This window comes from Lontra canadensis, unplaced genomic scaffold (genome assembly GCF_010015895.1).
Source record: "Lontra canadensis isolate GAN:19392208 unplaced genomic scaffold, GSC_riverotter_1.0 scaffold32, whole genome shotgun sequence".
NCBI lineage: Eukaryota > Metazoa > Chordata > Mammalia > Carnivora > Mustelidae > Lontra > Lontra canadensis.
Window position 1 is genome coordinate 1,926,615 of NW_022631026.1, and position 284,440 is coordinate 2,211,054.

General features: G+C 49.5%; 5 protein-coding genes across 14 annotated transcripts; 4 read left to right on the forward strand and 1 right to left on the reverse strand.

Moving 5' to 3' along the window:
- Window positions 1-4,013: 4,013 nt before the first annotated feature.
- RNASEH1 (ribonuclease H1) lies at window positions 4,014-18,529 on the reverse strand. Of its 3 annotated transcripts, XM_032866768.1 has the most exons (9): window positions 18,361-18,525; window positions 17,516-17,631; window positions 14,084-14,242; window positions 13,414-13,513; window positions 12,401-12,455; window positions 11,979-12,063; window positions 11,276-11,400; window positions 8,704-8,821; window positions 4,014-4,027 (listed from the first exon to the last, which is right to left on the reverse strand). In XM_032866768.1, exons 1-8 carry the CDS (start codon window positions 18,489-18,491, stop codon window positions 8,735-8,737), a joined length of 858 nt encoding a protein of 285 aa, XP_032722659.1. In that variant the 5' UTR covers window positions 18,492-18,525; the 3' UTR covers window positions 4,014-4,027; window positions 8,704-8,734. The 3 variants fall into 3 exon arrangements, with proteins under 3 accessions (XP_032722659.1, XP_032722658.1, XP_032722660.1); XM_032866767.1 differs by lacking the exon at window positions 4,014-4,027 and having other exon boundaries at window positions 8,445-8,821; XM_032866769.1 differs by lacking the exon at window positions 4,014-4,027 and having other exon boundaries at window positions 8,733-8,821; window positions 11,222-11,400; window positions 18,361-18,529.
- Window positions 18,530-18,875: 346 nt separating this feature from the next.
- RPS7 (ribosomal protein S7) lies at window positions 18,876-31,084 on the forward strand. 2 transcript variants are annotated; one of them, XM_032866770.1, is made up of 7 exons: window positions 18,876-18,881; window positions 25,968-26,045; window positions 26,237-26,308; window positions 26,653-26,796; window positions 27,307-27,371; window positions 30,238-30,388; window positions 30,976-31,084. In XM_032866770.1, the coding sequence occupies exons 2-7, from the start codon at window positions 25,971-25,973 to the stop codon at window positions 31,051-31,053; spliced, it is 585 nt and encodes a 194-aa protein (XP_032722661.1). In that variant the 5' UTR covers window positions 18,876-18,881; window positions 25,968-25,970; the 3' UTR covers window positions 31,054-31,084. The 2 variants fall into 2 exon arrangements, with proteins under 2 accessions (XP_032722661.1, XP_032722662.1); XM_032866771.1 differs by lacking the exon at window positions 18,876-18,881 and adding an exon at window positions 25,701-25,721 and having other exon boundaries at window positions 25,962-26,045.
- Window positions 31,085-39,935: 8,851 nt separating this feature from the next.
- COLEC11 (collectin subfamily member 11) lies at window positions 39,936-71,808 on the forward strand. Of its 7 annotated transcripts, none has more exons than XM_032866772.1 (7): window positions 39,936-40,195; window positions 43,996-44,139; window positions 50,908-50,979; window positions 64,739-64,810; window positions 67,102-67,155; window positions 71,121-71,216; window positions 71,362-71,808. In XM_032866772.1, exons 2-7 carry the CDS (start codon window positions 44,022-44,024, stop codon window positions 71,769-71,771), a joined length of 822 nt encoding a protein of 273 aa, XP_032722663.1. In that variant the 5' UTR covers window positions 39,936-40,195; window positions 43,996-44,021; the 3' UTR covers window positions 71,772-71,808. The 7 variants fall into 7 exon arrangements, with proteins under 7 accessions (XP_032722663.1, XP_032722666.1, XP_032722667.1 ...); XM_032866775.1 differs by having other exon boundaries at window positions 71,380-71,808; XM_032866774.1 differs by lacking the exon at window positions 39,936-40,195 and adding an exon at window positions 41,091-41,129.
- Window positions 71,809-73,449: 1,641 nt separating this feature from the next.
- On the forward strand, window positions 73,450-112,360 carry ALLC (allantoicase). Its single transcript, XM_032867017.1, has 14 exons — window positions 73,450-73,551; window positions 76,480-76,558; window positions 76,871-76,957; window positions 91,539-91,633; window positions 93,731-93,781; window positions 95,476-95,563; window positions 96,655-96,780; window positions 97,944-98,023; window positions 99,089-99,221; window positions 101,797-101,952; window positions 102,330-102,403; window positions 103,723-103,831; window positions 111,220-111,344; window positions 112,011-112,360. Exons 1-14 carry the CDS (start codon window positions 73,450-73,452, stop codon window positions 112,215-112,217), a joined length of 1,512 nt encoding a protein of 503 aa, XP_032722908.1. The 3' UTR covers window positions 112,218-112,360.
- A 454-nt stretch (window positions 112,361-112,814) lies between these two features.
- DCDC2C (doublecortin domain containing 2C) lies at window positions 112,815-209,262 on the forward strand. The gene is given in 16 exon segments (XM_032867020.1): window positions 112,815-112,932; window positions 112,935-112,970; window positions 112,973-113,558; window positions 132,578-132,629; window positions 142,576-142,652; window positions 147,151-147,279; window positions 152,666-152,803; window positions 155,561-155,603; window positions 163,499-163,625; window positions 165,509-165,609; window positions 174,426-174,494; window positions 178,242-178,283; window positions 196,828-196,891; window positions 205,046-205,093; window positions 208,444-208,781; window positions 208,968-209,262. Coding segments are annotated over 16 exon segments (2,088 nt in total). The 3' UTR covers window positions 209,088-209,262.
- Window positions 209,263-284,440: the final 75,178 nt, after the last annotated feature.

The window sequence follows — 284,440 nt, forward strand, 5'->3', positions numbered from 1 at the left end:
CAGCCTGACCACAGTCACCTTGGTCAGCCTCAAGACAGGGGTTTCGTGTGCTGCTCAGGTATTTAAAGCAAAAAGTGGGGACACCAGCAGAGGCCCAGACACCAGAAAGGCTCTGGCTGCTCATCAGTCCCTATCTTTGAAAACAGAAAACAAGGACTCGCTGGAAAGTACTCATTTCACTGATCTCTGCCTCTTAGTTTTCTAAAAGTCTGAATAACTTTAAGAAGATCAATCAACGAACTAGGGCCTGTCACACAGAAGAAAGTCTCCACAATGTCAAGATTCCTAACTCTAAATAGACCTTTTTCTGGTTTAAAAAGAAAATCACGACCAAATATAGGAGTAATAATTTCATTTCTCTATCATTCTGTATCTTCATTTTCATTTTTGATCGTCTGGACTTGAGCAAAACGATGTGGATGCCGTGAACTCAATTCCATCTAGGAAAACCTGTCACCTAACAAAGCAAAGTTGTCTCACGGACACAGAGCGGAGTCTCGGAAGAATCACGCACACGGCCTCCGCGGCGGGGTCATGCTGTCCGCGTGGCGAGCGGCGAGGACAGTCAGCACCCAAGGGGCAGAGGACCAGACCCCAACTTCATTTCCTCCCCAAAAAAGAGGAGACTGGACTGCACCAGGCATCCTTCACTGCGGACCCAGCTCGGGCTGCCATTCACAATGCCACCGATGCGGGCGGCGGGGGCTCATATACTTATTTCTCACAAGTCCAGAGGCCAGAAGACCAAGATCAAGGTGTCAGCTGACTGGGTTTCTGGGCAAGGCTCCTTCCTGGCTTCACTATGTCCTCACGTGGCCTTTCCTGTTGTCGGTGGCAAGAGCAGGGAGGGAGTGAGCTCATTTGACCTTAATTACTTCTTGGAGGCCCCATCTCCACACACAGCTGTGCCGTGGGTAAGGCATCAACACGGGAACTCAGGGCCACAGTCATTCAGCCCATCACAGCTCGGACTCAGGCGCTGGCCTCTGGGTTTTCAAGTGTTAGGTTAAAGCAAGTTGTGTACCTACAAGAGGCACTGTGCCTGTTCTGTGTCCCCCAGCACCAAGGACGCGGGGGCCTGAGGAGCCCGTGGGACTCGAGGACGCGGATGCGAAGGCGGAGGCTGGACGTCAAAACCGCAGCGAGCCCTGCCCCGCTGCACCAGGCCTGCCCCCGCGGCAGTCCTGCGGTGAGCGCACCATGCCCTCCCGTCTCCCAGGAAAACACACCTCTAAAATCGCTCTTGTATTTGAGCATTTATTCCAACAGGACTCAAAATCAAGATGACAAGCAGGGGTTCACATGTGGAGAGGTGTCCTCCCTGCATCTGCTCCCGCCCACCCTGCACCCCCGCAGGGTGCCCTCTCGGCGCGCTGGCACCGATGCACCGAACGCGGCAAGCCCTCCGCGCACTGCTCCTCTGCGAGCCGCCCGAGGCCACGTCGGCAGCCCCGGTATCCTTTCCTGCTCAGACACGGCGAATCCGGTCTTCGCTTGGATGTCCGCAGGCGGACCTGCAGTGCAAATTGCACAGAGCAGCGAAGGCTGGGTCAAAGCTCCCTGCGCTCATTTCAGCAGGCCGCGAACTTCTCCATTCTGTGCTGCCCACGCCGGCACGTTACTGCGTGGCTTCCCAGCAGCCTCCCGGACTGCTGTTTTGCTAATAAATCCTCTATTACAAGGTATTGATAGGCTACAGGAGAGTATGTCTCAGCGCAGTGTCCGTCTGCAGGCTCTCAGGAGCGAAGCTGGTCTTTCCTTGCTCGAGGGCGCGACATCTGAGTGGTTTATGACCGGCCGTTCTATAATTAGGCATTTTCTCACTTTTTACTAGTTCTTTATGTACCAGAGAAATGAGCCTCCTGTCACAGAGGTTCCAAATTTTTTTTCAGAATTTGTCTATGCTTAGGTCTTTTTAAAGTTTTTTTAGTTCAAGGGGTGCCTGTGGCTCAGTCGGTAAAGCATCCAGCTCTTGATTTCGGCTCAGGTCATCTCAGGGTCGGGAGACTGAGCTCCACATTGGGCTCTGCACTCAGTGTGGGGCCTGCTTAAGGTTCTCTCCCTCCCTCCACCTCTGCCCCCTCCTCCTGTGCATACCTACTCCCTCTCTAATAAAAATAATAAATAATAATAATAATAAATAAATAAAGCTGTTCGTAACTTTTTGATTTTTATGTAGTCTTTAATTTTCTTTTATGGTTAATGGATTTTGAGTCCTGGGTAAAAAGGCTCTGTTTACAGCACTGGTGACACGGCCCTTTATGCTAAATTCTTGTGTACCCTTGGGATTAAGAAACAGAGCTCTAGAAAATGGCCAGAGCCGGCACCTGCCAGTCCTCTCCCACTTCACTGACCCTGTTTATATTCGTCCCAGACCTTCCTTCCACTGTGGCTCTCCAGGAAGCACCAGGGAGGAACCCGAATTTTGAGGCATATTTTGATGAAAGCTGAAGGTCCCGCCAGTGTTCAGACCACAGTGCTCCTGTGCCGCTCTCTCCCCCTCCCGTCCCCTTGGCAGACAAACCGCAGCTGTTTTCACAAACTGGCACAGGTTCTCTGAGTATCTGAAGGCCTTCCAGGCACCGGGGACAACACAGACCGGAGCCCCTGCCCGCCTGCTCCCCTGCTGGAGGCCGCGTCTGGGCGCCGGAGCCACGGCGGGAAGGAGAGCCAGACGCTCCACTCCGACGTCCTGCTCGCACCAGGTTCTGCAAGTCCCATCAGCACAGGACATGAAGGGGGCCCGTTACGGAGCAGCCTCACCTCCGTGTTCCAGAACTACTGCAAAGGGAGCACGAGGGAGACATGCGGCACGGAGGCCGAGGTCCTCCTTTGAAGGCCCCGGCTTGCCTGGCCGGGGACGCCATCGCTGCAAACGAGAAGAGCCTGTTTACGACCATGCAAGCTGCCCAACCGCCAGCACTGGGGTTTCGGTTTGGTTCTACTTAGCTCGGCGGTCACGTGCCTGTCCCGAAGGACAGCACAGACCGTCTGCATTTTCTCAAAGCCCAGCAGTGGAGTAACCTCAGTGCGCTGGCGTGGACGCTACAAATAACATGTCAACAGCCTCCTTCTGCCAAGCGTCCAGCTCACACTGTGAGAGCAGCAGCGGCCCAGAAGCTTCTTACTCCACGACGGAGCACTGTGTTGCACACTGCAGTCACTTACTCTCTCCAGCTGCGGACAAAGCTGACAGAGGACACACTTCTAAAGCTGTTATGCAGCTTCGTTATGCAGCTACTTTTTATTTATTTATTCTTCGGTGTGGGGGAGGGGAGGATCTCAAGCAGGCTCCACGCTCAGTGCGGACCCCAAAGTCAAGAGCTTGGCCGCAAAACCAACTGTAAGAGCACTTTCGGATCTTCCCAAATCCTCACCTGAAACAGAAGCACAGTCGTCTGGAACAAACCTAGGGAGCCAGCAGCACGGGACAGGGATGGGGGCTCACTGGAACCCTCCTGTCCTGCTGAGGGGGAAGTAAAACGGTAGACGATGTCGCTGGCATTTCTTAAAATCGAATCCACGCCTGCCACGTGACCCCGCCCGTCCCCCTCGAGAGAAGTAACAGCCCACGTTCAGGAAAAGACGAGTACAAACGTGATCACAGCAGCTTTATTTACAGGAGCCGCACCCAGAGGCCAAGCAAACGCCCGTGAACAGGAGAGCACACAGCCATGGTGCGCCCGAGCCGTGGACGCTCTGCAGCGACAGAAAGGAGTGAGCCACGGTCAGACACAGCTGCGCCGACGCCAGAATGATGACACGACTGAAAGAAGCTCCGGACACGGAAGGCGTTTATACTGCAGGACTCCATTTATATAAATGACTTAGAAAACACAAATTATCTAGAGAGACAGGAAGCAGATCGGTGGTCGCCCGAGGATGGGGTCCGGGACGTAAGGATTTCAAAGTGGCGCGATAAAACCCTGGGAGGTGACAGGCAGTTCTTGCAGGGGCTCCATTGGGGAATCCAAGGTCCGCTTTACACACGCGCTATGTGCTGTCCGTCAAGCGCGCCTCCGTAAGGCTGTTAGAAAGCAAAATGGTGTGGTGACTCCACAAAGCTGACACATGGAAATGAAGGACAGGGTCTGCCCACCACAGCCTGCGCACCTGTGGCACAGAGCACAGTGGGGCCACTGGGCCTCCACGGCGCCGACAGGTGTCCGCTGCAGTGTCACAGGCCAGCAGTCGTCCCTCCCCGGGTGGAGAAGAGCCACTGCTAGAAGGTCCGAGGGCTGCCGCCGCGGAGCCCGGGAGCCGCTGCAGCTGACCCCACAGGGACCCATGCTGTGGGGACAGAGCCAGCACCAGCAGGAAGGGACAGTGGACAGAGGAAAGAGAAGGACTCGATGCAGGTGCAGCAGGGCCAGAGCGGGGAGAGCGCCAGAAGCTGGCCGCCGTATTTTTAGCATGACTCCAAGTTCAACAGAAAAGAGAACTCTATGAAGTGAGAAAAACTATCTGAACTAAATGTTTAGGAAAAGGCATGATGGGAAAGTACCAATCCCACACAGAGCTACTCTAAGAAAAAAGGAGGAGAACAAACACCCCTACAGAGAGCGAGGGCACACCAGAAAGACGTACCCAGCAACCAGACCAAAATGAGCCGCTTCAAAACATCAAGAGAGAAGATCCGAGATGGGAGGACGACACATCAGCATGAGAAAACATCAGAAATAAGGTCACAGAATTCCGGAAACTAGACAGACAAGAAAATTAATTTCAGAAATGAGAATCAGAGCAAACAAACACAACAAATAATGGCTTTAGAAATAGGACATCATGTGGAGAACAAATTTTAGGAGACAAAAGAAATTTAAAAAGAGATGAAGGAGATTCAAGAAGAAGAAAACACAGAGGACGGACAAATCTGACTTCAACACAGAGAAACTGAGGTTCCCCCAAACAGAAGCCCAAAACACGGAAACCAGACCACTAAGCCGCAGTTCCAGGAAACCCTGAAATAGCGGATGTGAACACGCACAGACGGACAGCCCGCGTGCTCCCGCAAGCACTGACCCAGCGCGAACACCACAGGACACCGTCTAACACAACCGCGGAAAACAGACCTCGGAACATTGAAGCCAAAAGGACACACGATTTGTAAGAAAGACTCACTGGGCTTTTCACGCTGGGAAAAAATCGAAATAAAGATTTCAGATACTTGGGACGCCTGGGTGGCTCAGTGGGTTAAAGCCTCTGCCTTCAGCTCAGGTCATGATCTCAGGGTCCTGGGATCGAGCCCTGCAGCGGGCTCTCTGCTCAGCAGGGAGCCTGCTTCCCCCTCCCTCTCTCTCTGCCTGCCTCTCTGCCTACTTGGGATCTCTGTCTGTCAAATAAATAAATAAAATATTAAAAAATAAAAAAAGATTTCAGATACTCAAGGGAGGAAAATGTGAGCCAAGGATTTCATACCCTACAAAACTGATTTCAAACATAAAGCAAACAAATTAAGGTCAACGTGGGGAGGTCCGGGAGGACAGTTCCAAGATGACAGTTCCAAGATGACACTGACCAAACGCGGGCCGTGTAACCACGGACTACACGAAGTGAGACGAGATGAGGACAAGGGGGGAGCTTTCACTGTGCAACGACTGACCATGTACATGCAGTGCTGTTTTCACTGTCAGAGCAGAACACGAGTATCAGTGTCCCCGCACTGCTTGTTACAGTGCAGTAAAGCAAGTGCGTAATTAAGCAACTTCTGTCCCAGGATTCTCAGTGTGGAAGGACACACGGACACAACATGGAAGAGCTGAGTACTCTGAAATCCCGAGTTCCTATTGGAAATATCAATACGAGCTCAAGTATTTTATCTTTAAATGTGTGTACACATGTAGGTTTTCTAACTCTGTGCACTGAAAAGCCCTAGAGGCAATGACCAACCCTATAGCGACAAGCACCAAGCATGTGAAATACCATTTCTGCCATTAAAAGAAACTGGGATTCTAGGGAGTCTGGCTGACTCAGAATAGCATGCAACTCCTGATTTTGGGGTTCTGATTTCAAGCCCCCCACTGGGTACAGAGATTACTTAACTTACAAAACAAAACAAAAAGAAAGAAAGAAGCTAGAGTTAGAGAAAGAGGCAACGCCAGATCAGGAGCAGGAGAAGTACCGGATGGGTCTGGAGCATCTTGACACACCAGACTGCATGGAGCTGAGGACTGGGTGCACACACGCGTAGGGTCTGCACATGCATGCGGGTGTGCACGCACGGACTGCGAGTGAGCCTACAGTGTACACCTGTGTGGTCAGTGCACATGTGTGCATACATGAACATAAAACAAACAGCCAACCTGAAGATCGTCCCCCTACAGGCCAAAGAAGCTACAATTCCGGTTCAATAAAGAAAGTGCAATGACCTGAAACCTATCCAAAAGGCTCAGGTAAATGAGTTCATGACACATATGTGTTATAAGAACGTATGAATACAAGGAAGTTGAGAGGCAACGTGGGCGGTTTGGGGGGTAGGAAAGGAAAAAATGAAACAAGATGGGATCGGGAGGGAGAAAACCATAAGACACTCTTAATCTCACAAAACAAACAGGGTTGCGGGGAGGGGGGAGGGGCGGGTAAGAAGAGGGGGGGCTGGGTTATGGACATTGGGGAGGGTATGGTGAGTGCTGTGAAGGTGTAAACCTGGCAATTCACAGACCTGTACCCTGGGGCTAATAATGCATTGTATGTTAATAAAAAAATAATAAAAAAAAAAGTATGGGGGGGTGCCTGGGTGGCTCAGTGGGTTAAAGCCTCTGCCTTCGGCTCAGGTCATGATCCCAGAGTCCTGGGATCGAGCCCCATATCGAGTTCTCTGCTCAGCAGGGAGCCTGCTTCCCGCCCCCCCCGCCTGCCTCTCTGCTTACTTGTGATCTCTGTCTCTGTCAAATGAATAAATAAAATCTTAAAAAAAAAAAGTATGAATAAAAAACCTTAAGTGGCCACCTTCTAAGGATGACAGGGAACTAATTATCTTTGCACTTATCCTGCCTTTCCTAAATGAGCACCACTGGGTAACCAAATAGCAGATGAGAGGACGCATCTTCTAAAACCAACCCAGCCAATAAATGTCAGCAAAATCACAGCATATCACCATTTTAGAGGCTCTGAACCATTAACAGACGGATGCACTGGGCACCGGCAGCCGCCAACACCAGGAAAATGCGAAGAGCCTGTACCTGTGGATGAAGGCACGCGGCTATTTACCACTCACTAGAGGTGTGGAGCCTGATTCTCGTCAAGCCTCTGGGTCCAGCTGCCAATTTACGGGAAGTACAGAGGCCAGAGAAAATGCTGGACTGTGTCAGGACAATGTATGTGGCAAAACCTAGACCGTGGGAATCAACAGGACCAATGGCCCAGGTTCCTCAATAGGTAACCCTCACAAGTAGACCAATACACGCAATAGAGACTTCAGAAATACGGAGTCTAAAAAAAAGCAGACAAGGTTCAATTACCACGAAGAAACACAAATAAGTCATTTCTATAAAAGTCAGGATTCGCTTCGAAGGGAAGGAGGGGCTTGGGTTGGAGAAGCACACGGAGAGCCTTCTGGAATGTCTGGCCAAGTTCTCGTTCTTGGCCTGAGTGGTGGTCATCAGGGTGCTCACCTTATAGTAATGACAACTTGACGAGCTAAACATTTGTGTCATTTTCTGTACCTTTTTATGATAAAGTAGTAAGAAAAAAAATTGGGGCGCCTGCGTGGCTCTGTCAATTGTCTGCCTCTGGCTCGGGTCATGATCCCAGGGCTCTGGGATTGAGCCCAGGATCAGGCTCCCTGCTCATCAGGGAGTCTGCTTCTCCCCAAGCCTCCCCACACCCGCCCTGTGCTCTTTCTCACTTACTCTCTCTCTCAAGTAAAAATAAAATCTTTAAAAAAAAATAAATTTAATAAATTTAAAAATTTTTAAAAATGATCAGACCAAACTTTAACTTGCATAGTGCTTTTTTTTTTTTTTTTTTTTTTAAAGTAGGTGCCACACCCAGTGGAGTGTGGAGCCCAATGTGGGGCTTGAACTCACGACCCGGAGATCAGGAACTAAGCTGGGATCCAGAGCCAGATGCTTAACTGCCTGAGCCACTGAGGGGCCCCTGCTTGCATAGTGCTTTTAACAAAAACAGCCCAAGAAATTTTAGAAGATTTACTCCCGCATCTTGCTCTGTAAGAGGCTCCCAGACGGCAGTCAAGCTGCCGGGGTCATGTGCAGGCTCGCCTTGTACCCAGTGCCAGCCCGTTAAGACCCTGCCCACACTCGCTTGGCCGAGGCCTGTGCCCTTGGCAGGGGCTGCAGCCACCAAGGAGCACTGACTCGCTCTAATCCACAGGTACGTACAAGTCCACCGGCACATCCTGAGACTCAATCCTGCCAACGAGAAGGTTCATGAACACTTTCAGATGCTTCCAGACCTTGTGTTTTCAAATCACTGCTGCATTTGTGCCGTATTAAATCAGTCCTAAAATTTCTGTCCAGATGGCAATGAAACTGTGAATAGTGTCAAACCCAGTAAAGCATAATGCTGAAATTTCAAGTCATGCTCAAATCCTGAAGGATGTCAATTTGTTAGAATTTAACTCCTTTTTATCACAGGATATCCCAGAATGACGGATTTATTACTTTTCTGCAGGTTGTATCTCCCCATCTAGTGCAAGTTTTATTTTTCACACCAGTAAGGAAAGGCAAGCAAACAGCCACTCACTCCAGCTGTCCAAGAATGACGACGACCTCGCTCAGTCCTCAGATCGCTTTGCTCCTTCTCGTGCTAATCTGTCCGCCTCTTCATTGCCTACAAATCCCGAATGACCAGGAACATGCATCTGTTAAATAAATTTATTTTTCCTTTTACCTTTACTGGATTTTTTACACAAGCAACACACAAGTCCATCCTGACTCTTCCCAGTGGGGGGAGGGGGAGAACGCTCCTTCCCCAGGCGTCCCTCCATGGTTCTACAGGGGACAACCTGTAAGCCCAACACACGGACACATGCAGGCACTTACAAAATCCCATTTTGATTCTCCGCAAATTGGATCATACTGTTTTTGCTAATTTTTATAACCTGAATGATGGAACTTGGAAAGCTTTCCAAGTAAAACGTATGTATATATAGATGAGGACAGGTATATATCCAAAACACATACTTTAGTTTCTTCAAATGCTGTCAGAAAGAGGAGATACAATCATGTGATTTGGGTTTTTTTCTAAGTAGGCTCTACAACCAATGTGAGCCCAACGGGGGACTTGATCCCACAACGGTGAGATCAAGACCTGAGCTGAGATCGAGTCAGACACTTAACCCACTGAGCCACCCAGTGGCTCAGCACTTCTGCGCTTTAACCGCTGTTTCCGTCTACACTGGGGAAGGGCAGATTTAAACCTTACGTCACCAAGCTGTTCTCAGTGGTCCTGGAGTCGAAGAACAACACAGAGTTAAGACAATGGCTGCAGTTTAACTTGCTCTGTATTGTTGGAAACAAGTTTTTTGTTTTCTTTTAAGGTTTTATTTATTTGACAGAGACAGAGCAAGAAAGCATGAGCAGTGGGGAGGCCCAGAGGGAGAGGGAGAAGCCAACTTCCTGCTCAGCAGGGAGCACAACACAGGGCTTGATCCCAGGACCCTGAGATCATGACCTGAGTAGAAACCAAGAGTCAGACACTCAACTGACTGAGACACCCAGGCGCCCCTGATATCTTATGCTTTTATACAGGACAGATTCATACGGAGGATGTATGGGTAGATATTTGTAACTGTAGATCTGTTGGAAATTGTATTTCCTAAAAACAATTTAATTTTTTAATAGCCTTTTTTTTAAAAGATTTTATTTATTTATTTGAGAGCTAGACAGAGATAGCAAGAGAGAGCATGAGCGGGGAGGAGAGGGAGAAGCAGGCTCCCCACTGAGCAAGTAGCCTGATGTAGGGCTTGATCCCACTGGGATTATGACATGAGCCAAAGGTATTCACTTAATTGATGGAGCCACCCAGGCGCCCCTGAAAAAACAGTTTTAATAAAAATTATCTATTGGGGCGCCTGGGGGGCTCAGTCGGTTCAGCATCTGCCTTCAGCTCGGGTCATGATCCTGGGGTCCTGGGATCGAGCCCAGCATTGGGCTCCCTGCTCGGCGGGAAGCCTGCTTCTCCCTCTTCCACTCCCCCTGCTCATGTTCCCTCACTTGCTGTCTCTCTCTGTCATATAAATTTAAAAAATCTTTAAAAAAAAATTAAATAAAATAAAAACTATCTATTAATAAGAAAAATATTTCCATTTTGGAAAAAAAAGTCATGTTCCTAAAGTCTTATCACACTTTATTTTTAACAAAATACCTTATAAATTAGTTTTATTTTGACATGATGGCTGATTCTAAAGAAACAAACAGGTTGACTACCACCAAGCCACTTTAACAGTGATGAGGTTAATGAAGGGTAGTGGGAAGAAAGGCAGGTAGGGACAAGTGTCCTCCCGACCACCCAACCAAGAGGAAACAAGCGTTAAAAGGATTTTACACCGCTCTGGAAAGAGCCCTCCACTCTTTCCCACGCTGATGACAAAAACTTGATTGGGCGACAGGCACAGGGAGGGTCAATCAGGTTAAAACAGCCTGCAGACAAGACCAGAAACCCCCTAGACTTAGAAACTCTGGAGGCAGCCCTCTCAGGTCCCCTCCCTCTTTGCGAGCTTCGTACTGTCCATCACTCTGAACTTTGCCTGGCTGCCCAGCACTCTTCATCTGGTCTACCTCTTCATTCTTCCAAGCAGCATGACCACAACTGCAGGCACCGAAGGAAAAAAATCCTGCAACGCGAGCCCAGACGAGGCCCTCCCAAGCACCGCCGAGACAATGAGAGGACACTGAACGCCCCTCAGTCACGCTGCCCGAACGGTGTGTTCTACACACAATCACAGCAACAACAAGCAGCGTCACTTACAGGATGATCAAGACTCAAAAATGTTGCAATTTCTAATACCCGCTATGGTATTAATGTTATGTAAGCTTGAACTTAAGTCATTAAATCACCTACAGACAGTACTAGTCTCTCCAGTTAACTCAGAATATTTGGTCCTAGACACCTGGGTGGCTCAGTCAGTTAAATGTCCAACTCTTGATTTCGGCTCAGGTCATGATCTCAGGGTTGCGAGACCGAGCCCACATCGGGCTCCACACTGAGCGTAGGGCCTGCTTAAGGTTCTCTCTCTGCTGCCACCCCCACCTTCTGTCACCCAAGCGTCTGGTCCTCACAGCCATGTAAGAGGACCGGTTCGGACAACACGCACCCACTGGATGTCCATGCCCTGGGTGAGCTGCTCCAGCGCCACGAAGTCCTCCTTATTGATCACCTCTTTCCCCGTGCTCGTCTTCCACCCATTCTTCTTCCAGCCTTGAACCCAATTCGTGATCCCTACGAGAAATGCACTCACAGTCTGCTGAGCTTGCATGTCCCGGTCTCTTCCTCCCTAGACTTCCCCCTTCCACCTGCTCTACTCGTCTTCGCAGTGGCGTGGACTTGCCGCTGGCCCACACAGGCTGTACTCCGGCCAGGGGCACACACCCTGCACGCTCCTCTGCTTACCCCTCGGACTGGACTGGTGCTGACCCACAGCTCCCAGCTTAAGAGGACACCTCTCTGCTTCTCCAACCCCCTTCCCGTGCCCTAAACATGATTACCTCTCAAAGGAGCCATCAGCACGCCACCTTCAGTTACTTACGCGTGTTTACACTCGAGGGACTAGGAGAGCAGGGACACAGCTACCCGCTGCCCTATCTTAGGAGCCTGGCAAAGACATGTCTATGTGGCGAACTCCAGAGCAGCAGATCTGGGCTCCAGAATCCCCGGTTTTCTCTTTATACCGGACAAACCAACGGTTGTCTTCATTCACCATTTGGGTCCTGCCCTGATACACCTCCCATAGGAGAAGGAAATACCTATTTTCCTTCATGTTTACCAGGAAACACCAGAAGTAAAATGTAGAAGCTTACCATTTATAGTAAACATACTGTCCGTATATAGAACCAGCTTCTTGATGTCTTGAGCCTTTGCTTGCTCGATGGCTTTGCAGGCTGCCTTAAAGAAACAGGTCAGTCATCATGCTACAGAAGGTGTCCGATTTTCAACATTACCGAAGTTCAAAATCACTTCGCTATTTAAACATTCTTTCTTTTTCTGTGCTAAGTGTAATGATTATACGCTCTGCATGAAATAATGCCACACATACGGTTCTGTTTGTGCATCTATGTGAAATAACTTTTAAAACTTTTCTGGAAAATTCCTATCCATCAGAGTCACTAGTAACCCCAAACCAAGTTTCTTCTGGACTTTGAGTATCCTGTGCGCACACAGTGTACGCGGTTCACTGCTACGACGGTCTTACTCTCGGTGGGAAATGTGTCTGACAACTTACATGAATTTCTGCTCTTTGGTTGGTCTGCCGCCCGGGAAGCCTAATGCCTATATTCCTGGTTGCAAAACAATACAAAGGAAAATGAAATCAATTAAAAAAGCTAATTCCCAAAGTGATTCCTTAAGCCTCTCAATGGAGGACAGGCTTGATACATTTTTTTGACATATGAAAGCATCATACAAATATACAGCCTTTAAAAATCAAACCAAGAGTACTAGCATTTTATAGAAAAGCACCAAGGGATGGTCTTGTGAAGAATACTGGGCCAGAAATCAGAACCAAAGTTTTCTCTCTGGCCCTGCAATTCATTAGCGTGGGGTCCTGGGTGAGCACTAAGCCCGCAGACACTCAGTGCCACACAAGCTTGTTGCCTCTTAGAGGGTTTGCAGCTAAAATGAGATCCCAAAGGGAAAGAACTCTATAGACCACAGGTCGAGAGAAATATAAAGTCTTACTCAACAGTTTATATTCCATTATGCCCAACACTGCTGTGGGCACCTGGAAATGCTGGAGACAAAGCTCATAGCTGATGTGGCTACTTCACAGGCTCAAATTCGTCTTTTACATGGAATCTGAGGGCTGCCCGGGGTATGTGAAAGATCACGCTTTGCATCCCCCTGAGCTCGTGCCTTGTGAAAAACTAGAGGTCACCTCTAAGCTCACACGTCCTCAGAAGAGTCTTGGGAACATGACAGGTTCCAAGTCTGGCAACCCTGGACGTCCTTGCCAGAACCATCCCGCAGGAGACATGTGACTCTCCTAGGGGGCAGGGAAGTCATTTTGGTAGAAGATGTCATCAGCAAGACACAGAAACTCCCCTGGATTCAGGGTGAAGAAAGCAATGCTGAGGTAATTTACTTTCTGAAGAACAAAGCTATCAGTGTCGACATGAACCAAAGCTTGCTCCTTTGCAACCTCTGCCAAAGCTAACCAAATAATCAGATCTCGTGTCATTCCTTGACAAGTTTTAGAATGTGATTCACTTACACTTGAAGCCTTTTTTGTTTACTCACAAAGGATGGCCAGGCCCCCAGTAAACACCTATGCCTGCTCGTGCCCTCCTCCGCCCGTTGCTGGAGCAGCAGCCATCAGTGTAGACGACAACAAATTCTCCTAAAAGAGGGAATTTCATGAGTGGCACTGGAACCAAAGCACAAAAAACTGAGATTCAATTAACAAATTCACTTAGCTTGAATTCACATTTTAACTGAGAGAGTATGTACAACGTGATCTATATTCCCTATCTAGAAAAACATTATCAGTCCCTTATAAAAGGGCCCTCAATACCTTTTGATTAGCATGCCCTCCTACCTTGGATATGGCAATTTAAAGGTAAATTAAAGGTAAAGGCAGGCATTTTGTGAACTCAGAACCCGCTGCTGTTGCATTCCCCATTGCAGAGGTCAGAACAGTGTCGCCATCCCTCTCCCCACGGGGAGCAGGGCTCGCTCTCACTCTCCGGAGCCGTCTTTGCAAACAAGTAGTGTCTTGGCATGATAAGGACCTGTCCCCCAGAAGGTCTAGTCCTCTGACAAATGTTGGTCTAATTTTTTTTTTCTTAGTATATTTGCTTCTAATAAACTACGGTCCCCCGTGTTTGCTTTGTTCCATCAAGACAGAGGCTCAGGGGTACCTTGGTGTCATGATTATTATATGGAAAACTCAAAAATCCAAAATATATACCCATATAAGAAAATGTGTCTTTGTCAACTGAAGGCACGGATCCCGTGGTCTGTCTTGCCTGCTTTGCACAGGGCTCTGCGTTTTCATCTCCGTCCGAGAGCTCACGGAGTCGCTTGTTGGCTTTCGCTTGTGATTCTTGTTCATGCTTATTTTCTGTCTCTGAAAGATCAAGTCCACTTAAAAAGCAGGAAAAAATGAACATAACACAAAATGCTTAACAATCCAGAAATTCAGTATGTGACTTAGTATCACTAAATCAGACTTAAGTATGCTCTGCGACCCTACAAAGAGGAAATCGCTTAGGACAGTCCACACCGTGTCAGATTTTCAAGTCCTATGAGATTACTCTGAAGTTTCCCTAAGCTTGACAAGGGCGATAGGAACACAGGAGCAACATCTCTGTCAAAGCAGAAACCTGGTTTTGACAGAGACAGTAGATAGCAAAGGTTTGAATCCCACTGGGACGGTGGGCAGTTTGACAACCTGAGGGACTCTGTCCCCAGGAAGAAAACAAGGACTCGAACTCTGTAGATGCGATTACTCTAGGTACGTCAACTCCTTCCATGCCAAGTTGAGAACCTCCAGGAGAGCTGAGAGGGCATGGGTAACTGGACCTTAAGTGAGGAGACAGTGGGCCACACTGAGAAAAGGAAGCAGAAGCCCAACAGCAGAAGGGACTGGGCCCTTCAGGGCGGCGGCTACAGAGCTGTCCTTCAGGAGCTCAGCCGTGGGATGCAGGGTTAATCGCAGAGGCCTCTCTCATACTCCCTCAGGTTCTGTGGAGCAGCTCTTCCTACATTCTCGTTTTGTGGCGTGGGAACAGAGGCACGAAGAAGCAACCAAGCTTATCTGCAAAACCACCACCACGCCCCACACTACAGAATTCACTTTAAGCTCATCCCTAAAGCAGGGACGGAGAAATGGGGCTCCAGTGTTGACTGGACCCTCACCACACGGGTCCAAGCCAGAACGTCCTGCCTGCGGTAGCTTCTCCACCCGCCCCTGTCAGAGACCGCTACAGGTTATCCAGACAAAACCCGACCGGAGCCACTACGGAGGGCAATGTTTGCGCTTCCACTCTGCTGTATTTACCTTTAAAATATTCCTCGGGGGTGGGGGGGGGCGCCTGAGTGGCTCAGTCGGCTCAGGTCACAACCTGGAGTGCAGGGACCTAGCTCGGCATCCAGCTCCCTGCTCAGTGGAGAGTCCGCCTCTCCCTCTCCCTGCAGCAACCCCTGCTTTGCTCTCTCACTCTCGCTCTATCTCAAATAAATAAACTCTTGAAAGAAAAATATTCCTCTAGGGACTCTATGTAAGTAAACCCCAAAACACAAGTACAAATCAAAGGGTAATTTTGTAGAAGTTTAATACCGATACAAATACTGATTTTATTTGTAATAACATAGAAAGTTAAATTGGAATCCAAGTTTTTAAAGGACAGACAAGACTTTGAAGGAAAAGGAGCCCATTGTTGTCAGATAATTTTCCCTTCACAGAACTGGGTTACGTTAACCCCAAATCAGTTTACAAAAATCATGGTAACTGCCAAATAGCTCAAGAATCCCAGGATAAAAATATACGTCACAGTAAGAGAAAATTTGGGAAAGGGGCTACCACTTTTGCTTTGACACAGTTTGGAACAGTAAAGATGTTCGATCCCAATTTATATATACAAGTCACTAACTTGGAGATCTTTGAACTTTCAGAAAGATGATTCATAAAGAACTGTCCTGCCTTAGGACTGGGAGTATCTGATAAACAGAAACATACTTCCAGTGCAAGAACTGAAGTACGAATAAATGACTGGTTAAGACAAAGGAGCAGTGAGAAGGACGCATTAAGAACCCAGCTGAGACAAGAACCACACTTGCACATTTGTTTTCTGTCCCAAACTGGTTTCTCCACCGGGGCAGAAAATGTTAACGGTCACATCGCAACGTCCTGAGAAGCTGCTGGGCAGACAGAGGGTGCAGCAGATGCACTGAGTGAGGTTCTGCCCTGCTTCTGCCCCGCCTGGTCACGAAGGGTGGCTTCCTAAACGCGAGTCCTGGCTTTGACCAGCACTGTCACGGCCTCCGAAGGAGCCGCTGTTCAGAGCCGGAGCATGTCAGTGGGACTGTGGAGGGCCTGGCCGGAAAACACGGAATCAAGCTAGTCTCTCATCTTAATCCACTAGTAAAAGAATCCGTGAGTCAAGCTAATGAGACAACTTACCCCCGAACACAGGGGTCTGAAGACCCGCGCAGTCGACAATCGGTATAATCCGTGACTCCTCAAACCTTTAAGGGCCACTGATAGCCTGCCGTTCCCTGGAAGGACCACTGGGAACGGCCGACTCACACGTGTAGGTCTCACGTGCCGCGGCCTCACAACACAGTACCAGGGAACAAAGTTAAGGGGCGCCTGGGTGGCCCAGTGGATTAAGCGTCTGCCTGGAGTCGAGATCCGGCCGGGTTGGGCTCCCTGCTCGGCAGGGAGTCAGCCTCTCCTCCTTCCTCTGTGCTTCCCCCTGCTCATGACTGTATTCTCTCTCAATAAATAAAAATCTTTAAAAAAGAAAATGTTAAGAAAATCCTAAGGAAGGACACCTGGGTGGCTCAGTCGCTGGGCGTCTGCTTCCGGCTCATGTCATGAGCCGAGGTCCTGAGATCGAATCCCTCCGCAGACTCCTTGCTCGGCAGGGAGCCTGCTTCCCCTCTGCCTGCCCCGTCCCCCCTTGTGCTTTCTCTCTCCTTGACAATCAAACAAAATCTTAAAAAAAAAATCCCAAGGAAAATTTATAACAAATGCATATTTTATGACAAACGTAATACAATGAAGTCCACGAAAGTTTCCTCATGCAGCTCAAAGTCATGTTGCTCAAAGGGCAATTATAGTTTAAACACTTTGTGCCCCAAGCAGTCACCCCCGTTCTGTATATGCGATGCTCCTTACACTGAGGCTTGACCTTCAATCAACTGTGCCCCCGGGAGCACGAGCAAGTGCAGGCGACTCTGGCTGCTAAGCCCGCCGGGAAACAAACTACATCCGGAGCCCATTCAGTCGGCAAAGAACAAGCCTTTTTGAAAGACAGAATGAGGGGCGCCTGGTGGCTCAGGTCGCGTGGGACGGGAGGGCGCCCTGCTCAGCCGGGGCCTGCTTCTCCCCTGCCTGCCGTCCCCCTGCTTGTGCGCGCTCTCTCGTTCTCTGGCAAATACATAAATAAAATGTGAAGCAACATATTTGAAGATAAAAATAAACGGAAGAACTGCGTAGAGGAGGACCCCCTACCTCCCGGGCTGTCCCTCACGCTGCTCCAACAGACACCGCTAGGCCCATGTGCTCTCTGCCTGCCTCCTCCGTGAAACGGGGTGTCTCCCGTGCTGGGGAGACAGCCGCCCACGCCGGGCGACCAGGGCTGCGCGAGGCCCCGGGGACGAGGGCAGACGGTACCTTCCGCGCCGCCCGGGCTGGCGGGCTTCCCGACGAAGGCCCAGGCCTCCTCCTCCGTGGCAAACTTCTTAAAGCGCGCGGCCGGGAAGCGGTCCACCTGCGCTCTGCATTCGCTCCTGCAACAGAGCGCCGGGTTACCGCCCGCCTCCCTCACCCGCCCCCGACGGGCCGCCTGCGGGCCGGGAGCCGTGTGACTCGGCTGGGCTGTCGGCTCCGCGGGGCCTGCACCCTGCGGAGCCCTGTGCCGGCCGAGGGGCGCCCGCACGCCAGTGTGCTCCGCCTCCAAACACACTACAAGTGCCGGGCGGGGACAGGTCTGAAGAGGGGTCCCGTGAACCTTTCCGTACAGCTCAGGGGCGCCTCCGTGAAGCCTCCGCTCGTGCGGCCGCAACACGTGAACGCAAGCCCCGGGCCTCTCACCGAGCCCGGCAGCCCCCGGCCCAGCGGCGACCCCCGCAGGGCGCAAACCCAGCTCCAAGGGCCGTTCCAGGGATCCGAGTTTGGCCCGGGAGAGGTGACCTTTCTAAGGACACCGGCGGGGTCAGGCCAGGCACTGCCGCAGTCGGACTACGTGCCGCCACCGGGGAACGTCCCCTGACACACACCGGAAGGGTTAGGCGGGGCCCCGGGCGCGCTCAGGCTCCAGGTGGCCTTTCCGACGCCGCCCACACGACGAAACCGCGTCGGGGCCGGCGGCCGGGACCTGCGAGCCCACGTCAGCGGAGGCCGGCGGCGGCGGGGCTCCCGGGCGCTCCACCCCAGGCCGCAGGCCGCGAGCCCGGGGCCAGTCCGGAGAGCCGCCCGCGGCCGCCCCGGCTCGGCCTCGGAGAGCGCGGCCCACTCACCAGGTCTGGAAGACCCCGGCCTTGCGGCCCCTCCTCACGGCATAAAACATGCTGAGGCCGCTGCGGCCGCAGCTGCTGCAGCGCACGGCGGCCAAAGCAACGCTGCGCGCCACGCCCAGAAGCCTGGTCATCGCCCACAGCCGGCCATCGCCCCGCCGCTTAGCTTCGCCGCTGGCGCCTCCACCACACAGACCGAACTTCCGGCGACGGCGCGGAGAGTTGACGCGCGACCCGCCTGCGGGGCGGGGCCTGGGGGGAGGGACTAGGGCCCGGTGCGTTTCCGGCTCAGTTTCCTGGAAGTCAGGGAGACAGCCGGGTCTGGGCGGTCCCGGAAGGGATGGGATCTACGGAGGTGGGTGGGGACTAAGGTAGGGTGGGCGGGGGCGGTGAGGGGCAGGGTCTGGGGAATGTGGGCGGGGCAGTGCCGGGTGGGGGCGTGGTCGGGGCGGTGTAGGCGAGGAGGTGGCACTTGAGGGGCGGGGTCTGGGCAGCGTGGACGGGGTGGGGCCGAATGGGCAGCCGTGCCCCTCCTTGAGGGGCGTGGTCGGGGGGGGGGTCCGCGGGAGGGGCGGGGTCTGGGCGGAGTGGGAGGGCGGGGTCTGGGCGGGGTCTGGGCGGAGTGGGAGGGCGGGACAGCTGGACGCTCCTGCGCTCGCCGCTCGGCGTTCCAGCGGCGGTTTGCCGGCCTGTCCTGGTCCCTCTGAGCGCAGTCCGGGCTGTCCAACCGAAGGAATAGGTGCCTTCCTCCTAACTGCCGTAGGGGCCGGAGGACTGGCACTCGGCGATGGAAGAGAGAGCCGAGGCCGGAGGGAAGGGGAGCGCCCCACCCACACGGGTGCGTGACCGCGGGGACGTCAAAACCCAGTGCCCTGGGACCCAGGGAGACAATTTAGTTGCAAAAGCAGTTTGTTAGCTTCTCCCCGTTACTTGACTTTTTGCTCTGTAAGCAAAACAACTTCTTCGAAAAGCCCTGCCCACTGACAAGCCTCGGTGTTCCAACGACCCTAATTTCCTCCGGGTGCTCAGTCGGGCGAACCTCACCCCACACCTGCTGTCCTCGGCCCAAGCCCCGGGAGGCACGGCTGAGTGGGCCAGGCTGAGTGCGGGCATCCGCCGGGACGGGCAGGCGAGGGGGAGCCGGCAGCGCAGGGCAGACTCGGACAGGGAGACTGCGGGCAGCGGGCGGAAGACGGCCTTGAACGGCGGAGAGTTCGTTCAGGTGCATTAGGCAGAGAGCGGGAAGAAGGGGCAGCAAAGGGGAGACGGACCTTGCTGTGGTCAGGTGTGTGTCTGTGAACTCAAAGAACATCCATTTAAAAAATTTCCTCTTTCCTCATTTAAATTTAAATGGGCTACAGTCCATTCCTCGTTTCTATTTTTATTGCACTTCTGGATAGCCTCTTAAAAAGTCGTCCTGCGGCACCTGGCTGGCTCACTTGGAAGAGCGTGGGCTTCTTGTTCTCTGGGTTATGAGTTCGAGCCCTATGTTGGGTGTAGAGCTTACTAAAAAAATAAATAACCTTAAAAAATTTAAAAATTGTCCCTAAAAATCATTAATGGTTGATCATGATTATCTCTTCCCCTGTAGCTGTGAAGCCCGGTGATGCCCCTGCTCTCAGGGTGATAGCAGCCCCTCTTTTTACTGCAGTTCCTTCTGTCTTCACTCGAGGCCATGGAGCGCCAGTGGCCTTTGGGTGAGCTCAGGCTACACTTGGGACAATTTATTGCTAGACTTGCTTTTCTCAGAGGCATCACAAGCTCATCCTTTCTGGGTGACAAAAGGTTCAGTTAGGGACACAGATGGCTCTGGAAAACCTGGTTCCAGGTTAGGAGGCTGACTGGAAGAAGATCGGGGCAATGGGCGGAAAGCAAAAGTCTTCACTTTAAAACTCTGAGCTGGCATAGTCAGTCTACTCTGAAATGCTGACAGTAGTACAGGTTATCGACACAGCTGTGCCCATCGTGTTCCCTTGGGGAGGGGGAGGCTGAGCCCCTGTCAATGTGCTGCCCCTCCCACTGACTTGATCCTGGGGTCAGATGCACCTGGGACTTTCTTCTCCATGTAAGCGGGCTGGCTGTGGTCCTTTATCACAGGGCACTCATCATCCTGCTAGGTTATGTATGAATATGTTAAGAAAATTACCCATGTGGCTTTCTATAATTCCAAAACTGTTTCTTCCGGTGTTTCATTAACCAATTACTCATCTGAAAATCTTTCCTATCTTAAACTCTGGCTCCAAGTGTATGTGATTTACCCATCCTGGGCAAACGCTGGCCCATTCTCAAGACGGTACTGAGCACCGGCCCAGAAGTCAGTGAGACTTGACAGCATTCAAAATGAGTGAACTAGGTTTCACTGACACACACAATTATGGATAATTATTAGCAATATGATACTAAGTGAATAAAGCAAGTCCCCAAGTGGAGATAGGACATCCTTTGTATAAATGAAAACATGTACTCCGTGAGTTACACATGCATGCAGAAAGCCGTAAATCTAAAGGAAGAGAGGCGTGTCCTCCATGTCAGACATTACCGACATTTGCAAAACGTAAATCACTGCTACTCTTCTCACTTTGGGGGCAGGGGATATGGTTTTGTTTTTTTTTTTTTAAAGATTTTATTTATTTATTTGACAGAGAGAGACAGAGATCACAAGTAGCAGAGAGGCAGAGAGAAGCAGGCTCCCTGCTGAGAAGAGAGCCCGATGTGGGGCTCGATCCCAGGACCCTGGGATCATGACCAGAGCCGAAGGCAGACGCTTAACGGACTGAGCCACCCAGGCGCCCCAGATATGGTTGTTTTTAATAAAACATATTACTTATATTAACTTGAAGTGTGTTTACTGTTTTAATGAATAATTTAAAAATTTTCTCCATTTTATGTTCCATGTGGTAAATATCACTAGTCATAACCTACAAAAAAAATTCTCCAAGGTCTTCGATAACTTTTAGAAGTTCAAGAGTCCTGAGGCCAACATCCTAGGAACTGCTGACCTAGAAAATAATTATAGATCAACATAGGAATACATGAAAAATAATATATTCAAACTGTGTGCTTGTAATTCCTGTTTATACTTTGCCTGCAAATTGTATTTTTGAATAAAAATTTCTACCAGTCTATAACATGCTTCTGTAAAACACATTAGGATTTCCCAAAATGTGCAGTTTGGGATAGGTAAGTGTATGAAGCCATCCCTCGCTTTGGAAGAAGCACTTTTGTTCATTAGCTACCTGCAGTGTGCAGACGCCGTGGAGTCACTTTTTACCGTCGGAGCGGATGCTCCGGAAGCCAGCTCAATGTCCCAGGCACTATACCAAGTACTACTCTATGCGCACAGCCATATACAACGACCCTCACGACGCGGTACTAACGTCATCTTGTTCTCCGATGAGAAAGCCGAGGTTTCGAGTGATCAAGTACCTTGCCCACAGCCATGCAGACAGGCAGAGCTGCGGCCAGTACTCAGACCCCAGCCCAGCACCCATCCTGGTAAACTTAAGTCATGGCTCTCACAGTGTGGCCCTCAGACCAGCCACGAAACCATCACCTGGAGCTTGGCAGCAATGGGAATTCTGGGTCCTGCCCCACAGCAGCAGGGTCGGAACTCTGCCAGCTCTTCAGGGGGAGTAGGGGAAGTGAGGGGGGAGCCCAGCAGTGTGTGTTTTGGCAGCCCCCGCCCCGGGGTTGAGCACACCCCTCCCCTCATAGCCGGCCCCGCTGCTTCATTTCTGGTGCTCTGTTTGCTTCCCACCCCAGTCCTGGTGGACCTTAGGTTTATTTGACAGAGAAGGCAGGCTCAAGGAACTTTTGATGACTTGCCCAAAGTCAGCGGCTTAATTCTGGAACTGGAACTTGATCCGCAATCTTCTCGCCGTTAACTTAAAGCTGTGACCAGCATCAGTGAGGAATCCGGGGGCAGTCTGGTGAGAGCAGAAGCCAGCGAGCTCATTTTGCTGCCTTTCATCAAGGAAGAGAGGTGGAGCCCCAGAGCCGTGGGCCTGGCCACTCTGACAGCAGCCCACTAGACTCCATCCCCTATGAGCCACCCATGGGGCACAAGGATCACCTGCTGCATTCAGGATCTTACAGCTCACGCCCTGAGGTCCTGGGGTTAAGACAGTCACCCCCTAGAAGTCAGGCTCATCCAGAATCTGGATGAGGTGTGGTTTGCCACAAGTGTCAGTTCCTCATCTCAATACTCCCGAGAACTCAAAGCGACCCAGTCGGCTCCCGCAGGCATGCACTCCCCGACAAGGGCACCGGCTCAGGGGCTCTGGTCTTGCGGCAGGCACCACTGGGTGCAGCTCTAGGCGCCGAGTCCTCCTGCATTTGGACCATACGTCTGAAGCCAACAGGGGCAGCTCGGTGACTGTGAAGACAGAGAAGTCATACTGGAACTTGCCTTACTTCACTGTGTCATTCCCTGTGATCCCTTGTGTTCTAACTTAGTGAAATGGCTGCAACGGATTTTAGGGGCACCTGGCTGGCTCCGTGGGAGGAGCGTGTGACTCTTGATCTCAGGGTTGTGAGTTCCAGCCCCACGTTGGGTGTAGAGATGACAGAAATAAAAATGAAGAGCAGATTTTAGTTTGTACATTAAATATTTTACTGAATTTCAACGATGCTTTGAAGATTGAAATTTACTCTTTTTAGGGGTGTCTGGGTGGCTCAGTCGTCAAACATCTGCCTTCGGCTCAGGTCATGATTCCAGGGTCCTGGGATGGAGCCCTGCATCGGACTCCCTGCTCGGCGGGAAGCCCGCTTCTTCCTCTCCCACTCCCCGTTTGTGTTCCCTCTCTCGCTGTCTGTTGATAAAATCTTAAAAAAAAAAAAAGCAAAAACTAAACCAACAACTTTCTAAGGTTTAAAAAATTATTCTTTTAGATGTTAATGATTGATTTTAGGAGTGAGTTAGGAAGATAATGATGACCACGACATGGTGATAACTGCAAATACCGCTGACTGGGGAAGGATGCGAACCGTAAGCCCCTCGGCATCACACATGTGGGGGACGCCCCTGCCCCCCACTCGCCCCTAACACAGGCACCCAGGTTCCTACTGGTTGTGGGTCTTTCCCAGTCTCAGTCGGAACAGTTGCAGGAAATGCCCCCATGTGGCCCCAGGATCATGGTTACTGGGCAGAGGGCATTTCGACTGCAGTCTGTTCCAGAGACAAGGACCCTGGTATCTCCCTAAAGATGACCTGTTACCAAGAACAATACCAGCAAAGTGTGGTAGCGGAGGACCAGCAGGTCCGCAGGGCTGTCAGTCACCTTCCTCAACCTCCGGAGGCCCTTGGTAATGGGGGCGTGGTTACTGGTGTGCTAGACCCGCAGAAGGGTTGTGGGACTTGTGGAGTGCATGGGATGAGCACACTGGAGGACCGAGGGTCGAAATGGAGCGCGTGCATGAATCCTGCCCCAGACCCCTCCCGTTCTCCCCCAGCCCTGACCTGTGCAGCTCACACACATGGACGACAAATTCCAGCTCTACAGTTTACTACCTGTATACATTCGGTGAGGTGCCTCCAGTCTGTTCTCTCATTTGAAAACTGGAGATAATGACGCTGTGTGTGTGTGGCGGGGGGGCTGTGAACACTGCGTGCTGCTTCTATCTGGTCTGATACACTAGCGTGTTCCCAATGTCACGTTACTTCTTTCATCCTGTACATGTTTCATGAAGGCTCATGAGAATGGTGTTGCTTTTGATGAAATATGTTGAAGATGAACAGATTATCAGTTTATGATAAAAAATCAAGTAAACTTCTCTGTATCTTAAATATTAGTATTAGAATGATTACCTCTCATCCACCTGAAAGGACACCCATGTCTACAGATCAGATACTGCTACATGGGAAGAGTGACCTTGCTTCCTTCTACGCGTGGGTTTCCATTCTTCGCAGGCTTGCGACTTCACTTCCTTCCCGTGCTCCCTACCCGCCACCGGGTAATGATTATGAAAACCCTGGCAGTAAGTGGTGGGGAGAAATGAAATCTTTTGCTAAATTCAATCCATTAATTCTTGATTGGTCAGACAGGTCCATAAATTTGTTTTACTTGCAAGGACTCTGTGGTAACTCTCCTTCTGTCACTTTGTCAGTAACAGGGAGCAGCTGTGTGGGAGTGGCTTTGCAATCTGGGTGCGCTCCTGTCTGACCTCTAGGCTTTCTGCCTCAGGTGCTGACATTACACATCCCCCCACAGGGTCCCTTTAAATGGGGACTTTACGCAATGGAGGGCCAATATACATAAAGGGGAGCACATCTTTGGTGTTTAACTGCACCCCCACCCCTGCAATATTCTGTCCTGGACCAGAACCACCCAGGCAGAGTCTCTTGGTTCCTCTAGGACTAAACTGTAGATTCCCTAATTCATTTCCTTCATGCTGAAAGGGATCTTTCTTGGTTCCCTGTTACTACATCTACTGCAATTCCTCTCGACATCTGGCCCCGTTACTGTGATCCCTGCATCAGTCTCACGGGCATAATCTGGGAGCAAGTTACAAGTGTAAAATATGAGCCCCAGCCAGAACTTCTGAATCAGAATCTGTATCTTCCAATGATTACCAGGTGATTCCTTTGCATGTTAAAATTGGAGAAACATTGATTTAAAAAAAAATACTAATTTTGTGTTTTAGTGACAAATGAATACATAGTTGGGGAATTCAGGACATGACATGTTTGATTTCAAGTAAGCATTTTCTTTAAATAGCTGAAGATTTATGTAATTGTGATGTGAAACATGAGACTCAAATTGCAATTACATTGTTTTATAATTATACATATTGGTGTCTTTTATGAAACAATTCTAGTAGGATTCAGACAATCTGAAAATAACGTAAACCTATGGAAAAATTTCCACTTGAAATGCTGGATAGGATTTAAAGGTATAATATATAACATATTTCCCAGGTATTTAAAAATTTGATTTTATATACTTTGATCATACTTTATAACATCCCTGATTGGCTTTAAGAAGTTTCAACTGGATTAGCATTAAATACGTGCGTTTACCCAAAGTCTTCTGAGAAATCGAAGTTCCACATTTATGACTTTCGCGGGTCCCCGACCCCGCCCAGACGCCGGCCCCGCCCGGCCGCCCGACGCCTGTTGGGAACTTGCGCCGCTGCCGAGCCACGCCAGCCAACCACAGCCAACAGGAAACGCGGCGGGCGGAGGAGCGTTTCGAACGCACCGGTCCCCCGGAGCCTCCTCCGGGGACTGTCTAGGCTTCGACCGCTTTTCACTCGTCCTTCCGGTTTCTCTACTCGCGCTGTTCCCGCCTCTTCCCTTTCGCCGTCGGGATTTGAGGAGCTGTCGCGAGACTTAGGCCTCTTCCTAGGCCGGCGCTCTCACCGAGGTAGGGTGGCGGCCTTCTCGCTGTTGGACTTTTCGTCAACGCTGAGGAAAACACGTTTCGGAGTTCGGTCTCCATGGTCGGGTCCTGCTCACCCGGCGGGGATACGGCCGATTACCCGGGCTGTGTCCCCCGATGGCTTCTGCGGGGTGGCGCGGGGCCGGGCTGGGGGCCGGCGGGGGCCGGCGGGGGCCGGCGGCGGCGGGCGGCGGCCTCAGCGCGGACGCTGTGTGCTTGCAGGAGAAGAAGGCCATGTTCAGTTCGAGCGCGAAGATCGTGAAGCCCAACGGCGAGAAGCCGGACGAGTTCGAGTCCGGCATCTCCCAGGTGAGGGGGCAGGGCCGGCGTCCGGGCGGCGTGTCCCCCTCCCCGACCCCCAGCAGCGGGAGTCCGGCGCGCGCGACCCGCGGGGAGCTGGGCACGCCGGCCCCGCAGGAGCCCGCGAGGGCGGCGGGGCGGCGCGCGCATGTCCCCCGCCGGCCGAGCGGGCGCTGAGGCGGCTGCGCTGCTCCCCGCAGGCGCTGCTGGAGCTGGAGATGAACTCCGACCTCAAGGCGCAGCTCCGGGAGCTCAACATCACGGCCGCCAAGGTGAGGCGCCCGCCGGGGGGGGCTGCTCGTGCTGAGCGCCCGCGGCCCGGCCCGGAGCACGTGTGCGCGCCCGGCCGGCGGCGCGGGGGGCCGGCGGGGCTCGCTCGGGGCGCGGGGCTGAGAGAGGAGGGCGCGGGCGGGCGGGCGTCCGCCGCGCTGCGCCGTGTCTCCCGCCTGCTGCAGCGCGCGGCCCGGCGGTCTGCGGCGCTGGGGGCCGCCGCTGTCCGGCCGCCCGCGCCTGGGTCGGGACGGAGGCGTCGGGTGCGGGGTCAGCGGGCGGGCTGTCCGGGACGGCGGCGGCCGCGCGTCGGCGGGCGGTGACGTGGGCTGCGGTCCTCCCCCAGGAGATCGAGGTCGGCGGCGGCCGGAAGGCGATCATCATCTTCGTCCCCGTCCCTCAGCTGAAGTCGTTCCAGAAGATCCAGGTGCGGCTGGTCCGCGAGCTGGAGAAGAAGTTCAGCGGGAAGCACGTCGTCTTCATCGCGCAGGTGTCCCGGCGGGCGGCCTGCGTGCGGGCGGGCCCCGGGTGGGGCGACCGTGCCTCCGAGCGGGGTGCTGGGTCGCAGCGGGGTTTGCCGCCGGACCCTCCGGGGACCCGCCCTGACCCGCCCGTGCGCGTGGGGCGCCCGCGGATGCTGAGCCTGTGAGCGCGGGTCCGGCCTGCGCACGGCGGTCTGTGGGAGGAGGGGCCGGCCTGCCGAGGGCTTCGAGGGGTCCCCGCTCTGCCGGCGGGCGGCGTCTTCCCGCTGCAGCGGGCGGTGGGCCTGGCCGGGCGCAGGGGCGCAGGCGTCGGGCCGCGCAGGACGTGGAGAAGCCCGGAGGCGCCTCACCGGCGGTCTCGGAGCTTGTTTGCTCGGGGTGGCGACCTTCCCAGACCGGGGATGTCTCCTGTGACTGCTTTTTTGTGTTTTTTGTTTCTTTTTAAAGCTGTTGGACAGTTCTCAGCTTTTTTTCCACTTAAGGTTTTTCTCTTTTCCGTGGTAATTTTTACCTTACAGAGGAGAATTCTGCCTAAGCCAACTCGAAAAAGCCGGACAAAAAACAAGCAAAAGCGCCCCAGGAGGTGAGTCTTTTATCGGCATCCAAAAGTGCACCGCAGGGCGCCTGGGTGGGCAGTGGCCAAAGCGTCCGCCGCTTGATCTCAGCTCAGGTCTCCGTCTCCGGGTGCGAGTTCAGGCCCTGTGCTGGGCCCGCTTTAGGCTGCTGGGCTCCATGCTGAGCGTGGAGCCTGCTTTAAAAAAAAAGTGTGTTGTAAACCACTTATGAAGGACTCCGGGTTTGCGTGCGGTATTTCTGGAGTAAGCTCTGCAGTAGGTTTCCGAAATTAAGCTCACGGTTTAGGAAAACCTTCGCAGGGGGATTTTTACTGAGTAACGTGGTTTTCTCTGCAATTGCGTATGTTTGAAAATTCCAAAGGCGAGAGTTACGTGTACTTCCAAGGTAGGACAGACAAGGTAGCTGCGGTCTCCAGATGAGGCCCTTCGTTCTCTCTGCGGGCCAAGGCTGCGGGCACCGCGGGGCGGTTCATGCATTGCCGAGGCCCTGAGCGCTCCCGACGTCGTGCAGTTGCGCTGGGAGGTGCTTTGCTTGGCTTCTGCCCTGAGTTAAGGCCGGGAAGTGAGGTGGATTTTCCTGTTGCTGACGTTCCAGGTTGAAAGGACTCCCGTGACTGTAGACGCCGTGTCCTTTAAGCTCGACTGACGGACAGGTTATTTGGCATGAACTCAGGTGCTGAGTGTCCTTGGCTTCCTGAGCTGGGCCTTGCGGTGTTGCGTGGAAGCGTGGTTTCCCAGACGGGCCACTGATCCCTGCGGGGCCTGCCCTGTGGGCCAGCCTGGGAGGAAATGGACTAGCGTCTGTGCCGCCCCACGGGCAGCCTTCTCAGCGAGTCTGCACTAGGTATTGCTTCTCCCGAAAGGATGAGGGAAAGGGACGCAGGGCCCAGAGAAGTGCCGTTTCAGCGACTGCTGGTAGCGCGGGGATTTCTAACACCGCGTCTTGCTTGCGAACCACTGGGGGGTTGTGGTGGGGCTCCTGCGGGCTGATGTCACCTGAGAAGGCTGCTGGGGAGACTGGAAGGACAGGAGCCGGAGTTCTGGAACCTGAGTCGTCCGGTTCAGTACTTGAACCTGCTTTATGGGCAGTTGGAGTAGCATAACAATTGAGGGATTTTTGGGTATTCTGGATGGTTTGTGAGGAGACAATCAAGAACATCTAGTCTGTTAGAGGCCGAGTTCCTGCTTCGAGTGTGAAAACAAACCCTTGCTTTGCCTCCAGCGGAGTGGCCCATCCACAGCCTCATCCCAAGCTTGTGTTTTCCACATGTGCTCAGGGGACGGCTTGCCTGGGTTCCTGGTGGCCTGCTCTGCGCATCGGGGGCCTTCCGTTGAAGCTCTAGGCGGCAGGCACGGCGGATCCGCCGCTTGTCACTGCCTGCAGACCTCTTCTCCGTCTTCAGTCCTTCACGTCTCCTGCGGGGACAGGTCCTGACGTTGACTTGTTTTGGCTTCTAGTCTCAGCAGGGTTTGCGCCTCTTTCCGTCTGAGGCCTTCAGCTCTGCGGCTGGTGATGAGTAGTTGTGTGGCCTTGACTTCCCTCCTTAGGGCTGATGTTGGAATCTGAGAGGAGATGCTCAGGCTGGCTTTGGTGGCCGGTGGATTTAAAGGAGACAGTTGACAAATTTCCGTGTTCCGTGCCTTCTAGTGATTCACGGGTAGCAGTGATCAGTCGGGCCATCTGTGTCGTTTGCTTTCCGGAAGGTGATGGAGGCTTTGGGAAGTGGATTCCCCTTGAGCTTGTGGAGCTGTAAGACCTTCGCAGGTGTTTGGAGCCCCAGAGAGAGTGTAGGAGCTGCCGGATCTGAGAGGCGAAAGCGTGGAGTGCAGCGTCCATCTGCTGAGCGTGACACGTTGTGGATGAGTTCTTACCGCAGGGCCGGTCCGGAAGCACTGGGAAGAACCACCTCTTCACGCTCTCGTTCTTGGCGTCTTGGTGGACACGGCAGATACCCCTAAAGCTTGGAATTGGTTGAATCTTGCTGCTGCCGGGCAGCCAGATGGGTTTTGAACTTGAAGTGCCAGCAGGAGAGGAGGAGGTCACAGCGGCAGTTTATGTGACGGGGTGAAGATGGGGTTCCGGGTGGGGCCGCCATCACAGAGCGGGTGACGGAGCAGTGCGTCCCTGTCCTAGAGAACAAGGAGGAGCCTTGGAGGTGTTTTGGAGGCCGTGGAGAGCTCTCGAAGGTCTTTTCCTAGTAACGTGCTGTGATCATAGGTTTTTTTTTTTGTTTTTTTTTTTGTTTTTTTTTTTTTAAGATTTTTTATCTGTTCATTTGACAGAGCTCACAAGGAGGCAGAGAGGCAGGCAGAGAGAGAGGGAAGCAGGCTCCCTGCTGAGCAGAGAGCCCGATGCGGGGCTCAATCCCAGGACCCTGAGATCATGACCTGAGCCGAAGGCAGAGGCTTACCCCACTGAGCCCCCCAGGCGCCCCATGATCATAGGTTTTTAAATGAACTTGGCAGCTTTGGAGGGGGTGGTTTTGGAGATGAGTGCGTCATAAAGAAGCTTCTGCAGCAGTTAAGTTGAGAAATCATGAGTGGAGAGAAACCCAAAGAGCACCTGAAAGAGGAATCCCTCGTGAGCCTCCGTTCCCTGGACACGGTCACCTGGGATTTGGTGTGTGTGTCGTCTGTACGATTTCGGGGTTAACATACCCTGCGCTTTCAGAACAAATCAGTAGGGGGTTTGTTACCCTGTCTAGTGTGGCAGCGGCTCTCGTCTGATCCGTTGAATGTACGTGGCCTGTTTGAAAACTGGTGTTAATTTGGTTTCAGGAACTGCGGGTTTGCTGTTGACGTTTTGACTTGGGAGGGGCTCCCCAGAGGGCAGGTCTTCCTCAGCGTCTTACTTTTGTCGCCATGTTCTTTCAGCCGCACTCTGACAGCTGTGCATGACGCGATCCTGGAGGACTTGGTGTTCCCAAGCGAGATTGTGGGCAAGAGAATCCGTGTGAAACTGGACGGCAGCCGGCTCATCAAGGTCCATTTGGATAAAGCGCAGCAGAACAACGTGGAGCACAAGGTAGGGGCAGTGGCGTTGCCGGAGGCTGTGCGCGGGAGGGGGAGGCCGCACGACCCGACTCCACGTGCCGCCAGGTCCAGTAAGAGTGACCTCAGCCCGCCCTCTCCCATCCAGACCTCTGCCCGCTTCCCTGCAGGTTGTATGTCGGGTTTTATTGTGGGGGTTGTTGTGACAATCGGAATTCTCTGCCTTTTAAATTAAGAGGAAAATTAGAAGTGAAGTAATTCCTTGTAGTAAGATGTTACATCCTTTGGGGGTGGGATCTTGGTAGTGTTAGAATCTGAGAGGACTGTCCCCTCGCGTCCTTCTTGGGGAAGTGTTGCTAATGTGGACAGCCCCTGGGCCCCTCACGGACTCTTGTCTGCGTAGCCCAGAGGAGCGCCATGCTCCTGCTCCGGGATGTGACTAGAGACCTGTCCCGTAGCGCTGGGGGTGAGCCCGTCCCCAGGCTTGTATATTCCTTGTCTCGCCAGTCCCTGGTTGCTGAGGGGAGAAGCCGCACAGGGCACAGCCTCACAAAACCATTAGGCTTCAAGCGGAATGTGTATGTTTAAAAGTTTTGTGATGAATTTCTTCTTTCCTTGTAGGTTGAAACTTTTTCTGGCGTCTATAAGAAGCTCACAGGCAAGGATGTTAACTTTGAGTTCCCCGAGTTTCAGTTGTGAACAAAAATGATTAAATAAAACTTTGACAGTATTCGGTTTGAGGCGTGATTTTCAAAAGTTCAGAGATGTCGTCGTATAGCCGTCTACATAGCCAGCAGCTCCCTGCGAAGGCTGGAAGATTTTGAACAGAGGGGGTGCCTGTGGGATATACCAGGCAGTCGGATGCATGGGAGGGATACACTTGTATCCAGGGGTGTTGTAATGGGTACAGTCCTATGACATTGGCCCAGGTGGCTGAGTATTGGCACTTGGACAAGTTCCATCGAAGGATCACACAGGTGCCAGAGGCGTGAACGATGCGATCACGTAGCCTGCCCCTAGTCCCTGTGCCGCACTCGACGAGAATCGAGTGCTGGGTCTCCTGGGAAGCCGGCCTGCCTAGAAGTCCGGGTTTCAGAAGCACCTGAAATCAGGCCAGGAACGCTTCCTCGGAAACGGTGTGACAGAGCAAGATGGGATAACGTGGTGTTCTCGCTGAATTTTTTATTGTGGTAAAACACCTACAGAATTTGCCATTTTATTCTTTTTTAAGTGTCCGGTTCAGTGGCGGGGAGTGCTCACGTTGCTGTGACAGACCTGCAGGGTGCCGGGTGGTGTTGGGACCGAGGCTTCCTGATGGCAGCTTCTTCCCCTTTCAGATTGCCTGGGTTTGCCCATTCACCGCGGGTCTCGTGGCTGCACCAGACCGGTGAGGCGTAGGCGCGATGAGACGCTGGGGTCTCGTGTGGCTGCGCGGCTGCTGAACGCAAGCATAGCCGGTGCGGCGCTCGCGTTTGCGTCTTTCCTAAAGGCTGAGAAGACCGTCCACGTGCGCGAGTCTGATGGACATCTGATGCGCTGTGCCCCTCACCCAGCTCGAGCCCGCACTCCTTCCTCGGTCTCGGGGAATCTGCTCCCGTGCCCGCCCTTCGCTGGAGAGTCTAGAAGCAAGTTCTGACGGTTTATCACTTAGGAATCTTCTTTTGGTGGTGATAATTACTAAAATTTGGTATCAAATGAAGAACCACATTTTTTTTTAAGGATTTTATTTATTTGACAGATCACAAGTAGGCAGAGAGGAGGAAGCAGGCTCCCCACTGAGCAGAGAGCCCGATGTGGGGCTCGATCCCAGGACCCTGAGATCATGACCTGAGCCGAAGGCAGAGGCTTAACCCACTGCGCCACCCAGGCGCCCCGTTACTCATTTTTGATGTAGTGTTCAGTGATGCATTAGCTGTGTACAACACCCAGTGCCGTCGCAGCACGTGCCCTCAATACCCATCACCCGGTCACTCCATCCCCTGTGCCCCTCCCCTCCGTAACCCTGTTTGTCTCCCGGAGTCGGAGGCGCTCATGGTTTGTCTCTGATTTCTTCCCATCGTTTTCCCTCCCTCCCGCTGTGGTCCTCTGTGCTATTCCTTATGCCCCACACACGAGTGAGACCGTAGGGAAATTGTCTTTGACTGACTGCACGCGGCGTCATCCCCTCCAGTTCCATCCACGTCCGGGCGGGTGGCGGGCGTTCTCCTTTCTGACGGGTCCGTGATGCTCCGCTGTGCAGGTGGACCACGTCTTACCCGTGCGTCTGTGGAAGGGCAGCTCGGCTCCTTCCAGTTTGACTGGTGGACGTGGCTGCTACGAGCATTGGGGAGCATGTGCCCCTTTTCACTCCATGTATCTTTGGGGTAAATACCCAGTGCAATCATTGCGTTGTAGGGTAGCCCCACTTTTAACTCCTTAGGAACCTCCATACTGTCCCCAGAGTGGCTGCACCGGCTTGCATTCCCACCAGCAGCATACGAGGCTTCCTGTTTCTTCACATCATTGCCAACACTTGTTTCCGGTCTTTTTAATTTTTGCCATTCTGACTGGTGTGACGTGGTATCACTGTAGTTGCGATTTTCATTTCCCTGATGCGGAGTGATGTTGAACGTTTTTTCATCTGTGTGTTGGCCATCTGTGTGTTTTTGGAGAAGGGTCTTCATGCCTTCTGCCCATCGAAGAACCAATTTTTCAAGTTGCTAAGTCACAAGACATTAAACCAAGTTTTAAAAAAATTAATCATATAGCTTTCCCTAAAATTAATATTTATTTGTGTCCATTTAAAACTTCGGTTTTTATGACCATATGCGTGCTTTTTTAGGACTTGTGTGCTTTCTATAATACGTTAATGACCACACGATACTGGAGATGACCTCAAGACTTATGCTCTGTGGGGTATACAACAAAATAGTTGGGGACTAAGGTGCTAAACATTGTCACTACAATTTTTGCTGGTAAACTTGAAAGAGAAATACACAGTTGACTTGAACAACATGGGCCAGGGGTCCTGACTCCAATGTCGTTGAAAATCCCCTCCCTCCAGGACTCAACTGTTCCCTTACTGTTGACTGGAAGCCTCAGGAAAACGGTGAGCACATTTGGGCGGGTTCTGTCAGTGGAGCATGGGATTGGATCTCAGGGTTGTGAGTCCGAGCTTCATGTTGAGTGTAGAGACTACTTAAAAATAATCTCTAAAAAGAAAGAAAACACATTTACAGTGTCCCACTGTATTCATCAAAAACAAAATCCACATATGAGTAGACCCTCCAAGGGCCAACTGCGTAGGCTATTCTTGAAGGGCTCGATCTCAAACCTGCAAGGGTGGGTATGTATCATTACAGGAAGCGACTGTGTTTAGATCTTGCTTTTCCCTCCTAGTTGCGTATCAGGTCCCGTCTTTTCTCCCTGACTGACAAAGGTGCACAGAGTTGCAAAGCTCCTAAGTAGGGGAACATTTTTGGGCTTTTTTGAGGCGCTGAGATGCCTAATTTTAGATCTCCACTATTAATACTTGATATTTACGAACATGTGTGACCATATAGTAAAAGCACAGGTCGCGGCCGCAGGGACCCTCCCGTTCCCAGACATGGTTCTGGCTGCAGAGATCCCGGTTACTGTTTGAGACACTGCTGATGCCCTCAGCTCTGGTGAGGGTAAGAAGCTCAGTCTGAAGCCTCTTTGGCCGCTCATTTTTGCTCAGGATGCTACACAGACACAATCAAGTTCGGGCTCTGTGGGAATGTCTGAATGAGGCTTCAGTTTCATTTAGCACCGTCCCGGCCGTGGCTCAAGCCGTCTCAGCGCCGCACTGAAACGGGACGAGGCAGCAATCGGCTTCAGCCAGGAGCCGACCGCCGGGCACGCCCCGCGCAGTTGCTGTTCTGCTCCTGTTACTTGTAACTGTCCGTCCGGCAGTTCGCAAGCCCGGAGCAGCCCAGATGGCCAGGGCTGACCCCGGTCATGTTGGAGTCCACTGCCGTTTGGGTCTGCGTCCACCCGCGTATGGTCACCGCGGGGCTGCGGTGCCGCCTTCCCTGAGCTGCCTTGTTTCTCTCATTCTAGAAGGGAAGACGGGCCGGGACTGGCGAGGTCTCCTAGTTCTTCCAGCTCAAAGGGTCACAGCCCCGAGTCCTAGGGCCATCACTGCAGACTGCCTCTCAGCACCGGTCAGGGAGGTGTGTGTGCTTAACAGTGCCGCATGGAGTCTTCAAAGCTTAATGTTGTAAGAATATAGGAGCTTTCTGGGGTTCCTGGGGGGCTCAGTCAGTTGGACGTCCAGCTCTTGGTTTTGGTTCATAATCTCATATGGGGATTGAGCCCCACATTGGTCTCCACACTCAGTGGGGACCTGCTTGAGACTACCTCTTCCCCTGCCCCTTCCTCCACTTGAACTATCTCATGCTCTTTCTCTCTTTTTTTTTTTAGAAAGAAAGATTTTATTTATTTAACAGCACAAACAGGGGGAGCAGGAGAGGGAGAAGCAGGCTCCCCACGGAGCAGGGAGCCCCATGTGGGACTCAATTCCAGGCCCCTGGGACCATGACCCAAGCAGAAAGAAGATGCTTAAACAACTGAGCCACCCAGGTGCCCCATAAATAAATAAATCTTAAAAAGAAGAAGAAAAAGAATATATGAGGTTTCTTGTCCTTGAAAACCAAATCGGTCGTATTACTTCCAAAGGGAGAATCAAGAATCAGGGAAATCAATCTCATGACGATGAGTGTTAGGGCCCAAGAACCATCCCAGAGACACAGGGAAACCAGATGACAGAGCCAGGTCTGTCACTCTCCGACCTGTGAGTGGAACAGAGGAGGAAGTTCTACATTTTATTCTCTTTTATCAATTGGTTGCTTTTTCCATTTCATTCTGTGTGGCTTTCCTGAAGTCTTTTAACGTCCCTGGGCCTCCGTGCCCTCTTGGTAACATGAAGGGGTTGTGTAAGGATAAGCTCTTAGAATCCCTGCCCGCTTAAGGGACACGGTCTGGGAGGTGGTGTCCGAGCCGGGACTGGTCTGGGAGGTGGTATTCGAGCAGGGGGCCTACGTCAAGCACCTCTTGGGGGAGCACAGAGAGGGTGTTGCTGTGTGAGTTTCTGACTGGTGTATTGCAGACAAGACGTTACTTTGGACAAAGGCTTTGAGCGGAGAGAACCGGCGCGTAGTTAGTGGTCAGTATATGTTCATGACTTTGCTGTAATCAGGATCATCGACTTTACGGCTGGCCCGCCCGTCACCCTTGGATCCAGCCATGGTTGAATGACATGCCAGCGCCTGATGAAGACGACGGTACGGCTCGGGTCCCCTTAGGCTGTGAAGCCGGCTCCGTGCCAGGTCCTCTGGCAGACCCGGTAAGTTAGGGCCTCTGTCCTCGAAGGTCTGCCCTGCCCAGCGGGCGACGCAGACATGGACGGCAACCAGGAAACAAGGCAGCCTTGACTTCTGTCACTGAGCGGTGCGCCTAGAAGGCTTGCTTTCCTCTGGCTCACAGAGGCCATTCCTTTGACTTATGCTTCCCCAGAGCAAGGTGCGCAGGAGCGGGTTGGGAGGGGCCACAAACACACGGAAGGCCGCAGCCCAGGAGTCCCCATGTGGAGTGACCATCTGGGACAGCCGCCCCTGCTGTTCACCTTCACGCTGCTTCCCCGGCGCAGGAAGCAGCCTCACGGGGCCGCTCACCTCGGGCCGTTGACGGGCCTGACCATGTGGTCACGTGCTGGCTCCTCATGGCTCCCATGTGGCTGCCGTGGAGACGGGCACCGCGGCCAGCAGGTCTTTCCCTCCTTTGGTCCGGGGCTGATTTGTTGGCTTTCGGTTTCTGTGCTGGAGCAAGAGTGTGCGGTCTTGTGGGGCGACCGAGGAGAGGAGGCGGGGAGTGAGAAGGTCAGGACAGCACCACGTGATTCGTGGGTGTCCCGCGCGTGGGGCCCTGTGGCGGGCCACCTACTCTGTCAGCCCCAGGCCTCACAGCACCCTGTGAGGGAGGCAGCGGTTGGCAGAGTGGCCCCTGGACCAGCAGCCCCAGCATCGCCCATCGCATGCGAACTGGTTAGAATCGGCGGTGCCCGGACCCCTACCAACTGCTGGCTCAGAAAGTCTGGGGCAGTGGCACAGCGGCCGGTGCTTTCAGAGGTCTTCTGGGTGGTTCTGGCGCACGCTCACATTTGAGACCCGGTGATCTCGGGTGCTGTAATGACCTTGGACGGCACGATGTCGTCAGATGAATGGCATTCACATCTGTCTCGCTGGCGAGCTACCCGGTGATGCCAAGGCCGCATCTCCCAGCCGCGCGGTGGGCTCCAGCTCCGATGAGCGCGGCCGCGGTGCCCAGACCCCTGACCGTCCGGGGACCACATCCACGAGGGCCGGGTGCGGGCCTCATGCCGCTCTGCACATTCAGGGAGCTCTGGAGAAGCAGAGCCGTCAGGCAGGGGCAGGGGTGGCCCAGGTCAATGTCCCGAAGGACAAAGTATCCGGAGCGGTGGAGGCCTGGCTGGGTGACCTCCAGGAGAGTTCCCACCCAGAGACAAATGGGCCGGGTCTGGCTGTCCCGCGGATTTCTCCGTTATCTCTGGGAATGTAAACAGTCACCAGGAGCTGAGCCAGAGTCTTGTTCTGACCCGGGGCGCGGCCAGGCGGCCTGAGGGGCCGAGTTCGGGAGGAAAAGCCTGCGGCCAACAGCAGGACCTCGCGCTTTCAAGAAAAGACGGGGAAGGAGGGGGAGAGGGAGGGCAGGAAGCCAGAGCAGCCTGAAGGGAGAAGGACCTGCTGGTTTCTCGTGACTTTTTGGTGCGTATTTTCAAGGCAGGTGCACACAGGATTTCTAATGGCAAAACGGTTCTGACAGCCTACTTGAAACAGGTCGTTACTATAATATTGTCACTTACTCTGTAACCGAGACTAATTCCCAGTTTGGGCACTTAAAAAAAAAAAAAAAAAGCCCTGAGCAGTTTGGGACACAAAACAAAAGATAAGTGACCAGGTTGGTGGTGAGACCCCAGGAGAGTGTGGCAGGCTGGCCGGCTGCCGGCTCTCCGCAATCCGGAAAGCCCAGTTCTGGGGAGACAGGGTGGGTCCTGACCTGGCATGTGCCCCAGCGGTGGCACCTTGGGCAGGCGCCATCCTTCTCTGCCCTGGCTCTGGAGCTCTAGCCGGAGTACCAGCAGCTGGCTGGGCAGGCTGCTTGTGAGGACTGAGCTCGTGGCTGACTGGGCGGGCCTCGCTGGGACCCAGGCCCTGGCCCTTCCTCCCAGCTGGCGTCCCACATGGGCCGAGGGAGCACACCCCACGACACGGTGCACCGTCCGTTTCCACTGCGTCTCAGGCCTCGTGCTGGGAGGAGTAGCCAGCGGCGTCCTTGCGATCTGGCTGTGGGGCTGTGTGTGAGCGCTGTCGCCCGCTGGGTCCTGGTTACTCTTTGCGGGGAGGACCTTCCAGTCCATCGCAGTTCCCAGAAGCCGGTACTCCGTGCCCCTGACCCCACGGTGTGACAGTATCTCCGGTCACACGGTCCGGGGAGGGAGTGGGACCAGGGTGAAGCTGAGCTGGGGCTGTGTTCCTCTGCACTGAGGTGGGTTGAGTTGTTCTGACACCGGCTATGACACGGATGGACCTTGAGGACGTGATGCTCTGGGAAAGAAGCCTGTCACGTTGGACTCCGATCACATGAGATACTTAGAACGGTCGGAATCGTAGGACGTCCAGCAGGCGTGGCCAGGCGGCCAGGAGGCTGAGGTGGGCTGTAATGCACTGGGACGATGGGGACGCAGCGGTATGGGGACAGAGGTTCAGTTTCACAAGGTGCAACGAGCGTGGAGACGGACGGTAGGGCCACAGGGCATCACGAACGTAGTTAATACACGGAGCTCTACACTAGAACGTGGTTACGATGGTAAATGGTCTGTTCCGTACTTTATCACAATAATAAAAACCTCCAGGCAGTTGTCTGGTCCGTCCCACTGTGTCGTCAGTCTTGCAACTGGGCAGACCGATTCCTCCTGCTACATCCTTCATCTCAGAATTGTTTTAGCTTCCGCTCCCTTTGTCTTTTCATATAAATTGGAGAATAATCCTGTCTGTCTACAAAATGTCTCGCTGGGATTTGAACAGGAATCGTGTTAAGTTTGTAGGTCACTCTAGGGACAATCAGCGTCTCCCCCCGGAGCTGAGCCTCCCAGTCCGGGAGCGCGACTCGGTGTCTTAAGGCTGCTGTGATTTTCCTGGTTGGCACTTAGATCCGGACATGTTTTGTTAGATTTACCCTGAGGCACTGAATTTCTTTGAGTGATTGTAAGTGATTTTAAGTTTCGGAGTGTATGTGCCCGTTGCCAGCTTGTACAGGTACGCCTGGTTTCCGAACATTCATGTTGAGCTCTGAGCCTCGCAGAGCCCCTTCTGGATTCTAGGAGTTTGTGTGGACTTTTTTGTGTGTTTGTACTATTTCTGGTTTTGGTCTCCGGGTAACACCAACTTCATAAAATGAATTGGAAAATGCTCCTCTCTCTTCTTTTTCCTGGAAGACGTGTGAAAAATTGGTGTTAATTTTTCTGTGAAACTTTGGTAGAATTCTCCCGTGAAGTCATCTGGCCTGGAGCTTCTTTCTTGGGAGTTTTTGTTACAAAGTCAACTGCCTTAGTTGCTAGGGGCTGCTAAGCCCTCTATTTCATGTTGGGTCCATTGTGGAAGGTCATGTGTTTCCCAGGAAGTGGCCCATTGGGTCCAAGTTTTCAGATTTATTTATGCTATTTCGCATAAATTTTTGGCATAAATTTGGCATAAATTTGACATTTGGCATAAATTTGGCATAAATTATTTATTTATTTAAACATTTTATTTATTTATTTGACACAGAGAGAGATCCCAAGTAGGCAGAGAGAGAGGGAGAAGCAGGCTCCCCGCAGAGCAGAGATCCCAATGTGGGGCTCAATTCCAGGACCCTGGGATCATGACCTGAGCCGAAGGCAGAGGCTTAACCCACTGAGCCACTCAGGCGCCCCTATTTGGCGGTTTTAATAAAGAATCCAGGACGCTGGGATCATGACCTGAGTCAAAGGCAGCCCCTTCACTGAGTCACCCAGGGGCCCCTGAATTTGAAAATCTTTGCAAAATTTGTAATCTGTTGTGACTTCTTTCAGTCTAAATAAAAATGCATCTTTGAATGTAGCCTTTTGTGATCGTAATTGTATGTGTGTATCTTTTTCTTAAACAAGTCCCCTCCCCTCCTCCGTGAGAGGCAGGAGCCGGACCCGCCCACCACAGACCCTTGTTCTGCCTTCATGAAGCGTCAGGGAGCGCCTGTGAGTTTGGGTCTTGCGTGGCGTAGGTCTGGACAGGCAGTAGACAAGCAGGGAGTGCCTTGAAGTGAAACCCTACAGGGAGAGTGGAAGGAAGCGGGTCCGCCACATTTATTTCTGTCTGATGTGGCACCTGATGGTGACCACTCTCCTTGATTCCCTCGACGCCCAGCGTACTCAGTACTCACGCTTCCTTCTTCAAAAGGAGAAGAGAAAGAGAACAGAGCGGACGCCAGAGTCAGGGTGGGGGGCTCGGGGTGAAGAGCCGGGAGGGCATCTCTGGCCGGTCCGCGACCCCGCGGCGGCTTCCCGCGTTCCCACACCCTCCACCGCCCTCCCGCAGGACAGCGGATGTATTGCAAACAGGAAGCTCTTTGCAGATAAGGCTGAGACCCAGCCTGATTTGCTGGGAAGCCTGACGGCCTGGGCCATGCTCGCCTGGCCTGTGGGGCTCGGCGGCCTCTGTAAATAGCGGCTATGAGGCTCCCGGGCGCAGTGTCCTCGCGGGTCCCCGACGGTCAGGACGCCCCCTTCGTCTGGCGTGCGCTGCAGGTAGGGGCGCTCTGCCGGGTGACCGGCAGCCCTGGGGAGCAGGGCGGGGGTCTGCCAGTCCACGGGGACACGCTGAGCTAGGAAGGCAAGGTTCCCAAAGCGGCCAGAGGGAGGACTCGGTGGAAGGGGGGTGGGTCTGTTCTTTGGTCCCCCGCGACGGATGGGGTCTGTCCCATGGATCCGACTCTAGAATTCCAAGGTCTGAGTGATTCAGGAGCTCATGCTGGAGACTCCATGGGGCCGGCACACGAGGGCACTCAAAAGGAGGCTTCTCTGCTCTGCACTCGCTCTAAGAGGTGGGGCTGTGTGTTCTCGAATCCCCATCCCTGTGTGAGAGGTGGCTGTGGCAGCGCGTGAAGGTGGCCAGAGTGTGTTCCCGGGGAGCGGCCGCCGCCTGTGGCTGGGGCCACGTGGGCCGCAGTGGTCATCTGCGCTCACGGCCTGTGGCTCTGTTCTGAGCTCAGCAATGGGGCAAACGCAGGACCGGAGCCGGGCTCTCTGGTCTCCCAAACCGGGTAGGACGTGGTGTGACGGGGTCCCTTCCTCCCTGGCCAGCTGGCTTCCAGGCTGAAGTTAGGTCATACTTAGAAACTTAAAAGACAAAGTGGGAAAGCCACGGCACGTGCATAGCCAGACTTCTGATCTGGTGGGAAGCGCTCTCCTTGCCTGGCAGAGCGAGCCTGGGCGTCCGCCGCGATTCCAGCTCATCTACGGCTTTGAGAGATCTGGGGGCCATGAGAGGACAGACGGTTTGCAGAAAGCTGGGGGAAGGGCCTCTTCCTCCTTAGTGTGTGCCCTTTGGTTGGGCCCTGGGGAGACCCCGTGTCACCGTGGGGAGCAAACAGCTGGGTGGGGTGAGGGGTGGCCATTCTCAGAGCCCCTGATGCTTCCAGATGGTTCTCAGGCTGTACATGCTGCAGAGCTTAATGAAAAGGTAGGATTGTGAGTTTGGCAAATTATACCACATTATTTTTTCATTGTCCATTTCTTTCTTTCTTTCTTTCTTTCTTTCTTTCTTTCTTTCTTTCTTTTAAGATTTTACTTATTTGAGAGACACAGAGAGAGAGAATTTCATTCTTACAATGAACTTCCACTAAGAATTCCAAATTGAATTTCCCCTCAGAAACCGTGGTGCACCCAAGGGAGGGTGGAAACCTCCCGGCTCTGGCTGGATCAGGATGTGGTTCTTAGAGAAGGCCCAGCGGGCCGCGGCTTCTCCGTTTACAGACCGAATTCCTCTCCTGACTCCCAGGGCAGAGCTGGAAGTTGGAGGAGTTGGAGGCCCCCCCGCCCCCCCGCCCCTGCCTCACCAGGGCTGCCCTGAGGAGATGCAGATGCAGGAGCCAGTGGGCGGGCGGGGTGGTAGGGCTGCGGGGAAGGTTCCGGCTGCAGCCCGGGGGCCTTGTGTGGGCTCTGCGTGGCCCAGGTGGCGACTGCTGTGGCTGGAAGGCATGTGTGGGGGCCGGGGGTCGTGCTGAGCAACGTGGCTGTCCCCGGACGCAGCTGTTCTCAGCTGGAGACGATCCCACGTCAGCTTCGGACCCCCGAGACGTTAAAAAAGATCTAAATCCCCTCTGCCTCCACAAACACCGAGAAGCAAGTATTGTAGACTGAGCCCAAATGTAAGTTTATCATGACTTTTTTAATGTTATCATCACTGTTAAGAGCTACATTCTGGAAAGAACCCACATTTGCTTCTAGAGCAGCAGCTCAGCTCGACACGGTGAAGGACACAGTGTTGCAAACAGGCTCTTAGGAATTCCAGGTCCGTTAATGCAGGGCGGGAGCCACTGCAAGCCCGTCCCGCACCGGCCATGTCTGAGGCGCTGGCCCCGGTCCCGCGTGGACCTGAGGCATGAGGAGCCCTCGGGCAGCGAGGAAAAGCAGTCGCAGGGAGGGGAGACCTTAAATTCTAGGTGCCGCCACGTTCAGCTTCTGTCTGTCCCTCATTCGCTGCTTCACGCAGCCTTTCGGTCCTCAGCTCAGTGCCCGCTAAGCTCCTGCCCGTGGCCTGAGCCTTTCCTGGCTGCAGGAGGTGCTCACTCTCGGCCCACTTCCAGAGCAAGGCCCAAGGCCCAGCGGCAGGGGGAAAGCGAAGGGGGCAAAGCTCATCCCCGCGGGCTGTGGGCAAACCTTCACACCTTTTCCCTTCCCTTCCTTCCCTTTTCCCTGCCTCCTCAGGCGGCAGGCCGAGCGCCAGCTGGGAGGGGGGCTGGGAGGGGGGGCGGGGAGGGGGGCTGGAGGGGGCTGACTGTCCAGCCTCCAGCCTCCTTGGCACCATTGCATTGAAGAGCCAGGTCTGAGGTGGTTTTGGGAACTAAATGAGGTTTGTGTGCCCATGTGTGGTAGTAAATAGTGGCTCCTTGTCTCTCGCACAAGCGTGAAATAACACAGTAAAAGCTGCCACCGTAGTGTAAGGAGGTGGGCGGCCCCTGCTCCCGGGCTTGGTGCTCTTGACGGCCGACAGGAGCAGAAGGGAGAGGTCAGGTGCGCCAGGAGGCCCCAGGTCCAACCCCACCTCCCCACCTACTAGTGGGGTGCTCTGGGCAGCTGACTTCACTTCCCTCATCCCTGGTTCCCTGGCCTGTGAAATGGGAGCGACATGCTGGGGGCGGCCGGCCTTCTACCGTCCCCCATCGAGGGGACATTCATCCTCACCCCTGCCCTTCCCATTGTGTCCTGTGCCCCCGCCGAGGGGAGCAGAGCCCTCGCTGCAGGGTGTCACAGAGCACACACAGCTTCTGCCTGCATCTGTTGCACGGAGAACCTGGCTGGAGCAGTGGCTGGGGCACAGGACCTCTCGGTTCAGAGGCTCTGGCTTCCTGGGCCTGGAGGGGCTGTAGGCCGTGGGGCCCTCCCCGTGTGCAAACAGTAGCGCCTCGGCCGTCTTGGCAAGCACTTGCCCCGGCACACCTCTCCGTGTTTCACGTAGTTGCTCCTTGCACAGACTCCTCCCTCCCCTCCACGCGGAGGGCGCCAGCCAGCGACGGAGACATGATGAGCCCAGGGTACTGGTCCTGGGGCTGCCAGGTGCATGGCCATCCCCAGATCCTGCCGTGTGTTCATCAGAGTCTCGGGGGGTGGCTCTCTGGGTGCTGCCGCCAAGACTTCCTCACCGACCCTCGGGGGAAGAGTCGGCGTGCCTGATCCCCATGGGGGCACAGGGCCAGCTGTGTCCTCCTGTGTGTCCCGGCCTCCGTCCCCCTCCCACACCCGCTGGTGACGGGTGCTGTCACAGTGACAGATAATTGAGGAGCTATGGCTGCCGTGAGCCCCGCAGCAGGGCGCTGAGCGGAACAGGCTTGCTCAGACTCTGCACACACAGCCCGCGCCTGGAAAGCTCCAAGCTGGGCCATCGGGACAGTGGTCTGTTAGGAGCGCACTGGCGTGCGGTGATGCTAGGAAGCCACGCGAGACAGGCATCCACAGACCAAGAGTGCAGCCCCAAGGGGTATGGAGGGGTCCTGGGCCCAGCGACCATGGGGGACTGGCCGGTCCTGGGGAGCTGGCTGGGCTCTACCCTCTGTTCTGGACGGCATGTCAGAGTTGTCATAGGACCACACGTGTGCCTTTGTGTGCGTGAAGTCTCAGCCAGAGAGATGCAGAGGCGAGAATCTGGCAGCCACACTCAGGTTGGGGGTCCCAGCGTGGCCGGGACCGGGAGGCGAAGGTGGGCCGCGAGGGAGAGACCTGAAGGCTGGGAGAGGCCCCCGACAGCTACCAGCACCCCGGCCCCAGTCTGTATGCGGTCACGCCCCGGTGTCTGAATGCTCATCGCTGTGTCCCCTTCCTTGGTGCAGGAGCCTGTGTCCCCCAAGCGCTCGTGATGAAGCAGCATCTGGCTCTGATCGGCCTGGCCTTCCTGTGGCTGCTTCCAGGGGGACACCCTCAGCAGACAGCAGAGGACGCCTGCTCCCTGCATATTCTCGTCCCAGGCCTCAAAGGTAACCTCGACCGCGACCTCCAGAGTGTGGCTGAGGCTGGAGGGCTGGTGCTGCCGCCACCCGGGGTCTGAGCAAGATGCGCCTCAGTTTCCCCATCTGTCAAACTCAGGGTCGACTACATAAAGTCTACTCTTCCTTTGGCCAAGGGATTCTGAAATTCTGAAGCTAGCCACCTATCTGCACCCCATAAAGGACACTAACATTTGTTCCAGGTGCCACACACATGACCTTGAATGACTTTCAGAATGAGATGGTCTCATCTGGTCCATTTTGCAGATAAGGACATTGGAGGCTCGGGGACATTTGGCAGTTTGCCAGACTGGGTCCCACCGCTTTGAAGCCAGTGCCCCGACACTGGTTCCTGAGAGCTCCTAATTTCTTCTTTAAAAAACAAACAAACCAACCAACCCCAAAAGCTCTTCTCTTGCCGGCTTGCTTGTAATTTCCTTCCAGTTGGAGTTTGCTCTGCCGAGCAGATGTGGGGGCTGGGGGTACTGGCCCCGGGAATGAGCGTCTTTGTTTAGAAAAGCCCCTGGTTTCTCCACAGCACAGGCAAGAGATTCCCAGACCTTGTAATTCCCAAGCAGGGTGGAGGGTCCAGTGCAGGATGAATGTGTGGGCTCCAGCTCAAACACTACAAAAACCCTTGAAGCAGGGGCAGGGCTCGTGACGCAGGTGGGGTGGGCAGGCTTGGGCCTCTGGCTCTAGGAGCAAGAGACCAGGGTGCAGAGGGGCTGGCCCGGGACTCACTCCCCAAATTCCCTTCTGCCCTTTGCTTCCTGCTGAGTCTACATGGACCCGGCCCAGACCCTGGGCCTTCCGTGGGAATGCTGTCAGCTCTCCTTACAGAGACGGAGGAAGCAGACGCACACTTAGGGGCTTTGGACCCGTGATGAGAATGACCGCCCCCAAGACAGAGCCAGGCGTCTCTGGAGACCAGACCCTCGTGGGGGCAGCCGGGGCTTGTGAGGGCAGGCTCTAGCTGAGGGCGGCCGGGGCAGATGGCCTCAGTGAGCCGGACGAGGGGTGGGCTCCTTGGAGGGCAATGCTGAGGCAGACCCTGTGCCCAGGGGCTCGTCCTCCAGCGGGTGAACCAGACTCGTCCCCAGGTTGTGTGGAAGCCATGGGGGGTGGTTTGGGCTGTGGAGCCTGCGTTCCAGACGCCCTGATGAAGCAGCAACGTTGCCCCACAGTCCCGATGGCCACAGTCTATCCACACCAAAGCCACAGTTCCAGTAGAGAAACTTTTTTTCCCCACGATTTGTTTATCGGAGAGAGAGGCAGTGTGCGAGGAGGGGGTCGGGGCAGAGGGGGAGGGAGAGAGAGAATTGCAAGCAGACTCCACACTGAGCGCCCAGCTCGATCTCTGACCCTGAGATCATGACCCCAGCCAGAATCGAGAGTCGGACGCTTTACAGACTGAGCCACCCGCACGCCCTGAGAAGCTTCTTACCAGACTTCCCGAAGTCCGTGCGGTCTGGGTGTCCTGGGCTTGTCTCCAGCTTCCCTGAGCTGTAACTGCGTACGTGCCCAATGACGGGTGAATTCACGGAAACCTTGTGAAGTGACGTCACCTCCCGTCGTCCCCGTTCTGGGGGTGGTGGTAAGGGTGGAGGCAAGGACCGGGGGTTTCTTGTTCTGGCCCAGGAACAAGGGGACCTGACTAACGCACACCTTTGGGGACTTTGCTCCTCTGAGACACACCAGCAGCTGGGGCCTGCTCCCTCTCCCACTGCGGGGGGACGTCCACTGTAGAGGCAGGTGCTGGAGAGCCAGGAGCACCCATGGCCCTTCCTCAACCGGCCGCAAAGAAGGCCAAGTGCCTGCACCAAGTACCTGATGTCTTCCTTGTTGGGTCAAGAATGACCCAAGTGCCGTCGAGGCAACAGCTTTGTGCTGTAGACCTTCTTGAGACAGGCTGGGAGACGAGCTAGAAGCAAGTACTAGCCACGTGTGCTTTGCACGTGGGAGGGAGGAGGGAACAGGTTGTCAACGATGAAGAATGAACTGGACACTTGAAATGTTAGCCTCTCTGGGTAGAGACATAACTCGTCACGTAGAGCGTCACACGGTCATCGGTCCCAGATCACTGCCTGCTAAAGGAAAGGATGTGGGGAGAGGACATTGGGCTCCCTGGGCACACAGTATGGAGTGCATGCGAGTTTGCGGGGGAGAGGCTTAAGCAATACGGTCCTGAGGTTCTCATCAGCGGGGCCACAGCTCTGAATGACCCTGAGACCACGGACTGGGCGCAGCCCCTGTCTTCTAGGGTGCAGTGCACCCCGTCCTTGGGGTTGGGGGCTTACCCAACCAGGGGCTCAGGAGGCTCTCTGCCTCTGAGCTCTGGACAGCCCCCACTCCCAGGGACCACCCCTGCTCCCCAGCACTGGGCGAGACCATGATGCAGAATCTTGGGGAGAAAGGTGTTCGAGGGACTTTCTGATGATCTGAGACGAGACCCATGGGAGGTCACGCTCTTAGCAAGTTTTTCATGATATAGTAGTCCTCTCTCCTGCCTTAGGAGGAGGACTTGTGGGCACAAGGTAGCACTGGTTGCTGTCCAGGGACTTTCTGTCCTCGGAGCCTTGCTACACACACAGGTGTCACGCTCCATGCAGGCCTGCAGCAGCAGGGTGGGGCGGGGGCAGCCGCCGGGGACCCCGCGACCGTCATGAGGCCTGTGTCCTCACTGCTTTCTCTCCGGGAGGAGTGCGGAGCTGGGTGCGCAGTGCTGGTTCACTGGTGGTCTGGTGATCTCAGTCTTTCCCCGTGAAGGCTTGGATGCACTAGGGAGGGGTGGTCGAGACCTGCTGCCTACTTCTCTGGGCCTGGCTCCTCCTCTGTGGGGTGCACGTGATCCCGCCTCCCGCGGTGGGGCGAGCTCGCTGCATGCCCACGGGGCACACAGCAGGTAGCCTCTGGGGCTCCTCTTCCTCCACGAAAGAAAAGCTGGCGGCGTGCTTGGTGTGCACTTCCTCCAAGTGTAGCCAGAGCGCCTTTGTGGTCAAGGCCGCTTCGGGGTGCTCCGGGAGACACCGGGCTGGCTGCGTGTGCTCTTGGGCTTCCAGGGGTTCCCGCTCAGTGGGGGAGCTGGCACGGGGGAGCAGGTGCTGTCCCGCAGGCAGTGACACAGGCTCGCCTCGGCCCGGACCCCCTCAGGGGTACACTTCCAGCTCTCCCTGACACACGGGGAGGGCCCTGCTCTTTCTCTGGGCACTGACCCGTCCCCCAGCCCTCGCTGGCACCTGCGCACCTGTCACTTCCGTCCTGGCCCCTCACCTGTGCAGGTGGGGCCCCCCTCTTGGAGCTCCGTTTGCCCTTTGGGTGCCTGGCTATGGCAGGTCTCCAGAAGTCACTTCATCAGAGAGCCCTTTTCTATCTCTCAGTCTCAATTATGGCTTTTTTGGGTTGAAATTATTGTATTTTCTCTTCCTTTACCTTATGTCCTGTGCAGCTAAGGAGAATCCCCAGGTCAGCCTGACTCACGCTGGAGCCTGCCGTCTTCACAAACCCCTCCTCCTCTTGGGTGACTGACAGGGTCTTCTCTTGGCTCTGGTTCTGCAACGTCGCCGTGTCGCATCTACGTTACTTTCCCTCATCTCTCACGTGTGGTTCCCTGTGGCACTTGCGCTGTGGTCTTCCGTGCCTTTCCCTGGTGCTGGAGGCCACAGCTCTTAACCTGGCAAAACCCTCATGGCTTCAACTGTCTGTTCTCCCTTTTCTGGAATTCCTCTAAGGTGGACACGGGCGTCCGTGGGGCTTTCTTCACTCTCCACTTGATAACTTTAAATCCAAACACAACTTTCCAGTCCTTGATCTCTTCACGTTGCGCCGTGAAAACATTCTCCGTCCTGACCCATTTCATGGAGTGGCTCACGCTGTCGGCCACCCTGCGACTCGGCCTTCCTGTAGAGAGATTCATTTCAAAAATTAATTTCATGTATACTACAGCTTGATGAGCAATTCCCTTGTTAAATGAATATTTGGACCGTTTCCAGTTGTTTTACTGTTAAGAATAAGGTTGCAATATAAGACAAAATCAGAGAGGGAGATAGGCCATAAGAGACCCTTAACTATGAGAAACGAACTGAGGGTTGATGGAGGAGAGATGGATGAGGGACAGGCTAACCGGGTGCTGGGCGTTAAGGATGGCACGTGATGTGATGAGCACTGGGCATTACAAGCAACTGACGAGTCCCTGAAATCCATCTCTGAAACTAATAATACACTAGATGGTAATTTATTGAATTCAAATAAAATAAGATTATTAAAAAAAATAAATTTCATGGGCACCTGGGGGGCTCAGTGGGTTAAGCCTCTGCCTTTGGCTCAGGTCATGATCTCAGGGTCCTGGGATGGAGCCCCATGTTGGGCTCTCTGCTCAGTGGGGAGCCTGCTTCTCTCTCTCCCTGTGCCTGCTGCTCCCCCTGCTTGTGCGCGCTCTCTCTCTCTTTCACTCTCAAATAAATAAATAAATAATTAAAAAAATTAATTTCACGTGCAAGATTTCTAGTTGGTTCTTCTCAGTGCTTTTTACTTTTGATCGTAGGGGCCTATCCTCTCTTGCCTTTATGAAGATATTCAGGTCTTATTTCAGGGTCAGACACCGATGGCCCCAAAGGTCCCGTACCTCTGGTAGTTCTCTTCCAGATGTTGATGTCCCTTGAGTGTGTGCAGGCTCTTGGTGGCACACTTAGTCTGTTAGTCGGTATTTCTTGCGGGTCTATCAACGTGTCCCCAAGTATTTCTACTGTAATAGTTTCCTTTCTTAAGAACCATAAAGTATGCAGAGACTTAAGGGCCACGTGTGTGCCGGGCGTGTGTGAGCCCACCCTTCAGCCGGGGGCTGCGTGGAGCCTTCCCTGCAGGGGCACACAGGCGACCACGGGTTGTTGCTGGCACTCTGCTTTTCTCTCTGTCTACGGAAGTTTAAACGGGATGCCCCCTCCTTCAGGCCAGTCAGTTTTGGGCATCTCGTTGGGGCATCTGTAAGCTCAGTTAAGCTTCTAACCAGGCTTGGGGGCCCAAGGAGAGTTGCAGAGAACTGAAGTAGCCTGGACGGTGGCCGGTGTTGGGTGCACCTGGGGGGTTACGCGGACCCCCTGCTGGCACACGCACGCTTGTGGGGGAGCGGTACAGCGGTGAGGCAGACAAGCCATGTGATGTGGAGCAGGGTCTGGTCACTGGGGAGAAGAGGCAGCCGGTGAGCGGATCAGAAGCACAACCTGGAGGGTCAGGTGGGAAGGTGGGAAGGTGGGAAGGTGGGAAGGTGGCCATCACGACCTGGGCTCCAGAGGAAGACCTCCTGAGGATGGTTTTAGAAATGAGGTGTTATTTGTCTCCATGTTCAGCCTGTTGGTGGTTTTAAGAAGGGACATAACAGGGACGCCTGGGTGGCTCAGTGGGTTAAGCCTCTGCCTTCGGCTCAGGTCATGATCCCAGGGTCCAGGGATCGAGTCCCACATCAGGTTTCTTGCTCTGCAGGGAGCCTGGTTCTCTCTCTGCGTCTGCCTGCCTCTCTGCCTGCTTGTGTGCTCTTTCTGTCTCTCTTTCTGACAAATAAATAAAATCTTAAAAAAAAAAAAAAAAAGAAGGGACACAACATAATGGGGTCTGTGTTTTAGGAAGAAGGTTTGGGCGTGGATTAGAGTGGGGTGGGGAGGAGGCCTAGGGAGGGACCTTGATGTCTCCCATCCAACTCCAGCCTCTGCTCCTGCCACTGCCTCCGCTGCTCGTGGGGATCCCCACATGCCATGCACATCTGTCCTGCGTGGGCCGTGTGAGCACAGTCCCCAGAGCTGCAGGGAGCTGCAACTGGCCCAGCTGGGCCAGGGCAGGGAGTGGGCTGGTTATACCCCACAGAGCTTGGCAGAGGCTGCGCTCCGCTGATGAGGGAGACAGAAAGCAGAGACGACGCCGGGCCGGGGGCTTGCAGGCTGGGAGAATCTGTGTGTCCGCTAGAACCAGGAGCATCACGGGAGGGACTCACCTCTGGGGAGAGGCCATCGGTCGACGTGCGGTGTGCGAAGCGTGGGGCATCAGGAGATGAACAGCCCATCTCCCCGCTTCAGTTCTGAGTGAGACAAGTGACAGATCAAAGATGAGCAAGTGACCGCCCAGACACGCCAGGACCCGTGACAAGGGCCGGCGGCATGCAGCCTGGGCTGACAGCAGGACGCACCCGGCCAGGGAAGCCCAATCAGGTGGATGTGCCCACCAGGTCACAGGCTCCGCATCCCGGAGTGTGTGCCGCATCCCCTCATGCTGAAAGGATGCGGGGATGTGGACGTGAGCGCCTGTTTATTCTTCCCTGGTGCACCTGCCGGATACAGATACAGCCAGATACAGCAGGACACCTGGCACGGGAGAGCCTCGAGATCCCTGCTCTCCTCATGCTGCCCTGAGGGCAGAGGGTCAGGCACAGGGGTTCTCAGGGAGCGCTGAGCGCCAGAGGGCAAGCTAGCCCAGAGGGATAATTGGAGAAGGGGACACAACATCCCTGGAGGGGGAAAGGAGGGCCCAGAAGCAGAGTCCCAACACAGATTTGGGGCAGAGAAACCTGAGAGCCTCAGTGATGGAGGGTGGGAAGAGGGGGGAAAGCCCATGGGGGTGGGAGATGGTCAGGGTAAGAGATGAAATGTCCTGGGGCTGGGGCAGGGGAGAGGAAGGCCAAGGGGCGTGGCTGGCCGTGCACAGGGTGAGAAGCCAAGGCTTACGCTGGGATCTGTGCTCCGAAGGAGGTCCTAAACGCAGTGACTTCTTCCACAGGGGATGCTGGAGAGAAGGGAGACAAAGGTGCACCCGGACGGCCTGGAAGAGTCGGCCCCACAGGAGAGAAAGGTACCTGCCGCCCCTCGGACCTGCCAAAGTCTGGCCCTTCCCAGCCCCTTTGGGGTCTGCCCAAGAGGGTGCAGCTGGTGCTGCTGCAGCAGCCGCAGGGGAGAGGAGGGCGCGCGGATGCGAGGGGAGTTTGATGCCTGCGTAGTGAGCCAGGGTGCAGTGCTCCGCATGCCAAGAAACAGCGCGGCCTGGGAGCGGCGCACAGCAACATGGGGTCATTTGGGAGTGTTACATGCACAAGTGCAATTGTGAGGGTGTGGAAGAAACTCTGAAGGTGTGCCAAAAGTTATGGAGGCGTGTGAGCAGATCGGGAGGCGTGTGATCAGTGATAGAGGAGTGTGAGCAGATCAAGAGGTGCATAAACAGATAAGGAGGTGTGCAAGCCATGACTGAGGTGGGTAAAGAGAGAAGGAGGTATGTGAGCAGGTGAGGAGGTGTGCAAGCGGTGGTGCAGGTGTGCAAAGGACCAAGGGACAGACTTGGGTGGGGCGTGTGGGGTTCTACAGGGGAAGGCACCTGTGGTGAGCAGATTCTAACTGCTGAATCTGTTTCCTTCTAAGTACAATCGTGTAATTCTCCATCTCCCCTGGGGTTGTGCTGAGTCTTACAGGGAGTAGTTGTCCGTGCAAAGTAGCCGTGCAGTAAAAGAGGTAGAAGTGCTTTGTCAGCGTTCGCGCTCTGTGCTCTGGGACTCAGACTGCTGCCCGTCCTGCTGGTCCCCCAGCCAGTCCTGCAACACTGGAAAGCGAGGCGGTTTCCAGTTTCCGGAAAGTTATTATGACGATGCAGATAAAGGCCACTGAGTATATATATATTCAAGCCCATGCACTGTTTTTTCACTTTTCTGAGGTACGATTTATGGACATTCTCCTTTTGATGTACAAGTGATGACTTTGATGGTGTGTCCACCCGGGAAACCTTCATCACATTCGAGACCCAAACATTTCTGTCACCATCCTTCCATTAGCCTTAATGATTTCTATTTCCTTTTTAAATTTTTTTTTTAAGATTTTACTTATTTATTTGATACAGAGAGAGATCACAAGCAGGCAGAGAGGCAGACAGGGGCGGGGGGAAAGCAGGCTCCCTGCTAGCGGAGATCCTGATGCGGGGCTTGATCCCAGACCTTGGGATCATGACCTGAGCTGAAGGCAGAGGCTTAACCCACTGAGCCCCTCACGTGCCCCTGATTTTTATTTCTTGTTTTCTCCTTTACCCATTAAAAAAAAAAAAACAGTTAAAAAAATAAATGGACTATTCTCCTAGTTCAGAGTTCGAAGCACATAAAACGACTCCCAGCGAATGCTGTCCTTCCATGTTCCAGGCCCCCCGGCACCTTCCCCAGCAACAACACTGGTGGTTGACTTCTCTTTACAGACGTATTTTATGAATCAGCAAGCACACAGGCAAACATACACCTAATTCTTCCCTCCTCTTGTACAAACAGTCGCACCGTATACATATGGTCCTGAATTTCCCCCTTTGACTTAACAAAGCGCCCTGGATCATTCCACAGAGCACAGACACGCCCCCCTCATCCTCTCGTGCCATCTCTTGTGCGATGACCTGCTATCCCATGTGTGAACTTGCCACGCTTTAACTGGTCTCCTATTCTGGAGAGGGGTCTGCTGTAGAGAATGGTCTCATATGTGTCATTTGTAAATGTCTGCGAGTACAGCCTGAAGATAAACAGTGGAATTGCTAGATCAGAGTCTGAAGATAAAACAGTGTAATTGCTAGATCACAGTGCTGGTGCTCTCAAAATCTGGGTAGAGGTGCCCTCCGGGGAGATTGAAACAGTGTCACAGGCAACACAAGGAATGCGTCTCCTGCTGCCCTCACTGATTTAGGGGAGCTGCCCGTCTGACAGTCGTAAAATGTCGCCTTAGTGAGTATGTTCGCTTCTCTTATTATGAATGAAGTAGAGTCATTATCTGGGCATTTAAAAGTCATTCATATTTCTTTTCTGTCTTTTGGGTCTTCTCTTCCTTCTTCTTTGGTTGTCTTCTTCTATCTTTTAAAAAAAAAGTTTTGGGTTCTTATTTTTCTTGATGTATTAGATACTTTTGTACTTGTGTTTTCTGTGCATATCTCTGAGTATTTCCTTGGAACAAGTTGCCCTAAGTGGAATTTGGAACTTTAAAGAGGCCATCTGTACATACATTCTCATGCTGGTCCATGCATGTCACCCTCGAAACGAGCAATCTTCCCGAGGTTGGGGGAGCACTTCACCTGTGCAAATGCAGGAGTGAGTGAAGCAGGAGCGCCTCTCCTGGGGTCCCCGCGAGAAACAAGGTAGTGGCCATCCCCGCAGAGGCCAGCCCAGCTGACCAAGTGGACAGCTGACCAGTGGGCCGGCAGGGCGGAACTCCTTCTCAGAGTTCTTGGGTTGTGAGAAGTTAACAGTATCGCAGAACTTACGTGCTTGTGGTTTTTATTATTATACTTTTTATGGAAGTGGAAAGGACAGTAGATAGATTGTCTTATTTTATTACTGAACTAATTATGAAATTTACAGAGCGATAAAAGGGATGTTTCTCTACTTTTTTGTGTGGGCGATTTTATATTTCAGTCAGGAAGTAATTAGCTTCCCTACTCTAGACAGTCTCAAAGTCATTTCACGATCCTCTTTCATTGATGTTTTTTTCAAAGTAACGACATTTGAGCTCAGCATGCAAGTGGCAGTTAAGTCCTACCTTCATTAAGTAACTGGCTTGTTTCCAATTTTTCCAACATATGCTTGTGGTAGAAAGTTTATATATACCTGACGAGGTGAGAAAATCACCCATAATAAAACCACTGAGAGATTGGCACTTACTTTAGTATATTTCTTTTTTTATGCCTTTTTTTGCTTTGCTATAATTGTAGTGTCCACATAAATTTGCATCTTACTTCTTTTTTTAATTTTTAAAATTTTTTAAATTATTTGATGTAGTGTTCCATGGTTCATTGTTTGTGTACAATACCCAGTGCTCCATGCAGTACGTGTCCTCCTTAATACCCATCACTGGGCTCACCCATCTCCTCACCTCCCTCCCCTCTGAAACCCTCAATTTGCATTCTATTTCTTAAATCTAATGTGACAATTTTTCATGCTGTGATGTAATTTTAATGGATGCCCAGTATCCACGGGTAACTTAAAAATCCCACCCTGGGCGGAGTGCTCTAGTGTGGAGTTCTCTGTGGGGTCAGGGTGGAGAGAGGCGCCTGGACTGGCCCTTTATAGCCTCGTGGCAGCGGCTGGGTTAACCAGCCCCACTTCCTCTGAGCACGGCGCCAGTCCCCGAGTCCTCGAGCGTTAGGCTTATCAGGGGTCTGGCACCGCCACTGATGAAATGAGCAGCTCTGGTTTGGGGTCTTTGCTAAGTGCAGAATACAGAGAACACATGAACCCAAGTTCATGTACTTGGGTCCCTGAGAGGTGGAAGCAGTTATGCGGAAATGTCGGAAGTATCTTTTGGGGCGATCTTTAAGAACAGGGTCGGCCATGACATGACACATGGGAGAGAATCAGACAGGATACAAGAACAGACACGATTGATTAAAATACTTACACAAAGACAGAGAAAGGACGGGAAAGAAATAACCCAAAACATCAGTAGTAATTTCTGGGTTGTAGGATTATAGGCATTTAAATGTTCTCTTTTACTCCTTTCTGTATTTTTAGTACTCCCAGCAAAGACCGTGGGCCGATTTTCAATGTCAGCACATTTTTGTAACCGGAGGCACAGGTGTGTAGCCTCTGGTCGCCCCCCGTAGACGCCCCACATGCTGACGTGGTGCTCCGGGTCCAGCCGGCCGTGGAGGGCTGTGGGCGATCTAAGAAGGTGCTCCCGGCCCCCCTGCAGGAAACCTCCCAGGAAGGGTGACCTCAGCCTCCGTGGCCTCTGTATGGCATGGGCGTGGGGTGGGAGCTGTGCCGGGTCTCGGGGTCCTCCCGGTCTCTCTCCCCCGCTCCCCTGCTTTCCTCCAGCCCCGGAGGCTTCCCAGCTCAGCCTGGTCTAGCCGAGCACGGCCACGTTCAGCTGCTCCTATGTCCAGTGTCTGACTTCTGTAGCTTCCGGAAGGCTCTTCGCTCCAGCGGAGTCACGAGAGTTGCAGAAACCGAGGGCGGGGGTGGCAGGGGCGGCGACTTGCCTGGTTTCAGGGTGTGGGCAAATGGACTGTTGACTTTTTCATTTTTCAGAAATTATTTTCCCTGGAATCATTTTTTCCATGTAAATATTACTGGGCTCCTTGGGAGGTTTTTAGAATTTTATTTATTTATTTTTTAGCTTTTTAAAAAGAAGATCTTATTTATTTATTTGAGAGAGAGAGAGAGAGAACAAGCAGGGGGAGCAGCAGGCAGAGGGAGAGGGAGAGCAGGGAGCTCGATGCAGGGCTCAATCCCAGGACCCCGGGGTCATGACCTGGGCCGGAGGCGGACGCTCAACCGACTGAGCCACGCAGCTGCCCCTAGAATTTATTATTGTTCAAATGTCTCACGTTTTACTGATTATCGCTCCCACCTGCTGAGCTCTCTCCTGTGTCCACTTGCGCTGGGTCGGGTCACCCGACTGGAACGCCCCGTTCTAGTCTAGAGAGACTCTGCCACCGATTTCCAGATCCTGATGGGTCTTTCCCTGCGTACTTTCAGCCAGTGTCAGTTTTATTTTGCGACGGTGATTTCTACTGGTGATATCCTTTATGAAATTCTTAGAAGACTAATAGCTCCTGTTGGTGATCTTGCTAGTGTATGAACATGGTGTGAGAACTCCCTGCGGGTATTACGGGACCGCTGTTTCCGGAGCCGCTCCCCAGCCTCGGCCTCTCTGGGTTCCCACACTGGTCTGTCCTGCGGCAGCCCTTCCTCCACTGCCACCTCGCTGCTTTCTGCAGGCTCTGCGTCCCATCGAGGACCTTCTGGCCGCAGGACAATCTCATCGCTGATGGCTCCGGGGACACACGCCCGTCTCTGGGGAGAAGCCAGGACAGGCTGGCGGCCACAGCTTGGTGGGGGGGGGGGTCCCCGAACCCACGTCCCTGCCCCTGCTCAGGCAGCTGTGGCTGGGTGAGGCAGGGCACAGAAGGGCAGGAACCATGCTTCTCGCCCCAAGACAGGATTGCAGGGCTCCCGGACTCACTGGGAAGGGGAGGCCGTGTTCTGCAGACACCCACTTGTCCCGACACTGGCTCAGAAGCCTTGGCCAGTTGGGATCTGACTCACCAGCCAGGGCGTGGGTCCCCTTGTGGTCCTGGGCCGCAGGTAGTGGGTCCTCCCGCTCCCTTCTAGAGGTGCTCTGCTGGGACACAGCGTCATGGAGGCTGTCATGGGGCCCAGAGCCCCTCTCCAGCATCTTGTCCGACAGCTGCAAAAGTGACCATATGTAGACTTTGGTCCTCAAAATCTTCCATGTTTCCTCTGAGGCTCTCCATGGCCTTGAGTTGTGTGAGTTCTGGCTGTGCCCCAAAGCCTCCTGTCCTGGCACCTTCTCTGGGTGATTCCCCCTGGGTGAGGAGGGTCCCTTCCTTGGATGTCCATAAACCACTTTCTGTAAATGCTGTAGAGCAGGGCTTCCTGCCTTTCGGGACGTCCCAGACTGGACGGATCCGTGGTCGCCAACCCTGCCTTCCTCCTCGGTCCCTTCTTCACGCTTGGACGAACTCCCTTTCTTCACTTCCAGGGCCAGCGAAGAGGAGGCAGGAATCTCTGGTCCGGGGTCTGCTGCTCCCCCCAGTGCAGAGAGCTGCTCCCGCTCCGACTGCTGGAAGTGGGGGAGGGACCCTCAGGGTTCATGGAGCTCCCCGCCTACTGCCCACTGCTCCATGGGGACCACCCGCGGGAGCTCACCCAGCCCAGCCTGTGCTCTGGGTCTCACGGGCTCGCCGGGGTGGGGGGGGGCGTGCATCCTCCTGGCCCCTGACTGCTGTGGGCCTCCGGCGGGCACTTCCCTTGCCCTTTGCCTCCACGGCTAATTGCTCTCCCTCCCCTTCTCCCTGTTCTTTTTTCTTTTTGTCATGCTCTGTTTGAAAGACGACATAATACAATTCAGCTAAGGTAGAAAACATTGGAGAAGAAAAAAATATTATCCCCATGTATAAGATGCGGTTATTTCAGTGAAATTCATGCTGTGAGGTCCCGGGTGTTTGGTGGGGCAAGCCGCACAGGTGGCTCACGTCCTCACGTCAGGGCCAGAGGAAGACACCCGTGGTTCTCCAACTTACTCTTCTCCTGGGGAAGCAGCGTGAGTGTGGTGATATGAGGGGTCAGGGATATCACGACCCTCCTGCCTGGCCACCTCCTCTTAGGGCTTCCCAGGGCTCGAGGACAGGAGGACTCAGAATCCATCAACTGCCTAGACTCGCCAACCGCCCTGGCGTTGAGGCCTGAGGGACATGTCCCCTGGGGTCCTCGGGAGTGGCCCTTTGTGGCAAGTCCTGCCAGGTGTGCGCTGGGCACGGCGTGCCACAGGCCTGTCATGCCTGTTTCTTTATGCACCAGACTCCAAGCAAGATGGTGGGCCCCTGGGGCAGGCACACTCACTCTTCTTGGGGCTCCAGGGACCCCCAGGAGATGTAGCACTTGGAAGGCCCTCGACCCATTGGAAAAGCTCTTGAATTCAGTATCTTCGAGTATCTTTGCAATCTGTAGTGACCCCGTGCCCTGTGCTGAGGGTCCGGGGGGTGCGTCTGTGGGCCCTGCTCCAGGTGGTAGAGGGCAGGTCTGTGGCCAAGGCTGTGGCCACGCGGAGCCGGGCTCTCTGCCATCTGCTGACCGCAGGGCTCGGCTCCCCCGATGCCTGTCAGACTGCGGGACGCAGCAGCCCTCCGGGCTCTCGTTAACGTGCGGCTGAGATGTGGGTGTCCATCAGCAGATGCCACCCGGAGGAGCTGTTCGCGCGAGGCCCGGGGCCTGCCGGTGGTTGGGAGGTGACTGGTCCCGAGCGTCCGCACGCCCTCGCGGCCCACTCCACTGCCTGTGCCACGTGGGTCAGGCCGCAGGGGGCCTGCTTCTGGCTGATGCGCGTGCTGGGGGGTCTCGGCTCAGCCCACAGAGCAGCCCCCGGCTGGGGAACTCGAACAAGAGGAAGTGCGTGCAAGCTGAAACCACAGAGCCAGGCCCAGGGTCTGCAGACGCCTCCGGCTGTCCTCTGTCCTCTACTGCAGTAAGAACCTCCCACCTTTCTGGCCTGCATTGCTCTGCGGCCGCGGCTCAGAACTGCGTGGCTGACACCGCTTCCGACGTCACCTTCGTTTTCAGGGTTCCTCGTCCCCAGACGCTGCTCAGACGAGATCGGGGAGGCTCCTGGGCCACTTGCCTTAGGCTCTGGGGACCCTCCTGGCACGCAGAGGTGGAGGGTGACCCCATGTCAGTGACAGGCCCTTCGTAACAAGTCGCTAGGGAAGCTGAATTCTGAGTGCCCCTTTGCTCCAATCCCACTTCAAAGGACTGTGTGAGATCGTCATTAAAATTAATAAGAGTTACCTGCCTGCTGTGAGCAGCTCCCGTTCTCTCGTGCCTTGTGTGTGTCTGGAGGACAGACGTGGTCTCGCACACGTCTCATTAGTGGGGTGCAGGAGGCATTACCTCAGCTCCCGGCTCCCGGGGGCCTTGGCAAGAAGCTCTTCAGACAGAAGGGGACGGGACTGCAGCGTCTGGTGCATTTCTAATCATCTCCTGCAACTGAGGGAGGGAAACGTGTGTGCTTTTTGCAAGAAGCTTCTTGTCGTTTGGAGGAGCAAGAAGACCTTTCCGGAAGCGGGAGAAGACGGTAGAGATCTTGCTCTGACCTGCGCTCCTCGGACAGACTCTGGGTTTGCAACCACAACATTTTTCTGCCCCAGGTTACTTCCCAAGAAGTGGCTGCAGGTGAAAACAAGTCAGCTACGCAAACCACCTGGGATTGCCGTGGAGAACGTGTCAACAGTCTCAGGGGATTTGAATGGTTCTCACCCTCTCTTTTCAACACACATGAGAGATAAAACGTTCCTCCTGGGAGGGATGGCCCCTCCCACGATAGGTGTAGGGGGTGATGTATGGTACGGGGGCGAGTGTACAGGGGGCTGGGGGAGCCTCTGGGTGCCCTGGAGGTCTGGGCTCAAACCCAGCTGATGGTTACCAGCCTCACAGCCTTGGGTGGTGTGCTTGTACACACGCATGTGTGTGTAGCCTGTGTGTACGTGTTTGAACAGGTGCAGACATGTTTGCACGCACATGTGTGCGCACACGGGGCCACATGTTTCTAGGTGCCTGTGCGTTAGCATGTATGGGCGTGAGCACGTGCGTGTGTGCACATGCGTGTGTGTGTACACTGCCCAGCACCAGCCAGTGGTGGCTCTTCCCGGACTGCTCCTTTGGAGCACGTGTGCAGCAGGGTGGGCTCTCTGACCACCCGGACCGGAGGTGGGGCCTCCTGTACGGCCGCAGCACCGTGGGGCAACGACCAGGTCTTCTCGCATCTCAGGGGCTGCGGGGCCCAGTGGAGGAGGCCGAGGTTAGAGTGGGAGGGACAGGCTGGTGTAGGTAAGCCAGGGCAGCCGGCAGCTGACCCGCTCCCCGCTGGCCGCGTGTCCTCAGCCTTTGAGTCACAGCCGGGGGGGGTGTATGTGCTCACAAGCCTGCGGCGTGCACTCAGCCCGTCTGCTGGAAACTGGCTCAGTGCAGGACGTCCCTGGCGCCGGGAAGACGGCCACTGTCCCCAGCCTGGTGTGGGGTTGGGAGCCCCGGACGCGGAGCAGGGGCCTCCGTCTGTGTGAAACTCATGTTCCCAGGTACTCAGCGACACAGGTGCTGACCACCGCCGTGATGCATCTCGATGGATGAGGACGCTGAGGCTCAGAGTGGGTGGTGACGTGTCCAAGGTTGCACAGCTCTGCCCTGGGATCAGGGTCTTGTCTGCCTGACTGTGGAGTCTGTGCTCGGGGTCACAGAACGGCGGTCTTCCCTCAAGTGCTGTGTGACTCGAGGTGGGTCACTTGGCCTCTCTGAACTCATTTCTCTTGGGGGTGCAGAGAAATTGTCCTGGTCTTCTAGGGCTGCCATAACAAATCCCACAGATGGGGCTGCTTAAACACGGATGTTTGTTCTCCAGGGGTTCTGGAGGCTGCTGAGGCCAGGGTGCCGAGTGGTCGGCTCCTGGCCGGGGCTCAGTGAGGCCTCCTCCCTGGCAGGTGCACCCTGTTCCGTGAGGCCTCCGGTTTTCCTCGGAACACCCCAGGCAGCGTCCCTCTCTTCTCCAGGGGCAGGAGCTGGGTCTGGTACCCGCAGGGGACAGTGGCACCTGGCGTGAATGTTTGGCTGTGTGATTCAGAGATGGGTGGACAGCCAACGGCTCTCCCGTCCTCTCAGGTTATAACTTGTCTACGACCTCAGGTGTGTGCTGGACCCCAGGGCGCCCTCCGCTGCCGATGCGGCCCAGTGGTGTGTCGTTCTGTGGGGGCGGGAAGGCACGTCGGCTGCTGTGCTACTGACAGCGGGTGTCTGCATCCAGGGCTCTCCTCCGACGGTGTGCGCGGGGCGCTGGAGCTGTCTGGGCAGGAGAACAGGATGCAGGGGTCGTTTCGAGTTTCTCAGCCAGGGCCTCAGGGAGAAGGGCTCCCGTCCTGCCTTTCTTGCTGGGGTCTTCCTGGAGGGTAGGGACCCTTCGTTTACGTGCCGGGTCCACCCTCACAGCCAGCCTGTGCACTGATGTGATGCCCACACTCCTCCGTACCGTGGGGTTTTGGGCGGGAAGGCACATCCCTTTATTCTCCAGGCTCTGGCGACCCTGCCCCTATCTCGTGGAAGTTCTGCAGGGGGTTTTCCCGTGTGTTGGAAGCAATCTTTCCTGCTGGTCAGTGCAGGTGCAAGTCCCTGGGTCTCTGGGCCTCTGTCTTCCCATCTGAAGATAGGGTTCGCTGGGACAGTCTGCACCGAGACTTCCTGCTCGGGCACTGTCTTCATCGGAGCACCGTAGGGAGCTTGTGTTGTACTTAACTCCGTCTGAACCTCCCCGCGAGGACGGGTATGGAAGGTCACAGCTGACCGCTGCTGACCGCTGAGTGACAACAGCAGAACGACCTCACGTTTGGGGGAGACACGAAAGTTAGGAAATCTTAAACACGAGGTCCTCCTGATATTTATCCTGCAGCTCCAACCGACTTTTCCTGTGCTCGTGGTCCGTTCTGGACCCCAGGAAGGGGGTGCACTCCAGAGTTAGGGGACAGAGAGCTCAGCCGTTTGAAGCAGGCTGGGGGAGGGAGGCTGCCCCCGTGGCGGGCACACAGGGTGTGTACGCGTCCCAGGGATCCCTGATTTTCTGCAGAATGCTCTTCGCCAGCGGCTGAGCAGAAACGCTGTGGTCAGCTCCGGGATTCTGACCTCATCAGTGGGCACGAGCGTCGGGACAAGGACGGGGACGTGGCCGGCCGGGCTGCGGGGGCAGACACCACATGCCGGACCACTGCAACAGCAGACCTGTGTTTGTCACTGTGTTGGCGGCTGCACCTCCGAGATCCGGGCGCCAGCCTGGTCAGGCTCTGCTGAGGAGGTTGTCCCGGGCAGCAGACGGCCGTCTTCTCCCATGCTGGAGAGAGACAGCGAGCTCTGGCGTCCCTCCTGACTGCAAGGGCAACAGCCCCATGCTGGGCAGCCTGTCCCCCTCCCCATGACCTCATCGAACCCCGCTCACCTGCCAAGGCCCACCAGCAGCCCCCATCACAGGGGGTCAGGCTTCAGCCCTGGGTGGGGAGAACACGCTTCAGTCCCCTGCGGGAGGTGACGGTGGGCAGGCCATGCAGGGGCGCTCAGCCTGGGCAGGGGTCACTCCTCGGAGGAGCAGACAGCACAGACTGAGCCCAGAGGAAGAGGCAGTGGGGCGGGCAAGCTGGAGGGGTGCTTCTGGAGAGAACAGTGCTTGCGCGTCTGCAGGGCCGAGTCGTGGAGATGGAGTAGACCAGCGCGGTGTCTCTCTAGCACGTGGCATGAGAGCCGCTGGGCGCATGGGGCAGAGCCACATTCTAATCCCTGGGTCAGTCTTGGGACAGGCTGTGAAGAAGGGGCCCCAGAGGCGTTCCAGACCGTGGTTTCCAGATGGCGGGGGGCGTGGTGGCGGCCTGAGCACCTGCTCCTGCTTCAGCGTGAAGTAAGGCCCCTTCCTTGCTGCCTTAGGGAGGCGGCAGCCTCTCCCCGTGACACTGAACTTGGGGCATGTTTCCCACAAGCCAGCGCTCAGCGGTGACGTCACCCCTGTCTGGAGCAGGGTTGCCGGGGGCAAGTGTGTGACGGGCTGAGTTCTGGCCTCGGGGTGATTGAACGTGGTTTGCTCTCGTTCCCTTCCCTGCTGGCTGCTCTGGGGGCTCAGTAGTAGGGTCACTGGGGGTGAGCCTGCTCCGGGGACCCTGGTGGGGGGAAGGGCCGGTCAGGAGACTGGAGCAGGTTAGCAGTGACCCAGGGTCCTCTGGCCGCAGGGGCGGGAGGGGCAGGACTGGCTCCGGTGGGCAAGGATGGAGACTGAGGAGCGCAGAGCCAGTTCTCGGCTCTGTCCCCCACGGACCCCGGCCCCACACAGGGATGGGGGCGTTGAAGGGCTGCCTCCCGTTAGGGAGAACCACCTTCACACCCTGCTGCTCCTTGCTTGTGGCCCCGCCGCTAACTCTGCCCCACGGGGAGCACCCCCACTCCCGGCCCCAGGGTCCCCGTGAGCTCCTAGCCAGAGGTCCGTGCCTGGCCTCATCCCAAGGCTTCTCTGCAGTGTTCAGCCGCTGACCACGCTCCAGCCAGGGCTTCACGCTTGTCCCTGTCTCACTGCACAGCTCCGACCCTGTGGGCACCCCTCCTCCACCGCTCCGCAGGGTCGTCCGGGCCTGCCCCTCCTGTAGGGCGACCTCACCGCTACCACTCACTGCTGGTCTGGGGCCTTCGCAGAGAAGGCCGCTGCGGACCCAGCCAGACATTCCTGCCGTGGGGTTCCCCACGGGAACAGCCTGCTTCCCACTTCTCTCTCCCATCCCTGCCTGCCCAGGGGCCTCCCCACTGTCACCTGCTCCTGACCTCTTCCCAGATGTGGCACTTCTCCCACTGCCCTCCCTGCCCCCCGACCCTGCTCCTGGGCACCTGTCTTCGGCTCTCACCTGTTCCCTGACCGGGTGTCCTCGCCCCCTCCCAGCCCTTCTGCATGTCACCAGATGAGCGTCAACCATGGATCCACTTGTCACTCTCTTCTAGCTCCCCACCTGGAGGTTTGTGTCCCTCGGGGCACCTTCCCCACCCCCTCACTTGCCAGGGCTGCCTCACAGCCCCTCTCCTGCCACAGCACACCTGTTACAGGTGTCTGACCGCTCCCCGTCTCCCGCCGGTCTAGGTCCTGCTGCACCACACGGAGCTCACAGTCCACAGGGTCTGTGGCCTGAGTAGTCTCTGTCACGGCTGGGCCAGCCTGGCCTCGGCCTCCCTGGGGTCCCCCGCCAACCGTGGTGCAGGAAGGGGGCACTGGCCCTCAGATCTGCCGTCGCAGCTCTGTCTCAGTCCTGCTGTACACTGGCCGTGTGGCCCAGACCAGCCTCCCAGGCCGTCGGGGCCTTGTCTATGCAGGGATCGCTTCTGTGACCCCGCAGGAGCGTGGGCGTGAGGGTGCTTCGTGAATAAGTGTGTGTGAATGCCAGCCACTCTGTGTCACGGGGATGCGTTTCCATGTCAGCAGGGCTCGTCCCGAGGCCTGTGTTCTGTCCTCTGACCTCTGTCTGTCTGCAAAGCTACGAGTTCCTGGCTGGGAAATCCTCAGGTTTAAGGTGTGAGTCGGCGTCAGAGCAGCACGAAGCCTTATCTGTAAGCAACACGAAGTCCTTCCCGTCCCCTCCCCCTGTGGAGGAGCTTGTGCTCAGTTTCCCTTAGTTTTAGTATTAAATGAAGTCTGTCTGCGTGGTTCTTTTACTAAGTGTTCTGTGTGTGTTTGCTGTTTGCCGGCTGGGTTTGCGGTCTGGGGTCAGCAGCAGACCAGCAGGGACGGGGCCGAGAGTTTGAGAGAACCTGGGGGCGGACACGCCCTCCGCCTGCATGACCCCTGCTGTGAACGGGTGAGGACCGCCGTCCGGGGTCTCAGCGCACTGGTCAGTGAGGATGGTCCTGTGGGGTCACGGCGTGAGGATGGTCACCGGGCCGGCCTGCAGGGATAGGCAGCGTGGGAGAGGCAGAGTGAGGGAGCTGTGGGGGGGGTGACCCTCCAAGCTGCATGAAGAGAACGATGGGGCTGTGTGGCCAGGCCCTGCTGGAGGACTAGACCCTCGGAAGCGTGTGACGGAGCATCCCCGGACCCTCCTTCCCGCCCCTCCCAGCTTCCTGCGTGAGTGAGGCTCCCCCTCTCCTGGGAAAGGGGCCTCGGTGGTCACTGCACACCCCCGCTGGCCGGCCTCCCAGCTCCCGAGAGCAGCCCACATGCCCTTGATGGAGCGTGGCTGCTTGACGTGGGCTGGGGCTGGGACGGAGCACATCTCTCTACCGATGTTGAGTGCAGCGCAGGAGGGGCCTGGGCTGAGGTCGGGATGGGGACCCACCGGTGGTCTCCTCGGTTCTGCAGTGCACGTGGCTTTTCGGGGAGGTGTGTCCTCCTCTGGGAAATCTGTCAACAAGTGACCTGTGAAGAGCCTTCTGGGGTCAGTCACATAAAGATGAGAGCTGTACCCGTTCCATCTCCTCTCGTGTGTGTGCACGTGCGTGTGTGCGTGTGCGTGTGGGTCATGTTAAACGGGAGGTAGGCTGAATTACCTGTGCACCAACCAATTTTGATTTTGTTGTTTTCTGCAGGAGACATGGGTGACAAAGGACAGAAGGGCAGTGTGGGTCGCCATGGAAAAATTGGTCCCATTGGTTCTAAAGGTATTTGCGACGCACCCCTCGTCCCCATATTCCCTCCCAGGCTCCCTGGGCAGGCGCTGGAGAACGCTTGCAGACTGCCAGTTGCTTCTTTCTGTCTGCTCTACACATGATACCTGCGGTCCCAGGGTCTGCCTCTGGGGCCGCTCAGAGTTGCCTGCTGGCTGGGTGCCCACCAGGGTGGGGTGAGCACGCCCCAGCCTGCGGATTCACGGGGCGTCCTGGTGGAGAACTGGGGGCGGCTACTCAGACAAGACCTTTCACTGCCACGTCCGTAACCAGTTTAAGGAAGCACTGAACCCCATCTGAGTAACAGGAGGGCTGTGCTCCAGAGGCACTGTCCACCTCCAGCTTCGGTGACTTTTTGAAACCGGGGTTGGGGGCATTCCATGAGAACGAGACCCAGGAGGCAACAGCCAGATGAGAGCAGCCATTTAGGGACAAGACACTTGCCCTCGTCTGTGGCTATCTGGCGACCTCGTTTGACCACACGACCCTGCAGCGGGGACAGGCCAGGAGACTGAGGCCCAGGCAGATAAGGAAGGCTCTGAGCCACCAGTCAGCAAACACTCTTGGAGCCCCTGGGGTGTCCTGCGCCTCTGCCGAGCCCCCGGGCCCCGAACTTTCAGAGAGTGATCCCGTGGAGGTCTCCCCACCTCCCCCTTGGTGATAAGGAGGGGTGCAAGGCCAGGGAAGGCTGGTGGTTGGGAACATGGCTGAGCCTGTGCAGCAGGGAGGGGGCTCAGGGTGGTCTGCCCAAGCCTGGTGCTGGAGTCCTTCTGTCTCATTAACCTGCCGGGGAGTTGAGCTGTGAGTGGGTTCAGGTGGTCGGTTCTGACGGTGCCCAGGCACCGCCCCCTGGCCGCAGCTCGTCCCTGGCCGGAGGGGGTCCTCGGCAGGAGGGTGGCGGAGACCAGCCAGCCCAGCGTCTGTCTGGGAAACCCTGGGGGGAGCACCTGCTGGCCCGGCCTGCCCGCTCGCTCCGGAGCACGTCAGTGTGCCTGGCAGGAAGAGGGGCTGCTGTGCTTCCCAAAGGCTTTGAGAGATGGTGGTAAAATCGTCGTAACGTGAAACTGGCCGTGTTAGCTGTTTTCAAGTGTGCAAGTCCGTGGCAGTAAACACCTTTGTGTGTTGAGCAGCTGCTCAACATTCTCACCCCCCGAGAGGAGCCGTGTCCTGGTGAGGCAGGGTCTCTGGTCCCTCCCTCGGCCGTGGTCCCCTCTCCTCTAATTCCAGTCCACGAGTCGGTGTGTTTGAGGCAATCACGGGTGTCTGACTTACTCACTCAGCGGCACGTGTCCAGAGATCATCTCCTTCCTTTTTAGGGCTCGATCATGGCATCTCTCTCTGTTGAGAGAGAACTGGGTTGTGTCCCCTTTGTGCTGGCCTCCGAGTAGGGACGCGTGTGCCTTCCATGTACTACGTGTGCTCCGGGCAATGCCAGTGTCTCACCTAGGGGCCGTGTGCCGACAAGCCCTTCATTAGCTTACTTTACCTGATCTGCTTTCCGGGCCTCGTGGGGCTGACCTTGCAGACCTCTCCAAGCCCTGAGGCTGACGAGGAAGTCCCAGGGATGCTGCAGACGGGGCTGGCAGGCTCCCCCGCTCCCCACGTGGACAGGATGCATGGAATCCACAGAAGGAGGGGGCGCTGCTCCGCCCCCCTCCCACGAGACTAGGACGTTCAGGTTGTCTCGGGGAGGAGAGAGCACGCTGAGGGAATATTCATGTGCCTTTAATAGACTTGTCTAATTTTAGAGCAGCCAGAAAGCGTTGTTGGCACGCTTGTGTCCAACCCCTTGGCTTTATACGCTGGGAGGCTGGGGGGTGGATTGTGTGGCGTGTCCTCTGTGGGATGCCGTGTCTCAGGCCAGGCGGGAGCCCACGTGCTGCTCTGGGGAGAGACTGTCCCCAGGTCCGGCCAGGTGCCAGCATCACTGTCTCCCGGCCGCCAGGTGGGTGAGAATTGGAGTCAGATTTAGTTGTTACTGACCCAGGGGTTCATGACATGGTATCTACAGACTGTTCTATGACACACCTGGGATTTTTCGGACGCGACTTAAAGGAGGGTCGTTGGGTCATTTCTCAGATCTTGAGATAGGCATATGTTCTATGTCACATCAACAGAGCCTGAGTTAATTACCTTAGAACACAACTCCCTGTGTTCACGGCAAAGACAGGGTCTGCGGGAAATGCTAGGGCATCACACATGGAAGAAATAACATTGTGAACTTTGGCAATTTTAACCTCAAGGGACGTGGCCCACCTTTGCTTGACCTTGCTCTCCTTTTTCAGGTGAAAAAGGAGATTCTGGTGACATGGGACCCCCTGGCCCTAATGGAGAACCAGGTATGGCACATGGGCTGCTGGGCTTTAAAACATGCATTAAAATTTGCACTTCCCCCTGTTTAATTGAGAGATAATTAACATATGTTGCTATAAAGGTTTAAGGGTTACAGGACAGGGGTTTGATTTACAGATACTGTGACACGATCGCCACCATCACTTCAGCTAATATCCGTCTTCTCATAGAGACACAATAAAAAGAAAAGAAAGAAAAGGGAAAAACAAATTATCCCTGGGATGAGAACTCCAAGGACTTGCTCTCTTACCAGCTCCCCCGTGTGTCCCACGAAGGGCCGTGGTCCTCACCACGCACATCGCATCCCTGGTGGGCGTCTGCACCTGCTGGCCCCCTTCCTCCTGCTCCCTCCCCCCACATGTGGAAGGGAGAGCCTGCAGGGTTGGTCCTTCTCTGCCTGACTCGATTCCCAGCAGTAATGCCTTCAGGGTCCATCCTTGTTGTCACAAATGACAGGATTCCCTGGGGCGCCTGGGGGCTCAGTCGGTTGAGCGACTGCCTTCAGCTCAGGTCATGATCCCAGGATCTGGAATCGAGTCCCACGCCTGGCTCCCTGCTCAGCTCAGCGGGGAGTCTGCTTCTCCCTCTCCCTCTGCCTCTCCCCCTGCTTGTGCTCTCTCTCATGTTCCCTCTCATTCTCTTGTGCTCTCTCTCTGTCTCTCTCTCAAATGAATAAATAAAATCTTAAAACAAATGACAGGGTTTCCTAATTGTTTGCAGCTGAGTATTACTCCATGTATACACATCACAGCTCATGAACCCTCCTCTGTGGATGGACACGTAGGGTGGCTGGCTGGTTTTGGTTCCTCTCGGAAACAGTCTTGAAGGGCTCCCATTTCTTACGGGGCTTATAACGTCGGAGAACCAAGCAGGAGGCATCACACGCTGTGATTTCAAGCTGTGCCATGAAACGACAGGAATCTGGCCGGTGTGACACTGGCATGAAAACAGTCCCACAGACCAATGGGGCAGAACCGAGAGCCCGGAAACAAACCCAGGCACATATGGGCGACTAACATTTAATAAGGGAGCCATGAACACCCAATGGAGAGAAGACAGTCTCTTGGGAAAACAGGACAGTACATAGAAAAGAATGAAACTAGTCCCCCATCTTACAGTGTTCACAAAAACTAACTAGAAATGGACCGGAGACTTAAATGTAGGACCTGAGACCCATGAAACTCCTGTAAGAAAACAGGAAGGAAGCTCCCTGATGCGGATCTTGGCCATGAGTTTTTGGGTATGACGCCCAGAGCAAAGGCAACAAAAGCAAAAGTAAGCAAGTGCGACCACATCGAACTCAAAAGCTTCTGCAAAGCAAAGGAAACCACCAACCAAGTGAAAAACTATCAGCAAACCATACATTTGATGATGAGCCGATCCAAAACCTGCAAGGAGCTCATCCAATGCCACAGCAAAAGAGCCAGTTAGAAACAGGCAAGGCAGCTGGACGGACATTTTTCTTAGGAAGATGCATGGAAGGTCGACAGGTACATGAAAGGACACGCAGGATCTCTAGTCATCACGAACCAACACCACAATGAGCTGTCACCTCACACCTGTCGGAACGGCTGTGACCAAAAGACAAGAGCTAGCAGGTGCTGGTGAGGAGGTGGAGAAAGGGGACCGTCGTGCACTGTCGGCGGAGTGCAGCCTGGTGCGGCCACTCTGGAAGACAGCACGGAGGTCCTCCAGACAGTAAAAATAGAGCTAACGTGTTCTCCAGCGATCCCACTTCTGAGAGTGTATCCAGAGGAGACAACACTATCTCAGCTGGATGTCTGCGCCCCCGTGTTCACAGCAGCGCTGGTTACAGTAACCAAGATGTGGGGAAAATTGCACTCGGCACGGAAGTGCGAATCATGCAATGAAACCCCTGTGGTCCGGAAAACGGAGTACCCGTGGCTGGCATCCTTATCTGTCATACCCTCTCCTAGACTATTTCAGTATTCAACTCCCTTCTACCTGAGTATTCTCACGTCCTTCTTGGGACCGCAGTGCTCACCGACCACACGGGTCGGCTCAGATGCCCCCGTCCCCAAGTGCGCGTTCCTCACTTCTAAGAGCTTCCCCCTTCCTCTGAGCACGCGCTCCTTGGGAGGCACATCTGTGCTTTCTCATTCTGGAGCTCCCTGCAACCTCCTCTGAAGCCCGAGAAGGTCACCCGGGACCCTGGCTGCTCAGGGGACATGTCCAGCTTCCTGGTGCCGATGACAGTGGCCTCTCTGCCTGCTGTCCTGCGGCCGCGGCCCTCTCTCCGTGGAGCTCGTCTGCTGCCTGTCCTCCGCGCGGGTCCCCCAGCCACATGCCCCCTTGGTGGCCCCTCCTGTCTGGACTTATCTGTCCGCTTGCTTGGTGCATGTCCACCATGTCCTGCTGTTCACGTGGGTCCAGCCACTCCTCACTCACGTGGCATTTCCCACGTGGTGGTTGTCCTCTGCGTGCTCCTGGCCATTTCCCTGCCCATGACTGACCTCTGTCCCATGCTACACACATTGTCCCATACTGTTCCATGCTGTCCCTGCCGTCCTTCATGGTCCCAGGCCATTTGCACAGCTGTCCTGTGTCCTGTCCCTGCACCAGCACCTCGTTCAGGCTCTTGTGACCTCTCTGTGAGCTTGCCGTCAGGCCCTGGGGGACCGGGTGGGGTGGGGGGATCCTGGAGCCTAAAGGGCTTCCCAGTGGTTGGGCCTGACCATCCCCTCCAGGCCACTGTGTGTGTGGGCACGTGCTGGCATCTGCTTGTTGAATCAGCCCGTCTTTCTGTGTCTCACACAAACCGTGTCTCCATTTGCTGTCATTCATCCTGATGGTGACATTCAGAGAGTAGCCCCGAGCAAGCTCGGAGCTTGGAAACTGGTGAAGAAAGAGATGTCTGAGTAAAAGCCCTTGTCTGGAGGGCTCTGTCAGCGCTGCGGGGAGGAGGAGGAGGAATGGCTGGTGGGCATGGATTTGGCCGCATGAGGTCACGGAAGGGATGGCAGCGCCTCTCATGGCCACCTCTGGATGTGGCCGGTCCCGCAGGGAGGAAGACGTGGAGGGGTGTGGGGCCGGCCTGGAGGCCACGGGACAATTTGAAGGACACAGAGGAACCAGCTTCCTGCTTGTCACTGCAGAGAATAATCCAGAAAGCAGGGCAGCCCCGGAGGGCGTGGGCCCGGCTCTGGTCTCAGACGGGCTGCCGCAGAAACATGCCCGGGCCCGGAGTGTCAATGAGCCACCAAGCATGGACCGGACCTGCGCGTGGAAGTGAGCGTGTTCCAGACTCTGGTGGTGGAGGAGGTTGAGGTTCTGGAAGACGGACCCCGTTTCCTACGGGGGTGCTCTGTCTGGAAGTGCGGCTGCGCTCAGCGCCGTGGGCTTTGCAGGGAAAGAGGAGGTCCTGCCTGCGGGCTGTGGTAGGGCCAGTGCAGGACAGACATGATCCAGTCCTGGGGAAGGCAAGGGGCTGGCAGTGGCTGGGTCCCCCAGGCTGGGGATGGGGAGCGGGGTGAAGACAAGTGGAGCTCCTCATGGCAGCAGCTCAGGGACCCCGGAAGGGCCAGGACCCCCGACCAGAGGTGGCACGGCTGTCTGTGCTGCGTGAGAGACCCTCAGGCCCTGGGGCCCCACTGTCCTCAGACGTGCTGGCTTCTCTGCATCTGCGTGTCCCTGCCCTGAGCCCCTTGTCCCCTGAGCTGCTGCCACGACTCTACCCCCCAGCCCCGTCTCCCCCATCCTCCCCTCTTCCCACCCACCCAGAGCCCTGTCTCAAAATGGGTCAGTCCTGGTGCCGCCCCGTTGATGTCCCTGGGCTGCTTCTCCTTGCCTTCGGGATGAAGCCCGGAATCTGCGTCCCGGCCTCGAAGGCCCATGGGGTCTGCAGGCCGAAGAAGCCTTCTGTCTGGGTGGGGGGCCGCTTTCCTGAGCCGGCCCCCAGTTGCATCTGACACGGGGGGCCGGGTCTCCGCAGGCATCCCGTGTGAGTGCAGCCAGCTGAGGAAGGCCATCGGCGAGATGGACAACCAGGTCACGCAGCTGACGACCGAGCTAAAATTCATAAAAAATGGTATGCTCTCCGCGTCTCCCTGTCCCCCCCCCCACCCCGAGACCAAGGGGCCGGCCGGCGGGTCCCGCCCGCGCCCACGGGCAGTGGGACTCGTGTGTGCTGCTCACCGAGCGTGTTTACAGAAACGCGAGTGCTCACTTTCCAGCACTGCCCTCCCCCGCAGCTGTCGCCGGCGTGCGCGAGACGGACACTAAGATCTACCTGCTGGTGAAGGAGGAGAAGAGGTACGTGGATGCGCAGCTGTCCTGCCAGGGCCGCGGGGGCACGCTGGGCATGCCCAAGGACGAGGCCGCCAACGGCCTGATGGCGGCCTACATCGCGCAGGCCGGCCTGGCCCGCGTCTTCATAGGCATCAACGACCTGGAGAGGGAGGGCACGTTTGTGTACTCAGACCGCTCGCCTATGCAGACGTTCAACAAGTGGCGCAGCGGCGAGCCTAACAACGCCTACGACGAGGAGGACTGTGTGGAGATGGTGGCCTCGGGCGGCTGGAACGACGTGGCCTGCCACGTCACCATGCACTTCCTGTGCGAGTTCGACAAGGAGCACGTGTGAGCGCGGTGGCCGGTGCCCCTCCGCCCCCGCCCCGGGCCGCCCCTGCCCCTCGTGCCCCCCCCGTGTGCTTGCCCTCTGCGCTGGCGGCCCCACCTCCGGTTGACCGCGTTTCTGGGCCGCGGACAGCGCGGTGCTCGGGAGGGAGACCGCGGGGCTGGCTGGGGGCCTGGTGGCCAAAGAAGTCACATGTTATCCCCCACGCCGTCGCCGCCGGCTCCGTGGGGAATTGTTACTCAGAATCGCTCTGCCTGTGTCCAAACTATAAAATAAAAGCTTGAAATATGACCGTAGTTCAGCACAAACAGTGGCAGCGGGGTCCTCCGTTCCCGTCTTCCCTTTCATTTCTACGTGGAGAAGAAGCCCTCCCTCTGGCCCTCGTGTCTGTAATCACGTTAAAATGTCTGCTCTTTTTCACTGTGGCCTAAATAGGGACCATTTTGCTTGGGGCAAGTGCAGGTTTCGGGAGAAGGAAACCAAAGTTGTGTGTAGCTGATGTGCGAGCGTGTGGTGTCCTCGTGGTGTCCTGTCCCTTGGGTGCTGTCCGTTGGCGACGGACGACTCGCCCTGGACCGAGTGTCTTGTGACAACAACATTAAGGATCTCACGGTGTCCATGGATCTAGACTCTCCTTGGGGTGCAGGCGGACCCCCTTCTGCCCACCGGTGGTGGTCGTGGGTCGGGTTGGGCTCCTTGTCACGGGGGCCTCTCCACGGGCAGCTCCCGCATGGCGGCGGCTGCCTCAGAGACACGAGGGAGACCTGATCTGGGAGGTGGTGCGCCATCCCACCACAAGGGCGTTCTGTCCATGAGGGGTGACCCCCCAGGTCCCGTGCGTGCTCAGGGAGGGGACATCACAGGGTGCGGACACTGGGAGGCAAGTCCGGAGGGGGTCGCCACAGCACCTGAGGTCCCTTTCCTTTTTGGGCATCATCCACACTTCTTCGTGTTTCAAAGAATACAGCACAAAGGCACCTGCAGAAGCAATCAGCTGGTGGGGGCAGGACGGAAGCTGCTGGGGGCTGGACGGGAGCTGGTGGGCAGTTCTTCAGGGGCTGTGCATGTTGCTCGTGTCTTGTGAGCGACGTCCTGGCTGCCCGAGGTTCTGGACCGTGGTTTTAAGGGTGTTTGTGTAGCCTTCTGCCATGGACGACAGTACTGTGTCTCCCTGGGTCACCCCTCTGGACAAAAGGGCACGTCCGCTTAGAGCCTCCGAGGACAGTGGGCAGGCACAGTTACCGTCCAGCAGGGGGAAGGCGATGCCTCCCCTTGCCGGGGTGGCAGCTTGCTTCCCATCTACTCCAGAGGGCTTGGGTTCCCTAGGTTTGAGGGTCCTATCCCAGAGCCCACCTGCTGCCCGCACACACAGGTGTTCCCTCGTCCTCTTCATGTGCCCTGCGGGGACTGGAGCTCAGGGCGGGCAGGATGGATACCAACACAGGCTGTAACTGCAGGTTCGGTGGGGGGGGGGCGTGAGGCAGCAGACGCCCCCACTGCTGCCATGGGGGAGGAAGATGTGGGGCAGCCCAGCACTCCCCTCCCACCCACCGGCCAGGGGTCCGGCTCTCACTGCACAGATGCCTCCTTCATGCCCAGGGGCAAGTCCAGTCCATGGGGACTCGCGGCTGTGGTTGGGCAGTGCCTGGCAAGGAGGGCCTGGAAGCTGAGAGTGCACACGGCCATGGCCTCTGCCCCGAGGCGGCTTTCCAGCACCCTGCACCGAGGCGGCTTTCCAGCAGCCCGCACGGAGCCCCTGCTCTTTCAGTCTGAGCGTGGGTCAGAGGTGAGCGCTGGCCTTCCCAAGGGCTCTCCTGGCTCATGTGCAGTCCTGGGGGAGCCCCGGGCCCCTCAGGGTCTCCTTTCCCCCCTTGGAGGCGAGGGGGGCGGAGGGCAATCCCTCTGAACTCTCATGTCCCCTCCAACTCTGGAGAAGCGGGAGGGAGCTCAGCGAGTCCAGCCTCCTGCATGTGGCTGTCCTGCCTTGATGCCCGGTCAAAGCAACCACGGGGCAAAAGGCAGATCATTGCTCCTAACTTAATCCCGGACTTCTCAACAAGGGGCCTGTTGTTCGGAGGACAGAGTCTGATCTGCAAGGCAGGGGGGAGGTTCCTGGCTGGGGTGAGAGCCAGGATTCATGAGGTGCAGCGCTGACAGCACCGAGCTGTGCAACTTCAAGGCCCCCCCCACCGGAAGCGTGGGCGGAGGTGGAGGAGGGAGCCCAGCCCAGGGCAGCCGGTGGGACTGCCGACCCACGGGTCCACGCTGCCATCCAGTGGCGGGAGGAGGACATGCGTCTGCAGCCGGGAACGCGGGGAGTCGGCAGAACACAGATGCTGGGGGTGGGGGGGCTCTTTAGGATGGGGTGTGTGTGTGCGCATGTGCGTGCTTGTGTGTACGTGTGCATGAGTGTGCATACGTGCACATGCATATGCGTGTGTGTGAGAGAGAGGAGGGAGCAGTTAGAGGCAGAGGGGGAGAGATGCTGAGGAACAAAGGGCAGGCAGGCAGGGAAAGGAAGGGCTCTGGCCCCGGACCCAGGGGAGCCATGTCCTTCAGAAAACCCTCAGCCACGTGGTTCCTCCTCCACGTTCCCAGGGCGGTGGCGGCCATCTAGATGGACAAAAAAAAGCCCACTCCGGGGAAGGATTGGTGGTTCTGTCAGAGGAGGAGGAGCTCTAGGAAGGGGATGGGATTAATCTCCGGTCTCAGCGTCCCCGCACAAAGCCTGGTCCATGCTGGGAAGATGACACAGGGCCGTTTCTGTGGGGTCAGGCTCGGGTCCCTGATTGGTGTCGTGAGACTTGTCCGTCATTCTTCCCGGGGCAGAATAGTGTCCCGTTCCTGCCTCATTCAGACTTGAGCAATGACTGTCTTCCTGTGCCGGCCGGCCGGCCGGCTCCCCCAGGGGCTGTTTGGACAGCGTGCTCACCCTAGTTCCTTGGGGGACTGGGTGGGCAGGTGAGGACCAAGGGACAGTCACCAGGCATTACCCACATTAATCCAGCAGATCTGAACCAAGGGTGGGAGGTGTTTCTTAGCTGTAAGCAAGAAAATCAAAGTCTGGCTAATTTAAGTAGAAAGGGGATGCGTTGAAAGGTTTTTGGGAGTTCACAGGAATTTTGGAAAGACTGGAGAGCCATTGGGGACCACGTAGAAGGGAACAGAGCCCATGAATCATGCTGCAGAGGGACCCAGCTGACGCTCTTGCCATACAAGCTGCATTGGTATCTCACTGGCTCGCCTCCAGAGTCTGGAGGGCAGGTCTGTGTGGGTACGTAGTGTCCTGGGGCCATTTTGTGCAGCTGCACAGGTTGTGCACTGCACAGATCCAGAGAAGCCATTTCCAAGAACTACCACACGTGGTGGCTGGTATGTGTCTGTGCCCGAGTTATAAGGAAGGCTGGGAAAGCACACAGTTTTCAGTGTCTCTGGTGGGAGGAATACTGCTTTCCAAGTATGAGCATAAACCAAATGTGCTGTATCGGTTAGTTTTTGCTGTGTAATGACCCAGCCAAAGCTTAGTGACTTCAAATAGTAACCATGTTTTTACCCATTCCTGGTGATTCTAGGGGTCAAGCATTTGGGCTGGGACTGCAGGGTGGGCCTTCTGGTCACAGCTGGGCTCCCATGTCTCCTGACAGCTGCCAGAGTGGTCACGCCTCGGTGAGCAGGCCACGATTCTCTCCTCAAGTGACCAGCCTGAGGGGGTGCACAAGGTGGCAGTTCCAGAAAGCAGGAGTGGGCCCACAAGGCTGCCTGAGGCCCAAGCCCCGAGCAGGAATGATGTGGCTCTGTCACCTTCTACAGCTACGTGCTAAGGTGCGTCTGGGTTCAAGGGGCCACGTGTGGTGTGAGAAGACGCAACGGGATCTGGACGGTTGTGGCCACATTTGCAATCTGCCACCCACAGGAAAAAGGGCAGATATGTCCTGACAGGACGGTGGGAGCAGGAAGGACCTTGCAGGTGGTCAGCTGGGGTTTGGTGCGTGTGAACAGGAGGGAGGAGCCCCTGAAGGGACGCGCGCTGCAGGCTGGATCAGTTCCTTTATCTCTGTCTGAAGGTGCAGCAGGCGCTGTGAGCTGCGGTGGGTCCTGCCGCTCAAAGTCAGGGCCTGGGAGGAGGTTGAGGCACAAGGTGGGTTGCGAAGGCAGAAGTTTCTAGCATCGCGCTGGGGTTCAGGGGCAGCGGGCTGCTTCTGGCTGTGGTGTCCTGGCTCGCCTGTCAGGCCATGCCAGTGGGGCCATGCCCAGCCCCGGTGACCCCGAGGGGCACCCCACCTGCTTCATCCACAGGCGCAGATGGCACGGAGGCAGCACCCCAATGCAGGAAGAGCCCACGCCTCCAGTCCTCGTTCTCGCTGCCATGGGCCAGCCTCACCCCAAACCTTTCTACCCATCATCCCCCATCAGGGTCCCTCGTGGGGATCAGTTACCCGCTGCTGACTCACTGACGACCCTACAAGCCAGCAGCGGTGCACTGTCTCATACGGGTTCTGTGGCTCAGCAACGTGGCAGCAGCTGAGCCGGCTGGCTGGTTCCGGCCCCGGCTCCTCTGGGGCTGCTGTCGGGGTGCGCCGCGGGTGGCTCTCAACTCCAGCCTCTGGGTGAAGGTTCTGCTCTCGCCACTCCCATGGCCCCGACGGGCTCCCATCCGGCTCCAGGCTCTGGGACCACCACTCTGCTGGCTCTCGTCTTCCTCCTCCCCCCACAGCGCCGTCTAGAAGCACGGGCACAGAGGCGGGAGGGCTGTTTCCACGTCGCTGCACGGGGCATCGAGCACGTGGAACTGAGTGAAGCAGGGGACGTAAACTCTAAATTCAACTTCTATTAAATTAACTTAAATTTTATTTTTATTTATTATTATTTGAGAGTGCGAGAGAGCGCACAAGCGGGGGATTGGCAGAGGAAGAGAGAGAAGCAGACTCTTGGCTGAGCAGGGAGCCTGATGCGGGGCTCGGAACCAGGACCCCAAGATCATGACCTTAACTGAAGGCAGATGCTTTACAGACTGAGCAACCCAGGCGCCCCTTAACATCACCTTTAGATATGATTTTAAGTAGCTAATGGCCGGACAGTGCGGCTCGCACCACCTTGTTCTCCAGGTCCTGGACCTGCCACCTGGCACGGCCTTGCCGCTGTAGAGGTCCAGACTCCCGGAGCCTCCCAGATCTGCAGTCAGAACCTACACGGTAGCGGCTGTCCCGCGCGGACGCGCACCACACTTGGGGAGCTGGGCTCCAGGTGCGGACAGGCGGCTCCACAGCCTTCGCGAGCCCCCGAGCATCCCTCTTGGCTGTTCTCTGTGCTAGACTCAGGTCACGGGTGAAGGGAACCCCAGGACAGGGTCACAGGGTCACTTCTGTTAGTTTAATAAAGCAGCACCCGCTATGTACAGAGGCACAGATGTGGCTTGTGTTCTTAAGAATTCCCCCTGGAAGGCTGGACGGACATGTCCCCACGGACCTGAGGACCTGGGCACCACCCGGAGGCCAGGGAGTTCCTGGAGGTGGCGAGCTTTCCAAATCAGGGATGCAGGGGTGCAGGAGGGGAGAAGGGCAGGCCAAGCCTGGTGCCGAAACAAAGGATGGTGACAGACACCCACATCGCACTGCCAGCCCCCCAGGCTTCCAAGGGCAGTGCTGGTGCCGCGTGGGTGATCCGAGCTCCAGCTCCCGTTCAGCCGCTCGTGACTCAAGTGACCTTGGATGAATCTCTGACCTCTTGAGCCTCAGTTTCTCCATCTGTGGATGTGACCGCTCTGCGGGGCGGGGTGACAATGCCACCCGTTGGGCACCACGCACGTTGGGGCCACTGTGCTGTTCCCGCCTCATCGAGAGCTCTTCCTCTAGACCGTGGGGCTCCAGGGCGGGGACCGGCGTCTGCTGCACACCACGAGGCGTGGCCCCTCTCATCAAGGTCCACGGAGTCCTTTAAATCATGTGAACCTCGCGGTGCAACTGCATCTTCCTGGGGACTGAAGGTCCTTCCCTGTCGAGTCCCCCGGAGGCTGTCCTCTCTAGAACCGTGGCTGTGTGTGCGGAATCCGTGCGTTTGCTGGAGGCTCGGAGACACAGCGCTGGGCATGCCGTCCCGGCTGGGCTGAGGGGGTGTTTCAGGACCAGGCCAGCGGGGATGGGCTCTTGGGGGGGATTAGGCATGGCCGTGCGCCCCCAGTGAAGTCCCTGCAGAGAGTCCCTTGACTTCTCCAGGGAGGGGCTGCTCTATGGCCGAGGCCCCTCCCCCAGCCCTTGTGACATCACAGAGGCTCGGCCAGTCTCCGGAAAGTTCTGTCTTGCTGGGTGAGGCCCCTCTAAACTTCCTCCTGGCCAGCAGCGAGCACCATGGGACCCTGGCTGGCTTGTGGGGAGCAGGAAACCCGGTGCTGAACACTGAACTTGGGGTCCTACGTGAGGTTGGGGTGCCGCTCATACATACCTTCCTGCTTTAAGGCTGTCTTTGACGGAGGAACGGGCTGTGGAGGGACTCAGAGCGTGATGAGCCTCTGATGGCATCAATCGGTAAGGCTGGGGGCAGCGGCGTCCACGGAGTGCGGGGCGGGCATGGGGCCGGTGCTGGGTTGGGGGTGTTCCAGACCCCACGGCCCATGATGCCGGGCTGGGCCCTGCTCTAAGCCCCGCGCTCCCCTCCCCACCCCTGCTCCTGCAGGCCCCCCGTGAGTCATGGGACTTTGCAGAGCTCGTCCTGGGGGTGAAACGGGCTGGCGTCCTGCCCACAGCAGAGCCGCAGAACCGCGCTGGGAGCCCGGCCTGGGCTTACGGCCCGCTAGCTGCACCAGCCGCTGCTTGAACTCCCTCTGGTTTTATGCCACATGTGAATCAACTTCTTTGATCTCCAAAAACCTCATCCTTTTGGCCAAAGCCTTCACTGAGGTCCCCTCAGGTGCAGTGGGTCGCTGAGGGTCGCAGGAAGTTCTGCTCCCGCGGTCCCAACACCTATGGGCAGAGCCCGGCTTGCTGGTCTACTCTCCTGCCGTCCTGCACACCCTCCACATGTCTTGTCTTAAGGCAAATTCCGAAGGGGACAAGAGAGCGTGAGCGGCGCGTGAGCGCGTGGAATTTCAGGATTATACTTTCTCCATCAGAAAGACAATGATCGCCCGCTCTCCGGAGGTGACCCTCCTCAGGCTCCTCATGGTGGACAAATCCGATGTGATTGTAGAAAACGCTCCTGTACACTCACAGCTTGCCCCTTTCAGAGGGGATCTTGTTCCCTCACAAGGAATTATTTTGGAAAATCTCATTTAAACACACAGACTTGGAAGGAGACGCCATGGGTGGTGCGGGCAGAAGGCGCCTTTGGGTGAGGGAAGGTCAGGTCTGGCGGGCGCCCCCTCCTGCACAGAGGCCTTGTCTGCCTCGTGGACAGGACGGCAGGACACGCTGGACGGCCGGGGAGATGAGCAGAGCCGGGTGAGCCCACACCACCCAAGGCGCCGAGCTGCGAGCTCCCACAGCCAGGCAGAAGACCTACTTCCCTGCAAGTCCCCAAGGGCCCCGTGGAGCCTGGGCCGTGGGGGACACATTTGGGCTTCGTGGCTCAGGAGAGAAACCCAGACACAGACCGCGAGCTCCCTCCACGCAGCCGGGGTGCGGTTGTGTGGTCAGGCCTGCACAGTGTTCTGGAACCACACGGGAGGGGTCCCCTCTTTTCCTTGGCACATTAAAAGAGATTCCAGGAAAGTTAACGCACGGTGTTACGTTACTTTCAGGCGTAGAACAAACTGGTCCAGCAGCCCCACAGATCGCCCACTGCTGCTCATGACCGTGTCTCCTTCATCCCCGTCACCTGCTCCCCCTCCCCCCGCCTCTGGGCACGTCCGTGTGTCTCTGTAGGTAACAGTCTGTGTCTGAGTTTGTCTCTCTCTCTTTTTTCCCTTTGCTCGTTTGTTTTCTTCCTAAATTCCACATGAGTGAAACCATATGATACTTGTCTTTCCCTGATGGACTTATTTCACTTAGCAGAGTACTCTCCGGGCCCATCCATGTCCTTAAATATGGCAAGACTTCATTCTTTCTGATGGCTGAGTGACAGTCCCCTGTGTGTCTACAGCACCTCTCCTTTCTCTGTGCATGAGTCGGAGGACACTGGGCTGCTCCTTATCTCGGCCGTCATAGAGAATGCGGCTGTAAACCTGTGAACTCGTCCCTCTGGACGGGTGCGTCTGTGGTCTCTCATGAATCCCCAGGAATGTGAGAGCTGGCTTGTAGGGTCATTCTATTTTCCTCCTCACATGTGTATCCTGGGGTGGAGAAACGTACCCTATCCCGGCCTTCTAGAGTGTCTGGAGAACACACATAAGGAATTACGCAGCTCCTGGGGAGATAGTGAAGACGGTGCTGTTTTCTTCATCGTTAACAAAGGGGTGGGTCTGTGGCTTCATCTCCAGGCCCCTTGGAAACACGTCCCCGCCCCTTTCATTACCGCGTGACACTGGGCAAGCGCCCTGCCTCTCTGGGCTTCTCTGCAATGGGTATGATCACAGGTAACTCCCCAGCTGGCGTGAGGAAGGCAGGAGAACAGGTGTGAGGAGGTAGGAAAACAGGCGAGGAGGCAGGGTTGGGACCTAAGCTGTCCATTGTCTTCCGGACGCCTGTCTCATGCTGTTACACTTATTTTAAGGAAAGTGTGGCAGGACCCAACTGCAACCAGACCCAGACCTTTAGTGGAGGCACCAGCTTGGCGGACAGTCCTCAAGGCGACCAGTGGGTGCTGTCAGTGTTCCACCGCTGGGAGGCCAGGATAGCCTGAGACTGGTCAGGCGGGTCAGGGGCTGGATGCTCCCAGACAGCCGGGTTGGCCTGGGGTCCCTGGTGGCTCTAGTAGTGTCCCAGGAGCCCCTCTGTGTGTCCCTTAAAATGGGCACAGCTGATGGTGCCACAGCCTCTGCCCTCAAAGATCCGATGGCTCCGTTTTCTCTCCCGCTTGCTCGCTGGTGTGGAGTGCCCTGTCCGTGGGCCCTGGGATCTGTGAACACAATCTCACCTGCAAGATCCCCCTTGCTGTGTGAAGTCCTTTGTCACGGGGTCAGGCATGAGGGAGCCAAAGAGACGGGTTTGCCTTGAGTTGGCACGTTCCTGCACTGACGAGAGGTCGCCAAAGAGTTCTAAGAGCACGGGATGTTGTGTCTAAATTAATAAAAAGGGATTTTAAGACAATGGTGCTCCCTACAGTGGGGACCGTTGCTAGAACCTTCTCCAGCAATGGAACTCGCTCTTCTGGGCCATTCTGTGCAGAAGCTCCCAGGCACACCTGGCTCCTGAGCCCATAACATGCGGCCGGAGTGACCAAGAAGCCGAGTTCTGTATTTCATCGGACTTAAACTCTCATACGACGTATGGCAAATGGTTCCCATCTTAGCACAACCGTACAATACCTGGCCAGTGTCACGCCTCTTGCACACTTAGGGCCTGGTAGGGACGGTCTCTGCTACTTCCAGGCCTGACCTCTGGTACGGTCGGGGGGAGGGTGTGAGCAGCGGTGGAGAACATTGGGCTGGGTTTTTTGTTTGTTTGTTTTGTTTTGTGTTTTAAGGAAGTGCTGAAGTGACTGTCTAAATCTGAGGGTCGGGATTTGGGGGTGGGAGTGCTGATCCCTTTGAGAAATGTGGAAAATGCTCGTCTCTCTGGCTCTTTCCCTGCACATCTGCAGCCTCTGGTCCATGGCGGCTGCGTGCACTTCTCGGTGGAGGTCACTCAAGGCACAGTGAAGACAAAGATGGAAGACAGCAGGGGTGACAAGAATGCCCCTCGCCGCTGCTCTGGCCAGGAGGGAGGCAGGATGACAAGACCCACGAAGCACCTGCCCCGTGTTGCCAGGACACCCGGCATTTTCTGTCCAGCTGGGTAGCTGGGAGAGGGGCCTTAAGCCGTTGACTTTGGCAAAATATTAGCGAGCTCCGTCCTGCTGTAAATGGAGCTCACCGCAACTGCCAGGGAGAAAATGGGGACTTTTCAAAAGAGTGACCAGGTAAATCAAATGTCATGTGATTATTTAAGAAAATTAAATATGCGAGAAGGCTTTGTCCAGCATCCGTGGCTGGCTGGGCTCCGTGTGATCTTGTCTGGGACACGGGACGGTTACCGGGCTCTGTCGGGGGAAAGCCCACGTGGCCCACAGGTGCGGCCAGGCCGCCGTCTGTGCCGGACTCTCACCAGCTCGGAGGTCCTGAGCCCAGGTGGGGCTGCTGGAGAGCCCGGCCGAGCCTGAGCCGGGACACAGTAAACCTGCCTCGTCTCGGCTTTGACGAGCTGCCCCGGCCGTGGCAGAGTGAGCTCCACGCAGGAGCCTTAGACGCCAGGCTGCGCGGGGTGCGCGTCTGCCTCGTGGCTCAGCGTCAGTGTGTGGTGGTGGAGAGGGAGCCCTGCGCTTCCCCCACACAGTCGAGTAGAGCTTTCTGTGGTGGGCTGTTCCGTGTGTGCTCCCGAGCCCTCAAAACGTGGCGAGTCCAAGGGAAAATGGCACTGTTCATTTTATTAGATTTATTTGATTATAATGAAATTGTATAATTACATTATTAGATGTATTAGAGGGCCACACACGGCCAGTAGCTTCTAGGTTGGATGGTGCAGGTGCTGACAAATGTTGTCCTCTAACTCCGTGGGTCCTGCAGCCTGCCCTGCCTGCGTGTCTCTCCTGCCCCTCCTTCTCGTCGAGTCCTGGCTCAAGAGTCCACTCCCAGTGGGAGCCCACGGGGCGCCTGAGGTCCCGGCGTGCTACAAGGGCGTCACTGCCGTCTTGATCACCAGCACTGCCTGCTGTCGTGTCCGTGTCCTACCCTCGGCTGTCAGCCCCTGAGGAGCAGGTGTCATCCCAGCCTCGGCCCAGGGCCTGAATGTCACAGGACTGTGCACACTCGCTCAGCTGTCTGTGTCATCCCTGTAGGCCAGCACTGTGCTAAGGGCTTTCAAATGTCGATCAGAGTTAGGCGTATGTGGGTTGGAACCATGGCTCCCTTCCCAGCTGTGTGGTCTGTACATTTCACTTGGCCTCTCAAAGGTGCGTTTCTTGATTTGTAAGATGCCAGCAATACCGGCATCTCAGCATTCTGCGGGTTAAAAGAGATAAACTCCATGCACTGTGTATGACTTTACTGAAAACTCATGATCGATGTCAGCAGATGTCTCCGGCACCTTTTCATCCTCAGGAAGATTTTAGTCCAGTTAGGGAAGCAGTATTTTAAAACACAGAATGAGTTAGAAAATATTATTCATTCACTCATGTATGTAGGAAATATTTATTAAGCATCTCGCATGTGCCGGGCCATGTTCCAAGCCCCAGGGCAATGTCCGTGGACCAAACGGAGCTCATGTCTCACTGGGGGAGATGGACGATAAAATGATAAGCAAATTACACAGTATGTCTGTCTGCTGTGGAAACAGAGGTAGATGGGTTCGGGGTGTGGGAGGTGCTGGGGAGCGGAAATGTCGCTGTGAACAGGGGGGTCAGACTTACCGAGAAGGTGATCGTGGAGCACGGGCTTGAAGGAAGGTGAGGGTGCCTGTGCAGAAACCCAGGCAGAACCTTCCAGCAGAGGGGGGAGCCACTGCCCAGCGATGGGGCGGGACATACCCAGGGCTGGGACGGGCGAGTCAGGGGGCGCGCCCTGTGGACCTTGAAGGACACTAGCTCTTACTCTGACTGGAAGGGGACCCACACACGCCAGCCGTTTGACAGAGACACTCTAGTTTGAGAAAGGTGGCTCTGGTGTCCTGCTGGGGGCAGACGGCTGCCACGAGGGAGGGGTGGATGCGGGGACCAGAGGGAGGGGAGGACATGGGGACCAGCTGAGAGGTGTGTGAATGATCCAGGAGAGAGATGAGGATGCCCCCCCGCGTGGGTAATGCTATAACGTGTATAATTTCACTGTGGAAGATTTCTGTGTGTACAGAAGTAGAGGAGGCTACTCGGGCCCGTCGTGTGTACCGTCACCCGTGACAGCAGCCCTCGAGCCACGGCCAGCCTTGTTTCATCTGCGCCCTTACGCACTTCCCTCCTGCTTGGGTGATTGGGAAGGAAAGGCCATAAGTTCTATCGTTTCCGGGTTCTGGATCCAACATCTGGGCAGACGTGATGTTGTGATAAGTAGGATTTGAGCTCTAAGGGAAAGAGGAGACACAGGGGAGGTGACTGTGAGATTGCTTGAGCAGCTGGAGGACGAGGGCATCCAGGGGAGGCGGGGAGACGAGGGACGGGCAAGAGCCCTGTGGGAGGTGCGCTGGCCCGGGGACGTGGTCACACATCCCGGGAGACAGAGTGGGCAGGTGGAAATCCAGGAAGGCGATATGCATTTGGGGACAAGTCATCATGGGAGTTACGTTAGAAGCCAGGAGACGGTGTGAGGCCACCGGGGTAAGGTGGGGGGGGGATCTCAGCAGAGCCAGGTGCCCCTGGCGTGAGGAGCTCAGGGAGGACCGAGAAGGCAATGGCAGGGAGCTGCCTGCGCTTCCCTAGCTGTAAGAACTAATCACCACAGACACGGCTCCAGCTCCCATTCCCGAGAGCAGGTCATGGGGTGCGTTTGCTACAAAAAGTGCCCACAGTGTCATAAGGAAAGCTGTCATTTTATGAATCCTCATAGTCCTGGGATTTCGGGAGAGAGTTGACTTCTCATGTCCATCGACCATTTCTGTTTCTCCTGTTGTGAATGGTTCTTACTGAGACACTAGTTTTTGTGTGGCTTTCTCTTTTCACCATATGAGGGGTGGAAAACCAGTAGGAACAAGGGGGCATCCATTGGCGTAGGAGAGGGGCGACTGCCAGGCCAGCCCTGACTCCCCCGTCCACACCTCTGCCCTTCTCCAAATCTCTGCTTTCTCAATTTCAAAGTAAGTGTGCGGGGCGGGGGTTGGATTGAGTAATGTTAGCCCCACTCGTGATGTGACAAAGGGCCTGCATCTCCTTGGGTGGAGTGACCTCTGTGCCTCAGTCTTGGAAGGTTCCAGAACACCACTCTGTATGGGTGTCTGGGGGTGTCTGTTTCCCTGCAGGCAGGACAGCATTCACCTCTGCACCCCATTTCTATCCAGGGCCTGCCTCCTAATTGCTCAAATAAATGTTTTTTTGAATGGATCTAACTAAATGCTTTGTAAGCAAATTATTCCTTTCTAAGTTAAAATATTTTCTCCTTTAAAATATAAAACAAAATTGCGATTTGAGGGAGGAGGAGTCAAGATGGCGGAGAAGTAGCGGCTGAGACTACTTCAGGTAGCAGGAGACCAGCTAGATAGCTTATCTAAAGATTGCAAACACCTACAAATCCAACGGGAGATCGAAGAGAAGAAGAACAGCAATTCTAGAAACAGAAAATCAACCACTTTCTGAAAGGTAGGACTGGCGGAGAAGTGAATCCAAAGCGACGGGAAGATAGACCGCGGGGGGAGGGGCCGGCTCCCGGCAAGCGGCGGAGCCACGGACACAAAATCGGGACTTTTAAAAGTCTGTTCCGCGGAGGGACATCGCGCCAGAGGCTTAACTGGGGTGAAGCCCACGCGGGGCCAGTGTGGCCTCAGGTCCCGCAGGGTCACAGAAGGATCGGGGTGTCTGAGTGTCACAGAGCTTGCAGGTATTAGACCGGGGAAGCCAGCTACAGAGACGGAGCCGAGGAGTGACTCTCAGCTCCGGTTTACCTTGAACCGGTCACAGGCTTGGTCAGCTCGGAGCGCGGCCGGAGGCCAGGGTGACGGGAGCAGTTGGGCGCTGTTCTCTGAGGGCGCACTGAGGAGTGGGGCCCCGAGCTCTCGGCTCCTCCGGGCCGGAGACTGGGCGGCCGCCATCTTCATTCCCGTCCTCCGGACTCTACGGAAAGCGCTCAGGGAACAAAAGCTCCCGAAAGCGAACCCGAGCGGATTACTCAGCCCGGCCCCTGGTAAGGGCGGTGCAACTCCGCCTGGGGCAAAGACACTTGACAATCACTACAACAGGCCCCTCCCCCAGAAGATCAACAGGAAACCCAGCCAGGACCAAGTTCACTTACGAGGAGTGCAGTTTCAATACCAAGGAGAGCCGGCGGAATTCCAGAGGAGAAAGCAAAGCACAGAACTCATGGCTTTCTCCCCATGATTCTTTAGCCTTGCAGTTAACTTAATTTTTTTTCTTTTTCAATTTTTTTTTCTCTTCTTCTGCTAATTTTTTTAAACTTTTACCCTTTTCTTTTTTAACGTTTTTTAACTAGTTTATCTAATATATATATATTTTTTCCTTTTTATATTTTTTTCATTATTGGTTTTCTTTTTTTATTTGTTTCTTTTTTCTTTTTTCTTTTTTTTTTTCTTTCTGAACCTCTTTTTTTCCCCTTCCCCCCCCCCCCATGATTTGGGATCTCTTCTGATTTGGCTAAAGCATATTTTCCTGGGGTTGTTGCCACCCTTTTAGTATTTTACTTACTCCTTCATATACTCTTATCTGGACAAAATGACAAGGCGGAAAAATTCACCACAAAAAAAAAGAACAAGAGGCAGTACCAAAGGCTAAGGACCTAATCAATACAGACATTGGTAATATGTCAGATCTAGAGTTCAGAATGATGATTCTCAAGGTTCTAGCTGGGCTCGAAAAAGGCATGGAAGATATTAGAGAAACCCTCTCGGGAGATATAAAAGCCCTTTCTGGAGAAATAAAAGAACTAAAATCTAATCAAGTTGAAATAAAAAAAGCTATTAATGAGGTGCAATCCAAAATGGAGGCTCTCACTGCTAGGATAAATGAGGCAGAAGAAAGAATTAGCGATATAGAAGACCAAATGACAGAGAATAAAGAAGCTGAACAAAAGAGGGACAAACAACTACTGGACCACGAGGGCAGAATTCGAGAGATAAGTGACACCATAAGACGAAACAACATTAGAATAATTGGGATTCCAGAAGAAGAAGAAAGAGAGAGGGGAGCAGAAGGTATATTGGAGAGAATTATTGGAGAGAATTTCCCCAATATGGCAAAGGGAACAAGCATCAAAATCCAGGAGGTTCAGAGAACCCCACTCAAAATCAATAAGAATAGGTCCACACCCCGTCACCTAATAGTAAAATTTACAAGTCTTAGTGACAAAGAGAAAATCCTGAAAGCAGCCCGGGAGAAGAAGTCTGTAACATACAATGGTAAAAATATTAGATTGGCAGCAGACTTATCCACAGAGACCTGGCAGGCCAGAAAGAGCTGGCATGATATATTCAGAGCACTAAACGAGAAAAACATGCAGCCAAGAATACTATATCCAGCTAGGCTATCATTGAAAATAGAAGGAGAGATTAAAAGCTTCCAGGACAAACAAAAACTGAAAGAATTTGCAAACACCAAGCCAGCTCTACAGGAAATATTGAAAGGGATCCTCTAAGCAAAGAGAGAGCCTAAAAGTAGTAGATCAGAAAGATACAGAAACAATATACAATAACAGTCACCTTACAGGCAATACAATGGCACTAAATTCATATCTCTCAATAGTTACCCTGAATGTTAATGGGCTAAATGCCCCAATCAAAAGACACAGGGTATCAGAATGGATAAAAAAACAAAACCCATCTATATGTTGCCTACAAGAAACTCATTTTAAACCCGAAGACACCTTCAGATTTAAAGTGAGGGGGTGGAAAAGAATATACCATGCTAATGGACATCAGAAGAAAGCAGGAGTGGCAATCCTTATATCAGGTCACTTAGATTTTAAACCAAAGACTATAATAAGAGATGAAGATGGACACTATATCATACTCAAAGGATCTGTCCAACAAGAAGATCTAACAATTGTAAATATCTATGCCCCTAACGTGGGAGCAGCCAACTATATAAACCAATTAATAACAAAATCAAAGAAACACATCGACAATCATACAATAATAGTAGGGGACTTTAACACTCCCCTCACTGAAATGGACAGATCATCCAAGCAAAAGATCAACAAGGAAATAAAGGCCTTACAGGACACACTGGACCACATGGACATCACAGATATATTCAGAACATTTCATCCCAAAGCAACAGAATACACATTCTTCTCTAGTGCACATGGAATATTCTCCAGAATAGATCACATCCTTGGTTCTAAATCAGGTCTCAACTGTTATCAAAAGATTGGGATCATTCCCTGCATATTTTCATACCACAATGCTCTGAAGCTAGAACTCAATCACAAGAGGAAATTTGGAAAGAACCCAAATACATGGCGACTAAAGAGCATCCTTCTAAAGAATGAATGGGTCACCCAGGAAATTAAAGAAGAATTGAAAAAATTCATGGAAACAAATGATAATGAAAATACAACCGTTCAAAATCTGTGGGACACAACAAAGGCAGTCCTGAGAGGAAAATATATAGCGGTACAAGCCTTTCTCAAGAAACAAGAAAGGTCTCAGGTACACAACCTAACCCTACACCTAAAGGAGCTGGAGAAAGAACAAGAAAGAAACCCTAAACCCAGCAGGAGAAGAGAAATCATAAAGATCAGAGCAGAAATCAATGAAATAGAAACCAAAAAAACAATAGAACAAATCAACGAAACTAGGAGCTGGTTCTTTGAAAGAATTAATAAGATTGATAAACCCCTGGCCAGACTTAACAAAAAGAAAAGAGAAAGGACCCAAATAAATAAAATCATGAATGAAAGAGGAGAGATCACAACGAACACCAAAGAAATACAGACAATTATAAGAACATATTATGAGCAACTCTATGCCAACAAATTTGACAATCTGGAAGAAATGGATGCATTCCTAGAGACATATAAACTACTACAACTGAACCAGGAAGAAATAGAAAGCCTGAACAGACCCATAACCAGTAAGGAGATTGAAACAGTCATCAAAAATCTCCAAACAAACAAAAGCCGAGGGCCAGACGGCTTCCCGGGGGAATTCTACCAAACATTTAAAGAAGAACTAATTCCTATTCTCCTGAGACTGTTCCAAAAAATAGAAATGGAAGGAAAACTTCCAAACTCATTTTATGAGGCCAGCATCACCTTGATCCCCAAACCAGAAAAGGATCCCATCAAAAAAGAGAACTACAGACCAATATCCTTGATGAACACAGATGCAAAAATTCTCACCAAAATACTAGCCAATAGGATTCAACAGTACATTAAAAGGATTATTCACCACGACCAAGTGGGATTTATTCCAGGGCTGCAAGGTTGGTTCAATATCCGCAAATCAATCAATGTGATACAACACATTAATAAAAGAAAGAACAGGAACATATGATACTCTCAATAGATGCTGAAAAAGCATTTGACAAAGTACAGCATCCCTTCCTGATCAAAACTCTTCAAAGTGTAGGGATAGAGGGCACATACCTCAATATTATCAAAGCCATCTATGAAAAACCCATCGCAAATATCATTCTCAATGGAGAAAAACTGAAAGCTTTTCCGCTAAGGTCAGGAACACGGCAGGGATGTCCGTTATCACCACTGCTATTCAACATAGTACTAGAAGTCCTAGCCTCAGCAATCAGACAACAAAAAGAAATTAAAGGCATCCAAATCGGCAAAGAAGAAGTCAAACTATCACTCTTCGCAGATGATATGATACTATATGTGGAAAAGCCAAAAGACTCCACTCCAAAACTGCTAGAACTTGTACAGGAATTCAGTAAAGTGTCAGGATATAAAATCAATGCACAGAAATCAGTTGCATTTCTCTACACCAACAACAAGACAGAAGAAAGAGAAATTAAGGAGTCCATCCCATTTACAATTGCACCCAAAACTATAAGATACCTAGGAATAAACCTAACCAAAGAGACTAAGAATCTATACACAGAAAACTATAAAGTACTCATGAAAGAAATTGAGGAAGACACAAAGAAATGGAAAAATGGTCCATGCTCCTGGATTGGAAGAATAAATATCGTGAAAATGTCTATGCTACCTAAAGCAATCTACACATTTAATGCAATTCCTATCAAAGTACCATCCATTTTTTTCAAAGAAATGGAACAAATAATCCTAAAATTTATATGGAACCAGAAAAGACCTCGAATAGCCAAAGGAATATTGAAAAAGAAAGCCAGAGTTGGTGGCATCACAATTCCGGACTTCAAGCTCTATTACAAAGCTGTCATCATCAAGACAGCATGGTACTGGCACAAAAACAGACACATAGATCAATGGAACAGAATAGAGAGCCCAGAAATAGACCCTCAACTCTATGGTCAACTAATCTTCGACAAAGCAGGAAACAATGTCCAATGGAAAAAAGACAGCCTCTTCAATAAATGGTGTTGGGAAAATTGGACAGCCACATGCAGAAAAATGAAATTGGATCATTTCCTTACACCACACACGAAAATAGACTCAAAATGGATGAAGGACCTCAATGTGAGAAAGGAATCCATCAACATCCTTGAGGAGAACACAGGCAGCAACCTCTTTGACCTCAGCCGCAGCAACATCTTCCTAGGAACATCGCCAAAGGCAAGGGAAGCAAGGGCAAAAATGAACTATTGGGATTTTATCAAGATCAAAAGCTTTTGCACAGCAAAGGAAACAGTTCACAAAACCAAAAGACAACTGACAGAATGGGAGAAGATATTTGCAAACGACATATCAGATAAAGGGCTAGTGTCCAGAATCTATAAAGAACTTAGCAAACTCAACACCCAAAGAACAAATAATCCAATCAAGAAATGGGCAGAAGACATGAGCAGACATTTCTTCAAAGAAGACATCCAGATGGCCAACAGACACATGAAAAAGTGTTCCATATCACTCGGCATCAGGGAAATACAAATCAAAACCACAATGAGATACCACCTCACACCAGTCAGAATGGCTAAAATTAACAAGTCCGGAAATGACAGATGCTGGCGAGGATGCGGAGAAAGGGGAACCCTCCTACACTGTTGGTGGGAATGCAACCTGGTGCAATCACTCTGGAAAACTGCGTGGAGGTTCCTCAAAATGTTGAAAATAGAACTACCCTATGACCCAGCAATTGCACTGCTGGGTATTTACCCTAAAGATACAAACGTAGTGATCCGAAGGGGCACGTGCACCCGAATGTTTATAGCAGCAATGTCTACAATAGCCAAACTATGGAAAGAACCTAGATGTCCATCAACAGATGAATGGATAAAGAAGATGTGGTATATATATACAATGGAATACTATGCAGCCATCAAAAGAAATGAAATCTTGCCATTTGCGACAACGTGGATGGAACTAGAGGGTATCATGCTTAGCGAAATAAGTCAATCGGAGAAAGACAACTATCATATGATCTCCCTGATATGAGGGAGAGGAGATGCAACATGGGGGGTTAATGTGGTAGGAGAAGAGTAAATGAAACAAGTTGGGATTGGGAGGGAGACAAACCATAAGTGACTCTTAATCTCACAAAACAAACTGAGGGTTGGTGGGCGGAGGGGGGTTGGGGGGGGTATGGACATTGGGTAGGGTATGTGCTATAGTGAGTGCTGTGAAGTGTGTAAATGTGGAGATTCACAGACCTGTACCCCTGGGGGAAAAAAATATATGTTTATAAAAAATAAAATTAAAAAAAAATTGCGATTTGAGGCAGTAGGGCTTATGTATGTAGTGGTATGTTGTTCTTATGTGCTTCAGAGGGAAAGCAGGCTCTAATTCCCTCCTGGGTCGCTGTGTTCGTGCAAAGTCACTTGTAGGGACCCTTGGTGGGCAGGCACCTGCCCCCTCCGGTTGACGGTCAGGTGTTGGGCTGGGAGCCCGGGGGAGGCCTCACTCGCTCGCACCGTCCTGCCGGCCTCTCACCCCGGCTGACTGAGCCTCCTTCTCGTTGCCAGGAAGCGCGGCTGACTCTCCCAGGGAGGGAAAACCGGCCGGGGGTCCGGACTTCACCCAGCTGGCGGACATGGCGTCTGAGTCTGTAGGAGGAAAGGTAAGTGGGGTGGGGGTGTCTCATGGACGAGCGAGTGGTCCGTGTGCCCACATGCTAAGGACCAACTCCCCCTCTGCAGAGAACCTGCTTAGAACGGCAAGAATCCGGCTCAAAAATGCCAAACAATCTTTTAAAAACTGGTGACAATTCTGGCCACGGCAGCATTGTTTTAAGCTTAGAACAGACAGACATTTTGCGTCCACGCGAGGGGTTCTCTGTCCTGCATGTTTTCTCAGTGTTGATTGGTGGTTCCCGCCCGTGAGCGCAGGCGTAACCTGCAGCCCTCGTTAGCTCCAGGCTCCGGGCCAGGGCTCCGAGCACCAGCGAGGCGCGGGCCGTGGGCGGCGCAGACCCGAGGCCGCGCCCTCAGGTGAACTACGTCAAGCAGAGAGAGCCCGTTACCGTATGGTTTCGCTTACTCGTGGAGCACAAGGAGTAACACGGAGGACATGGGGAGATGGAGAGGAGAAGGGAGTTGGGGGAAGTCGGAGCGGGAGACGGACCATGAGAGACTGTGGACTCTGAGAAACAGGGTTTTGGAGGGAAGTGGGGGCGGCTGGGAGGGCCTGGTGGTGGGTATTGTGGAGGGCACGGAGTGCATGGAGCCCTGGGTGTGGTGCATAAACAATGAACTCTGGAACACTGAAAAGAAATTAAAAAAAAAAAAAAAAAGGAGACAGACCTGGGAGTCAAGGCAAGGGCAGGGGCTGGGGGCACGCATCTCCGCCGGCCGGGGGCAGCCGGAGGGAGCGGGAAGGGATGGGAAGCCCGTCCGGGCGAGTGGTGCTCCAAGGAGGCTTCAAGTGGGAGAGGGGGCCGGCGGGGCAAAGGGGCGAGGGGCGGTTTCTGTTGGGACGCCGGGCGGAGGGGGACGCCGGGCAGGGGAAGCACCGCGTGCTCCTTGGTTTCGTGTTTCTGGAAGTCGTCAGCTGGTGCTGGGGAGCAGGAGCCTCAGGAGGTTGGAAAGGCCCCGTGCGCCCGCAGAGGGCTTTTGCCAAGGAAGAGCTGGACAGGCGAGGGGCTCTAGCGTCCGCCCGCCTGTGCTTTGCCCTGACGCATCCTCGGGGCAGGTCCACCCAGGCACGGCAGGGACTCCCCTCCACTTTGCGTCCCAAACAGCCAGCAACTGCAAAATATCCAGGTCTTCCCCTGCCTTTGAGGTTCTGGGCAGGGGTCAGAGACCAGGCGTTTCATTCGAGGCGAGCTGTGCTCAGAGACGGACACAGTCATTTATTTAACACGGGTTCTCTGTGGAAACTGTAATTTCTAATAATAATTTGCAAGCCAATAGCACACAAGATAATGTCTCCTAAACAACACACCCTAAACCAATGACAGGCTAATTACACCGAATTAAACCAAAAGCTAGGTGCCCCCTACCAGCTAGGGTCCCTGCACCCGGTGGGCAACGGCCCGGTGTCGGCAGGCAAGGGGGGCTGGTCTGATGGTATCATTCAGGGGCTGTTGTGGGGTCCACGACGAGCAGCCTCGCCAAGGCAGGGGCAGATGTCCCTTCTCCCCTGGCGACCGCTGCCCGGGAACCAGTGCCAACCGAGAGCAGCCGTCCCTGGTCCTGGGTGAGGTAAGGATGACAGCAGCTTGTTTTGTTCAGAAAATCCATTTTATACCTGTTTTCCTGGTGCAATTAGCAGCTATGCCCTCACTCTCCAAAATGTCCTGCTGGGGTTGATAAATGATCGGCCAACCTTCCATCAGGACGTCCTTCAGTGAGCCAGCAAACCACGGAGGTAGGGGGGGCCGTGTGGTGTGTCCTGGGCCACTGCTCTGCCAGAGAGACAGTCACAAAGCCCAGTGTCCCCCATTCTTGAAAAGGAGAGCTGGTGGGTTTTCTCACCAAGCGTAAGAAGTTAGCGCCTCTGCGCCCGACTGGGAGAGAGTGTGAACACCGGCTGGGAGGAAGGACGGGGGAGGCGGGTGACGAGGTCTGGACCTTTACCAAGTATCCTGGGTTAATTACCTGTTGTTTCTCTCCCCCTGGCAACTGCACATGTCTTATTTACTGTGTCTAATAATGTTTCACCAAGGCATGAAATAAAATGGTTTTTAATTTATGGTTATTTTATCTTCTTTGTCTAGATTTTATTCGCAACAGATGACTTTTTTGCTCCTGCGGAAAACCTCATAAAGGTATCATAAATGGGCATGAAGTGTGGGTACAGAGCGATCTGAGTGGTTAGAATCCACCGGAATATTGGGGATGGGAGTCCTGTAATGTGTACCAGGAATGAGCAGTTCGAACAGTAGAAGCCTGGAGAGACCAGCTCCGGCTCAGGGTAAGACACACTGGAAACGGACGGCACCTGACACAGCAGTTTGGGACTGCATTGCTCTGTGGGGAAATTACTGAGATCCTTGTATATTGTCCTCTGTCGAACGTGGAGTTTGTAATCTGTGACCTGTGCTGGCACGCCTCTCGGATGTCTGGAAGTTGTGTTACCTGCCTACTTACAAAAGTGTAGGACATGCTTACTAAAAGATGGACAAAACCCCCAGAAAACACTGACAAATAAGGGGAAGAAATGGAGCCTTGGCTAGAATCCCGGGACCTTGTTATACTGGCTGTGGGGGCTGAATTCTTGCAAGTGGGCAGATAAGCACAGGTGTGCACAGAGGTCACGCACACGCACGCCATGTGTGACGGCAGCCGGAGTCTTGGCCTGTGGCCAGGCTGCTGTCCTCTGAGTGGTCGCTGGCCTTCTGGTCGGTCTGGTGACAGGGTTACTCTCCTGGGCAAGAGCTAGCCAGGTCTAGAGCACGTTAAGGGCAGGTTGTCTCTATTAAAGTACTCCTCGCAGAAAATGATGCTGAAATGAAGAACAGAGATGTTGATTGACTTGTTCTAGGTCATGCAGCTAACGCACGCCAAGCTCTTCTCGTTTTACCATGTCTGTCTAGAGGAAACGTAAATGCATGCATGCCTTGACCCAGCTGTCCCACAGATTGATATTACTTGCATAAATAGGCAGAGATATGTGGAAAACAGCCATTCCAGGGTTGTCCGGGGCGGGGGGGACCGACCGGAATGGCCATCGATGGGAACCTGGTTACAGAGCCCGTGATACGAGCGTCCAGATGTGGGTGACCTGTGGCCCGAGGAGAAGGGGCTGGAGCTCTAGATGCCCACGACGGGAGTTCCTGCGTATGGTACGGACACAGAGCAGTCGACAAGACGCACGCCACGTGGTGAAGTGTGGTTGTCTGTGAGGTGCTGGGCTCGGCAGGGCACGGGACGAGAGCGGGGCCTGTTCTCCTCCATGACACTTGCATGTGTGTGTGTTCGATACGCGCGTGTGTGTCTGCACACAGGTGTGTGTGCTGCGTATGCATAGTCGTAGAACACACGCGTGTGCGCATAAACACCTTCTTCCTGAGAAAAAAGTCGCGGGTGAAGCTGAAGCCCCGCGCCTCCCTGTGCAGAATTAGCGCTGCTGGGAGACAGACCTCGTCTCCGAGTACATTTCATTCTGTTATAAATATATCAATATAAATATATAAATATAAATTCCGCCTGTAGGAAGGGGTACTGCTGTTTGCTTTTGAATTTGTAGACATGTTCTTATAAAGTACCTGACGTCACGGGACACATCTCGCGGAAGTGTGCGTGCTCTGCCCGTGCCCAGGGACCGCAGTCTGGTGGCCCCCCCACCGCCCACCACCGGGTCCCTCACCCCAGCGGAACTTTTTCCTGTGCTGACACACATTTAGATCGCTTTGCTTTTACCTATGATAATCCAACCTGTCCCTTTGGGGTGGGAGTGCACGTGCTGGAAGCCCGGCCCTCCTGTGGGCGTTAACGGTGGCCTGGTGCGTCTTTGCTTCAGAAGGACCGCCCAGGCTTCAGAGAACAGGAGCACGCCGAGTTTGGGAAGTGGCTGGATGGATGGGAGACCAGGAGGAGGAGGACTCCAGGTAATGAGATGTCTCTTTCTTTCACTGTGGCGAAGCTTAAACACGGGTCAGAAAGCCAGTGCACGTCTCGGCTCAGCTTTGTCCTGGGCCCTTGGAACGCTCTGTATCTCGGCTGTCCCTTCTGAACACCAGCTCTGACGATGGAGGAAGGGGTCCCCTGTGCCCCTGCAGGGGGAAGGAGGGCATGCATGAGTGCTGGCGAGGCTGCGGGAGCAGGGTGGGGAGCATCTGTGGTGGGCCTGCACCCCCGATCCTTGGGGCAGTTGCTCTTGTCCCCACGAGGCTGCCATGGAAGCAGCCTCACTCCCTCAGCCCCGGTCCTGTCACTCTGGAGAAGAGCTGGGATCGGACACAGCTCCCTCTGCCACTGCACACACCTCCTGTCACCCAAGGACCTACTTTTCTTCAGTGCTGCTTATCAGGCCCAACCAAAATACTCCTTTTAAAGTTGAAGAAATGCTTGTAAAAGCAAATGGACCCAGCATGAGGCTAATAACTGATTATTCTGGGTCTGTCTCAAGTGTTACAGAGATGCTGGGTGCTTCTAAGGGGCTCCAGACGTGACTGGATTCCAGTGCATCTGGGCATTTAAAGGCGGGTCTGCATGGGACTGTGAGTAACCAGGAATTACCTGGTGACCGGTGCCATGGAGACTTCTGAGACTTCAGCTAAGTCTAAGCCGGGGACGGGGGGCACAGGAAGTCCCCAGGTGAGCGTGCCGTTTCCAGGAGGCCCAGGCCCACCCTGAACGCCTGGGCGGGGTCTAGTCACACTTGACCTTTCTGGAGGTTGATCTCCTCTCTAATTCGCTGTTGTAGAAACGGGTTTCAGAGAGGCAGTGTTCACTTTGGAACCAGAACCGGGTCTCCCTGGAGCCACGGCCTGTGTATGTCCTGCTGGGCCTGGAACACGGGTTCTTGTGGGGCACTGCGGCCACACTTGGCCACGTTACAGGAGACCTTTTGGTCACAGCGGAGCCTCCCCCTGTGTACATTTTTCTGTGGTGGGAGGAGGGGCCGCTGTTGCTGGTCTTCAGCTCTGTTCGAGCCCACATTTCACCTGACGGGGCCGTCCTTGTTTACGTCTCGCAGGTCACGACTGGTGCATCATCAAGCTGGGGATACAAGGGGTTGTCCGAGGCTTTGACGTGGACATTTCCTACCTCATGGGAGATTATGCTCCTCGGATATCCATTCAAGCAGCCAACTTGGAAGAAGGTGCCCTGGGAACCACCGGCCCCCAGATGGGCATGGGGGGCAGGTGGGGTCATCCGGGCCAGCCCCCTGCTGTGCACTGCCCATCCTCACAGGTCCAGCGACTTGTCCAAGGCCACTTGACTGCCACTGAGCTGTAGAACTTGGATTCCCAGCGTAGGGTTCTATGAGTTCTGGTTTTTAGCTTGACCAGAGGTTGGGTTTGTTACTCCCACCCTCTTCTGGCCCCTTGCAGGGGTGCGCCCTGTTGGCACCGTAAGGTCTGGGGAGCAGGTTGCAAGTGAGGGTGGCAGGGAGTGGGACACCGGACAGTGTGGAGCCAGGTCTGGGCCCGCTGTGGATGGTGGGGGGGGCCACCAGCTTCCTTTTTGCTCTCCCAGGGTGCGTAATGATGCCGTAGGCACGGGGTTTTCGGAGAGGGTCCCTGCCGCTGTGTGGGGTGCGGGACCGCATGAATTGGACAGGCTCTGCAAGTTAGGCCTGGGTTTGTAGTCTTGAATTGGCACAATCTGCAGCTGGTCCTTTTAGAAACAGGTACCATTATGTGTGTGTATATAACTGTATTTAGGGATGATAAATCATGTCTGTTGGCAAATTGACGCTGAGAGCCCAGCGTCCACAGCCCCATATGAGGCTCTGTGGAAGGATGGGCCGTGCTCCTGAGGACGGGGGGGAACCTGAGAAGTTAGGGGATAATGGAGAGATGCTACTCTGGAGGCAGGAAATGACTAAGGACAAACAGTGAGATGTCATCTCCAAGCCCAGCAATTGTCTGAGATATCACCCCAATGTCAACTCCAAGATGCCATGGGGGGAGTCCTGCTTTGGGAACTGACCTGGCGATGTTCCAGAACTTCCACTGATCCAACCTCTAAACCCTCTAGTCATGATACGTTTGTTGCCATTGGACTTGGAAATGGTACCTACTGTTTTGACAAGCAAGTGTCCTACCAAGCATCTTGCAGGAGTTTTTGAAGTTACTTAGTGTTTTAAATAGCGAGGAACTTCAACTTGTGTCTGTTACTGTGGTCATCTGATGCTCTGACTTGAGGTGTCATCTTCGGGGTTATTTGGCAAAACGAAAATGAACATACAGCCCACTAGGGGAGTGTATTCTCTTTGATTCCGGGCATGAACCCTAACCCTACTGGTCAATCTACCTTCAGATAAACAACCAGAAATCCCACAGAGAGGCGCCAGGATGGGAGCCGCGGCCACGCCAGAGGAGTTTGAGGCTGTTGCCAAGGTGCGCCTGCATGTGGCGGGGTGGGGAGTGGGGGGAGCCATCCGTGGCGGCCGGGTGGCAAGGGATGGGCTCCGCTCGCCTGGCCACAGCATTCAGCCTGGTACACCTGCCCTCGTTTACTGGCCCAGCGGGACTTTGCTGGTGCTTCTCGAGGGGTTTGTGCTACCCCTGCGCAAGGGAAAGCTGTGGCCCGGGCGAGGTCTGCAGTAGTGGGTCTCAGAGCTCTCTGCTTCCTTGGGCTCGTCCTCTGGTTGCTGTCCTGATGAGATAAATACAGAAATCCACAGTAATAGCTTACGTATTTTAAAAAAATTATGTATTTATTTGACAGAGAGACACAGCGAAAGAGGGAACACAAGCAGCGGGAGTGGGAGAAGGAGAAGCAGGCTTCCCCTTGGGCAGGGAGCCTGACGCAGGGCTCGATCCCAGGACCCCGGGATCGTGACCCGAGCTGAAGGCAGAGGCTCATCCAACCGAGCCCGCGGGTGCCCAGCTTACGTACTTCATACATAGACTTTATGCCTGATGAATCTGATAGACCAACAACTTGGGCTTGTGTTCTGGTACATTCTTGTTTTTTAGTTTGTCTAGTAATTTATACTGTGTTTTACAAAAGTGTTGATCACAGTAGACTGGAAAATAAATAACAGCAACCGTTTGAGGAGTAGGGATGGAGAGAAAACTGTCACAACGTTCAGGTCAACTGGTCAACAGGATGGCCCGGTTTTTACTCAATGTTCACGTCACTATTCTGGTTCCTTCTAAGAATCCCCAGAGGGAATCTCAGACCTTGCCCTTCGTTCCCAAGCTCCCTGCTTGCACTCCTGCTGCCCTCACCCAGTGGCTATTTTAATCAGGATGAAAAACACCCAGGCCTTTAATCTGCTTATTAAACCTGGGACTTAATCTTTATTAGTATTTTTATTAAGTGTTTTATGAGGCATCCGTCATCAATTTTTATTCCACAGTAGTTCTACCTGTAGTCCTCACGTGAGCACTACGACGAGTTCCCAGGAACTAAAATTTCATGTTAGCAGTGGCTAACATCTTCATATTTATTGCTAGCTGAAGTCCGACGACTGGAATTACCTGGTGCCCATGACAGAGCTCAAGCCAGGAAAGCCTGCTTCCAGCCACAATTACTTTCCCGTGAATTCCCAGCAGAGATGGAGTCACGTAAGGCTCAACATTTTCCCGGGTAAATATGACGTAGACCCATCTGCCGTTGTGGTTCTTCTTTACTTAACGTGGGCATGTTTCAGAGTGAAGTCACTCATCACTCTAACATTTCAGGGTTATGATTTGCCCTTTCTGTGCTCCAGGAAACTCTCGTTCCAACCCAACCTTCCATTGGTAGTTACTGAAAAGGCATCACGTCAGGAAGTGACGGAACTGAGCTGTATTAGGTTAAATATCTCCTAATGATTTCTGTTTCGCTGGGCACACTAGCAGATCAAGTAGTGTGTGCAGATGACCGTCCTTTTCTTTTATTTAACAGCTCTATTGTAATGTAATTCACCTTCCATGTAATTCACTTACTTGGGGTGCACAGTTCAGTGGTTTATAATATATGTCAGTATATGGCGTTAAGTCCACGGAAATGTACAGCCAAGTACAACCATCACTACAGTCAATTTTAGAAGGTTTTATCACCTCAGAAGGAAGTCCCATACCCTTACTACCAACCCTTATCTCCCTCAGCTCTCAGCAACCATGAACTACTTTGTCTTGACAGGCTTGACCATCTGGACATTTCATGTAAATGGACTTTTGTGACTTGCGTCCTTCACCCGCGTGTTTTCCGGGCTCATCCATGTTGTAGCATTCTTAAGAGCATTTTGTCATTTTCATGGCAGAATATATTCCATGGCACAGAGAAACCACATTGTTTCTCCATTCATCAGTTGATGGGCATTTGGGGTTTCCACCTGTTGGAAACCCATTACCTATGGGTAATGCTGCTATAAATATTCCTGTACAAGTTTTTCATTTGGGCATATATGTAGGATTGGAATTTTTGGGTCACAGAGTAACTGTGTTTTAAATTGGTGGGAGGAACTATCAGACTGTTTTCTAAAGCGACTGCATTATATTATATTCTCACCAGCAGCATGAAGGATTACAATTTCTCCACATCCTTGCTAACACTCGCCATTATCTGACTTTTCGGTTGTAGACATCCTAGAGGGTGAGAAGTGGTATCTCACTGTGGGTTTAACTTGCATTTCTCTAATGACCAATGATGGTGAGCATGTTTTCAGTTCCTTACTTTGGCCATTTGGAAATGTTTATATATGCATGTGCACGTGTACACCTGTATTTATAAACATGTTTTTTTTTGAAAAGTGTCTTTTGTCCACTCTTAAGTTGTTTTTTATTATTGAATTGTAAGAGTTCTTTATATATCCTGGTACATATCCTTTACCAGATACATGATTTGCAAATATTTTCTCCTGGGGTCCAAGTGTCAAGGGGAAGGAAGCAGTAGGATAACCTGACGGGACACGTAGGGTGACAACAATTTGCTTTAAATGAATTACCCTCAGAGCGTGGAGGGACGCGTCTAATGTCCTTCATAGTTTTGATTAATGCTGAGGCTAGATGTTAACTCTGTAAAGAAGAACCTTATTTTTTAAAATATCAAGTCAGCTTTACACTCAACAGACAAGCATCTTCTAAACCATCAAAGTTGATCACCATGTCCAGTGAACCAGAGCAGAGGTGACATAGGCTAGCTTCTGCTAAACTACTCCCTCTAGTATATTTTTAGGGTGTTATGCTAACATAGTCTGGTTTTATTTATTATAAATGTCAAGACTCTTCTACTGAAATTTTTTCAGATCCCTCAGTTTCATCAAATTTTTCATGTAAAAATTTATAGGGCTTTGTTTCTGTAGAATACTCTGATTAATGGGAAAAAGCTCTATATACAAAGCTTGCTCCCATCGTCCAGGAAGTACTGGTCTAACAAATAAAAACATTCACTTTATTAGAATCAGATAATGTGAGTTGATGTCGGCAGGTACTCTCTGCTCTGCAGGCCTAATCTTGGCTGCTGTGGCTCTCAGAAGTGATCGAGTTTTGTGACTATTATCTTTTCTATTCTCAGTCGTATTGCTAAGCAATGTGTTGTTATAAAAATAAAAACATAACGCTCATATTAGTCTGTGTAGGATTTAGCAATGCTAATTTGTGGCATCAAACATTATATCTATGGTGAATTTCCCAATTGATTGTTTTTTGACCTTCTTGGAATTATTGATCCAATTTAAAAAAGTGTGAGTACCTACTATGTGCCAGGACCAGTTCTAGATGGAGATGATAGAGAAAAGATCAAGATAGATCATTATTCTAGCTTTTAAAGTTTTTTATACTCTGGTTCTGAGAGACTGATATCAGCAGGAGCTTGAACAAGTAGAATGACAAGTTGATAAGACTTTGACTTGAACTCTGAAGTAAATATGGGAGGGGTGATACAGCAAACCTGGGGAATCAGGCAGAGCCAGGCAGAGCTGGAAAGAAGTAGCTAGAGAGTGAGAGGAAAAGTCTTTCTGAGACCATGGCACTAAAGGTGAGACCTAAGAAAAGCAGTCTTTTGGAGAGCTGGGAAATTTGTTCCAGTACAAAGGAATGGTAGGTGCAAAGGCCCTGGGGCAGTAGGGTTGGTGTATTTGAGAAACAGAGCAGACAGGTTGTGGAGGGCTATGTTGTTTACAACCTAGAAGCAGCCACCTTTTCAAGTAAGAAGTAACTATGGCCTCTTGCCTTTTCAGATGGTGGAATTGCACGTCTTAGAGTGTATGGTACTGGACAGAAAGACTGGGTTGCAACTGATCCCAAAGAACCATTTGACCTGGTGGCCATCGCTCACGGGGGTGCCTGTGTAGGATTCAGCAATGCACACTTTGGGCATCCAAACAATATGATAGGTAAGATGATGTTCTGGCAGCTGGCCCTTATTTGGGATGTCTGGGCCCCAGCATTAAGCATCCCACATAGTATGAATGATTTAAGAGGAAGTGCAGGAGTGGGTGAAATTAACCATCTAGCTACAAGATTTGATGCCTTTATGATATGAAGTAAATCAATAGCAATTTTCCTTCTTAATTTTGGCTTAAAGGGAAAAGTAAAACTTACAACCCTCTGGCTGTATGCAAATTTACCAAAACATTAAGCTGAATGAAAATGGTTTGTGTAGTGATGCTCAGGACCATGGGGTCTGTGATTTAATGATGCCAACGCATTCATTCTCACATTTAAGATAAAATCTTGTGACATTCCCATTAAACCGTGTCATTCTTGGCAGGAGTTGGCAAGCCCAGGTCCATGGCAGATGGCTGGGAGACGGCGAGAAGGCTGGACAGGCCTCCAATATTAGAAGTAAGAAGTCCAAAACAGCTACAGTGAAGTTTTCTAGATCTTGTTTTAACTTACCTCAAGGAAATGCTTATTTCAGAAACCCCTCAGGCAATGTTCCAGAAGTAGTTCTCTGTGTTTTCCAGATTCCCCGCTGTCACGATCACATCCTGTCCTGTTGCGTCCCTGTCCAATTTTTTTATTTTTAAAATTTTAAGAAAGATTTTATTTACTTATTAGAGAGAGCAAGCATGAGCAGGGGCTGAGGGAGAGGGAGAAGCAGACTTCGTCTCCCCCGATGAGGGGCTTAATCCCAGGACCCTGAGTTCATGACCTGAGCCAAAGGCAGATGCTTAACCCACTGAGCCACCCAGGTGCCACTGTTTATTTTAGAGTGAGAAAGAGAGAGCTAGAGTGAGCATGTGGGGAGGGCAGAAGGAGAGGGGGAGAGAGAATCCTTAAGCGGTCTCCCCACTGAGCATGGAGCCCTACTTGGGGCTCAATCTCACAACCCTGAGATCACCACCTAAGCTAAAATCAACATTTGGATGCTTGACAGACTGAGCCGCCCAGGCATCCCCCAATGCCATTTGTTTAATAAAGAAGTGAGGGTCTACAATTTAATGATAGAAAACCCATTGATAAATTCTTCGGTTAACCTGGAGAAGAAAACAGTAGTTTAATCATTTTTGGTATCTGTGTGTCCCTGAATGAGATCAGGGACAGGGACGTGTGGCCATGGGACCCTAGAGATGGCTCAGCTGTTAAACATTTTGGCCAGTGACTAATGTGAGATGTGAAAGTCAAAACAAAAGCAAATAAAACACCTTTCTCTGTGTTAATCCCATTGAAACCTTACTTGTAAACCCCCTTTCTTGGGTCAGTTTTCATGTCAATCAAGGCTTCCAATGAAAATGAACATAATGCTGTTGTCAGAAACTAAGGTTTGGAGGCAGATCATATATTGGTATGGATTTGACCAAGAACATAATTTCACTGAAAGGTTGAAACAAATTTATCAGGGGACCCGGGGGCATGGTTAGACAGACCCTTCTACATGAGTTTAAAATTGACATAGAAAATCATGTAAGAAATTTATAAAAACTTACCAATTGCCCGTTAAACTCGAGTCCGCATGAGGCATTTAAGGAATACTAGGCAAAGCGGCAATTAACACAAAGTAATTTACATATCAGGGCCTAGGAAACACTCTTTTATAGTAAGAGGTAAAAGAAATATCCTAAGTACATGTCAACATTTTTCACTTGCTGGTTTCCAGAATTAGTTTCTCAAATGGCACCAAGCTGGCTTCTCTCTCTCTCTCTCTTCCTTTTGGATTCCAGAATGACGAGAACGGCATTCTCCTTGTTCCAGGCTGTGAATGGGCAGTTTTCCGATTGGCACACCCTGGAGTAATAACGCAAATAGAAATTGATACAACACATTTTAAAGGTAAGTGTGATGCCATCAGGGAAGGCATATGACCCGATGCTGGTTGTAGAGATAACAGTGGTCCTGTGGGAGTGGAGCTCAGGACAGCGACTTGGACTCAGCTTTTACCCTTAGTTGATGTGTGGTTTTGAGCAACATCCTCTGACTCTTGGTCCCCTACTTTTTGTCTTTATAAAATGTCAGAGTGAACTGGATGACCCCCAAAGTTGGACGAGATTCTGTGAAGACCCTTTATTACCGGGGCCTGGATCTCACTTGGAAAGACTGTGAAATAGCCTTGGTTAGGACATGACAAGAACTGGATGGCATCTTCTTATTTTGGGGTAGGGGACAAAGCATATTGGTTGGGGTGACCATTTCCGCTCCAGACTGTACTTTTAAGACAAGGGGCTACACATTTTCAAAACTGTGCTCTTCCATTAAAAAAGAAAAATTGCCCAAGCACCCCTGATATTCAAAACCTACTTTCTTATGAAAGTATATGTGTCATTATATCGGCAAAGTTCAAGAGCGGATATTAAACTTTTATAACTGTTGGATGAAATTTTCATACATATTGGATTGGGGGGTGTTGTGATTGTTTAGTTGTCAGTAAATGGTGGCAGTTTATCCTCGTATTTTGGATGCCTTAAAGTTTAAACGTCTTGGGAATCATTGCGACTTCACTCAGTTACCACACCAAGACACACATACATACATACACACACACACATAAATATTTTTTTCTTTTTTATTAACATATAATGTGCTATTCGTTTTAGGGGTACAGGTCTGTGAATCTTCAGGCTTACACAGTTCACAGCACTCACCATAGCACACACCTTCCCCATTGTCCATCACCCAGCCACCCCATTCCCGCCCACTGCCAGCAACCCTCAGTTTGTTTCCTGGGATTAAGAGTCTATTATGGTTTGTCTCCCTCTCTGGTTTCACCTTGTTTCATTTTCCCCTCACCACCCCCATGATCTTCTGTCTTGTTTCTCAAATTCATATCAGTGAGACCATATGATAGCTGTCTTTCTCTGATTGACATATTTTGTTTAGCATAATACTCTCAGGTTCCATCCATGTTGTTGCAAATGGCAAGATTTCATTTTTTTTGATGGCTGCATAGTATTCCATTGTATATATATACCACATCTTCTTTATCCATTCATCTGTTGATGGACATCAAGCCTCTTTCCATAGTTTGGCTATTATGGGCACTGCTGCTGTAGACATTTTGGTGCACATGCCCCTTTGTTTCACTACATGTGTATCTTTAGGGTAAATACCCAGAAGTGCAATTGCTGACTTATAGGGTAGTTCTATTTTCAACTTTTTGTGGAACCTCCATATTCTTTTCCAGAGTGGCTCACCAGCTTGCATTCCCACCAACAGTGTAGGAGGGTTCCACTTTCTCCACATCCTCGCCAACATCTATTGTTTCCCGACTTGTTAATTTTAGCCATTCTGACTGGTGTGAGGTGATATCTCATTGTGGTTTTGATTTGTATTTCCCTGATGCCGAGTGATGCGGAGCACTTTTTCATGTGTCTTTTGGCCATTTGGATGTCCCCTTGCAGAAATGTCTGTTCATGTCTTCTGCCCATTTCTTGATTGGGTTATTTCTTCTTTGGATGCTAAGTCTGATAAGTTCTTTATAGATTTTGGATACTAGCCCTTTATCTGATATGTCATTTGCAAATATCTTCTCCCATTCTGTCAGTTGTATTTTAGTTTTGTTGACTGTTTCCTTTCCTGTGCAAAAGCTTCTAATCTTAATGAAGGTCAAGTAGTCATTATTGACCTTGCTTCCTTTGCCTTTGGCGATGTTTCTAGGAAGAAGTTGCTGTGGGTGAGATCAAAGAGGTTGCTGCTTGTGTTCTTCTCAATGATTTTGATGGATTCCTGTCTCACATTGAGGCTCTTCATCCATTTTGAGTGTATTTTTATGTGTGGTGTAAGGAAATGGTCCAGTTTCATTCTTCTGTCTGTGGCTGTCCAATTTTCCCAACACCATTCATTGAAGAGACTTTCTTTTTTCCATTGGACATTCTTTCCTGCTTTGTCAAGGGTTAGTTGACCCTAGAGTTGAGGGTCCATTTCTGGACTCTCTATTCTGTTCCTTTGATCTATGTGTCTGTTTTTATGCCAGTACCATGCTGTCTTGATGATGACAGATTTGTAACAGAGCTGAAGTCTGGAATTGTGATGCCACCCACCAAATTTGGTTTTCTTTTTAAACATTCTTCTGGACATGGGGAGATGGAGAGGAGAAATGAGTTGGGGAAATTGGAGGAGGAAATGAACTATGAGAGACTGTGGACTCTGAGAAACAAACAGAGGGTTTTGGAGGAGAGAGGGTGGGAGGCTGGGTGAGCCTGCTGGTGGGTATTATGGAGGGCACGTATTGCATGGAGCACTGGGTGTGATTCATAAACAATGAATTTTGGAACTCTGAAAAGAAATTTAAAAAATAAAAATAAAAAGAGAAAAAACATTCTTCTGGCTTTTGGGGTCTTTTCTTGTTCCATATAAATTTTAGGATATTTGTTCCATTTCTTTGAAAAAAGTTGATGGCATTTTGATAGGGATTGCATAAAATGTGTAGATTGCTTTAGGTAGCATGACAGTTTAACAATGTTTCTTCTTCCAATTCATAAGGATGTAATGCTTTCCCATTTCTTTGTGTCTTGATTTCTTTCATGAGTACTTTATAGTTTTCTGAGTAAAGATTCTTTTCCTCTTTGGTTAGGTTTATTCCTAGGTATCTTATGGTTTTGGGTGCAACTCTAAATGGGATGGACTGCTTATTTTCTCTTTCTTCTGTCTTGCTGTTGGTGTAGAGAAATACAACTGATTTCTGTGCATTGATTCTATATCCTGACACTTTACTGAATTCCTGTACAAGTTCTAGCAGTTTTGGAGTGGAGTCTTTTGGGTTTTCCACATAAAGTATCATATCTGCAAAGGGTGAGAGTTTGATGACTTTTTTGCTGATTCAGATGCCTTTTATTTCTTTTAACAAAAAGAAACAGGCTAGGACTTCTAGTACTATGTTGAATAGCAGTGGTGATAGTGGACAGTCCTGCTGTGTTCCTGACCTTAGGGGAAAAGCTCTCAGTTTTTCCCCATTGAGAATGATATTTGCTGTGGGTTTTTCATAGACGGTTTTGATGATATTGAGGTATTTACTCTCTATCCATACACTCTGAAGAATTTTGATCAAGAAAGGATACCGTATTTTGTCAAATGCTTTTTCAACATCTGTTGAGAGTATCCTATTGTTATTGTTCTTTGTTTTATTATTGTATTGTATCACATTGATTGATTTGCGGATATTGAATCAAACTTGCAGCCCTGGAGTAAATCCCACTTGGTCATGGTGAATAACCCTTTTAATGTACTGTTGGATCCTACTGGCTAGAATTTTGGTGAGAATTTTTGCATCCATGCTCATCAGGGATATTGGTCTGTAATTCTCCTTTTTGAAGGGGCCTTTGTCTGGTTTTGGGATCAAGGTAATGCTGGCCATATAAAATGAGTTTGGAAGTTTTCCTTCCATTTCTATTTTTTGGAACAGTTTCAGGAGAATAGGTATTAATTCTTCTTTAAATGTTTGCTAGAATTCCCCTGGGAAGTTGTCTGGCCCTGGGCTCTTGTTTGTTGTAGACTTTTGATAACTGCTTCAATCTCCTTACTGGTGCTGGGTCTGTTCAGGTTTTCTATTTCTTCCTGGTTCAGTTTTGGTAGTTTATACGTCTCTAGGAATGCATCCATTTCCTCCAGATTGTCAAATTGGCTGATGTATAGTTGTTCATAATATGTTCTTATAATGGCTTGTATTTCTTTGGTCTTGGTTGTGATCTCTCCCCTTTCATTCATGACTTTATTAAAAGACATTAATTCATGTCTTTTCTCTCTTCTTTTTGAGAAGTCTGGCCAGGGATTTATCAATCTTATTAATTCTTTCAAAAGAACCAGCTCCTAGTTTTGTTGATCTGTTGTACTGTCCTTTTGGTTTGTATTTCATTGATTTCTGCTCTGATCTTTATTATTTCTCATGTCCTGCTGGGTTTAGGCTTTCTTTGCTGTTCTTTCTCCAGCTCCTTTAGGTGTAGGGTTGGTTGTGTATTTGAGACCTTTCTTGTTTTTTGAGAAAGACTTGTACCACTATGTATTTTCCTCTCAGGACCAGCTTTGCTGTGTCCCAAAGATTTCAAACGGTTGTGTTTTCATTTTCATTTGTTTCCATGATTTTTTTTTTAATTATTTATTTCTTTGACAGAGATCACAGGTAGGCAGAAAGGCAGACAGAGAGAGAGAGAGGAAGGGAAGCAGGCTGCCTGCTGAGCAGACAGCCTGATGCAGGGCTCAATCCCAGGACCCTGGGACCACGACCTGAGCCGAAGGCAGAGGCTTTAACCTACTGAGCCACCTAGGTGCCCCGTTCCATGATTTTTAAAAATTTTTTTTAACTTCCTGGTTGACTCATTCATTCTTTAGTAGGATGCTCTTTAGCCTCCAGGTAATTTAAGTTCTTTCCAACTTTCCTCTTGTGATTGAGTTCTAGTTTCAGAGCACTGTGGTCTGAAAATATGCAGGGAATGGTCCCAGTCTTTTGGTACCAGTTGAGACCCGATTTGTGACCCAGGATGTAATCCATTCTGGAGAATGTTCCATGTGCACTAGAGAAGAATGTGTATTCTGTTGTTTTGGGATGGAATGTTCTGAAGGTATCTGTGATGTCCATCTGGTCCAGTGTGTCATTTAAGGCCTTTATTTCCTTGTTGACCTTTTGCTTAGATGATCTATCCATTTCGGTGGGTGGGGGGTGTTAAAGTCCCCTACTATTATTGTATTATTATTGATGTGTTTCTTTGATTTTGTTATTAGTTTGTTTATATAATTGTTTGCTCCCATGTTAGGGGCATGGATATTTAAAATTATTAGGTGGTCTTGTTGGACAGACCCTTTAAGTATGGTATGGAGTCCTTATCTCTTCTCATAGTCTTTGGCTTAAAATCTAATTTGTCTGATATAAGGATTGCCAGCCCAGCTTTCTTTTGATGTCCATTAGCATGGTAGATTATTTTCCACCCCCTCACTTTAAGTCTGGAGGTGTCTTTGGGTCTAAAATGAGTTTCTTGCAGACAGTATATCAATGGCTTTTTTTTAAAATTCATTGTGATACCCCATGAAAGACACAATATATATTTAAAGTGGAGCTCTTCTTCAGTGGTAGTGGACTTAAGCGAATTATTTAAAGAAGTATTTATCATTGTGACCTATTTTTAGAAGACTATTTTAGATCTGATTGTTGGGTCACTGTTTTCACTTTTCTTTTCTTTTCTTTCTTCTTACTTTCTTTCTTTAGTTTTATTCTTTTTATTATATTCAGTTAACCAACATATGGTACATCATTAATTTTTGATGTAGTGTTCCATGATTCATTAGTTGCATATAACACCCAGTGCTCATCACCACATGTGCCCTCCTTAATAACCATCACCCAGCTATCCCATCCTCCCACCTCCCTCCCTTCTATAAACTTTAGTTTGTTTCCTGGTGTCCAGAGTCTCTCATGGTTTGTCTCTCTCTCTGATTCCCCACCCCCCCTTCAGTTTTCTCTCCCTTTGCCTGTGGTTCTCCATGCTATTCCTTATGTTCCACACATGAGTGTAATTGACACATACACATGAATGTATCCACACATAATTGACTCTCTGCTTGACTTCTTTCACTCAGCATAATCCCCTCCAGTTCTATCCATGTTGATACAAAATTAGGTATTTATCCTTTCTGAACGTTGAGTAATATTCCATTGTATATATGGACTACATCATCTTTATCCATTCATTTGTTGAAGGACATCTCGGCTCCTTTCACAGTTCGGTTATTGTGGACATTGCTGCTATGAACACTGGGGTGCGGGTGCCCCTTCTTTTCACTACATCTGTATATTTGGGTTAAATACCACAGCTGATGAAGAGCTCATCCTGGGTCAGTGGTGATGTCAGCTCTACTCTTTTCTCCTGGTTTGTAGGTGCTTGCATTTCTGGTGGTATCTTTAATTCATGGGTGTCTGCATGAATAGTTTAAAATCACTTATTAATTCTGTGAATGATAGTTTAGTTAAAACCAGGTAACAGTAAGTCCATGTTACCAGGGTGTCTGGACTATTCCATCAGGAACTTGCTGCTATTTGCTGTCCAGGTTCTGTGCATCACAATTTGACGGCAGCCCTGGGGTGTGGGGCATGTCAGGATCCAGCTGTCATCTCAAATACACAAAGCCTAATAAGTACATGTGCATGTGTATACATATTAAAGGAATGCAATCAGAAATAGTGGGTTTAATGTTCTCCTCCTGCATTGTTGGGTTTCTGTGTGCACCCAGGGGTGTGCTCACCCACCCCGGAGATCACAGTTTTAAGAGATGAGCTGCAGGGGGCATGAGAACAATGCAGTTTTCTTTTTCCTGTCAGATTTTTTTTAAAAGATTTTATTTTTTTTATTTGAGAGTGAGAGAGCGCCCAAGTAGAGGATGAGGCAGGCAGAGGGAGAGGGAGAAGTAGGCTCCTTGCTGAGCAGGGAGCCTGACATGGGGCTCGATGCCAGGACTGTGGGATCAAGACCTGACCTGAAGGCAGATGCTTAACCAACTGAGCCACCCAGATGCTCCTTCTGTCAGGTTCTTGATCAGCAAGCCCTCCTCTGCTGATCTTAAAGTCTTAGGGGACTCCCAAAAAGGTTCTTTCCACAAAGAGCATGGCCCTCCAACTCCACCGGGCACAGCCCTGATGAACTGCAGAGAGAAGAGAGACTTGGGACCTCGTGTCTCACCTGGGGAACAGTTAGCACCTCTGGAATACAGCACTTGGGTTGGTGCTGCTCACTGACTGGTTAACTTAGCTCTGTCTTTCTCTGTACCTCATGTGAAGAAATATGATGCCATAAGGAAAGTATCTTCAGCTTCATAAGAGCTTCAGATGAGCCACACATCCCTGTGCACGTACTTAACTGCAATTGCTTCTGTTCAGAGAGAATGATTTGTTCTTCCTGATAAAGGCTTATCAGATACCTTTACCTTTCCAAGTAAAATGCTGTACGTCCAAACTCCAACATGTTGTACGTCCAAACTCCAACATGCCAGCCAACTCATGTTGGCCTCATGATGTCAGGTTGATTTTGATTCCTCTGAAAAACACACACCTAAATTTCATCAGGCAATCCAATACCATCACTACTGGGTGCATTCCTTCTCCCACATACATCACACCTTTGCTTCTGTTCAGAGAGAACAATTTGCTCTCTGCTGGGTCCTTGATTTGATTAAAAAGTCCAAGACCCTGTAAGCCAAAGTGCTACACAGAATGGAGAGTCACCCTGCGTTTGCTCCGACAGGCAATTCCCCTGACAGCTGTAAGCTGGATGGTTGTATCCTGACAACTCAGGAGGAAGAAGATACGATCAAGCAGAAGTGGAAGCTTCCAGGCCATAAGTGGAAACCGCTGCTGCCAGTCACCAAGGTGTGGTGCCCATGGGGGGCTGGGCAGGCTGGCCCCCAGCCTGGCCGCGTCCCTCAGATGCACCGTGTTCAACAGTAACACAGACAAGCTTCTAAAAACTGTATCTTCATTTACGTCATGAAGACACAGGCTCTATTTCTTCATACTTTTGCATTTCTAACAAGTTTTGTTTTAAATCATCATGTACAAGGAACATATACGTATTTCCATATATATGTATATGGAAGACGTTTCTGAAGCATATTAACTTTTTAGAAGGGATGAGTAGCATATTCAAACCTCTAACCGTGTGTCCTCGGTGGAACAGATGCTGAGACATTCCGGAAGTGTCCGCTTCCATCTGGTAGGAAGATAGTCGTTTGCGGGTCAGAGTGGGGTGTGAAGGTTGCTCCCATGGAGTTATGGGTGACAACCTCTGGGAGGTCACTTGCTTTCCTTATCAGTGTGTCTACTTCAATGACTATTAAGAACCACAGACAGCATGGACCTGAGTGTTCATGTCAGTGTTCCCCAGGCTTGCGATCCCAACTAGCTTTTCTCTGTGGTCAGCCAACTCACTATCAGTGAGTACCTGTCACGGTTCATGGGTGCTGAGCCCACAGGATGGCTGGCTCCATGGGCCTCGCCCTGTGTTATCACAAGGGCGCTTCCCTGCTTCTCTTTCAGCTCTCCGCCAACAACAGTCACTTGTTCGACAGCCTGACCCTGGAGCTCCAGGACGTCATCACACACGCAAGGCTCACCATCTTCCCGGATGGTGGCGTGGGCCGCCTGCGACTCAAGGGCTTCCCCAGCTCCATCTGCCTGCTGAGGCCCCGCGAGAAGCCTATGATGAGGTTCTCCGTGAAAGCGGGCTTCCGAGCCAACCTCTGACTCCCCGCAGGGCCGAGCGCTGGTCAACGCGATCCTACACATCTTCTGAAGTGTTCTTAACACCCCAAACTTAAGAGGCTCTAGCAATGAATCTTACCAAGATCAATGGGATTCCTGGTTATTTAATAAAGTGGTCACTCTCACACGCTGGTATCTGTACTTATGGTTGCTGTGAAGCGTGAGGTAGGTGAAAAATTGGCTGAGGCTGTGAAAGGCAGGTGGTCTCCTAAAGTTTACTTTTCAAAACCACTCCGAGATCTTGATGTAGCACACTCTGTGCCTCTTCTGTCTGCAGACGTGGCTACGTATCCATAGCCTATCACCTTCAACAGAAGTTTAAGCCCATCAAAACCACTGGAAAAATGTATTTCAGGAATCATTCATTGTCTCAGCTCAAGAGGACTGGCTCATCCCTACCCAGAAAAGGAATAACTTCCACAGGGGCACCTGTGCCCTGGAATTGTTCTTTCTCTCCCAAATGAAAGTGGATTCTGAGTGTCAGACCTGTGAGGAACCGTGTGCCAGCTGTGAGGAGAAATCTAGTTTCTCACAGGCTCTGAATGGTTCCATACAATTCTTCCTTGACGAATTTTGATTATGGAGACAGTCCTGATGCGTCCCCCCATCCCAGCATAGGAGGCCAGCAAGCGCAGTGGGAAGGCTGTGGTGAGTGTGGGGTGGTCCTCAGCACCCTCCCATTCCTGCCACCTTGCCAGAGAGATCACAGAGAGCGGCTGTCTCCCTTCCTTTCCCCTCTGCTCTCCGCACCTGTCTAGGCTCGCAGAGGCCCCTCCCCGGTCCTGGCTCTCCCCCCCCCACTCCCCTGTCCAAGCTTTCAGATGCCCGCCGCTCCCCTGCGCCGACTCCCTGCCTCCCCTCCCCTGACCATCGTCCTGCCCCTCTCTGGGCTGCAGGCCACAGGCGGTCACAATGGCCGGCTGGCGTCAGCGCGTGCAGGGAGCTGGGGTCGCCCTGCGGTCCCGCGCCCACGCCCTGGCTGCGCCCCGGCTCGAGGGCAGCGAGCGGTGTCCGGTGGCCCTGGGGCGGCGCGGCCATGGGCACGCGCGGGCCGCACGTGCTGGTGGACACCACGCCCGCCAAGACCATCCTGGTGTACCGCAACGGGGACGCGTTCTTCGTGGGCCGGAGGTTCGTGCTGCCGCGGCGCCCCGTGGCCACCTTCGAGGCGCTGCTGGACCAGCTGACTGAGCGGGTGGAGGTGCCTTTCGGCGTGCGGCGCCTGTTCACGCCGACGTGCGGGCACCCGGTGCTCGAGCTGCAGGCGCTGCGGGCGGGCGGCAAGTACGTGGCGGCCGGCCGCGAGCCCTTCAAGAAGCTCGAGTGAGTGCGGCGCCCCCTCCCCCGCGGCCCGCTGCCCTCGAGGCGCACCCGTCCCCCTCTGCCCTCTGTGCGGGGTGACCGGAGAGCGCGGGAGGGCAATGTTGCCCACTGTGGGCTGTGACCGGCGAGTGCGGGAGGGAGGCACACCTGTCGCCCTCTGCTGGGTGACCGGCCAGCGCGAGCGAGGGAGGTGCACTGTCGCCCCCTTCTCATGGTGACCAGGCGAGCGCAGAGCCCTGTTCTGTGCCTGGTGACTCGCCAGTGGGGCAGCACCCCTGTGCGCACAGCCCCCTTCTGCTGGTTGTGGGCCGGGCTGGCGTCCACCTGCCCCCCCCCCCCCCCCGCCCCGCGCCCCCAGGGTGGCCCTGAGGGCAAGCCGGTCTGAAAAGTCGACCTGCAGGAAGGAAGGGAGTTAGCCCTGCGGGGAGAACTGGGGAAGCACGCTGGAAGGCAGGAATCAGGTAAGTGTCACCCTCTGCCTGGCTTGCCCCCGTCTGGTGTTCCGCCATGCCTGGCTGGGCATTCTCGGGGGAACGCACTTGCTAAGGTGTGAAATGGGTGCATCTCCAGCAGAGTCTCCTGTTAGACTGGGGCCTTGGAAGCGTCATCTCCAGAATCCTGGCCCGTGAAGCAAGGCTGGCCCACAGCACAGACTGAATGTCTGTGGAGCAAAGAGAGCCCCTCTCCAGTGTCTGCTGAGGTCAAGACAGCCCTCGGGAGAGATGTTAGCTGTCCTGGGGAGATGCACTTGTGTGTGAAATCCTGATGGAAACACATTAGCCATATTCAACTTGTGAGTCCTACTGGATGGCATCCACTCAGAATGCCAGTTTGATGCTTTTTTGTTTAGCCTGACACTGGTATCACAATCCCTTTGAGGTCTTACTGCTTGTGGGCTTATACAGCACAGTTCTGTTCATCTTCTCAGGAGTACTCCAGTGCTTCTTACAGTTTCTCCGAGCTTTCTTAGTAACTGTCATTATACAAGTGTCTCCGAAACCCCAAATTCAAGCTTGCAGTTCTTCAACAAATAGCCAATGTTCACCCCTTCCCATGGGGCAGAGTTGGGGTACTGTAGAGGCTGTGAGAGCTTTGCGGTGCATGTTTATGGGAGATAAGAAGCAAGTCACCATAACAGAGAGAGGGGTCACTACTATGAGAGATTCTGTTTTGGAGCAGGGCCTCTGAAAAGGCCTCTTTACAAAATGCAAGCCAGGGGGGGGAAGCTGTTTCTTATCCTTCACGAATTCCTGACCTGTGGCAGGATCACACATTTCCTGTGTCTGCCTTTCAAAGGCACATTGCCTGTGTTGGCACTGTTGCTAACTATTTCTTCTATGGTGAAATGTATTGTATATACAGCAGTGTATACAATATTCTATGTAGAGTTTAAGAAAACTCCGTATAAGCCACACTCCGGATCAAGAGAGAACACAGCTGGTATTTGAAAACCTGCCACTTCCATCCCCATCCTTTTCCCACTGGTGACCACCAATCTTCTGGTTTTTGTATCATCTTTCCATGATAATCGATCCTCAAAGGACAGATTTTTCAATGTTCTCATGTTTGTGTACTTTTGGTTTTCTGTTGGTTGCTTTTCCACACGATAATAGGCCGTGATTTTCATCCCCGTCAACAGTGTGTGGCTGGAGGTCACTGGCCTCTGTGGCCATGTGCTCTTTCATGGACCAGAATGCCAGTTTACTTCTCCGATCTGTTGTTGGCTAATTTGGGTTGTTCTAAATTTTATGCCGAAATAAACGACAACACTGTTGTAAACATTCCTTTGCTTGTCTGCTAGTGCGTATGGGTAAGACTCTCTCTAGAAGGGTGCCTTAGTTACTTACTGCATATAACCAATCACACCAAGCTTTTTGGCTTAAAACAGCTTTATTTTCTTGTGGTTTCTGGGATCAGGAATTCAAAAGCAGCTTAGCTGAGTGATTCTGGCTCTGAGACTCTCGTGAGGTTGCAATCAGCATGCTGGCTACCGTCATCTTAAGGCCAGACTGGGGTGGGTGCTTCCAGGCTCACTCTCAAGTCCGAGGCAGGAAGCTTCACCCCTGCAGTGGGAGCCTCTTCATAGGTGACTTAGCAGCTGGCTCTCCCCAGCATCAGGGATCTGGGAGGGAGCCTGGCTGATGCTCCTGCTGGTTTTCTGTCATGCTGTCTTCTCTCTCTATCTGCCTAGTTATCTTTGTGTGCTGGATATTACTCTCAAAACTTATTTGCAGAAATAATTTGAGGCCTAGGGTGAAAATGTCTTTTGCCAAAGTTGATTTTTTGTGTGTTTTGGCCAGATACCTGTCATCAACTGTTCATGATCACCTTCATACAATTTCAGAATATGTGATAATTTGGGCCACCCAGATGGCTTGATGACTGGATGGACCCCATTGGGGTCCCAGTTCACAAATATGGATAGTTCACAAGGATCCCCGTTGCTGGTGTGCCCTGAGCAAAGTGCTTCTGCCTGCTGGCCACAGAGCCTGTCAAAGACATGGTTCAACCTCTCAGCCATCTGTCTGTGGGCAGTAAGCCCTGGGCTGCAGTAGCCCCAGATAGTGGGCTCACATATTTGGATTTTCTTTATTTCCTGGACCTTGGCCTGGTAATTCCTCATTATTTTGTTAGATGTCTTATGTTTTGAGAAAATGTCATTTTGTCTGATTTTATTAGTTTTTAGTGGACAGGTTGATCAGAGTTACTTAGTCCGTTGTCCCCAGGGATGGAAGTCTTCTCTCCCTCGTTCTTCACGTATATTTTTATAGATGGATGATTCTGTTTGAATGACAGGGTCCTTCAGTCCACAGAAGCTGTTTATCCTTTTCCTTTATTTGGGGAAGATTTTATTTTTTTTTATTTATTTGAGAGATAGTGATAGAGAGAGAAAACAAGCTGGGGGAAGGGCAGAGGGGGAGAGAGGATCCCAAGCACACTTTCCGCTGAGTGTGGAGCCCAACATGGGGCTCGATCTCATGACCCTGAGATCCTAATCCAAGCAGAAACCAAGAGTTGCATACCTAACCGACTGCACCTTCTGGGGGCCCTGGAAGGTGTTTTTCTATTGTCTTTAAACTTTGAGGTTGCTGATGAGAAATCAGTTATCACAATTAACTTATTTGAAAGTAATATTTTATCTATTCTGGCTATTTAGAATGTATTTTCTTTAACTTCATTGTACTGTGGTGTAAGTGATTTGTCCAAGTAGCCAATTGATTGAACTCTCTGGAGTCTGGTGTGGTAACTTTCAATAGCCCTTGTCTTCAGAGGATGCCTCTGTCTTACACTTTCTGTGTTTTCTGCCTTGGAGTTGATGTGGGTTGGCCTGTCTCACTGACGTGAACTTCGGGGACTCCTCCTCTCTGTCCAAATTTCTCTCTTTTTTCTTTGGGCTTTAGGTACTTGGTTCACATCAATCTTTTGGCTAATTTTTCTGCTGTATATAAGATGCTATCAAACCAATTAATTGAGTTTTAAATTTAAATTATTTAATTTTTCATTTCTAAAAATTCTCCCTCGTTCTTTTTCAAATCACGTGTATCATTCTTTAGACTTTCTTGGTCCTGCATGTCCTTTCACACTTGCTTTTACTGAAATATTGTCCTTGTGCATCTGAGATGCCCGTGTTGGAAACCTGTTTCTATTTTCTGTTATTTTAGTCGTTTTTTTCTCAGTTGAGAGAGTAATCTTCTTGTTGGTTTACTTTTGATAGTAAGTGACTCCTTTTATGTGGATGTTAGTTAGAGGAAATTCCTGCTGGGCTGAGATAAAGGTGAGACTCTTTGGAGAGGGCTGCTGAGCTGATCTTCTGCAGGCTGCTCACCCAAAGACACATGGGGTGCAGGTAGTAACATGGGACTTGGGAACCCACCCAGATAGCGTAATTTTGTGAGCAAGCTGGCTTGTGATCTGAATTCTTAATTGCATCTGCAAAGATGCAAATTAAACATCCTATTGTTTTTGAAGGAAAATCTTAATCCATCGACATCTGAGTTGCCAAGAGGAATTGAATTAATGCCCTGACATTTTGAGTTAAGTTCGTGACAGTGCTAATCCTGCTAAATCCTGTTTGCCACAGTGAGCCTCACTGACAAGAACACGTTCCTTTATAGATGTCCAATTTTGTGATGATTGTTTTCAGGCTTGATTATATGCTATATCATGATATATATATCACTGTAACCAGCTGCAAACGGAAAGATTGTGTCCTCCTAAAATTCCTACGTTGAAACCTAATCCCTAGTGTGGGTGTTAGGAGGTGGGGCTTTTGGGAGGTGAACCGGTCATGAATAGGATTAGTGTACTTGTAAAAGGATATGGACAGCTCGATGCCCTTGCTGCCATGTGAGGACATATGAGAAGGCAGCCGTCCATGGACCTGGACGAGGGCCCTCACCTGAACCCAGGCACACAGGCCTCTCATCTCAGACTCCCAGCCTCCAGAACAGTGATACACTAATGGCTGTTGTTGACTCCACTCTGTCTGGGTGTCTTTACTACCATCACTCCAGTGGACTTAGACACTCCGTACACTGAATTCTGATTTCCTACAGAATCTAGTGTTCAGGTAGCAGAATATGTTGCTACTAAAATTGACATTAAAATCCTTTTCAGTGTATGTATAATGAAAAGTATTTAACCCCCCCCAAACATTTCCTTGTAAAATCAGTGTGTGTTTTATATATGAGCTGATGAGGAAGGAAGCCCTGAAGCATGGGCCAGCATGCCCAAACGTGCTCAGTACATGCTTTTCTTTCCTCTGTTCAGTGGGTCGAGGAGTTTTCTAATAGACCCTGTTAGACCCTTGATTTGGTGGGGAGACTGTCATAGTTTATTTGAAATGTTTTGGACGCATGGTCAAAAAACTGACACTTGGAGGCGTTTCTCTTCTCAGATCTCTTCAGGTTTGTTAGTGTTTTCCATGAGGGAGGCAGCATGATCCTGTTCACTGGTGGGAGTGGGGAGTAGGGAGGGTCAGGGCATTTCCAGGTGTCCTTGAGACTCTGGAATCATCCGTGTACCTTCAGTGATGTACATAGATGGGTGCTCTTTGCTTGTGAAGTTCATCATGGAGAGACATTTAAATTTCATTTTCTTTACTACTTCTTAGATCAGTAAGGTATGAAATCGGAATCCAGACTTAGATGAATGAAGCTCTGACAAATCTTTTGGCTTGATTTCTGCTGGTATCAGTAAGCTAGCACTTGTTGGAATGTATATTCTGTAATTACTGAGCCATTGGGCAGTTAAAGTTAATTTTCTCTAGCAAATAATCTTCTAATTGTGCCACCAGCAAATGAACTTTGCAGTGAAACCTAATGATGTGTTAGCCATCGTGGGGCTCTTCTCATAATAATGGCTGCAAAATGGTACATTGAAAAGACAAACACCATCAAGTCTGTATAGAATCCGATCATTATTCAAACCCTACATTTTCTGGGATGAATTAATTTGAGATGAGGAACATAAGTTTTTCTTCTATAAAACAAAATATTATAGGCTAGTAATTACTCCTTAAAAATGTGCAATAAAACCTAGAATTCACGATTTCTTTTGTGGAGAAAACTATATTCACAAAAGAACGTAAATCAAGACATGGTGTGTGTGTGCCCATGATTGGGGGAAACCCCAGAGAATTTGAATTATATCAGGAATTTTTCCTGGTTGCCTTATTATCAAATCAAATGTAATGTTTGATTACAATATGAAAGAGCTTTAAATCACACTATCATAGCCTGCACCCAACCTTTGCTTCTGTCTCCTTGCCACCCATTTGTATCCTGAGGATAGTGGATATCAGGAAAAGGAGGCAGCTGAGCCAGATATCAGGAGTGTGGTCTCAGGGACAGAAGGCCTGGGTTGCATTGAATCCTGGCTCTTCCTATCTCAGTAGCATTTAGCCAATTACATGACCTTGCTGAAGATACATGTCCTCATCAAAATGGGGTGAGTTCATAGCCAATGTGGTGCTGTGAAATTTAATGCACGCAGTACTTTAAAATGCCTGGCTTAATTCAAATGGGCGGCTTCTTCCTTTCCTTTGTTCTCTGGAAGCAGCACCGAATGACTTTGCACGTTAATGTCCAGTTTCTGCTCAAATGCCGGCTCCCCTCTTTCCACCCTCAAGGAAACTCACATCCTACAAAGCCCTTCTCCAAACACTGGCCTAAAGACTCCAGTTAACTGCATCTCTGAGGAGTTAGTTTTTCTCTCTCTGTTGTAGTTGTCAGTTTTTTGGAGGGAAACATTGAAATGATAAACAGCATTTTGTGTTTTTTGGTTGGATCTTTTTATGCCTTAGTTTTTCTTCCCCCCCGCCCATGCTTGCTTGCTTGCTTTTTCTTTCTTAATTAATTAATTAACATATAATGTATTATTTGCACCAGGGATACAGGTCTATGAATAATGAGTCGTACAATTCACAGCACTCCCCATAGCACATATCCTCTCCAATGTCCATCCCCCAGCCACCCTATTCCTAACCCCCACCTCCAGCAAACCTCAGTTTGTTTTGTGAGATTAAGAGTCTCTAATGGTTTGTCTCCCTCCTGATCCCATTTTTTCCTTCCATACCCCACATGGACCCTGCAAGCCTCTCAAATTCCTCATATCAGAGAGATTATATGATCATTGTTTTTCTCTGATTGACTTGTTTCACTCAGCAAAATACCCTCTAGTTCCTCCACATTGTTGCAAATGGCAAGATTTCATTTCTTTTGATGGCTGCATAGTATTCCATTGTATATAAATATATACCACTTGTCTTTGTTTTTCCTTTTAGTTTTTAAAAAAAAAATTATTTTTTAAATTTCTTTTCAGTGTTCCAAGATTCATTGTTTATGCACCACATGCAGTACTCCATGCAATCCATGCCCTCCATAATACCCACCACCAGGCTCACCCAACCCCCCACTCCCTCTCCTCCAAATCCCTCAGTTTGTTTCTCAGAGTCCACAGTCTCTCATGGTTCATTTCCCCTTTCAATTTCCCACAACTCACTTCTCCTCTCCATCTCCCCATGTCCTCTGTGTTATTCCTTATGCTCCGCAAATAAGTGAAACCATATGATAATTGACTCTCTCTGCTTGACTTATTTCACTTAGCATAATCTCCTTTATAGATTTTGGATCCCGTCCATGTTGCTACAAAAGTTGGGTGTTCATCCTTTCTGATGGAGGCATAATACTCCATAGTATATATGGACAACATCTTCCTTATCCATTTGTCCGTCAAAGGGCATCTTGGTTCTTTCCACAGTTTGGTGACTGTGTCCATTGCTGCTATGAACATTGGGGTACAGATGGCCCTTCTTTTCACTACACCTCTATCTTTGCAGTAAATACCCAGTAGTACAATTGCAGGGTCAGAGGGAAGCTCTATTTTTAATTTCTTAAGGAATCTCTGCACTGTTTTCCAAAGAGGCTGCACCAACTTGCATTCCCACCAACAGTGTAAGAGCATTTCCCTTTCTCTACATCCTCTCTAACACATGTTATTTACTGTCTTGTTAATTTTGGCCATTCTAACTGGTGTAAGGTGGTATCTCAATGTGGTTTTGATTTGAATCTCCTTGATGGCTAATGATGAACATTTTTCATGTGTCTGTTAGCCATGTGTATGTCTTCATTGGAGAACTGTCTGTTCATGTCTTCTGCCCTTTTTTTGATGTGATTATCTGTTTTGTGTGTGTTGAGTTTGAGGAGTTCTTTATAGATCCTGGATTTCAGCCCTTTGTCTGTATTGTCATTTGCGAATATCTTCTCCCATTCCATGGGTTGCCTCTTTGTTTTGTTGACTATTTCCTTTGCTGTGCAGAAGCTTTTGATCTTGATGAAGTCCCAAAAATTCATTTCCACTTTTGTTTCCTTTGCTTTTGGAGATATATCTTGAAAGAAGTTGCTGTGGCTGATGTCAAAGAGGTTACTGCCTATGTTTTCTCCTTTAGGATTCTGATGGATTCCTGCCTCACGTTGAGGTCTTTTATCCATTTCGAGTTTATCTTTGTGTATGGTGTAAAAGAATGGTCAAGTTTCATTCTTCTACACATAGCTGTCAACAAATTAATCCAACTCCACACAAAAGAAGGGAAATAATCACAATTAGAGCAGAGATCAAGGAGCTAGAAACTAGAGATACAGTAGAGCACATCAATGAACCTAGAAGCTGGTTTTTTGAAAGAATCAATAAGATCGATAAACCATTGGCCAAACTAATCCAAAAGAAAAGAGAGAAGACCCAAATTAATAAAATTATGAATGAAAAGGGAGAGATCACAACTAACACCAAGGAAATAGAAACAATCATCAGGAATTATCAACAGTTATATGCCACCAGTTTTATTTTTGTTTTTCAATATTTCCTTAGTGATTCAGGGTCTCTTCTGGTTCCATACAAATTTTTGGATTATTTGCTCCAGCTCTTTGAAGAATACCGGTGGAATTTCGATTGGAATGGCATTAAAAGTATAGATTGCTCTAGGCAGTATAGACATTTTAACAATGTTTATTCTTCCGATCCAAGAGCATGGAATGGTCTTCCATCTTTTTGTGTCTTCTTTAATTTCTTTCATGAGTGTTCTGTAGTTCCTCGAGTACAGATCCTTTACCTCTTTGGTTAGGTTTATTCCCAGGTATCTTATGGTTCTTGGTGCTATAGTAAATTGAATCGATTCTCTAATTTCCCTTTCTGTATTTTTATTGTTAGTGTATAAGAAAGCCACTGATTTCTGTACATTGACTTTGTATCCTGCCACATTACTGAATTGCTTTATGAGTTCTAGTAGTTTGGGGGTGGAGTCTTTTGGGTTTTCCATATAAAGAATCATGTCATCTGTGAAGAGAGAGAGTTTGACTTCTTCATTGCATGTTACCTGATTTCAAGCTTTCCTACAAAGGTGTGATCACCAAGACAACATGGTATTGGCATAAAAACAGACACATAGACCAGTGGAACAGAGTAGAGAGCTCAGATATGGACCCTCAACTCTATGGTCAGTTAATCTTCGACAAAACAGGAAAAAATATACAGTGGAAAAAAGACAGTCTCTTCAATAAGTGGTGCTGGGAAAACTGGGCAGCTATATGTAGAAGAATGAAACTCAACCATTCTCTTACACCATACACAAAGATAAACTCAAAATGGATAAAAGACCTCAACATGAGATAGGAATCCATCAGAATCCTAGAGGAGAACATAGACAGTAATGTCTTTGATATCAGCCACAGCAACTTCTTTCAAGATATATCTCCAAAGGCAAAGGAAACAAAAGCCAAAATAAACTTTTGGGACTTCATCAAAATCAAAAGCTTCTGCACAGCAAAGGAAACAGTCAAGAAAACAAAGAGGCAACCCACGGAATGGGAGAAGATATTTGCAAATGACAGTACAGACAAAAGATTGATATCCAGGATCTATAAAGAACTACTCAAACTCAACACACACAAAACATATAATCATATAAAAAATGGGCAGAAGATATGGACAGACACTTCTCCAATGAAGACATACAAATGGCTAACAGACACATGAAAAAATGTTCATCATCACTAGCCATCAGGGAGATTCAAATTAAAACCACATTGAGATACCACCTTACACCAGTTAGAATGGCCAAAATTAACAAAACAGGAAACAACATGTGTTGGAGGGAATGTGGAGAAAGGGGAACCCTCTTACACTGTTGGTGGGAATGTAAGTTGGTGCAGCCTCTTTGGAGAACAGTGTGGAGATTCCTCAAGAAATTAAAAATAGAACTTCCCTATGACCCTGCAATTGCACTACTGGGTATTTACCCCAAAGATACAGATGTAGTGAAAAGAAGGGCCATCTGTACCCCAATGTTTATAGCAGCAATGGCCACAGTTGCCAAATTGTGGAAATAACCAAGATGCCCTTCAACGGACGAATGGACAAGGAAGATGTGGTCCATATACACTATGGAGTATTATGCCTCCATCAGAAAGGATGAATACCCAACTTTTGTATCAACATGGATGGGACTGGAAGAGATTATGCTGAGTGAAATAAGTCAAGCAGAGAGAGTCAATTATCATATGGTTTCACTTATTTGTGGAGCATAACAAATAGCATGGAGGACATGGGGAGTTAGGAGAAGGGAGTTGGGGGAAATTGGAAGGGGAGGTGAACAATGAGAGACTATGGACTCTGAAAAACAATCTGAAGGGTTTGAAGAGGTGGGGGGGTGGGAGGTTGGGGGAATCAGGTGGTGGGTATTAGAGAGGGCACGGATTGCATGGAGCACTGGGTGTGGTACAAAAACAATGAATACTGTTATGCTGAAAATAAATAAAAAATGATTAAAATAATAATAATAATTTAAAAAAAACAGTTATATGCCAATAAGGTAAGCAACATAAATGAAATGGATACATTCCTGGAAAACTATAAACTTCCAAAACTGAATCAGGAAGAAATTGACAACCTGAATAGACCAATATCTAGTAATGAGATTGAAGCAGTGATCAAAACTCCCCCAATAAACAAGAGCCCAGGACCTGACGGATTCCCTGGGGAATTCTACCAAACTTTCAAAGAAGAAATAATACCTATTCTCCTGAAGCTGCTTCAAAAAATTGAAGCAGAAGGAAAACTTCCCGACTCTTATTATGAAGCCAGCATTACCCTGATCACCAAACCAGGCAAAGACCCCACCAAAAAGGAGACTTTCAGACCAATATCCCTGATGAATATGGATGATAATATTCTCAACAAGATCCTAGCTAATAGGATCCAACAGTACATTACAAAGATTATCCACCATGACCAGGTGGAATTTATCCCTGGGTTGCAAGGGTGGTTCAACAAATCAATCAATGTGATAGAACAAATCAATAAGAGAAGAGAGAAGAACCACATGGTCTTCTCAATTGATGCAGAAAAAGCATTTGACAAAATCCAGCATCCGTTCCTGATTAAAATGCTTCAAAGTATAGGGATAGAGGAAACATTCCTCAACTTCATAAAATCTATTTATGAAAAACCCACAGCAAATATCATCCTCAATGGGAAAAAGCTGACAGCCTTCCCTTTGAGGTCAGGAACATGACAAGGACATCCTCTCTCACCACTCTTGTTCAACATAGTATTAGAAGTCCTAGCAACAGCAATCAGATGACAAAGAGAAATAAAAGGTATTCAAATTGTCAATGAAGAAGTCAAACCCTCTCTCTTCACAGATGACATGATACTTTATATGGAAAACCCAAAAGACTCTACCTCCAAACTACTAGAACTCATTCAGCAATTCAGTAATGTGGCAGGATACAAAGTCAATGTACAGAAATCAGTGGCTTTCTTATACACTAACAATAAAAATACAGAAAGGGAAATTAGAGAATTGATTCCATTTGCTATAGCACCAAGAACCATAAGATACCTGGGAATAAACCTAACCAAAGAGGTAAAGTATCTGTACTCAAGGAACTACAGAACACTCATGAAAGAAATTGAAGAAGACACAAAAAGATGGAAGACCATTCCATGCTCTTGGATAGGAAGAATAAACATTGTTAAAATGTCTGTACTGCCTAGAGCAATCTATACTTTCAATGCCATTCCAATCAAAATTCCACCAGCATTTTTCAAAGAGCTGGAGCAAACAATCCTAGAATTTGTATGGAATCAGAAGAGACCCCGAATTGCTAAGGAAATGTAAATCAAAACAAAACAAAACAAAACAATACTGGGGGCATCACAGTGCTTGATTTCAAGATTTACTACAAAGCTGTGATCAGCAAGACAACATGGTACTGGCATAAAAACAGACACATAGACCAGTAGAACCGAGTAGAGACCCCAGATATGGACCCTCAACTCTATGGTCAAATAATCTTCAACAAAGCAGGTAAAAATATCCAGTGGAAAAAAGAAAGTCTCTTCAATAAATGGTGCATTTTGAGTCTATTTGTATGTGTGGTGTAAGGAAATGGTCCAGTTTCATTCTTCTGGATGGGACTGTCCAAATTTCCCAAAACCATTCATTCCCAAGGCCATATTGTCTTGATAATTACAGCTTTGTCATAGAGCTTGAAGTCTGGAATTGTGATCCCACCAAATTTGTTTTTCTGTTTAAACATTCCTCCTGCTATTTGGGGTCTTTTCTGGTTCCATACAGATTTTAGGATTATTTGTTCCATTTATTTCAAAAAGGTTGATGGTATTTCAATACAGATTGCATAAAATGTGTAGATTGCTTTAGGTAGCATAGACATTTTCACAATATTTGTTCTTCCAATACATGAGCATGGAATATTTTCCATTTCTTTGTGTCTTCCTCAATTTCTTTCATGAGTACTTCATAGTTTCTGAGTATAGATTCTTTGCCTTTTTGGTCAGGTTTATTCCTAGGTATTTTTTGGTTTTGGGTGCAACTGTAAATGGGATGGACTGCTTAATTTCTCTTTCTTCTGTCTTGCTATTGGTGTATAGAAATGCAACTGATTTCTGTGCATTGATTTTATATCCTGACATTTTACTGAACTCCCATATGAGTTCTAGCAGTTTTGGAGTGGAGTCTTTTGGGTTTTCCACTTAAACTATCGTATCATCTGCAGAGTGAGAGTTTGACTTCTTCTTTGCCAATTCGGATGCCTTTTATTTCTTTTTGTTGTCTGATTGCTCAGGCTAGGACTTCTAGTACTATGTTGAGTAGCAGTGGTGATAGGGACAGTCCTGTTGTGTTCCTGACCTTAGGGAAAAAGCTCTCAGTTTTTCCCCATTGAGAATGATATTTACTGTGGGTTTTTCATAGATGGCTTTGATGAAATTGAGGCATTTACTCTCTATCCCTATACTGTGAAGAATTTTTGATCAAGAAAGGATATTGTATTTTGTCAAATGATTTTTCAACATCTGTTGAGAGTATCCTATTGTTATTGTTCTTTGTTTTATTATTGTATTGTATCACATTGATTGATTTGTGGATATTGAATCAAACTTGCAGCCCTGGAGTAAATCCCACTTGGTCATGGTGAATAACCCTTTTAATGTACTGTCGGATCCTACTGGCTAGAATTTTGGTGAGAATTTTTGCATCCATGCTCATCAGAGATATTGGTCTGTAATTCTCCTTTTTGATGGGGCCTTTGTCTGGTTTTGGGATCAAGGTAATGCTGGCCATATAAAATGAGTTTGGAAGTTTTCCTTCCATTTCTATTTTTTGGAACAGTTTCAGGAGAATAGGTATTAATTCTTCTTTAAATGTTTGCTAGAATTCCCCTGGGAAGTTGTCTGGCCCTGGGCTCTTGTTTGTTGTAGACTTTTGATAACTGCTTCAATCTCCTTACTGGTGCTGGGTCTGTTCAGGTTTTCTATTTCTTCCTGGTTCAGTTTTGGTAGTTTATACGTCTCTAGGAATGCATCCATTTCCTCCAGATTGTCAAATTGGCTGATGTATAGTTGTTCATAATATGTTCTTATAATGGCTTGTATTTCTTTGGTCTTGGTTGTGATCTCTCCCCTTTCATTCATGACTTTATTAAAAGACATTAATTCATGTCTTTTCTCTCTTCTTTTTGAGAAGTCTGGCCAGGGATTTATCAATCTTATTAATTCTTTCAAAAGAACCAGCTCCTAGTTTTGTTGATCTGTTGTACTGTCCTTTTGGTTTGTATTTCATTGATTTCTGCTCTGATCTTTATTATTTCTCATGTCCTGCTGGGTTTAGGCTTTCTTTGCTGTTCTTTCTCCAGCTCCTTTAGGTGTAGGGTTGGTTGTGTATTTGAGACCTTTCTTGTTTTTTGAGAAAGACTTGTACCACTATGTATTTTCCTCTCAGGACCAGCTTTGCTGTGTCCCAAAGATTTCAAACGGTTGTGTTTTCATTTTCATTTGTTTCCATGATTTTTTTTAAATTATTTATTTCTTTGACAGAGATCACAGGTAGGCAGAAAGGCAGGCAGAGAGAGAGAGAGGAAGGGAAGCAGGCTGCCTGCTGAGCAGACAGCCTGATGCAGGGCTCAATCCCAGGACCCTGGGACCACGACCTGAGCCGAAGGCAGAGGCTTTAACCTACTGAGCCACCTAGGTGCCCCGTTCCATGATTTTTAAAAATTCTTTTTAACTTCCTGGTTGACTCATTCATTCTTTAGTAGGATGCTCTTTAGCCTCCAGGTAATTTAAGTTCTTTCCAACTTTCCTCTTGTGATTGAGTTCTAGTTTCAGAGCACTGTGGTCTGAAAATATGCAGGGAATGGTCCCAGTCTTTTGGTACCAGTTGAGACCCGATTTGTGACCCAGGATGTAATCCATTCTGGAGAATGTTCCATGTGCACTAGAGAAGAATGTGTATTCTGTTGTTTTGGGATGGAATGTTCTGAAGGTATCTGTGATGTCCATCTGGTCCAGTGTGTCATTTAAGGCCTTTATTTCCTTGTTGACCTTTTGCTTAGATGATCTATCCATTTCGGTGGGTGGGGTGTGTTAAAGTCCCCTATTATTATTGTATTATTATTGATGTGTTTCTTTGATTTTGTTATTAGTTGGTTTATATAATTGTCTGCTCCCATGTTAGGGGCATGGATATTTAAAATTTTAGGTTCTTGTTGCACAGACCCTTTAAGTATGATGTGGTGTCCTTCCTCATCTCTTATCATAGTCTTTGGCTTAAAATCTAATTAGTCTGATATAAGGCTTGCCAGCCCAGCTTTCTTTTGATGTCCATAACGTGGTAAATTATTTTCCACCCCCTCACTTTAAATCTGGAGGTGTCTTTGGGTCTATCCATTCTGATACCCTTTGTCTTTTGATTGGGGCATTTAGCCCATTTACATTTAGGGTAACTATTGGAAGATATGAATTTGGTGCCATTGTATTGGCTGTAAGGTGACTATTACTGTATATTGTCTCATTTCCTTTCTGGTTTGTTACTTTTAGGCTCTCTCTTTGTTTAGAGGACACCTTTCAATATTTCCTGTAGGGATGGTTTGGTGTTTGCAAATTCTTTTAGTTTTTGTTTGTCCTGGAAGCTTTTTAATCTCTCCTTCTATTTTCAATGACAGCCTAGCTGGGTATAGTATTCTTGGTTACATTTTTAATTTAGTGCTCTGAATATATTATGCCAGTCCTTTCTGGCCTGCGAGGTTCTGTGGACAGGTCTGCTGCCAGTCTAATATTTCTACCATTGTATGTTACAGACTTCTTGCCCCAAGCTGCCTTCAGGATTTTCTCTTTGTCACTAGGACTTATAAGTTTTACTACTAGATTACAGGATGTGGACCTATGCTTATTGATTTTGAGTGGGGTTCTCCGTGTCTCCTGGATATTGATGTTTGTTCCCTTTGCCATATTAGGGAAATTCTCTACTATATTTTTTTTCAATATACCTTCTTCCCCCTCTCTCTTTCTTCTTCTTCTGGGATCCCAATTATTCTAATATTGTCTCATATATGGTATTACTTATCTCTGAATATTCCCCTTGTGGTCCAGTAGTAGTTTGTCTCTCTTTTGCTCAGCTTCTTTGTTCTCAGTCATTTGGCCTTCTGTATCACTAATTCTCTCTTCTGCCTCATTTATCCTAGCAGTAAGAGCCTCCATTTCTTATTGTACCTCATTAATAGCTTTTTTAAAATTTCAGTTTTGTTAGATTTTAGTTCTTTTATTTCTCCAGACAGGGATTTTATTTTTCCAGAAAGGGATTCTCTAATATCCTCCATGCTTTTTTCAAGCCTAGCTAGCACCTTGATTATCATCATTCTGAACCATAGTTCTGACATATTACTATTGTCCGTATTGATTAGATCCCTAGCCATTGGTACTGCCTCTTGTTCTTTTTTTTTGAGGTGAGTTTTTCTGCCTTGTCATTTTATGCAGATAAGAATAGATGAATGAAAGAACAAAATACTAAAAGGGTGGCAAAGACCCCAGAAAAATATATGCTAACCAAATCATAAGAGACCAGGTACTGGGAGAAGAAGAAAAGGGGAAAAATGTATATATATTATAATGTTGAATAGAATAGAGCTACACACTTGATTTTGGGTGTATTCAGGTCTCTTGGAAGGAAATACCTCCCAAAATTTTAAAGAAAGAAAAACTTATATATATACAAAAATAAGGATAAACATGATGAAGGAATGGAATATGACTGTAAAGTTGAAAATTAAAAAAGATTCTAAAAAAGGAATTGATAAGATTAGAAGTTGGTTGAAAAAAGAAAAAAAGGAGGAAAGATTGTGATCAGGCTGGAGACTAAAACAAAGCATGCATTAGATTTAGGGTATATTTTGATCTATTAGAAGAAATTGTATCCCAAAATTTTAAAGAAAAAAAAAACCCCTATATTATACAAAAAATAAGATTAAATACAATGAAAGGATGAAGTATGATTATAATAATGAAAATTAAAAAAAAGATTTTTTAAAAAGGTATTGATAAGATAAAATAGTTAAGAAACATTAAAATAGGAAACAGTAAAAATTTAAAAAAATAGAATATGAGAAAAATAAAATTAAAAATATTCAACTTTGAAAGGCTGAAGGATCATGGGAAAAAAGCCATGAATTCTATGTGTTGCTTTCCCCTAGCTCTGGAGTTCTGCTATTCTCATTGATTGGTGAACATGGTCTTGGCTGTATGTTCTTGCTCATTTTCTGGGGGAGGGGCCTGTGGCAGTGATTCTCAAATGTCTTTGCACAGGGGTACAATTACACCACCTGTGCCAGGGGCCAGGCTAAATAATCTGCTTGGTTTCGCTCTTTGGAGCTTTTGTTCCCTGAATGTTTTCCCTATAGATTTGGAGGACAGGAATGAAAATTGTGGCCTCCCAATCTCTGGCCCATAGGAGCTAAGAGCTCAAGTTCCTACTCCTCAGTGCACTTTCAGAGAATAGGAGTTGATCCCTCCTATCTTCCTGGTCTCTGACTATACTCTGTGCTCACCTGGCCTGTGACTGAGCGTTTCTATCTCTGGTGCATGGCCCTGTTTAGAGTCTCCAAACCCAGCAGGTTCCTGCAAGGTGGTCCTGCACTTCTCCTTCTGCAGGAGGAAGGTGAGTCTTCCTGGATCTGCCACTTGTGGTGTTCCTGCTTGAAGAGCTGTGGCCCAACTATGCCTCAGACAATGGTTTAAGGTAACCCTGAGCTGAGAGCCCCCACCCCCACCCCACTCCATCTCTGCAGCCAGCTTCCACATTCTGATACCTGGAAGCACTCCACACTCAGACACATCTGGTCTTTTCATGACCCTGCAGATGCTGAGACCATAATGTCCCCACGAGGGCTCCCCAACCTCACCCCCCGACCCCTGCTTAGTCTTTGGAGCAAGGTCCCTCAGTGGAGCAGACTTCTAAAAGTTTCAATTTTGTGCTCCGCTGCTCTGCTTGCCAGGAGCTGGCCCCTCTCCCCACGGTCTCTCTTCCCATCACTTGGATTCACTTCTCTGCATGTCCTACCTTCCGGAAAGGGTCAATTTTCTGTTCCTAGAATTTCTGCTCTTCTTCTCTTTGATCTCCTGTTGAGTTTGTAGGTGTTGAGAATGGTTTGTTAACTATCTGGCTGAACTCCTGGGACCTGATGATATTTTAGTTTCCTACTCCTCTGCCATCTTGCTTCCTCCACATCTGCCTTAGTTTTCCTGCATTTATTTTTACTTTATAAAAAAATGGTTTATTTTAGAGACAGAGAGTATGAGTGGGAGGAGCAGAGTGAGAGAATCCCAAACGGATTCTGTGCTGAGCATGGAGGCCTATGTGGGGCTTGATCCCATGACCCTGAAATCTTGACCCAAGCCAGAACCAATTGTTGGATGCCTAAACAATGGTGCCACCCAGTTGCCCCATGCATTGATTTTTACTCTTTGTTTCCACTTAATTATGGAATAATTTGTCTCATTTGGAGATTAGTGTTCATCAAACATGGAATTTGGGGGGTTAAAACTGGAAGAAGAGCTCATACAAGGGTACAAGCAGCGGTGTTGAGCTAGAGTTCTGAGTGTGCCATGTTTAGTTTGGGTCACACAGTTTTCAAAGATGTGAATTGTCTGGGACATTTTATAACAAAAGGGAGTTTATGTAATAGTATGAAATTTTAGTTTTATTGAAAAAAATATATAGAAGGTTGATTGTTCAGAAGGACTAAGTTTTTAGTTGCTTGAATTTCCACATGAGAAAAGGGCCCTGGAGCAATGAGCACTGCTCACCCTGGCGAGAAGTAGGTTCATGCTTGCCGCAGTCCCTACCGTTCCCTAAGACGGCCCTGGGCAAGCCTCATCATTATTTGCCTGGCCTATGTAAGCAGCTGGCTTGTGACTCTTGACTCAACTGAATACTTTATAATTCCTTTTCCTTCCAGCTACCAACTCTTTGTCAATCCTTCTCCGAATATTGCTAAAACTGTCAACAATGGCAACAATCTCAGATATATGATTTTTTTAAATCAGGAAGAAACCTTAAAGGATATAAAATTAAGGTGTTTATTATCATGAGAAAGTACCTGTTCTATTTCTGAGGCATACGAAGGCTCTCTGAATGTCCCTAACTGTCAAAAGTTGTACTGGTGGGGCTCACATATGTGATATTCTGGTGACATTTTCCAGTGTTCAGTTTTGGCAGAATGGGGATGCTGATGTAATTTTGTGTGATAGGAGGGGATGGTGCAGATGATGAGGAGCTAGATAGGGAGGGACTCTGCTTGGACTCTGGTCAGTTTTCGGGACTCTAGGTGAGCTCGCTTTTGGGCTCTTTGGTGAGCTGGTAAATAAGGAGGTTGGAGTAGATGATCAATACTGTCCCTTTGGATTAATAAGGTTATAGGAGGGAAAGAGTGCCACTCAGGCAGTTTCCCATGGGCGTTGCCAATGGCAGCCAGTGTGGCATTGTCTTGAGATGACTTTGCCGTTGAACTTGCCATTGAGTGTCCATGTCCCATGTGCTGCTCTTTACTTTAGTTGAAGTTGTTGTGGATTCGCTTATGGGAATGCCAAAAAGGAGTCCTCTCTGAAAAGACTCTGACCTTCCATCTCAATATTTACTTTCTAATTAGGTTTTTCTTTCTTCTTTGCAGTTATATTCATATAGATCCCAGGAAACCTGCAAAGATGAGAAGGTTGAAGGAAGTAAGTGTTCACTGCTAATTACTAAAGTTGGGATAAATTGGGTGATCTGGGAAAACTTTGAATGTCAGCACTGAATGATATCGCTTTTATTAAATCAGCGGTTTGTAGGCAATGCCTATAGGAGCATGTTTCTCTTGAAGCCTGATTCCACTGTGCAAGCTTGTCATACTTGTCAAAGCACTTAAGTAACTAACATGATGGAAGTCAGTAAAAATACTCTAAGACCATGCCTAGGAAGATCGTCATCTTCGAGACACACTGTGCAATTATTTGTTGAAATATTTCACTTGTCTTTGTTTTTTGAGGATTTGAACAGATGGGTGTCAAGAAAAGCTACTTTAAGTTATATAACATTGAAGCTAATTATAATGCTAAATTTAAAGATTTGCCCCAAGTTCTTAACATTTTTGTGCTTGACAGACATTTGAAAGGTCTAGAGGGTGGAGCCTTCCATCACTATGTTCACATCACCTGACTCTTAGCAAAAAAAAAAAAAAAAAAAAGAAAAAAAAAAGAAAAAATCCATTTAATAAGTATAAAAAGAAATCCACCTTTAAAAATAAGCAACAGAAACTGCTAGGTTTTAAATAACATATCCTGTAGATATTTAGGTGGTAACATGATTTTTACTTAAAAGAAAAAAAACGGACTTGTTGTTTTGTTGGGTATTTCAAAGGTGAGATGTTTGAGAGTATTTACTCTTTTAAGTGGTAGTTTTGGTATTCTTTCATTTTCTCTGCTGCGAGCTGGCATGTAATTATTCTTAACACCTGGTCACCTGCTTCCCTCTTTCCAGATGGGCAGGGAGTGGGGATGAGCAACAATTCTGAAAAGTTGCCCTCAAGTTTCAGTCTATGTGCGTGCTTTTTTTGGGTGACTTAAAAGATAAGATATGATTATCATTAGTCATTAGATTTTTAAGACAAGCAGGAAAGTTGCAGGTTATATTGTCAACCCCCCTCATTTTCTAGTCAAGGAGGCTTTGACCAGAGAGGTTGAGTGACGTGCCAGATGTGAAGTCAGGATGCTAGAGTGGGGACTGGCATGCACTCACAGTCACGGGAGTATAGTCATCCCCGAGAGTTTTGTAATTTTTCTTTTTCTTTTTTTCAGGTTTTAAAAATATTTTTATTTACTTTTTAAATTTCTTTTCAATGTTCCAGAATTCCTTGTTTATGCACCACACCCAGCGCTCTATGCAATACATGCCCTCCATAATACCCACCACCAGGCTCACCCAACTTCCCACCCCCTTCCCTCCAAAACCCTCAGTTAGTTCCTCAGAGTCCACAGTCCCTCATGATTTGTCTCCCCCTCCAATTTCTCCCAACTCCCTTCTCCTCTCCATCTCCCCATGTCCTCCATGTTATTCCTTATGTTCCACAAATAAGCGAAACCATATGATAATTGACTCTCTCTGCTTGACTTATTTCACTCAGCATAATCTCTTCTACTCCCATTCCTGTTGATACAGAAGTTGGGCGTTCATCCTTTCTGATGGAGGCATAATACTCCATAGTGTATATGGACCACATCTTCCTTATCCATTCGTCCATTGAAGGGCATCTTGGCTGTTTCCACTGTTTGGTGACTGTGGCCATTGCTGCTATGAACATTGGGGTACATATGGCCCTTCTTTTCACTACATCTGTATCTTTGGGGGTAAATACCCAGTAGTACAATTGCAGGGTCATAGGGAAGCTCTATTTTTAATCTCTTAAGGAATCTCTGCACTGTTTTCCAAAGTGGCTGCACCAACTTGCATTCCCACCAACAGTGTAAGAGGGTTTCCCCTTTCTCTACATCCTCTCCAACACATGTTGTTTACTGTTTTGTTAATTTTGGCCATTCTAACTGGTGTAAGGTGGTATCTCAATGTGGTTTTAATTTGAATCTCCCTGAAGGCTAATGATGAAGAACATTTTTCGTATGTCTGTTAGCCATTTGTATGTCTTCATTGGAGAAGTGTCTGTTCATGTCTTCTGACCATTTTTTGACATAAAATAGACACATAGACCAGTGGAACAGAGTAGAGAGCCCAGATATGGACCCTTAACTTTATGGTCAACTAATCTTTGACAAAGCAGGAAAAAATATACTGTGGAAAAAAGACAGTCTCTTCAATAAATGGTGCTGGGAAAATTGGACAGCTATGTGTAGAAGAATGAAATTCGACCATTCTCTCACACCATACATGAAGATAAACTTGAAATGGATAAAAGACCTCAACGTGAGGCAGGAATCCATCAGAATCCTAAAGAAGAATAGAGGCAGTAACCTCTTCTACATCGGCCACAGAAATTTCTTTCAAGATATGTCTTCAAAGGCAAAGGAAACAAAAGTGAAAATGAACTTTTGGGACTTCACCAAGATCAGAATCTTCTCCATAGCAAAGGAAACAGTCAACAAAACCAAGAGGCAACCCACAGAATGGGAGAAGATATTTGCAAATGACAGTACAGACAAGGGGCTGATATCCAAGATCTATAAAGAACTTCTCAAACTCAACACACACTAAACAGATAATCACGTCAAAAAATAGGCAGAAGACATGAACAGACACTTCTCCAATGAAGACCTACAAATGGTTTTGTAATTTTTCTCAGAGTTTATGTTTTTTCATCTACAAAATCTGATTGTAAAGAGAGTCCTTATTGAGAAGAATGTCAGAAAGCTGTACAGAAAAGCTCACTGAAGAAAATGGGCATCACCCATAGTCTTACCTCCCGGGGTCGGTGCTTTTTGACTTTGTCACGTCTGTTTCCAGGGTCTGTTCTGTGCTCTAGCCCCAAGCATGTATACATGGAAACACACACGTGTACAACACATGTGTACAGATGTGTTTATGTGTTTGCAGAAATGGGGTCCGTCAGTACACACTCTTTCCCAATCTCCTTTTTGTTTACTGTATGTTGTGACTGCTTTCTCATACAGTGACTGATCTTCTGCTGCATGTTTTTAACGGCTGCGAGATATTCTGTCATGTGAACCTGTCACAATTATCTGGCCCACCCTCTCAGCAGATCTTGAGGTAATTCTGCTTTTTCAGTATTTTGACAGTGATGTAAGGGATTCCTTATATAGACATATTTGCTCAGAGTCATGACTGTAAGTACAGAGGTGGAATTAGAGGTACAGTTGGAACTTCTTTAATATTTACCACCAGGCAGTTTCTGAGAAGTTGTATTGCTTCTGCGGGTGTACTAGAATGCCCATAAGTACCCTTGGCATTGAGCAGCATAGAGGGTGTGGCTGAGTGTGCTTGGTGCCCCCTGCCTTGGGCCCTCTCCTTTTGCGGAAGAAGTCCCTGAAAATGGATTGTTACTGTTGTTTGATGTGTAAGTCCCTGTCTGGATGGGAATATAGTGTGTTTGGGGACATGTATCTGTGCTATTGCCAACCCTGAATGAGCACAGCCAAGAGTCTTGACTGAAAGGGAAGATTTGATCCAGGAAATCTGCTCTCATGAGTGGATTGTAAGCACAGCCTGAAATCAAGATCTGTGTCCTGCTGTCCCATACGAGGACAGAGCACCAGAGTCACAGAGCAGAGAATTGTGGGTCGCGCTGGTGGGCACCTCTCTCTCTTGCTATCTGCACTGCTTACCTCACTACCTGTCTTACCCTTCCTTCATCATCTCTGATTACTTGCTACTACTTTACTGCACCATGTCCTTCCTGCTTTGTGGCTTTTGGGGCACATCCCCATAATGCTGGGTATAATAAAACAATGAGCTAAAAGATCAGTCTTTTATGGACTATTTTAGCTTTTTATCTTACTCTGGGGATGGAAATATTTTGGTAAGGCATCTGATGGAAAAACGCGTCTCCTGATTTAGAAGCAGTGCAGCAGGCAGGCCCTGTGGTGGTTCCCGGAATAACGTGCTTCAGCCCCCTCCTCTCAAAGTTGCCCAAACCACGTGGGACACCTGCTGAGGCAGTCCCTGCAGCAGCTCCAATCACATTAGACACAGCCCAGCCCTGGAAGAGCAGGGAGGAGCAGAAGGTTGAAGGCGGCCAAGATAAAACACCATGCCCTCTGCCCGCTGGGCTGGGTCAGGTCTATAGTGGGGGAGAGGCTCTGCTCGCGATGTAGGATTCAGATCTAAATTAGAATTGGCAGGGCTTTTTCTGTGTCTGCTGGGATGATCTTGGGGTTTTTCGCTCTTTGTTTGTTAATATTATGGATTACATTGATTTTTAATTATTGTCCTTTTTATAAATTTTTGGATTTTATTTGCTAAAATTTTGTCTGGAATTTTTGCATCTGTGTTCATGGAGGGATGGTGTTATGCAGGTTTTTATTCTTTTATTTTTTTAGTTTTGGTATCATTTCTTCCTTAAGTGTCTGGTAGAAGTTGCCAGGGGAACCCCCTGGACCTGGAGTTGTCTTTGTGGGAAGGTCTTTAACTACACATCCAGCTACCTTCCCTGCTATAAGGCTCCTCAGGTTGTCTGTTTCTTCTTGAGTGAAATTTGCTAGTTTGTGTCTTTTAATTTGTCCATTTCATTTCAGTTGTTGAATCTATCACAAGAAATAATTTATTTTTAATTTTTTAAAAAAGATTTATTTAGTCAAGCAAAGAAATTCAATTATCATCTGGTTCCACTTACTTACGGAACATAAGGAATAGCATGAAGGACGTTAGGAGAAGGAAGGGAAAAGTGAAGGGGGGGAATTGGAAGGGGAGATGAACCACGAGAGACTGTGGACTCCGGGAAACAAACAGGGTTACAGAGGGGAGGGGGCTGGGGAGGTGGGTGAGACTAGTGGTGGGTATTAAGGAGGGCATGTACTGCATGGAGCACTGGGTGTTATATGCAAACAATGAATCGTGAAACACTACATCAAAAACTAATGATGTACTGCATGGTGTTTAACAGACTAAAAAAAAGATTTATTTACCTATTTTAGAGAAAGTGAGCTCATGGTTGCTGGGGGAGAGGCAGAGAGAGGGAGAAGGGAAACATACTCCCCGCTAAGCAGGGAGCCCGATGCGGGGCTCCATCCCAGGACCGTGAGATCATGACCTGAGCCGAAACCTAGAATCAGACGCTTAATGGAATGAGCCACCCAGGCTCCCCAGGAAGTCGTTTATAAAGTTCTCTGATCCGTTAACATCTGTGGAACCCAGCAATGTGACCTCCCTCATGCCTGCTGTTCCTGGGCATCTGCGTCTTTTCTGTTTTCCCGATGAGACTGTATAGCTTGGTCACTTTCATCAATCTTTGCAAAGAAACGACTTTTGGTTTTATTGGTTTTCTTAATTTCTTTGCTCTGTTTTCGATTTCATTGGTTCTGCTTTGAACTTTCTTCTGTGTTGCTGGGTAGGGCGTCCCGCTCCTACGTGGGGTGACTCTTCTCTGCACCTTCGCTTTCATTCCTTTTTCCTTAGGACATCCTTCTCCCTGCACTCCCCCAGGGCCCTTCCCTCCTAGGGCGCAGGCCTTCATGGATGATTTCTGCTGTTTCGTCAGAGGAGGGAGCTAACTTCGGTTCTCTGCCGTGTGATACATTTGCATTTTTGTCGGAGACACTGTGGACGCACCATCTTGGCCCAACGATGGAGATTTCCACTGTGGCACGGGGCGGATGGGGGTGGCTGGCGTGGGCGCGTGCTGGAGTCCACCAGGCAGCCTTGGCCCACTTGCTTCTCCCTCTCTGCCAGCTTCGCTGGGTGGACCTGCTTTTCCTAGCCTCCTCATCGAAGCTGATGTGGGAAACTCTTCCCCTCCATCGGTCGCCATGTGTCAGTATCTTCATTACTTCTTTTAACTGCACAGTTTAAACGTGCACACAGAGTGAATCACTTCTAACCCCAGGGGTACTGGAGAAGTGTAAGTGTGCTGGCCTGTGCTCACCCGTTTTTGTCCTTCTTTTCTCTGCTTCTGTTTGTATTTCCCTGTCCTCCACCCCCACAGACTCACCCTTCTTTCTTTCTTCCTTTTTCGGTGCTGTATCTGTGTGCCATCGTTCGAGCTCTGCGGGGGCGCAGGCTGTGGACACCAGGCAGGACGAGTGCTTAGTCTCCTGTGTTGCTGTTTTATTTTTACAAAAGGAGTCATTGATTTGCTACATTTCTGCAGGCAATGGCACCGGGCGGGAGGGTGTGAAGGGGGGAATTCTCCGTCTGCCTTTCCCGTCCTCACATCCCTGCTCCAGAAGGGCAACCTCCGCAGATTCCTGGGCATGTGTGGGAAAGAGTTAAGCTGTGTGCGTTTTTGTTTGTTTGTTTGTTTTGTTCTGTTTTTGGACTCAGAGGATCATGGGATGAGAACCGAAGTGACCTTGGAGGGGGTCTAGCATGACCTTCCCCTTACTGAGCAGAATGAGAAACGGGGAGCCCACCGCACTTTCCATAGGGTTTTTGTGATGGGTGGCGATTGTGTGTCTCTTTACAGAAGTGTCTCTTCAGGCTCGGGCTCGGCCCCCACCATCAGGTCGTGCAGGCCTCTCTGTTGATTTAGCTTGCGCGGCCCCGGGCCCGTGTCCCAGACCCTGATGAACGCCGTCCGCTCAGGATGAGACTCCCGCCTTGAGGTGGCTACGTGACGCGGTCTTTTCTTGGTGCTAGACTCCTTGGTGCTACCCTTTTTGGTTTGATGTTTTGCATGGAAAAGGCTGTGAGGTGTTCACTGAGGGTAGTTGGAGGAGCTCGCTGAGGTGCAGAGAGCAGGGCCGTAGGAGGCCATGAGGACGACGCCACCAGCAGCAGCAGCAGCAGCAGCAGCAGCAGCAGCTCTCGGCCGAGCTCGGACCCTCCCTGGTGCTTTGCTGGGCCCCGCAGTGCATCATCTCACCTCGTGCTGGGCACGCTGAGAGCAGACCTTCAGAGACAGGGGCCACTTTCATCTGCGTTTTCGTCCACACCCGCCGCCTTCACCCACATTTCACGCACGAGGACACAGGTGCACAAGCTGTTCCAGGTCCTGTAAACGGAAGGGGACGGGGCCAGAGCCAGAATCGCAGAGGCCCCCCTCAGGCTCCACGCGCCACGCGCCACGCGACATAGGTTCCAACCCCCAGTGCGCCACATCTACAGCCCCGTGTTTTCTGATGGCTATGGAGGCCAGGACGCTTGGCAGCGGGTTCGTGGTGAAGACACCAGCGGCTTGGATTGTTCACCGCGCGGGTATTTCGCCTGGTTGTTTGCAGGGTCAGGCTTGAGCGCAGCGCCTGCCACCAAGGGGCATCCAGTCAACCACAGCTTCTGCCTGGGGACGTGGTCTGCCCTGCCGTGACCTTGAGTGTTGTTCTGCCGTTGGTGTAGACTGGGTTTAATTCGCTCAGACTGTTGGTTCAGGAGCCCCGCAGGCTCTCAGCGCAGGTGAGCGGACACACGGTCCCTGAAGCTGTCCTCACCGTCACACAGTCACAGAAACCACCTCTGCTTTCTTAGGGGCTCGTGTGCAGTGCTGGGAGAAAAAACCCAGAATCATGTATTTAACTGCTGGGGTTATTGAATTACGCAGGTGATATCCAGGCTAATGAATCATTAACACATAAAAAAGCAATTAGCTCATTGTTTCCATAATTTTATGCAATGAAGCAGAAAGCTGTTTCTTAGGGTAGTTGTACTTTAATAGAATTTTGCAGACGATAATTCCTGTTGCTTTGTTTTTAAACTAGGTCAGCCAATTCATGGTAGTTTTTGGTATTCTTGGCCGGGATTTTTTGCCATCAGCATGCAGGTGTATAGAACCTTATCTATAGGGTGACGGGCTGTGGGCTGCATTTCCACCACGCTCACTGACCTCACTTCTGGGATTCTTCCTGGAGTGTCGGCTGTTTCTCACTTGCCATGATAACATTTATTCCTTCATACTCACAACCTTCTCAAACTCCTGCTCTGGGCCACTCATTGTTCAGGCTCTGGGGATCCTTAGTCGAATGTGACCATCAAGATCTCTGCTTCTCTGGAGGCTTACATTCCAGGGAGGAGGAGTCAACGATAAGTGAACAAGTAAACACAGACATATGAGACAGTATTAAATGCTAGATGGAAATAAATCAAAAGGCGTGATTGATCAGGGAGCGCCTCTCGAGGGGCTGCTTCTAAGCGGAGTCCTAAATGCAGGAAAGAGCAAGGTGTGCGAAGACACAGGGGGACATTCCAGGCTCAAGGTCTTGTGCAGGGACAAGCTCAATGTCGGAGGGCTGCGGGAACTCATGCAGGGCTGTGGTATGGGGAGGAAGGGAGGAGTGGGGATTTTAGTGCAGGTGCAGCTCTCTCTACCATGGGGGCTCTGAGTCAGGGGGTGACCATTCTGACTGATGTTCACCAGGGCGGTCCCGTGGGGAATGGACTGTGGGGCTGGGAGGACGAGCCACTGGGATATGGGGCCACCTGACCAGCACGGTGGACGTGCATGGGTCCGGGATACGGCTCAGGGTTAGAAGGGAGAGACGTGCTGATGGTTTAGTTGAAGGGGTGGGGGAGGAAAAGACTCAGGGTCTCCCCGATTCTGTGGTTGGGCACCTGGAGTTGGAGCCCAGGCAGGCAGCACGCTCCAGGCCGAGAGGACGTTCAGGGGCTGGCGCCGAGGGAGGCGTTTGTCAGACCGGAGCCCCAAGCCCGCAGCAAACGCTTCCCGTGCTGGTGAGTCCAGCCCCACTGTGAGCTGCACCTTCTGAATTGTCAGAAGGGAGAAGGGGTCACATGTAGCCCGAGATGGGGACAGGAGGGTCAGCTGCATAGGTGTGTGGATGCAGCGACGGCAGGTGTGGGCGGGGCTCCAGGTGAGGGCTCCGGTGGACTCCTCCTGTGGTGGGGCGGGATGGGGAGTTCACAGCGCAGCTGGGGGGGGTGTGGGGGTGTGGGGAGGGGTGGGGGGTGGGGTGCAGCCTGCTGGAATGGCAGCGTGCGGTGTGGGGGGCACCCGAGCGCTCCGATGAGGGCCTGCTGGGCAGGGTGGTTGATGGTGAGCGCTGAGGGGCTGTGGTCCGTGGTGCGTGGGGGAGGGGCCGGTGGGCGGGCTGAGCTGCCGGGAGCCGGAGCAAAGGTGCGTGGTGGTCCCTGGTGGAGGGGCAGAGTGTGCAGTGGCGGAATGAGGCAGGCGGGTAGGTTGGGCTCAGGGAGAGGGAATGTGGAGGCCTCGTGGCTTGGGTGGGGCACTCGGGCCCTGGAGGCCTGGAGGGTGAATCCTGCTGGGCGGGGGGACAGAGGAGGGACGAACACCGCTGGGGAGCAAGTTTCAGGAGGTCATGATGGAGAATCCCTGAGGCAGCTCTGGGGCTGTGTGGGGTCATGGTCTTGACGACCCGCCCTCCCCGGTGTGTCAATAGCACAATCCCCTCCTCTTGCCTTTCTGCGCTCTTGCCAATGATAAAACTCCACGGAAGAGAGATTTTGGTTGCCTGCGGCAAGGCTCCGAGATCCTTTTCCTCCGTGTGTTAGGCCACAGGGGACGTGAGGTAGAAGCTGAAGGAGCCCCAGGGACAGCTAAGCCCCCTAGGTGGGATGCACAGGAAAGGATCAGGGAACGGGGGACGTGTTCTCACCTGCTTGTAGGGCATTCTAGCTGAACCCCATGGCCTGACTGAGAAGCCACCCACCATTCTTGGGCCCATGGTTTGGCCGAGCCGCGTGCCTGGGGAGTGCCTCACGGATGCTGGCTTCCCAGGTGCACCACTGGGTGCGTGGGGAGATGCCGAGGGTCTCTCCGGACCTTCCAGGATGGCTACCGCTGTGCACCTGCTCACCTGGCCCTTACCCCGACGGGAAGGCACAGCCCGCCGATCCCAACCCCAGTCTCCTGGAGCTGCTGGGCGGGAGTCCTGTCCCCCTGCCAGCGAGGAATTCGGCCCTTCTTGGGGCCGCCCCGTGAGGCTGTTAGCCAGGCCCGTCCCCACATTTGCTTGTTTCGGGGCAGGTCTATGCGGTCTGCTGCTAGTTAACAGGTGTTTGTCACTTTGAACTGAATTCTGACACTTTTTCTCTTTTCAGATCAAACCGGTGGTACATTGTGACATGAATGTGCCTTCCCGGTGGCGGAATCTTCACCGCACCTCCCGGCACGTTAAGTGAGTAAGGTCTTGTGAGAAGTCACAGCTGCTGGGCTCCTTAGAGACAGCGTTCAGCTGGACAGACTCACCTTCACCAGCCCTCCTCCCTCCTCCCTCCTCCCCACCCTCCTCTCCCTCTGGCTTCCCCCTCTTCCCTCCTCCCTCTTCTTCAGCCCTGTCCCCTCCCTCTCCTCCTTTCTTCTCTTGAACCTGATTTGGAAAACAATCCAGTTGCCGTGCTGTTCACAGTTTACATGGGGGTGGAAAGGCAAGGGGCTTCCCACACACAATTTAATCTTAGGCTCATATTTTTAAAGCTGGCAGTTGCAGCTGGTGGGTGTTGAAGGGAAGCTTACGGGTTATTTCCCCACACTGAGCTCTTACTGGCAAAGTAAGACCAAAGGCAAAGACCTGTGGGGTTATAGCATGTCATGCTCCCATGCTGTGGCAGGAGGGGGATGTCTGGAGTCTGCATTCCCCCTGGAGCCACAGCTGATGCTAGGGTTCAAGGTGCCTGGGACTGTGTGTCCCGGGTGTCCCGGGTGATCAAGACGGCTCTCTGGGCCCGTCTGCCTTAGATTTGGGGCTGCAGAAAGCACACACTCGACTCAAAAGCATCATTGGCTCAAATCCCGCTTTCATCTTCCTGTCTTTGTGACTGGCACATGCCCCATGTCTCTGAATTGGCTCCCTTGCTTGTAAAACAGGACGGATGATATCATGCGCCCGTGTGCTGTGGGCTCCCTGGGGACATGACCAGCAGCCCCGCCCGGCGCTGGTCCCGCAGCAGGAGCTCTCCGAGGCCTTCCTGTACTGGGATGTTATCATAGTTATGATGAAGACCTGTGATGTGGAGATGAAGCTAGGGTCCTCCCTTTTACCATGTTCTGTTCCCAGGGCACAGAACCCCAGGGAGTTTCTGCGGAAGTGTAGGCTCTCTGTGTCTGAGTAGCACCAGCTGGGGCGTCTGGTCCTGGCCGTGGTCAGCGCCTGCCATGTCCCTGACCTGGTGTCCTTCACACGCGTTCTGACCAGCGAAGGGCCGGGGCCATCGGGGGGAAGCCCTGGCTAGACTCCTCAGAGCCCAGACTGGGAGGCAGAAGGACGCAGGAAACATGACCTGTTGATTAGCCAAATGTGCCCCTTTCATGTCTCTTCAGAACCTGGACCACCATTGCCATAGCGTACCTCTCCTTCAGCACCTGGGTCTTTCCATCGTGCCTTCTCTAGGCCTAAAAGCTGTTTTGAAAAGATGAGAGGCACAGTATTTCCAAAGTTCATGAAAGATGCCTCTTTCTGAAGAGTGTATAGAAATCTTAGGGAGCAGTATTGACTTACGGATCTTGCCTGACAAAGAGGCATATCCCTAAAGCTACTTTTTTTTTTTTTTGGCATGAACCAAAATATCAGTGATTCTCACTTCTTTCGATGGATTTTTTTTTCTCTATTACAGATCATTTACACTTGCAGCATGTGCTCCACGCATTAGATCGGTGTGCTAGAAATTCCACTAGATGGACCCAAATATCCATTCAAACGCAGTGTCTTCTCTACAGAGACCTGATCATGTTTGCTTAGAGAACCTGCAACTATAAAAAGCAAGCAAACAAAATAGTTGTGGTGGGTTCCAGAGTCTTTGATGTTCAAGGGAGAAAGGAGTTTCTCCCTTCTCACAGGCAGGGGAGCTGGGGTGGTAGTGGGGTGGCTGCTTGAGTGTGCCCAGATTCAGAGAGAGAGCCAGGGGCTCCCCTGGTTGTTTGGGTCTCCCCAGAACTGAGCAGGTCCAGACCACAGGTCCTGCTTCTGCCACTAAGCAAAGCTGCGTCACATGGTACCTGTTGGGTCACCGTCATCACCATCATCAACACCTGAGGAAGGTCCATTCCTAGATCCATGTGCTATTTCTTATTTTTTAAAAATTTAAAATATTTCTTATTTAGTAATTTAAAATATGTTCTACTTAAAATATTTATTAAACCTTAATGAGCATCATAACAGATGCATAGAGTATAGTTTTATGTGTTTAACATCTCTTATTTGAGTTATATTTCTAAAAACTACTTTTTGGGACCAGAGTAACATATGCCCATGGTAAAGAAATAAACAGCTTTAAAAGGTATGTGTTACAAGTAAGTGTTCCTCCCACCCTCTGTCCCTAGATCCGTAGTGACTTCCCTGAAGACAACAGCTGCTAACCACTTTTGGAGGATCCTTACAAGACAGGTTCACAGACCGAAGCATTTGGATCCTACAGACACTGTTGGGTGCCCCCTTTTTTCCACCACACAGTGTGTCTTGGAGATGGTTCCTTATGAGCACATGTGGATAAACTGTGCTTTACATAACTGGCTGCACTGTTTTCCAAAATTCAGATGTGCCCTCATCTAACCATGCTGGGCTTTGGCCGTGTGTGCAGGGGCTCCTGCCCGCCCCTAACCTCTCCATCAGGGACTTCCCCGGGAAACTGTTCTTGACTACTCAGGTGGGGTCAGTTGGTCATCCAGCCACCTGGAGTGTCGGGTGGCAGATGGACCGATGCTTGAATTCCGGCGGAGCAGGAAGCTCTGGTTCATTCTTCAGCTCAACCAGCAACTTTGGGAGCTGTGTTAAGTCTGGCACGCCCTCTGAACTTGTAGCTTCCTAATTTATAGATTAGAGAAAACATTTCTTTCCTTTCTTGGTCTTTAAAAATTAAAATATTCAAATGGGTAGTTTTTCCCCATTTTTACATTTATTATAAATACATCTGAGAACCTGGAACCCTGTAAAGAATAAAATCAAAATCCCGTCCTACTTTTCAGATCCTCCTCGTAGCCAGAAGCACACTCACTTTTCATGGTCTCTTCATACCTTCTGGGGTGTGTGTGTGTGTGTGTGTGTGTGTGTGTGTGTTTACAGCATTAACTGTATTTGACCATAACCCTCTGTAAATACAAATTCTGGATCAACAATTCTAAGCTGCTGTGTAATTTATTACTGTCTGGCTGTGCCAGTTTACTTGACCATTTCTCAGTACCTGGACCTATAGGTTCTTTTCATATTTTGTTTCTGTAAATAATCCTATGAGAAATGTCTTTATATAGGAATCTGCTTCATTTCCATGGGTTGGATTTCACAAGAGGGAATGTGGTTATTGACCCCATTTGTCTCTTTAGTCTGTGTGACCAACTCGCTCTGAGGGAGAGCACGACACTTTTAGCGACAGCCCCACTGGGTGTGTGTGTCTTAGTCTGCTGGATTCTGCTGCTGCCACAATTTTTTTCTTGGGGAGGGGACACGATTCTGTTCGTAAGAGTGCCTATTTCCCTACACTCAGTATAAGAATGCATGTTAAGTATCTTTAAAAATTTAGACAGAAACACTGCATGACCTTGTTTAAACATTCATCTCTTTTATTACTACTAGTAATCTATGTTTGGAAAGACTTTTGGGATAAGACATTTAGGAAAACCAAGAGATGAAAACATTGTGGCAAATATTTGCTGCAGGAAGGCTATCACATAAATGCATTGTAGTATAACTTGCACAGAACATTTCCCAGGGTTTATTTTGGGGCAGTATTGTCCATAGAGAGGAAGGTGGTCTCTGCATGGGTTGGAAGCCCCTTGCCATAGAGCATTAGGAAAGAAAACCGATTCTTCGTATTTTGCACAAATGTATCAAAGTTTATATTTGCTCTGAAAGAAAAAGAGATGTATTCATCCAATTTTAAACTATTTGTATTACAGGAAAACAGCCACAATAAAACAACAGTAACCGTGAATAATGTAAAAAATGGAAAGCCAGAATTGTAAAATTGAGCTCCTTAATGTTAAATGCAATTTATTACTTTAAGACTTACAGAAACAAGACTCATCGTTTACATTATTCTAATTTGAGTTACAAGAGTGTGAGACTGTTGCCAAGTGACTTGGACCAGGTGGCAAAGCCTCATTAATAGGAGAACTGTGCACTGAGTACTTTCCCCGCAGCCGGCCCCTTGCCCCGACGCAGAAAACAAAATAAACCCACTGGGATCATGGGGAAGCTGCCTTAAGTCTACATGAGTGAAATCAGTTGTTATCTTTTATCTGTTTAGCTGTTATCTTTTTGGAGGATTGCACATTATTTCCTGTGGGACACTACCTTGGCTCCATGGGAAGGGAAAGGAACTGCATTTTTAAAGGCAAAATTCTCCCTTTGTTGGCCAAAAGGGCACCATTTTCTTCCATTTTACTCACCACAGTGGAGGTCTGTTATTTAAAGGGAGTCGTGTCCTGTTCACCTGGACATTTGATCGTCTGTGAAAAGATGTTTCCCTGCAGAGTCGCTGAGTCACCAAGCTTTCAGCATTGAGCTTCTTGGTGACAGTCCTCGGCAGGTCACGGTCCTTGGCAGGTCAGGCTGGGCGTCTGAGGGCTGCCTGGAGATTGCATGTTGCTTACGGTTCTCTAATTATGGCTCTCTCTTTGGATTTCCAATGTTTCCCCCTCAAGGGTAAGGCACTAATGAATGCTTTTTTTTTTTATTCTTACAGTGTTTTCACAAATGGAAGACTATTTATCCCACCTGTAAAAATTATCATACCCAAATTCAGTCTGATGGAATGGAATAGTGTGCTGGCCATGATTGGGGAAAAAGTCTTCCCTCTAGGAGGCGTGCGCAAGTAAGGCTCTGTCCCCTGGGGGAGACCTGGTCACAGCGTGGGAGTGTCCTCCCTGGACCAGCAAGGACTCCCATATTACGTCATTAACTCTGATCTTAATTCTTTGAAACAGACAATATTTACTGTCTTTTTAAAAAAATTTTTTTATTTATTTTTTTAATTTCTTTTCAGTGTTCCAGAATTCATTGTTTATGCACCACACAATCCGTGCCCTCCACAACACCCACCACCAGGCTCACCCAACCCCCCACCCACCTCCCCTCCAAAGCCGTGTTAGTTCCTCAGAGTCCACAGTCTCTCATGGTTTGTCTCCCCCTTCCAATTTCCCTCAACTCCCTTCTCCTCTCCATCTCCCCTTGTCCTCCATGCTATTTGTTATGCTCCACAAATAAGTGAAACCATATGATAATTGACTCTCTCTGCTTGACTTATTTCACTCAGCATAATCTCCTCCAGTCCCGTCCATGTTGCTACAAAAGTTGGGTGTTCATCCTTTCTGATGGAGGCATCATACTCCATAGTGTATATGGACCACATCTTCCTTATCCATTCATCCGCTGAAGGGCATCTTGGTTCTTTCCACAGTTTGGCGACCATGGCCATTGCTGCTATAAACATTGGGGTACAGATGGCCCTTCTGTTTACTACATCTTCATCTTTGGGGTAAATACTCGGTAGTGCAATTGCAGGGTCAAAGGGAATCTCTATTTTTTTTTTAAAGATTTTATTTATTTATTTGACACAGAGAGATCACAAGTAGACAGAGAGGCAGGCAGAGAGAGAGGGAAGCAGGCTCCCTGCTGAGCAGAGAGCCCGATGCGGGACTCGATCCCAGGACCCTGAGATCATGACCTGAGCTGAAGGCAGCGGCTTAACCCACTGAGCCACCCAGGCGCCCGGGAATCTCTATTTTTAATTTCTTGAGGAATCTCCACACTGTTCTCCAAAGTGGCTGCACCAACTTGCATTCCCACTGACAGTGTAAGAGGGTTCCTCTTTCTCCACATCCTCTCCAACACTCCTCAGACTCCACACACACAAAACAGATAATTGATATTTACTGTCTTTTTACCATACTTATTTTTATTTATTTATTTATTTTTAAAAAAGATTTTATTTCTTTATTAGAGCTAGAGAGAGAGCACAAGCAGGGAGAGGGACAGAGGGGCAGAGGGAGAAACAGACTTCCCGCTGAGCAGGGAGCTCAGTGTGGGACTCCATCCCAGGACCCTGGGATTATGACCTGAGCTGAACGCAGACGCTCAACCAACTGAGCCACTCAGGCATCCCACCATACTTATTTTTAACTAATTTATTTCATTTTTCATTCAACATAGTTTATTGAATATCTGCCATGTGCTAGGTATGGTGAATGGGTGAATGAGGACATGGGGATGGGGAGAGGTGGGGTGGATAGTGGTGGGGTGAACAGAGGGGGGACAGAGGTGAGGTGGCCATGGGGATGGGGAGAGGTGGGGTAGACAGTGGTGGGGTGGACAGTAGTGGGGTGGACAGAGTGGGGACAGAGGTGAGGTGGCCATGGGGATGGGGAGAGGTGGGGTGGACAGTGGTGGGGTGGACAGAGGGGGGACAGAGGTAAGGTGGCCATGGCTGGTTGTGGGAGTGAATCCGGGACAGGCTGGTGGACTTAGACCAAGGGGTTGGTGTGGATCAATGGACCAGAAGGAGGGACAATGGGAGTAGCCAGCCTAGCAGGCTACAGAGGGAAAGGTTAAGGCTTCAATGTTGGGAACACCACCGGGGAGAAGGATGCCCAAAGTCCTACATGGGAGTGGGCTGACAAAGTGTAGGGAAGACACAAACCTTCTGAGTCAAAAAGTCAGAGACGTGGCATGATGCTGAGAGTCAGAAGTATCATCTTTATGCACAGTGATGGTCCCCATGATGGTAGGCATTGGGGTGGAAGGGCAAAAACATTCACTCCTGTTTCACTTGTCAGTTGTCTCTCTTGCGGGGTCAATTAAAATGTAAACAATTGATTTACGATCGGCAGTTGTGACACCAGTGATGAAGACCAAGCCTCCGTGTGAGCAGGACATCACTCTTGGGCGTTGAGAGTCGTGGGGTCGTTGTTAACCTAGTGAGGGCAGGGAGTCCTGAGGGGACCCCACACATGCTGGGGAAGTTCGATGTTACCTAAAAACCAGTACTGCGGGCACCCAGATGTTCCAGAAGGCAGGCTGATAAATGTCAGCGTGTTACTCTGAAGGAAAGAGCCAGTCCCGCGGAGCCAGTGGACTTGTGTGTGCTCTTGGAAGGAGCTGGAAGTGGTGGTAGAACTGATCACACGTCACACGTGGAAGGCCAGAGGCGAAGCAAGCAAGGAAACAGGATGTTCGGAGGGAAAATAGGACATTTGATTAATACGCTTTTGGTTTTTCTCTCCACCGCTCCCCAGTTCTTTATGGTTGAATTTAGAAAAGGTGCAGAGCTTGGGAATGAAAGAAATGCTTGGAAGCACTGATGGTAAGTTTATTGGGTCTCATCACTACTGAGAACACTTAGCTTTCTGAGAAGACATTCAGAGAAACACCCGGGCGATGAGTCTTGGCCTTGCGTGGCTCCCGCTGCTGGAGGGAAGTCCTGCAGCCCCTTTGGCGCGTCCGGGACGTCTGACTTGAGCTGCTCCAGGGCCCGTTTCCCCCTCTGCCCTGCCACGCGGAGAGCTCGGTTCCCGGCGTCCACCCCTCCGCCTGACCTGTCGGCTCGCGCAGCCCCTTCCTTGCTTCTGCTGACGGCGCCAAGGATCTCCTGGGCCCCCGAAAGGAACCCGGACTCCATCTCCCCCGCGTCTGTCTCCCGCCAGGCCTCGCAGACGCCGGACTGACTCCTTCCCCTCCCCGACAAGACCAGAAGCCTCCGTGCGTTTCCTCGGCTCCCACCTCAAGGAGGCCCGTCGCGTTGCTGTGATCCACGATCTGAATTTCGGGTTTTCCTGAGGAGGGTTTCTTTGCTCTACTTTTTTTAAATGACAGCCCGGATTGTGCCAGCGCGCGTGGTTGCCCGCGGCACGTGACCCCGCGTCGTGTGTCCTCCAGGTGCGTTTCCTGCCATTTGGCTCCTTCCTGTAGAAATGCTCTCGGTGTGCGTCGGGGCAGGGGAGCCTGGTGCCGGCGACGGCCTTCCCGGGCCTTCCCGTTTCCGCGAGGGGGGCTGCTCCGGAGTTCTTTCCTTCCAGGTTTGGAAACACCACGTCCTCATCTCGGCCCTTCCGTGCTGCTGTGGAAGACTCTGGTGTGGACGCGGCTGTGGCCGCGTTGCCCCCGGCTCGTCCGGGGAGGACCGTCCTGGGTGCTCGCGAGCGTTCCCGAACGTGTCCCTGTGCCCGCCCGTGGGATTGCCTGTGCTCCCTCTCTTGTGACGCTCACTGACTCAGTTTGATCCTGTGAAATTCATCTTCCTCGTTCCTACACATTGCTCTCCCTTTCACTTTTGTTATGTTTTGAGATTCTTCCGGGCGGCGGCGAACCCACACCCTCATTTCGGGGCTTTTCTCCCGTGCGCGGTGTTTCTCGTGCCGCCTGCCTCCGGGAGCCGCCCTCGGTCTTGTCCTCCCGGCAGTGGCTGGAGCCGCGGCACGGCCTCCCCGGGGCGCCCCGACCCAGTTGCCTCCGCGACTCAGTATTCACATCCGTATTTGTTTCTTCTCCACACTTTCTTGTTTCCTGTGTGTAACTTCTCCTCTTATCGCACTTACGGTGTTTTCATGTTTATATTAAATTCTTGGCCCACCTGCTCCGACACTTCTGCTTCTGGGGGGACGCACCGACCTCACCCGGCCGCCCTGAGCAGGAGACGCTGTCCTCCAGCCCGCATGGCCCTGCTGCCCCTCAGTCCCATCGGCCTCCGTCCACCTCTCACCTGCTGCTGGCATCTGTGCCTCCTGACTGCGTCCTGGGGACGCCTGCACCGGCCGTCTGGGTCCCCCAGTGCAGGGAGGCACCAGCGGTCCCAGCAGGGGGGCCCTGGCAGGAGAGGACCAGAGTTGCCAGCACTGTGCTCCTTGTCAGGGCCCCTGCTGCCCACGCGGCTCTTGGTGGCTTCTCGCGGTTGTCTCTGTCTGGAAGGTCTCCCCGTCCCTCCAGGGCTGGTCTAAGGCGGCCATCCTCACGTGGCTCCCGGAGCCGCTGCTGCAGGGCCGCTGGCGTTTTTAGAGATGAGTGTCCAGCTTTGTCCTGGATCAGGGGCCGGGAGGCCGTGAGCGCGGGGCCGCCGCCCACCTGTTAGCAGCCTGCCGCGTTCTGACGCTGAGGCTGGAGAAGGACTGATGGACGGAGGACGGTTCTGTGGCTTCAACCTCTTCAGCGGGAACTTGTCCTCTGCCCACTCTGGGTCGCCCAGACCCCCGATCGCCTCATACACCCTCTCTGTCCGGCCCGAGCCTCCTGTCTCAGGCCGGGCCCCTTCCTCCATCAGCTGCGTGGGCGTGATGCCCCCACACCGGTCAGCGGCTGGTTGCTGGCACCCAGCTCCTGCCCGCTCTTCCATGGCAATTTCCAATCGCGGCGGCAACCCCAGGGATCCCTTCCGCTCCCTAGAACATTCCACGTCCCAGAATTCACTCTGCAAGCTCTGTGTGTGCCTTTCACCTTCAGCGACAGTCAACCGCTGTGTTCTGGCCTTTGGCCCCTCCTGCTACCCTGGATGGCTTTGCCCATCATCCCCCGAGGACACCTCCCACCCTCTGCACCCCGCTCGTGCCCCCACCTCTGTGAGGCCTACCGTTCGGTCTGGTTTCCTCCTCTTGGAAGTCTGGATCTTTGTCCTTCACTGGTCCCATTTGTGTTTATAGGTTTGTGTACAAGCCCTGATGACCTCTTTACTCGCATTTATGTCTGAGATGGCACCACCTTGTCCAGCGCATGAAGATACTCAGCTTTGAGTGAATCGAATCATGTCTTACGGGAATGAATGAGTGGATGGATACTTGCCAATCCACTCTCCAGCCCAGAGTAAAAGTAGACAAATATGAGTCATTTGGGGCTTATAAAAAGGCATATTATTTGCTAATAAATACCGGTTTGTTTTCCAAGCATTGTTATAACAATATAAGCCAATTTGTATTAATTTTTGCTGTTGTTAAAATTAATTGAACACCAACCAAGAGCTTAAAATGTTCTCAAGGGCCTCTAAGTACTTGTACATAATTGAAAATATACTTTAATTAAAAATCTAAAAATGGGAAGCAAGCCTAGCCTTGGAGGGGCAGCTCCCACGGGATTTAATTAGCCCATTTGGACTTCACTTGTCTACGTGTTCAGCGCTGGCCGGTAGCCCCCGTTCCAGTTGCATCGCCTGCAGAAGGGCCCCCAGCCCGCAGCCGCTGCTCTGAATCTCCCGCCGTCTCTTCTTGCTCTGTTCACAGGTTATTTACCATGAACGGGCATCTCTTGGAGAACTCAAACGACCTGCAGGACAACCACTTCTACGTGGCCGCAGGACTGGAGACCTTCAAATATTTCCCTTACTGGAAGTCCTCCACGGTGCCCAGCGAGGTCCAACAGTGAGCACGCTTCCTACCTTGCCCTCCTGAGTTGGGAGAGTTCGCCTTTTTCCCCGGGATTGCCCCCAAGTGCAGCCGCTCAGCTCTTGGCTGCTTTTCCGGACTGAAGCTAAGTACTCTGGTTTTGTACAGGACACAGTTTTGGATTTTCACAGGGAGGCGTGCGACTCCGTGTTGTGTGATGTTGTGACAAGGACAGGGAGCCCTTGTGTTGCGTGTACGGCTTCTTCTCAAGGCGACACTGGGAGACTCAGACAGAAAGAATCTCAGTGTGCAAATCACACGGGCCCCGGGACATGGTTGTGATGGCCCGGCCTCCGTCCACGACCTGGCTCTATTTTCTTCCTTCGCCCGGGTTCCCCTGCTCTGGAATCCAGAGTAGGTGTGGGGCGGCAGGCTTTCCTGGTGGAAACAGTGGTGATTATGACAGTGGATCCTGGCCTGGGCTAAAGGTACACCATGGTGTGTGTGTTTATGGACTTTCGGGAACATCTATGAGGAAGACCTAGGCATTGGTGGGGTCTCCCATTCCGTCACCGGAAAAAAACAGAGTGTTGGCTGTCACTTCTCGGGCTTTGCTCACTCCCTGGCTTGGCATCTGAATTTGGCCAGAAAAGCTCTTGTGACGAGTGTACAATGTTCTCCTGCCCGAGGGACGCCCTGGGGCTTTGCTCTGAAGGACACCGCAGCCTCACGCACGGACCTGCTTGCCCAGAGCCTGCAGGTTTGCTCAGTGGACAGGCGTGGACTCTGTCCATCTGCTGGTCTCACAGCTCAAGAACTTTGAAGTCCCCTGACAGGGTGGCCTGACATACTTTCCCAGGGCACAGTTGCATTGGACGCTTCCTCAGGGAGACTTTGGGGTTTATTAGTCTGGGGCCCTCTGTGGTGGAGCTCCTGACGCTCTCCCATGTGTCCATCCTGGACGTCCTGGCTCCACGGTGGGTCAGGAAGGAGGTGACCTGCGAGGCCAGAGCTCAGAGGCGTATACTGATCCAAATCCTCAAATTTTTGCCCAGATTCAAGCCTGGGTATTAGGGCTGTGTCTGAGTTTGTTGCCTCTGGGTCCTGGGGGATGACACGGTGGGGCATGGGATGACAGGGGGACAGCCTCAGGTGTGCCTGCCAGTGGATGGTGAGCCCTGGGGGGACTGTGCCCTGCCAGCCACGCCCTTTGTCACCAGCGCTGGACCGCGAGGCTCTGTCCCTACCTGATTTGGTACCTGGGTGTCCCATGCCTTGCCGCCCTGTACATGAAAACCTCCTTCCAGGAGGCTGGGGTCGCGGTGTGTGACTCTGGTGCCTGGCCCCCATTCCTACCCCGAGGGAGCTCCTGATGTCCAGGTCTGGCTGGGAGGAGCAGTTTCCAGCTTTGAACGGGACTTTGCAGCCTGGACTGCTCAGCCCCTGGCTGTGTTTGCACGACATGTGGGGCCACAGTGGTCTGAGGACACCTGTCAGGGACCCTCCCGTGGCTGCTTCTCCATCACGTTCATGGTCACTATCTCGAGCAGAGGACCAGAGGTGTCGGTGTTGGTCTCGTGCTGGAGCCGGCAGGCGGTCACCCCTGCACACCCATGAGTTCCCTGGCCTGGACCCCAGGAACCTGAGACATGTTGTGCCTGTTTGCCCTTACCTGCTGTTAGGGTTTCTACGTTGAGGCAGAGAATGGCTCGCTTTGTCCTGTCCGTAGGCGATGACCGCACAGCACGTGGTTAGGTTGGGGTCCTGCCTACGTGCCGGGCAAGGAGGGCTGTTTCCTGATTTTATCCACTTGCTAATTTGTTCCTGGTTGTCCTAAATGCACTGTGGGTAGAAATACCTCAGGGGCTGCTGGACGGAGGTGCTGGTCCCCTCTGCGCCCGTGTCCACTGCTCTCCACACGAGCTCCCCCACCATCCATGTGTTTTGTTTTTCTCTGTCCCCTGTTCATGTGTGGACCCTGAACTGGGTTTTAAGTATCTTTCTCCAACGAAAGAGGAAGAGAGTCCCCAGAGTCTCTAAGACACTGAAGTCCGTTCCCCACGCACGGCGTGGACCCCAGAGGTGCCCTCCTGCCGGAGAGCGGGTTGCCCGAGTGTTTCTTCCTGTGCGTAGCACCGGCAGGGTTCAGCCCCATACAGAGGAATTAGCGGGATGTGCTCCCCAGGATGCGTCAGAAGGAAGGGTGGCAGCTAGATGGTGTGGGGGGGGTCTGCCACGTGGTGGAAGGAGGCTGGGCTGGGTTTTGGACGGGGCTGGGGTCTCTGCTCCTCCCCTGGTCAGTGGTGCCACATTCACTGAACCCTCATGTCTCTGAGCCGTGCTTCCTCTCCGGCAGGGAGAACATGACGTGTGTGTCACAGGTCCCCGTGAGAGCTGCATGAAAAACCTGTGTTTGTGGGAGTGACCGTCAACGGCCAAAACCTTGGTTCAAACATGTTAGGATTTCCCCCCAGGACTGTATAAAAGCTTTAGGGCAGAAAGTGCCTGTAGACACGACACCCTCGGGCCAGAATGCCACCCACCCTGATAGAAATGGAAACCCGTCGGGTTTCCCAAGGTCTCCAGGAAGGAAACTGAGCAAACCTCAGTGGGGGCCCCTTCTGCTCAGAGGGTGGGAGATGCTGTTGATGTGAGCCCGTGACATGGGGGGTCTGATGTGCCTTCCATGGGGCCTTGCCCTCCCAAATGCCACGGCTGTGGCCTGCATTTTTAGGAAGATGTATTTTGGCTGACTTTTATGAAGTTGTAGCTGACTTACCTTTTGTCTTTCAGAAAGTATGCAGACATCGAGAAATGCTCACGAGGAAAGAAAAAAGTGAGTCCTTTTTGGGGCACCCGGGTGGCTCCGTTGGTTGAGTGTCTGACTCTTGATTTTGGCTGAGGTCATGATCTCAGGGTCGTGGGATCGAGCCCCGTGTCGGGCTCTGTGCTGAGTGTGGCGCCTGCTTGGGATCCTTTCTCCCTCTCCCTCTGCCCCGACTGCTCATGCTCTCTCTTTCTAAGAAAAGTAAGTCCTTTTCACACAGTAAAGGTGAGAACTGGACTTGGGGACACTTGGCAAATCTGCCCCCAGGCCAGCCCCGGCAGTGGGGACTGGAGCTTCTGGGTGCAGTGCTGGCATCAGGCTTCCCACTGTGTGTGCGGCGACGAGACGTGGGAGCTCAGAGTGTGGTGCTGGGAGGCACACGGAGGTGTTTGTGATAGGACGCAGTGAGCGTGAGGTGGAAACCGTGTGGCGTAGGGACAGACTGGAGGGAGAGGGGCCAGGCCTGGTGTGCACCCTGGGCCTGGGGGTGGCGGGGAGGGGGCACGTCAGGCACAGAGGCGAGGAGCGCTCACTGTGTGTGTGCGTGTCTACACGCAGTGTGACACACACAGCTCGGGACAAGAGGAGCGGCCAGCGAGAGTCAGGACAGGAGCCTGGAAGGGCAGGGAGAGGCCAGAGGTTGGCGGCCATACGGGTCCTTATCACCCACCGATATGATGACCACGTGCCCCCGCCGTCTTGTAAGATGCTATTTCAGTGGCCGCACTGACGTTATCGTTCACTCAGCAAAGCTGTTGGGTGTCTCCTGTGTGTCTGCCCGTCCCCAGCTCCCAGCCCGTTTGCTTGGCTCCTCCCGCCCGAGACCGACCCGCTGGGAGGCCCCCCCATGGGCTGAGCTGTTCCTTCCCCGCATCTCACGGCCAGACCTCGAAGCGGCTTTTCTCCTGGCGCCGTTCCAATTTCATAACCGCCGTCTTAGCCGCTGTCTTGGAAGTGCTTTGGCTTCCTCACCCGTCTGAACCACGCCGGAATTGGCTGGCAAGAGTCCAGGCTTGGCTGAGCCCAGCCCTTGCCCGTCCACGCTGGTCCTGGAGGAGCTCGGTGTCGCCGAGGTAACGACGCAGCTGACCTGACTCCTCAGCCCGAGCTCACGACTGCAGGCCTCATCCTACCGCCTTTGCTGGAAAAGCCCGACTGCTAGAAGATGCCTTTCTGATTATGTTTGGCTCAGTTTTGTGAGGGACTTTTGCACGTTTGTTCATAGATGAGATTCGCCTCCAGTGCTGCTTTTTCGTGGGGTCCTTGCCTGGCTTTGGTGTCAAGGGTTTTCTGAATTGACTCTTGTTATTTTGGAAACTTCCTGAGGTGAATGATCGTCTTATTTATTTTCTTTTCTTAATTAGTTAATTAATTAATTATACAATTTCTTTTCAGTGTTCCAGAATTCATTGTTTATGCACCACACCCAGGGCTCCATGCAATCCGTGCCCTCCCCAATACCCACCACCAGGCTCACCCAACCCCCACCCCCTTCCCCTCAAAAACCCAGTTCCTCAGAGTCCACAGTCTGTCATGGTCCGTCTCCCCCTCCGGTTTCCCCCCACTCCCTTCTCCTCTCCATCTCCGCATGTCCTCCGTGTTACTCCTTATGCTCCACAAGTAAGTGAAACCAGATGATAACTGACTCTCTCTGCTTGACTTATTTCACTCAGCATAACCTCCTCCAGTCCCGTCCATGTTGATGCAAAAGTTGGGTGTTCATCCTTTCTTCATCTTATTTATTCTCAGTTTTCTTTCTCTACAGGTAGCCTTTGGCATTAAGTGTTTGTTGATTGAATGAGTGGATGAGAATCGGGAATGCAGAACCAATAGAAATGATTCTGCCCTAAGGATGCGTTTCCTCACGTGCGGATGTGTTTCATGACAGAACGCTTGTGTGAATGAGTCTCGTGTGGAGCGTGATGGTTTGCAGGAGCGGGGGCGTCGACATGTGGACATAGGCAAGCAGAGCACAGGTCCTAATGTGGTCCAGAGAAGGGGCAGACGTTCCAGGTGGAGAGGGGCCTTCGTGGATGTGCACAGGTTTCCAGCGTCACAGTTTTCTCAGCTGCCTCCACTGGTGTCTTCACGTGCGGTGTGGACACTGACTGTGAATGTTGAAACAGCCTGAGTGGCGCAAGCTTGGAATCCCATACTCGAATGATTAGGGGAGCCTCTGGGCACAGAGAACGGAGCCACGAGTTTGGGGGTCGTCATGGCTGGCCTTCGTTACGTCCTCGTTTCATTATGCTATTGTGACTCTGGGTCCTGATAGGTGGGGATAGGGCTCTCTTTCCCTTTTACTAAATATTTGTTCTATTTGGTTTAACGTGTGACACGTGTTTGTTCTGATACCCTCCATAGTGCTTTCTCCTCTCTTTTGGAACATTAACAGGTTTTAAGGATGCTATGTAACGGGAAGAATCTTAAATGGGATCATCACAAACATTCATACCCTACAATGCAAATAAAATGTGTTATTTTAGAAAAAAATAAATCTTATCGTTGAAAATATTCTGTGATGTATGACAAGGCATGGCACATAATGGCAGAGCAAACACGTTTTATTCCAGGAAAAAAAAAAAAGGGAATTTCTGAAAGAACAGAACAGGCATTGATTTTGACAAAGGTTGATGTAAAATCTGTGCTTTTCTTGTACAAACGCCTGTCAAGGTGTGTCACCTCATGTGGAGGTCTGTGTAATATGTTGAGTTGAGAACTTGGTACTTACAAACTTTTGTTCCATGTGAGGAACAGGTGCATTTCTAAGGAAGGAAACTAGCCCATGTGCCAGGCTTCTCTGGCTGCATGAGGCTGGGTTTTCTTTTATTTTGTAATTTTATTTTTTGAGGCTGGGTTTTAGAATTACTCTCAGCAACCACGTAATGGCAAATACGGTTGCTTCCTTATGGGCTGGGCTCCCCTCATCTCTTACTCAACTTCTCTGATTTGTCTTCCGCGGGAAGTGGGGCACCTCCTGCGTACGGGGCCTCTGCGCACGGCTGCTGGCGTCGCGTGTGGCTTCGCGGTCGTCGCCTGTCTCTTCGGCTGAGGTGAGTGCGAGGTTGGCGCTACACGCGTCGGGCGTCGTTGCTGCAGACGTCCTCACGGTGACGTGGATATGACTCAGAATCGAAAGTTACTGTATTCCCAGAAAGGTACAAAGATAGAGCGGCGGCTGGATATTCGTGGAACACATTCTTCTTTAATTCCTTGTATTTGTGCAAAGGAACAACCCACTCTTCTCTGGGACTTGAGGAGGGAAGTTGGCTGTTCGCAGCTGAAGATTCAGGCTGGGGAATCTGTGACAGTGTGATGACCCAGGCCTAGGGGTCAGCACAGCGATGCTTTTTTACGTCTCCCAGTCCTGTGTGTTGGCTGGGTGGGTCTTGGGCCGGTGGCGCCTGCCTTCCTTTCGGGTGGCCTTCAGCTGCAGGGGCCGCTGGGCTGCTGCTGGCTTTCGGAGCGCGTCTGCGGCAGTGCTGCGCACAGTCCCCCTGCAGTGGCAGGCATGCGCTCACAGTGTGCAAACCTCCCCTATGTCCAGAGAGGGGTCTGGCGGCCAGGAAGTACTCTGCCACGTTCTTCCACCTCATCTCGTTACTGAGGCATGTGCAGAAGCCTTGCTTCCCATGCTCCAGGCAAGAAAGCACCAGCCTCAAAATGTGCAGAGCCACTTAGGAGAACATTCCAGAACAGTAGTGGTGCACTCTGTCCACATGGCATGGCGAAGCCCAGATGTACTCAGCTGTGAGGCAGCGATGGCTCAGGACAGCCTGACGCAGGGTGTGGGATCTTGAGACGAGCCGAGCAGTTTGTTTCTGTGGCTTGTCCTCTTGCTTTACGTCCGGATGTGCTATGTGATAAAAACCGACGTCTAAAATTTCCGAAAGGGCTGTTCCAGTGGAAAACAGAACTTCCAGGTCACAGGGTGTGTGGCAGAGCTTAGCTGGTAGTTTGTTTCTTAGCAGCACGAAAAATAACCACGTGTCTTATGACTCATGGCATTTGATTCCATGAAATGAGGAGAAACACAATGGCAGGTGCTCGGGTGTCCCGGCAACTGGACGCGGGAGTGCAGGAGAGGCCGCTGGGCTCCGGGTGTCCATTAACCTGCCCGTGACTGTTGAGTCCTAGGAAAATACATGAATGAACCTGTCCTGATTTCGTTAGATCAGATTCCGTATTATAGCAACTCATTTACCCTGATTTTGTATCTATTACTCTTCAAGAAGTGAGGCTAATTTAATAAATGTTTAAAACTTCATTCCCATATTAAAATGAATATTTTAATGTGCAAGCCTCCATAACATGTTGGTAAATAATTAATAGGCATTGTGTTTATATCCCAGCCACAGCCAGAATGTTAATATTGCCTACTTCTCTTTTGGGCATAGAGTGCAAACGGTGGTAGTGAACTGAAACGAACAAGAGATGAAACAGTTAAAGGCTCCTGTGTGTGTGTGTGTGTACGCGTGTGCACACATGTATGAAACAGTCCCCATACCGTGGGACACGCACACTCTAATGACCAGGTCTAAACTGTAAAGCACAGTGTGGAGTAAGTGCATCGGCGCTGACATTTGCAGGCTATTAATGTCAAGACTGTTGCAGTATCACATCACATCCAAGGCTGCATTTGTATCTCCTTCCAGTGGCTCGAAGAGGCGACAGTCAGGTTCAAATGTTAGAAATGTTCCACTTTAATAATGCGTGGAATAGGACCTGGTTCTCTGATGGCAGACCCTGACCCACTGGAAGCTGGAGTGAGGCCTTCAGCGTGCAGCACTGGCTGCCCCCTGGGAGTGGCTTGACTCAGAACCTAACTGGGTGGTTCCTGTCCCTCCACTAGACAAGCTCTCCATTTCACCCACATCACCTTGCGAGGCTGCCTCTCCTGTGCCTGAGCACGACTGTCTGTTACAGCCACATTAAGTTTAGTCGGATCGAATGAAATAGGCTCCAGAGAAAAGTGATAGTCCGACAGCACTCCGGAGAAATGAACACGGCGTGCCTGGGGTATGTCCCCTGAGAACGTTTTTAATGGGGGGAGGATTAATGAAATGGGAAAGGAGCACCTGCCCCTTTGTAAGGCACCGCGTTGATTTGAGACTCAGGACTCAGGGCAGGGAGGAGTGGGGACAGGGTGACCCGCAGATGTTTCTTTGCGTGGGGAAGCCACAGATTCTCTGTTTTCCGCCCAATCTGTTGTTTCTGAGAACTGCTGTGAATCTGTGTTGCCCTGACCATGAGAGACACACAGAGTGTCTGCTGCATGGCGGCTGTGTGTGTAAAGCTGAAGGCGGCACCTTCCCATCCTTGGGGAGCACAGACCCAGCAGGGAGCCGGTGGGCAGTGCTGCAGGTGTGTGGCCGTGGGCTGCGTGGGTCGCGGGGCTGGGAGTGTGGATGAGGGCTCCTCTGTATGGGACACAGTGACCCTGGAGCAGGACCAGCACTGGAGGAGGTGGTGGCTCTGGAGAAGCATCTGGGGTGTCCCTCCCTGGCAGGTCGGGACAGCAGGGGCATAGACGCTGCCTCACGGGAACGGGCAGGCAGGCTGGGCTGGCGCTGCGGACCCTGCAATCCAGCCGCCAGCTTTTTAAAGATTCCTTTTATTCATTTGAGAAGAGAGCAAGCACAAGCAGGGGGAGCCTCAGAGGGAGAGGGAGAAGCAAGCTCCCTGCGGAGCAGGGAGCCCAACATGGGGCTCAATCCCGGGACCCCGGGGTCATGACCTAAGTGAAAACCGAGGGACAGAGACGCTCAAGTGCCCCAACCCTTCCCCCTTCTTTGTCCTATTCTTCTTCTTTTCCTACTTTCCCCCACATCTTCTTATTCAGTTCAAGAGACCAGCAGAGATTTCCTGAGCAACTGCTGGGATTACTTCCTTGGGCACGTGTCTGTGTTGTGAGGTCCCTGCTCGCTTGGAGCCAGGAAGGCAGAGGCAGGGCCTGTGTTCTGGTGACGACGTGCAGGTGTTCCAAGAACGTGGCCCCAGGACCCTGAGCTCGGCGTGTGCTGGGGTTTGAAAACAGGGAGCAAGGGCGTTGCCGGTGGGGATGACCTGGACGGTGGGCAAAGCCTGAGCAGGGAAGAGGCCGGCACGGCGGGGAGGTAGGCGGGCTTAGACGCGAGGGCCCCAGTGCTGAGCTGAGGCACTTGAACACCACCCTGAAGTTGTGACAGCTCCCGTGAGCACCTGAGAGGCGCAGGGGGAGGAGATTCATGCCCTCACCTCCCGGGCAAGTACTTACCCTGTGCTTTCTGTGGCCTCCCGGCTCCGGCTCTGGGAAGTCGTCATTAGACAAACATCTCTGGCCCCAAGGAGCTTCCAGCCTTCTCGTGGTGAGATGCGAGTGGCGACCATCCCGACAGTCACGCTCACTTGAGGTTGCTTCAGTGCTGGGCAACAGGATGAAGGGGAGGGAGGCAACGGGGGTGCGGGGGAGCGTGGCCGGGGTGTCCTTGTGGAGACAGACGGGCACGAACCACGGCTCGGGGTCCGACTTGGTGAGAAGCTAACCTAGCACGGCTCCAGGTTTCGGGGCTCGTCGTAGAAGTACGGAGCTTCTAGGAACTCGCGTTCCTGTCAGGTGCGGTGGTAACGTACGAGATTAAACAGTGAAATCACTTTATTGAACTGACGCCCGCTCTTCATCTGCCATCACGCTGGCCCTGAGTCCTTTGTGTCTCGGGCCACCTTCCAGGTCGGTGTGGACCCGCTCAGCTCTGTCGTGTCGCCGCCTGGGGTCGGGGGGCCGGGGGGGCTGGGGGTTGGGCTGCGATGGTCTTGGCTTTCACTGTGCACTTTGCTCTGCCCCATGGTCGCACTGTGTCCTCGTGAGGAGGGTGGGACCCTTCCTGTGTCACTGTCCTTCGGGTATTACTTCTGAGGTTGCAGTGGACACAAGATGTCTTGTAGAGGCCAAGGACGAAAATAGTTGCAAGAATCGGTGTCAGCGATGCGTGGAGTCAAGCAGGTTTTCTGAATCCCATCCCCCAGCTGCTCCAAACACAAGCGGCACATACTGTGTTCTGTTTCTGCGACCCGTTCTGCCAAGATCTTGTTTCCTATACTTGTGGGCATGATTGCAGCTTTTAGGGGAGCCCCTTAAAGTAGGTAGAAAGATTTCGCTTGGTTCTTGTATTTGGTCGTGGGACGACCTTATGCACTTTAACTTCTCCAAGGACAGCACAGCCGGTCGTTTGTGCCATAAATATGTTGATGGTACAGGGAGGCGCCATAGAGAGCTCGGGAGAAATCCCGATTTATATAGTCCCGCCTGCTTTCAGAGAAGACAGAGAACAGGGAAGCTGGAAAGGTGGTGTGCGGGGCGGAGCGGGGATGTGCTCAGAATGAGCTCCTTGTCCACTGTGACCCCTTGTGCTCGGTCATTACTGTCTGTAGATTTCTTTCAGACCATCTGAGTTTCCCTGTGTCTCAATCCAAAACCAACCTGTCTCGGAAAACATGTTGAATAGCCTTTTATCATAGATGCACCCCTTGCTCAGGGGTTCCAGGGCAACAATTTTGTCAGTGTCGAAAACAGCGATTTTATGAGGCTTCTAGGTGTGTCTAAAACCACACGGACCTCCTCAGACTCACCTGCCCCCCTTCCAAAGCCTCCCCTCATTTTGTCGGGACTTACGGGGGCTTGGGAGTACCTCCAGGGGGACACTGGCCTTCCCTTCCTGGGAAGGGCTGTCCTCGCTGTGGGAGGCGTGTGTTTTGCCACTTTGCTGAAGAGAAGTGTAAGGGACGGGCCGTCCAGACCTGGGTGCTAGGAGGGAACGTTCTCTGAGGTGCCCGAACGAGGCTCGCCTGGTCGTTCTCAAACCAACAGGTAAGACTCAGGGGCCACTGCTGTTCCTCACACTTTTTATTCTTAATTTGTACCTTAGGAGGATGCCAAAGGAAAAGAACCTCATAAGTACGACGACATTCCCTGTACGGGAGAGGATTCTGTTTTTTATGCCAAAGAGGGAAAGAAGAAAATGCTCGCCGATCATTTAACGCAAGGCAGCACAGGTAATGTGAGTCCGTCTGGCTGTGGGCGGGAAACAATGCTGCCATCTTAAGAATGTGCTTTTCCCCGGGCCGCTCCTCTGCAGACACGGGGCTTATAACTGATTGGAGCACTGCTCGTGTGACTGGTTCACAAATGAGACATTCAGCTCCAGGGGCCGTGGTAGTGAGAGGAGAGAAACAGATTCCCAGTGCTGAAGGCGACGGGCTTCCCCAACCAGGAGCCCTCCCAGATCAGTGCAGGAATTCTGTGTCTCCGTGAGCATCTGGGCGGGCGCACTTTCCCCTAAGGACCGGCGATGCAGTAAACAACCTGCAAACTACTCAGCCTTGGGAGGGAAACGTGAGACTCAAATCCACCGGAATTGTGTGGGTTTACTTTTTAAGTGTGAGGGAATTTGAAAGAGTAAACTTTGGAGCTGACTTTAAAATGAAATAATTAGAAAAAATACTTTTTCTGCTCTTGCTTCTATTCTATGGAGCCCTGGCTGGGAGCCAGCTGCCCCACGTCCCATCGGTGTGTGTCCCAGGGCATCGCCGGGGGCTGGTGACACAGAGGCTAGGACCAGGGGAAGGAGGGCAGCGAGTCCGGCTTCCTCCTCTTCGTGCGCCCATCATCTCTCTGCTTCCCGGGAACCCTCTGCCACTTTCCCGGTGACGCCTGACCGTCTCCCTGCGCTTCTCTCCTGCTCCCCGTCCTCGTTGGGCCTTCCCATCCCAGATGACGGTGCTGTGCAGCTGTGCACCAGGCCCTGGTGTGGACGCTGGGCACTCACAGCGCTCCTGGCGGGTGGGCACGGCTGACACAGTGTGTGGTTAGAGCTGACAATGGCCAGCATGGGCCGAAGACCAGAGCCTACTGACCCCGTAGTCCCCGTAATAGAGACTTTAATGAGTGCATGAGAAGTTTCCTTCTTGACAAAGCCTGTACTGCGTGGCTGGCCTGCCCGGCAGGCACCTGACCTTCTCTCCGGGAAGCAGCGTGCTGTGCTGGGGCCCAGGTTCTGGGCACGGCCCTCCCGAGCGTGGTCCTGAGTGCGGTCCCGAGCGTGGGGCCCTCCGCACGCTGCTTCTCTACAAACGGGCACAGTAGGATTTTCAGAGACTTGTGTGCGTGTTAAGTATCAAGCAGGTAGAGGAGGGCCTGGCACCCTGTGGGGGCCCGACGGACGCTGTCCCCGGCCATCTTCTTACCGTCATCCCTTCCGCCGAGGACTGTGTGACGGTCCTTCTGGGGCTGAGGGCTGGGAGGGGCGGGGAAGGACAAGAAGTAGAATGAGCTGCCGTCACTGAGGCCATCACAACCGTGGTGACATCCTCTGGGGGCTGAGGGAAGTGGCCGGTCCTTTTGCGGTCCCTGAAGTCTTGGCAGGGTGAGGACAAGGTTTTCGAGCACCTGAGGATTCTGTGAGCCTGTGGCACGTGCGGCGGTGGGGCCGGTGAGGGGCTTCTCCTCTGTGGGCTCAGCCAACTGCTTCCCGGCGTGCGGTTTTAATACCTCGTTGGTTAAAACTCATTTAGTTCATTACTTCAAAAGGAGTTCTTGAAGTAACCGAGGTGCATGTCCTCAGACTAGGACCTTGGTGTCGGGCGGAGGGTTGCTTTGTGGTGATTTTGGAGTCGGCTGGACACACGTTTGCCAAGCGTCCGGTGAGTCTTGTCTCTGGGACTGAGTCCCGTGGGGGCAGGACGCGGGGAGGATGGTCCGTGCAGACACGAAGGCAGAAGCAAGGTCGTGGGGATCCCGTGGTGGGATTCAGGGCTCCAGGGCCAGCTGCCCGTGCGCCACATCGGAAACTCAGTGGTGCCGAGCCGCCACCTTGGTTTGGGCCAGAGAATGTGCTGGGACGTCGGCTTGAACCCCTGTTTGTGCTGTTTTCCTCCAGAAGGTGACGTGTACAAAGCCCAGACTCCTCACACGGAAACCCAAGGGGCACCGGAAGTCAGAGAGGACGATGACGTGCAGGTGGAGGCGCCTGCAGACCAGGTGGGTAGCGGGGGTCGCACGACCCTGCCTACAGCCGTCTCAGCTGCATCAGCCCCCCTGCCCGCCGTCTCCTCGCCCCACTCCACGCTCACCAGGCCTCTAGCATGTTCTGTGCCCCCTCTGGTCAGTTACTGCTCATCTTCCGCGTCCCGCACCCCACCTTTTCCTGCCTGCCCCTCCCCCCGGTGGGTTCTTCTGCTTTGGGGACTGTTCTGAGCACTTGTCATGGTCTGTGGCTGCATACTTAGCCTTTTTTTTTTTTTTAAAGATTTTATTTATTTGACAGAGAAAGAGAGATCACAAGTGGGCAGAGAGAGAGGGGGGAAAGCAGGCTCCCTGATGAGCAGAGCCCGATGCAGGGCTCGATCCCGGGACCCTGAGATCATGACCTGAGGCGAAGGCAGAGGCTTAACCCACTGAGCCACCCAGGCGCCCCTGCATAGTTAGCTTTGTTGTGACTTGATTGCGGTCCCTTTTCTAACACAGAGGGGTCGGCCTGCTGTGCTCACTGCAGTCACCTTGTCCCTGGCACAGGCCCTGGCAGGGAGAAGGTCCTGAGTGACCACGGGCGCATGACAGGGTGATGGAATGAGTGGTGCGTGGGGCGATGAGCTGGGGAGGCACGGGTCTCCCACTGCCTGCTTTCTGACCTCCGACCCCTATCTCCTTGTCTACACGGTGGGCATGTGCCACCGGGCAGGTTCGTGCGGGGCTAAGGGAGGCAGTGCACGTGTGAGCTCCTGGTCCAAGGCCTGGGCCTCTCTGCTTCCTTCCCTCGGGCTTACAGAGGCTTGGAGTCTGGGGAAGGCCCGGGGGGATCGAAGGGAAGCAGATGAGGTGTGAGGGGGTCAGCCTCAGCCGGGACAGAGCAGAAGCACAGGGGCCTCATGCCCTTACCTGCCCAGGGAGCAGGTCATGTTTCCATGGGCCTGTGGTCTCAACTCCTGCTCCCGCAAAGGGCAGGTGGGCAGGTGAGCTCTGAACTGCATGGCTTTGTCCCCCAGAATCTTCCTGAAAACACTACAAGTTCCTTCCTCCGTCCCTCCCTTTCTTCCCAAGATTTTACTTAGGGTGTGCATGAGAGCTGGAGCAGGGGGAGGGGCAGAGGCAGAGGGAGAAGCGGACTCCCTGCTGAGCAGGAGCACCCCCCACCCCCAGGGTGGGACTCCATCCCAGGACCCTGGGATCATGATCTGAGCCGAAGGCAGACCCTCAACGACTGAGACACTCAGGCGCCCCTAGGAGACATTTCTAATTGTTTTTGAGAAAAGAATATAGGTTCTGTAAAAGGTCGGTGTCTGCCTGTGAGTCCCGTTCTCATCCCTCTGACTCAGACTCGGCCCCAGTCCCGACTCTGTGGTTCCAGGGCCAAACCCGGGGGACAGCGAGCTTCCGACTCCTCCTTCGAAAATCAGTCACTCTTACTTCTCTCCCTTCATTGGTAACTTCTGCTGTTTTTCTTTTCCGTGATATAGGACCGGGTGTGACAGACCATATCAAGGCACTGGCCGCTTCCCCTGGCATTTTGAGCACTTTTCCCATTGCATCCCGTTGTATTTTCTAGATTGTAGTGATATTATTTATTCTTTTTCTCAATCATGAAAAAAGACAGAGTTAGTTTTCTCTTAAAACTCAAAATAACGCTGTATTTTTATTGCACATTTAAGACTTTTTGTAATAAATAAGACATTTTAAGTAGTTACTTTTATACTAAAAATTAGCATCCCCCACCCCGTCCAGTGCGGATTATCTTTCTGGGTTGTGGACTGTGAGCAGCTGGTGCAAGTTTTCAGCACAAGGAAAATTCTAGTGTCACAAATACTGTTTTCGTAATTGCGAGCAATAAACATACTCATGAGTTTCTGTTGCTAGTGTCTGATTTCCATTGCTTTCGAGGCTGTGTGGTGAAGGGGGTTCCTAGAAGGACTGTACTAGCCCGAAGGCGAGGCTCCGCAGAGGGGAGTCAGGAAGGCGGGAGAGGTGGTCAGAGAGAGGAGAGGCTGGGGCGGGTGCAGGGTGTCAGAAAGCAGCTGCCGTGCTGCTCTCCGTCTGACCGTCCTTCTGTGCGCCCGCGATTGCTGATGTCTCAGCGCACTGAGCTGCATCGTAGCTGTCAGGGGACCAAGTTCTGTGGCTTCGAAGGACAAGGAGACAACGGGACTCCCAGCTGCGGCTGCATCTGTGGGCATTAAGACTAGAGCAGTGGGGGTTAGGTCAGCACCCTCCCTGTGATCTCGTGTGTGTGTGTGTGCGTGTGTGTGTGTGTGTGTAGTGTGCGAGCAGAGACACAGAACTGTGGGGGCTGGAGATGAGGGGCTGGAGTTGCTGAGTGAGGGGTGGGGGGCACAGCTCACCTGGACGGTCTTCTCGCCACCCGCTGTGCCATTTCCTGACACCCAGCAGGGGCTCAGCACAAGCTTCTTCAGTCCCATTGAATAAATGCAAGAAAATTCCAGGGGATTGGATAAACGGATGCAAGGCACAGCAGGTTGAGGTGAAGTCTGGTTCTTGGAGATGGACCAAGTCCCCAGACTGGGCTCTGCCTCTTTGAAAACAAGGTCCCTGTGGTCAGTTAGGTTTGGGAAGTGCTGCCTTTCCCGTCGGTCCCTCGGGGAACCACAGCGTGTGTTAGTGTATTCAGTGTTTCAGAGTCGTTCCCAAATTAAAGTAATGTTTAAGCTTTTAGGTCAACTCACATTTCCTTTCCCAGGACTGATTTTCCTTCTAGGATCCCCACGAAACACGCTGTAGCCTGCCGGCGCGCAGTGTCCAAGGACTGCCTTTCTCCCGGCGTGGGAAGACGGCGGTATTGTGGGGCAGGAGAGCTCGATGTGGTTTGGTGGGTTCCCCGGGCGGGTTCTTACCCAGAGGATGGATGCTCCACTACGGGCAGCCCTGGCCTAGGTGGGGGTCCGTGTCACAGTGGCCCACAGGCCCGGAGAACCGCGTGTTTGTCTTAGTTCTGTGTGGCTGTGCTGGGTGAGCTCTGGTGCGTGCTGGGGTTACTGGTTTCCTTGTGAGAGGAGGGGGTGATGCTTGCTTATACCGATGCCCTTAGGACTCCCCAGTCCATTCCTGGAGGAGGCCCTGGCCTTAGGATAAGACTATTTGATTATGGTGTTGGCTTTTGTAATAACCCGCACTTCTTCGCTCATGTTTCGAGTAACTGGCTGTAACCTTGTGGGCGAGCCCGACCATGTCACAATGTTATTTCTTATGCTTGTGTCATCGCCTTGTCTTCATTTTAGTATCGCTGTAAAGATACAATGTTACAAAATGTAACATCCCAAGTAATCAATTTATGAATTTAGAGTCAAGCTTGGACCGGTGAGGGGACCCTCCGGAATCGGGCATCCTCCAAACCCGAGGGGATAGTTTTAGGGCGAGTGCCCCTGAGCAGTCGATGGTACCCATGGTCAGCAGAAGGCGGGAGCATCGGCGAGGGGCAAACTCACGCTGGCGGCCGCTCTCTTTACCACGGCAAAATGCATGCACGTCGCTGAGCTCCCATCGCTGAGTGAAGGCACCAAGTTCAAGTTCTGATGAACAGAGCAGGGCTGTCCTCTGCTCCTGCCAGGCGAATGGAACGTCCACTTTTTGAGGTGAAGGGCAAGACTCCCACTGTGTCGCCTTCAATCTTTCCTGTGCTCCGAGCTTAGAAACTTCCCTGTGCTTGAAAGTCGGTTGGAGAATCTCTTGCTGCTATGCAGAGAGGGGAGGTTGGGGGCGTCGGAACGTGGGGCAGGGAGTGTCAGAAACTCAGTGGCGAGGGGCCATGGCTGCTGTGAGCATTGCTCTCCCTGACCGACCAAGACGACTGTTAATTTTGCGTTTTGACCTGTGTTCTGATTCCTAAAATGCTTCTGATTCCTAAAATGCTTTTTGCGGTCTGTCTTCCCGTTGTTTTCTTTGTGATTCACTCCCAAAGATGGATACATACTTCCAGCGACACACGCCAGTGTTTCTAACCCCCACCTTCTGTCTCTCGGCTTTCTCCCAGTGGAGACAGACATATGTAACCGGTGTCTGTACATTCTCTTCCTCCTGCCGTGGTGGACGGCACCTTCTTACTTCCAGGGTTGTTGGTGCTGGAAGCTCATCCTTGAGCTTTTCTCAAGTTGGCATCGAGACCACAGAATTCCGTTGATGTCCGTCTTTGGCTCCTGAGAGAAATGACATCGAGGTGCCAAGTCAGACATGCTCTTCTCACTTAACTCTGTGACCTGGCTTACATGTGTCATCACTGCTAAAGCTTCAACGTCACTGAACCCTCAACCAAGCGGCTCCTGACCAAGATGGAAGGACAGCACGTGGGAAAGAGAACGGGAGGGGCAGGGAGGGATGCGCTGGATGTTACGAAGGATTATGCTGGGGGCTGTCTATCTGGACCTGGGTTATAGTTATCTTTATTCACATTTTATTTTTTTCTATGCTACATTGTCTCCTTTTGAGTTTTTGTTTCTAAGATATTACAATTTATTTTCAATGTTTTTTGTTTTCCTTTGGCTTAACAGCACATGCTATGTCCCCTGCCAACATTTCTGTCTCAGGTCTCCAGTGAGGGTTTAAAAGAGCGACGCTCTGTCAGCTTCGATTTTCCGGGAGAGGCGGGTTTTACACCAGCCTTCCTTTCGGAGTCCTGAGCTATGAACCCCTGTGTTCCGGAAATGCTTCTTCACAGTCTGCACAAACCCGGCACCCAGATATTAAAATAGTGATGTTGACGTTCTACTTGATTTAGAGTACACATTTTTCACAAAAGCCATGTCTCCTGCCAGCTTTAAGTTACGTTTATTTTTGTAAACTCTCTAAAAGGACAGAAAAGTGCCTAGAATGGTGGGCTCTGTTTAGTTCAGGACTCTGACCTTCGATTTTTTTTCCAGGGGGAGGGTGCAGGGACCAGTTCTGTCCTCCTAGAGTACCGTCAGCCCGTCTTTCCCCGACAGGGGCCAGGCAGGTACTGTCCGAGCTCAGGAAGGGTGGACCGACTGAAATGACGAGGACTGGGTCCAGTTCTCACCTCTACTGAATCGCAGTCATTTTCAGAGACCCCAGGAGCGGTGCGCGGGGAAGGCGCCTGCACTTAGATCTCCCGTGGCCGCCAGAGCAATGCCCTTGAACTTGAATTCATTTCACTCTAGAGAAAGAGCTAAGAATGAGACAGTAACGGAAGTAAAACCCAAACAATCTGGACTGATTAGGAGAAGGTCAGTCCAAATTTGTGTCCACTCTACATCGTTTCATTAGAAAGGACGTAAGGGAACTCTGAAGCTTTGGCACTTTTGAGAGCACGGAGCCACTGGGACTCAGCTAACAACGGCTCCCGGGGTGCTCGCTTTAATGAACACGGTAGAAAGCCTAATCCGTCCTGTATCTGTTAGGATGCTTCTAGCTGGACCGAAGAGAAACCTACAGAGAAGTGGCTTACACATAAGGCACGCGTGTCAGGCCATGTGACACAAGTCTGGAGGCCTCCTGTGTAATGGGAGCTTGCAGGGTCGGCCGGCTCAGCAGCTCAGTGGAGCCACCGGGACCCGGTTCCTGGCATCGCCCTGCCCACCTCCCCCTGCACACTGACTTCTGGCCTCAGGCTTGTTTCCTCACGGTCTCAAGATGTTTGGCTCTGCTCTGGGTGGCACGTCGAGACACATGAAAGCTGACGAGAAGAAGAGAGAGACTTTCTCTCCCCATGCCTTTCTCAAGGAGTGAGAGTCCTTCCCAGGGGCCCTCCCGAAATGGACCTCACGTGTCTGCCTCGTCCGTGTCAGGAGCTGGGAGAGGCAATGGGGCTTTGCTGGCACAGACCTGCCAGCATCTGCATCTGGTGTCTGGAAAGGGGCACAGGCCCTTCTGAATTGTGTGCCTGGCACCCGAGATAGGCTTGTTGTCTTAGCGAGGAACAAGGCGAGGACTGGGTAGGAGGTAGGTAGCTCTAGGGTCTGCGCACGAATCTCCCGTCTTCGTGATGGGACTGCCCGTCCTCCGACCTTCGCCTGGCTCTGGACGCTGTCCCCTCAGAGCCCCTCCAGAGTCTGGAGCCATCAGTTACTCGTTCCCCCTCTTCTGGGTAGGCTGACCCTCTCCCTTCACTCGTGTCCTCCTGGCTGGATGGTGCACAGGCCGGAACCAGCGGTTATAACCAGAACCTCCCTCCCTTGGCAAGTCCGTCTTTCCCAATCCTTGGAGGGAGGGTCTCTCCTCTCCCCACTCTTGTCCATCCCGTCCCTCTCCTCGGCCCCTCCTGGCTTCTGTCTACAATGATGTGGAACAGCTGTCGACCTCATGCCCCCAACCCCCCCACTTCTGCGTTCTCACTGCACCTGGCCTTTCCCCTGCAGCCGCTGTGTTTGGCTGTTCCCTTTTCCTCCAAGACCCACCGGCTCTGCATTTTCCTTCCTTCTATCTGTCTGGCCACTCAACTCTATTCTTTTTTTCTGAAGAGTTTATTTAATTTTTTAAAAAATATTTTTATTTATTTATTTGAGAGAGAGTGAGAGCTAGAGAGAGAGAGAGAGTGAGCGAGAGCACACTCCCCACTGAGCAGGGAGCACAATGCAGGGCTCGACCCCAGGACCCTGAGATCAGAACCTGAGCCGAAGGCATACACTTCACCCACTGAGCCACCCAGGTGCCTGTAGAGAGTTTATTTTTTAAGTCATCTCTCCACCTAACATGGGGCTCAAACTCACAGCCTGGAGATCAAGAATCACATGCTGTCCCAAGTGAGCCAGCCGGTGGCCCATTCTCATTCTTCTCGGCAGACCTCCGGTCCTCCGCTTGGCATGGAATGCTGGAGGTCTACCCGGGTCAGGTCAGGCCGGTGATTGCTCTACATCTTCTCCCCAGACAGAACTCTCCATCACTATGGCGGCAGTCTCTCTGCAGGTCTCTTTTCTGGGGTCCAGATGTACACACAGTCACACACAGGTAGACACACACATGCGTCTATACACACTGCATCCAGACACACACACATCCAGAGAGACACACCCCAGGAGCTGACATCCCCTGCTAGATGTTCTGAGACACTAATTCAGCACGGCAGGAATGCGAGACTGTCCTTCCATACCGTCCGCACACGCTGCTCTCTCCCTGTCTCAGTGGCTGTGTGACACGCGTCCATCCCGTCAGACAAAAAACAAACTCAGAGATGTTCCCGGGACTGACTGCTTCAGCCCTTCTGCACCCAGACCACCTGAAAACCTGCAAGTTTTACCTCCTCTGAGTGTGTCTGGAAGGGCCCATCCTCTCTGTCTCAGCACCATCCCTCCGGCCGTGGCTACCACCGTCCCTGGCTAGATTACCGTGACCGCTCGCAGGCCGACAACCCCCCACGCCCCTCAGTCTCAGCGCGTCGTCCCGCAGGAAGACCACCACATGCCCTCCCCTTTGTCTGCAATATTCTTTCTTTAATCTCTTATATATTAAGGATTTCATCCCTCATATTTCAAGTTGTAGGCAGAGCAGAGGAAACGTTCCATGGTCTCCTGTGTTGTTCAGGCCCATGGCAGCCCATTTAGCTCCCTGAGTCCCTCTTACAAAGCATATCACAGTTGAGGTTTTGTACTTAATTGTGTGACTTAATTAACGTTTGTCTCCCCGTGTGGCTGAGCTGCTCGGGGGCCACACTGGTTTGCATTCTCCGTCACCATCCTGGGTCAGGACCGCGGGGCCCCTCATTCTGTGTTTGTTGCTGAATAAAGGAACGAAGCAAGCGTTGGCATCGGCGACCCTGTGAGAGAATGTGCTTGTCATGTTTGTTTCTTCCTGTGGTTGGGGCAGGCCCTACGTCACGGTTACTTTTCTGTGTGGACCGCAGGACGGCAGTGCTCATGCAGGCTCTGAGTTTTTGGAACATTTGGACAGCCGAGGTCCGGGCTAGGGGGACCATGTGGACCACACGTCCACCCAGCCCCAGACTCAGTCTTGCACCTTCCAGGCTCAGCTGGCAGGAGCTGTGGGTCCTTAGGTCTCCTCATGGGCACCCACCATGGCCGTTTGCTGGGAGACTCCTCCTCCGCCCACTTGAACTCAGGTACGGCTTCGCAGCCCTCACTGATGATGCGTGGGCGGCTGTCATGGGCCGCACGTCTGGGCAGAGGCGTTGACAGCCACACTGTCCCTCTGACTCTGAAGCCATGGAACGCAAGGAGTTGACGTCTATCGGTCTGGCGTCCTGGGTGACGGATGAGCAGGGGACCCCCTCGCCAGCCCGCAGTGGACACGGGGCGCGTCTACCCTGACGGGCACAGAAATACGGTGATGTCGCTCTGAGGGACCCTTTCTTTCTTAGCCACAGGACCATGTGACTTTCTCCTCGTGGAGAGTACCCAGGGCAGCAGTTAAACACAGCTCACTGCTTTTTGCTGACAAGTCACAAAACCTGGGACATGATGCCCACGGACACGAGGTGGCCCGCCGTGTGAGGAGTGGGACTGCCCGGGCTGTGGCGGGCCAGGCTTGAAAGCAGGGGAGGAGGGCTCTGACTGGGGTCCCAGCGGCACGCGGAGGACCACAGGCATCTGCTACCCACTGATAAGAGGCCTCTGGAGGGATAATCCGCTCCTGTTTACGCGGAAGGGGCTGCTAGTGTTTTTCCTGAACGATGTCCCCGACAATTTCATTCAATAGGTTAGCATTTCGGTAAGTGGAGCAAAGGTAAAAATGCAGGTCAGGGAGGGTGGAAAAACCAGCCACACTTTCAGCTCCGTCCACAGAAGCAGTCCACAGAGCTCTGCTCTCCACCCCCTTTGCTCCTTTCCCGGGGTTTGACATCGCTCGACCGCCACTAAAGCCGCCGTGTGTTTTCTCTCCAGACACCCGCGGAGATAGTCAAGGAAGATGAAGAGATACCTCATAGCTGCCCTGATTTTGAAAGCCGCAAGGTGAGCTCAGTCCACTTTTATTTTGTATCTGGTGCTGTGGGTGGAAGGCGCCTCCTTATCCTGTTAGCATGTTGGGTGGAGCTCTCGTTTGATGAAGAAGGAATCAGAGAGCCCAGTGCTTCCCAGAACACGGATCAGCATGGAGGTAGAAACCTAGCGTGCTTCCCAGACAGGCTGTCCCTTAGATCTGGTCTCTCGGGTGCCAGAAATCATGTGAGTAGTTTTAATGGCTCCTCTGCTGGTCCTAATTACCTCTTACTGTGCTTCCAGTCACAGACTGAAAAACTGTTTTCCCAGCAACTTTCAAGGTGTATTTTTAGCGGGAGCGTCGGGAGGGGAAGAGCAGCAGGTGTGTAGGTGTGTAGACGTCTGCCGACACCACGGACGTTCTGCTTTGGGGACGCTGGTGTTGTGTAATAGCTGGTGTTGTCGGGGAAGCAGGGACGTGGGGCACGCTCCACGGATGGCAGCACGAGCCAGCCCCGCGGACCGGGCTGCGTGGTGTCTGCATCTGCTCCGTCCTCCCCCAGATGCTGAGCTGTGCCTTCCAAGCAGGAAGCACCTTCCTGGGGTGCATAACCTCTGACATGAGGTGACGAGTCTATCTGAAGTATGTGTACTGGGAAAACATAACTTAATTTTTTAATTTGCAGAATATTTGGCAATTCAAGCTAATTAACATATCCACCACAGATAGTTATAATTTCCTTTTTTGGGGGGGACAGATGTGTACGAGCAGGGGGACGGGCAGAGGGAGAGGGAGAACCAGGCTCCCCGCTGACCAGGACCCTGAGATCATGACCTGAGCTGAAATCAGGAATCAGACGCTCACCAGACGGAGCCGTCCAGGCACCCCTCTTGTTTTAAACTGTTTGGCCCCAGGCAGGAGGTTGTGTGATAAGTGTGGGGTATCAAGTGTGAGTCTCTTCTAATGCTGAAGCCTCCCGAGCTATAAGGAAACTTGGGGATGCAGCAGCCTTGTGAGCCATTCCTTTTCTGCTCGTAAACGTGCTCCCCATTTAGAAACAGAGGGAAGCGAGCCCGGAGTGTAGGTGGAAGGGGTTGGGGCTACGCCGAGCTGTCGCCTGCTTCTTGCCCACCTTGGGAAGGGTGCTTGGGGGGAAGGAAGTTTGTTCGGGTTTCTCACCAGCAGTGGGGGTTGTGATGTGAACCAGACGGTCGCAGGGAATGCGCTTCAAACAATTCTCTTTCCCTTCCTCCTGTTCTTTTGGTTTGGAAGTTGTTTTCCGTGAATGCACACGTGACTGGGAGGACTTGGAGATGAGGAGGAAAGAGAAGATTTCGTTGCCGTGGTGTCGGAGTGAGAGCGTGTTCTGAGCGTCCGTCCTGGAGCACGGGGAACAGTGACACAAGAGCTCCTGCCTGCACGGGCGGAGGAGCGGAGAGGGACACTCGTGTGCTCAGGCATGGAGTAACCTATGGCCGTATTTCTGCAGGAAGAGGGCACAGGCGTCGTGATGACAGTGACTTTGTGCAGCAGCCAGAGTCCCTGGTGTGGTCTGGCCACTGAGGCTTGTCATGGTGCCTTATTGACTCGCTGTGTGAATCTGCTGGGGCCTCTGGGAGTGTCCGTGGGTGTTAGTGACTTGGCATCCATCCGTACATTTAGTTTGTTAGAGTGAATCAAAGTGTCTTTCTTAACGCATTATCAGAATATTCGCAACCCCAAGCACCTGGATTTTAACCGTCTGGTTTTGCCACCTCAGCTTCCGGGGAAAGATGGTGACACGGAGCAGCGGACGCCCCATTCTCTCTTGTCTGGACATTGGTGACGTGCGGTGGGCCGCGAGTTCTGGGGAGAGCAGCCCCCCCGTTTGCTGAGCGTTTGCTGTGCTGGGTGCTGCGCTCGTCCCTGCTGCTGGGGCCCGCCTCGCCGCACACGCACACTTCAGCAGGCGTCAGCACCCAGCTTTGTAGACCCAGAAGCAGGGAGATGGGCGAGAACGTGCGTCCCCTGCCCCCGCCCTGTAGTTAGGGAGTGGGGGAGCTTGGGTTTGAATTCGGCTGTGAATGATCAAGGCTGTGTTTCCTCCTGTGTAGTGAGCCATATGCTGGTTGTGCCTAATTTCTCAGCAGAGCTGTTTCCCGTGCTGGGCTCCATGGTCTGTTCCCAGCGATGGCAGGTGTCGCGGCAGGTGTCGCGCTACTCACGGCCAGAAGAGCCTCCCTGCTCTGACGTCCCCACGGCGCCATCTTTGCTTCCCGCGTGATCCTAACAGGACTTCCCTGTGTCTTTTCCTTATTGGCATGAAACGCCTCATGGAGTTGAAGGGTTTTGGCCCTGAAATCTAGCCCGTGTTTCTGAGGGATCGGAAGGAGAGCAAGCGTGTTATGTGCACTGTAACAGCTCATAGTAATAGCAAAGAAACGACATCTAGTGAACGTTTCCTGCGAGAGGCCAGTTGTCCCTCCTGTGCCCGCTGTGGGTTCCTTGGGTGGGGGTGAGCGTGAGGCTTGGTGTCACGTGTCCTTCACTGTGTCCGGGACCGTGCCTTGATGCAGTAGGGGTCTCGTGACCATTTGCGGATTTGCTCTGAGCTCCTGTGGCTACGGTGCTTAAACTTAAGTCTGTTATCCTGGGGTAAAATGAAAGTGACCTTGCAAAGTTGTAAGACAGCGTATCATTGTGCACATTATTTTTAAAATATAGATTCCTGTTGTTTGATCGTAAGAGTTTCTGTTATCTAAATTTTTTTGTAGTAAAATATGTGTATGTAAAACACTTAGCACTTGCCATTTTGACCATTTTTAAGAGTGCCTTTCAGTGGCATGAAGGCCTTCTGCAGCGGCGTGCGGCCATCAGCACTGTCGTGTGCAAACACCGTATCGTCCTGAGCAGAATCTCGGGGTGCATTGAGCACGGGGTCATCATTGCTACCTCCCCCAGCCCCTCTCTGCGTCCATGAGGAAGGTCTGGGGCGGGAGGAGCTCTGTATGTGTCGGCGTCAGGGTCAGACGCGGCTCTCTTCCGGCCCAGAGAGTGTGGACAAGGGTTTGTTTGGTCATGATGCACGTTTCTGGCCCAGACGGGGATGACATCAGGAGCGGAAGTAGAACTAGAGCCAGGCTTTCATCGGACACCTCTTCATCCTCAGAACGCCTTACACACGTCATTTCTGCGGATGATCCCTGACACGTCGGTAATACTGTCCCCTTAAAGAGCGACACCAACATTAACGCATCTGAAGGGCTCAGACAAGTGAACTAATCAAGACGGAGTGTGTACTTTCTAGCCAGATGCTCACGGCACACTGTTGTCGTTGAACTGGAGGCTTGAGAACCGTCCGAGGGGAAGAGCCCACCAGCACACACATTAGTCACATGAAGCAGAAACAAGGGAGGCATCTTTGGCGGCTGATGCGCAGTCGATGCTCTGGTGTGGCGGGTGCAGGGAAGCGGGAAGCGGGACCTGCGCGCGGGTCTGAAGGCGGGGGCGGGGCCCTCAGGTGAACACCCCTGCGGCAGCCGAGAATATGGTGTGTCCTGTTCCAAACACAGCAGAACAGGACACACCATATTTGCTGAGAAGGGCGTGAGAACGACTCGGGAGAGGAGAGGTGTAGCCTGATGAACCAGGCGGGGAAAGGGGAGGAGCGAGGCAGGTTGGAGCCGGAGAGGAAGCCCTGCAGGGTCTGGACGACAACCAGGAAAGTGAGGGGGGAGGACAGGTGTGTTTCACACGGTCCTTCTTGCAGATGGTTGATTACTGTATTTTTTTAATAATAGGAAAAAGAAGATGAAAGTCCTTGCGAAGATAGTGACAGGAAGGTTTGTATCAACAAATTCTGTAATTCTTGTGTTTTGTGTTCTGAAGACAGACCTAACAGGAGAATCAGTGGATTCCAAAATCTTGCCAGGCGCTTTTTTAGGAATATGACCTCGATTTTGCCGTCATGCACTGTAGCTCTGCTCCCACAGAGAGGAAGCAAACTCAGAGGAAGGGAAACACGGTTAAGACATTTCAGATAGGTGGGCAGATCCACCTGAAGGGCAGATAGGAAGAAAGCAGGAGGGCCAAGCCTCCCCTCGAGTCGTGTGTTAGGGAGCGCCCTCCAGAAGCCAGCCACAAGCAGTCACCTGCAGATGCTCACTTGGGCTTCCGGGAAGCCCTAAAACTTGCACCTTTGGGCCCTGACCCTTGGGCTGAGGATGGATGTGTCAATGCGTGGGGCCACAGGAGGAACACAGGCTCCCCAGAGCCGTGCCACTCGTAGCCCCCCAGGAGGGTGTGGCTCTGTCTGGATGGTTGGCCCCACGTGGCAGGCAGGGACACGTTCATCTCCACGGTCCTGTCCTCCTGGCAGTATCTCTGTCCCTTGCAGAATCAAAGTCTCACTACTGGGGCACCTGGGGACGGGTGGCTCAGTCCATTAACCTTCTGACTCTTGATCTCAGCTCAGGTCTTGATCTCAAGTTGTGAGTTCAAACCCCATGCTGGGCTCCGTGCTGGGAGCAGAGCCTACTTAAAAAAAAAAAGGTCTCACTATTATTTGTTGGATGATTAAGTGACTGTGATGATTTTTTCAGAGTATGCAAGACTTTATTTACTTATTCCTTAGTTCATGTAGACTCCTCGTCACTCCATGGAAAACTTGGGCCAGAAATGCTAGTATTTGGGAAGGTTACCTAATCAAAACCAGCATGGAATTACCTAATCAAATCCAGCCGGGATTTGACATGAGATCAACCTGCAGTAAATGCTCTGTCCACCACTTCCCCCATGTGACCCTCAGGACAATGCTGTAGAGAATCAGAGTTCAGTTTCTTCCTGTGAAGTTTGATGGTTTATTTATAGCAAAATCAACTTTCAGGATAGAGATAACATGTACGAAATGTGCTCGATGTTATGATTTTTATTTATGCTCTCCAAGATAACTGAGTTGTAAAAGAATCCTCACAGCGCTGGGGTAGGGTGCACACATGAGCTACAGTACCATCTACAAATACACATGTCACGTGCAGATGTGTGCTAGGCCACGTGGAAGCAGACGCGCCTGTCTCTGGCAGATGTGCAGGAAGTCAGGCAGAAACGGATGCACCTGCAGCATGCGGATGGGCACGTGGCCACATGTAAGCACTGTATTCCTGTCCTAGTTCTCCTGTAAACTTTCGAAGTGCCCCTCAGTAAGTTTACTTCTCTGCACTTCATTAACCCAGTCAACAATTTTTTACTTATTTATAGGTTTATGTACCTCAAAAAAACTGATCGAGAAAATGGGTTTGCAAGTTCTTGAAAAGTGCAACATATCTGTGTTTAAAACAGCATTTGCAGTATTTTTAAAAAAGGTTTTATTTATTTATTTGACAGAAAGACAGAGATCACAAGTAGGCAGAGAGGCAGGCAGAGAGAGGGGTGGGGGAACAGGCTCCCTGCTGAGCAGAGAGCCCGATATGGGGCTCGATCCCAGGACCCTGGGATCATCACCTGAGCCGAAGGCAGAGGCTTAACCCACTGAGCCATCCAGGCGCCCCTGTTTGCAGTATTTTAATGAAAGTGTTTTTCAGTTGGAAGTCAGACACTTGGCCATTCCCACTTGTATCTCTCTCATTACAATCAGTGTCATCAATTTTCTTATCTTGAATTCCATCCCCTGCAATGCTCAGCAACCGTCTCGTCTGCACTTTGCTGGGAAAGCAACCATGGGTGTTCGGGGAGATGTCCCCCTGAGCTCAGACAACATTCTCTCAGACTTTAGTGTCAAGTAACTCTTTGAAAAATATATTGTTTGTTTGGCGTATGTGTTCCTTGCTCTCAGTCTGACCGTGCTGGTAAAGAGGATGGAGTGAAGAGGGCAAACTCCGGACACAAGTAAGCTGTGTCTGGGGTGCAGTTTCCTGCCCTGAGCCTCAGGTTCCTTATGTGCAAAACTGGGATGACTTCCAACCTGTGAAATCCGTGTAAAGATTAGAAATAGCCATGAAGTGTCTTCTCCCGTGGGTAAGGAGTAAGTTATAGGGGTAGTTATTCTCCCCTCTAACTGTGATTCCTACCGAGGTTAAAGCCTTTAGAAGGAGGCATTCTGTTTTATTTCTATTTTGACTTTTCTTTCTTCTTTTAAAAAATATTTTTTTTTTGAGAGAGAGATTGAGAGAGAGAGAGAAGGGGGAAGAAAAGAGGAAGAGCAAGAATCTCAAGCAGACTTTACAACTAGTGTGAAGCCCGACCCTGTGCTGATCCCACAACTCTGAGATTATGACCTGAGCGGATATAAAGAGCCAGACATTTAACTGATTGAGCCACTGGGTGCCCCTATATTTTCATTTTTCTTACTACCAGGGACACACAGTGCCTTACTCACTGTTGGCATTAATTATTTTGAAAAACTGAATTTTCTTCTACGATATCCCGTGTTTAAAAATCAAGGCTACTTTATCAAATTATAAAAATCATGTTTGTTATAGAATTATTAATACAGTTAAAAACAGTAAAAACATTGAATTCTTCTACTTAGAATCTATTTCCACTTTTGTGTGTATTCTTAAGGGCTATTTTCCATTAACTTTTTTACATCGTGTCTTAAAGGGATCATGACTTTCCTGATAATAAAAAAATTATTTTAATTAATACTACAAATCAATATTTGGGGTATTTTCAGTATTTTAGGGTTTTTCTTAGTCAGAATGTTGATTTTACTTATTAGAAATAGATTTGAACATTTTTGATAAGAGGTGTCACTCACATTAAGAAAACCCCAAACCACCAACAAGACAACATATGAATTGTGCTTATGTGGGCTTCCCCTAGAGTGATGTTACAGGTTGCCTTTTGGGTATTGTCTGTTTTGAACCTTGGTTCTCACGCCAGGATCAAAAAAGACAATTTCATTTCTCTTTCACTGGAATAAATGTTCCATTTGATTTCTCATTTGGTATCTTTTATTATTGGGTGTGAAAACTTGAGAGGCTTAAGAAAACAGAAGGAATAATTTACCCGGCGATACATTTAAAAATGCAGAATAAAACAAACCATGAAACCAGATGTTGAATTATTCCATCCTGCATTAGACTGATAGTAAGTCTCTGAAAGTCACCAAAGAACATTGGGAATGCTGTAGGGGGCATTTTGGTGGCTTTGTTTAGGGTATTTGTTTCGGTAGAGCATTTTAGGGTATCACAAGGACATACGGGTCCCCTATATTTAGAGGCATTGAGACAGGTTGCTATAGTGACAAGTTCCAGGTGCAGGATGTGTAAGATGATGAAATGATGACTGTAACATTTTTTCCTCAAGAGCTTCAAATATCAAGCATAAAGTGACTAATAATAAGTGTGTAATAACAAGTAAGATTTTGAGCACATGTACTCATCGATATATAAAATGGTCTCATCTTTTTGAGGGGCACTCTGTGTGTTTCATGATCATGTGATGTGTGATGAGATCGAGCCAGGGTCCCACCGAATGGGTGGTCATGGCCACCGTGACCAACACCTCAGAACTGTGGAGCTTTCTGTGTTCAGTGCCGTCAGTGAGACAGAAAAGTAGCAGATTGTGTCTGCCTTTGAGGCATTTATATTGTAGCCCATTGGAAAACAAGAAAAAATTTTATCACACAACGTAGGACTAGGACTTATGCCTGTTAGTGACTGAACTTATTCCTTGAGATACACGTAAACTTTTATGTGTCTGCATGTCACCTGCTCTAATAACCTCTTGATGTCTGCAAAAGGAAACATTCTGAATGTCAGGTGAGCTTTGGGAGTCCGCTGGGCAGACTCCGGCGTGCTGAAGCGTCAGGCCCCGTTCTGTGCGCAGGCCGTCCGCTCTCGCTAGGACTAGAACACGTGGCTCAGGGGCCCGGCTCCTGTCTTCTGCACAACGAGGTGCTGACGTGCTTTGGCAAGTAAATTGTGTGATCTTCCTTCCCCAGGGAAGCGACGTTGACAGTGAGGGCAGTGAGAAGAAGCGGGGCCCAGCCGTGGGGAATCAGCTGCAGATGGTCGGCGACGGTCAGAGGACGCCTGTCTGTACAGGTGTGAGCTCTTCTGTGGGGAGCTGGTGCTGTGTCCCCTGCAGCGGGGGGCTGGCCCCAGCTTCTTCTGAACGAATGCTGTACTGTGTGGCACGGATTCTCATACTTAACCTCTGAGCTTACGTTTCTGGCCCGGTTTCCAGTCTCTCCCCAGTGCCAGACTTCATCTGGTTCAGCAGTCACCTCCTCCAAGACGCGTCTGAATTGCCCGTCTGGTCACAGTGTTCTCCACTTCCAGCGCCTGTGCTGGCTGTTGTAGTACGTCATTTCCCCGGCTGTCCCCAGTTATTTTGTGTGTGCTTTCAGGTTTTCAGTAACTCCCTGCTCCATGCCTTCTGTTCATTTTTCCCTAATGAAGAGTCAGCCCCTTGGGTAGGGGTGTACATCCTGCTCAGAGCCTCCCTTCCTTACCCACCAAGGAGCACTGCTTGTTCAAAAAATTCCTCACCAAACAGTCCTGGGAATTTGAGGACGAGAATTTGGCAGGAGAGAGAGGTTTGGCCTTCTTCTAGCTTCCGGTCTTCAGTGTTTATGTTGTTGAAAAGTTGGAAATTTCAAATCACAATATGAATTTGGGTGAAGTCATAAGAAAATTAAAAAACAAAACAGAATGAAACAGTGAGTAATTTTGGTCCCATAATTATAGAACAGGAGTTAGGTATCATTGATACATGTGAGCTTATTTTCTTAAAAAGGAGAGTCATGTTCTATTTTCTTTTCTGGTTTTCTTGTCATTTTGACTCCACCCCAAATGCTACTGTGCTTAGACATTCATTGAGAATCAAGTCTCACAGGACAGGAGGTTTGGAAAGAAACGGGCAACTTCCCCTTGCAAGCTCCCCCACTCTTTGTGGTCACTGAGGCTGGAAACAGTGGTCCTCATGCCTACAAGATCAGATAAGAAAAGTGAGTACTTAGATACATCACTAGCTATAAAACGAGTGACAGAACAGTGAGACCTTTTAAAAAATAATCAAAGTAATGGTTTATATCACCTGACATAAATCATAGTTAAATGATTTAACGTATTTAATACATGCTAAGCTCAGAGCATGAGGCATCTTCTTTCGCGTGTGGCTACCGCTGGACACACTGCTTAAGCATCTTGTTTCGGTAAATGGGTGTGCGAACCTGGAACCATGATTCGCTCCCGTATGCTCGATCAGTCCGTCAGGAGAGGGTTTTCATTTAATTAACATTGTCAGAGATGCCAATGAAACCAGGGAGTTTTTGATCTAGCATTGTCTCTGACTCAGGGTTTTTTGTGACAAAATGAAAACGGCATTGATTCTTTCATTGATTTTTGAAATTCATTGCCTGCCCAGTATCTTTACCATTTTTTTCTTCTTTATTATCTTGATACCATTCTGTCACTACTGCTAAGTATTTTATTGCTTCCTTGAGAGATGAGGTTCATATCGATCAACACTGAAGTCGCAAAAGCTAAGTGTAAGTCATCAATAATGCTAAGTGGGGTATGGTGAATTAACTATTAAGTAATGAAATTTTTAGAGAATTACATGGTTCTAGAAAAATAAGGCTTGGCTTCCTCTATGCATAGGAGATGCATTTGGATTTAAACAAAAAGAGAAATTTGCACTTTAAAACAGTGGAGATGATTTATCTTCACCTATATATATATTTTCACTAATAAAACATAGTGTATGGAATATGTGTTTTATAATAGGATGACCCATGGGCTCCACTGAAACACTTCTGTTGAATTCATGCAATTTTAGAAATCCTGGGTAGGGACCTGGAGGGCGAGGTGTAAGGCTTCGTTCCATCTGGAGAAGCAGCACGTGAGCGAGAATCAGTGTCGTAGGAAAAATAAGCCTGGGCTATAGCTAACAGTGCCGTATTGTTTTTTTTTTTTTTTAAAGATTTTATTTATTTATTTCATAGACAGAGATCACAAGTATGCAGAGAGGCAGACAGAGAGAGAGAAGGGGAAGCAGGCTCCCCGCTGAGCAGAGAGTCCGATGCGGGGCTCGATCCCAGGACCCTGGGACCATGACCCGAGCCAAAGGCAGAGGCTTAACCCACTGAGCCACCCAGGCACCCCAACAGTGCCGTATTGTTTACTCAAGAGCAGATCTTACCTGTTCCTACCATATGTGCAAAGCCGGTGTCTGTGTGAGATGGATGTGTTCATGACCTTGTCTGCAGTCCCCGCTGCACAGGGACACTCCTTAAACACCACGATGTCTTGCCACCTGAATACATGGTTCTTACTTGTCCATCGTACCTCAGGGCAGCTAGGAAGAGACCAGCAGGTGCAGGCCAGTTTTTTCTATTGCCTTCTGTCTGGGAAGCGTCCACACTTTGCTCCCGCTCCGTGGGTGGCCTGCCCGTCCCTGACCCTCTCCCAGCCGTGTGAGCAGCAGGCAGACTTCCTTCCAGCAGCTGCCTCCGGGGCAGGACTGCTCCTGGCTCCCTCCGGCTCCCAGCTGGTCCCGGTGTGTCTCGGGTGTGTCTGCTACCCTTGTCTACCCTTGTCGCTGTGCAGGGAGGAAGGGAGGACGGAGATGCCCAGCTCGTCCTCAGCCCGCGCTGGGCTGCTCACGTAGTCATCTGTTTGCTCATTCAGCAGCTGTCTACATTGCTGTCTGTTACAGAAAATCGATTACTAGCTGATGGACAAAACTCTTCTTTGGACCCATCTGCTCGGACATAGACAAGAACAGAGCCAGGATTTTGCTGCGAACAAACTCTTAATTAAAGGCATCAGCAGAGGAAACTCCTGTGGGCTGAGAGCAAAGAGTCATATAGAACTTATAATGCATGAGCAGCAGAAACAGGACCCAAGAGAGGGTCTTTCTGCGTTCCGTGAGGTGGTCCCCTCCGCGGTGAGCCTAGCTCCAGAATGGGGGCCACAAGACCCGTTTCTGTTCTCCGTGGGTGGTCTTCTTCTCACACTGCTGCTGGCCTCAGGTGGGCAGGGCTTTTGTTTTTATTTTTTAGATTTATTTACTTATTTTAGAGAGAGAGAGTCGGGTGGGGGGAAGGGCAGGGGGAGAGGGAGAGAAACAGACTCCCCACTGAGTGTGGAACCTGATGCGGGGCTCAGTCCCACAAGACATGACGTCAGCCGAAACGGAGTCAGATGCTCACCAGATGGCGCCACCCAGACATTAAAATATCACCGCATAGCACACGAACATCACAGTCACAAAAGGAAAGCATTTTATTCAGGTTTACTTGGTTTTCCATGTGAGTGATAGAGATGCTGTCTATAACTTTTAAAATGTATGAATTATTCTTAATTATGAAAATATACGTGGTCAATTTAGAACGTTTTGTATGTTGCCAAGCAGTCTGGAGTTTAGGTTTGTGTAGCACAGGGCCATAAATATAATTTTTGGACACAGAAAGTAGCGTTTTAAATTCTCATTTCTGGGAAAGTTTAATGAGAGATCTTTACTGGCTGTCTACACCACACTCCGGGAAGTCACTTTTAGGTGAATTTATTACTTAGTTACCCCAACTAATAGCCATATTTTGGAGGAAAAATATCTTCTCCCATGAGTAGATAAGAGAAAAGAAAATCAAAAAGAGGAAGAGGAAGGGAGCTGGAAGGTTTGTGGGCCCTTTGAACGGACAACGAGATTGTTCAGCCGCCTTTACTCTTGATTCCTCGTTCTCGTCTATGAACCTGGACGCTTTTCCCCGAGAGAAAGCAGAGAAGAGAAGTAGTCGGTACCTGTAACCTGTAGCCGTCCATGAAGCCACATGGTATCGAGTCAAGTTAAAGCATGTTTTTCATTCATCTTCGGGGTTTGTCTACATTTGGGACTGAAGGAGGAGGACCCGTGGCAGAGCAAAAACCTTCTATAAATAAAATTCATATTTTTGCTTGGAAATAGAATGAGTATAGGGAAAATAGTCCTTTTTTTTTGAACTTGTGATAAGTCAAAAAACAAGTTTATACCTCGCATTGAAATGTCTTAAATAATGCATTTCACAAATTGGTAAAGATCACGGGCGCAGAGTGCATGGGAATTTCAGCAAACTGTACTGCTATTTGGGGTGGAGTGAAAGGCTCCTCCATACCCCTCAGTTCCATCCTCAGAATCAGAAGCCTGTGCGACTGTCAACCTACTTCGTCACTGTTGTCCAAATGTGTGTCACGAGGTCTGCACACTTGCCACTGACTGACAGGCCTCATCAGGATACTGGATCTGTGGGATCTTAAAAGTGTGAACTGGGGTGTCTGGGTGGCTCAGTTGGTCGATCTCCTGGCTCTTGATTTTCGGCTCAGGTCATGATCTCAGGGTTGTGGGACTGAGCCCCATGTGGGGCTCTGTGCTCAGTGGGGGTCTGCTTGAGGTTCTCGCTCCCTCTGCTCTTCCCCGTGCTCGTGTGTGCACGTGTGCTCACTCTCTCTCTCTCAAATTAATAAATCTTAAAAAAAAAGTCTGAGCCAGAAGCACCCCAAGAAATGACTCTTCTCCAGTCCTTTCACGTTACTGAGGAGCAAATGGAAACGTCGTCTCCTTCTCTCAATACTGTGATTTTAGGAGATTTCCCCATTGCAACAGAACTGCCTGAAACCAATTCCAGATACCCAGAGAGGGTAGCCTCTGCGTTCAGAGCCTGTTGAGTTGCACAAGTCTCCGTGCAGTGTACAGAGACAGGAAGGTGTGGACCTTGTCATCGGAGCACGAGGGGCTGCTGTCCTGGGTCCTGCGGAAAGGCTGCAGCCCGTGGGGACGAAGTGTGCTTTGGCTCCTTGCAGGTTTGTTTGCTTTTCCTCAAGCCCTTGAATGCTTGGAGGGCTCAGCGGCATCTTTTGGAGACAATGATCTCGTCCAGATCTCCCTCTATCCGTTCTAGGACCGAGTCTTCTCTTTTCCAGCCTGTGTGTTTCTAAAAGTAAATGAAGGTGGCCCTTCCACAGCTCCTGGTAATTTTCTGGAACTCTGGGATGAGAGTCAGATATGGCGCCTCTGGGTGCCAGCGAGGCAGAGGAGACTGTTTCAGCCTGGAGAGACTCCTAGGACGGCCTCTTGCTCAGCATCCCTTTTAGTCAGACTACGGCTTTAAGCCCCAGAGGAAGAGACATCCCCTCGCTTCCTAAATGAGCCCAGTCTCCATCCTTCTCCAAAATTTCTTCTTTCTGCCACTCGTGAGGGTTTCTGTGCCTACAATTTCTGTCTGCCTTGTCAATGTTGTTAATCTTTCCCCTGCTCATGGATGTTTGTCCTGCTCCCCGGTAAGCAGAGGTGCCTGCTTTGAGACGTTGTCCTGGTCATCCAGCAGGCGGCTACGACGGTGGCCTCCAGCATGGCCATTGAGCAGGTGCACCCGGCTGTCTTCGTGTGCTGAACTAGAGCGCTCCTTCTCATTTGCTTTGTGCATAGCCCCATGTGAAGGGGGTTGCCGTTGCTGTCCGTGTCTGGTGTGCTGCATGAAATCGCTCCTCTCTGCCCCTGTCTCTCCTCGTTGGCCTCCCCGCTGCCTCTCCCGTAGCTGCTCCCCTGTGATGGATGGACTCAGCAAACATTTCTCACCTGCTGCCCCATCCTTCAATTTTTCTCGACACTGCATGTCAATCTCTTGGTCACCAAACTCCCGCATTCCGTAGCATGACACTCTCTAGTCCCAACAGCCTGTTGACTTCTCTCTGTTGACCGACCCCCAAGCAGAGACCTCACCTGTCATTCTGGGTCTCTCTGTTGCTTCCCTCATGGGGAGTTTACCCTGATGACTGGAATTATTTGAGTTGTGTTGACCTTCCCTTCTGGTCCCCCCTTCTGTGTCCAAATGCCATTTCTGTCCTTTGTCTTTAATGGCAGCTTGCATGACCTCACATCTTCCAGACGCTCACAGCACATAGGACCTTGTGATGTTTATGAACCTCTGCATTTCCACTTAGATGTCTCCTCAAATAAGACATGCTTTCAATGCCACTTGGTTCCTCCTCGTCCCGATTGTGGCACCTTTGCTCTTTCCTAAAAAGGCATCAAATGGTGCCTACTTTCCAATGTTCCCAGCTCTGAGTCTTCCCTCCAGCCCTGCGCCTCAGACTGTCGGTCAACTCCTGGCGTCATACCGCTCTCCTGACTCTGTTTACGTCTGCACATGTTTTTCCCCTTTTGCTATGTCCCTGCTCTTTTCAAACCTTCATGGTTCTACCTAAGTCTGACCACTTCTGTGAAACCATCATTGACACTCCAAACTTTGGCAGTTTTTTTTTTTAAGATTTTATTTATTTATCTGACAGAGAGAGATCACAAGTAGGCAGAGTCAGGCAGAGAGAGAGGAGGAAGCAGGCTCCCTGGTGAGCAGAGCCCAATGAGGGGCTGAATCCCAGGACCCTGAGATCATGACCTGAGCCGAAGGCAGAGGCTTAACCCCCTGAGACAGGCACCCCGGTGGGTTTTGAGACTCTGCACAACCTACTCCACGACAATGAGGTCATTATATATAGGGTTATTAACACTGCGTTTCATAGATTTGTCATTTGCTGCCTAAGGGGCATGCATTTCCCATTTGCTAATTAGTCCCTCAGTATAACCATATATTTCTTCATTGTAAAGACCACAACTTCTGTTCTGCTGCCGTTAGCAGTGACCTGCAGAGCCCAGGGTGCATAACAGGTACTCAAAAGGTAATTGGTGATTGGCTACATTTGAGATTTTCAGGAAGCAGACATTTATTTTTTAAATTTTTTATTATGTTATGTTAGTTACCATACCACACATCATTAGTTTTTGATGCAGTGTTCCATGATTCATTGTTTACATGTAACACCCAGTGCTCCCTGCAATCTGTGCCCTCCTTGATACCCACCACCAGGCTCACCCAATCCCCACCCCCCTCCCCTCTGAAACCCTCTGTTTGTTTCTCAGAGTCCACAGTCTCTCATGGTTTGTCTCCTCCTCCCATTTCTCCCAATTCATTTTTCCCTTTCTTCTTCTAATGTCCTCCGTGCTATTCCTTATGCTCCACAAGTAAGTGAAACCATATGATAATTGACTCTCTCTGCTTGACTTATTTCACTCAGCATAATCTCCTCCAGTCCTGCCCATGTTGCTACAAAAGTTGGGTATTCATCCTTTCTGATGGAGGCATCATACTCCATAGTGTATATGGACCACATCTTCCTTAGCCATTCGTCCATTGAAGGGCATCTTGGTTCTTTCCACAGTTTGGCAACCGTGGCCATTGCTGCTATAAACATTGGGGTACAGATGGCTCTTCTTTGCACTACATCTGTATCTTTGGGGTAAATACCCAGCAGTGTGATGGCAGGGTCATAGGGAAGGTCTATTTTTAATTTCTTGAGGAATCTCCACACTGTTTTCCGGAGTGGCTGCACCAACTTGCATTCCCACCAACAGTGTAAGAGGGTTCCCCTTTCTCCACATCCTCTCCAACACATGTTGTTTCCTATCTTGCTAATTTTGGCCATTCTAACTGGTGTAAGGTGGTATCTCAATGTGGTTTTAATTTGAATCTCCCTGATGGCTAGTGATGATGAACATTTTTTCATGTGTCTGATAGCCATTTGTATGTCGTCATTGGAGAAGTGAGGAGCAGACACATTTTTAAAGAAACATTTTCTTATCTTGCTTGCACTTGATTTTTCCAAGAGGTCATAGTAATTACATTATCATAAATATTAACTGAAATCCTGCCATTTTCCTAGTAAATAATTTTTTAAAAATTTCTCATGTTCCTCCCACCCACCTCCCCTCTAATAACCATCTGTTTGTTCTCTGTAGTTAAGAGTTTGTTTCTTGGTTTGTCTTTTTTCCCCCTTTGTTCATATTTTGTTTCTTAAATTCCACATATGAGTGAAGTCATATGGTGTTTGTCTTACTCTGACTTATTTCACTTAGCATGATGCTCTAGGTTTATCCGTGCCATTGCAAACTATAAGATTTCATTATTTTTTATGGCTTAGTATTCATTGTATTTATACTGCTTCTTTATCCATTTATCAATCAATGGACACAGGCTGTTTCCATATTTTGGCTACTGTAAATAATGCTGCAGTAAACATAGGGGTTCATGTATCTCTTTGAATTAGTGTTTTTGTATTTTGGGTAAATATCAGCAGTGTGATTACCGGATCAGAGGGTAGTTCTCTTTTTTAACTGTTGAGGACCCTCCACACTGTTTTCCAGGGTGGCCACCTCAGCTTGCATTCCCTCCAACAGCGCATGATGGTTCCTTTTTCTCCGCATCCTCGCCAACACCTTTTGTTTCTTGTGTTTTTGACTTTAGCCATGCTGACAGGTGTGAGATGATATCTCATCATGGTTCTGATCTGCATTTCCCTCACGATCAGTGATGTTGGGCAACTAGCTATGTGTCTGTTAGCTGTTTGTATGTCTTCTTTGGAGAAATGTCTATTCATGTCTTCTGCCCATTTTTAGTTGGATTATTTGGGTTTTTTTGAGTGTTAAGTTGTATATGTTCTTCATACGTTTTGGATACTAACCCTTGATCAGATATGTCATTCAGTAGGTTACCTTTTGGTTTTGTTGATTGTTTCCTTCAGAAGGTTTTTACTTTGATGTAGTCCCACGAGTTTACATTTGCTTTTGTTTCCCTTGCCTCAGAAGACACAGCTAGGAAAAAAGTTGTTATGGCCGATGTCAGAAAAATTACTGCCTGTGCTCTCTTCTAGGATTTTTATGGTTTCAGGTCTCACATCTAGGTCCTTTGTCCATTTTGAGTTTATTTTTGTGTGTGGAGTAAGAAAGTGGTCCAGTCTCATTATTTCGCATGCTGCTGACCAGTTTTCCCAACACCACGTGTTGAAGGGACAGTCTTTGTCCCATTGTGTAGTATTGCTTCCTTTGCTGAGGGTTAATTAACCACATAATTGTGGTTTATTTCTGGGCTTTCTAGTCGCCCCTTGATCTATGTGTCCATTTCTGTGCCAGCATCATATTGTCTTGATGACTACAGCTGTGTAATTTTTTTTTTTAAAGATTTTATTTGTCAGAGAGAGAGAGCAAGAGTGAGCACAGGCAGATAGAATGGCAGGCAGAGGCAGAGGGAGAAGCAGGCTCCCTGCTGTGCAAGGAGCCCGATGTGGGACTCGATCCCAGGACGCTGGGATCATGACCTGAGCCGAAGGCAGCGGCCTAACCAACTGAGCCACCCAGGCATCCCAGCTGTGTAATTTTTAAATTTATTTATTTTTATTTGAGAGAGGGGAGGGGCAAAGGGAGATAAGGGAGAGTTTTCTAAGCAGACTCAGTGCGGAGCACAGAGCCCAATGTGGGGCTCGATCTCATGACCCTGAGAGCATGACCCAAGCTGAAACCAAGAGTTGGATGCTCAACCGACTGCACACTTGGTCACTCCCTACAACTTTGTAATGTGACTTGAAGTCTGGAATTGGGATGTCTGCAGCTTTCCTTTTCCTTTCCGAGGTCGTTTTAGCTATTTGGGGTCTTTTGAGGTTCTATACCAATTTCAGTATTGTTTGTTCCAGTCCGTGCAAAATCCTGCTATTGTTTCGATAGGGATTAGGTTAGATGTGTAGACGGCTTTGGGTAGTATAGATGTCTTAACCGTATTTGTTTTTCCAGTGCATAAGGATGGAACATCTTTCCATTTCTTTGTGTCGTCTTCCGTTTCTTTCATCAGTGTTGTGTAGTTCTCAGAGTACGGGTCTTTCCTGTCTGTGGTTAGGGTTATTCCTCGGTATTTTATTGTTTTTGGTGCAATTCTAATTGATACTGTTTTCTTAATTTCTCTTTTTGCTGCTTCATTGCAAGTGCATGGAACACAATCGATTTCTATAGTTTGATTTTTGTATCCTGTGACCTCACATTTTTTAGAAATATTTTCTTATCTCATTTATATTCAGTTGTTCCAAGAGGTCATGGTTATTACATGATCATCAGTATTTACCAATATCCTGTCGTTTTCCCAGTAAATAATTTTGATATCAAAAATAGGCATTTTGTTTAAAAGATCCATTGCCTTTATCCCGTAGAAAAGGAGGAACACATACATGATGTGTAAGGGAGTTTTGTTGTTACAACAGATGCTTAAAAAGGCGTCTTAACCTAATTTCAGAGTGCGTCTACTAGGACTGTCCTTACGACTTCAGGGTGTTTCCAGTGAGATTTTCATGGTGTTATCTTTTACCCCCATTCTGGCCTCTTGGGGAATTGTAATGTAGATTTAGGAAAATCTACCTTCTATTGAATTATTAGTGACATTTTCTTTCTAGGTCTGTTTGGAGTAGACTGGTTTCCGATTCAAAACTTGGAAATATAAAGTGAGGTGGGGATGAAAGGAATCACTGACACGTGTCAAGTTAACATTTTTCCTTATTAATAATATGGATAGCTGAAAATCACGGAAATACCCCAATAACCTCACCTAAGTGAAATGTCCCTACTCTGATCCCATGGGGTCCCGGGCAGAGCTGATGCAAACAATACACATTTTCATTTTTTTGCTTACTCCCTGGGAGGCATTTTGGGTGAGGGAGGGTGGCAGTCAAGGGTGCAGTAGGCAGCAAAGAAACAGCTGGGATCACAGTGAGGCAGGCGCCTTGGGGAGTGGCAGGTAAGCCCTGCTCGTGACCGTGCAACATGGCAGAGAATGAAAGTGTCACCCTCACTTCCGTGAAGTGTTGTAGAAAGCGTTCATGACAGTTTAAAGGAAGAGACTAGGTTTTTGCAAATAAGTTTTTAGTGTTTAATCTCAGAGATGGTATAAGGACTTATGATTGCTTACCACAGGCTTTCCACGATGCTGCAGGCCAATCGAACAGTTTTGGTGAGAACAGTGATAAAATGCAAATAGAGAAATACCTCATCTGTCTCTCATTTTTAAGCAATGCTGAGTTTTGCGGAAGTGATTTTGCATACAAGTGATGCCTCTGAAGATAAAGCCGCAATTTCTTCATTTTGAAAATACTGTCTCCTGATAAAATCAATCGTCATTCCGTGCACAGCAAATCTCTTTGCTTTGTTGTTGGCTCTTTTCAGAGAGGATTGAGGTCCCGGGCTTCTGCCTCACTGCAAAGTGGCTTCCGCTTGCTGTGTCTTCTGGGTTCTCCCGGGAACTGTGCAGTTTGCCCTGCCACTCTCACGGTGGGACGAGGAGTGCCTCCTGCTGTTGTCAGCGTCTCGCTCCTGATGGACTCACCGGACTCACAGTGGGAGGAGAGGGACGCTCTCTGGAAACGCACAGTGTGCCCTGGGGGGGAGACGGGGACTTTCCCATGAACGACGCACGTGAACTTCCACATGTGGCCTCATGAGGCGGTTCTGATTCCTCTTTGCCTTTGGTTCAGCCTGAGAGGTGCCTCTTGTGGGGTTCTGGGCCTCGCGTCAGGGGAGGCTTGCTCGGTGCCCCTGGATTCTCGTGCCTCTGCTCTTTCTGCTGTTGTAAAGGTGGCTGTGGACGGCTTCTCGCAGCTGGGCTCGCCAGAGCCAGGTAGACCAGGGCCAGAGGTATTGTCCTGGTTTTTTTTTTTTTCCTTCGAAAGCTAACGTGCTTTGGGCTGTATTATGGAGCTACAACCTACGTACACCGGGATCTGGGGCATTTTGGCAAATGCATGCAAACACAGCGTGAGTGGGCAGCAGACGATGGGTCTCTGTCCTTTGGCAACTTCCTCACTTCCACAGTTTCACCCTCACATGCAGGTGTTCAGCAACACGGAATGGCCACCTGCCAAGCTGGGCAGGTGACTTCCTGCAGCCAGAGCCACCGTGGGCAAGGAGCCTCCCTGGCCAGGGGCTGCGGAGGTGGGAGGCCGCCCCTCCCCTCCCGCAGAGAACCCGCTTCCGCTCTGTCCCCCTTCAGTGCTTCCAAGGGCCATCGTAGCTGCTTGTAGGAACCATAATAATTTCTTCTGTTTTATAATATCAATCGGAACAGAGAATCAACCCGACCCACGACTTCACACCAGGAATCCCTTCTCAGGTCCGTTTTATCTCCTTTTTTAAAGATGAACGTCTAATCCACATGCAGCGAACCTCGCCCTTCTCAGTGTGGCGTTCTAGGAGTTTGGGGACACTCACGGTCACGTCCCGCCCACTTTGACAAGTACAGGACATCCACGGCCCCCAACTCTCTCGCGCCCCTCGTCGTCGACCCCCTGTCCTTTCTCCCCTTCCTCAGGACCTGGCCACACTCTGGCGCTGTCTGTCCTGAGGTCCTGCCTCGTCCACAGTGTCATGCAACAGGAATTGTAGAGCTGGGAGCTCTGTCTTCCACTTACTGTCACCGACGTGGGAATGGTGGGGTGACCCGGGTGGGGTGACCGGCTGGGGCCAGACTGGCAGCTGGGCAGTGAAAGAATTCATCACATGCCGAACAGAGGAGGTAGAAGTTTATCGAATATGCAGCAAGGGAGCCCTGGCGAAGCCGCGGGCAGGACAGCAAAGGGGAGACTGTCCGCCTGGAGGCAGGGGTGGGGACGGTGTGGTGAAGCGGGGGGAGGTGAGGAAGTATGGGAATGTATGGAATTTTCCTTTTTTGGTACCTGTGCCTGGTTGTAGGTAGCCACGGCTCGGCGAGGGCCCGTGGATGTTTCGAGGCAGATCCCCTGGTGGTCGCCGTGGGCCCCACTGCCTCACACGGGTTCCTGCGACTGCCGTCCACGGCCTGCAGGCAGCCTCTACGAGATTCGTGTGACTCGTAGGAACCGACCGGTCGTGCCCTCACTTGCTGAGCCGTGGCCACATCACAGACGTAACGCGGGTCTGCTCCCCATTTGAAGGACTTTGGGTTGCCCAGTCTTTTGCAATTTTGAAAAGAGCTGCTGTGGACGTTTACGCACTAATTGGGTAAATACCCAGGAGTGAGACTGCTGGGTTTTGTGGTAAAAACATATTTAACTTTGTGACATAAAGAACCGGCCAGTTCTCCCTCAGCGGCTGTCCCGTTCTGCCCTCCTGTGAGAAACCCTACTTGTTCATGATGTGTCATCTTTCTTTACATATATTCAGATTTAATGCGTTAAAACCTGTGAAGGATCCTAGTGTTTGGGTTCATGAGGGTTCTTCGTCTGCAGTTTTCTTGTGACATCTTTGTTTGGTTTGACGTCAGGCTGAGGCAGGCCCCAGAAGGGGTCCCCCAGCGGGGTCTTCTCGTGATCTCCTGGGGGTTTTGGAAAGAATGCCGCAGAGGGGAAGTGTCCTTGTTGTATCACTTCGGGGGACATCCATGTGGCGTCCCCAGTAACAGTAACCTTCATTCTCGGGTGACGTGGTGTTTGTCAGTTTTTACTGTTCATGCCTTCCTGCTGTGGTGTCTGCGGCGGGTTGCTAAGCTCCCCTGTGGAGGAAGCGATGTGTGAACTCACCACCACCTCGAGGGAATCCCGGCTTCTCATTTCCCACTTCGGTATTCACTCGACCACTGACGCACACTTCACGGGCTTCTGTATACTTACCTTCCGCTTCGGGTTCTAATCCGGTACTACAGTATTTGTTGTTCTAATTGTCCCAGTGTGGGCCACTGTCATTTTTCCAGCCCGGCTCCTGGATCCTTTGATTTGTTTTGCTATTTTAAGAACTTCTTTTTTTTTTTTTCCTGTTAGTTTGAATTCCTCCAGGCCGCACTGTTTTCTCTGCCCTGGCCACGGACACAGCCTGCATCCAGGGAGCCCTGGCTCTGCGCTCCCCCGCCTGCCGCACTCCCTCTGATCTGATCTGCCTTCGTACTCCTTGTCTTCCCCACGCTCCACCCCGGGGCAGCTGGTGCTCAGGCCCTGTCTCTCCGCGGTGGAGTCTGTCTGTCCTAGATTCTAGGCTAATGGTTTCCCTGTGGTCTCAGCTCTCTGATGAATTCAAGAAAATTGAAATTCCATAGATTTTTTTTTAACTTTTTCTTGCTGTTAGGATAGGAGAGACTCTCTTTCCAGTTTTCCACGTTGGGTAGTAAAGCTGGGTCCTTTCTGACACGGGAAATGTTGGGGAGGACGGGACGGTGGTAGATAGCTTGGCTTGGCCCATGGGAATCTGTGTGAACTGGGTCCATAGGTCCCGCTCTCTAGCTCAGTCCCTGAACTGCCCGGAGTGAAAAGCTCAGCAGACTGGGGATGGACCCACAGGCCAGATGAACTTTTCTCGACCGTGTGGATCCACGGTCTTCGTTGATCTTGGTCCGGACAGGCCAGGCCAGAGTCAAGGCACTTGCCATTTTGTGGAAAGGTAGGTCACCTTCCAGAGCGGCTGTCGTGTTTTGGCAAATCACTATTGAAGGCACTAACACCTGCGGTGACTAAACTTTGTCCAAACTTCAGTCCTCAGGGTCTGGTTGTGGCCGAGCGTCCCACACCTGAGGACTCCTGCTTATAGCTCAGAGAACAAAGTTTCATCTGCTAACACTGATGGTTTCTGTTTCAGGAAGACAATTCACGAATGTCTTTTAAGAAAAGGGTTCCCTTAAGACACAACACAAAGAGAAAAGGTATGTCATGTAGATGGTGAAGAAATAGAAATATGTATATATTCTGTAATAATTCAGCTATGGGTGAGGATACTGGTGTGATCCTATTGTAAATAGCTGGTCATTCTCATCTCTTGAAATACAGTTAAATATCCAGAGGATGTTCAGTAGACAAAGGTCTCATGTCTTGCCCACCAACCCTTTCTGGCCCCTCATCTCAGCCCCATAATAATAACATCACCAGATTAGAAATTCTTTCCTAAATTGTTTTCATAACTGTTTACTTATAATCATCATTTTTTAGATTTGTAGTTTTATTTATTTAAAAAAATTTAAAAAAGATTTTATTTGACACAGAGAGTGAGCGAGCGAGCACAAGAGGGCCACAGAGACAGAGGGAGAAGCAGACTCCCTGCTGAGTAGGGAGCCTGATGTGGGCTTAATCCCAGGACCCTGGGATCATGACCTGAGCCGAAGGCACCCCTAGAGTTGTAGTTTTAGAGGAAGTTTGGGGTATATGCCTTTCTAGTGTAACATAATGACCACAAAGAGTAGGAACTGACATTGTACAGTATTAAATGACATAAAGCTTGGGAAATGCTTTGCAAATTGTAAAAATCCTATGGGCATATGAGCTGTTTATCTTTCCAGTAAGGTGGATATTTTACAGATGAGGGGGCTGGGGCACAGAGGAGGTAGGTGTCCTTTCCAAGGTCACATGTTATTTCCCGTTTCTGAATTCTCCGGTCGTAGCAGAACTCAGATGGCATGTCTTCTGGGGTCTGAGGGTCTCGAGTCCGTGGGTAGGAGCAGAGGATCCTGAGGGTCATGTCGTAGCCCCGAATCGTGGCTCAGATCTGTATCAGTACCTGCTGCACTCTTCGGTTCTAATTTAGTCCCAAAGCAACACCTGCAGCCCTTTCCCTTGGAAGGGTGGTGGTTACAGTTCCGCGAGATGATAGTGTCTTCCGAGTTTACCTCACGGCAGAGATTACCTAGCTCTGTTTGTTGCCCCTGCTCCTTCTGTGGACCTGTGTGTGAGGACCTGGGCATTGTTCCCCTTAAAGAAAGATAGAGGGTGTCTCCATGGGAGAGGCTGAAGGGAGCTCTGTTGGCTCGTAGGGAGGAGATGTGCCCCAACTCCCTAGTCCTGTGGGCAGGCTGTCACCTATCATGCCTCACTGGTTGAAGTCTCTTAGCATTGTCCATGGCTAAAATAAACTAGCTTCCAGGAGTGCCTTGAGGGTTCTACGTGAAGGAGGAGAGCACTGGATTCTTGCTGGGCAGAGCCACCAAGGGACAGAGGGAGACGGTGTCTGGGGACCAGTGAGACTGGGGTAAAGGAGAGGCAGTGGTTTTCAGGCTCTAAGGCAGTAGTGAGGTTCTTTGTGCCAGCTGACCTTTTATATTATTCCCCATCTGTGAACTGGGAGTGGGGGACATCGGCTGACAGAGGACCCATCCTACCTTATTATGTTTGGGACTTCAATTTTAAATTTTCATTATACTTGTTTAAATCATCCACAATCAAAATCTTTCAACAATTTCTTTTTTTCTTTAAGATTTTATTTATTTATATGAGAGAGAGAGAGTGAGCATCAGTGGGGGGAGCAGCAGAGGGAGAGGGAGAAGAAGGCTCCTCACTGAGCAGGGAGCCTGACTCAGGGCTTGATCCCAGGACCCTGAGACCATGACCTGAGCTAAAGGTAGATGCTCAACCACTGGCCACCCAGGCGTCCTTCAACAATAATTTCTACTGGATGCTGGGGAAATAGAATCTCCAGTGAATGTTGGGGAATGCTTACCTCTTGATTTTCCATTCTTCTTGGTAGCTTAAGAGGAAAGTCAACATTCAGTATGATAAAGGCCAAGAAGATGGCCAGAGAATTGTTTTGTTTCCTCTGAAAGAAAAGAAGTGATTTATAAAGTGCATCCCTTGAATGTACAACTAGAAGGTGGGGTTTGCCTGGCATGGAGCTCACGTGGGGCCCCTGATCACCACCACATGGCCAACGGGAACCAGCTGGGCACCACGGGTAAGTTGCCCAGAATATCCATTTGGTTGTAGGGTAAGGGTCTGAACCACAGCGTCTCTTTGTTATTTGATTTTTAACTGAAGGATGCTCTCCAGGTGACACTTCATGCCGGAGAAATCCTCATGGGCAACCCCTAACCTGTCTCCCCCTCCCTGCCCCTCCTGTGCCCTTCCCTGCACGCAAAGTCTGGAATACTTTAAAAGAATCCCATTAAACGCTACAGGCTTTTATGGAGCCTTAAGCATAGGAAACATACTGGACCGACTGCTTTAATGGTGCTCTAAAAATACGTACAGATTCCACAGCGTCTCCATAAACGGTTCCTTTTTAAATTTTCATTTCCACAACCTTGCCAGGTGACAATCCTCATTTTCCAAAGAAGAACAGAATGACAACCTGCCTTGTCCTCGGTGACAGGTGACAGAAGAAACAGCAGAAATTCAAGCAAATCCCTTTCTCTTCCTTGTACCCTTCCCATTGTCAGGGAGGCGCCGTGCTGGCCACAGGTTTGCCCTTCACGCCAGCACTGAGTCACCTCGATGAGGTGACTGTGAGTGATTTGATGACCCCTCCTGTTTGTTTCCCAGTGGCCAGGTTGTCTCCACGCTCTACTCCATGGGTCTGTGGTTCAATGACAGACTTCAAGGTCTCCGGGCACTTTTTCACTCGAGTACAGTCCAGTCTGAGGCCACTAGACATTGTGGCCCAGTGCAAAGATTGATTTGGGAGAAGGGAATGAGTGCATTTCACACCTCACTTAAAAAATGTCACCTTTCGGGGCGCCTGGGTGGCTCAGTGGGTTAAGCCTCTGCCTTCGGCTCAGGTCATGATCTCAGGGTCCTGGGATCAAGCCCCGCATTGGACTCTCTACTCAGCAGTGAGACTGCTTCCCTCTCTCTCTGCCTGCCTCTCTGCCTACTTGTGATCTCTGTCTGTGTCAAATAAAATACAATAAAGTCTTAAAAAAAAGTCACCTTTCCTACCGAGTGCTTGTGGCTGTTTGTGGCCATCTGTCCTAGCGACCTCTGTAAAAGCAGATGCTTCAGGCCCCGGAGTTCTGGCCCCCTGTAACCCCCATTTCCAGAACAGTGCTGTGCCGTCTTACATTCTGTCTGTGTTTGCAAGATTCCGTTTTCTGGGGCCATGAGGCCATTTTAAGTCCCTGAGGTTTAATCCAAGATGGTAATATGCTCGTTTGTTTGTTTCGTTTTACTGGGAATGATTCATGCCCGTGTCCCATTGCTGTTATTTTTCTTGTTTTTGAGAATTGGGAAGTAGAGGGATATTTGAAGAGAAGGAACAAAAGAATCAGAAGGAAAGACCGATACGTTTTCCGCTGGGATCCTGTCAGCTCCTTCTGTCAGCTTTTCTCAGCTGATGAGCGTGTGAGGGGCTGTCCCGTCCCTGCGGGATGCTGCTGGAGCTGAGCCTGCCCATGCCCAGGGGTTGGCTTGGGTTCACTGGGGGCTCTTTGAGTTTTGAATCTAATCTTTGCCTTTAGACAGAACTTGAGCTGCGTGATCCTAGAGAAAAGTGTTCACTATCCTTTCCTCCTTAGATACTTCCCTTACTCCTAACCCTAAATCATTTCTGAGAACCTAAGACCTCTGTCTCTCTTGTACTGGCCAGACTCACTCCATTCCTGTATAGTCACTGATCTCTGCTCCTTCTGGGGAGGTACTGTGGTTTGGTCCCAGAAAAGCACAATAAAGCCAGTACTCCAGTAAGCCGATACTGCAATAAAGCAAAGTCAGATGAAGGTTTTGGTTTCCTACTGGATAGAACAGTTTCATTTATACTACGTTATACTACATTATACATAGCAATATGTTTACAAAACAATATACATATTTCAGAAATACTTTATTGCTAAAAAGTACTCTCATCTGAGGTTTCAGCCAGTGGTAATGACTGCTCATAGGTCACCATGACACATTTAACAATAGTGAGAAGGTTTGAAATATTGCGAGAATTACCGAAATGTGGCATGGAGACATGAGCAAATGTTGTTGGAATAATGGTTCTGACAGACATGCTTGATACAGAGTTGCCACAAACCTTCAATTTGTCAAAAAAAAAACCCCAAAAGTCAAAATACAAACCCAGTATCTGCAAAGTGCAGTAAGGCAGATTGCAATAAAATGAGGTCTGCCTCAATACGCAGCCCCTCTCCACTTTCGTAGGATTAACAATGTCAGCTCTATTACATGATCTTTCAACGTCATAAAAATTATTTCTTGTTGTCTGTACAACAAGTTGAATTTATATGGCTGCTTTCCTCTTCTGAGATGGGACACTATGTGCCTTACACGCTGGGGTGCAGGAAAAGGGGCCTTTGTCCTACCTGAGAGCCATGGAAATGGTATAGGCTTTCTCCCGTTTAGTGACGTCACTCCTCCAGAATGGTCTTGTGGAGAAGCTGTCATTGGCTACATTAACACTGATAAGAGAACATTTAAATGTATTTACTTATAAATTGTATGAAAACTGCTTGGGAATTGATAGGGAGAAGCAGTGTTAGTTGGAGGAACTGAGCGTTCAAATGAACCCTAAGAGTTTAATCAATGATGTGTGTGGAGGGAAGCGTGCTAGACCGAGAGCCGGCAAGCCCCTGCCCTGCTCCCCGGATCTGTGGCATCCAAGCAAGTCACTCAAACTCTTTGAACGTTATATTCCTGATCTCCAGAGTCGATAGCATCTGGCACTGTTGTGCTGTTAAATGAGGACAGGAATCTGGAGGTATACTGAGAGCTCTAAATGGCATCCGAACCTAAAGCCGTTCTTCATTCTGTGCTGGCTTCTCTTGTATCTCCCCTGAGCTCTGCAGCTCTGTTTGGTGTTGCGGAGAGCACCTGCTTCTCCTTGCTCGGCCGAGGGCCCTCTCCCTCCGTGTCACGCGCCCTCTCCTGCTGTGTCTTGCTTTGATTTCTGGCCATTTCTGCACACCTCATTTGGATAGGCCGTCCAGTTGGCATTCTCCCTTGTTGTGTGCTTAACAAATGTTCAGGCTGAAACTCTCGCTGACGTCGAATGGCCCAGGAAGGCATTCTCACCGGCTTTCACCATACATTTTTGTTGAATTTCTTGGCAGATTTCACAGGAATAATACCTATAGCATAATGTGTTATCATTCCTTTCAAATGAGATGATATGTTTTCATCAGTATGAAGAAAAGAGAATAAACAGCTTATAACATGATGGGAATCGAGTCTAGGAAGGAACCTTAAAGATCCAATAGCCATCCCCCCACCCATAATTTCTCTTCTGATGAGCTTCTACTATCGTTACTATCTGGGTCTTATTTTTATGTGTAAAATAAAAGGCAATGACAAAATCATTGTTTTTCCATCTTTAAAAGGAAACAGGGCAATGTTTTATAGTGGAGAACCCCGGGGTCAAGGTTAGCACCACCAGTGATAAAGTAATGTCAGTCTCGTATACCTTTCGGTAAGGTGCAGGGGGAAGGATGCTGCGTCTCTCTGCTCTTGCTTCCCCCAGCCTGTAACTCTGGTCCATGCATGAGAAGCTCTCAGCCACACCCCACCTGGGGGACGTTCTGTGAACACCCAGCCAGTGTCCTGGCCGTGGGAAGCAAGGAGAGCCTGAGAAGCTGTCACAGTTCAGAGGACACTTGGAGACATGCCCACTGACTGCAAGCATGCTGGTGAATTCGGTCCTGGAAGAGAAAAAAGATATTAATGGAAAAACGGGCAGAATCCAAATAAAACCTGCAATTAAATAGTATTTTCCTAATAATAATTTTTTATTAATGCATGATGGTTACGTCAGATCTGACTCCAGGCGGAGTGAGGTGAGGGGGGAGGCTGGAACCTGTCAGCATCGCAGAGGGCACCGGACATGCGCTATCACGTGACTTGGTGGTGACGAGGTCCAAGGTGTGGTCTTGGGAGAAAGACGGAGGACAGGCTTGCCGGATGCGATGAGACGGCAGAGCTGGCCCAGGGAGGTTTGCCTCGAGTGGTTGTTGAGCTCTCCAAGGGCTGTGACAGGGGCTCTGAGGGAGGGACTGCGGATCCGGAGAGTCAGGGAGAGAGGGGCGGGGCTGCTTCAGGGAGAGGAAGTGGCCGGTGGAGCCTGAGGACAGGAACTGTGAAGGGTTATAGGAAGGAGCAAGGGCTAACGGTCTGGAACAGGCAGCGAGAAGGAGGACCCATCCTTCCCCATTTCTGAGCGTGTGGAAGGGCCAGCAGCCATCGCTGGGAAAGACTGTGCAGAAGCTGTGTCCTCAGGATGAGTGTGAGTTGGGTCACTTTTTCTGCAGGGCACTTAGAAGCTTGTGTACCTCGGAGCCGCCATCTGCATCTGGAAGTTTATCCTGAGGCTGCTAATTCAGACAATTTCTTATTCTCTATTGCCAGACTTCACGTTGATTACAACTTGAAACAGCAAGCGGTGGTTCTGAGACTTAAATTTATTTCCATTTTAGGGGGCTTTTCTCTATGTCCCACATTTTCTATCATGTGCACGTTTGAACACAGAAAATTAAAATTATTTTAGGAATAAAATAGTCTATACTGGCCGCAGGCTGGCTCATTAGGTTACCCTGTTTTTCTAGGTCCCCAGTGGGAAAAGAATCCTTCAAGCCACCATCAGAGATGTTGTGACTTCAAACTACTTTTCGATTTAATTTGAAATTCCCTCTAAGGACTTGGAAAATGTCTTTCCTGATTTATTTAAAAACATTCTAGCCCACAGAGAAATCAGACGCCTAGGTAATAATTACAAAGTACAAATGCTATCTAACTCTGGGCTTCTAACCTTTTGCAAGGGAATTACACCCTAAACCAAAACATTGGATTTGTTTTCACCAGTTGGAGCCTGAAATCTTAATTCACAACGAGCGGCCGCTGTCTACTGCGGCAGTCATAGAAGTAAGTGACAACGAAAATGAGGTTTCCGGGCAAGTGCTGACTACCATTCTCACAAATGTTCAAATCACGAATACTTTGAAGCGGACAAGTGATGGGATTCCCCGTGGACAGAGGCAGGTTTTCCTGAGCTCCTCCAGCTGCTGCGGCGAGCCTGGTTCCGGGCGGCCTCTGGCCTCCCACGACGTCCTGCTCTTGAAACGTGGGTTCCCGTTCCTTCTCCTCTGCCCCAGTTTTCAGATGCCGCAGCTGCTGCTGGTGGCAGTTTAATCTTTTCGATGGAATCTTGTAAGCGCGTCTCGAATTTCCTCCTCCAGGGGTCGTCAGCTCCCCCAGCTGCCCTTGTCCGTCTTGTCCGTCATTTCTTGCCAAAATGTCAGGCCTTCAGAAGAGCTTCAGGCTAGCTGTTTGGCTCCTGGATTCAAGTTCACCGACAGGCTTCTTAGCAGACTTATTCCTGTGCTAATCATGCCATGGAGACTTGGACACAGCAACACGCTCAGAAGCATGTATCCATGACAGGAGCGATATTTTCATGCCATGGTCCTGAGCTGGCAGCGACTCCGTAAACCTCAGATACCTGAAGGCAAAGCCCAATTGCCCGAGAAGCTGTTACGCGGGGCAGACCCGCACAGGCTTCGGGCATCTATTCATGTGGTACCAGGTGTATTAGCGGGTTCTATCTTGCAAGCATTGACATTAAGTCCTGCATTTCTTTCAGTGTTTTTCATTTGAGACCGAATGCTCTATTTTTATTGCTGTTTACTCTTGGGGTATTTGAAAGGCAGCTGCTGTGCAGGTTGAGCTGGTGTGCATTTTTTGGTTGCTGCAGGGTACACCCGACACCTGCATTTTACGGTTTACTGGTGTAACCAGAGAGACTCTGGTACCTAGTAAATCTTGTGCAGAGCAAAGGAAATGCCACCACGTGCCCCTCTGACTTTCCTCGCTGAAGCAGCACGAGGAAGCAGTTTAGGAAAAATGTGCTTTTCTTTAGAGGAAGAAAAATAAGGTCACAGTTCTGCCAGTTGCCCTGTGACGCAGAAACTACAGTTTGCATGATGCTGGCACGACGTTCTGTGTCACGACGCATGGTTATCCTTTTGCTGAAATTGCTCTACGCTCTCTCAAGCTACGTCCCGTGGTTATGCTCCAGCCATCTCTTTAGGCGTATATGGTCCAGCTAAATCTCACGGTGTGTGAGCCCTTTGGTTAGTTTACTAATATCTGGATTTCTCTCTCTTTTCTAGCATCTCTCAAGAACCTCAGCGAGAATACAAAAGTGGTTCCTTTTCCTGGTAAGAGAGTGAATTATCGATGATCATTTGTGGGGGCACGTGTGACACGTGCAGGTGGCTGTTCTGGGCTCACTTTGTCCATTTGCAAGTTTCCCCATTGAAGATGTCCCAAGTGGGTTACTTTGCGCATCACCTGAGCCTGGGCACCCACCGGCCCTTCCGGCTACTGGCCGCCTCCCACTTGTATTACGTGGCCTTGAACAGTTGACTTACTCCTCACTAAGCAGGGTCCCCTCTAAACTGTACGTGGTAGGGCCGGGTTTTTCAGTGCGTGACAAGTGCAGGGTTAGACCCACCATACGGTGGTGCTGTCTGCAGCCCACAGTTCAGTCCAGGCATTATGCCATTACTGTAATATTTCACTGCATACTCTTCTAATATTCTGTAGAAAAAAAAGGGGGGGCAGAGAAGAGGAAAAGGCTCCTGAAACCTGTGACAAGCAGTACAGATTCCAGACAGGAGACTTGAGACAGAGGAGGGCGTCGAGGTGATACCCTTTTAGCCCCATGTAGAGGTCTGCTGGGTCGTGGGCTCAGCTCTGATAGGAAACATAGCACGTATGTATGACACCAGCATCATCTCATTGGTGACTGCATTCAAAGGACAAGGAGAGCTCAGGGAGTTTGGAAATATGTTTTATTGCATAATAATAGAACACATTTTATTTTCTATTAATATTTAACATAAGCTTATATTACATTTTATGGTAATCTATTACTCACATAAACGTGCTTTAATATCTTAATTCTATTTTTAATCTCACACATTCTAATTGTAAGAATGTGTTTTTTAGGAATGTGTTTAGGAATGCTCTGTGTGTAGGGCTGGGGGACGGCTGGTTCTTTCATTCTTTATTGCCTTATTCTGCCATTTATTGGACATTTTTTGAGTACCTTCCGTGTGGTGCGTTGAGCTGGGTGCTGGAGACACAAGGCTGAGTGAGGCAGCCCTGCCTGTGCGTAGGGGCAGGTGGACAGCGAGCAGGGATCACACCCACCTGGGGGAGGGAGCGTGCGAGAGGCCCAGGCTGCTGAGTGGGTCCCCCGCGCCGAACGCCTCCCAGGTTTACCAAGAGCGGCTGTGCTGGCTCTCACTGCCTCTGCCTGTTGTTGGCTTACGGTCAGATTACCTCATGGCAGTTCCTAGTTCCCCCTTTGCTGTTTAAACTCCAGTGTGATCACGAGTTGATCATGATCCATTTTTATAGCTCACTGTCTGCTTTCATTCACTTACCACCATCATCCTACGTTTTTAAGATTCGTATTTTACCCTGTTTCAAGAAAGAAATAACTGGAAAAAAAGTGAACCGGAACCTGGAAAGTGAAGGTGACTCCTGCAATTTTGTTCTTAGAGGAGGGAGCCGGGACTCGTGTGAATGTGGAGGGAAGCAGTGTGCCCCTGCCGGTCCGTGCAGTGTGGACCCCGGTCTGCGCAGGTGCTTGGCTGAGCCCCAGGCGTCTGCGTGCATGAGGGGGCTCAATCTTTCTGTCCCACCGTAGTCCACTTATGGCGGGCGGGGGCGCAGGTGCACACGCGGGTGGCAGGCATAGGGGGTCCCGCAGCTGGCCCGGGCCCGGGGAGAGGCTGGATGATGCAGGAAAGGGGAGGATCGCTCGGGGGGTGGGGAGGTGACGGTCCGTGGGCGCCGCCTCAGAGGTCGTGTGGAGAAGGGCCTCGCACCTGCCCACGTGCACAGCACGCAGTAGGGCGGTGGTTTCCTGCCACCCAAACGCAGCGGGCCTGTCAGGCCTGTGAGAGAGGGAGGCAGAAATGTCCGGCGACTCCATGTAAGGTGGTCTGATGGCTGGGGAGGCCGCGTCCACTCAGCCCCTGACTCAGGGACTGTGAGCAGGAGCGAGTCCTTCTCCGTGGTTCAGGCCTGCGTGTCAGGACTGTGTGCAGGAGCGAGTCCTTCTCAGTGGTTCAGGGTCCACATGTCAGGACTGTGGGCAGGAGTGAGTCTCCTGTGGTTCAAGGCCTGCTCTGGGGCAGAGGTTACACTGGGTGTCTCTCCTTCCAGCTGGGACACTTTGCCATCTTCCCCACAGGGCCTGCCAGTGAGCGGCAGGAGGAGGCTGCCCCAGATGTTGGCCTCCTCAGCCAGAGAGGTGGGACCGGGTCAGAACAGGAGTGTCCCCATGTGGAGGTGGGCTGGCAGGAAGGGCCTAGGTGGCTCTGCCCACGGGGAGGGAGAGGGGGACATGGTTCTTTTTGCAACCTTGTGTGTCATTTTGAGGGTTTGGGCCTTATCTTGTTACTGTGTCAGAGCAGGGGTGTGATATGATCAAATTAGTGTTGAAGGTAATGATTTGGAGAACAGGAGGGAAGGAAAGGTGAGAGCCTTACCTACACTCACAACATTCTGTGAGGTGAGGAGGCCCGGACCTGATGTGGGCTCTTGAGAAGAGACAGCTTTCTCTGAATGACAGAGGCCTGGAGTGGGATGAGCTGCAGGGAAGGGACAGGGTTCCCTGAGGTGACAGAGGCCTGGTATGGGTGTGGGCTACTACTAGAAAGAGAATGGGCTTTGCAGGAGTTGACCAGATTGATAAGATTGGCAACAGGTTGGATATGGGGAGCACGGATGAAGTTGGAGTGGGGCTCTGGATTGGGGTCTAGGTCTTGGTTCTGCAAAGGTGAGAAAGAACAGGTTTGAGGAAGGGCAACAGGTAAGCACATCGGCTTCTCTGAGGTTCTGTGAGGTCTCTCACTGAAGATGTTCTTCCATGGGTGATCTCAAATAGCTCTTTCTCCAGTTTCCAGGAGCAGCCTTTGATTCCCTATGCCCAATGGCCTGTATCACTATAGGGATAGATGGTATCATCATTGACAAATGTGGTTTGGCAAGGGGTAGGTTAATAAGTACCTCATTTTCTGCTTCTAAAGGTTGTTTTCATGTGTTATTGCCTTTTCCAGAGAAAGACAGTGGCTCTGGAGTCTTCTGCACTCTGATTCTTCCTTTTTGATATTACTAAAAGTGTCTTTTTTACCTTAGTGACCTGAGAAAAAGGAAGAGTCTTCCCTATGATTTTTCAATTTTTAAACAACCAACAAATATATATTTAATATTTGGTAACACATCATTTATACTTGCTTCTCTTAAGTTTCTTTGTAACCTATTTTATGGTTAGTTAAGATCTTATTTCCAAGTGAGAGTAAAGGTGATGATGTATGTAAAGCATATTTTAATTGTAATATCCTGTGTATTATTTTTACTAAAATATGATCACTATCAATATGAAATCAATGATATAGTAGCAATGTTTGTCATTTTATGATTTATTCCACTTGGTTTAGATGGCTACTATGTTGATTGGTGATTTTGTCTTATTTTGTTTACTGAAAACAAGAAAAAGAACCATATGACATTCTAGAGGAAAGAAACACACCTGTACTACTAGAAAACCCACTAGAAATAGAAGACCAAAGAGAACCAACAATGGGACAACAACCACGAGAGTCATCATTGACACAATCAGAACCACCACCTGAGGAACAAGAATTGCTCAAAGAGCCATATTGGAGACAAGCATCCCAAGAACAGACACCTGACAAGCAAGAATCATTAAAATGGCCGTCCTTGGGACAACCATCTCAAGAAGAGTTACCTGACAAAAAGGAATCATTTGAATGGCCATCCTTGGGACAACCATCTCAAGAAGAGTTACCTGACAAAAAGGAATCATTTGCACGGCCGTCCTTGGGACAACCGTTCCCAAAACAGATACCTGACAAGCAAGAATCATTTGAATGGCCATCCTTGGGACAAACATCTCAAGAAGCGTTATCTGACAAAAAGGAATCATTTGAACGGCCGTCCTTGGGACAACCATCTCAAGAAGAGTTACCTGACAAAAAGGAATCATTTGAACAGCCATCCTTGGGACAACCATCTCAAGAAGAGATACCTGACAAAAAGGAATCATTTGAGCAACCATCACCGGGACAAAAAGAGATGACTCAGGGAAAAAACACTAAACAACAAATACCATGAAAACAAAATATCAGCCACGTTGTAAGGAACAACAATCAGAAGCTACAAAGGATCGTAAGGCAAATGAAAATAAAATTAGGCATTTTTTCACATTATACAGAAGAGGTATGCTAGTACAATATTAAAATTGTACATTTCATATTTTGGTGGCCAAAATTAAAAACGAATGACCAAGACTAAATTCATCTGGAATTCCTTCCTCTGTTCCCTGAATGTGAAGCTGGACGGGGAGGGAAGTGACTAGTGAGACATAATGTATTTTGCCACCTGGCTCAGACCTTCATTTCTTGGAATATCAGTCCATATGTGGTATTCCAGAGTGACTCCTCTGCCCTGAAATTGGCATATACTTACATCTTGACCTATGTTTACTTTTTCCTATTTAAAAGTGAATTAAGGTATCTTATAATTATACATGTTATAATATACATCCAAGCACATATACATCACACACACAGACACACATATGTCTTATATGTTAGAAATTGATGGTAGAACCCACGGAAAGGTACATTTTGGTGATTGAGAGAATGGACTCTCAAGTCAGATGATACAAGTTTAGCTTCTCCATTAGGTGTGTGAACTAGGTCTGTGCCTCAGTTACTCATCCATAAATTGGGGTTAATAATCATACCTAATTCATAGATTGTTGGGATAATTTAAAGCAATAATGTTTATTATAAAGTGCTTAGGACAGTCCTGGACACAAGAAAGGCACTAAACTATGTAAGTTTATTTCATTTTGGTTGTTTTTGTTTTTTTTTTTGTTATTAAACGAGAGAAGACAAGCAGATTCTCTGCTACGATTATTTGTGGATTTGACCCTTATGGTTAACTGAGCTTCTTTCCTGCCAGAACAAGGATTTTAGGATTGTCAAGGTCTTCACTGTTGTTAATGAGTTTTACAGTTTTGGCTTGTGGATGGAGAAAGGAAAGCTGTCATTCCACCATAATGGTGGCTCCTTGATTTCTTGTTGGACATGCCTAGAGCATTTATGACCCATAAGTAGGAAACGATAACCACACGGAAACCACCTTAGCTTTTTTGGTTAACTAGTAAGTGTCTGGTGGAGAGCCCATTGATTCTGATCTAGCTCCATGCTTAGTACATATTTTGGTGCTTGAAAAATAACTTTAGGATGGCATTTCCTGCTCCTGTTAGCCAGAGGCTTCTGTCCCAGTGTTCTGGTGTGTGTCATCGTGTGAAGAGGATAGATTGGGGATGAGAAGAGCAGGCCCACTTCACGTGCCACCTTTGTTGACTGTACGGTCCTGAACATCTACTTGTCCTTTCTGAGCATCACCTGTTTTCCATAAAATGAGAATGTTATTTCTGTGAGCAAATCCCGAGATGGCAGACTATGCAGCTGGCATTGTTCCACGGTCATCACAGGGGTTTAGAGGCTGGTCCAGAGTCACGTGTGACTGTAGCTTTAGGTGGCAGGGACAGGACTTGAACTCATGTGTTTCTTTTCTTTCTTCCTTAAAAAATTTAGTTCTAAATTACTGTAATACTCAACCTGTCTTAGTACAGAATTATTGTATGAATCAAATTAAATAAGCTCTCCGAAATTCCTGGTACCACCCTGGTGTAATACAGACCCATTTAATTTTGACAGATACATGAATACTGTTTCCTGTAAAATATCACATCTGGATGAGGTTTATACTTGGGGGGTAGATTAAGGGGGTCTGGGTGTCAAGGGGATGGACTGCTTAATTTCCTTCAGAGAGTTATTAAGTATGAAAACCAAATAAAAAATGCAGGCCCAAATAATGTCATGGCACATTTGAAGGTGGGACTTGAGGTTGGAAGGGGAGAAGATGGACAAAGGTTCATCTTTATTTCATTTCATTTTAATTTTATTTTATTCTGTATTTTATTTATTTTGTTTTTTTTTTTTTTAAAGATTTTATTTATTTATTTATTTGACAGAGAGATCACAAGCAGGCAGAGAGGCAGGCAGAGAGAGAGGAGGAAGCAGGCTCTCCGCTGAGCAGAGAGACCGATGCGGGGCTCGATCCCAGGACTCCGAGATCATGACCTGAGCTGAAGGCAGCGGCTTAACCCACTGAGCCACCCAGGCGCCCCAGTTTATTTTGTTTTTAATCTTATTTCCATCCAAGTTAGCATACAGTGTTACATTAGTTTCTGGTGTACAGTATGGTGATTCAACACTTCCATACTCAGGGCTCATCATCTCAATCCCCATCACCTCTTTTCCCCATCCTCCTACCCACCTCTCCTCTGGTAACTTGTTCTCTACAGTGAAGTGTCTGTTTTTTGGCTTATCTCTTTCTTCCCCCTTTGTTCATTTGTTTTGTTTCTTAAATTCCACATATGATCAAAATCGTACAGTATTTGACTTTCTCTGGCTTATTTCACTTAGCATAATACCTTTTAATTCCATTTGTGTGGTTGCAAATGACAAGATTTCATTCTTTTTTATGGCTGAGTAATATTTCATTATATATATACCACATCGTCTTTATCCATCACCTGTCAATGGACACTGAGACTGCTTCCATATCTTGGCTAATATAGAAAATGCTGCTATGAATAGAGGGATGCACATATCCCTTTGAATTAGTGGTTTTGTATTCTTCAAGTAAATGAGGTAGCTCTATTTTCAACTTTTTGAGGAATCTCCATACTGTTCCCTGGAGTGGCAGCACCAGTTTGCTTTCCACCAACAGTGTAAGAGGGTTCCTTTTTCTCCACATTCTCACCAAAATTTGTTTCCTGTGTTTTTTATTTTAGCCATCCTGACAGGTGTGAGGTGATGCCTCATTGTGGTTTTGATTTGCATCTCAGGGAAGGGGTTCTTTAGATCAACTACTGAACTAATGAAATATAAGATGGAATAATTTCAAAATAAGTTCTCAAGGTTGTTTCTGTATCAGTACCTGCCTGGGAGCAAATTGCTGTTTCGATGCTCTGTGATTAGCTTTCATGAAATCTATAGATTCTCAACATGCCACAGGTTGCTGTCTACAAAAACACCCAGAATTAACAGGAATACCAGCTCTTGGGATCTGGGAATAAAATGTGGTCAGATAAGTTTTGGAAAGTTCTCTTTTAACCTGCTTTTTTATGTCTTGTAGATGGCCTGGGAGTGGACACCAATGAACTAAAAAAATTTCCTTTATATCACTTGACGTCAGTTTTCCTCCAATCATGGTGCTTCCCTCTCACATATTGACATGTTAACAGTGAGAAAATTGCATCTGGTTTGAAATAAGCCCATGCACTGTGTCTTCTCAAAAGCTAAAGATGAGGGTTTTCCAGTGGATTCCATAGTGTTCTAATTCCTTTTCTTGGTGGTATTTCTTTTTAGTAAACATTTAAGAGAACGAAATGTAGTTCTTTGTAATTAACTTATAATTAAGCCTTAGAAAGATCGTTTAAAAAAACCAGATGAATTTGGAATGACCTGTGCTCATATTCCTCTCATTTATTTTTCTTGGAATGGGTATGGCAAGGTATTGTTGCATTCTCTCTCTCTCTCTCTCTCTATATATATATATATATATATATATATATTTATATATATATATTTTAGAGAAAGTGGAGAGGGGCAGAGGGAGAGAGAGAATCTTAAGCAGGCTCTGTGCCCAACACAGAGCCCAGCACATGGCTGGATCACACAATCCTGAGATCATGACCTGATTGAAATCAGAAGTCAGATGCTTAACCCACTGAGCCACCCAGGTGCCCCTAAATCAAACTAGTCTTGTATAAAAAGTTGAACATGAACTTGTGTTTCCTTGTGGAGTGATCTTATTGGTTGGACTCGTCAGGGTTGCTGTGTTGATCTCCAGAACCTCCTACCAGTAACACGCAGTAGCCGGGGCACAGCTTGGAGTCTCTCCCTGGAGCGCACCCAAATGGCTGAAGGTCTCATGCTCTTGGAAACATATGAAGGTTTTCAGTAATGTTTTTGCAAATTTAAAATGTGGTAAAACTCATTTGTTTCTCTGTTAATTAGGCAATACTGTGTGTTTCTGTGTTTGTGGGAAAGAGATTGTTAAGAGAAGTAAATCTTGTTTTGTTTGTTTTTTATTTAAGTCAGAAAGCAGAGCAGATTGGAAATCTGTTGTCTGTATTTCTTGTCTGCCTCAGATACACTGACTAACAAAAACTTGCAGAGAAATAGCTTTCTTTTGAGTTGCAGAAATGCCTTCAAAGACATTAACACACATATCCCCCGCATTCCTCTCTACCCAAGCATCTTGTTTGCTGTTTTCTTCAGTTTAATGATTGTCTCTGCAAACTGCAAGGAACCAAAAGTCCCCACTCCCATCATTTCACTGACGCATCTCCTCAAAGTGCTTGAGACTCCACACTGGGTTGGCAGTGAGCGAGTCAACACCCAAGTTGCCTTTTTGGGCTGATGTTTGGGCATCAGGAATATTTTGCACATTTCCCCCTTTGAATCCTTTTCTCTTGTATTGATCTTTCTGTTCATGGAGGGACAGTTTAAACATGGGAAATCTTATCACCACACAGAGCCCCTGCCACCATCAAGAAGATTTCCTCCAGGTGAAGCTGTGAATTACCAATTATATATGGATTATATCTGGAATATATATGTTCCTCCTCCTTTAAGCTGCTTGATAGATTTGCTAAATACATTTGATTAGGTTTATTTATTAAGTAAATGGAAAAAATAAGATCTAAACCTGTGTTGATAAAAATTAAACTTTTTCATAATGATTTGATGAACTATTGCTACATGTTAGCCCCTACCAACGAGCAGGCTATCTACATGTAAGTAGTTGCATTTTCAAGAATCAATTTGATCACTTAATTAATTACACAAGGTTGGTGGATGTCATCTGTGGACTCTTTTTTCTTGTAATTATATGTTTAGAACAATGAATAGTTCATTTTCCTGGATGTCCACTTTTTGAAAATATAATGAGAATCAAAGTTCTAATTGGTTTGATCCTCTACAGTGCCCTGTGGAATATTTTGGTTTATCTTTCATAAGAGAAAAATGATGAGCAAGACCCACAGAAGCCCTCTGCTCACAGAACTTCTATTCTGGTAGGAGAAAGGCTGGTTGAGGGTTAGGAGCACTGTGGTCCAGTACCAATATAGCTTACTCCCTAAATGGGTTAAAATATCCCCAGGAGAGGAACCTGGGTGGTTCAGTCAGTTAATCTGCCTTCGGCTCAGGTCAGGATCTCATCATCTTGGAACTGAGTCCTGCATCAGGCTCCTTGCTCTGTGGGGAGTCTGCTTCTCCCTCTCCCTCTGTGATTTCTCTTGCTTTCTCTCAAATAAAATGAAATCTGAAAAAAAAAATATCATCCCCACCAAAGTTCAGCAGAAAGGGGGAATCCTCCCTGGAGAAATCACAGTGTCTTAAATACACAGCATCCCGAATTCAATCAAAGATTATCAGGTGTGATAAGATACAGGATTCTGTCACTGAAAATTGAGAGACTAAGCACCCAGGAAAAGTGCAGATAATATAGTGATCTCACAGGAGTGTGGATGTTAGCAGAGAAGAACATTACAATAATAACAATCAGTATGTTCAGGAATGTAGAAGGAAAAGAATAGAAACATCTACCAAAGACATGGAACCTACAAAAAGGAGTCGAAAGAAAATTTTAGAACAGACCCATATGATATCTGAAAGTAGCAATGAATGGAGATAACATGTCAAGTACAGCAGAAAACAGGATTATAAATTGATAAACTGATAAACAGAAAATGCCTGACTGAGGCACGGAGAGAAAAAAGAATAGAAAATATGTAAATGACTCTAGGAGGTACCCATGATGGAGTGAGGAGGTTTAATAAAAGTGAAGGTGGAGTCTCAAAAAGGAGATTTCACCTCCCTAAGAAGGACAGAGAGGATGTGACAAAAGGAAAAATGAGACTTTGGGAGAAGCAAACCTGTTAACGGCAACAGAGAAGTGAGTCAGGAAAAGCAAGGAGATGGAGGGTGAGGGAAGGTTTTAATTTCTCTGTCCTTCTGGTTCCTTGGCTTCTCCTCCCCTTTCCTCCACACATTTTCTCATTTCCCCCCTCCCCTCCCCTCCCGTCCCCTCCCCTCCCCTCCCTTCCCCTCCCCTCCTCTCCTCTTTCCTTTCCTTTCCCTTTCTTTCATATGATTGATACTCAAAATGTTGGAGGCCATTATTGGAATGATTCCATTGGAAGAGTAAGATGGGCTGATTTTAAGAAACTACAGGGAGAGGAGGCAACATGTGGAAGGAGGGCTATTTGGACGTTTGTCATCACTTCTGTTGTAACAGGAGGGAATGGGATACTGATACAGATGAGGTCACAGTTGTAGGTTTGCTGGCAGGAATCTCTGGTTGCTTTAATATGTTTTAATGAAATATGCACTGGGGTCAGCAATGGAGAGTGAAGAGGGGATACAAGAAACTGTAAGAGAGAGCAGAAGGATAAAATACACTTACTAGGAAAGGGGCAGTGATACATGCCAAATTCAAGGTTGGGGCTTGAGATTAGAAAAGAAGCAGAGAAAGTGAGGATGGTAAATTCCTTCAGTTGGAAGGTGAAATGTTTTTTTGGGGAAAAAGTTTGTAATCTTAGAGAATAGCTTAGAGAGGCTTACAAGGGGAGACATGATGTTTTTCGACCTTAAGGAATACTTTGATACAGGAGGCCAGGCTAGAGAGTTATAAAACTGCTCTTAAAAGACAAGACTAGGGAGGAGAGAAGATAAAACTAGGAAAAGGAGTAGTAGTTGCTATTATATCAGGAAGAATTATTGGAGCCTAAAGAACTAGAACACAGGGAGAGAGGATGAAGTTTAAGGGAGTGAAATAGAATTATTTCCCTAAAGGCAGCCTAGAGTCATGAACCTCAAGACAGGAAACCCATTAAAGATGCTCATAGGGACTCAGTAATAAGTGTGATTGGACAGCTTCCCTTAAAGACTCAGGACTATGAAGAGTTAGATGTGAAAAGAAGAAGGTAAGAGAGAGTATTTCAAGCACTACCACATGAATGAAGATGCCAGAGCTCTACCAGATAAATGAAGTATTTAGGCAGAGAAGCAGGTCTAAACTGTATGGGTAGTTTACAGAGTTAGTTCTCTAAGGGAAGGAACACAAGGGCTGCTAGGGGACAGGCAGGCAGGATACTAGCATGTGGATTACATGGTGGACTGGGGAGCAAATAGATCGGGTGGAATTTTACAACAGAGAAGAAGGCACACAATTTGTTCAAATAATAAATGCTTTGGCAAAATAAAATTTTACCAAATGAATTAAAAGCATCCAAATCAGCAAAGAAGAAGTCAAATTCTCACTCTTTGCAGATGATATGATACTTTATCTGGAAAACCCAAAAGACTCCACTCCAAATCTGCTAGAACTTGTACAAGAATTCAGTAAAGTATCTGGATATAAAATCAATGCACAGAAATCAGTTGCATTTTTATACACCAACAACAAGACAGAAGAAAAATTAAGGAGTCAATCCCATTTACAATTGCACCCCAAGCCATAAGATACCTACGAATAAACCTAACCAAAGAGGCAAAGAATCTGTACCCAAAAAACTATAAAGTACTCATGAAAGAAATTGAGGAAGACACAAAGAAATGGAAAAATATCCCATGCTCATGGATTGGAAGAACAAATATCGTGAAAATGCCTATGCCACCTAAAGCAGTCTACACGTTTAATGCAATCCCTAACAAAATCCCATCCATTTTTTTCAAAGAAATGGAACAAATAATCCTAAAATTTGTATGGAACCATAAAAGACCTCAAATAGCCAAAGGAATATTGAAAAAGAAAGCCAGTGTTGGTGGCACCACAATTCCAGACTTCAAGCTCTATTACAAAGCTGTCATCATTAAGACAGTATGGTACTGGCACAAAAACAGATACATAGATCAAGGGAACAGAATAGAGAGCCCAGAAACAGACCCTCAACTCTATGGTCAACCAATCTTCGACAAAGCAGGAAAGAATGTCCAATGGAAAAATGACAGTCTCTTCAACAAATGGTGATGGGAAAATTGGACAAGCCACATGCAGAAGAATGAAACGGGGCCACTTCCTTATACCACACGTGAAAATAGACTCAAAATGGTTGAAGGACCTCAATGTGAGAAAGAAATCCATCAAAATCCTTGAGGAGAACACAGGCAGCAACCTTTTTGACCTCAGCCACAGCAACTTCTTCCTAGGAACATCGCCAAAGGCAAGGGAAGCAAGGGCAAAAATGAACTATTGGGACTTCATCAAGATCAAAATCTTTTGCACAGCAAAGGAAACAGTCATCAAAACCAAAAGACAATTGACAGGATGGGAGAAGATATTTGCAAAGGACATATCAGATAAAGAACTAGTATCCAAAATCTATAAAGAACTTATCAAACTCAACACCCAGGGAACAAAGAATCTAATCAAGAAATGGGCAGAGGACATGAACAGATATTTCTGCAAAGAAGACATCCAGATGGCCATCAGACACGTGAAAAAGTGCTCAGCATCTCGGCATCAGGGAAATACAAATCAAAACCACAGTGAGATACCACCTCACACCAGTCAGAATGACTAAAATTAACAAGTCAGGAAATGACAGATGCTGGTGAGGATGTGGAGAAAGGGGAAGCCTCCTAAACTATTGGTCGGAATGCAAGCTGGTGCAGCCACTCTGGAAAACAGCATGAAAATTCCTCAAAAAGTGGAAAATAGAGCTACCCTATGACCCAGCAATCACACTACTGGGTATTTACCCTGAAGATACAAATATAGTGATCCAAAGGGGCACGTGCACCTGAATATTTATAGCAGCAATGTCCACAATAGCCCAACTATGGAAAGAGCCTAGATGCCCATCAACAGATGAATGGATCAAGAAGATGTGGTATATATACAATGGAATACTATGCAGTCATCAAAAGAAATGAAATCTTGCCATTTGCAATGACATGGATGGAACTAGAGGGTATTATACTGAGCAAAATAAGTCAATCAGAGAAAGACAATTATCATATGATCTTCCTGATATGAAGAATTTGAGAGGCAACATGGGGGGTTTAGGGGGTAGGGAAGGAAAAAGTGAAACAAGATGGGATCAGGAGGGAGGCAAACCATAAGAGACTCTCAATCTCACAAAACAAACTGAGGGTTGCCAGGGGGAGGAGGGTAGGGAGAGGGTTGTTGGGTTATGGACATTGGGGAGGGTATTCTATGGTGAGTGCTGTGAAGTGTGTAAACCTGATGATTCACAGACCTGTACCCCTGGGGCTAATAATACATTATATGTTAATAAGAAATAAAAAATTAAAAAAAAAGTTTACCAATTTTATACCTTTCACTGTGAGAGTTCCCTCAAGACTTAAATTATGGAAGGATGTCAAAAGACAAATATTATTTCAGAAGGAAGGGAACCAAAGAAATCACCCTGATTTGGCAGTGTCAGAACCTAATGGGGCACATGAGAAAAAGTGAGAATGTAAGCACAAGGGGAGAGTTTGCAAATATCTCTGGAACCTTCTCAACTTTGTAGTGGAAACCAGAAGGAAGAGGTACAGTGGGAGCTTATTTCTTCTTTATAGTGAAAGATACAGCAAAAGAAATAATTTCTGCTACCATGGAAGTAGCTAACTCAGTTAAATTACTCAAGTCTGGGAAAATTGTGACTGGCTTCCGCTGGTAAAGTTGTGGGAAGAGCACACATCATCCCAAAGGATCATTGTTGAGGGGCTGGAGTTCTCATTTCTCAGATATTTGTTCTTTTTGTCCTAGTGATGACTGTTCTCACAACTGCCGTCCCAGTGGTGATTCTCTCTGGGTTCTATCTTTTTTTTTTTTTTTTAAAGACTTCATTTATTTATTTGACAGACAGAGATCACAAGTAGGCAGAGAGAGAGGCAGAGAGAGAGAGAGAGAGAGGAGGAAGCAGGCTCCCTGCAGAGCAGAGAGCCCGATGTGGGGCTCGATCCCAGGACCCTGGGATCATGACCTGAGCCGAAGGCAGAGGCTTTAACCCACTGAGCCACCCAGGCACCCCTGGGCTTCTATCTTTATTGTAGTTCTTAGCAGTGTTGGTATTAGTTCTATTATGGATCATTTGCATGTGAGAAGTTTTTTTTTTTTTTAATTTTATTTTTTTACTGGCTTAAAGATTCTATCTTTGTCTTTGGATAGTTTGATTTTGATGTATCTAGCTGCAGATCTCTATCTGACCTGGAGTTTGTTGAGTTTAGCGTTCAACCACTGATTGGGCAGAATTTTTCTAAAACAACTCAACCCAGAAAGTCTCCAACCTTTCCTGAAGGGGTCTATATGTATGCTGGGGACCCTCCAGTATTCCAGCAGGGGACGGCTGCCTTTGCCTTTACTTCTTGCTTGTGCAGTATTAAGATCATCTATAGGTGAGAGTTCAGGGCCTTCTCAGGTTTTTCCTGAGAAAATGCACACCGCTCTACCTATGTTTGTGGCCTTTAGCCTCTCAGGAATATGTCAGAACTTTGTAAAGGTCTGTATTGACATCTCATTCCTTAGTTTTTCCTTTAAACTAAAACTTAAGAAGTAAGAATTTTTGGTCAGCTCTAACTAATGTTGCACTTCAAGCAGCCATGATATTAAACAATTGCCACTGATTGTTTTCGAGAAATGCTCCAGGGGATAGGGTTGTTTTTACAGAGTGAGCTGAGAGTCATATTAAATCTTGGAACACTATCAAAAACTAATGATGTGTTTTACAGTGACTAACATAACACAATAAAAAAAAAAAAAAGAGAGAAGCCTTGAGAATAGAGCTTTTTACAATGCTGCCGGACAGGACAAATAGGGACAGATATCTGGGTATGAACTTCTGGGGAGTCCTAAACCCTTTCTACTTTCTCCAGTGGATGTTAAACTACAATTTTTCAAGGCTACTGCAGTTATGAGACTGTTAGTTTTCATGGCTACTGTTAAGCTGGGGAGAGGGAGATTGAAATAGGTTTACTGTTCTTGTTGGGATTCAGTTATTTGTCTTGAATAAATTCTCCTTGGCTAGCTGCAACATTTTGGTTAATTTCACAAGCTCTGAAAAAGTTAATTTTGACACTCTTTGGTAGTATTTTCATTACTTGTATAGAGGGGTGGTCTTCTGATTGTCTTTACTCTGCCATCTCAGAAGTGCTTCTTTCATGCATTCTTGACAGGCAAATGCTAGAAGTGTGTGCTTCCCTAGTTTTGCACCTGCCATATTTTAATTGTGTTCTCCTTTGGTTCATATAAGTACAGAGAGGCAGATCAGCAAGTCAGCTGCCATGCAGGCTCCCAACTGGGGAATGGCACATCAAATTGCCTCTTTTGCAAGCCCTCAATTTTTGTGAGTGTTACATAGGACAGCCTCCTTCACTTGACTGGGTGGATGTGGGAGCAAGCACTTTTCTCCCTCTACTTAAAGGGAAGGAGGGAAAGAAAAGCTGAAACATTCCCCATTGAGCCAATGATTAGGATGATCATATAATCTATTATCTGAACAAGGATATATATATATTTGACAGATAGAGAGAGAGGACAAGCAGGGGGAGCAGGAGGCAGAGGGAGAGGGAGAAGCATGTTCTCTGCTGAGCAGAGAGCCTGATGACGTGGTGCTCTATCCCAGAACACTGAGATCCAGACCTGAGCTGAAGACAGATGCTTAAACCAAATAAGCCACCCAGCTGTATCTGAACCAGGATATTTTTAATAGCAAAAAGAGTATTAAAGATATTTTAGTATATGCATATGTGCATAAAGGGAGGTAGAGAAAGAGGGAAGGATGATAGGATAGAGAAAGACACACATACATAGAGACAGACATATACTCACCGACATACATACAAAGAGACAGAGACAGGGTGGGGAGAGAGAGATTTATTAACTCCAAATTAATTTGATCACATTGGTGCATCTGAAGATAGTTATATTAGAAAAACTGTTCTGAAAACAAGTTTTTTAAAAATGATTTTTTTAGATTTTATTTATTTATTTGACAGAGAGATAGCTCAAGTAGGCAGAGCAGCAGGCCGAGGGAGAGGGAGAAGCAGGCTCTCCACTGAGCAGGGAGCCTGATGCAGGACTTGATCCCAGGACCCTGAGATCATGACCTGAGCTAAAGGCAGCCACTTAACCAACTGAACCACCCAGGTGCCCAAAACAAGTTTTTATATAAAATAAGCACAAAATATCTATGTGCATTAAAACAAAATAAATGGAGATTTTTGATATTGATTATTTAAACTTAGAGCAGACTGACTATTCTTGGTATACATTCACATGTGTTAATCACGGGGGTATAGCTCAGTGGTAGAGCATTTGACTGCACATGTGTTAATCACATCCTAAAATTATCTTTATTTAATACCATTTCCTTGATTTTTTAAAAAAAGTATGTTTTAATATAGTCTATTATTAATTTTTCATAAAATTATCAGCAATTGTCTTCAAAGTAACATTTGGGTTAATAAATTTGAAATTTTTGACACCTTAATTTGACTCTTCTCTATTTACTATCAGATTTTTAATTGAGAAAATACTGTCTCAGAGGTGCTTAGGGACCTGGAAATGCAGAGCAAATTTTGCTAAATATAGGAAATTCTCAATACTATTTAAAAAATACTGAAATTGTAAATATTTCAAGCAAATACTTGAAATTCTTGGTTACTGTCTTTGTTGATTCCATTCAGGGCACATTCCATTGACAAATATTTTTATCATCTCATCAGAGAAGTTGTTCTTTTGATGATTCTTTGGATGTTTTATTAAATTTATATGCTACGATATCATGATGCTTTTGAGTTTTATTGTGGTACAACATATAAATTCAAACAATTAAAAATAGCTGTTCCATCAGCAAATTCCTCCTACAAGTTGAGATATTTTCAAGCAAAATTATAGAATTTCAGAATGAAATCCTCCTCTCCAGTTGACCTCTCATCATTCAAAATGTTGGGCATTTCCCTTGTTTTTGTAAGGATAAATGTCCACGAGTCCTGTTTCCAAGCTTTTCCCCAATAATTGCAAGTTGTCCAGACTTCCAAATCAAGTTTTATTTGGTTCTTTGGGTTGAATTATCTATCAAAGCTTTCAACAGATTTTGAACAAACAACAAAAATTTTAAAAAGCATAAGAAATATTTAATCAAGTGTGGAACCCTTAGTTTGATATACGAAGAAGTTCTTCAAAGCACAAACATTTCTGCAATAGTGGATGACGGGAAACAGAGAGAAAAGGGCCTATTGGCCTGTAGAAGCTGTTTTTTGTTTAACAACATTATTACAAAAACACTGTAGTTCACATGCTCTTTGATATATAAAAATAATTTTGACAGCGACGGCTGGTTGGTGGGATATCACAAGCACAGCACAACCATTCCAAGTACCACTGAGCTCCGTAAGTGCTCAGTATTGCAAGAATATTACTGAACCACAACACAGTGGTCCACTTCAATGTGGACTCATGTAATCCCCACAAAACCTATTATTTTTTTGACGTATGTTAAAATTTTTAACTGAATTCACAATAGCATTCACAGTAATGTCAGGTGCTCTCATCTTCAACAGAATATAATTGCAAAAACATTTATTTTATGAATTTGGATGAAAAACTGAATCATCATTGGAATCAGTTAAACTGATACTCCATTTCCAGTATCTGGTGACCTGGTGTAAAACTGGCGTGATCTGACTCTGCAGTATTCTTCTGGATTGAGCACATTAACAGCTGTTGCTTCACGTTTCATACATGAGCCAGATTAATTTACAAAACCCATCATTTAACCTAATGCAAAGGGAGAAGATCTGATAACTTGACCAGTTTCTATTTGGTTTGGGGTACCCTGGCTGGGCTGGTCTCGAGTCAGACCATCTCATAGCCCATGGGACAGACTTTTTTTTTTTTTTTTTTTAAAGATTTTATTTATTTTTTTGACAGAGAGACCACAAGTAGGCAGAGAGAGAGAGAGAGAGAGGAGGAAACAGGCTCCCTGCAGAGCAGAGAGCCCGATGCGGGACTCGATCCCAGGACCCTGAGATCATGACCTGAGCCGAAGGCAGAGGCTTAACCCACTGAGCCACCCAGGCGCCCCGGGACAGACTTTTGAGTTCCTTTAACATCCTTTGTTGAGCAGGCTTGGTCCAGAGTTGCAGGGTTCTAAGCATGGCAGCCTGTGAGGAAGATCCCAGCATAGCAGGCACACACCTTCCTTGTTCTTCCAGATTATGGGGAAGGAAGCATTAGGAGGAGTCTACCTGACATCCCAAGTCCCACATGCCTGGCAGGAACATCAATTATTTCCAGTTGAGGTGGGCTTTGGGAATTGTCTTATCTGTTTCTTCACGGTGGGTCTTTTCTCGGGTAGTTATTGTAAGGGCCTGCCCCTCCCAGAGGAACTGGCCTGTGGACCCTGGATGTAGGGGCGGGGCAGGCCGGGTGGAGACGTCCAATCAGTGGGGAGCACGTATATCCACTGGGGTGAATTGGGATTCAATTGGCTGCCTGTGTAGGGGCGGGGCTCAACCACCCCCATAAAGGCTGGTCTGTGAGGCTGTCGAGCAGCAGAAGAAGGAGAGCTGTCAGAGGAAGAAGAAGGAAGAAGAAGAAGCAGAAGAAGAAGAGTCGGCGGGAGCAGAAGAAGAGCTGTAACAGCTCTTGTAAGAGCTATAAGCGACGCCTGTGGCCCCGAGCTGCCAGCGGTCCAGACGACAGTGGCCCTGCCCACACACCGCGACCCTCGGCAGCGGCGCCACAGGGAACGGCCTAGACACCAGCTACCTTGCCGCAAACCCTGAGCTGCTGCCTCGCCGGAGCTGTGTCATTCCGGGGAGCGGCTTCGTCTGGGAAGAGGCCTCCTTGGTGAGCGGCCCTGCGGGAGCAGCGTTGTCAAGGAAGAGGCTTCCTCCAGAGCGGCGTCCCCGGAGCAGCCCTGTCTGGCGAGCAGCCCTGACCAGGGAGTGACCTCATTAGCAGCGGCCTCGACTGGGGATGGCCTTGTCGGTGAGCGGCCTCGTCCAGAGCGGTGGCCTCCTCTGGGGAGCAGCCTTGTCAGAGTGGCGTCATGGGGAGCAGAGTCTGTGTCATCGGTGTTGTCCTCCTTGTCATCGTCGCTGTCGTCATCACCTCTTCATCGTTGGGAGCGGCCTCGTCCTGGGAGCTGCTTCCTCCAGAGTGGCCTCTTCTTGGGAGCAGCCCTGTCCGGGGAGCGACCTCACCAGCAGCGGCCTTCTTGGGAGTGGCCTCTTCTTGGGAGCAGCTCCAACCGGGGAGTGGCCTCATCTGCGGAGCAGCCTCGTCCGGAGCGGCCTTTTTGCGAGTGACCTTGTCAGAATCGTCGTCGTTGTCTTTTCGTAAGAGACAGCCCTGACCGGTCAGTTTGATTTTTGATGCTTGGCATGAAATAAAGCTTTGTTTGATTTTCGCTTTATATCAGTCTCATTCCTTTGATCACGGACCCTAAGAGTTATTTCTTCTGGATGTACAGATCACTTTTTCATCAGAGGAGTCTGCTGGTCTTGGAGCTTGCTCTTTGGGCAGCCCCCTCCTCTCTACTCCTCCTGCCCCCACCGCTGCCTCACCCCCAGGTCTGGTTGATTTCTCCTGGCTTGTCTGCTCTGTGGCCTGGAAATTGTCTCCAGGCAGAAAGCCCAGAGACTGTGGCCCCCTTGTTGATTTCCCTTCCTCAGGGACCACAGTGGTGCTGGCTGTCCAGGGTCAGAAAAATCACATACTTTGTCTGGTTTTCTAGTTGTTTAAACAGAGAATGAATCTAGTCCCTGTTACTACCTCTTGGCTTGAAATAGATTCCTAGGTTTTACCATTAGTTTTGTAGTTTTGAGGGGATTTGTTTCTTGCCATAATTTCTCTATATCAGAGAACATTTTCTTGCTTTTTTGTCCCTTTGGAAGGGAAATTTTGGGTAGACTAATTTTTGTAGAGAAATACTTGGAAAGTGAGCTGAGAGATTTTGCCCAGTGGTGGTAAACAGCTGTAGACTGTAGGGTTCTCATTCTTCCGGGGCAAGTGGGCTAATTTTCTTCTGAAGGTGTATGAAGGGGAGACGGAAGGGATGGAAAGGTGTTGTATATGCCTCCACTTGACTCGGAGCACCTTACAAGGGAGCAGGACAGGATTTTAGTGACTCTGGCAGCGGGTGCCCTGCAGGGACCGGGATAGAGGTGTGACTACTCACTGAACTGTGGCTGCAGAGGGCTCACACACCTGTGAGCACATCTTGGGGGGTAAATCTGTATGAAAGGGCATCAGGTATACTCACTCAGTGTAATTGTCTCAATGAGTCAGGATGAGCATTATGAAAACAGATCGCTGCGTGATGGTGCGTAGAATGAAGACCCTGATAGGTCTTTGGTGTCCTGCTGTTTTTGTCCTTCTCTTTCTGGCTCTGCCCTGCAGTGAGCTCTTCTTACTACCCCACTGAATTTGTCTAAACACTTCCTCTTCCCCACTGTAATCGACTACCTTCAATCTGTTGTAGACTAGAAACAAGATAACAAAACGTCATATGAACGTACAAATCAAGAGTGTTGAAAACCCTGGGTGAATGCTGGGGGCTCTCATTTGTTGAAAATGCATGAGTTTGGGGCACAGACTGTGCAGGCTTGTCCCAGCTGCGAGCCTCCTGGGCTTGCTTTATGGGTCTTGGATAAGTCCAGGTGGGACAGAGAAGTGATACGTCTTTGTTCATTCTGAAACAGGCAGCTCCCCTTCTTTGGCTCCCTGGCTGTTTCCTACGGTTCTTCTGAGGCTGGCCAAGGCTACACCTTATCTTCTAATGAAGTGTTAGTGATGTGGAAATTCATTTAGGAAGAGGTGGGCACACGTTATGCCTGAAATGGCATCTTGGCTGTATGGTTGCTTTTGAGCAGTATCTCTGCTTATTATTCACGAGGCCCATGTGGAATAACTCACCGTGGGTGACTCAGCGAAGTGACTGAAAAGAAAATTCAGTGAAAACACGGCATTAACTGCACATCACAGACTCACGGGATGCTCTGTTTGCTCCTCAGCTTCTGATTCTTATTTTAAATGCTGGAATAAAGCACCTAGAACAGAGCTGAATGTAAACTTTGAGGTTAGAATGGCTGACTCAGAGAATTTTAAAAGAGATGTTGGATGTGGTATGTCTTTGGCATTGTGCACCTGTAACACTCACACACATTAGTTTGAAAAAAGTTTCCATGTCACGCCTTTTGGTAGGAAAACAAGTTTACAGGCTAATTAGCTTCTTTTCTGGGGTGCAGAGGGAAGCACACATAGGACATTCAAAAATTTTGAAGTTTGAGAATGGGTGAGTTTAAATTTTTTCTTATTTTTCACAGCGACATATTTTGACCTATTTCTGGCATTCTGCATAATAAGCAAACTCCAGATTGCCATGGGAGAAAGGCCAGGGAATTCCTGCCTCCTAGGGGTACAGGTGCTGGTGAGCTGGTCAGCAAATTGCAGCTCTTAGATGTCACAACTTTTTTTATTTCTATTTAAAAAAAAAAAAATCTGTCCAACAAAAACTTTGAACTTGTCACAAAACACTAACATTTGGTATGTTTTAATTTCTTTTGAAAAATTTTAAGACCAAAACCACTTATACTTTATTTTTTTAAATTTATTTTTTTGACACAGAGAGAGAGATCACAAGTAGGCAGAGAGGCAGGCAGAGAGAAAGGAAGGGAAGCAGGCTCCCCTCTGAGCAGAGAGCCCGACGCGAGGCTCGATCCCAGAACCCTGAGATCATGACCTGAGCTGAAGGCAGAGGCTTTAACCCACTGAGCCACCCAGGTGCCCCACCACGTATACTTTTTATGCTATGATTAGAGCTTTAATACAGAGACTGGTAGAAAACATAAGGAAATGAAAAGTATGGGAGACCAACTTTGTAATTCTCAAAATCAGGTACCTCATTTATTAGCTCCAAATCACTGACTCCTCATTATCCTCCTAAAAACGTTTTCATGATAATTCCTTTTATATTCCTTTCTTAAAAGGTGTTCTTTCTTTCCTTTTTAAAAGATTTTTATTTATTTACTTTAGAGAGAGGACACTGGGGGGAGAAGCAGAAGGAAAGGGAGAAGCAGACTCCCCGCTGAGCAGGGAGCTCAACACAGGACTCTATCCCAGGACCCGGAGATCATGACCCAGCAGAAGGCAGGTGCTTAACCGACAGTGCCAGCCAGGCCCTTCCTACCTTCCTTCCTTCCCCTTTCTTTCTCTTCTTCCTTCCTTCCTCCCTCTTTCCCTTCCTTTTTCCCCTCCCTCCTTCTCTCTCTCTCTCCTTCATCCCTTCCTTCCTTTCTTCCTTCCTCCCTCCCTCCCTCTCTTTCTCCCTTCTTTCCTCTCCTTCCTTCCTTCCTTCCTTCTTAACATTTTTCCAGCTTTATCCTGATGCAGTTGATACATAACATCCTTTGAATGTAAGGTGTACAATGTGTTGTTTTGATATGTTGTATGTTGCAACGCGGTTACCACCGTAGCTTTAGTTAACACCTCCATCATATCACATAATTACCTTTTTTAACCCTTTTTTTTTTAAGTGAGAACACTTAAGATCTACAGTCTTAGAAAAGTTGAAGTCAATGAAACAGTATCTTTAACTATAATCACCATACTGGACATCAGATTTTTAGCACTCATTCATCTTAAAACTAGAAGTTCAGACACTTCCACCAACATCTGTGATTACATTTTTGAAATAGTTACATTATTTCTTCTCCTCTTCCCATATGCCCATCAAGAATATTCTGGGGGAAAATGTCTTAGCTAAGAGGCAGTGGTGTGCTGGTAAATGCTGAACAATTGGCTTCCTGGGATGGGGCGGGGGAAGCCCCCTGTAAGCATCTGTCGCTTCTGAGATGTGACTGTTCCCACTGCGGCTGATCTCCAGCTGTCAAAGTGACACCCTGGGCGGCACTGTGGGGAAGAGCCGTGTGTAATCAGCTTCTGTGACTCTGTGTGAGCAGGTGCCAGCCCGCTGCTGCAGAGACAAATGGGCTTAATGGAAACACGGCTTCCTCTATTAACCTTCCAAAGTTCCATGTGTTCCTGAACTATTTTCTCAAAACCGTGAATGTGGGGCAAACTAAACATTTGGATTAGTTATCTAAAAATAATTATTTCTCTCCAAGTATCTTTTTACTCCAAGAGTATAGTTCTCATATTTCTGCGGTAAAGACAGATCTGTATTTTTTCAAAAGATTATTTGTTTGAGAGAGAGTGCACATTAGTGCGGGAGAGGGGCAGAAGGAGAGGGGTAGAGAGAATGTTAAGCAGATTCTGACTTTGAGTGCGAAGTCTGATGCGGGCCTCTATCTTAGGACCCAAGAGATCATTAACTGAGCTGATACTAAGAGTCAGATGCTTACCTGACTGAGCCACCCAGGCAACCACCCCCACATTTTTTTAAAAAGATAAGACAGATCTTACACAAAATAATAAAGAGTCATAAAATTTTTGTACAGTCAGATGGAGTTCTCATTTTTCTTTTACCAGAGCTAGCCCAGCAGTCAACAAGAAGCAGCAACCAGATACAGGTTCTTTCTTTGTAGATCTCATCCATTTATACTGATACTTGAAAAAAGCTAGCATAACATTTATATGCCATTAGTTAACTTTATGGTATGCTTTCTAGGATTCTAATGAATTTGTCAGAGAAGTGCTCATTTAATTTTGGGTGAAGTAATTTTTCTTGGTCATCTTTCCAAACATTTAAAGAAATCTTTCCTTGACTTGCCATATTTGGGATGTGAAAAAAACCCGGATATTTTGTATGTGTGGTATAGACACAGGTAAGGCTGAGCTAGGAGTTTATTTTTATGAATGACATATATACATGTAAGCTATAGTTTCTGCATAATCACTTAAAAATATCGTTAGATATGATATTTTTCTCTGACATCTGCAGCAGCAATACTGCATTTTTGTTGCATGACTCCTCTGCTCTGAACAGTTAATGAAATGCTGTGGGGTATGTGGGTTTGCATAAGATAGGAACTTTACCAGCAAGAAAACAGGGTGTGGCAGGAATTTCAGGACCTGCAGCATCAGGGGGAGGGAAAATTGTCAATTCGGCTCAGTTGACACCACTTGGAGAGTGAATGTCAAGTACTGAACAGTACATGACACGTAGTGATGCTCGACAAATGTCAGGTCTTACTGGAGTCAGACAGTGGTTGGGACAGATGTAAGGCATCATCACTGCTAACATAACATCAAGGCCACCTTCCTCCTGGGGTACAGAGAACATGTGTCATCCAAGGCGACAGAAGAGAGACTGTCATGGGTAGTCAGGAAAGGCTTCATCCAGGGGGCTGGTGTGACCTCGGCATGGAGAAAGGTGTGGTGGGCTGGTGCAGCCCTTCCAGGTGGCATGATTCTCAGTGGCGGCTGGTGCATTGGAGCGGAGACTTTGGGTAGGATTGTGCTGGGAAGTTGGGGCGAAGGAGTAGATCCTGGAGAAAGTGTGGGCATGATTGCATATTAGCTGGGGGAACTTGGACTGGAGATGCAGGTGAGGGTGGGGGAGGGATACACCTGATCTGGGATTTCCATGATCAAAACCCCTGATGGGGACATGTAGGACTCTTTCATATTTGCCCAGAAATCAGTGCCTCCTGTGTGTTTATTCGGGCTTGCCCTGACATGAGCAATCCCTGTGATTAATGGAGACCCACGTACTATGGTTTTTAAAACATTTATTTCATTTCATTTTAAAATATTTATTTATTTATTTTGGGGGGGGAGGGACAGAAGGAGAGGGAGAGAGAGAATCTCAAGCAGACTCCTGTTGAGCCCAGAGCTCTACTTGGAGCTCCATCCCAGGACCCTGAGATCATGACCTGAGCCAAAATCAAGGGCTGGCATCGTATTCTACTAATCCCCAGGCACTTGGTTTGTTAACATTTAAAAATTATAAACAAGCTATAAATGGTTGCAACAAAAAATCTTCATATTTTTTCATAATCAATATTCTTTTATAGAAAAAAAATCAAAATATATGTGAAGTTGTTTTTTTATGATTGAAGTTGCCAAAATAGCAAATTGTTCAAGTTGTGGATTTGACTTACAATAATTTTCTTGCTCATATTTGCTGTTTTGATCAATAATTAAATTTTCATAAAATAAAACTAGTGATTTCTGCTTGCAAATTTTATGTGGGTTATGTTTGACAAGAAGTTTATGCACTCATCTTTATTGTTGTTAAAATTTTTGACAGGCTGCTTCTGTGAATGTTTTCTGTTACTATTTCTTCTGTCATTAGGTCCCATTTTCAGGTCTTCTGCTTGTTGCTGCATAGGGCTTTTATGGAAAAAAATCCACCAACCCCTATCTAAAAGATTAGAAAGGAAAATGCAGTTGCAGAATATAAAATTTCAACATTTTACCAATAAAATATAAATTTAGGTAGATAAAAGTTAAAGTAGAAGTATTTTTCATCATGTTTTTGAGTGCTTTTTTGGTAAAATATTCAGAATTATTAAAATTAAAAGGCAATATAGAAATAATAATTGGTGTACATAAAAAGACTAAATAAAATTATTTTAATAAAGCTGAATAAATCAAGTGGAAATGTACTTCAGGCAAAATTTAATGAAATGTTTATAAAAATGAAAGTATTTCGTAGAGTTAGTGTTTGGTGTCTACGTAGAGAATTACAACGATGCTTCAGGGATGCTGTGCCCGGAATCTGACCGATGCTTTCCTCCTGATAGATCTAGACCAACACAGACACATTTAAGGGTCCTGGGAGTTGTTTATGTTGCAAAACATTCCTCAGCCCCCGCAGTGAAATGGCCGCGCTCATCTACAAGCAGCACGAATCAGGATGTTAAATCAGCAAGGGAAGGGGCATTGGGCTCGGCGCCCGGGGCAGGACTGACCCCTTCACCCTCTCTGAGAGGAAGGATGGGGGCAAGTCAGTGACCTAAATGCTTGTATGGCTCTGGTCCCCGCTCTGGAGCGGCCCCCCTGGTGCCCCGCTCAAGCCTTTGTGGCATTCCCTTGGGGACACAGGGAGGAAGGGTGACCGGCAGAGAGAGCTGCAACCCCTGGCTTGCCCCACAGGCCAGGCCTCCATGTGCTCTGTCCTGTCCATCTTCCATGTATGTGTCCCCGGCCTGGACCTACCTACCCCATTGCTTGGGAGAAGGTGAGTTCATTCCAATTTTAATTCTAGTTTTGTTTCTATCTGGTTTAGCTCCTCCCTTGGTTAATTCTGACCGTTTGAACCCTCTATTAGACAACTGGTGGTGTGGATCTTTACTACAAAGAATGACCTGGGGGACTGAAAGAGCCAGTGGCCTCTGGCTGGCCGCTGGGTCTGGAGGAGTTTCTCAGAAACTGCTTGCTGGAAAGATCAGCATCGAGGCTGGGCAGGAGACAGGAAACCCTCTGTTCCAGTCTAACCTTTCCCACCTCCATGCAGTGCTTGCAGGTGGGTCTAGAGAGGCCAGGCAAGAAAATTCGGTTTCTAGAGGAAATCACTCACCAGAACGGCGCCCAGGGATTTCCTCGGTGGAACTTGGAGTGACGGCTCTCCCGGCTATGAGAGTATGGAAGGCTCCGAGGCCGAGTCGCTGTGGCAAGCTTCAGAGAACGTGTCCGCCAACACTACTGGTCACTGTGGCAAGCATGAAGCCAGAAGGAGCCCCTCGTCAGGGGCCAAGCGGCCTTCTGTTGTTGCTCATATTCTAAAACATCACCACAAAATAAAAACAGTTCATCACTCTAGACCTTAGAAATGTCAGATCAGAAAGACAAAGATGGACATCCAAATAGAAATCTGGGCCATGAGCCACTCTTTGTACATTTCCAGTTTTCTAATGAAAAGATTTGGAACTAATTTGCTTGCTGATGAACTGCCAGTAGTGGTTGGAAGTATGTCATTCTTGTCTGCTTGCACGTCCGCTCCATTCCTGTCTCTGTTTGCAGCATCTCTGATGCTCATAAGGGGCTCTCTTGTGCTGCTCATGTCTTAATGCCTAGACAGCCTAACTATGAAGAAAGCCCAGTGAACCCAGAGGGCCACGACTTTGCTTGTGTTTTGATGTTCATGAGGTCAGAGTCCCGTGGGCAGAGGCCACATTCCACAAAATGTTGTGGGTCTTCCAAAAGCATCAGTTCTTGCCAACAGGTATCCACCAGCCCCTTGTGCCTGATGCAAGTACCGGAGAGATCCTCTGTCCGGTTGTCCTGAAGTCGAGTCATTGCTCATGGCCGACCCCGCAGGGACTGTCGTGAAGGGGGTGACCGACAACTGCGTCTGGATTGGAAACACAGTGGCACGACCTGAAGCCAGAAGACAGGGATTTGGGTCCCTGCACCCCAGCTGTATGGCCTGTCTTGCCCAACTGAAGTCTGAAACGAGCCTCAGTGTACTTGTTTGTGTTTTCTTTGCTGCTCATCTACACAAATGGGTGATTTATATGTGGAACAATCCAGGCGTGCATAATTGATAACCAAAACCATGGGGCTGTTCCAAGTCTTTGAGAAGACACTTAAAAAAATAAGTATATAATGTATTATTTGCTTCAGGTCTGTGATTCATCAGTCTTACACAATTCACAGTGCTCACCAAAGCACATATTCTCCCCAGTGTCCATCACCCCACCACCCCATTCCTCCCACCCCCCCTTCCAGCAACCCTCAGTTTGTTTCCTGAGATTAAGAGTTTCTTACGGTTTGTCTCCCTCTCTGGTTTCATCTTGTTTCATTTTTCCCTCCCCTCCCCTATTACTCTCTGTCTTGTTTCTCAAATTCCTCATATCAGTGAGATAATATGATAGTTGTCCCTCTCTGATTGACCTATTTCAATCAGCCTAATACCCTCTAGTTCCATCTATGTCATTGCAAATGGCAAGATTTCATTTCTTTTGATGGCTGCATAGTATTCCATTGTATATATGAACCACATTTTTTTTATCCATTCATCTGCTGATGGACATCTTGCTTCTTTCCATAGTTTGGCTATTGTGGACATTGCTGCAATACACACTGGGGTGCAGGTGCCCCTTCGGATCACTGCATTTGTATCTTTGGGATAAATACCCAGTAGTGCGATTACTGGGTTGTAGGGTAGCTCTATTTTCCACTTTTTGAGGAACCTCCATACTGTTTTCCAGAGTGGCTGCACCAGCTTGCATTCCCACCAACAGTGTAGGAGTGTTCCCCTTTCTCCACATCCTCGCCAGCATCTGTCATTTTCTGACTTGTTAATTTTAGCCATTTTGACTGGTGTGAGGTGGCATCTCACTATGGTTTTGATTTGTATTTCTCTGATGCCAAGTGATGTTGAACACTTTTTCATGGAGATTACACTTGTTTTTAACTGAAAACAACAAAGTTGCATTTACTCGCAGTGAGGTCAGTGCCTCTGGCTTTCCTACAGGATGAAAGGCAGGCTTTTGTCCTCACTGACCTTGACCTTCACCTCTGGGCACGAGGAGGGAGCAGGGGCTGCAGCTCACCCTTCTCGGGCTCCACTCCCAGAAATCCTCTCCTTGGGCTCTTGTCATCTGGCTTTTAGGGAGCTTGGTCTTTCTTGACAGAGTCAGGACACATATTTCTTCCTAATTATGTGTCATTCCAATCCGTGTCTGACAAGACTATCGTTCACCTTTGAGTTTCCACTGTGTAGTGAGCTAACAATGGAGAGAAGAGGCTATGTTTGACAGCTGACCGGGAGGAAGCCTGGGCTGAGTTCACTCTGCCAAACCCTGGAGCAGTGATCTCTTTGTGGCCATTTCTGTTGTAATCTTCTTTGTTTTTTATTTCCAAAGAGAGGAGAGGTCTCCTAATGCAAAGTCTTATGGAGTCTGAGAGTCAGGCCAGCCCGATGCCAGGTGCTGCCCCAAGATGCCGTGGAACTGGCTCTCAGCTGGCAGAGGATGTGCCACTGCTGACCTGGGGTCATTTTCTTGCCTCAAAGGGTAAAGAGAAAACCATCAGATCGGCTCTGTTTGGCCTAAGAATTTCTTTCTGTTTCCATGTTGGAGGATTGCAGTGGCTGTTTTTAGAATTTTTTAAGCTGATCAGTGGGCAGCTTAGCCACCCTCACAAGTCCTGTGAAATAAATGTCAGAAGACTTACAATTCCAGGCAAATGCTCTCACTGGTCTGAGTAAAACTCTGTGTGATTTGCAGAGTAAATGGGGGAGCCTATCCTCTAATAATGGGCTCCATTTATCACTGAAAAATTAAAGCATTTAAAGATCCAATATGATGTTACTAACAATTTTATTTGAAAGAATCCAATTCTGTCTGGATTCCCTTAAAAAAATCTGACTCTAGTAGGGTAACACTGACCCATATGTTTTATGTAGTATTGGGCTTGCGTTAGCAGGAGAGTGGGTAAGATCCCATAAATGTTAGGGTGCATTATCTATGCTTTCAACAATTTATGGAGCCAAAAAATCATTCTATTAATTATCAAGTAATAATTAGCCCCACTTTCTCCCAATCTCTAATTGGTTAAGCAGGTGCATGATGAAGTTGTATGGTATGGAAGAAAACACAAAGAGAGACATGTAAATTGATATCATTGTAGATCTGTATGGTGGCCACATTTATGCCTTTTCAACCAGATGTTTTCCAAGAATATCTTTAAAGTGTTTCTAACTATGTGCTCCCTAGAATTCCTGAGTTATGATGGTGTGCAGGGAGAATGTGTCAATGTCTAGCCAACTTCCAGGGACTTGGAAAAGCCCTATGAGAACTCTCTGATCTTTATCAGCTTTTCTCCCCTTCCATTGAAAGGGGTCAGAGCTCTTCTGTGGGGATTGGTAACACAAGTCTTGTCATGGCACCTCACAACTATTTTGTCTATGTGGTCATTTTTAGCAGAAAGAATGCAGAAATTTTGGGGGGGTTTTGTATTAATGGTAGACTATGCCATTGCTGAAGGCTAGACAAAAATTAGTGTGTGTGTCTTACATTGAAAAACTCTCTTGTATAGCTAAAATCTCATCAGGATCCAATGATATTTAAAATACCATTTGTATCATTTGCTTAGTATATCGATATGACAGGAACATTTGTGATGAACCTCTGAGTTTTAGCAGTTGGTTTAGGTGAAGAGTTTGTAATTTGTCCTTTTTCATGGGGTGGCTTAAACAGTATGGCCCTTCTAGACAAGATTTTGAAGACTCATCTGTTTGATGATTTGTTTGCAGTCTTATTTCCACCTGCTCTTTTGAATGGATAAAAATCATTTATGAGAAACATGCTCAGACAGTGTAAAGGAAATGTTAAGATCCCAACAGAATCATACAACACGTTGTGTGAAATATTTAAAAAGTGAAAAAGTTGCAACTGTAAATATGTTAAAAACATTGGTACAAAAAACTCTGACCTGCATGTGATTTTTAAAAGTTTGTTCTTTGTTAACATTAGATTTTCACTTCCTTTCACTGTGCATGCAGCATAAAAACCTTTCCTTAAGGGAAAAATAATGGACTCAATGCCACGGGCACCACAATTGAAGATTTCACAGAGCAGACAACTCGGCACAGAAGCCAGTCCAAATTGCTGAAACAGCGTAGAGGGTATGGTCCAGCAGAGAACTTGCTAGTGCCACATCAGGAGGGAGAGGATTCCGTTAACACTTCCTGAATAATATCTCAGTCTATTACAATCCTTTGCTTAGCTTTTTATCAAATTAATTGAAATATACAATGAACTGCATCCACTTGAATTGTGTGTTTTGAAGAATTTTTTTATGAGTTCAAATGCCTCTTTTTTTAATTAAAATTTTTAATTTTTTTATTAACATGTAATGTATTATTAGCCCCAGGGGTACAGGTCTGTGAATCACCAGGTTTACACACTTCACAGCACTCACCATAGCACATACCTTCCCCAATATCCATAACCCAGCCACCCTTTCCCTACCCCCCTACCCCCGGCAACCCTCGGTTTGTTTTGTGAGATTAAGAGTCTCTTATGGTTTGTCTCCCTCCCAATCCCATCTTGTTTCATTTATTCCTTTCCTACCCCCAAATCCCCCATGTTGTCTCTCTACTTCCTCATATCAGGGAGATCATATGATAATTGTCTTTCTCTGATTGACTTATTTTGCTTAGCATAAATACCCTTTTATTCCATCCACATCGAAGCAAATGGCAAGAGGTCATTTCTTTTGATGGCTGCATAGTATTCCAATATATATATATATATATATATATATATATATATATATACCACATCTTCTTGATCCATTCATCTGTTGATGGGCATCTAGGCTCTTTCCATAGTTGGGCTATTGTGGACATTGCTGCTATAAACATTTGGGTGCATGTGTCCCTTTGGATCACTACGTTTGTATCTTTAGGGTAAATACCCAGTAGTGTGCTTGCTGGGTCATAGGGTAGCTCTATTTTCAACTTTTTGAGGAATTTCCATGCTGTTTGCCAGAGTGGTTGCACCAGCTTGCATTCCCACCAACAGTGTAGGAGGGTTCCCCTTTCTCCACATCCTCGCCAGCATCTGTCATTTCCTGACTTGTTAATTTTAGCCTTTCTGACTGGTGTGAGGTTGTATCTCACTGTGGTTTTGATTTGTATTTCCCTGATTCCGAGATGCTGAGCACTTTTTCACGTGTCTGATGGCCATCTGGATGTCTTTTTTGCAGAAATGTCTTTTCGTGTCCTCTGCCCATTTCTTGATTGGATTCTTTGTTCTTTGGTTGTTGAGTTTGATAAGTTCTTTATAGATTTGGGATACTAGTCCTTTATCTGATATGTTGTTTGCAATGTCTTCTCCCATTCTGTCATTTGTGTTGTGGTTTTGTTTACTGTTTCCTTTGCTGTGCAAAAGGTTTTGATCTTGACGAAGTCCCAATAGTTCATTTTTGCTCTTGCTTCCCTTGCCTTTGGTGATATTTCTAGGAAGAAGTTGCTGAAGCTGAGTTTGAAGAAGTTGCTGCCTGTGTTCTCCTCAAGGATTTTGATGGATTCCTTTCTCACATTGAGGTCTTTAATGTGTGTCTATTTTTGTGTGTGGTGTAAGGAAATGGTCCAGTTTCATTCTTCTGTGTGTGGCTGTCCAATTTTCCCATCACCATTTGTTGAAGAGACTTTTTTGCATTCAACATTCTTTCCTGCTTTGTTGAAGACTGGTTGACCATAGAGTTGAGGGTCTATTTCTGGGCTTTCTATTATGTTCCATTAATCTGTGTATCTGTTTTTGTGCCAGTACCATACTGTCTTAATGATGACAGCTTTGTAATAGAGCTTGGAGTCTGGAATTGTGATGCCACCAACTTTGGTTTTCTTTTTCAATATTCCTCTGGCTATTTGGGGTCTTTTCTGGTTCCATATAATTTTTAGGATTATTTGTTCCATTTCTTTGAAAAAATTGATGTGATTTTGATAGGGATTGCATTAAACGTGCAGACTGCTTTAGGTAGCATAGACGTTTTCACGATATTTGTTCTTCCAATCCATGAGCATGGAATATTTTTCATAGTAAGACACAAAGAAGTGTCTTCCTCAATTTCTTTCACGAATACTTTATAGTTTTTTGAGTACAGATTCTTTTCCTCTTTGGTTAGGTTCATTCCTAGGTATCTTATGGTTTTGGGTGCAACTGTAAATGGGATGGACCACTTAATTTCTCTTTCTTCTGTTTTGTTGTTGGCATATAGAAATGCAACTGATTTCTGTGCATTGATTTTATATCCTGACACTTTACTGAATTCCTGTACAAGTTCTAGCAGATTTGGAGTGGAGTCTTTTGGGTTTTCCACATAAAGTATCTTATCATCTGCAAAGAGTGATAGTTTGACTTCTTCTTTGCTGATTCAGATGCCTTCAATTTCTTTTTGTTGTCTGATTGCTGAGGCTAGGACTTCTAGTGCTATTTTGAATAGCAGTGGTGATAAATGGACATCCCTGCTGTGTTCCTGACCTTAGGGGAAAAGCTTTCAGTTTTTCTCCATTGAGAATAATATTCGCTCTGGGTTTTTCATGCTTTGATGATATTGAGGAATGTACTCTCTATCCTTACACTTTGAAGAGTTTTGATCAGGAAGGGATGCTGTACTTTGTCAAATGCTTTTTCAGCATCTATTGAGAGTATCATATGGTTCCTGTTCTTTCTTTTATTAATATATTGTATCACATTGATTGATTTGTGGATGTTGAACCAACCTTGCAGCCCTGGAATAAATCCCACTTTGTCATGGTGAATAATCCTTTTAATGTACTGTTGGATCCTGTTGGCTAGTATTTTGGTGAGAATTTTTGCATCTGTGTTCATCAGGGATATTGGTCTGTAATTCTCTTTTTGATGGGGCCTTTGTCTGGTTTTGGGATCAAGGTAATGCTGGCCATATAAAACGAGTTTGGAAGTTTTCCTTCCATTTCTATTTTTTGGAACAGTCTGAGAATAGGTATTAATTCTTCTTTAAATGTTTGGTAGAATTCCCCTGGGAAGCTGTCTAGCCCTGGGCTCTTGTTTGTTGGGAGATTTTTGATTACTGCTTCAATCTCCTTTTTGGTTATGGGTCTCTTCAGGTTTTCTATTTCTTCCTGGTTCAGTTGTTGTAGTTTATATGTCTCTAGGAATGCATCCATTTCTTCCAGATTGTCAAATTTGCTGGTGTATAGTTACTCATACTATGTTTTTTATAATTGTTTGTTATAATTTATAACAATAATTTGTTTATAATTGTTTTCTTTGGTGTTGGTTGTGATCTCTCCCCTTTCATTCATGATTTTATTAATTTGGGTCCATTCTCTCTTCTTTTTAAGAAGTCTGGTCAGGGGTTTATCAATCTTATTAATTCTTTCAAAGAACCAGCCCCTGGTTTCATTGATTTTTTTTTTTTTTTGTTTGTTTGTTTGTTTCTATTTCATTGATTTCTGCTCTGATCTTTATAATTTCTCTTCTTCTGCTGGGTTTAGGCTTTCTTTGTTGTTCTTTCTCCAGTTCCTTTAGGTTGTGTATTTGACACCTTTCTTGTTTCTTGAGAAAGGCTTGTATCACTGTGTATTTTCCTCTCAGGACTGCCTTTGCTGTGTCCCAAAGATTTTGAACTGTTGTGCTTTCATTATCATTTGTTTCCATGAATTTTTTCAATTCTTCTTTAATTTCCTGGTTGACCCATTCATTCTTTAGAAGGATGCTCTTTAGTCTCCATGTATTTGGGTTCTTTCCAAATTTCCTCTTGTGATTGATTTGTAGCTTCAGAGCATTGTGGTCTGAAAATATGCAGGGAATGATCCCAATCTTTTGGTACCAGTTGAGACCTGATTTAGGACCCAGGATGTGGTCTATTCTAGAGAATGTTCCGTGTGCACTAGAGAAGAATGTGTATTCTCTTGCTTTGTGATGGAATGTTCTGAACGTATCTGTGATGTCCATCTGGTCCAGTGTGTCATTTAAGGCCTTTATTTCCTTGTTGACCTTTTGTTTGGATCATCTGTCCATTTCAGTGAGGGGGGTGTTAAAGTCCCTTACTATTATTGTATTATTGGTGATGTGTTTCTTTGATTTTGTTATGGATTGGTTTATATAATTGGCTGCTCCCATGATAGGGGCATATATATTTAAAATTGTTAGATCTTATTGGACAGACCCTTTGAGTATGATATAGTGTCCTTCCTCATCTCTTCTTATAGTCTTTGGCTTAAAATCTAATTTGTCTGATATAAGGATTGCCACCCCAGCTTTCTTTTGATGTCTATTAGCATAGTAAATTGTTTTCCATGCCCTCACTTTAAATCTGGTGGTGTCTTTGGGTCTAAAATAAATTTCTTGTAGACAGCATATTGATGGGTTTTGTTTTTTAATCCATTCTGGTACCCTGTGTCTTTTGATTGGGGCATTGAGCCCATTTACATTCAGGGTAACTATTGAGAGATATGAATTTAGTGCCATTGTATTGCCTGTAAGGTGACTGTTACTGTATATTGTCTCCGTTCCTTTCTGGTCTAGTACTTTTATGGTCTCTCTCTGTTTAGAGGACCCCTTTCAATATTTCCTGTAGAACTGGTTTGGTGTTTACAAATTCTTTTAGTTTTTGTTTGTCCTGGAAGCTTTTTATCTCTCCTTCTATTTTCAATGATAGCCTAGCTGGATATAGTATTCTTGGCTGCATGTTTTTTTTTTCATTTAGTGCTCTGAATATATCATGCCAGCTCTTTCTGGCCTGCCAGATCTCTGTGGATAAGTCTGCTGCCAATCTAATATTTTTACCATTGTATGTTACAGACTTCTTGTCCTGGGCTGCTTTCAGGATTTTTTTCTTTGTCACTAAGACTTGTAAGTTTTACTATTAGATGATGGGGTGTGGATCTATTCTTACTGATTTTGAGCGGGGTTCTCTGCACCTCCTGGATTTTGATGCTTGATCCCTTTGCCATATTTGGGAAATTCTCTACAATAATTCTCTCCAATATACCTTCTGTTCCCCTCTCTCTTTTTTCTTCTTCTGGAATCCCAATTATTCTAATGTTGTTTTGTCTTATGGTATCACTTATCTCTCAAATTCTCCCCTCATGGTCCAGTGGTTGTTTGTCTCTCTTTTGCTCAGCTTCTTTATTCTCTGTCATTTGGTCTTGTATATCACTAATTCTTTATTCTGCCTCATTTATCCTAGTAGTAAGAGCCTCTATTTTTGATTGCACCTTATTGATAGCTTTTTTTGATTTCAGCTTGGTTAGATTTTAGTTCTTTTATTTTTCCAGACTGGGTTTCTCTAATATCTTCCATGCCTTTTTCTAGCCCAGCTAGCACCTTGAGAATCATCATTCTGAGCTCTAGATTTGACATATTACCAATGTCCATATTGATTAGGTCCCTAGCCTTTGGTACTGCCACTTGTTCTTCTTTTTGTGGTGAGTTTTTCCACTTTGTCATTTTATCCAGATAAGAATATATGAAGGAGAGAATAAAATACTAAAAGGGTGGCAAAGACCCCTGGAAAATGTGCATTAACCAAATCAGAAGAGACCCCAAATTGTAGGGGGAAAAAAGGGGGGTAAAAAGAAGTTCAAAAATTTTTTTAAAAAATTAAGAAAAAAAGAAAAGAGAAAAGAAAATATATAATAGACTGGTGAATAGAACAGAGCCACCCACTTAATTTTGGGAGTATTTTGGTCTCTTTAAGAAACTACCTCCCAAAATTTTAAAGAAAGAAAAACATATATATATATATTTGTGTGTGTATATATATGTACAAAAATAAGGGTGAACACGATCAAAGGATGGAATATGACAATAAAGATGAAAATTAAAATAAATTCTAAAAAAGGAGTTGATAAGATAAGTTGGTTGGGAAAAGAAAGAAAAAGAAATTGGAGAGAATTTGCTCAGGCTGGAGACTAGAACCAAGCCCTGTGCTAGATTTAGGGTATAGTTTGATCTATTAGAAGAAGTTGTATCCCAAAATTTTTTAGAAGAAAAAACCTTTGTGTATACAAAAAATAAAGTTAGATACAATGAAGGATAAAATATGACTATAATAATGAAGGTTGAAAATTTTTTTTTTTAATGAAAAGTATTGTTAAGAGAAACTAGTTGAAAACATTAAAAGAGGAAAGAGTGAAAGTTAGAAAAAATTAGAATAAGAAAAAAAATTTTAAAAAATTAATTAACTTTGCAAGACTAAAGAATCATGGGGAGAAAGCCATGAATTCCATGCCTTGCTTTCTCCTCCTCTGGCATTCCGCTGTTCTCTTGGTCAGTGAACTTGGTCTTGGCTGGATTTCTTGTTGATCTTCTGGGGAGGGGCCTGTTGTGATTCTCAAGTGTCTTTGCCGGAGGCGGAATTGCACGGCCCTTGCCAGGAGCCGGGCTAAGTAATCCCCTTGGGTTCACTTTCAGGAGCTTTTGTTCCCTGAGCACTTTCCGTAGAGTTCTGGAGGATGGGAATGAAAATGGCGGCTGCCCAATCTCTGGCCCCGGAGGAGCTGAGAGCTCGGGGCCCCACTCCTCCGTGCGCCCTCGGAGAAAGCGCTCAATCCATCCTGTCTCCCTGGCCCCCCGCCATGCTCCGAGCTCTCCCAGCCTGTGACCGAGTGTCTCTGTCCCTGGCACACAGTCCCGCCTAGAGTCTCCAAACCCAGCAGATCCCTGTGCTCTTCCAGGGGGGGTCTCCCTGGGTCTTGTGGGGTCCCCGCTCACAGAGCAGTGGCCTGACTGTGTCACGGATCATGGTTTAAGGTAACCCTGAGCTGAGAGCTCACTCCTTGGCTCTGTCTCTGTAGCCGGTTTCCCTGCTCTAATACCTGTGAGTTCTGTGACACTCAGACACCCCCCATCCTTCGGTGACCCTGTGGGACCTGGGACCACACTGTCTCCACGAGGGCTTCACCCCGGTTTAGCCTCTGGAGCGACATCCCATTTAAAAGTCCCAATTTTGTGCTCCGTTGCTCCGCTGCTTGCCGGGAGCCAGCCCCTCCCCCCACGGTCTATCTTCCCGTTGCTTTGGATTCACTTCTCCGCCATTCCTGCCTTCCAGAAAGTGGTCAATTTTGTGTTTCTAGAATTGCTGCTCTTCTTTTCTTTGATCTCCTGTTGGATTTGTAGGTGGTCGGAATGGTTTGGTAACTATCCAGCTGATCTCCTGCTACCTGATGTCGTCTCAGCTGCTACTTCCCCATCATCTTGACTCCTCCTCAAACCCCTCTTCTGTTTTGAATAATTTTGATAAATGTATGGACCCATGAGCCCACCACTGATTCAAAATGCAAAATGTTTTACTCACCCCCCAAAGTTGCCTTGTGACCCCTTAGTGGTCCTTTTCTTCCTACAAGCCCAGCTCCAGGCAATCACTGGTCAGTTGTCACTAAATTGTGTTTTTCTAAACTGTATTAGACATTAGGTACCCTTTATGCTTTGTTTACTAGCTGTTATGTCTTACAATTACTAATAAAATAGTATTTTTTTTTTCTGGAAAGGCTGCTATTTGGTTATGAACCTGCAAAGAAAACTCTTTTCATCATGGGAGTGCATGTGAGCTCTGCAGGGAGGTCCCTCCTGACACTGTATTCATGTATCATGAATGGGATGGCTTAAAAACATGTCTTCTCTCACAGGCCAGACACAGAAGTCAGAAATCCAGGTGTCGACAGGGCCGCATTCCCTCTGAGACTCTGGATCAGATCCTTCCTGGTCTCTTCCAGAATCTGGCAGTGGCTGGCAACCTTTGGTGTCCCTGGGGCACCACCCTACTGGGTGCCTCTTGTTGTCTCAGAGTGAGCTCCTTTTGTGTCTGTCTTTGCTAGGCATTTCCTCTTCCTGTAAGAACACCAATCATTGGACTTAGGGTCACCCTAATCCAGCATGACCCCATCCTAGCTAATTGCATCTGCAAAGACACTGTTTCCAGGTAAGTTCATATACATGGGCACTGGAGGTTAGGACTTGGACATATATTTTTGGGGACACAATTAATCCATAAAACTCAGCTGTGTCTTTGGCCCTGGGGGTATAATTTTCTGTGGGGTGTCTGTTTTAAATGATAACATGTGAAAAGCCTGAGAATTGAGAGTAAAATGCAAGAAAGGGTGTAGACTGAGTTCCCATTGCTGTGTGAAGATCGAGAGAACAGCCAGACAGAGGCTGAGGGCTGGGCTGCCTCAGGCAAACCCCCACATCCTGGCTGGGCTGCCTCAGGCTAACCCCCACATCCTAGTTGGGCTGCCATCTCTGGGATGACTCCCCTGAATGAGAGGAAATCCCGCACGAGGACTAGGCTGGGCTGGGCGGGGCTGTTAGAACAGCGCCATGCAAAAGAAACCGAACGTGGGCCACAGATGGGAGCCATATGGGCAATTTCAAATTTTCTAGTAGCCACATTAAAAGAAGTAAAATGAAGCAGGTGCAATTAGTTTTAGTAATATATTTTATTGGACCTCATATGCCAAAATGTTATCATTTCCAAGTAATTATTATGAAAGTATAGAGGAGATCATTGATTCCTTTTGTAGTTAGCCTTCGAAACCAGTGTATGTTTTCCTTGACAATACATCCCAGTTAGGATGACACTTCATGCACTCAACAGTGACATATGCCAGTGGCCACCATATTGGGCAGTGAGGGGACAGAATGGCCATTGAAAGTCGTGCCGTGCTGTCTTTGGAGATCGGTGGTGGGACGCTCTCGTGACATGAAGCCGAGTGTCTGAGCTGGCCTCTGTGGAGCCATGCTGCTTCCAGAACGTTTGACCCAAAAGTTCACCATCTCTGCAGGGTGCCTCTCAGAAGGGGACTGTGATGATGAGGAGGTGATTTTGCAAATAAGAAAATCGGCCAGAAGCACTTACATTATTCACCCAAAGTCACGCATCTCGGAATGAGGGTCAGGCAAAACGGCTGCTCTCCAGCGTGATGGTGCCTCCCCCCAGCCTCCACACTTAGCCCGGGAAGTGAGGGGCTGGGACGCCTCCCAGTGCTCCTTCCGGCACCAGGTCTGTATGTCATTATGTGTTAGCAGCCCCCTTGGCCCAGCCGTGCACACACAGACACGCTATTTGGCATTTGGCCGTCCGTCTTCCAGGATCTTAACAGCTGGGGGTTTGGGATCTCTGCATTTCCATAGCTCCAGGGTTTGGCTGGAGGAAAGATTAATGATAAAAGCAGAAAACAAATGGTCTGAAATCCAGATACCTCAGCCAAGTCTCACATGGCCAAGTCCCAGTAGTGATAAATAATAAAATAATGACATCACTCGACTCTGGGATCCAATATGGTGTGAAAAGAAAATAAATGGCTTATCATTCGCGAGTTCCAGCTATATTTTATATTGTTTTACTTCTTTTCAATGTGTTTTTCTCAGTTGCTTCCCCACGACGAGCTGTGTTTCTATCAATTACACCCTGGCATTCAGCGTGTAAAACATTCTTCGACTTACAGATACATTTAATGTGCTTTTCCTGATGTCCCAAAAGCTCAGGATGTAGTTGGAGCGTAATCCCTCCGATTTCCAAATCGTGGGGGCATTTAAGCATGGGCCGCTCTGGAGACTCGGTCCTGGCCCCCAGCCCTACGCGCAGGAGTCTTCGCAAGTGAACCCGGAGGAGACGCGGCTTCCGCAGGGGCGCACGCTTCCGCATCCACTGTCCTCCGCTTTAAATCATGATCAGACGCAGGACTTGGTTCTCTGAAAAAGTCACTGATTTCCAGGTGAGCCCGAGGACAGTGGTCCCCGCTTCTCCCGTCGATGTGCAGAAGCACATCTGCTGGGTGGCCGCAGGCCGGGCTTGGGGGGTCAGAGCAGAGTCTGAAAGCTCCGCTGCGTGTAAGAGGCACTTGTCCCGCAGGCTGGAGCCCGTGTCAACAAACAGCCTGCGGGACCCTGCGGCCCGAGAGAGCGGTCGGTCCGGAGCTGGAGGGCTGAGCGGAGACAGGGAAGGGCGCCTCACTCTCCTGAGACATGCGCAGCGGCTCCTCCTGGTAGCTCTTTCCCCAGGGGTTAGGAGCCCTCCGTCCGGATGAGGGAAATGTGCTCCATGGGGAAGAAGCTGTGGTTTAAGGCTGCGTGGCAGGGAGGGGTCCGGCCAGCACTTGCCAGTACAGGGACACGCACCTGGGGCACAGGGATGCCACCTGCAGGCAGGGACACGGGCACAGGGTTTTCTGCACATGGCACTTGGTTTTGAGGATGGAGGAGTTTAAAAGGGCTCTAAGGGGTCTCCATGCTGGATCCCTTCATTCGTCCTCCCACGGACACGTACTGATAAATGCCTGATCCAAGCTCGCCATGAAGCAAAGTCAAATACTGAGCAGTGATGACCGTCCGCTACGTGAACACAGTGCACAGGCAAGACGGAGGGGCGGCAGGACGGCTTGGTCCGGGGTCCATATCGGGGGCTGGGCCCGTAGTTCCTCAGACAGCGCTGGCTCCGAGGGGACAGCCTCTCTCCTCACCCCCGTCCCCGTCTCCCCATCTCAGATGGGGGTCAGTGAACGCTGCCCCACGGACAGGGCTTTCAAGGTTGTGTGCTGGCAGGGTCCCCCTGCCTTCCCTGGCCCCGGGCAGCCAGGAGCCCAGAGCAGGACCCTCTGCGCTGTCAGCTGGGACTCAGGGTCCCCGCCAATCCTGTCACTTCCCCTGCATGAGCCTCCCCTCCTGCTCCCTTTACTAACGATTCCAAGCTCACCCTTTAGCCACACACCTCAAAGATGCTTCAGACTTCATTGTTTCTGCTTTTAGGCAATAGCTGGGCTCGTCACTTCACGGGCAAGTGGGGGCTCGCTCTCCGGTCTGGTCCTAATGCCTTTAGGGAGCGGTAGGTCCACAGCTCTCCCTTTCTCCTACTTCCGGAAACATGAGCTGTGGCGGAGAAACCAAATCCTGGCTTTCATTTGATTTTAATTAACTTAAATTTAACGAAGTTAAATCTGAATCAGCACCGACCACCCTGGAGAGCACAGGCTGGGCTCTTCCTTCCTTTTTACTTCTCACGGTTGGCGCTCAGCCCGGCTCGTTTCTCAGCTCCAGCTCCAGAGCTGCCGGCAGCTCGAGGGCAGCTCGAGGGCTGTGCTCCTCCCTTCCAGCGTCCTCACGGGCCTGGAAGGTGGGATTCTCAGTCCCAGTTCCGGAGATCCAGAAAGCATCTGAGCCCGGGGCCAAGTGCACCTCTCTATCCACATTCCGTGTCTGTCTTTTCCTTGAGGTGGGACCAGGATCCCCCGGGTTAATTCAAAAGTCTGTGCAGCTTTGGCCGAAACACGTGTCCATGAAAGACGTCACTTAAGAAGATGTTTATTGGAGTCAGCGTGCTGCAGTAGGGGAACGACTCAGCGGAAAGAAGGACGCACCTGAGCCCCGTTCTCAGGGAACCCACGTCTCATCCGTCAGACTAACTGGTGCTATCGTTCTGGGGGCCCGGGAGTGCCACCGGCCCCAGGAAGGGCCTGCGGGCCGCAGGGCACTAGAAGCTCTTGGAAAAGGCATCTGGGTCACCGTCCATCTGGACCGGGCTTGAAGAGGACGCGTCCTCCAGGCCGCAGAGACAGGCCTCTGAAGGGAGTCCAGGGGGACTCTGGGATATTTGGGGTCAGGGCTAGTTCAATGGGGCTGCCCTCAAAGAGGGACGTGGGATGAGCAGATATGAGACCACAGAGGCCAGCAGGGGTTGGCGGCGGGGGGAACATCAGGAAGGGCTTGGTACCTTATCTGGAAAGCAGCAGGCAGCCCCGAAACCACCTCTGTGGGGACTGGCAGTCAGGTCTGTGGAGGGCCTTCTGATGGCAAGGTGGGATTCGGTCCAGAGGGTGGGCAAGACTGGGGGCTGTGGCACCTCTCTGGAGGCTGGGGGAGGGTGGTCTGGGAGAGACAAAGCCCTGGGCCGGGAGACGGGGGCTTACGAGTGTGGGGGTGATGGTGGATGGGACCCATGAGGGTCCTGCCTGTGTTTGGACCGTGCGCCCAGCTGGCCCTGTGGGAGTGGGGGGCTGGCTGGGGGCTGACAGGGAGTGGCTGGCACAGAGGTGCTGAGTGATTTCCCAGGAGGCCCTCAGGATGCCGCAGACCCGGGCTCAGACGACAGAAATGCATTGCGTCACAGGCTGGAGGCCAGAGCCCGAGATCAGTGTGTCAGGGCGGTTCCTTCCGAGGCCATAAGGCAGAGTTCTCCCATACTTCTCATGGCTGGAAGGCTGTATTTGGGGTTTCTAGCAGCTCCCCGCCCTCCGGTTCACGTGGTGCTCCCTCTGTGTGAATGCGAGAGTCTAAATTCCCCCTTAAATGAGGACCTGCTGGTCCTACTGGATTAGGGCCCACCCCGCTCCAGCGTGAACTCCTTTTGCCCAAGTGTATCCACGATGAACCTATTTCCATGTAAGCTCACAGTCTGAGGTGCTGGGCTTAGGACCTCAGCATGAGAATTTGGGGACCTGATTCAAGCCACAGCAAGGTCTGGCAGCTTCGGAAGGACATGGGGCGGGGGAAGGGGATGGTGAAGTTGGGGGGCCCTGGGAGGTGACACACCGTCAGGATGGTTGCTGCTTCAGCCAACGTCCACACCACTAGGAGCGGCTTTTAATGGTCACCTGCTGTCTAAAGGATGAGGGTGTTTCAGGGTTTGGCATTGTGCTGTGCGTTTAGTACGTTTTCAGTAAATGCTGCCGATCTGCTTGGCTGAATTGGTCAGGCCACCTCTGCCCGTGTGATCTTTCCCTCGGAATATATGGGGAGCACTGGTCTGTGGTCATCCCCAGGTGGACTGTTCCCTGGCAATCAATCCCCTAAAATCTTTATATTTAGGACTTGTTGGCGCTCACTCATGTGTGAAGGTTATTGTAGGACTCAGAGATCACGCGGCTTCACTCCACACCTAGAGCAGGAAAGACGAATGGCAAGGCAGGTTTCCTTTCAAGACATGGAATCCTTCTCTCTGAAAATAAAAATTGTGTGTGCTCCTTGTGCAAACTATTTGCAGAAGCTACAATTTAAAGTAAAAAAACAATCGGCCTAATCTCATCACCCAGAGATAACGGCCATCACTGTTTTGGGGTAGTACAGGCCGATGAGGAGACCCTCGGAGCCCGTTTGCACGTTCCACTTCATAAAGATAATCATAAGACACGACTTTGCGGAGGTGAAGGCTGCACGGTTGCCCTGCAGGAAATTGGATGTTTCATGGGTGTGAGCTCTGTGTGGGGGCTGCTGTCCTATCATCCCTTCTGCCCTGGGGTCACCTGCCCTGATGGGAGGGAAAGGAAGTGTCCTGCATCCCTCTGGCAGCTTTTCTCAGGCTGAGGGATCGACTGGACCCCCGGTGCTGCCTGAGAGTGAACGCCCCGGCTTGGCTTTGCCTTTCTCTGGCCTTGGGCAGGAAATGGGCTGGGAATGGCACTGCCGTCCCGGCTTGTCATGGGGAAGCCAGCTGGCATATGCGAAGTTTGACCAGTGCTGGCACGTCCGAGGTGTTCTGTGAGCGTTGGCTCTTCTCAGCAGCCTTTCTGCTCTCACTTGTCTCTCTAAGATGTTGTGGACACGCGGAGGGGAGTGTGCAGGGCCCCTGGGCCGTGGGCCCCCACCTGAGACCTAGACCATGTCCCGGTCCCCTCCTCATGGCTGTGTGCAGCTCAAGGTCACCAAGGCAAGTGCAGGGGACCACCTCACTTTGCCGCAAGTGTCGGGGATTTAAGAACCCCAGTGGGCAGGTAGATGACCACCATTTTTCAAGGCACTGAGAAGGCATTTTAGTGTTAACAAAGAGATGACTTTCTAGGTCATAAAATAATTTCAGAGCCCAGGTTTTCCTCCTCTTAAAATTGGGACAACTGAAGTGTCCGTGTCCCAGGGCTTCATAAAGATTAAATGAGATACTATTTCTAAACACCAGCTGGCCAGTGGCAGAAGGAGCTCCGCCAACTCTCCATTCTTCTGACTGCACACAAAGCAGCTCAGCCTTTGTCCTCGGTTTGAAACTCAGCTGTGCTTCGCAGACACAGGTGGGCCCCGAGAAGCTTCGAAATGCTTGGCAACCTTCGGTTAGTGCGATCACGGACTTCGGTAGAAGATGCAGAGAGCCGAATAATTATTTTTTTGATAGAAGGGAAGATTGATCACTCCTTAGTTGTGAGGACTTCCTTGGAAATGAAAACACTGTCAGTGTTTGTTACATTCACTGCTCCCGCCTCCAGAGCTGTCCGATGCCACAGGCTAGGGTTTTTAAAGGCAAGATTGTGTGTACTTAAGACTTAGATGTTCTGCTAAAGTAAATCTGTTGCTTCTCCCCTCCCCCTGCTACTTCTGCTAAATGATAAACCAAAGAAAGCTGTTGTGTAGGATGCTTTATCCGTGCTTTCTTAGCCACTCTGGGCAAATGTTTCAATTCTTTATTGTTTTCGAAGGACTTATGTGTAAACATATAAATAAGAAATCCATAAGTAATGTGGCAATTATTAACATTTATTGTCTAAAATCTTCCAACTATACCCAAAGCTCCAAGAAGAAACTCTGTGGAGATTTCCGGAAGTGGGACGTGATGTAGATTATTTGTACATTTTTCTCCTTCTGGCCCTTCGTAGCCATAAATGTTTAGATAATTTTGGTAATTGTAAGAAATCTCTGCATCTATTGGATTCCTATCTATCACGTTCCTTATTTGTAGACTTAAGTCACAAATACTTTGCAAGCCCATTGTTGGACTTGACTTTTCTTACTTCTCTTTCTCATAATCATCACAGAAGTGATGAATATTTGAATAGGATAATAGCAAGCATAGATAATAAAGAATCATCTCAGGTTCCCTGAATGCAAATCCCAGGCCATGGCAATAACTCCTCTTATTATTTTTAGAGTGACTGTCGTCAGCAAATGGTGACTCTAAATTAATTTGGGGGCTGTGAGAACTATAGCCAATGATGCTGACACTGACCAATGAGTCACAGGAGAAAGGACGGCCGTCACCGTCCAACAACCACACCAGGCAGCACGAGACCCATGCTGTGTCCACCATGCAACTTCTGCCGTTTCCACCGAGTGAAATGAGAATAAGGAAGCTTGACACAGAGCTTCTTGGAATTAATGGGATCAAGAATGGAGGAACGAAGGTCTCATCTTAGTATGAGAGTAAGAGATGTGACTTGTTTCTCAACAATTTGGGATTAATCACTGACTTCTTGCTGTTCCCTGAATATGCCATGTGTTTTCACATCTTCCACCTTCGCTCATGCTGCTCTATTTGCAAGTTCCTTTCCCCCTTTCTTTGGCTGATCAGAACCCACGTACCTCTTCAGGCTGACAGATCTTACCCCCTCTGTGCCGAGTCTGTGTTTCTGCAGAATGTTGTCTGCACTTCAGAAGGGTTTTCACAGAGCCTGTCTGATGACGAGTGTGTCTGTGTCATGAGCCTGAACCCTTTCTTTCTTATTCTTTATTTCTAGCCTGCCTTGTTAGAGACAGGATTAAAATGTCACCAAGGTGGGAGTCCGTTGTGGCTGGGACTTCTTCCTCCTTGAGTGACCCCATATGGTGCCCTGCACCAAGGTAGTGTCTGTTAAGGTATGTCTACTCCCATGTACCCTTCTCCTTCCCCCATTCCCATTTTCTGCCAAAGTCAGGGAAGGGAAGAGGCCGTCCGTCCATGAAGACCCTGAGACCCCGCCTCGATTGCTGATTCCATTCCTAGAAGCTCTTCAGATTTTGTTTCTCAACTAAATGAAAAAAGATTATGGAATAAATAAAGGAATGACAAGAAATCAAGAGATTCCTTTTTTTATAGTCCAGCCAACCATATAGTCTTAGATTAATTGTTTCCACTTGGTGGAATGTAAACTCTGTAACATCGTAGCAAGTTCATGGACAGTAACGTTCACTGAGCTCAATTTTATACCTAGAGACCGACATGCCACGCTTGTTTGTTTTAGCCAGGTTACACTAGCATATATCTCACTGCAGGACTTTGCCCATGAGATCTTATTATTTTTGAAACATGTTGAGCGTTAATTTTTTTAAAACCCAATTGTAGATAATATCTCAGAAGGAGAGAGTATTTCTTCATTAAATGGCCGTGGATGAGTAATGACCATATGGAAGGAGGATGATTACCTAGAAAAGGTTCTAAGGTTATTTGGTTATTTTGGAAAAAATATGTAAATAATAAACATGTAGACATGTAGGAGATACACATTAATAAATTAAAAAAATCTTGCATTTTTATCTCGTTATGAAGCTTTCCTGGGATGCAGAGCAAACACTAGCAAAAAAAAAAAAAAAGAGCCTTAAGAAGTTTTTTTCTAGGGTATAAATAAATGTCATATTTGGAAAAATGAAGAATTAGAGTTGGTCATCTACACCTTTCTAATAATTTCTATACACTCTTGGAATTATATTTGTGTGAAATAAGTCATAGTAAATATTTCTCCTTTTCCACTCAAAGTAAAAAAGTGGGTGTGGAATCTGTGTCTGAGCCCAAGAGCATTTGGCACTGACTGAGCCGGGGGAGGCAGAAAGCCTGGCCTCTCATGGGAAGCAGCACATTATGTGAAATCACGGAGATGTTGGTGGGAATAGAGGCTGGATCCAGAGAGGAAACGGCAAAGCTGTGGAGAGAGTAGCACATTCCTGTCACGGGCTGGACTGCTTGGAGAACAACGTCAAACACCAGGGAAGAGAGAACCTGCTTTAGAAAACAGCGCTGTGTTGGTGCAGAGACACTCTGGGTTGAGCCTGGCCTAGAATCGCTACACGGCAAGCCAGACTCCAGAGCGGGGACCACGGTGGTGATTCTGAGGTGTGGAAGGAGGCTGGGGGCGGTCCCCCCCGACCCCACTCTCCAGGCCCTGCTGTCCGCAGAAGCCTATTGCTGCCTCTGCAGCTCCAGGAGAAGCCTGGAAGGCCAGTCCCGCTTGCGAATTCACAGAGCTTGTAAAAGGCAGGTGGTGCTGTGTGGTTGCACTTGGTCCCGGGGCCTCCCCTGTGCAGAGACTCCCTTGAGTCTGTGTGTCCTCCGGGCCCAGTTTGAGATGAACATGACGGAGTCTGTCTTAGCCGTTATAAGGTTCCTGGAACAGACTGGGAGGAGGGCTGGCCCTTAGTGATGTGCTCTCACTGTCTGAGAGGTCCTCAGGAAAGCTGGCCAGAGAGCAGGACAGTGTTCTGGAGCGCGAATCCATCCGTGCCCTTCACGTCCCCAGGACCCGGCCGACGGAGGGCCCGGCACACCTGTGGTCTGAAGGCCTCACTGCTGCTGCTGTGCTGTAGGGATCCCAGCCCTTTGCTGGGGGTGACGGAACGCAGTGAAGGCAGCATGTACACTTTATTCAAATAAGCCCAAGTGAGGAGGAGGTCAGAGCCACCTGGGCTCCATGGGCCCCGCAGCCATCCAGCTCCACGTAGCGTGGCCGATGGCTTGCACAGCAGCTGGTGGGGCAGCGGGGTGCTCCCTGCAGTGTTTCCTGCACTCACCTGGAAGCCAGCCACTGCCCTCATCTCCTGCACGCTCTGGTCTGCACGACCCCCTTCCTGGGGTCTCCTTGTCCCGGGGCTGAGACCGCACAGGTCACCCCGCCTCTGAGCCCCAACTCCAGCCTCTTAGTACCTGCTTCCCTTGCCTGTGGAGCGTTCAGGAGTTGGAAGACTGTATGACCGTGTTCAAGAAAGTTAGTTACAGAAATGAACCAGGTCAGGATACTTCAGGCCCCACACACCAGCATAAATGTTTGGGGGGGCTGGTATTCGTCCTCCTTTCCATTAAAGCCTCCACCCAGAAAGCCTGAGAACATTCTGTAGCTCTAGGACCATCAACTGGAAGCAAGCTAGGCATAAATATATCAGGAGATGTTTTTTAAAAAAAGAGACAAATCATTAAACATTACAGGTTTAGTTTATGAGTAGCATAAATTACCCAAGTTCAATGACGTCCCACAATTTCTCAACACCCACAAAGGGCATCTCTTGGTTGGAGAATATTCTCATGCTGAGAGAACATCATCTGGGGTCCTCCTGTTGACTCTGTCCCCCGCTGATGTGCAGGCTCTGCCGTGTCTTGCTGTGTGCCTAGAACGGGCTGGTCCTCCACACTCTAGATTTGGGAAGGCTGTTTTCCTGTTTTCCAAGTAGGGCTGGAAGGACCCAAGGATGGCATATGCCCCAGATCACCCTGGGTGGAGGGTCCGGATGACTCCCAGGAGAGCAGCCAGGTGAGGAGGACTCCTGGGTGTGAGGAAGCCCATGTCTGTGGCAGGAAGACCTGGAGCCCAGGCGTGAGCCACATCCTGGCTTTCCTGGGGAGAAGGAAGACGAGGGAACTCTGAGGGCCAGAACAGTGGCTCTGTCCTGACCACAGGGCCTGGAGGAAGAAATCTGTGAACCGACTGTCTGTGAAGCTGTGCAAAGCAACCATTAGACTCATGTTCTGTTGGGTTTCAGGGCGAAGGTCATACTGAAATGCTTCCAGACATTGTGAGTGTCCATGTCTGTTACTGAGTGTGTATTCACGTGCACACACGTACACACATGCACGGGATGGCATCTTTACTTTCAGAAAGATCTTTGGGCTGATTAGCATTTTTTTAAATTTTTTTTTCAGCATAACAGTATTCATTGTTTTTGCACCACACCCAGTGCTCCATGCAGTCCGTGCCCTCTCTAATACCCACCACCTGGTTCCCCCAACCTCCCACCCCCCACCTCTTCAAAGCCTTCAGATGGTTTTTCAGAGTCCATAGTCTCTCATGGTTCACCTCCCCTTCCAATTTCCCCCAACTCCCTTCCCCTAGCTCCCCATGTCCTCCATGCTATTTGTTATGCTCCACAAATAAGTGAAACCATAAATAAGTCAACCAGAGAGAGTCAATTATCACTGATTAGCATTCTTAAGCAAAGAAACAAAGATAGTGATTCTAGAGTGAACAGGATTCCAAATACAGTCTTTTATTACTGAAAAACTGACTTCGGCCTATCCTAGGCCTAAAAATCAGGAAATAACAGCCACAAACCCCTTTACTTTGTGACCAAGAAGAATCCCAGTGTGGTAAGAGATGACTTCCCCACGCCCGCCCTTACCTTGCCCCACTTGGCGTGTGTAAGGATGCTGCTGTAGAGACGGCCCGGAAGGACACCAGGGAGGTTCCTATGGCAACCCAGATGCTCGTGAAGCATGTCCAGTGTCCAGAAGCGGGCGCCTCTCTGAGGGACCCCTTGCAGGTGCTGGACGCGGCCCTTGGATGTGCGGCTCATACATGTTTGCTACATGAATATCACATGCGATGACACAGCCTTGATTTTCCCAAGAAATGTTCAGGAACTGTTCCCCAATGGCCGCCACCCCAACCCATGGGTTACTTTACCACAGTGAATAAGCAGGATACAGAACGCAGTGTGGATCGTGTCATCCACCATGTGTCATCCTCTTTACAGGCCTGGAACTCTGGATTCTCAAGGCTGACTTCCCTGGCAAGAGCGCTGACCCGCGTGAGGGAGCGACACAACGTTTTAGACTCCGTGTCCCACTCAGTTCCCACCTCCGGCCGGAGAAGCGTGTCGTGTAACAGACATCGTGCTCTTACTCTCGACCTGGGACAGAAGGAAATTGTTCTCTCACTACAGAGATGAGTCGGGAACACCCAAAATCATCTTTGAGCTCCTCCAGACACCGTGTCTCTTCAGCATCATGTTCTGCTTGGAAGCAGCTCAGAGCAGCCCCGCGTGCCCCTCCTTGGCAGCGTCCCCCTCCTCCTTTCTAGGTTGGAATCATTTAATTAGAGAAGAAAGCGCCACGTGTCTTCCGCGGAGCAAGCTCCCGGCTTGCGGTGAGGACCGCTGCCGTGTGCCGGCTCATCAGGGGACACCTGGGGACCCGCTGCTGCAGTGTCCTCTTTGCCGGCTCTCTTCAGACTGGGGCATGCGAAGTCCCCGCGGTTGGCGCCGAGCCAAGACGTTCTAGACTCCTCCCGGCTGGGCAGCCCTGAGACACACCGTCCTTCAGATCTTGTCCACAGGGTGCTTCACAGAGCTCCAGCCACCCGAGCTGAAGCTGGGTTCATCTTCATCGAGGGATGAACCTTTGATCCTATCCATTAGTGTTGAAATTTGGGGTACGGTGTCGTTATGCCTTCCCTGTCTGCGTGGGGCCAAGATGAGGCGTGAGGCACTTCCTGGCTTTCCTGGGGAGAAGGAAGACGAGGGAACTCCGAGGCCCAGAAGACCGCGGCCCTGTCCTGACCCCAGGGCCTGGAAAAGCCCAAGCCGCTTCTCCCGCCTGCAGAGAAGCAGACGCATTCCCACGGCCCACGAAAGGGACAGCAGCCCGAAGTCCGTCAGTGAAGAGGAAGAATCAGCAAAACCATCTCCGGTGACCCAGTGACACCGTGCGCCAGCAGAGAAAAGCACAAGGGAAGAGACGTGAGCCCCTCTGCGGGCCTCTGGCTCAGCTCCGCGCCCGCGGGCTGCTCTGAGTGCACGGCTGGGCCGGAGAGAACTCGGTCCGCTAGTGATGTGTGTGCCCGCAGCGTGGCTCTCGGACAGGCCACATGTCGAGCTCCAGGCCTTGCACACGTGATGAAGGAGGCACGAGCATTCCATGGGGCAAAGGAGGTCTGACATCCAGTCCCAGCAGAACACCGCTGTGGGTTCAGGAAAAAAGCACTGCATCAAAACTCATGATGTAATTAAGGTGACTAACAGAATACAATAAAAAAAAGAAAAGAAAAAAAAAGATTTTGCTCCAGAAAAAGAATCTGGCCCCATTTAGAAATAAGGTCTGGGTTTTATTTAAGACATCACGGTTCCATGGGGGGACACTGCCCCGAGAGGGCAAGATGAACCCTCAGCTGGGTTCACACAAGCGCTGTCCTCCCAGTGAGTGAAATCCAGCTCGTCCGCAGGTGCTAAGCGTGAGTGTAAAAGCCTGGGTTTCCAAGGCTTAGGGGGAAGAAAGAACGTCAGATCTCTCATGGATCATTTTGCACATTAATTTCGTGTGTAAATGATAATACCTCTGCAGGTATCAAGTTAAGGAAAACGATTGAAGTTAACTTCACCTCTTACCTTTTACTTTCCGAAACAGGACACCAGAACACTTAGAATTACGCACATGGTCCATGAGATCTTCCTACTGGACAGCGCTGCCCTGGAGACACTTGCTTGTCTGGATTTCACTCAGAGGCAGGCAGGTGAAGCTGTCTTGCGTGTCTCCCTGCCTCTCCCTCCTCCTCTCCTCCTCCTTCTTCTTTCTCCTTCCTCCTCCTCCATCTCTCCTCTCTACCTCCCTTCTCCCTCCTCTCCCTCCCCTTCCTCCTCTCCATCCTCCTCCTCCTTCCGTCTCTCTCCCCCTTCTTCTTCCTCCTCCATCTCTCCTCCAACCTCCCCCACTCCTCTTCTCCCTCCTCCCCTCCCCCCTTCTTCCTTTCTCCTTCCTTTCCTCCTCTCCCCTTCTTTTCTTTTTCTCTGACCTGGTTCCTAGGATCACTCTGGTTCTTAACCACTTGTGTTTGCTCTAGCGTCCACAGCTGAGCTGGAGCATATCTAAGATTAACCTGGTCACGAGTGATACCCAGCCGTTCCTCTGAAGCTCAGCAGTGGGCTGGCTCTGGGAACCTGGAGGACATAATCCCTCCCGGCTCAGTGTGAACGGAATTTTCCGTTCTCACGGTCTACTCACCTTCAGGCCACGAGGAATCATTTTCCTTCATGATCTCATGTCGGTCACAAAGCCTGAAAACACTTGTGGATTTGGTTAGTCTCTCCTGTAAACGCCAAGCGGGATTTATAAGATAGGATTATCCATTGTCTGGGACTGACTCTCCCATCCCGCTCCTCCCCGGGCACTGCGAGGAAGACGATGAAGGTGACAGCTCAGCTCCACCTTTAAGGAACTGAGTCTGGGGAGGAAGGCTGCTTGCTGCCGTCACGTGCTGTCGGGTGAGACTTGATGGGTCGGCTACCAGTGCAGCAGGAAGGGCTCGGCCTTGGAGCCCAGCAGGTGCTTCTCCTTGGGGATGTGACACACGTGCTTTGACGGTTTATTGAGTCATTCCGAGCTCAGTAAATGTTGAAGTAGGGTGCATCCCTGGGAGCCCGGGAGCAGGGCCCATGAACATGAGGTTGGAAATGTCCTTTGTCATCGGAATGGGTGTTCCAACAGAGGCTGTGCGTGTTGCAGACGGAGACATGGAGGTGGCGACGTGGGTGTGGGGACCAGGCGTGGGGACAGGAGAGCAGAGTGGTGTAGAGGGTAAAGAGCAGGCTGGGAAGAGTGAAGGCAAAAAGCCTGTGACGTTTGGGTCTGGGGTTAGGTCGCCAGGATGGAGGAAGGTGCCGGGAATCCGCTGGCCAGGAGCCAGGCTCAGGGCACAGAATTTCATGCACGTGGCCAGCTGTCGACCTCATCTTTTCCCAGCAGGGGTGCCGCTGGGAGGGCATTGTCAGCTCTGCCACCGCCTGGCCTGGTGGGAGATTGACGGAGGGCGCGGCGGCCAGGGCCCTTGGGGCGGCCAGAGGGAGACCTGCCTCACTCTGCACCCAGCCCCAGCGCCTCAGGGTCATCTGCTCAGCGGACCCCCCCGGGCATCATGGGGCCCACGTCAGAAATCTTTGCCAGGTACCCCCGACAGAAACTCCAGGAATTTCAAAGTAGAAATAAGAGCGCTAGCTACGCGTGGGAGTTTCTACGTGTAGAGTGAGTTTCCTGAACCAACTGTTAACATTTTGGCTCAGAGCTCAAGGTCAGAGAAGACAGAACGCGAGTGGCAAGAACTCGGACTGGATGGGCGTGGGCTTTCTTTCACCCACTGGTGGACCTTCACAGTCCTGACATCAAACCTCTGGAGATCATCCCGCTCTCTTGGGGTTTTGACTTTCTGGAATCTCCAAACCTGTGTCGGGTTGGGATTGTAGCTCTAGGACCTGAAACCCGTGCGCGAATCGGCAAAGTCCTCACAGGCAAAGTGCTTTCCTGCGGATTTCTGAGGCTCTTGGTGGAGGGCCTGGTGCAGATTAGGTGCTAAGTCCATGTTAGCTGAATTGAAATTACAGTTAAACTTGGGGTAGCTTATTGCCATAAACACACACGTAGGCGTCTTTTAGTCTGATGTAGACAGGGTGAGCTCTGTGGGCATGGGCCAGGCTCTGAAGTGGCCACGGAGGACAGAAGAGCAGAATCCAACGGGACATTTGAGGCAGTGGCTTTGGTGACGTCTCCTGCCAGTTTTATCCTAACAGAGTGCCCAAGCCGGGGATGCCTGTGAGTGAGTTCCCACCTCACTGCATCGCAAACCGCTGGGGTAGAATCCCACGTCGACATCCATGAGCAACACTGATCGGGGAAATGAACCATGAGATGAAGACGGGAAGCCAAAGCTTCTCACATGCCAGAGACTCGATCTTTGATGTAAAAACCTAAATCCTACAGCAGGAGACAAGGCGTGGTGACAGATTTTACCTTTGAGAGCTCCTGCCTTGAAGAAGCAGGGCCTGGAAGCTGCTTTCACGTGCCCACTTACCGGTGCTCGGAGAGTCCCCATGTCCCTCACCCTGAGGCCCTGCAGGAGGACCGTCCTCTCTGTGTGCAGTGACCCTGCACCATAGCTCCGGGACCCACCCCTCCCAGCCCTCCAGAACCCCTCCTCAGGCTGCACGGCCCCAATTACATTTTCCAAAATACAAATGAGTTTCCATTCTTTTCTCTCAGAACCATGGCTATTTACAAATGGAACCAGAGCTTTGAAGGTCATGACCTCCCTGGCCGACCTCAGGACCTTTGCCTCTCCCTTCTCATTCCTGTGTTCAGAACATTGTGGGAACTCAGTGCTCATCAAAGCACGGTGGTTCCTGTAATCCTTAAAGAAACTTGCTTCTTTCCTCCATTCTCTCTCATTTTCCTCTGAGGCAGGACCACAGGAGCATCGTGCTTTCTTTCTTTTTTTTTTTTTTTTTTTAAAGATTTTTATTTATTATTTGACAGAGAGAGATCACAAGCAGGCAGAGAGGCAGGCAGAGAGAGAGGAAGGGCGGGGGGAAGCAGGCTCCCTGCTGAGCAGAGAGCCCGATGCGGGACTCGATCCCAGGACCCTGAGATCGTGACCTGAGCCGAAGGCAGTGGCTTAACCCACTGAGCCACCCAGGCGCCCCAGCATCGTGCTTTCTAAATATTGTTCTTCTTTCTCCGTCATGAGCGGATTTTTTTTTAACTCTTTAAATTGATGTTCCATCTGCCGGAGACATTTCTTAAAAGCATTAAGCTGCATCTGTGTAGTGTGAATTTTAAAAAAATGCTTTGCCTTTTAGAATGCCCTTTCCTACTTAATCAATAGGGCGACCTCAGCCAGAAGGCTTGGAATATTTATTTCTTGGGGGTCTTCGTAGAGAATACATCACATGACACAAGCACTTGGAAATTCAGTGTCATAATTTACTTTCATGACTTCGAGTCTGTCCGAGTCTAAAGATTCATTGGGACAGTGGATGCCAGCTTACGCTTTTATTAGCTTTTCTAGTTGTAGAGAAAGAAAAACTTAAATCTTAAAAAAGTGTTTTAACTTACTTTTCACCAATTACATTGGAATTGTGGTAGGACCTGGGTGTTAATTGTATGGTCAGTGCTGAATTATGTTTTTCTTTTGTCTGATTTTTCTGCTATTTATTATACTGCTGATTCCTTGTTTGTGAACCAGGGGAAAATGTTTTATTTTCTGCCCCTGAGTTCTTTCTAAAGAGCAGTTTTCCAGCCCGGTCAAGTGAATTAATGAGGGTCTGACCTCCAGCGAGACGGACTGTATGTGCAGTCAAATGTAAAGGTACTTGAAAAAGACACAAGGGCAAATGCTCAGGCCGAGGCATGCCAAAAAATCAAGGGGCTCAGTGATTTCCCTCTAACCACGAGACACTGGGACTTCTAATGTGAACGTGTGCGAATGTAGCCTGTGTGGCATGCGCTCCGTGCTCCTGGGGGGTGAGCGCACAGGAGCTCCCCGAGCCGGACATGGCACAGGCAGCTTTAGGTTGGTTTCCTTTACGTCTCTGCTTCACTCTGATTAAAACCAGGCACCTTCACTGCCAACATTTTAGCCTCTTTGGGGCCCAGATCATGCCTTGTCATCAGGGTCTTGGCTGGAAGCCAGAGGGCAGGAGCTTCCCGTAAAGCAGGACGTTGAAGGAGGGAGAAGCAATTTAACACTTGGAACTATTCTGTGACCCCATCATGCCTGTTATTGGAAAGGTGGGAAAAATGTGCCCGGGAAATAAGCCACTTCTTGATATTCAAACATTTATGATTTTTAAAATCACCAGTTTGAAAATCAGCTAAGCAGCATGTTATTAACTTTAATTTCCTGTTTAGATGGTGTGAAAAATAAAGAGGTCTGCGGGCGAAGCCTGGAAATTGGAGTCTAGAAACGTTCGCGTGGTGCCTGGTGCTCAACCCACTTCCTTCAGTCTCGCCAGCTTCCTTCACACCTTGTCCATGAAATTCAACGTCGGTGATCTACATTAGAGCCTGATCGTCTTATAGGCACAATTATCAAGGCAATTAGCGGAAATTCCAAAGAAATGGAAATATTCGATTGCAGCAATTCTAGTCTGTAATTTGCTTTTGTGGGTAAGATGCAAACACGCAGTTTAATATTTACATATTCCTGAAGTCTCCTTCTTGCCTATATACCCAAACGGCGACATTCTGAGATAAAATATGACATTTTTCTTTTACATAATTCCCATCATCTTAGGCCCTTAGGGACCTATGCTTATGCCGGAAATGATGATGAACTTCTGAAAGCAGATAACCTCTGCCGTTACAAACATCGCTTCATAAATTCGTTCTGGTAACGCTTGTCCATCTGCACCGCCTAATAGTTTCTTCCTCATTCCTAGGGTTTTTAAGCCTTTTTTTTTTTTTTTTAAGATTTTATTTTTTTAAGTCGTCTCTACGTCCAAGGTGGGGCTCAAACTCACAACCCCGAGAACAAGAGCTGCACGACCTTCCGGCTGAGTCAGCCAGGTGTCCCCATTCCTGGTGCCCCCATTCCTGGTGTTTTGATGCAACAAATCAGATTGTCTCCAGGGCTGTGGTAATAATGAGTGTGGGTAGGGAGGAGTCAGCTTTTCAGAACTGGCGGCAGCACGGATGTGTTTGCCATCACCCACTGTGTCTTTTTTTTTTTTTTTCAGCGTAACAGTATTCATTGTTTTTGCACCACACCCAGTGCTCCATGCAATCCGTGCCCTCTCTAATACCCACCACCTGGTTCCCCCAACCTCCCAACCACCGCCCCTTCAAAACCCTCAGGTTGTTTTTCAGAGTCCATAGTCTCTCATGGTTCACCTCCCCTTCCAATTTCCCTCAACTCCCGTCTCTCCATCTCCCCATGCCCTCCATGCTATTTGTTATGCTCCACAAGTAAGTGAAACCATATGATAATTGACTCTCTCTGCTTGACTTATTTCACTCAGCATAATCTCTTCCAGTCCCGTCCATGTTGCTACAAAAGTTGGGTGTTCATCCTTTCTGATGGAGGCATCATACTCCATAGTGTATATGGACCACATCTTCCTTATCCATTCGTCTGTTGAAGGGCATCTTGGTTCGGCATCTTGGTTCTTTCCACCAAGTTTGGCGACTGTGGCCGTTGCTGCTATGAACATTGGGGTACAGATGGCCCTTCTTTTCACTACATCTGTATCTTTGGGGTAAATACCCAGTAGTACGATTGCAGGGTCATAGAGAAGCTCTATTTTTAATTTCTTGAGGAATCTCCACACTGTTCTCCAAAGTGGCTGCACCAACTTGCATTCCCACCAACAGTGTAAGAGGGTTCCCCTTTCTCCACATCCCCTCCAACACATGTTGTTTTCTGTCTTGCTAATTTTGGCCATTCTAACTGGTGTAAGGTGGTATGTCAATGTGGTTTTAATTTGAATCTCCCTGATGGCTAGTGATGATGAACATTTTTTCATGTGTCTGATAGCCATTTGTATGTCTTCACTGGAGAAGTGTCTGTTCATATCTTCTGCCCATTTTTTTATATGATTGTCTGTTTTGTGTGTGTTGAGTTTGAGGAGTTCTTTATAGATCCTGGATATCAACCTTTTGTCTGTACTGTCATTTGCAAATATCTTCTCCCATTCCGTGGGTTGCCTCTTTGTTTTCTTGACTGTTTCCTTTGCTGTGCAGAAGCTTTTGATCTTGATGAAGTCCCAAAAGTTCATTTTCACTTTTGTTTCCTTTGCCTTTGGAGACATATCTTGAAAGAATATGGATGCTAAGATTCTCAACAAGATCTTAGCAAACAGGATCCAACAACACATTAAAAAGATTATCCACCATGACCAGGTGGGATTCATCCCTGGGTTGCAAGGGTGGTTCAACATTCACAAATCAATCAATGTGATAGAACAAATCAATAAGAGAAGAGAGAAGAACCACATGGTCTTCTCAATTGATGCAGAAGAAGCATTTGACAAAATCCAGCATCCGTTCCTGATTAAAATGCTTCAAAGTATAGGGATAGAGGGAACATTCCTCAACTTCATAAAATCTATCTATGAAAGACCCACAGCAAATACCATCCTCAATGGGAAAAAGCTTGCAGCCTTCCCGTTGAGATCAGGAACATGACAAGGATGCCCACTCTCACCATTCTTGTTCAACATAGTATTAGAAATCCTAGCAACCACTGTGTCTTTACTCTCTGGAGCCAACACCTGGGAATGCATGCTCAGTGTCCGACAGTGCGTCAGGCCCGGTAGGTGCGGGGGCAAGGCGGGGGCAGGGCTAGGCTGGGCTCTCTGAGCACACACTAGGAAGGGGGCAGGGGAACCTGGCAGGATGAGTGGGCTTCTCTTGGAGCACGCATAAAACTGGTTCCATGCTCTTCATTTTTGCTTTTGTTGCTGTGGTTTGAGGACCTATCTGTGAATGCCACTGTGTCATTCAACAACCAGAAGGCCCAGGTATGTTGCTGGTATGTGCTAAGCCTTGGAAAGGACTTTGTGAAGTGTCCGTGAGGAAATAGTATAGCCACGGGTTTAGCTTGTAGTCTCAGACAGGCTGCCTGGATTCTGATCTCGGTTTCACCCCATGTGCGTGGGGCAAGGGTCTCAACCCCCTGCCTGTTTCCGTCTGGAAAATGGGAGTGATGACCATTTTTTCCTCTTGGGTTGTTGTTAAAGCAGATGTAGCTCATGGCTGAAATTAGATTATAACCGTGTCTGGGTTATGGAAGGGCTTCCCAGATGTTATTTGCCTGGGAGACAGCAGCAAGCTAACAGTAGCGACGTGTCCTTCACCGTGGGGTGGTTCTGTATGTGGGCGCACTGTGGGTGCTGAACTCCCTTGTCTCTCCAGCATCACAGCCTGGGACCGGCACACAGAACCCAAACCTGCTTGTAGAAGGGAGACCCAGGCTCCCCTGAGACTGGTGTCTGCTGGACCCTCACAAGCCCAGTCTCTACAGTGACCTGTGAAAATGACCTATTTCTATCTGGGACATGAGTCTGCTTCTATAGAAGCTTCTACTGCCTTTTTTGTTTTTGTTTTTGTTTTAGACTTATGGATCACATGTACTCAGGAGAGCGCCTGCCGTGTAACGGACTCTCCGTGGAGCTGAGCAGGTGTCCGGTTCCCCTCACTGGCGCCACGGGAACTCCTGCCAGGACGTCCTCGTTCTCACTCTACTCCTTTTCCTGAGCTTCAGCCAACACTAGTGACCCGGGGGTCCAGGAAGCAGAAGCGCCGTGTTGTGAGTGTGTGGCCATTTGCAATGTTCTCCTCCGACAGAGCTCTCTCCAGGGAAGAGTCCTGTCCTGTTCCTTGATTCCGCATTCGCCCTGCCCGTGTACCACCCCTGCAGTCAGGAGTGCGAGCCTTCTTGGCTCACCTCCCTCCTTTCCTCTTCTCACTTTCTTTTCCCTTTCTCCCCCTAAATCCCTAAGAAACTCCCACCATGTCAGTCACCGTGCAAAAATAAATGGCATTCCTGCCCTTATGGGACCCACACTCCAGGCAGACATTAATCAAGCCTTTGAACATATGGATGCAGAAACGCAGAGGCCGTGGTGAGAGCATCCTGGGCTATGGAATGTCTGAGAGGAGACTTACTTGGGAGTGGATGTCAGCACGGCTTGGGATGGCTTTGGGATCTGAAGGACGAGGGAGAGTCAGCAGTGAAGGTCATCCCAGAGGGAAGGAAGGGCATGGAACCTGGGCGGGGATGGCGCATGGGGACGAGGGTTGGAAGGGGACGGTGTGGCAGGGATGGGGTGAGCCTGGGTCATGGAGGGACCATTCTGTATAGTCTCTACCCAGAGTGACAGGAAGCACTGAGGGCATAAGCTCAGTGTTTTGAAAAGGTCCTCTGGCTGCCGTGTGAAGAGAACACGAAGGGAGGAGGAGGAAAGACCCTTTCTGGCGGCATCACATAGCACGGGGGAGAGTCGCTGCTGGAGGGGGAGACGAGGAGGCCCATTGAAGAGCTATCCAGGAGGTAAAATCCAGAACCCAGGGCGAGGAGCAGCAGCAGGGGCAGGACCGGGGCTTTAAGAATGCGAAGCGGGGAGGGCCGCTCGCCCACGGGCTTTGTGTTCCCCCTTCTCTAGGGAGGCACACTCTCTGCAACGCTGTATTTGTTTTCCACGTGTTCCTCCTCCTCCTCCTCCTCCTAAATGTCTTTAGTGTTTGTTGTATGGATGCGGTATCTTTTCCTGTTCTCTGACACTATTAATTTTAAAATCGTAGGGGATGTTCTCAGTCTTTCTGCAGGGCGGTCTCGGTGGCCAGTCGGGGAGGATCCCCACCAGCAGTGCTGTGACGTCTTCCCGTGGCTGCCCAGATTCCCCAGAGCTGGCTGGACCGGGCTCCTGCCCAGAGCGTGCACACCGGCTGCTGGGGTCCTAGGGGATCCGCAGGGGAACATGGGGACGAGTAAGTGTGCAGGAAGCAAGCTCTCACTCAACCCTGTCATCGGAAGGCTCTGTCTACCTCCAGTCTGCCTGGTGCCCCACCCGAAGACCCTCTGTTTTTCTCTGGACAGTAAGACTCCCGGGGAGGGGAGGTTGGGGGGACGAGGAGCTGGTCTCTTCGCCTCCCCTCAGAGGACTGTCTGGCATCTTCTAACACCGAACACACCTGGTTCCACACTCTCTTCCTTTGCCCGTGGTAGACTTTGCTAATGGATCAAAACCCTGTTTCTGACTGAGCTCTGACATGATCTTATAGTCTTTTTCTTTTACTCTTTTTTATTCCCAGAACTTTAATTCTGAAAAAGTCTTAAACCCTCTCCAGAATGTCTCTGGTGTCGTGGGCGCCCACACTCCTCTCACGGAGATTGAGCAGGACTTTGCTCCTGTCATCCTGTTGACGTCTGACCTCCATCCCCTCTTTCTCTTCTGAGCTATTTGTGACATGGCTGCAGAGAGCACGCCGTTTCCATCCTAGACACGTCCACATCCATTTCCCGAGAACAAGAACGTCCTTTGACATAATTTCAGCAGAATTCTTAGGCTTGTCACGTTGGTCTCCTCTGCTGCGGTAACAGAGCCACGAATTTATTGCTCAACAGTTCTGAGTTTCAGATGTCTGAAGTGAGTCTCACCAGACTCGGATTTCAGTGTCAGGTGAGCTGCACTCCTTCTAAAGGCTCCAGGAGGGAATCCCAGTCCCCGCCCTCCCAGCTTCTGGATGCTGCCTGCATCCCTTGGCTCATGGCCCCTTCCGTCTCCAAAGCCATCGCTGGCTGATGGAGTCTTTCCCGAAGCACCTCACTCTGGCACTGACTCTCCTGGGATCACACCGGATGTGCCGGGATGGTTCAGGAAACCGGCCCCTGTGAATGTCGGGGGCTAGAGCAGCTACAGCCTTCCTCCGCCGGCCGGCCAATCTGGCACATTCTCAGGGTCTGAGGATTAGGGCTTGAAAGTCTTTTGGGGACAGTATTATTCTATCAGACTTGGGAGATCTAGCAACATTATCATACAACAATTTAATGTATTTCCCTAGTCGATCCAATAAGGTCCTTATGGCTGACTTAAAACAGTCCAGTCGAGGACCACGCATGGCACGAGGCTCACGTCTCTGCCCTCTGTTAATCTGGAACAGCTGACCGGCTTCTCTATCTTTCACCAGGAACATTTTGAGACTGTAGGTCTGTGGGTTTGCAGAATTCCCAGCTTGTTATTTTGAAAAATGTAATTTTTTGATAACTGATCCAATGGTTTAGACCTAAGTCATAAAGCTGCTAGTGTCTCTTTAAGTTTTGAGAAGAGAAATGCATTGTCTTCTAGGAGCACTGAGGGTGGCACCCCCACTGCTCACCGTGGTGGCAGAGATGTGAGCACTGTGCTTACGCAGGGTGACTGAAGACTGTCCCCGTAATGGCATTGTTTCCCAACGTGGCTGAAACGTCCCCTTTGCCCCCTGAAATAGTATGTTGTCAAACGGTTCACAAACAACATTTTTCAGGTTTGTTCTCTGCTGTTATGCATTTTCACCAACATCCTAGTAATTCTCCAAACTCAGAGGAAAAGTCAAGAAATCCATAAACTGACCATTTCCACAATAATATTGTCCTTCCATTATCTCCCCATCTCATTTTGTTGAGGGCTTTTCCCATTTTGGAAACTGTTGGAGAGGATATACCCCCCTCACATGGACATTTCTGCATATGGTTAAAAATACCATCTGTGAATTCTTTCATCTGGTTCCTTTAACTGATATATATACACATATATGTATATATGTGAGTGTGTGTGTGTGTGTGTGAGAGAGAGAGAGAGAGAGAGAGAGAAAGAGAGAGAGAAATTATTTGTCTTATGGTTTCTTTTAATTTGCATTTTTGGAAAGAAAGTGGAATTTTCCTATCTTTTCCTTTTAGTGTTACTTAGCTTAGTAGACATTTTATGGTAAAGTGGTATTTAGAATGGATTATCAGAATAAAGTCTAACTAGGAAGTTTCAATAATGGCTATTCTTTATTGCATCCCCATTTGGAGCCAAGCACTGTGCTCAGAATTTCGCATATTAGCTCCAGTCTGCAGACTCTCAGAGGTCAACCCTGTAAGAGGCTCCTGCAGCTTCCACGAACAGAGAACCAGCCTTCCCATCCGTGTGTTTGTCTGCAGGATTGAGAACACCTGGCAACTTCTCTGTACAAGGAAAACCTCAGATCAGGAAGTCCCAGATGCTTACATTTTCCTTTCTAATTAGGCTAAAATAATTTCTTGATAAAGTGACCACTTATCGCACTCAAAAACATTCCTTTGGACCAATTCTCACCTTTGAAAGTGTGCATTTTTGGGTGGAGGGGTTGGGGTTACTTATATGATCTGTGTCCTGAAACCACAGTGATTATTAAACAAAACCCTGTTAGTCACAATGCTTAGAATCTTTCACAGCCTTTATTACTGAGAAAAAAACCTTGGGGGGAGGAAGGAGGTCATGTGAGAAATTGAAAACACCACAAATGGTAGGTTTTGGCCTTAAGAAGATTTCAACCCAACAGCCTCGCCTTCTTTTTGCGCTGGAGTCCTGCTCTGTTGTACTTGTTGTTAGAGGTGACTCTTCGACGACACTGGGGCAGGAGCCCTCCACCAGTGCCTGGGAATGCGCCGGGCAGAGCTGGGAACCCCGTTTCATGTGCACGCGTGCTTACGTGTGCATTTGCTGGGAATGGCTACATAGCTTTCAAGAATCTGTGAAAGGGCCTGGGTTCTGCCAAGGTCAACCACGACTTCCCAGGAAGATCCCGGCTTCTTCAGCTGATTCAGAACTTCATTCTGTGCCATGTGTTAAGGCAGGACAGTGCAGTCACACTTTGACGGGTGAAACAAAGCATTTTGTGGTAACCCTTCCATCAGGATATGACTCATCCCATCACGCATCAACAACCACTTATTCAAAAATTTCATTTAATGAACATTTCTTTAAAATAAATGTTTATTTAAAGATTTCGTTGAGTTTTTCTTGGGCGCCAGGCACAGTCCTGTGCAGTATGGACATAAAGGGCTCTGTTCTAAGGGACGGGTGGTCAAGCAAAGTAGGAAGCCATGAATCAGATAATGTCTTTAACAGATGCCTAAGTGCGGTCTGTGATTAGTGCAGCCCAGTGAGGGGGAGATTTCTGTGTATGGTCAAGCAGGAAGGTCCTGGAGGAAGCAGCCTTTGGGTTGGCATCTGATGGATGAGGCTGCAGGTGAGCTCGCGGAGTGGGATGAGTAAGTAGAGAATCCCGGCAGGAGGAGGGGAGATTAGAACCTTGGAGGCACTGAAAATTCAGAGCATTTTGGTCTTTACCCTAAAGGCAATTAAGTTCATTAGGGAGATGAGTGACACATATTTGCTTGAAATTTCCCTCTAGTAGATTTGATGTATAAATGCAGAGACAGCTAGATGTATATAAAGATCTCTCTCTCTGAATCTCTCTCTCTCTCTCTCTCTATATATATATATAGCTACAGATATATGTATATATACAGATATATGTATATATATCTGTAGCTACATTTATCTATCTACCTACCTACATATCTATCCATCTAGATGGGGGGCATCTAGAGAAGGCAGAATGGTTATAAAGATAAGTCAGGAAATATTTGAATGTTGGGGCGCCTGGGTGGCTCAGTGGGTTAAGCCTCTGCCTTCGGGCTCAGGTCATGATCTCAGGATCCTGGGATCGAGCCCCGCATCGGTCTCTCTGCCTGCCTCTCTGCCTACTTGTGATCTCTGTCTGTCAAATAAATAAATAAAATCTTAAAAAAAAGAAATATTTGAATGTCATGGTGGGACATGATGGCAGATTGGACTGGGGTGGTGGAAATAAACGGAAGATGATGGATAGGAGAGTTATTTTAGGAGGTAAACCCGCACGTCTTGGCGCTGAGTAGATTCATGTGCTGATGTAGAGAGAGGAGTCTGGGGTGATTTGTAGGTTCCTAGTGTGTGTGGACAGATGGTGCTGCCATTGGATGAGGCTGGGAAGACAGAGCAGGAGGAAGGCTTGGAAGAACGTGGGTCTGGTGGGGAGATGTCAGTCTCCAGATGACCTGCCAAGTGGGAGTGGCTATGTCAATTCTCTTGTGCATCTGGAGAGAGCTGCATCAGCCTCAGGTCAACGAGCTTTGGGTAGAGGGGGAAGCTTAGTGTGCAACTGTGGGAAGCAATGTGTTCTCACTTCTCTGGACGGAGACTGCATCCAACCTGTCTCTACCATCACCTTGTAACTTCCTCTGATGTTTGGCGATGGTTTTTGCAACTAAATCTTGGTTGTTGGTTGGTTGAGTGAATGAGTGAATAATTTAGTGGGTAACTCTGTCGTGTGAAGACCCCTGGGCCTGTAGAACCCAAGCCCACCCACGGTTTATCCACCGCGTTTCACTGAGAGCACACTTGTCAACAACCACTGAGTTACTAGCTAACATGTCATCAAGGTACCTTTCTTTCCTAATGCAGTATTCTGAAACAATTTCTTTTGTTAAATGTGGTGGTCCACGAGGAGTTACATATTACATATAATTATATAATATGTTTCTGTTTCCTTTGCATAAATCTCCCAAATCTCTTTGTTAAAAACATGTTCTAAAGTGTACTGGAATGTTGTAAAAATTGCAGTCTGTACCCACCTACTTCCACTGCTGGCTCTCCATTTATATGAAATTTAATTATTTACTTTGTGATAGGACTAATGACACTGTGAGTGACCCTTCAGTGGGTGCTCACTGTCTCAGGGGCTGGGTGAAGGGCTGTGTGTGTAACTCTGTTGTAGGTCAGTGGTGGAGTCTCAGCTGGAAATGATGTCTGTCTGTTTCCAGAGCTGAGATGTCAGTCATTGTGCTTTTATTTATTAAAATGAGTAATACTTTGAAAAATGCTGGTGGAGTTTTGATCGGAATGCCATTGAAAGTAGATTGCTCTAGGCAGTATAGACATTTTAACAAGGTTTATTCTACCAATCCAAGAGCATGGAATGCTCTTCCATTTTTTTCTGTCTTCTTCAATTTCTTTCATGAGTGTTCTGTAGTTCCTCAAGTATAGATCCTTTACCTCTTTGGTTAGGTTTATTCCGAGGTATCTTATGGTTCTTGGTGCTATAGTAAATGGAATCGATTCTCTAATTTCCCTTTCTGTATTTTCAGTGTTAGTGTATAAGAAAGCAACTGATTTCTGTACGTTGACTTTGTACCCTGACACATTACTGAATTGCTGTATGAGTTCTAGTAGTTTGGAGGTGGAGTCTTTTGGGTTTTCCAAATAAAGTATCATGTCATCTGCAAAGAGAGAGAGTTTGACTTCTTCATTGCCAATTTGAATACCTTTTATTTCTTTTTGTTGCCTGATTGCTGTTGTTGGTAAAAAAAAAAAAAAAAGATATACTTGATATTTCTTAGCGAAGGTTTAGAGAATCTAATTAATTCAAGGAAAATACCTACATGTCTCCCAAAGGCTAACAGCAAAGCTCCATTTAAAAAGAGATCGTTCACCACCTGTCCCTTTGCAGGCTCCCATAGGACCTATAGTCACACACCCATTCAGGATGACCTTCTGACAAAACTGGGCATCTGTTTATTATACTGAGTCTATGATGCAATGTTTTCCTTTTTTACTAGCAAACAACAATAGGTAATAGTACACGTGATTGTGTGCCATACATGGTGTCCATGACAGTGAGGTTTAGGAATACCATTCTGGATTTTGCTAGCGCCTCCCCCAAGGTAACACTGAGTTCTTCAAATAAGAAAACTGATGGAGGAAAAGATGAGATTTTCTGCTTCTCAACAGAGATTGAATTAGAACCCACTAGAGGCAGATGGAACCAGTCCATGCTTCAGTGTTGTCCCTGGGCCATGACTCGCATGGGTGCCCACAGCCACTTGCTGAGCACACGGGAAGTTGACTTTGAGAGCTGGGACTCCTGGCATGCATGTCTTCGTGTCTCCTCTCTGCTTCCTGAGGCAGGTGTGATTTTTAGCCCCAAGACCAGGAGCCATTAATAACTTCCCCAAAGCCAACGAGTAGATGGATGGTGCTGGGTTGTGTAAGATATCTTGGTGCCAACACACGTGCTCTTAACCATGGGGTTCTTCCACTCCTTGGTGTGGTCTTGAGGCTCTGGGGCATGAGCCAGGAGTCCCATGCTAGCCAGCTTATCCTGAACGTGTGTATCACACCATGAGACCATGCAGACTGAGCGTGAGAGTCTAAGACAAAAGTGCTCCTTTCCTCAAAATATGGCAATTCAACCCCAAATCCTCTCCAGACATGATGGCGAGACCATCTAGACCAGATCTGGTCATGTGCATTACAGTTCATGCTCTGTGCGTCAGGGCCACAGACGGGCAGTTTTGGAATTTGATTAAAAAAAAAATACCCCAAATCCATGGTGTACCTGGGGGAAATAGTCAGTTAAGCATCCAGCTCTTGATTTCGGCTCAGGTCAGGGCGTGAGGGTCGTGAGATCCAGCCCTGCCTTGGGCTCCTCAATGGGCATGGAGTCTGCTTGACAGTCTCTCTCTCTTCCTCTGCCGTTCCCCCACCCCCTGCTCTCTCTCTCTTAAAAAATATGTGAAGAAGAAAAGAATGGTTCTTCTTTATATTGGTGCATAGAAATAGGAATATAGAAATATGTATGTATATTTTTACCTTTAGAAAATTTTCCTCAGCATGAAGTACATGCCGGGAGTTCTGTAGCTTTGTCTTAAGAAACTCCCAGTCCAATGGATGTAGCAAAACAACCAGAAGCTTCTAGCTTCTGTGTGCAGTGGATGGAAGGTTGTTGGTTATTTCCTCCCCTGTCCCCCCAAAGGGACACACGCACACACACACACACACACACACACACACACACCCCCAAGCCTCAGCCGGGGACTCCTCAAAGATCACCTTCCAAAGGGAGGGTCCCCTTCTTCTTCTTACCTGTCCATTCACATGCTTCCTGGATCCTTTGGCATTTGCAGGCAGACAGGACTGAAGTCCATGGGGCTCAAAGTCCTCCCTTAAGGAAGGCGTCCTCTTAGGGGAATTCTGCAGAGCATGGCTAATCGGCCAGCTGGGCAAATGTCAGGCAACGTGGCGACAGAAAGTGAAGTCGTGCTGAGCCATCGGATCTTCCCCGTGTTCTCACGTTCTCCTGCTCCGCTTGCCGCCGTGCCTCATAAAGGAGCTAAGGCTGTCAGTTCGCAGGCACTGATAGAGTCAAGCGAGAGGGCTCAGAGAAGCTGTTTGCTCCACTGAAAACATAATATACGTTTTCTTCTTTCAAAAGACCCCGAGCTCCCCACGTACATGATAGAATACAGCAATTTCGGGAGGGCTATTGTGGTCAGCCTATCAGGCAGCTAATATGCATTTTAAATGTGTTCTAAATGCACACTCTTATGATAGATGGTACCTGACATGCAAATAATTTCTGTTATGAAAGCTCTTAAATACACTACATAAATTTGGTGTTTATTTTTCAGCTTTCTGGATCCAGCTGTGGGCTCATCATTATTACTTTGCACTGGAAAAATTGCCTTCAGAGCTAAGTGCTCGTACCTGGCCTGGTTTCCAACACGGCTGCTTAGAACACTCATGCCCGTCTTTCTTCCCCCGCACACACTGATTGGCTCTTTCTACAAACAAAGAGCATATATCCAGATGCCGTCCCTGTCGAAAGGCAGTTGTTCAGTATGGAAATGTGTGCATTGCCACAGTATATCCGGAGGCCTGGCCCATAAATAATGAGAAGTCTTGACAGCCCCAGAAATAAAATTAAATTAAATTGTCCAGCGTTGAAACAGCAGTGGGACAAGTCATCAGGAGGGCGAGAGCCATATTGTATTGTAAATACGCTTGCCCCTTTGGTTCAGAACACACGTTGTGTCGGCTCTGTCCGCAGCCTGTTACTGCGGGGCACACTCTGTGTCCTTCAAGTCTGCAGCACTGCCGCTCAGAATTCCCGTTTCCAGCATCCGGGCTGGTCTTCACGCCAGATATTCTGCTTTCTCCAGTTTTTCTGCATCCTCCAAGGGCTTGGCCAGATTCCTCCTTGACCAATATTTGTTCAAGAAACACTTCTGAGCACTCAGAAGTCCTATTACATGCCCAGACATGCTGGATATATGGAAGAAGCACGTATGACCACACACCCACTTGCACACACACACCCCTGACTAGGCTGAACGGGGAGGCAAACACAGTCATCGCAGCTCAAGTACGAAGCAAGTCCACAGCCTGGTGCTGCCCCAGAGGACCAGGTGTGTTAGACTGTTTCCAAAGCTAGAGAGGATTTCAAGGAGGGTTCTGAGGGATGAATAGGAGTTCGCGAGGAGGAAGAACGGTGCTCTAGGCCAAGGGACGAACATGTGCAGAAACACAGACGTTCAAAGGGGGTGAGGTGGAGTGACAGAGGGTTTTTTAGGAAAGCAAATCCTAGGACCTTAACTTTGTGATTTGCTTTGTGAACTAAGAAGCTTGTAGCTGAGCCTTTCCTGTGCTTTGACGTACTAACTGCCTCTCTCTTGCTCACATCTTACAATTCTTGAGGAGAGAATGTGCTATGAATTCCAGGCATTGAGGCAGGTTGCAAAGAATGAGGGAATGTGATTTGGTCCTGTGCGCCATGTGGCAGAGACATGTGAAAATGACGTCTGTTCAGAAAGGGTCCTGTTGAAGTTAGAGCCCCAGGATCTGGTTCCTGGAGGTGTGTGTGCTTTGCCGTCATCGCCTTGAGGCTGCTGGATTGTTCTGGCCTCAGTTCCATTGGTAGCATTTGCCACATTTGTGAGTTCTGCCGCTGTAATTTACTTATTTATTTATGAGATAGAGAGATATAAGATTTATAAGAGAGAGATAGAGAGAGGAGAGAGAGGAGGGGCAGAGGGACATAGGGAGTCCCTTGAGCATGGAGCTGGGCTCGCTCTCACAACCCTGGGACCATGACCTGATCCGAAATCAGGAGTTGGGTGCTTCACCGACTGAGCCACGTAGGTGCCCCTGTTGCTGAAAGATGGTGCCACTGGTGACTCATCTTGCTTTGGTCCGGAGTCCCTCTTAGATGCTGCCTTACAGAGCCTTCCAATTGATGGAAATGCAGATCTATAATCTTAGGTAAGCATTTTCCTCCTATCTCCAGAGAACTTGCTTTACTTTGTTCCCAGATATTTTCAGTATTTTAAAAGAATTTCCCCAGGGAGTGCTACACGGCCTCATGGATTTTGTGTTTATGGTGGGGTTGAGAAGCCAGGAACTGCTCTCAGGTAGGAGCTTGCTGGAAATGGTTGGAAATTGTGCCCATGTCCTTTATTGCATATTACCCTTCCCTGGCATGGATGACTGAGTGATGGGGTCCCCTTTCCTCCAGACCCGTCCATCAAGATCTTCACTTCGTTGATGAAATGCTGTGTTCACGCTCCTTTCCCTTGAACTTGTGTGCAAAGCCTGCCTTCTCTGTGTACATTCTGTTTGCTTTCTACTTTCTACTCTCAGGTGAGATAATTATTTCTCTGCTCATTTTTGTAAGTCTTTCTGAGAGTGAAGGAGAAAAATGTGTAGCCTGCTGTTCATGAGGAAATACATTTATTAACAAGAATGAAGTTTAGCAGCAGAGTGGAAGGTAGAAATAAACTTACTTAGTCCTTGAATTTTCAAGAGAGAATGTATAATGGAAATGTCCCTCTACCTCTCTGTGACTGTAGAGCCTTGAGCACACCATTCCTGAGCTCAGTCCTCATCTGCTGAATGTGATAATAATTCTTGCTCCATAGGGCTGCTGATCTTTAAGTAAGATAATGAAAAAATGCTTATCACAGCTCCTGGCATACAATGAGGACTCAATAGATAGTGATATTATCTTAAATTTTTTTCAAGAGGGAAACAAAAAGTAAGACTGAAATTCACCTTCCCTTCCACTGCTCTTGCATAATTCCAAGGCAAAAGTGTTCAAACCTATGCTTTGGTACAATTTCCACTTAGGTCCAAGAAACCCAGGTGTGTCCAACAGTGGTTTGCAAAGTGTGGTGTGATGTCCGCACTTAGGAGTGCAGGTGGAAAAGGTGTGTTCTCGGTTCTACCCCAAATCAAACCAACCAGATCTGGCAATCAATGCGCGTTAGATAACACAGACCCTAATGTTTGAAAATCAGGGCAGCTCGAGGATTGACTGGAAGCGATCTTTAATCTTTCCTACTACGAGAAGAAAGAAGTTCCATGTCATGAACCTCTCATTCGGTGGAGGTTTTCCTGGGGAGGCCTGAATCTCTTGCTAGTGTCCCTAGGGTGACATGCAGTCTCTCCAAAGCAGGGGAATGCTACCAGCCCTCCCCGGACAAGGAGGTCCCCGAGGGAGGCACGGCACTGTTCTGCCATCAGCTAGCTGCAGAGCCTGAGAGCGCGAGGACCTGTCTGATGGAAAATCCATGGCTTTCGAGCTCGTAAACGGCCAACGAATGCGTCTGCTGACCGGATTAGGCTTCATCCTGCTTTTTTCCCTGTGGACTTTGTTGCTGAGCACACAGACATCAGTTCCCAGGTTTTGAGTTTTAGTGTGGGTTTCAGTGTTCAGGAGGGACAGAGGCAAGCAATGGAATTCTTTTTCTTTCCTTTTTTTTTTTTTTTTTTTTTGTTTTTAAGAGAACAGCTACCGGCTTACAAATACAGTGAAATACAGACATCTCAAAAGACAGAGTCCTTATGTCATTTTGTTGCTCTTGTTTCGAAATTAATACATGGTTGAGACAGGGTGTTGGGAAATTATGAAGAATATACTTTTTAAGAAGAATAAATTTCACCCTCCAAAAGGTTACCACTGTTAACCTTTCCTGTCTTATGTCCCAAGTCTCAGTGTAACTACGTGCGCGTGTGCACATTGTTTACAAAGTTGAGCTCAGACCGTTCCTACCCCTTTGGTAACTTTTTTAAACACGCAAATGTATCACGTGAATGTTTTGGCACCACACGCTCTCTGAAGATGCGACTTCTGCTGGCTTTTATGTGGTAATGATTTATTTATACTCAGAGGCTATTTTTGATGGAAGCTTTTCCCTTCAGAACCTAACGATATTTCCCCTCATTCGCGGAGCTGGGGAAGTGCTGTTCTTCTCCCGCCCCCCACACTGGGACGTCTGGGACTCCCAGTGTTTGACTTCCCCGGCAGTTCAAACGTGGCTTTTTGAAACCTGCCAGCTACCTTGTGGAAGATGCTGGACCTTGCTGTCTCGTCGGCTGGGTGACTCCTTCAGTGCGGGGCACAGACGCCACAGCTCCCCGGCTCCCGGCCTGCCCCCGCCACAGCGCCCTCCTGCTGCTGGTGTCAGACCCTTCCTTCTGCCCAGGCTGGCTCTCCTTCAGAACCCTCCTGATTTCATGTCACTTTGTTGCTCTTGTCTCGAGCTTTGTCACTTCTGCAGTGACCTTCATGTTAAAAGCACACCTGAGAGCACCGGGCTTCAAGTCTGTTTCAACAGTCTCTCTGGAGGGGACACGGTTCTTGGTGAGGGAACTAGGATTTGGCACTTGGAGTCTGCAGCCAAAGGGCATGCCTTCTCCACTTATTTTTTTTTTTTTTAATAAATGTATCTCAAAAGTAATGGATAAAGGGCAACACAAACCATAAAGGTTCGGCATTTGTTTTCATTTTTCCTAGAAGGAAGGCTCTCGGAGAATCCTGAGCAGAGGGTTCCGGGCAGGTTGGGACTGTCCCTGCAGCACACACCCTGGGGTAGACGAGGGTGGAGGCAGGGTGGCCCCGGGGGGTGGGAACACGGCACACACGAAAAGCCACTGCAGGAAACAGAAGATCCTGCAAATTGAGATATTTCCTGATCTTTGGACTATGTAGGATCCAACATTTATTTATTTATTTATTTATTATTCACTCAGCAAGTTTTACTGCACAACACGAGGCACCGGACACTGTCCCAGGTGCTCTGCACATAGCAGAGGCACCTGGCCTCGTGGAAGCCACGTCCTGCTGGCCACTCCCTCCCCTCCCACAGGGGCAGGTGTTTGTAAGATACTGCAGCGGTTCTGACTTTCCTGACCAACATCCTACCCAGCGATGCAGACGAAGTTCTGAGGCCGGGCCGTCATCCCGCTTCAGCGTCCGCCTGTGCAGCTGCCAACACGGGGGATGAGCTGTTGTGTCCCTGGACCGTCCCTACATGGCTCGTTCTCCTGAGGGTTCAGCCGCGAGAGCCAGTCCCCGTGGGAGAGGCTTTTTCCTGGGCGCGCTCTCGTGGCTGAACGGATCTTCGGTGGTTACAGACGACGCTCCAGACAGAGGCTGACGTTTGAGCAAAGTACGGGGGCCAAGCGCAGGCATCGACCGGAACCACGTCCGCACCAAGCTTGGTTTCCAGGTCCTTCCCCTTGTCTTCTTGCCGTCCTCCCACAACAGGGTGGGACCGCGGTCCATTCACGTGGAGCGCCTGCAGATGAGCCGTGCGTGGGCTCCAGTGAAGGTTCTGGAAGGAGGTTACTGTGGGCTGTGACACAATGCAGCCGGACGATCGAGCCTTCCCCAGGGAGACAGAAGCAATTGGGCTGCTGGTCCCTCTAGGACAGTCGGGTGGTTTCATTTTCTGCGAACAGAGGCGTGACAGTATAGCCTTGGGGTGATGATCTCCTGCCCTAGGTGTCCGGACGCAGTGGGGTGGGGGACTCGCCTGGCGGGGCCTGAGAAATGGGGTGAACGGGATACACCCTCAGGGGGTGTGGGTGAGGATCAGCGTGTCCTGGAGGGACTCCCAGAGTGACACGGGCCGTTGGTCCCTGGTGATGACCATGTGGCTGTTTGCAGCTCACCACTTCAAGCTACAGAGAGGAGATGGATAGAAACAGCTCAGAGACTCTGTAACCTTAATCTGCTCTGAGGTAGGACCCTGGGGTCACAAGAGGACAAGCCAGACCCTGGCTTTCAGAGTCACAGTCACGGGAAGGGGCCGGTGTCCACAAATGGTGCGTATCAAGCACTGCTTGGCGGCTCCAATACTCATTCTCCTGTTTCTGCCACTGGGAAAGCCCGTGGTTCGTTCAGGAAACCTCGTACCAGCTAAGGACTCCCTCCCAGCCTCTCGTGGGACCAGGCGAGCCCACGGAGGGGGCTCTGGCCTCTGGGTGAAGAAGGTTCCTGCGCAGCCTGTGGTGTGGGTCCCTAAAGAGACGGAGCGCTTCCTCTTCCCTCCCTTCCTGTGGATGGAAAATGTTTTACTTTGATTGGGCCATTTGAAAATTTGTTGCACACTGAGAAACGCGGGAACACATTTTTCCTATGTCAGTAGCAACACAATAGTCCTGCCTAGAATGAGCCCCAAAGAAGCAGGTGTGCTCCACACCAAGAACTGGGGGGTCCAGGGGCCATGCTTTTCCTGCGCTGGGTCGTGGCTTTCTTTTCCCGCAGTTGTGACTGTGGGCATGGTCCCCTCCGCTCACTGGCCTCGCCCCATTGGTTACCTCCTCCAGGACTTGCGAAACAGCGTCTCCGGCTTCATGGACACTTGCTGCTTAGGAAGAGGGATGGTTTTCCTTTTCATGTGGGAGGTGGTTCAGCCTGCGGGACCCTGAGCCTGTGACCTTATCTCTGTGACCCTCTTGGGGCTGTTCAGCTCTGGGCCGTGGCCGCCGTCAGGAGGGGTTACAAACAAGATCCCGGATCCTGCGTCGAGGATAGGAGGGACCGGAGAGGAGGGTGGAGTCCCTCAGGAGGCTCCCAGAGCCCTTCTGCACGTGGGAAGTGGATTTAAGATCAGTCGTAACAGACGTTGCCATTTGGCACCGGTCCCGTCTGCAGCTTGATAATCAGACACAGATCAATGTGGGGACATGGGATGTGGGGATGTGGGGACATGGGGACGTGCGTCTGGCAAGCACATCTGTGCAGATCTGCAGTGCCCAGTGAGGGGGGTGAACACTTCATTCTCCATGGAAGTCGTGCACACTGGCGGCAGGAAGGTGGGTTTCAGGTCACCTAGTGCAGGGTTACAGAACGGGAAACTGAGGCCTAGGTCAAGGGATGAGGGGGCCTGTCTTTGGGCAAAGCTCTCTACAGCCTGCACCTGTTTCTCTCCCCGGTCTCTGGTCCGGTGCGTTTCCCACCGTAGGTCATCTCCAGGCTTTTACGGGGTGTTTGCCCTTGTCGACAGGGGTCTCTTTAAAATCTCTGCCACTTGGCATCTTTTGTGTTCATTTTGATATTATTCCCCCCACCATTGGCTTTATGCATGACATCTAAAAAAATGTGGTAATAATTAATAAAGATAAATACAATGTGAATTAATCAACACAAATATGTTAAACAATGATCACTCCTTCTCTGCCTCTCTTGTGAGCGAGGACTTAGGATGATGAGACTGAAGTATTGTTATTTTTGTTACTATAGCAAAAAAAAAGTTCTTTTAGTTGGAAAAATTATAAACTGTTTCTATTTTTCTTCTTCCCAAGCCCTTCTGTTTCCTTATGCACGTTCATACACAGATGTAAACTCTTCTACCTGAGAGTTTATTAGTCTTCTGAAATGAGTTCTTTGGGTTGCAAGTGCAGATTTATTGAAATATTTGTATGTCTCTATTGCTGTTTTTCTAAGATGTAAAAGATTCTCAAGGTGCAGGTTCATCCTGTGGCATGATGGATTGCAAACAAGGACTACAGAGAAAAATGCCTCTTTGTGGAAAAGCCTGGTCTGGTTGTACAGATTTTGTCCTTTGGGATTGTACTTCTTTACCCATTAGTGTGCCGGTACCAGGGCTGTTCAGGGACTATAGGAAATGAGATACATGTAATCCTCATGTACTCTCTGTACTAGAAGACAGACTCACCTACTAGGGTTTACGTTCTAAACAGACAACCACTAAACTTACAGAAAACACTTGTTTCCTCCAGGAACTGCCAAGCGAGGTTATTACTGGGTGATCAGGAATGCCAGCCCAGGACTTCCCTCTTTAATGTCCCAACTCTGTTTTAGGGTTACATGAGAAAGATTCCTGAGCTCCCTGTGTTATTATGAGAACACAGAAGAATTCTCTTCTTCACGTCTTAACTCCCAAGACAATGGCTGTGATAATCCCAAGAGCTTAACCATTCCCAAATGTCCAAGAGCGTGCACGGCTGCTGGGACTGGTGCTGTCGGCACAAGCAGGTTGGGGGCGCGCCTCGGGCTGGTGTCATCGTGTGACGGGTCATCTCCAGAGCTCGGGGCTGAAGGACCGGAAACGACTCACTGATGTATTTAATTCAGAAACACACACGGCTCAGGAAATAGTAGTAAATTTGGAGAATTAAGCAGACCCCATTCATAATTAAAAAGCTGGTTTGCTATACTCGTGAATTTCCTTCCTGACACGGGAAATCTGATGATCTCCCCCACCTGCTCCGTGTCCCGCATCTTGACTCTGCCTCCTTTGTCCTGGGCAGGAGTTACTGTTTCCTTAAGCTGAGGTCACGCCAGCCCCGTCCCCTGCCTTTCCTTGTGCACCTTCAAAAAACATGTTTTCACCTACTGGCTAGAGAGGAATTTTTCTGTGCTTCTGTGGGATTTTGTCAATTAGATTGGAAGACAGGAAGGAGGGAGTGAAGAAAGTCCCTCGTCTGCTTTTCCTAAATCCCAGAGGACGCTCCAGCCCCCGCTGTGCGGCTGTACTCAGCGCGTGAACCAGCACCCTGACTCCGCCTTCAGTCCTCGCCTGCGAAGTGCCCCAGCTTCTGGCTCTGCCGTTCGGCTGGGGTCCGTGGGCGTCGGGCTTCCGTGCTTCGAAGGGCTGCAGCCTTCAGCTGCTGGGCAGGGCACGTAGCGCTCACTTCTTTGAAAACCAGCACCCAAATGCTTTTGATTAAATATGGAAAAGCTGGCTGGAAGCCCCGGCGGGAGGATGGAGAGGAGACCTCCAAGAATGTTCCCGCTCTCCAGTGCAGCTACGTCTCGAGCAGGTTGAATGCATGCAAACCTGAAATGGGAACACGAGGTAGAGCGGGATGTCATGGAACCTCAGGGAAAGTTCCGTAGGCTCCACAGCGACCGAGAGAGGGATTTGGCTTTTCTCCGCTGTGCACCCTCACTTTCACTGGATCCGGGCATCGGTGCCTGAGTCTGGGACATGCTGTTGCCTTTGCTCCGTGGCCTTTCTTCCGACCACGCCAGCCAGAGGGCCCCTGGTACCCTGAGGTCCTGTGACACTCGGGATCTCCTTTGCTCTGGGGCCTAGTCAGTCTCACACGAAACCCAGCCTCCAGAGCCCACATGTGTTCTGACTCCCACCGTAAACTCTCGTCTCCTGTGCAGCTCCACATCTCTGTCTTCCAGGCTCTGGACCATAAGCGCATCAGTCCGATTCCTGCCTTCCCAGCTCGAGCGTCATCCTACCTGCCCCAGGGAAGCTTACCAGCCTGGACCCCGCAGCCAGCAGCACCGGCTCCCCTCAGGGCGGAGCTGGCCAGTCTTACGTCCAGCAGCCCTTAGCACATCCTATCTTGTGGTACTTTTCTGTTTTCAAACTGTGAATTGCTTTCAGTGGTAGTGACTGCCAGTCAGATCCCAGGGACAGTACAAATGTTCCCTGCTCCGTCCACATCACTCAGAGCCTCCGGTGGTGATCTCCTAGACTTCAGGGAGAACCCAACGTGGATGGTGGGCAGGAAGATTCCCAATTGTAGGTGGTGTGTGAGCGGTCATCTCTACTGTTGCCTTGTTCTTAGAACACTAAACTCAAGGCTGCTCACAGTGTTTGCTGTGGGGTCATATTAAAAAATTTAAATTGATAGGTTTCCTCAATGCTGCTTTTTTAACTTCAGAAGAGAAATACCATATTTTTAAGAATATTCTATTAGTGCATTGTTTTTGAGGGCTCCCAAAGAAAGAGACAAGGTAGAAATATCCTAATTACCTAAAATGCATCAAGAATGGTATATACCTAATTTCTGGTTCACCGGATCTCCCAGAATCCCTTTCTTTGAACTTTTATGTACTGGATGCGTAAAGGTCTCCGTTCTTCTTCTTATTGTAGTAAGGACAATACGCAACATGAATCTTTAATGCTTTGCGTCTGAGAGAAAGAGTTGTTTTATTTGAAAATACTAATTGCTTCTAGTGTGGCTGTAATTAAATGATGTTGGTTGAGATCCAACACGTATGGGACCTGAACTCTGATCATTTATTCCTTATCTTTTTAAAGATGGGGTTTTAAATGATGTGTTTATTTCATTAGCAGGGAGAGCATATCACAGTTAAAAGCCACATACACACGTTAACATCTTTTGTGCTCCCTTGACTTGCCAGTCTGAGTAAGCAAAACGCTCCTTTATTCTCAGAGGCCAGGCCCAGTTTGGTGAGGGGATGTGACCCATAGTGTCGCAAATACCATAAATTCCTTCTGAAAAAATGAGTTCTGTCCAACCATTGGCTAATTAAGCCAAAGGAAAGGCAATATTTGTATTTATTTTTGAATTGGTTACTGTTCTGGGTGATGTCACTGAAGAATATAATTTTGGAATTGTCACAGCTTCCTTATGACTTTAGTCCTGAGCCAGACACTCCTTAAGATTTGGAGGAAACCCATCTAAAATGAGAGTCATAAAGTTATGTGCAAGACTAAATTCATAAATAAGGCCTGGGAATGGTAGCGCTGCCTGATTTAATGCCTTTGTCACGGGCGTAATTTATAGCTATACATTTGAAATATAGGCTTTCTAATTTAATGGTAAATCACGGAAGCCTCTTGTTTTTTTATGGGTTCGTGGCTCCTGCTTGAGAGCTACAGCGAGAAGTGAGGGAATTATGCAGAAGCATAACTGCCCCACTTGGAAAAAGTCTCTGAGGGGACCCAGTCTCACCTCCTGACTCTGCCGTCAGTGATCTGGGGAGCAGAGGGGAAGGGGAGAGAAGGTCTGGATTATGGGTGACGATCCCTGGGCACAGAGCTCCAAGCCGGGCGGGCTTAGGGTTCCCTTCATAGCAGTTGCTCAGTAACTTCCAGAGAAGAGAAAAGATTTCATTCAGTCCTCAGTTTGTGAGAGGAGTAAAAGGACCTCATTTTGGGGCGCCCACGTGGCTCAGTGGGTTAAAGCCTCTGCCTTCGGCTCAGGTCATGATCCCAGGGTCCTGGGATACAGCCCCGCATCGGGCTCTCTCCTGGGCAAGGAGCCTGCTTTCCCCTCTCTGCCTGCCTCTCTGCCTACTGTGATCTCTGTCTGTCAAATACATATATAAAATCTTAAAAAAAAAAAAAAAAGGTCACAGCCTTGCTGAGGTCAACAAGTAGCGCAAGGACGGCCAGGGTGCAGCCGTGGTAGAAAACCAAATCTTCCTTCCTGTCTTCTGGGGTCTCTTTTCTTTCCGCAGATCCAGGTATAAGGAACTATGGAAGCGACAGTTTACGCTTCGTGAAAGGGGAAGGTGGGCCAGGGTGGGAGATCCGTCTAGGGAAGTCAGGAGAACCAGCTTTGCCGAGCCCCGATGCAGTGCTCGAATCAACAGGAACAGAGAAGGTTTTGAGATTTGCGCTCAGGAGTCACGGGGCTTCGATGGGGTCACCAGCTCAGGGAGCTGTTCATTTTCCTTGCAGAGACCTCACCTCTCTGGTAGGTCACCCTGAGCATTTGTAAGAGGGTCTAAGGCTCTCGATGCTTTTCTGTCTCTTTTTCAGGGGTTGGTTTTGGGGGGAGAATTTTCTGTAGGCTTCAGCACGACGGCTCTCACGTTCCAGGTACTCAGCAGAAGTCTGGTGAATTAGAGTCCGTAGCACCAAACTAGGCGGCTGATGGAGAGTGGAAGTGGCTCATCTAAGCGGCCACTAGATGTCACTGTCCATCTACCGCCCGCAAATCCACACCCCACGCCCACCCCCACGTGGTCAGGACAAAAGCCTGGGGAGCGGCTGCAGGTGCCGACATTTCCAGCTGGTTTCTCACAAGTGACCCGTCATCTCTTGGGAAAGACCGATTCCTGGGTTATTCAATTCAGGGTATTTTCTCCTTCCTTCGATTTAGATCCAGAGCTGATGTGGTCCCCCCTTCCTTTGT

Bases quoted from the DNA above. Each gene is read 5' to 3' on its own strand.
- COLEC11 (XM_032866772.1), top strand. From the start codon at position 44,022: ATGAAGCAGCATCTGGCTCTGATCGGCCTGGCCTTCCTGTGGCTGCTT. The intron at 50,980-64,738 runs GTACCTGCCGCC...TGTTTTCTGCAG, and splicing joins CGGCCCCACAGGAGAGAAAG to GAGACATGGGTGACAAAGGA. The intron at 71,217-71,361 runs GTATGCTCTCCG...CTCACTTTCCAG, and splicing joins GCTAAAATTCATAAAAAATG to CACTGCCCTCCCCCGCAGCT.
- ALLC (XM_032867017.1), top strand. From the start codon at position 73,450: ATGGCCTCTGCCCCGAGGCGGCTTTCCAGCACCCTGCACCGAGGCGGC. The intron at 73,552-76,479 runs GTGAGCGCTGGC...CTCCCCCCACAG, and splicing joins AGTCTGAGCGTGGGTCAGAG to CGCCGTCTAGAAGCACGGGC. The intron at 101,953-102,329 runs GTAAGATGATGT...CATTCTTGGCAG, and splicing joins GCATCCAAACAATATGATAG to GAGTTGGCAAGCCCAGGTCC.
- RPS7 (XM_032866770.1), top strand. From the start codon at position 25,971: ATGTTCAGTTCGAGCGCGAAGATCGTGAAGCCCAACGGCGAGAAGCCG. The intron at 26,309-26,652 runs GTGAGGCGCCCG...GTCCTCCCCCAG, and splicing joins TCAACATCACGGCCGCCAAG to GAGATCGAGGTCGGCGGCGG. The intron at 26,797-27,306 runs GTGTCCCGGCGG...TTTACCTTACAG, and splicing joins ACGTCGTCTTCATCGCGCAG to AGGAGAATTCTGCCTAAGCC.
- RNASEH1 (XM_032866768.1), bottom strand. From the start codon at position 18,491: ATGACCAGGCTTCTGGGCGTGGCGCGCAGCGTTGCTTTGGCCGCCGTG. The intron at 12,456-13,413 runs GTGAGTAAACAA...TTTTGCAACCAG, and splicing joins TGGGGGCCTGGCCATCCTTT to GAATATAGGCATTAGGCTTC. The intron at 11,401-11,978 runs GTAAGCTTCTAC...CATTTCTCGTAG, and splicing joins CAGTATGTTTACTATAAATG to GGATCACGAATTGGGTTCAA.